The following is a 247550-nucleotide window of genomic DNA, read 5'->3' as shown; positions in this document are numbered from 1 at the left end:
GGGGAATACAAGCCCTGTCAGTGCATACGGTCCTCATAATTTAACCCTTTAAGCTGGATAATCATGTAATTCAGCTGATGACACACGATTATATTGTAAAATGTGATTTCCGTGGGGCTGTATGCAGGCAACTGTTTTTTTAAGGAAAAGTCCAACTGTATATATGGAAAATAGTCAGTGTGGGGTTGTGGATCGAAAGTGAATGTGATGGACTGATATTGTTCGCTATCGGGGATAGATTTCAGGAACTGGCTCCAGCTCATTCAGCACTCACACTGGAAGGGGCTGAGTCTCCATCGCCTCCAATTGAATGTCATTCTGCTAAATAATCATAACAATGGCTGGGCAGTTACCCAGAAGACCAGTGTGTGGGGTTCAGAATCGAGCAGCTGATGATGTGAGCGGAAGAGGAGTATGCTTATCCAGTTCGAGGAAGCACTTGTGGGCAAGGTGTGAATCTCTCGGCAACTCTCCCACTTCTGAATGAAGGAGTCCTGGCTGCCCCAAGCAGCTGAGTGTGAAGCTACCGGCCTGGAATCCGCAGTGTACCAACCCACGACTGGGCCACCCTTAAAGTGAAAGAAACTGTTCTTCGTTTCTCTAATTGTGCTCGTTTCATAATCATTTCCACATGCAAGAAAGGTGAGCAATGTTAGCACAGGGTAAGGGAGCAAATTCTATTTCAGGCCCCAAGTGTCTGCAATAGGCCCACTCAAATTAGGTACAGCATAGATTAGATACAGAGTAAAGCTCCCTCTACACTGTCCCATCAAACACTCCCAGGGCAGGTACAGGGGATTAGATAGAGTAAAGCTCCCTCCAGGTTGTCGGAACAATATCCTGCAGAGCTGTCAGTGATTGGAACTGTATCACAGGATTAGAACAACAAAGGAGGCCATTTGTTAAATTGTGTCTGCTGGCTTTTTGCTCGAGCAATCCAAAACTAATCCCACTGCCCTGCTCTCTCCCCATAGCCCTGTATCAATCCCAAACTAATCGCACCGCCCTCTCTCTCCCCCTAGCCCTGTATCAATCTCAAACTAATCCCACCGCCCTGCTCTCTCCCTATAGCCCCATATCAATCTAAAATTAATCCCACTGCCCTGCTCTCTCCCCATAGCCCTGTATCAATCCCAAACTAATCCCACTGCCCTGCTCTCTCCCCATAGCCCTGTATCCATCCAAAACTAGTCCCACTCTCTCCCTATAATTAAAGCATCCATCATTTGCTTTTTTTTTTTGCAAAGGTTTGGCCAAAATGTATCTTTGTCTTGTGAGGCTTGAGCAGTGTAGCAGCGGTTTATGTTCTGTTTCCATGTGTGCCTCATGTTCGGACTGAAATAGGGGAAAAAAGTGTTTTATATCTCATTTTGCAGAGCAATAGCATCCACCCAAAAGCCAGCTGCCTCTGAGGGAAGAGCGGCTGCAATGTCTGAGTGCAGGATGGCACCGGCCAGTGAAGTACTGCATTGCAGGGTTCATTGTGGCCAGGGCAACAATTGTGGTATGACAATTCGTCAAGTCTACGGATGGGGAGAAAGTCAGCCGTGGTTCCTCGCCAATGACACCCACGTGCATGCGTGTGGGGTAAAGGCAGGATCAGACTTCACTATGATTCATACCCTGTATCCCTTCACGGTTAAATAACCTATTGACACTCACTATCGAGACACCTGCATGAAGAAGGGCCACTTGGAGAAGATGGTGGAGGGCAGCCAGCTTCAATGGAGTCAGGTCCAGCAAGAGTGAAGCTCTGCCCCAGAATAGGGGGAAATCAGAAAATAAAATATTGAAAATAGTGACTTTTATACAAAGAAGAGTCTGAATCTATTGATTTTTCCCAATTGGTTGCTGTTAATTACCTTAGGCCCTGCCCCCATCTGGTTTTGGATCCAGAAAGGCAGCATGAACATCCCTTCACCTTGATGAAATTGAAAGGCAACCATGAGGTAGACATCCATCTTCGTCAAAACAGGCGATACTGAATCAGCCACCAGTTATACACTCCGTCCAATTTTCTTCTCCGTTTGTTAGAGGATGGATGTAAATGTGTGTGGGTTCTTACTTATAATTTGCTCAAATTAACATGATTCACAACATTAAATGCCATGTCACAGATTTATTAAGCATACAATTAAACATGCACTTAACAGCAAATAGTACGAGAGAAATCCCCTGGACCTGATGGCCTACATCCTCGGGTTTTGAAAGAGGTGGCTATAGAGATAATGGATGCATTGGTTGTCATCTTCCAAAATTCCATAGATTCTGGAACAGTTCCCGTGGATTGGAAGGTAGCAAATGTGATCCCACTATTTAAAAAAGGAGGGAGCAAAAACGGAAAACTACAGATCAATTCGCCTGAAATCAGTAGTAGGGAAAATGCTGGAATTTATTATTAAGGACGTGGTAACAGGGCACTTAAAAAAGAATAATAGGATTGGGCAGAGTCAACACGGATTTATGAAAGGGAAATCATGTTTGACAAATCTGTTTTAGAGCTTTTTGAGTCGAGGCTACTTGTGTCAAAGGCAGAGTCTCGATTAAGGAGATCTTCGAAGTGCTCCTTCCAGCAGGTCCTGATTGCCTCGGTGTCCTTGATGAGTGTCTCCCTGTTCTTGGCCAGCAGTGGGGTGGGGCTTTAGGTGCTTGGGCCCTCGGTGGACTTGACTGCTAAAGTAAATGTTGGTCCCTTAGAGGATGGGACCGGGGAATTAGTAATGGGGAACATGGAGATGGCAGAAACTCTGAACAAATATTTTGTATCAGTCTTTACGGTAGAGGACACTAACAATATTCCGACAGTGGATAGTCTAGGGGCTATGGGGGGGGGGGTGCGTGGAGGAACTTAACGCAATCACAATCACTAAGGAGGTGGTACTCAGTAAGATAATGGGACTAAAGGCAGATAAACCCCCTGGACCTGATGGCTTGCATGCTAGGGTCTTAAGAAAAGTAGCAGCAGGGATTGTGGATGCATTGGTTGTAATTTACCAAAATTCCCTGGATCCTGGGGAGGTCCCAGCAGATTAGAAAACTGCAAATGTAACGTCCCTATTTAAAAAAGGAGGCAGACAAAAAACAAAACTATAGACCAGTTAGCCTAACATCTGTGGTTGGGAAGATGTTAGAGTCCATTATTAAAGAAGCAGTAGCAAGGCATTTGGAAAAGTAAAATTCAGTCAGGCAGTCAGCATGGATGTACGATGGGGAAGTCATGTTTGATAAATTTGCTGGAGTTCTTTGAGGATGTAACGAACAGGGTGGATAAAGGGGAACCAGTGGATGTGGTGTATTTGGACTTCTAGAAGGCATTTGACAAGGTGCCACATAAAAGGTTACTGCACAAGATAAAAGTTCACGAGGTTGGGGGTAATATATTAGCATGGATAGAGGATTAGCTAACTAACAGAGAATAGAGCATCAGGATAAATGGTTTATTTTCTGATTGGCAACTAGTAACTAGTGAGGTGCCGCAGGGATCAGTGCTGGGACCCCAACTATTTACAATCTATATTAACGATTTGGAAGAAGGGACTGAGTGTAACGTAGCCAAGTTTGCTGACGATACAAAGATGGGAGGAAAAGCAATGTGTGAGAAGGACATAAGGTGGATGAATTAACTGTGCAGATAGCTGTTAATGGATATGATGTAATTGGGATTACGGAGACAAGACTCCAGGGTGACCAAGGCTGGGAACTCAACATCCAAGGGTATTCAATATTCAGGAAAGGTAGACTGAAAGGAAAAGGAGGTGGGGTAGCGTTGCTGGTTAAAGAGGAGATTAACGTGGATGAGGTGGAATCTGTATGGATAGAGATGCGGAACACCAAAGGGCAGAAAACGCTAGTGGGAGTTGTACAGACCACCATACAATCAGAGTAAGGTTGGGGATGACATCAAACAGGAAATTAGGGATGCGTGCAATAAAGGTACAGCAGTTATCATGGGTGCCTGTAATCTACATATAGATTGGGCTAAACAAACTGGTAGCAATACGGTGGAGGAGGATTTCCTGGAGTGTATAAGTCTAGACCAATATGTCAAGGAGCCAACTAGAGAGATGGCCATCCTAGACTGGGTGTTGTGTAATGAGAGAGGATTAATTAGCAATCTTGTTGTGCGAGGCACCTTGGGGAAGAGTGACCATAATACGGTTAATTCAGAGACTAGAGTCCTGAACCTAAAAAAAGGTAACTTCGATGGTATGAGATGTAATTTGGCTAGGATAGACTGGCAAATGATATCTAAAGGATTAATGGATAGGCAATGGCAGACATTTAAAGATCACATGGATGAACTGCAACAATTGTACATCCCTGTCCGGCGTAAAAATAAAACGGACAAGGTGGCTCAACCATGGCTAACAAGGGAAATTAGGAATAGTGTTAAATCCAAGGAAGAGGCATATAAATTGGCCAAAAAAAGCAGCAAACCTGAGGACTGGGAGAAATTTAGAATTCAGCAGAGGAGGACAAAGGGTTTAATTAGGAGGGAGAAAATAGAATATGAGAGTAAGCCTGCAGGGAACATAAAAACTGACTGCAAAAGCTTCTACAGATACGTGAAGAAAAAAAGATTAGTGAAGACAAATGTCTTGTAGTCAGAATCAGGTGAATTTATAATGGGGAACAAAGAAATGACAGACCAATTGAAATAATACTTTGGTTCTGTCTTCACGAAAGAAGACACAAATAACCTTCTGGAGGTACTAGGGGACTGAGGGTCTAGCGAGAAGGAGGAACTAAAGGAAATCCTTATTAGTCAGCAAATTGTGTTAGGAAAATTGATGGGATTGAAGGCCAATAAATCCCCAGGGCCTGATGATCTGCATCCCAGAGTACTTAAGGAAGTGGTCCTAGACATAGTGGATTGGTGGTCATTTTCCAACATTCTATAGACTCTGGATCAGTTCCTATGAACTGGAGGGTAGCTAATGTAACATCACTTTTTTAAAAATGGAGGGAGAGAGAAAATGGAATTATAGACCGGTCAGCCTGACATCGGTGATGGGGAAAATGTTGGAATCAATTATTAAAGATGTAATAGCAGCGCATTTGGAAAGCAGCGACAGGATCGGTCCAAGTCAGCATGGATTTATGAAAGGATTTATGCTTGACAAATCTTCTAGAATTTTTGGGGGATGTAACTGGTAGAGTGGACACGGGGGAGCCAGTGGATGTGGTGTATTTAGACTTTCAAAAGGCTTTTGACAAGGTCCCACACAAGAGTATGCAAAATTAAAGCACATGGTATTAGGGGTAATGTACTGATGTGGATAAAGAACTGGTTGGCAGACAGGAAGCAAAGAGTAGGAATGAACGGGTCCTTTTCAGAATGGCAGACAGTGACTAGTGGTGTACAGCAAGGTTCAGTGCTGGGACCCCAGCTATTTACAATATACATTAATGATTTAGACAAAGGAATTGAATGTAATATCTTTAAGTTTGCAGATGACACTAAGCTGGGTGGCAGTGTGAGCTGTGAGGAGGATGCTAAGAGGCTGCAGGGTGACTTGGACAGGTTAGGTGAGTGGGCAAATACATGGCAGATGTGGTATAATGTAGATAATAGTGAGGTTATCCACTTTGGTGGTAAAAACGGGAAGGAAAATTATTATCTGAATGATGACAGATTAGTAAAGCGGAGGTGCAACAAGACCTGGGTGTCATGGTACATCAGTCATTGAAAGTTGGCATACAGGTACAACAGGCGGTGAAGAAGGCAAATGGCGTGTTGGCCTTCATAGTGAGAGGATTTGAGTATAGGAGCAGGGAGGTCTTACTACAGTTTTACAGGGCCTTGATGAGGCCACATCTTGAATATTGTGTACAGTTTTGGTCTCCTAATCTGAGGAAGGACAATCTTGCTATTGAGGTTGTTATGTATGCAACACCTTGTAACCTGCATTCTACCGCCACCAGAGGCGCATCTGTTGACGTCCCAAGGGATCCCAGCATCCCTTGTGAGCACTGCATATAAGCAGGCCTCCCTTGCTGTGCCAGTACCCTGGAGTCAGAATAAAGAGACTAAGGTCACACTTACTCAAATCAACAGTACTCAGTCACATTGCTTTATTTGAGACATAACAACTGGCGACGAGTAATAGATAACAAACCATCACGCGAAAATGCAGAGAACTGTTGGTATCCTGGAGAAATTCTCAGAAGGGGACAATTGGGAAGCCTTCGTGGAGCGACTCGACCAATACTTCGTGGCCAATGAGCTGGAAGGGAATGAGAACACTACCAAACGAAGGGCGATCCTCCTCACCACCTGCGGGGCAACAACCAATGGTCTCATGAAGAATCTTCTTGCTCCAGTGAAACCAACAATCACATCGTATGAACAACTGTGCACGCTGGTCAGGAGCACCTAAATCTGAAGGAGAGCGTTCTGATGGCAAGGTATCAATTTTACACATGTCAACGGTCTGAAGGCCAGGAAGTGGCGAGCTACATCGCCGAACTAAGGCACCTTGCAGGACGTTGCGTATTCGGTGGATTCTTGGAGCAAATGCTAAGAGACTTTTTTGTGCTTGGCATTGGCCATGAGGTTATTCTTCGTAAACTATTGACTGTTGAAACACTGAACCTGAGCAAAGCCATAGCGATAGCCCAGGCATTTATTTCCACCAGCAATAACACCAAACAAATTTTGCAGCATAACGATGCATCGGCAAGTACTGTACACAAAGTAACATCATTTTCAGGCAGGAGTGCATATGGCAGAACGTACATGCCTGCAGCTGCACAACCTCAGATGACCCAGAGTCTGCCATCAAGTGTGAATGCGAGGCAATCATCGAACCCATCAATGCCGCTTCAAACACTATGCGTACAAAGGCTGTGGAACAATGGGACATCTTCAGTGAATGTGCAGATGAGCTGCAAACCCTGTAAACCACCACGTTGCAGAGGAAGACCGATCCATGGCGGATCAAACTGAACTAGAGACTCGAACCGAGGAGGCAGAAGTGTATGGGGTACACACCTTCACCATGAAATGTCTACCGATCATGTTAAAAGTTGAACTGAACGGAATTCCAGTATCCATGGAATTGGACACGGTACGAGTCAGTCTAACATGAGCAAAAAGGCCTTCGAGAGGCTGTGGTGCAACAAGGCACAAAGGCCCAAGCTGAGCCCTATTCATACCAAGCTGAGAACTTACACTAAAGAGCTGATCCCTGTAATTGGCAGTGCAGCAGTAAAAGTCTCCTATGATGGAGCGGTGCACGAACTACCAGGAGATGACCCCACACTGTTCGGCAGAAGCTGGCTGGGAAAAATCTGCTGGAACTGGGACGATATCCGAGCGCTTTCGTTCATCGACGATGCCTCATGTGTCCAGGTTTTGAGCAAGTTCCCGTCGTTGTTTGAGCTAGGCATCGGAAATTTCTCTGGGGCGAAGGTGCAGGTCCATTTGGTTCCCGGTACATGACCCATCCACCACAAGGCACGTGCGGTGACATACATGATGCGAGAGAAAGTGGAGATCGAGTTGGACAGGCCGCAACGAGAGGGCATCATCGTGCCGGTTGAGTTCAATGAGTGGGCCAGTCCGATTGTTCCAGTTCTCAAGGGCGATGGCACGGTCAGAATTTGTGGGTACTATAAAGTAACGATTAACCGTTTTTCACTGCAGGACCCGCTACCCAAGGCAGACGACCTATTTGCAACGCTGGCAGGAGGGAAGATGTTCACCAAGTTGGACCTGACCTCGGCCTACATGATACAGGAGCTGGTGGAATCTTTGAAAGGCCTCACCTGCATCAACACGTTCAAAGGTATGTTCATTTACAATAGTTGCCCGTTTTGGGATTCGCTCGGCCACGACTATTTTTGACAGGAACGTGGAGAGTCTGCTAAAGTTGGTTCCACACACCGTGATTTTCCAGGATGACATATTGATCACAGGTCGGGACACCATCGAACACTTGCAGAACCTGGAAGAGGTTCTAAGTCGGCTAGATTGTGTGGGACTCAGGTTGAAACACTCAAAGTGTGTTCTCCTGGCACCAGAGGTCGAATTCTTAGGGAGAAGAATCGCGGCAGACGATATCAGACCCTCCGACGCCAAGACAGAGGCCATCAAGAACGTGCCGAGACCACAGAACATGACGGAGCTGCGGTCGTTCCTAGGGCTCCTCAATTATTTTGGTAATTTCCTACCCAAGTTAAGCACCTTGCTAGAACCTCTACATGTGTTGCTATGCAAGGGAGATGACTGGGTATGTGGGAAATCACAAGAGACTGCTTTTGAGAAAGCCAGAAATCTATTCTGTTCCAACAAACTGCTTGTTCTGTATGACCCATGTAAACGTTTAGTGCTAGTTTGCGATGCGTCTTTGTACGGGGTCGGGTGTGTGTTACAACAAACAAACAAATCGGGAACATTGCAACCGGTCGCTTATGCGTCCAAGAGTTTGTCCAAGGCTAAAAGTGCCTACAGCATGATTGAAAAAGAAGCTCTGGCATGCGTTTACGGGGTGAAAAAAAATGCATCAATATCTGTTTGGGCTTAAGTTCGAGTTAGAAACTGACCATAAGCCACTCATATCACTATTCTCGGAGAGCAAAGGTATCAATACCAATGCCTCTGCTCGCATCCAAAGATGGGCGCTCATGCTGTCTGCATATAACTATATAATTCGCCACAGGCCAGGCACAGAGAACTGCGCTGATGCTCTCAGTCGGTTACCATTGCCCACCACCGGGGTGGAAATGGCACAGCCTGCAGACTTGCTATTGGTGATGAATGCATTTGAAATCGAAAAGTCACCCTTTATGGCCCGCCAGATCAGGACCTGGACCAGCCAGGATTTGGTACTGTCCCTTGTGAAAAACTGTGTCCTCCATGGGAGCTGGTCCAATGTTCCAGCGGAGATGCATGAAGAGATCAAGCCGTTCTAGTGGTGCAAAGATGAAATGTCCATACAGGCGGACTGTCTTTTGTGGGGTAATTGCATGGTTTTGCCTAAGAAAGGCAGGAAAACGTTCATATGTGACCTACACAGTACCCACCCAGGCATAGTAATGATGAAAGCTATAGCCAGATCCCATGTGTGGTGGCCCGGCATCGACTCAGATTTGGAGTCTTGCGTGCGCCAATGCAACACTTGCTCTCAACTGAGCCATGTACTCAGAGAGGCAACGCTAAATTTGTGGTCATGGCCCTCCAAACCGTGGTCTAGGATCCACATTGACTTCGCTGGCCCGTTTCTAGGCAAAATGTTTTTGGTTGCTGTGGATGCTTATTCAAAAGGGATTGAGTGTGTAATAATGTCTGTAAGCACGTCCACTGCCACCATTGAAAGCCTATGAGCCATGTTTGCCATTCGCGGCCTGCCTGATGTCCATGTCAGCGACAATGGGCCGTGCTTCATCAGCGCTGAATTCAAGGAATTCATGACCCGCAATGGGATCAAGCACGTCACATCTGACCCGTTCAAGCCCGCATCTAATGGCCAGGCAGAACGGGCAGTCCAAACCATCAAGCAAAGCTTGAAATGCGTGTCGGAAGGCTCCCTGCAGACCCGTCTGTCCCGAGCCCTGCTCAGCTACCGCACAAGACCCCACTCGCTCACCGGGGTTCCCCCTGCCGAACTGCTCATGAAAAGGGCGCTCAAAACAAGGTTCTCTCTAGTCCACCCTGATCTCCATGATCATGTCGAGGGCAGACGGCATCAACAAAGCATGTACCATGATCGTGCAAATTTGTCACGCGATATTGAAGTCAATGACCCTGTATTTGTACTCAACCATGGACATGGTCCCAAATGGCTTGCTGGCACTGTCGTAGCCAAAGAAGGGAGTAGGGTGTTTGAGGTCAAACTTGCAAATGGACTAACTTGCAGAAAGCATTTGGACCAAACCAAACTGCGATTCACAGAAAGCCACGAGCAACCTGAAGAGGACACCACCAACTTTGACCCTCCGATACACACACAAGTGGCAGCCAACATCACAGTTGACCACGAAGCTGTACCCATCATCCCCAGCAGCACAGGAAGGCCAGCTGTGCAGCAGCCCAGCGAAAGCCCAACCAACTCACCTGCACCTGTGTTTGTACTGAGACGATCGACTAGGGAGCGGAAAGCCCCAGATCGTCTCACCCTATAAACAAGTGTACTATTGACTTTGGGGCGGGGGGGGGCGGAGTGATGTTATGTATGCAACACCTTGTAACCAGAATTCTACTGCCACCAGAGGACGCATCTGTTGGAGTCCCAAGGAATCCCAGCATCCCTTGGGAGCATTGCATATAAGCAGGCCTCCCATGCTGTGCCAGCACTCTGGAGTCAGAATAAAGAGACTAAGGTCACAGTTACTCAAATCTACAGTACTCAGTCACATTGCTTTATTTGAGACATAACAGAGGGAGTGCAGCGAAGGTTCACTAGACTGATTCCTGGGATGGCAGGACTGACATATGAAGAAAGACTGGATCAACTAGGCTTATATTCAATGGAATTTAGAAGAATGAGAGGGGATCTCATAGAGACATATAAAATTCTGATGTGATTGGACAGGTTAGATGCAGGAAGAATGTTTCCGATGTTGGGGAAGTCCAGAAGCAGGGGTCACAGTCTAAAAAAAAAGGGTTAAACCATTGAGGACCGAGATGAGGAGAAACTTCTTCACTCAGAGAGTTGTGAGCATGTGGAATTCTCTACCACAGAAAGTTGTTGAGGCCAGTTTGTTAGATATATTCAAAAGAGAGTTAGATGTGGCCCTTACGGCTAAAGGGATCAAGGGGTATGGAGAGAAAGCAGGAATGGGATACTGAAGTGCATGATCAGCCATGATCATATTGAATGATGGTGCAGGCTCGAAGGGCCGAATGGCCTACTCTTGCACCTATTTGCTATGTTTCTAAAAAAATCTGCAAAAGGACATAGACAGGCTAAGTGAGTTTGCAAAAATTTGGCAGATGGAATATAATGTTGGAAAGTGTGAGGTCATGCATTTTGGCAGAAAAAAAATCAAAGAGCAAGTTATTATTTAAATGGAGAAAGGTTGTAAAGTGCTGCAGTACAGTGGGACCTGGGGGTACTTGTGCATGAAACACAAAAGGATAGTATGCAGGTACAGCAAGTGATCAGGAAGGCCAATGGAATCTTGGTCTTTATTGCAAAGGGGTAAGAGTATAAAAGCAGGGAAGTTTTGCTGCAGCTATACAGGGTATTGGTGAGGCCACACCTGGAATACTGCGTGCAGTTTTGGTTTCCATATTTACGAAAGGATATACTTGCTTTGGAGGCAGTTCAGAGAAGGTTCACTAGGTTGATTCCACGGATGAGGGGGTTGACTTATGAGGAAAGGTTGAGTAGTTGGGCCTCTACTCATTGGAATTCAGAAGACTGAGAGGTGATCTTATCGAAATGTATAAGGTTATATGAGGGGACTCGACAAGCTGGATGCAGAGAGGATGTTTCCACTGATAGGGGAGACTAGAACTAGAGGGCATGATCTTAGAATAAGGGGCTGCCCATTTAAAACAGAGATGAGGAGAAATTCCTTCTCTCAAAGGGTTGTAAATCTGTGGAATTCGCTGCCTCAGAGAGCTGTGGAAGCTGGGCCATTGAATAAATTTAAGACAGAAATAGACAGTTTTTTAAATGATAAGGGGTTATGGGGAGCGGGCAGGGAAGTGGACCTGAGTCCATGATTGGATCAGCCATGATCTTATTGAATGGCGGAGCAGGCTCGAGGGGCCCTATGGCCTACTCCTGCTCCTATTTCTTATGTTCTTATGTTCTTAATCCTCACACATCATGGCTGTCGGCCAGCTGCTGTATCTCCTGTGCTTTCTCCATCCACCACCTGTTCTTTAGGTTCCGGGTTTTTTGCTGGACTTCGGCCTTAAGCCGTCTGTAAAACTGCTTTGCTGTTTCCGAGTTGGGTTGTTTTAGGTTCAGAACTGCCCTGCGCTTGCGATTTATTAGCTCCTGGATTTCCTGATCATTCTCATTGAACCAGTCCTGGTGTTTCCTGGTTGAGTTACCGAGCGTCTCTTCACAGGCACTGGTTATGGAGGCCTGGAGGGCAGACTAAGCGCTGTGGGCATTCTGCGTCTCGGGGTCATCGAGGGTTTGAGGTTAGCAGTGAGGCGCTGGCTGTATAGGGCTCTCTTAGCTGGGTCTTTGAGTGCCCCGGCGTTGATTTTTCTGCGGCATGGCTTCTGTTGTCATCGTCGCTTTGGGGCCATATTAACGTTGATGATGGAACGAATTAGGTGGTGGTCCGTACAGCAGTCGTCGGCTCCTGTCATAGCACGGGTGATGCGCACGTCCTGAAGAGATCGCAAAGTTTCTGTTTAAAGAATGGACTCAGTCGAATATTTTGTGGATTTTATGGGATCACCCTGTGCAGATATGTGAAAAAGCTGGTTTTGTTAAAACTCCAGAGACCGCATGGCAGTTAGCTGTGACAAAATAACTGTCAGTCATCCAGAACGGGTTTGCCCACCAACCTCAGCTAAAGAAAGGGGGCCATGAATATTGGCCCAAGAGCTGCTGGCCAGGTAGGGAGGCCACTGACAAAGCCACTGTAATATGCAAAAGCACTTCTCACCTCCATCTCAGAAGGTAAACAGAACAATGAACCCACCAGCCTGGCCAGCCAAAGAGGAGCCGGATTTTTCCCAACACAAAGACTCAGAGAGATGCCCAGATTAAGGGCCCTCAGCCCAATACACATGGGTTGGATGGCCCATCACTGACTAAGTACCTGTGCTTAGAATCAAAGGGATTTTAAAGATTGGCGGGAAAGATAGGGGTAGCAAGACTCCCATAAAGACAGGGTCTTTCCACTTTATTTTTTGCTTGGAGCTTGGAGTGAAGCTTGGAGCTGGCAGCTTGCAGCTTGTATCTAGAGAGAGCTCTCGCTCCCTCTCGCTCTCGCTACACCAAGATCGATGTACCAGAGGAAGAGACTGCTGTACCACAGAAGAAACCACCAAGACTGAAAACCAACAGGCGGTGACTTCCCACAGCTGAGCTGAGCAAGGAAACCGGCTGCGTGTGGTGGTGAGCATGGTCGCGAGTGTCCCAAGCCAGTAACCAGATATCCCAGGCCAGCTGGGTAAGGGCTCAGGGTTTTCTCAGAAGTGAAGCTTTTTAGGGCTATTCTGGGGCGGGTAATTCATTGGTAGGGGTAGAGTTAGAATCCGCCAGGGAATTACTGCATGTTACTAGGTCTCATGTCTGTACTGTATATGTGTTGTTTGTAACCTGGATTTTATTCTCCACAGAGACAGCGATTTCGTTTAGTAGTGCATGTTTTAGCCAGTGTATGTTAGACCAAATAAATATAAGTACGATTTTTCACCGAAGCATCCCTGACTCATTTCATTTACACTCTGAATAATAATTCCCGGGTCTAGAACTTTTGTAAGGCGGGGGTGATTCGAACCGTCTGTCTAGTAATTGGGCTAGGATCAAAACCGCTTACAGTCCTTGCGATCCCTGGCTCGAACTATGACGTAGTCGAGCAGGTGCCAGTGTTTGGAGCGAGGGTATTGCCACGATGCCTTGTATTTATCCCTCTGGCAGAACAGGGTGTTGGTGATAACAAGGTCATGTTCTCGGCACCCACCACCATCTCAGCAATAGCCCAGCCCAGCGTGAGGTAGAAAAGGCCATCCATCAGCTCAAGAACAACAAGGCCTCGGGAGCGGATGGAATCCCCGCTGAAGCACGAAAATATGGCGGAGAGACACTATTGCCATGAATGCATGGCCTCATCGCTCTCATCTGGAAGGAGGAGAGCATGCTGGGAGATCTCAGAGATGCAATAATCATGACCATCTTTAAAAAAGGGAACAAGTCCGACTGCGGCAACTACAGAGGAATCTCCCTGTTATCAGCCACTGGGAAAGTCATCGCTAGAATCCTCCTCAACCACCTTCTCCCTGTGGCTGAGGAGCTCCTCTCTGAGTCGCAGTGCAGATTCCATCCACAAAGGGGTACAATGGACATGATCTTTACGGCCCTCAAATCTGGCGCCAAGCTTATGGTCTACAGGGCTGTAGTGATACTCGCCCTCCTGTATGGCTCAGAGACGTGGACCATATACAGTAGACACCTCAAGTCGCTGGAGAAATACCGCCAACAATGTCTCCGTAAAATCCTGCAAATCCCCTGGGAGGACAGACGCACCAACATTAGTTAGTGTTCCTGATCAGGCCAACATCCCCAGCATCGAAGCACTGACCACACTTGACCAGCTCCGTTGGGTGGGTCACATTGTCCGCATGCTGGACACAAGACTCCCAAAGCAAGCGCTCTACTCGGAACTCCTACACGGCAAGCGAGACCCAGGTGGGCAGAGAAAACGTTTCAAGGACACCCTCAATGCCTCCCTGATAAAGTGCGACATCCCTACCGACACCTGGGAGACCCTGGCCAAAGACTGCCCTAAGTGGAGGAAGTGCATCCGGGAGGGCGCTGAGCACCTCGAGTCTCATCACTGAGAGCATGCAGAAATCAAGCGCAGGCAGCGGAAAGAGCGTGCGGCAAACCAGACTCCCCACCCACCCTTTCCTCCAACGACTGTCTGCCCCACCTGTGACAGAGACTGTAATTCCCGCATTGGACTGTTCAGTCACCTGAGAACTCACTTTTGGAGTGGAAGCAAGTCTTCCTCGATTTCGAGGGACTGCCTATGATGATGATGAGAGCTTTTTGAGGTTGTAACTATCAGAATAGATAAGGGGGAACCAATGGATGTGGTGTATTTGGATTTTCAGAAGGCATTTGATAAGCTGCCACACAAGAGGTCATTAAACAAGTTTATGGGATTGGGGGTAATATACTGGCATGGATTGAGGATTGGGCAACAGACAGTAAACAAAGTGTAGGAATAAACGGGTCATTTTCAGGTTGGCAGGCTGTAACTAGTGGGGTACCACAAGGATCGGTGCTTGGGCCCCAGCTATTCACAATCTATATCAATGATTTGGATGAGGGGACCGAGTGTAATATATCCAAGTTTGTTGGTTATACAAAGCTAGGTGGGAATGTAAGTTGTGAAGAGGATGCAAAAAGTCTTCAAGGGAATATAGACAGGCCGAGTGAGTGGGCAAGAACATGGTAAATGGTATATAATGTGGAGAAATGTGAAGTTATCCACTTCGGGAGGAAAAATAAAAAAGCAGAGTATTTTTTAAATGGTGAGGGATTGGGAAATGTTGGTGTTCAGAGGGACCTGGGTGTCCTTGTACACGAATCACTGAAAATTAACATGCAGGTACAGCAAGCAATTAAGAAAACAAATGGTATGTTGGCCTTTATTACAAGAGGATTTGAGTATAAGAGTAAAGATGCCTTACTGCAATTATATAGGGCCCTGGTGAGACCACACCTGGAGTACTGTGCACAGTTTTGGTCTCCTTACCTAAGGAAGGATATATTTGCCATAGAGGGTGTGCAACGAAGGTTCACCAGACTGATTCCTGGGATGGGGGGATTGTCCTATGAGGAGGGATTGAGTAGACTAGGCCTATATTCTCTAGAGTTTAGAAGAATGAGAGGTGATCTCATTGAAACATGCAATATTCTTTCAGGGCTTGACAGGGTAGATGCAGGGAGGATGTTTCCTCTGGCTGGGGTGTCTAGAACCAGGGGTCACAGTCTCAGAATAAGGGGTCAGCCATTTAGAATTGAGATAACAACAAGAACATAAGAACATAAGAAATAGGAGCATCAGTAGGCCATATGGCCCCTCGAGCCTGCTCCGCCATTTAATATGATCATGGCTGATCCGATCATGGACTCAGGTCCACTTCCCCACCCACTCCCCATAACTCCTTATTCCCTTATCGGTTAAGAAACTGTCTATCTCTGTCTTAAATTTATTCAATGACCCAGGATCCACAGCTCTCTGAGGCAGCAAATTCCACCGATTTACAACCCTCTGAGAGAAGAAATTTCTCCTCATCTTATTTTTAAATGAGCGGCCCCTTATTCTAAGATTATGCCCCTTAGTTCTAGTCTCCCCCATCAGTGGAAACATCCTCTCTGCATCCACCTTGTCAAGCCCCCTCATAATCTTATACTGCAACAACAACTTGTATTTATATAGTGCCTTTAATGTAGTAAAATGACCCAAGGCCCTCCACAGAAGTGTTATAAGACAAAAAAAAATAATTTGACACCAAGCCAGATAAGAAACTTTGGCAGAAGAGAGGAGCGTGTTAAAGGAGGAAAGAGAGGTGGAGAGGTTTAGGGAGGGAGTTCCAGAGCTTAGGACTCAGGCAGCTGAAGGCACAGCCGCCAATGGTTGAGCGATTATAATCAGGGATGCTCAAGAGGGCAGAATTTGAGGAGCGCAGACATCTTGGGGCGTTGTGAAGCTGAAGGAGATTACAGAGGTAGGGAGGGGTGAGGCCATGGAGGGATTTGTAAACAAGGATGAGAATTTTGAAATCGAGGTGTTGCTTAACCAGGAGTCAATGTCAGTCAGCGAGCACAGGGGTGATGGGGAGCGGGACTTGGTGCGAGTTAGGATACGGACAGCCAAGTTTTGGATTACCTCCAGTTTACGTAGGGTAGAATGTGGGAGGCCAGCCAGCAGTGCATTGGAGTAGTCAAGTCTAGAGATAACATAGGCATGGGTGAGGGCTTCAGCAGCGGATGAGCTGAGGCAGGGGCAGAGGCGGGCAATATTACGGAGATAGAAATAGGCGGTTTTAGTTATGCCGCGGATATGTGGCCGGAAGCTAACTTAAGGGTCAAATATGACACCTAGGTTGCGAACCGTCTGGTTCAGCTTCAGACAGATGCTAGGGAGAGGGATGGAGTCGGTGGCTAGGGAACGTAGTTTGTGGCGGAGACCAAAGACAATGGCTTTGGTCTTCCCAATATTTAATTGGAGAAAATTTCTGTTCATGCAATACTGGATGTCGGACAAGCAGTCTGACAATTTAGAGACTGTGGAGGGGTCGAGAGAAGTGGTGATGAGGTAGAGCGGAGTGATGTCAGCGTACATGTGGAAACTGACGCTGTGTTTTCAGATGATGTCGTCGAGGGGCAACATGTAGATGAGAAATAGGGGGACACCAGAGGTAACGATGCGGGGGCGGGAAGAGAAGCTGTTGCAGGTGATTCTCTGGCTACGATTAGATAGATAAGAATGGAACCAGGCGAGTGCAGTCCCACCCAGCTGGACGATGGTGGAGAGGCGTTACATAGAAACATAGAAAATAGGTGCAGGAGTAGGCCATTCAGCCCTTCGAGCCTGCACCGCCATTCAATGAGTTCATGGCTGAACATGCAACTTCAGTACCCCATTCCTGCTTTCTTGTCATATCCCTTGATCCCCCTAGTAGTAAGGACTACATCTAACTCGTTGGAGAAGGATGGAGTGGTCAACCGTGTCAAAGGTTGCAGACAGGTCCAGGAGGACGAGGAAGGATAGTTCGCCTTTGTCACAGTCACAAAGGATGTCATTTGTGACTTTGATGAGAGCCGTTTTGGTACTGTGGCAGGCGCGGAAACCGGATTGGAGGGATTCAAACATGGAACTGCGGGAAAGATGGGCACGGATTTGGGAGACGACAACACGTTCAAGGACTTGAGAGGAAAGGGAGGTTGGCGATGGGGCAGTAGTTTGCAAGGACGGAGGGGTCAAGGGTTGTTTTATGAGAGAGGCGGTGACGGCAGATTTGAGGGAGAGGGGGACAGTACCTGAGGAGAGAGAACCGTTAACAATGTCGGCTGACATGGGAGCCAGAAAAGGAAGTTGGGTGGTCAGCAGTTTGGTGGGAACAGCGTCAAGGGAGCAGGAAGTGGGTCTCATGGACAGGCTGAGCATGGAGAGGTCAAGAGGGGAGATCGGAGAGAAACTGGAGAAAGATGTGATGTCAGGGCTAGGGCAGGGGGGATCCTCAGAGGAAGTTTGGCCTGGTGGGCATGGAGAAGGAGGGGAAGTGGCAGAGGCAGCTGATCGGATGGTCTCAATCTTTGAGACAAAGAAGTCTATGAGTTCCTTGCACTTGTTGTTGGAAGTGAGTGTGGTGGAGACAGGGGAGAGGGGTTTAAGAAGATGGTTAGCAGTAGGGAATAATAGCTGGGAGTTCTCTTTGCATTCCAGAATGATCCTGGAATAGTGTGTAGTTTTGGCAGGCAAAAGTAGGAACCGATTATGCTTTATAGGAGAAATTTCATCACTCAGAGGGTGGTGATTCTTTGGAATTCTCTACCCCAGAAGGCTGTGGAAACTCAGTCTTTGAGTATATTCAAGACAGATCGATAGATTTTAAGATATTAAAGGATATGGGGATAGTGCAGGGAAATGGAGTTGAGGTCGATGATCAGCCATGATCTTATTAAATGGCAGAGCAGGCTCGAGGGGCCTTATGGCCTACTCCTGCTCCTATTTCTTATGTTCTTATGGCATAGCAACATAGAAAATAGGTGCAGGAGTCAGCCATTCGGCTCTTCGAGCCTGCACCACCATTCAATAAGATCAAGGCTGATCATTCCCTCAGTATCCCTTTCCTGCTTTCTCTCCATACCCCTTGATCCCCTTAGCCGTAAGGGCCATATCTAACTCCCTCTTGAATATATCCAATGACCTGGCATCAACAACTCTTTGCGGCAGGGAATTCCACAGGTTAACAACTTTCTGAGTGAAGAAGTTTCTCCTCATCTCAGTCCTAAATGGCCTACCCTTTATCCTAAGACTGTGTCCCCTGGTTCTGGACTTCCCCAACATCGGGAACATTCTACCTGCATCTAACCTGTCCCGTCCCATCAGAATCTTATATGTTTCTATGAGATTCCCTCTCATCCTTCTGAACTCCAGTGTATAAAGGCCCAGTTGATCCAGTCTCTTTTCATATGTCAGTCCAGCCATGCCGGGAATCAGTCTGGTGAACCTTCGCTGCAATCCCTCAATAGCAAGAACGTCCTTCCTCAGATTAGGAGACCAAAACTGAACACAATATTCCAGGTGAGGCCTCACCAAGGCCCTGTACAACTGCAGTAAGACCTCGCTGCTCCTATACTCAAATCCCCTAGATGACAAAACATTGTGAGATTTAGCCAGAGAATTCAAACACATTAGCGTTCTGAGCTCAGTGTACAGGTTGAGCAAACCTTAGCCAAATTCTAAAGTATCTGTTCCAACACCCACTTTTGATATCTTTCTCTCACGCCTGCTACATGACAATCCACATGTTCCATATTATGTATCATTCAACACTGATCTGATCGTGTTGTGTCCTTGCAGCCAGCGATCCGTTTTGAACTCACTTTCTGTGATTGCACTCCCTCACTCTCCAGCTCCAGGCTAATGTCCTTCTCACCAAGGTGCTTATTTTCAAGGCCTCCCTCCTAATCAGCAAAGGGAGTATTTCTGCCTGCTCTGTGTCTGCTGAACCTTTGCTTCTCATTGAGCAAGAGGTTACAGCCTGAGAATCGCTGTATAGTTAGAGACATTTTAAGATATTACAATTTAAGAATTATACTTCTCTACTTTATCTTATCGATAATCTCACTCCTTTTACTATTCTACCAAGTGAAACTACTAAATTTGTACCATTCCATACCCGTCTCCTGCTTCTGAAGAGAAGGATATGGTCAATATGTTCCTCACTGCACAACTTGTTCTCAGCCAATGAAAGTTCTCTGCAGTCTGCACTGCAATGCCTTTTATTTAGGTTTGTTGTATGAACTGACCATTGCTTTAAAGATCAGACTTTAAATTCAACAGTTCAGTGGTCACTGCAACTAAGTTGACTTATACTTCCCCACTGAACAGGCAAAAGCTAGAGGTTGCCATGACTACAATATAGGAATAGGAGGCCATTCAGTTCCTCCAGCATTCAATTATCACAGAATGATAGAACAGTTACAGCACAGAAGGCCATTGAGCCCGTCGAGCCCGTGCCGACTCTCAGCTAGTCCCACTCCCCCGCCCTTTCCCCGCAGCCCTGCAATTCTTTTTCCTTCAGATATTTATCCAACTCCCTTTTGAAAGATAAAATTGAGTCTGCCTCCACCACCCTCTCAGGCCGTGCATTCCAGATCCTAACCACTCGCTGCGTAAAAAAACTTTTTCTTATGTCTCCTTTGGTTCTTTTGCCACTCGCCTTAAATTAGATCATGGCTGATCTGTATCTTAACTGCATCTGTCCTACTTGATTCCGTATCCCTTAATACCTTACCGAACAAAAAGCGATCATTCTCAGTTATGGTGTTTTCAGTTGACCCCGCAGCCTCGACAGCTTTTTGGGGCAGAAAGTTCTAGATTTCCACGACCCTTTGAGTGAAGAAATGCTCCTGACATCACCCTTATCTTTATATTTATACAAAATATAAAGAGAAATCAATAGCACTGTAATATTAGTAGACTTTGACAGTCTGACCCTTTCCTTACACATTGACTACAATTAAAAAAACTATCCACAAGCTATCACTCAACATAGTGAGAGAATAAGTATTAAAGGGGTTAGCAGCTTTGAAAGTGGATAAATCCCCAAGCCTGGATGAAATGTATCCCAGGCTGTTAAGAGAAGCAAAAGAGGAAATAGCAGAGGTTCTGACTAAAATTTTCCAATCCTCTCTAGTTACAGGTGTGGTGCCGGAAGACTGGAAATGTGGTACCGTTGATTAAAAAGGGAGAAAGGGATAGAGTAATTACAGGCCAGTCAGCCTAACCTCAGTGGTGGGAGAATTATTGGAAAATATCCTGAGGGACAGGATAAATCTTCATTTAGAAAGACATGGATTAATCAAGGACAGTGTATTTGTTAAGGGAAGGTCATGTGTGACCAACTTGATTGAATTTTTTGAGGAGGTAACAAGGAGGGTTGATGAGAGTAGTGTGTTTGATGTAGTATATATGGATTTTAACAAGGCTTTTGATAAGGTCCCACATGGTAGACTGGTCACGAAAGTAAAAACCCATGGGATCCAAGGCAAAATGGCAAGTTGGATCCAAAATTGGCTCAGAGGCAGGAAGCAGAGGGTAATGGTTGATGGGTGTTTTTGTGACTGGAAGGCTGTTTCCAGTGGGGTTCCACAGGGCTCAGTACTGGATCCCTTGCTTTTTGTGGCATATATCAATGATTGAGACTTGAATGTAGGGGGTATGAGTAAGAAGTTTGCAGATGATACAAAAATAGGCTGTATGGTTAATAATGACGAATAAAGCTGTAGAATACATGAAAATATCAATGAACTGATCCCGTGGGCAGAACAGTGGCAAATGGAATTCAATCTGGAGAAGTGAGGTAATGCATTTGTGGAGGGCTAACAAGGCAAGGGAATACACATTAAATGGTAGGACACTGAGAAGTGTAGAGGAACAAAGGGACCTTGGAGTGCATGTCCACAGATCCCTGAAGGTAGCAGGCCAGGTAGATAAGGTGGTTAAGAAGGCATATGGAATGCTTGCCTTTATTAGCCAAGGCACAGAATACAAGAGCAGGGAGGTTATGCTTGAACTGTATAAAACATTGGTTAGGCCACAACTGGAGTACTGTGTGCAGTTCTGGTCACCGCATTACAGGAAGGATGTGATTGTACTGGAGAGGGTACAGAGGAGATTTACGAGGATGTTGCCTGAATTGGAGAGTTTTGGCTATAAGGAAAGATTGGATAGGCTGGGTTTGTTTTCTTTGGAACAGAAGAGGCTGAGGGGAGACCTAATTGAGGTGTATAAAATTATAAGGGGCCTAGATATCATGGATAGGAAGGACCTATTTCCCTCAACAGAGGAGTCAACAACCTGGGGGCATAGATTTAAAATAATTGGTAGAAGGTTTAGAGGGGATTTGAGGGAAATTTCTTCACCCAGAGGGTGGTGGGGTCTGGAACTCACTGCCTGAAAGGGTGGTAGAGGCAGAAACCCTCACCACATTTAAAAAGTACTTTGATGTGCACCTGAAGTGCCGTAACCTGCAGGGCTACGGACCGAGAGCTGGAAAGTGGGATTAGGCTGGGTAGCTCTTTGTCAGCCGGCGTGGACACGATGGGCCGAAATGGCCTCCTTCCGTGCTGTAAGCTTCTATGATTCTATGGATAACAGTAAAGGAGTGCTGGAGACCCTTGTAAATCCAGGGATTGATTTCTTGGTGTATGGTGGTGTTCAGGGGATCATTTGTTTGTAACTGTCACTTTCTGTACAATGTGTTATGTTCTTCTCTGTCTGCATCATGATGAATAAGATGAGACAAATAAACAAAGGGATTCAGAGGGGAAAGGGAGAAAATTGCAGATCAGAGGAGGGAGGGAGAGCATCAGGCATAAGACGAGAGAGAGGGAAAGCATCGCAGGTCAGAGGAGGGAGAAGTGGGACGGGGGGGCAAGAGCATCAGGAATAAGAGAGAAGGAGAGAGGGAGAGCATCGGGGATCAGAGGAGAGAGAGAGAGCATGTAGACACCAGAGGTAACGATGCGGGGGCGGGAAGAGAAGCCGTTGCAGGTGATTCTCTGGCTACGATTAGATCGATAAGAATGGAACCAGGCGAGTGCAGTCCCACCCAGCTGGACGATGGTGGAGAGGCGTTGGAGGAGGATGGTGAACTATGTCAAAGGCATTTCAGCGCATCGTGTCCACACCAGCCAACAAAGGGATATTCAGTCTAATCCCACATTCCAGCTCATGATCTGTGGCCCTGCAGGTTACGGCACTTCAGGTGCACATCCAAGTAATTTTTAAATGTGGTGAGGGTTTTGTTATGTATATAAACTTGTATTTACTCTGTACAGCCACCAGAAGGCTCATTCCCTGGAGTCCCAAGGGATCCCATAATGCCTTGGGAGCACAGGTGTTTAAGGAGGCTTCACAGGTTGGAGAGGCACTCTGGAGACCTGCAATAAAAGACTAAGGTCACTCTTTACTTTGAGCTCACAGTGTTCAGTCTGACTCTTTCTCCATGCACATCACTGGCGACGAGATACAGATAGCGAACCCAAAAACGCAGAGAACAGTGGGCACCTTGGAGAAATTCTCGGAGGGAGATGATTGGAAAACTTTTGTGGAGTGACTCAACCAATACTTCGTGGCCAACGAGCTAGATGGGGAAGAGAATGCTGCCAAACGAAGGGCGATCCTCCTCACTGTCTGTGGGGCACCAATGTATGGCCTCATGAAAAATCTGCTCACTCCAGCGAAATCCACGGAGAGATCGTACAATGATTTGTGCACACTGGTCCGAGAGCATTTGAACCCGAAGGAAAGTGTTCTGATGGCGAGGTACCGGTTCTACACCTACAAAAGGTCTGAAGGCCAGGAAGTGGTGAGTTACGTTGCCGAGCTAAGACGCCTTGCAGGACATTGCGAATTTGAAGGACATTTGGAGCACATGCTCAGAGACATTTTCGTACTTGGCATTGGCCACAAAACCATACTTCGCAAACTTTTTACTGTAGAGATCCCAACCTTGAGTAAGGCCATAGCGATAGCCCAGGCGTTCATTGCCACCAGTGACAATACTAAGCAAATCTCTCCGCACGCAAGTGCTGCTACAAGTACTGTGAACAAAATGATGTTGTTTTCGAATCATAACATACAGGGCAGGTCACACGTGCCTGCAACTACACATCCGCAGATGTCTCAGAGTCCACCATCAAGGGTGATGAATGCAAGGCCATTAACACCTTGTTGGCGCTGCGGGGGTGATCATAGTTTCCATTCATGCCAATTCAAAGGATACATTTGCAAGGGCTGTGGAACAATGGAACACCTCCAACGAGTGTGCAGACAAGCTGCAAAGCCTGTTAAACCTGCAAACCACCATGTTGCAGAGGAGGACAGATCCACGGAGGATCACGACGAACCAGAGCCTCAGATCAAGGAGGCAGAGGTACATGGGGTGCACACATTCACCACGAATTGTTCCCGATAATGCTGAATGTTGAACTAAATGGACTCCCGGTGTCAATGGAGCTGGACACAGGCGCGAGCCAGTCCATCATGGGCAAAATGACTTTCGAAAGGTTGTGGTGCAACAAGGCCTCAAGGCCAGTCTTAACTCCAGTTCATACGAAACTAAGAACTTACACAAAAGAACTGATTGCTGTAATCGGCAGTACTACCGTAAAGGTCTCCTACGATAGAGCGGTGCACAAGCTACCACTCTGGGTGGTAGCGGGCGATGGTCCCATTCTGCTCGGCAGGAGCTGGCTGGGAAAGATACGCTGGAATTGGGACGACGTCCGAGCGCTATCGCCCGCTGACGACACTTCATGTGCCCAGGTCTTAAACAAATTTCCTTCGCTGTTCGAACCAGGCATCGGGAAATTTCAAGGAGCAAAAGTACAGATCCACCTAATTCCGGGGGCGCGACTCATCCATCACAAGGTGAGAGCAGTACTGTACATGATGAGAGAAAGGGTAGAGATCGAGCTAGACCGGCTGCAAAGAGAGGGCATCATTTCCCCGATCGAGTTCAATGAGTGGGCCAGTCCTATCAATTCCAGTCCTCGAGGGAAACGGCACCGTCAGAATCTGTGGCGATTACAAAGTAACTATCAATCGTTTCTCCCTGCAGGACCAATACCCACTACCAAAGGTCGATGACCTCTTTGCAACGCTGGCAGGAGGAAAGACGTTCACAAAGCTGGATCTGACTTCAGCCTACATGACGCAGGAACTGAAGGAATCATCGAAGGCCCTCACCTGCATCAACAAGCACAAAGGTCTTTTTGTTTATAACAGATGCCCGTTTGGAATCCGATCGGCGGGGGTGATATTCCAGAGAAACATGGAAAGCTTACTGAAGTCGATCCCGCACTCCGTGGTCTTCCAGGACAACATCTTGGTCACAGGTCGGAACACAGTCAAGCATCTGCAGAACCTGGAGGAGGTTCTTAGTCGACTCAACCAGGTTAAAACACTCGAAGCGTGTTTTCCTGGCGCCTGAAGTGGAATTCCTGGGGAGGAGGATCATGGCGGCCGGCATCAGGCCCACCAACATGAAGACGGAGGCATTCGAGAACGCACCGAGGCTACAGAACGTGATGGAGCTGTGGTCGTTTCTGGGGCTCCTGAACTACTTTGGTAACTTCTTACCGGGTCTCAGCACACTGTTAGATCCACTGCATGTCTTACTACGAACAGGGGACGAATGGGTTTGGGGCAAAAGCCAAGAAAATGCCTTTGTAAAAGCAAGAAAATTGTTATGCTCAAACAAATTGCTTGTGTTGCATGATCCATGTCAGCGTTTGGTACTAGCATGTGATGCGTTGTCGTACGGTGTTGGGTGTGTATTGCAACAAGCTAATGAATCTGGGAAATTGCAACCGGTTGCTTATGCATCCAGAAGTCTGTCTAAGGCTGAGAAGGCCTACAACATGATTGAAAAAGAAGCGTTAGCGTGTGTTTATGGGGTAAAGAAATGCATCAATATGTGTTTGGGCTCAAATTTGAATTGGAAACTGACCATAAGTCACTGATATCCATTTTTTCCGCAAGGGGATGAATACGAATGTATCGACCCGCATCCAGAGATGGGCGCTCACATTATTGTATGATCCATGTAAGCGTTTGGTACTAGCATGTGATGCGTCATCATATGGCGTTGGGTGTGTATTGCAACAAGCTAATGATTTCGGGAAATTGCAACCGGTTGTTTATGCATCCAGGAATCTGTCTAAGGCTGAGAGAGCCGACAGCATGATTGAGAAAGAAGCATTAGCGTGTGTCTATGGTGTAAAGAAAATGCATCAATACCTGTTTGGGCTTAAATTCAAATTGGAAACTGACCATAAGCCACTTGTATCCCTGTTTTCCGAGAGTAAAGGGATAAATACCAACGCATCGGCCCGCATCCAGAGATGGGCGCTCATGTTTTTTTTTTTTTTTTTGGAAATTCGTAGCCAATCGTTCCAATTCTTTGTCAAATCACAAACGCCAGAGGTCACCTTGCACACGCCAAGGATCACTCTGCGCCAATGCTCTTAGCCAAAAGGCCTAGAGCCACTGCACCGTTCCTGGAAGTACTGCAATACCAGGTTCGTGCCATGGAGGTGAATGGGTCAGGTCCCCCACACACCTCCGTGGAGGTGGATGGGTCAAGCCACCCCACCCACCTCCTGTTTCCAAAAAAGCAAGCATATACCTTCCTGATCCAGGGAGAACGACCCGGAGGTCATGGTGGCTACTCCCCTGTCAGGTCAGTTACGCATGATCTTAGCCAAAAGGCGAGATGGGCGCTCATGTTGTCCACATACAACTACGCCATCCGCCACAGGCCAGGCACAGAAAACTGCACCGATGCTCTCAGTAGGCTGCCATTGCCCACCATGGAGGTGGAAATGGCGCAGCCTGCAGATTTAGCCATGGTTATGGAAGCATTTGAGAGTGAGCAATCACCCGTCACTGCCTGGCAGATCAAAACCTGGACAAGCCAGGACCCCTTATTATCTCTAGTCAAAAACTGTGTGCTTCAAGGGAGCTGGTCCAGTGTCCCAATGGAAATGCAGGAAGAGATAAAGCCGTTCCAGCGGCGCAAAGGTGAAATGTCTATACAAGCAGACTGCCTTCTGTGGGGAAATTGACTAGTGGTCCCCAAGAAGGGCAGAGACAACTTAATCAATGACCTCCACAGTACCCACCCAGGCATCGTAATGATGAAAGCGATAGCCAGATCCCATGTCTGGTGGCCCAGTTTCAATGCGGACTTCGAGTCCTGCGTTCACAGATATAATACATGTTCGCAGTTAAGCAATGCACCCAGGGGAGGCGCCGCTAAGTTTATGGTCTTGGCCCTCCAAACCGTGGTCTAGGGTACACGTGGTCGACTATGCAGGCCCGTTCTTGGGTAAAATGTTCCTTGTGGTTGTAGACGTGTACTCCAAGTGGATTGAATGTAAGATAATGTCGGCTAGAACGTCCGCTGCCACTACTGAAAGCCTGTGGGCCATGTTTGCCACTCATGGCTTATCCGATGTCCTGGTGAGCGACAACGGGCCATATTTTACCAGTGCTGAGTTCAAAGAATTCATGACCCGTAACGGGATCAAACATGTCACATCTGCCCCGTTTAAACCAGCGTCCAATGGTCAGGCAGAGAGAGCAGTGCAAACCATCAAGCAAGGCTTGAAGAGGGTAACTGAAGGCTCACTGCAGACTCGCCTATCCCGAGTCCTGCTTAGCTACCGCACGAGACCCCACTCACTCACTGGGATCCCACCTGCTGAACTGCTCATGAAAAGAGTACTTAAGACAAGGCTCTCATTAGTTCACCCTGATCTACATGAACAGTTAGAGAGCAGGCGGCTTAAACAAAGTGCATAACATGATAGCGCAAATGTGTCACGCGAGATTGAAATCCATGATCCTGTATTTGTATTAAATTATGGACAAGGTCCCAAGTGGCTTCCCGGCACTGTAGTGGCCAAAGAGGGGAGCAAGGTGTTTTGGGTCAAACTTTCAAATGGACTCATTCACCGGAAACGCTTGGACCAAATCAAACTCAGATTCACGGACTATCCTGAGCAACCCACCTTGGACCCTACCTTTTTTGATCCCCCAACATACACACCAGTGGCAACCGACACTACGGTTGACCACGAAGCAGAACCCATCATCCACAGCAGCCCAGCAGGGCCCAACACACAGGCAGCCCAGCAAGGCCAGCTGCACAGCAGCCCAGCGAGGGCCCAACAAATGATTCAACAACACCAGCTTTCACACCGAGACGATCAACCAGGGCAAGAAGGGCCCCAGATCGACTCACATTGTAAATAGTTACACCGTTGACTTTGGGGGCGGGGGTGGTTGGGGGGGGGAGTGTTGTTATATATGTAAACTTGTATTTACTCTGTACAGCCACCAGAGGGCTCATTCCCTGGAGTCCCAAGGGATCCCATAAAATCCTTGGGAGCACAGCTATTTAAGGAGGCTTCACAGGTTGGAGAGGCACTCTGGAGACCTGCAATAAAAGACTAAGGTCACACTTTACTTTGAGCTCACAGTGTTCAGTCTGACTCTTTCTCCATATACAACAGGTTTCTGCCTCTACCACCCTTTCAGGCAGTCGAGAAGGGATAGTTTGCCACAGTCACATAGGATTTGCCTTGGTATCATTCTGGTGGAACTGCACGGTACCCGCTCCAAAGTATCCTTCCTGAGATGTGGTGCCCAGAACTGAATGCAGTGTCCCCATGTGGTCTAGCCAGAGAATGGACACTCAGACGAGATGCTCAGGGGCAGGCTCCAACGGAACATTACTCTGCTGCCTCTGGGAAAGGAGCAAAGCGGGGAAAATGAAAGTGGAACAGAACACCATCAGTATTTCTCTAGTTTGCCTCCCTGAATCTGCGATTGGAATCCTGAAAACCGGACACGAGTCTGAATGGGTGAAGCCAAGATGTATCTGTGTGTGTCCGCTGTTTTAACACTTGTCAATGTGAAGAGGACAATTAAGGAGATGCTATTGGGGACATTACCACAGCCATAAAAGACTCTTACCCTGTTTTAATATCAATATAGTAAACTTCATATTTGCATTGTACTGAGAACCAAGCCAGGCTAGAGCAAGCCAATTCAAATGTTAAATGAGTGTTAATGCAGTGTGGCAATGCCTGAGTGTCCCACTATAGCACCTCGAGGTGCCAATGTGACGTCTCTCCTAGTTGGCGCTGAGCGATGGAAAAGTCACTTTCTGATAACGAGATTTATGTTCAAAGTTCCTCATTGTTTTAGCCGCCTCTCTGTAATGAAGGAAACAATGGATTATTTGCATATTATAAATGAGAATAAAGTAATAATGTTGAATTCCAGACCAAAGCTAAAGATTCTGGTTTACAGACAGAGAATTGTTGATCATGAATGCTTTGCAGCAGGGAATGGCCGGGACAGAGGCCTGGGCAAAAGGGCTGTGTCCCCATGGGCACTCAATAGCAGGAATTGTGTGCAACTCCTCACTAACTCGTTTAAGGGACTCTTAGATGTGGTGATGGGTTTCCAAACATTTGTCGACACACGGTTGATCAAAGAAAGAGCTCTACAACAACAACTTGTATTTATATAGCGTCTTTAATGTAGTGAAACGTCCCAAGGCGCTTCATAGAGTGATTATGAGACAAAACATTTGACACCGAGCCGCACAAGGAGAAATTAGGGCAGGTGATCACAGAGGTAGGTTTTAAGGCGCGTCCTGAAGGTGAAAAGAGAGGTAGAGAGCCGGCGAGGTTTAGGGAGGGAGTTCCAGAGCTTGGCGCCACGCCAACAGAAGGCACGGCCACCGATGGTTGAGTGATTATAATCAGGGATGCTCAAGAGGGCAGAATTAGAGGAGCGCAGAGATGGTGGGTGAGCGGGACTCGGTGCGAGTTAGGAAGCTGAGTTTTCGATCACCTGAAGTTTACATAGGGTAGAATGTGGGAGGCCAGACATAAAGACCCCTTTGAAACAGAGCTCAGGCCATTAGATAAGGTCTCCCATTAACACCAAGTTTGAATCCTTAGTTTACGAGTTCAATTCTGGTGCAGTCTAGTGCTGGAAACATGAGCTGTCGGACTATCATTTTTAAAACTACCCGTCATTGTTCTCCATGAGGCCAGGTTGCAAAACGTGACAATCTGCTCCAGTAACAGCACAAGTGCAGAAGCTGTTCCCTATCACTGTTCACAGTCACAGTGTCACAGAACACAGCAGTTTGCACAGAAAGGCTATTCCCGTAGGGGGGGGGGGCAAACATCAGCTGTGCACACTGGGATGACACACTTAGCACAAATTGGCAGTAGCAAGGGGTGAGGGGAGTGGGTCACCGCCGGAGTGGAATTTTGATAATGGCGGCCATTACACGGAAAGTCGGCGGCCATTGCACTCCGCAGCGAGGCCGCCAATTTCCGGTGTTAAGAAGCCTTAAGGAAAGGGGAAAGTTCAGCCCCTAAGGGTCAACCACCTAGTGTGAGACTGGAGTCACCTGTAAACCAAGGGTCATTAGTGAACTAGTTGGATTTTTAATAAGTGAAATAATTGCATTACTATAGCGCCTTCCATGTCCTCGGGACATTTCCAATTGCTTCACAGCCAAAGACGTGTTTTTGAAGTGGAGTTATGTAGGAAACGCAGCAGCCAATTTGTGTACAATAAAGCCCCACAAACAGCAATCAGATACATGAAAAGATAATCTGTCTTTTAAGTGATGTTGATTGAGGGATAAATGTTGGCCAGGATACCTGGCATAACTCCCCTGCTCTTCGAAATAGTGGGATCTTTTACATCCATCCAAGAGGGCAGACGGGGCCTCGGTTTAATATCTCATCTGAAAGACGGCACCTCCGACAGTGCAGCTCTCCCTCAGTACTGGAATTTCAGCCTAGATTTTGTGCCCAAGTCTCTGGAATGGGCCTTGAACCCACGACCTTCTGACTCAGAGGCAAGTGTGTTGCCCACTGGGCCACAGCTGACAACCCAGTAGCTTCTCATGGTCATTTGCTGGTGCCAGCCACAAACTTATTAAATTCAATTTCCCAGGGTGGGATTTGAACTCATGACCTCTGGGTTGCAATCGTACTATAAGAACTTGGTTTACCACACCCACTGTTGGACAATAAATATGCTTCTATATAGGTTTTAGCATTAAACAATGACAATATGGCTAACACAGACATCATGGGAAAGTGAAGTTAGCTTGAGATAAGACATACAGACAGTCACGTAATGTCTGACATCAAACTGGCTCGAAAATGGGAAAATATACCTATGAGCCAGATCAGAAAGTTAAGGCTGAGCAGTAAAAGGCTAATAGAAATGAGTAGACAGTGAAAGGAACACAATCAGTGTACAACCTTGAGAAAGCTCAGCACAGAATGAAGCCTTTGCAGCAACAGAGGGTCTACTCTCACCCCAGCCAGCTGACCAAGGTAACAGTGAGAGTGATTGTATAAAGGAGAGGGAGCAGATTAGTTTGCTGGCACTGGGACAGAGCAGGATTTGGACTGGGAACTGGATTCGACCCAGGCGAGGGCGTCCCGAGTTGTAACTATGCAATGGCGAGGAAGCTGATAATGTGTGAAATAATTCCAAGGTAATCTATGAATGTGATGCTTGGTTGAGTTCGGGTAGACCTGGCACTTAATAAATTTAGACAGCGAGCAGAGCAGCTTCACTCAGCAGGCACGCCATGTGTTGTGCTCAACACCCACAAGCTGATAAACAGAATGCGGACATCATCTTATGGTGGCATATGGGTTTGCCCAACATGACTTCCAACCTTGGCCATTGCCAACTCTGAGAACCACTAAGCAGACACAAGGGCCTTCCCTGACCAATACATCATGGCTCTTGTGCGCCTCCTCATGGCTGCTTTAGGAGCAGCAGTTCTCTTAATATTGAATGGTGCTGGGCACTGCTGGGCAAAAGGGAGGGAGACACATCTTAACGGAGAAACATGCTTTCTTACTTTGTTAAAAGTTTTTTTTTCTTCCAACTTCTCTCCTTCCCTCACGAAACCTCCAACCCATGCTGAGGGCATTCTGTTACCTTGCAAAGTGGCCGCCTTCTGCGTGTGAGCTTAGACAGAGAGTATCTGCTGGCTGTTTGTCCGTGGGGGGGGTGGCCATGACAGCCAAGCCCGATAGCCCCTGAGACCCCCACACTGTTACTGCCACACACAGCGACTGGGTCAGGGGTGGGGGCCCGGGGCTGATTTCCCCATTCTCCCTACACCAGCACACAGCCCAGGGGCCTCTCTCTCTGCATTGACCAACTGAGCAGAACCGAACGGTGTCCGTCTCCTGTTTGTGACCCTTCAGCTCTTTTTCCACAGTACCTGGCCAGTGGTCCCGCCACAAACTGTCGGATCAACAGGCTGCGCTGCACCTCTTGGGCATTCAGATGCAGCCGACCAAAGGTTCGTATTATCTGCAAGAAACAGCATACAGTATTGAAAACAGGCACAGTCAGTTCCAACTCGACGTAGGAGGCCAGGACTGACCGAGGATAGGCGGAGCAGGTACAATCTAAACAGATTAAAGTTCCAGATTATACCCAACAGCACGTCAGAGAACAGGCTGGGAAGTTACCTTCCTTTGTCCTCATTAAATCGTGGAATGTTAGGGCCAGACAAATGGCACTTTATAGTGCAGCACGATGTTAGATACAGAGTAAAGCTCCCTCTACACTGTCCCATCAAACACTCCCGGGGCGGGTACAGCACGGGTTAGATACAGAGTAAAGCTCCCTCGACAGTGTCCCATCAAACACTCCAGGACAGGTTAGATACAGAGTAAAGCTCCCTCTACACTGTCCCATCAAACACTCCCAGGGCAAGTACAGGGGGTTAGATACAGATTAAAGCTCCCTCTACACTGCCCCATCAAACACTCCCAGGGCAGGTACAGCACGGGGTTAGATACAGAGTAAAGCTCCCTCTACACTGCCCCATCAAACACTCTCAGGGCAGGTACAGCACGGGTTAGATACAGAGTAAAGCTCCCTCTACACTGTCCCAATCTCATAAGAGCCCCATCTACTGCACCAGTGAGACATTTTTCCATTTCCCACACCTGGAGCCTGTTTTGGTCTACCTATCTGAGGAAGGACATACATACTTGGTTTAAAGGTGGTGCAACAAAGGGTTGTCTTATGAGGAGAGAGTGAGTAGATTGGGCCTATACCCTCAAGTTTCGAAGAATGAGAGGTGATCCTACTGAAACATAATATTCTAAAGAGGATAGACAGGGTAGATGCTGAGAGGATGTTTCCCCGGGCTGGAGAGTCTAGAATCAGGGGGCACAGTTTCAGGATAAGGGGTTGGCCATTTAGAACTGAGATGAGGAGAAACTTCTTCACTCAGAGGGTGCTGAATCTTTAGAATTCTCTGCCCCAGAGGGCTGTGGAGGCTGAGTCATTGAGTAAATTCAAGGCTGAGATCAATAGATGTTTGGACTCTGGGGGAATCGAGGGATATGCGGATAGAGCAGAAAAGTGGAGTTGAGGTCGATGATCAGCCGTAGTCTTATTGAATGGCTGTATGTCCTGTTCCTGCTCCTATTTCTTATGTTCTTATATTCAGCTGCCCTACGGCCTGTGAGTGAGACTAAGTGCAGAATTCGGGCCGGTTTACTGCAGTGCCCTGTGCTCAGTTGGAAGAGTCGGAGTTTTCTCATTACCCAGAGCTGGATTTGAATCAAGGTCACAGAGGAGAAAGGCCAGTGTCTAACTCTTTACACCAGCAGTCCCTCAACAAGCCTAGACCATGTACACAATCATCTCGCGGAGGAATTGTTAATTTGACGTGACTTTCAAGCCCATGGATTGTATGGACACGAACTCTAGCCGTCTAACCTCTGGGACATGACAGTTTGCAGCATACAACACCTCTCAGCTCTGAACTTTTATCGATAAGGTTAGTATAATCCACCACCTCAAACTTGCACTTCAACCACCACCGGCGCACCGTGGCTGCAAGGTGCACTGCAGCAACTCGCCAAGGCTTCTTCAACAGCTCCTCCCAACCCGCAATCTCTACCACCTAAAAGGACAAGGGCAGCAGGCACATGGGAGCACCACCACCTCCACGTTCCCCTCCAAGTCACACACCATCCCTTGGAAATATATTGTCCGTTCCTTCATCGTCGCTGGAGACATAGTCTTAGAATAAGGGCCCGCCCATTTAAAACGGAGATGAGGAGAAATTTCTTCTCTCAGAGGGTTGTGAATCTGTGGAATTCTCTGCTCCAGAGAGCTGTGGAGACTGGTCTTTGAATATATTTAAGGTGGAGATAGACAGATTTTTGAGCGATAAGGGAATAAAGGGTTATGGGGAGCGGGCGGGGAAGTGGAGCTGAGCCCATGATCAGATCAGCCATAATCTTATTAAACAGGCTCAAGGGGCCAAATGGCCGACTCCTGCTCCTATTTCTTATCTTCTTAAAATCCTGGAACTCTCTCCCTGACAGCACTGTGGGAGTAACTTCACCACACGGACTGCAGCGGTTCAAGAAGGCGGCTCACCACCACTTTCTCAAGGGGCAATTAGGGATGGGCAATAAATGCCGGCCTTACCAGCGACATCTCAAGAATGAATTAAAATAGGAATCAAGAATGTTTCTTTCTAAATTTCTTCCAACTTGGGCTGGGTCCACCTGGGGTACAGTCCCACAGGTCTTGGTGCCCTTCTGCCAACTCATCCAACTGCCCATTCTTCATGTGCAAGCTTGGATATCAAGCGTGGCACATTAATTGCACCATGGAGGTGCCACTGCACCCAACCCAGCATCATCCTAGCTTCACAAGGTGCCCACCAACATCACACTTTCCAGCAGGGGTCTGTGGCCACGGATTAGATCATGACTGGGCCTTTGGGCAACTCTTCCGTCCCCGCCCCAGGGGGCAATTGTAACAGCCCCTACTGCCACCCCGTGCTGAGATGAATGAATTCAGCACAGGCCAGGAATTGAAACTTTGGGGTCTTCTGCTCTTTGTAGCTGAATGCTGCATTGGGAGATGCCTTTACCAGCTCGGCAATTGGAGGGAGCTGGATCAAGGTCCTCATTATCATCAGCTCAGTTACTGGTGCAGCCAGAATGGTGAAGCCTATAAGCAAAAAACAAACACTGCACTGTGGGAAATCTGAAACAGAAACAGAAAATGCCGGCAACACTCGGTAAGTCAGGTCTCATCTGTGAAGAAAGCGGACATGTTAATATTTCAGGTGTTGGCCTGGCCCCTTCATCGAATTACATGGAACTTACAGCTCAGAAACTGGCCATTCGGCCCCACTGGTGTTTATCCACCACAGGAGCCTCCTCCGACCCTGCCCCCGTACCCCGTACCCCAGTATTCCCACCCTGTACCCCAGTATTCCCAACCTGCCCTATACCCTGTATTCCCATCCTGCCTCTGTACCCCTGTATTCCCACCCTGCCCCCGTACCCCTGTATTCCCACCCTGCTCCTGTACCCCTCTATTCCCACCCTGCCCTTTACCCCTCTATTCCCATTCTGCCCCCATACACCCGTACCCCTACCCTGCCCTGTACCCCTCTATCCCCACCCTGCTCCTGTACCCCTCTATTCCCACCCTACTCCTGTACCCCTCTGTTCCCAGGCTGCCCCCCGTACCCCTCTATTCCGACCCTGCCCCCTGTACCCCTCTATTCCCACCATGCCCCCTGTATCCTTCTATTCCCATCCTGCCCCCTGTACCCCTCTATTCCCACCCTTCCCCCTGTCCCCCTCTATCCCCACCCTGCCCTCCGTACCCCTCTATTCCCACCCTGTCCCCCGCACCCCTCTATTCCCACCCTGCCCCCGTACCCCTCTATTCCCACCCTGCCCCCCGTACCCCTCTATTCTGACCCTGCCCCGGTACCCCTCTTTTCCCACCATGACCCCGTACCCCTCTATTCCCATCCTGCACCTGTACCCCTCTATTCCCACCCTGCCCCCGTACCCCTCTATTCCCACCCTGCCCCATGTCCATCTATTCTCCTCTCCCTCCCCTGTCTGTTTCAACCACTCCATGTGGCAGCAAATTTCACATTCTCACCACTCTGTGTAAAGAAATTCCTCCTCAATACTTTATTTGATCTGCTAATGACTAATTTGTATTATTCTCCCTTGTTGTAGTCTCACCCACAGGTAGAAACAGTTTCTCCACATCCATCCTATCAAACCTCTTTATAATTGTAAAGATCTTTATCAGAGGAAAGAACCTCAGCTTGCTCAACCTTTGATAAGTTGCATCCTCCCAATTCTGGTAACATCCTTTTAAATCTTTTCTGCACTTTCCCAGTGCTTCAATATCCTTTTTGTAGTATGGAGTTCAAAACTGTGCACAGTACTTCACATCTGGATTTATATAAATTTAACATTACCTCCCTGCTTTTCTAATCTATTTCTCCAGATTTAAGCTGTAGTATTTTGTTTGCACTCTTTATGGCCTTAACAACCTGAGTTACTGCTTTTAGTTATTGTATTCCCAGATCGCTTTAGTCCTCTAGCCCATTTAGTTCATAACCATGAAAGGAATAAGTGGCCTTATTCCTCCTACTTATTTGTATTGAACTGTATTTGCCATTTATCTGCCCACTCTGCAACCTGCTTATCTTACAGGACAGAAGGAGGCCATTCAGCCCATCGTGCCTGTGCTGGCTCTGTGTAAGAATAATCCAGTTATTCCCATGCCCCGCTCCTTCTCCATATCCCTGCAATTTTCTCCCCTTCAATGATATATCCCGTTCTCTTTGTAAAGTTATTAGTGACTCTGCGACCAGCGCCCTTTCAGGCAGTGCGTTTCAGGTCATAGTGCTCTGCGTTAAAAAACATGTCTCCTCAGCTCCACTCTGGTTCTCTTGTCAATTACCTTACAGTAAAATGTTCTTCCAGTATCTTGGTGCATTACTAGCTATAACCCCCAATCTGCAAATCCCAACACCACACCACCAATTGCTGAGTCCAATCATTTCTGTACATGGTGAGTAGCAGTGCCCCAGCTTGGATCCCCATGGGGCACTTTCCGACAGTCAGAGAGACTTCCCTTAACCCCCTACCCTCTGTTTCCTGATTTGTAGCCAGCTTGCGATCCATTCTGCTACCTGACCCTGACCTGTGCCACGAGTCTCTCACGGGGCATCGAATTGAAGGCCTTCTGAAAGTCCATGTACAATGTTTAAGCAAAATACTGCGGATGTTGGAATCGGGAATAAAAACAGAAAATGCTGGAAATCTCAGCGGGGTCAGGCAGCATCTGTGGTGAGGAGGCAGAGTTAACGTTTCGGGTCGATGATCCTTCGTCAGAACTGGAGCGTGTTCGGAAAGAACAGATTGTTAACCTGCACTGAAAGGGGGAGGGGAAGAAAGAACAAAAGGGAAGGTCCATGTACAACATCCACTTCATTACTCCTGTCTATTCTCTCTTAATTCTTCAAAGAATTCAATAAAGTTGGTTAAACAGGACTTTCCTATTCGGAATCCATGCTGACTATTTAAAATATATTCTGTCTCGAGATGTTTTTTCTGATCTTTCAGCAAAGATTCCAGTATTTTCCCTGCTACTGATGTTAAGCTCACAGGCCTGTAGTTCCCTGGATTAGTCTGTCTCCCCTATGGAAGATAGGAATATTTGTTGTTGTCAGCCTGCCCTCTGGCACTACTCATGCTGCCACTGGCTTGTTATATATGGATACTGCTGCCTCTGCTGTGTCTTCCCGAGTTTGGGTATCCCAGAGTGCAATCCACCAAGACCTGGGCTTTTGCCCTTCAGTATCGCCATCTTTCTTTTCACCATCGCGCTGTCCCCCTTGACTGTCTTCCTCTGTTGTCATTTCCTCTTTGTCAGTCTCCTCAGTCAAAACTGCGGCCGGGTATCTGCAGTATCCCTGCAATTTCAGTATCGTCCCGAAGAGTTTATCTTGCTCATCCCTGAGAGGCCCTGTTCCCAACATTCCTGTAAGCTGCCCAGCGTTCCAGGGACCCCACACAGCCCGCGTCGTGCCAGCTTCTCACCGCAAAAACCACGCATGTGCTTTATTTTGATTGGCTCGCTTTGCCTCTTAAAGGGGCCATGCGGCGCCAAAAAAATTACAGGGAACATTGCCTGTCCCTATCTTAATCCCACATTTCTTACCTGGATGCCTATAGAATACTTCACTATTTATATTCATTGATATTTTCATTTCATACTTTCTCTTTGCATTGTAATTATCTTTTTAACCTCTCCTAAACTCATCAAATTCCCTTTTATTCCTTTCCTTTATTGCTTATATATTTTGTGTATGTATTTGTCCTTAGATTCAATTTTTCCTCACTTTATTTATCCATTGCCTTGGCTAGTTTATTCTTAGTGGAATATATTCTTGCTGAATTCTATTGGGCTTCCCTTTAAATATTGCCCATTTTTAACGTTTTGTTAGTATTTTCCTCCAGTTTACCGTCTTTAGCTCCATCCTCATTCCCTCAAAGTTGGCTTTTTTTCCCCAATTTATTACTTTGGTCTTTGAGAGATGTGGGGGCCGATATTCAGGTGGGCCTCCGCCCGCCCAAGTGCTGCCCAAAGTGCCGCCGATGACTGGCGAGGTACCGGACGGTACTTTGGACGGGATATTCATCGCCGAGGTCCCTCGAAGATCGGCGGGCGGCAAATGGACGACGTATGTCGCCAATCTGGGCGGCAGCGGGCGGGAGATCACATTCTCGGCAGCAGAGGCGCTTACCGCCCAAGTGCCACCGAGGATGGAGCCGGGTCCATGGAGGGTCAAAGACCTGAAAAAAAATCACAAAAAAAAAACTATCCAAAGACCTTCAGGGAACCCCATGCAGGTAAGTCGCTGTTGAACTTTTAAAAAAAATGTTCACTTATCTTTTTTCCAGGTCCTTCAGACTCACCGTCGGGGACAGACCGGCCTCCAGCCAGCGTTCCCCTCCCGTTCTGCCGCCGAGTCCCGCCGACTCCCGCCTGCAGGAATCTGGGAGCTCGGCGGATGGGTGCTCAGTTGCACCACTCGGCCATCCGCTGATGCCAGCGGGCGCTTCCTGGCAGCTTTTCCCCCCCGCCCACTCCAGGTCACCTCCAAAGTGGCACTGGGCAAATCTGCAGGAGGAATGTCGGTGGCAGCGGGCGGTGGGCTGATGAAAATTGGCCCCATAGATTGTACAATCATTATCTTAAACCTTATATTATGATCACTATTCCCTAGATGTTCCCTATGTATACTTCTCTTATCTGTTCAGGTTCATTGGCCATTACGAGGTCTAGTGATTCCTCCCTTGTTGGGCTTCTTAAATATTGGGTCAGAAAGGAGTCTTGTACACATTGTAAAAACTCCATCTCCTTCCACCCTATCACTCCTTCTCCCTGCCACTTTATTTTGGGTTAGTTGAATTTCCCCTATGAATATGATTCTGTGTTTTTACACGTTTCATATATGTCCCGACATATTTTTCCTCCACTTCTTTTCCACTATGTGGTGGTCTGATATACCCTTCACTGTGACTGATCCCTTCCTATCCTTTATCGTAATCCAGATGGTTCCATTTCTATCTCTTTGTTAGTTATGTCCTTTCTTGCTCCTGCCATTGTTATTTCCGATTATAGCTACCCACCCTGCACTTTCCTACCCTATTGATTCTAAACACAATATAACCTGCAGTATTTCACTGCCTGTCTGCAGCCATGTCTCCATTGTCACGATTATATTTCCGTACTCCTAATTACTACCGCTCCCGTTTTACTATTGATGCTCTACAGAAAATTTAATCTGCTCTTATTTTTCATAACTTCTGCCTTATTTCTATCAGGGATTTTATTATCACTTCCTATAACCTTTTCTGTCCCCGGAGTGTTGATATAATCTTTTTGTGCTTTGTTTTTACCCCTTTTTCGAATCTCTAGGTTACTATTATATCCACCTAGATCCTACCCTCCTTACTAGTTTAAAGACGTTTCTACAGACCTATTTATCCTTTCCACTAGGGCACTGGTCCTACTCCAGGTCAGGAGGAGTCTGTCCTAATGGTACAGCTTCTTCCTGTCCCAGTACCAGTGTTCCGTGACATGGAACCGCTCCTTCCCACACCAACCTTTAACCTTCTACATTCACCTTCCTGATCTGCCTATCCCTAGGCCAATTAGCCCGAGATTACAACCCGTGATGTCCTGTTTTTTTAAGTTAGTTCCTATCTTCTGATATTCCCTTCACAGGACCTCCTCCCTGTTCTTTCCTGAGTCATTGGTCTTGACATAGACCACGGCAACTGGTTCTTCACCCTCCCTTTCTAAATATCTTTTCAGACACTTTGAAATATCTCTTACCCTGGCACTAGGTAGGCAACACATCACCTGGACTCTGACTGCAGAGGATACTCTCTATCCTCCTAATTATTGAATTCCCTATAATGATAACCTTTCCATACTGATGTTCTCTCCCTTCATCGTCGCTGGGTCAGAATCCTGGAACTCCCTCCCTAACAGCACTGTGGGAGCACCTTCACCACACGGACTGCAGCGGTTCAAGAAGATGGCTCGCCACCACCTTCTCAAAGGCGATTAGGGATGGGCAATAAATGCCGGCCTTGCCAGCAACGCCCACATCCAAGGAACGAATAAAAAGAACCACCTCCCACCTTAGACTGCCTCCTGCTCCATGGTTAGAATTCTGCCCATCCTCCCTGAAGACTTCATAATGGAGAACAGGGAAATGGCAGAGATTATGAACAAATATTTTGTATCAGACTTCACGGTAGCAGGCACTAAGAACATCCCAATAATGGATGTTCAAGAGGCAACAGGGAGAGAGGAACTTAAAAGCAATTACTGTCACTAAAGATAAAGTACTCGGTAAAATAATGGAACTAAAGGAGGACAAGTCCTCGGGACCTGATGACCTGCATCCCAGGGTCTTAAGAGAAGTGGCTGCAGAGATAGTGGATGCATTGGTTGTAATCTACCAAAATTTCCTGGATTCTGGAGAGGTCCCAGCGGATTGGAAAACCACAAATGTAACGCCATATTTTAAAAAGGAGGCAGACAGAAAGCAGGAAATTATAGACCAGTTAGCCTAACATCGGTCGTTGGGAAAATGCTGGAGTATATTATTAAGGAAGCAGTAGCAGGACATTTGGAAAAGCATGATTCAATCAAGCAGAGTCAGCAGGGTTTTATGAACGGGAAATCATGTTTGACAAATTTGCTGGAGTTCTTTGAGGATGTAACAAACAGGGTGTATAAAGGGGAACCAGTGGATGTGGTGTATTTGGATTTCCAGAAGGCATTTGATTAGGTGCCATATAAAAAGTTACTGCACAAAGCTCATGGGATTGGAGATAATATATTAGCATGGATAGAGAAAACAGAGAGTCGGGATAAATGAGTCATTTTCCGGTTGGCAAACGATAACTAGTGGGGTGCCGCATGGATCGGTGCTGGGGCCTCAACTATTAACAATCTATATTAATGACTTGATTGAAGGGACCGAGTGTAATGTAGCCAAGTTTGCTGATGATACAAAGATGGGTGGGAAAGCAAGTTGTGAAGAGGACACAAAGAATCTGGAAAGGGATTTAGACAGGCTAAGTGAGTGGGCAAACCTTTGGCAGATGGAGTATAATGTGGGAAAGTGTGAGGTTATCCACTTTGGCAGGAAAAATAAAAAAGCAAATTATTATTTAAATGGACGGAGATTACAAAATGCTGCAGTACAGAGGGACCTGGGGGTCCTTGTGCATGAAACAGGTACAGCAAGTGATCAGGAAGGCAAATGGAATGTTGGTCTTTATTGCAAGGGGGATGGGTATAAAAGCAGAGAAGTCCTGCTACAACTGTACAGGGTATTGGTGAGGCCACACCTGGGATACTGCGTACAGTTTTGATCTCCTTATTTAAGGAGGGATATACTTGCATTGGAAGCAGCTCAGAGAAGGCTCACTCGGTTGATTCCTGAGATGAAGTGGTTGACTTATAAAGAAAAGTTGAGTAGATTGGGCCTATACTCATTGGAATTTAGAAGAATGAGAGGTGATCTTATTGAAACATGTAAGATACTGAGGGGGCCCGACAAGGTAGATGCAGAGAGGATGTTTCCACTCATGGGAGAATCTGGAACTAAAGGGCATAGTTTAAGAATAAGGGGTCATCCATTTAAAACTGAGATGAGGAGGAATTTCTTCTCTCAGATGGTCATATATCTGTGGAATTCTCTGTCCCAGAAAGCTGAGGAGGCTGGGTCATTGAATATATTTGTGGAGATAGACAGATTTTTGAAAGATACGGGAGTGAAGGTTTATGGGGAATGGGCGGGGAAGTGGAGCTGAGCCCAAGATCAGATCAGCCATGATCTTCTTGAATGGCGGAGCAGGCTCGAGGGGCCGAATGGCTGACTCCTGTTCCTATTTCCTATGTCCCTATATTCCTCCTTATCCTCACAGGTATCAGGCACATTGTACCTGTTGGACTGGACCAGCCTCTGCGATTGCTCCCTCACTGCCTCCACATGGCTTGCCTTGCCCTGCTGACTCAAACACACTCTCCTCTTCCTGCACCAGTATTTGTCTGTGTGAAGTGACTGTGTTCTGGAGTGTCCCACTCTTCCTCCCCCTCCCTCATGTGTCCGAGTGTCTCTAACTCTCACTCATCGACTCTGAACCGGAGTGACACAAGGCAGAGGTCCACATTCCGCAGTCCCGACGTTGCCTGTGCTGCCATTTCCTACTCCCTACACTGGTTGTCGGGCACGATGGGCCTTGACTTGTGTTTATGAGCAGGGTTGTTGAGGCCCAGGATGAAGTACTAACCTGGAACCGCACGTGCTGGCTGGCGTCGAGCTCGGCCATCTCGAGCAGCAGCTGGAAAACTCTGCGGCTGGGCAGCCCGAGGACCTTCTGTAAACACAAGGGCAAAGGTCACCATTGCAAGCCCTTTCAGCCAAATGTCTGGTTTTGTCACGCCAGGCAATGTGGCCGGACCAGACAGTCCGACCGCGGAATGTTCCAAACAGCAAACTGGGCACAAAAATCTGATTTTTGATTCTCGCATTCAATCTCCAACTCACTGCTGTATTTTGGGTTGTGGAGCCTAATGTTTGGGTTTTCAGTCCAATCATTGGTGAAATCAATGGCAGAGCCAAGCTCTCCTTCCTCCCCTACCCCGCCCCCGCCCCACCCTCTCACATACCCACCGATACAAGTTCAGCATCATTTCTCTGCTTTCCAATTCTATCCCTCGAAAATCAAAGTCCAGTGCTTTGTTTGCTATCTTCATAGCCTTACTTTTAGTGATTTGTTTCCCTGTATCCACAGATCTCTGATCCTCGACCCGATTTAAACTCTTATTTTCCAAGGAATATGGCCTCTTTATTCTTCCTACCAAACTGTACCACCACGCACTTAATCAGAAGCCACAGGGTTGCTGGTGCATGTAATGGTAATCTGTCACACAGTGTAGTATTGGCACTGATCAGAATTAGAGGAAGCATCTAACCAGTGCTGTACCTGTTGGGAGTGTTTGATGGGACAGTGTAGAGGATGTTTGACTCTGTATCTAACCCGTGCTGTACCTGCCCTGGGAGTGTTTGATGGGGACAATGTAAAGGGAGCTTTACTCTGTACCTAACCCGTGCTGGACCTGCCCTGGGAGTATTTGAAGGGACAGTGTAGAGGGAGCTTTACTCTGTATCTAACCCCGTGCTGTACCTGCCCTGGGAGTGTTTGATGGGACAGTGTAGAGGGAGTTTTACTCTGTATCTAACCCGTGCTGTACCTAGCCTGGGAGTGTTTGATGGGGACAATGTAAAGTGAGCTTTACTCTGTATCTAACCCGTGCTGGACCTGCCCTGGGAGTGTTTGATGGGACAGTGTAGAGGGAGCTTTAGTCTGTATCTAACCCCGTGCTGTATCTGCCCTGGGAGTGTTTGATGGGACAGTGTAGAGGGAGCTTTACTCTGTATCTAACCCGTGCTGTACCTGCCCTGGGAGTGTTTGATGGGACAGTATAGAGGGAGCTTTACTCTGTATCTAACCCCCTGTACCTGCCTTGGGAGTGTTTGATGGGACAGTGTAGAGGGAGCTTTACTCTGTATCTAACCCGTGCTGTACCTGCCCTGGGAGTGTTTGATGGGACAGGGAGATTTACTATCTTCTTCCCTCAGCCTCTGCATCGAACAACTTCTCCTCGGTGATTTCAACCTCCATCTCAATTCATCATGCTCTCACTCCTCTGAGTTCACTATCCTCTTGACCCCCTTAATCTCTCCCTCCATGTGAACACCCCAACCCACATTCACGGCCAAGCCCTCGACCTTGCCATCTCTCGTGGCCTCGCTACTCCCATCGTGTCAATCGCAGATGAGGCCATCTCTGACCACTTCCTCATATCACTCTCCACCCACATTCCCCTACCACTGCCCCCTCACCTCCTTCTGTATCCGCCCCTGGAATAAAACTCTCCTGACTCTCTAACAACTGCACTATGAACTCCCAACTGTCCGCCTTTCGGCCCTCCATTCACCATGACATTTCTGCAGCTACCGATCTGCTCAACCACACCCTCACCACCACCTAGTCCCTGTTAAAACAATTACACTCACTCACCCTGGCCATTCCCCTTGGTACAACCATGATCTTTGCTCCTATTGTATCTATAAGCACTCTAATAATGACTCCACGAGGTAAGGTATTGTACTTGAACTGTTGTGACCTTAGTCCATTTATTGCAGCTCCTGAGTAAGGGTAAGTATGGTGAGCTCCCTTTTATACCTGGTTACCTGCAGTGTACAGGTGACCCTTAGGTCTCCACCAGTTGCACCCTCTTGTGGTACAGGCATAATGTAAACTGTGTGAAGATACATTCATTGGTCTTAAGTAACTGTACATTGAGTGTACAGGGTATATAAATACACAACACCACTCCCCCCTCAGTCTTGTGCCACTGGCCTTTGCACTGTATGCTGTGGCCCTAGACTTGAGTGCCCAAAGCCCTTGCATCTTGTCTGTGCTTTGGCTTGGCTCTCTCCCTGTAGAGCCCCAAGTTCTTATTGCCACAACATTGGGAAATGGTCAGCAGTGGACGGTTGAAGGTTGCTGTGGGGGTTGAGTGGGTTCTGGATGTGATCCATGTGTGTCCATGGCTACACACATCCATTTCCCACCCCCCATACATAGACCATGTGTGTGGCTCAACACCTGCACATGCATACATGTACAGAGAAAAAAAATAGGATTGGTTACATCACTGTTTGGGTTTAGCAGTAGTGGAACAAGTACATTTTACAGGTAAGGTACATACGTGGTATCACAGTCTTGCCCCTGGGGTGTAGGTACAGGTGGGTGAGGACACTTGTTCCAGAGTAACGGGACTGTGTCCAGGTTGTCTGATGGCAGCGCTGCGTCCCCTGCCAGCTGGGTGGGCTCGGGTCGCTCACCTGGCTGAGTCTCAGGGCTTTTGCCATTGCCTAGTGTAGGGCAGAGCCACAGGAGTGTGTGGCCTCCCTGTTCTCCTTTGAGTGCTTCAGTGTCTCCCTGTTGCCCTTCAGCGGTAGTGGGAGCCTGGTCATCCCAGGTCCCGCTGGGAGAGCTGGAGGGTGCTAACCTCTTACTGGTGGCCAGAGAGGTAGGGCCGATCTGGGGCAGGGTGCCCATAGTGGTGCCTTTGCCGTCCGCTGATCACTGACCCTGCAGTGGGTATGCTCCCACTGTGTGTGGCCACGCTCCCTGGGGCATCATATTGGTCCCGGAGGCCATGATCGGGTAGCCCGCTGGACCTGGGTGCTTCCAACGGGAGGTTGCCCTTGGTGTTGTTGGCGTACATGTAGAACCCGACATAGAAACATAGAAACATAGAAAATAGGTGAAGGAGTAGGCCATTTGGCCCTTCGAGCCTGCACTGCCATTCAATAAGATCATGGCTGATCATTCCCTCAGTACCCCTTTCTTGCTTTCTCTCCATTCCCCTTGATCCTTTAGCCATAAGGGCCATATCTAACTCCCTCTTGAATATATCCAATGAACTGGCATCAACAACTCTCTGCGGCAGGGAATTCCACAGGTTAACAACTCTCTGAGTGAAGACGTTTCTCCTCATCTCAGTCCTAAATGGCTTACCCCTTATCCTAAGTCTATGTCCCCTCGTTCTGGACTTCCCCAACATCGGGAACATTCTTCTCGCATCTAACCTGTCCAGTCCCGTCAGAATCTTATACATTTCTATGAGATCCCCTCTCATCCTTCTAAACTCCCGTGAATAAAGGCCCAGTTGATCCAGTCTCTCCTCATATGACAGTCCAGCCATCCCTGGAATTAGTCTGGTGAACCTTCGCTGCACTCTCTCAATAGCAAGAACGCCCTTCCTCAGATTAGGAGATCAAAACTGAACACAATATTCCAGGTGAGGCCTCACTAAGGCCCTGTACAACTGCAGTAAGACCTCCCTGCTCCTATACTCAAATCCCCTAGCTATGAAGGCCAACATACCATTTGCCGCCTTCACCGCCTGCTGTACCTGCATGCCAAACTTCAATTACTGATGAACCATGACACCCAGGTCTCGTTGCACCTCCCCTTTTCCTAATCTGCCACCATTCAGATAATATTCTGCCTTCATGTTTTTGCCCCCAAAATGGATAACCTCACATTTATCCACATTATACTGCATCTGCCATACATTTGCCCACTCACCTAACCTGTCCAAGTCACCCTGCAGCCTCTTAGCATCCCCCTCACAGCTCACACCGGCACCCAGTTTAGTGTCATCTGCAAACTTGGAGATATTACACGCAATTCCTTCATTCAAATCGTTAATGTATATTGTAAAGAGCTGGGGTCCCAGCACTGAGCCCTGCGGCACTCCACTAGTCACTGCCTGCCATTCTGAAAAGGACCCGTTTATCCCGACTCTCTGTTTTCTGTCTGCCAACCAGTTCTCTATCCATGTCAGTATGTTACCCCCAATACCATGCGCTTTGATTTTGCACACCAATCTCTTGTGCGCGACCTTGTCAAAAGCCTTTTGAAAGTCCAAATACACCACATCCACTGGTTCTCCCTTGTCCACTCTGCTAGTTACATCCTCAAAAAATTCCAGAAGATTTGTCAAGCATGATTTCCCTTCATAAACCCATGCTCACTTGGACCGATCATGTCACTGCTTTCCAAATGCGCTGCTATTTCATCCTTAATGATTGATTCCAACATTTTCCCCACTACTGATGTCAGGCTTCCCGGTCTATAATTACCCATTTTCTCTCTCCCTCCTTTTTTAAAAAGTGGTGTTACATTAGCTACCCTCCAGTCCATAGGAACTGATCCAGAGTCAATAGACTGTTCGAAAATGATTACCGATGCATCCACTTTTTTTCGGGCCACTTCCTTAAGTACTCTGGGATGCAGACTATCAGGCCCCAGGGATTTATCGGCCTTCAATCCCATCAATTTCCCTAATACAATTTCCCGCCTAATAAGGATATCCTTCAGTTCCTCCTTCTCATTAGACCCACTGTCCCCTAGTACATTCGGAAGGTTATTTGTGTCTTCCTTCGTGAAGACAGAACCAAAGTATTTGTTCAATTGGTCTGCCATTTCTTTGTTCCCCATTATAAATTCACCTGAATCTGACTGCAAGGGACCTACATTTGTCTTCACTAATCTTTTTCTCTTCACATATTTATAGAAGCTTTTGCAGTCAGTTTTTATGTTCCCTGCAAGCTTCCTCTCGTACTCTATTTTCCCCCTCTTAATTAAACCCTTAGTCCTCCTCTGTTGAACTCTAAATTTCTCCTCGTTCTTAGGTTTGTTGCTTTTTCTAGCCAATTTATATACCTCTTCTTTGCTTTTAACACTATCCTTAATTTCCCTTGTTAGCCACGGTTGAGCCACCTTCCCCGTTTTAATTTTACTCCAGACAGGGATGTACAATTGCTGAAGTCCATCCATGTGATCTTTAAATGTTTGCCATTGCCTATCCACCGTCAACCCTTTAAGTATCCTTTGTCAGTCTATTCTCGCCAATTCACACCTCATACCGTCGAAGTTACCTTTCCTTAAGTTCAGGACCCTAGTTTCCGAATTAACTGTGTCACTCTCCATCTTAATAAAGAATTCTACCATATTATGGTCATTCTTCCCCAAGGGGCCTCGCACAATAAATTTGCTAATTAGTCCCTTCTTGTTACACATCACCCAGTCTAGAATGGCCAGCTCTCTAGTTGGTTCCTCAACATATTGGTCTAGAAAACTATCCCTAATACACTCCAGGAAATCCTCCTCCACCGCATTGCTACCAGTTTGGTTAGCCCAATCAATATGTAGATTAAAGTCGCCCATGATAACTGCTGTACCTTTATTGCACACATCCCTTATTTCTTGTTTGATGCTGTCCTTAACCTCACTACTACTGTTTGGTGGTCTGTACACAACTCCCACTAGCGTTTTCTGCCCTTTGGTATTCCGCAGCTCCACCCATACCGATTCCACATCATTCAGGCTAATGTCCCTCCTTACTGTTGCATTAATTTCCTCTTTAACCAGCAACGCCACCCCGCCTCCTTTTCCTCTCTGCTTATCCTTCCTAAATATTGAATACCCCTGGATGTTGAGTTCCCAGCCTTGGTTACCCTGGAGCCATGTCTCCATGATACCAATAACATCATATCTGTTAACTGCTATCTGCGCAGTTAATTCGTCCACCTTATTCCGAATACTCCTCGCATTAAGGCACAGAGCCTTCAGGCTTGTGTTTAACACACTTTGCCCGTTTAGAATTTTGCTGTAATGTGCCCTCCACTTTTACTATTCTCCTTTGTATCTTTTGCTTCTGCCTCCATTTTATTTCCCTTTTATTTCCCTGCATAGGTTCCCATCACCCTGCCATATTAGTTTAACTCCTCCCCAACAACATTAGCAAGCACTCCCCCTAGGACATTGGTTCCGGTCCTTCCCAGGTGCAGACCGTCTGGTTTGTACTGGTCCCACCTCCCCCAGAACCGGTTCCAATGTCCCAGGAATTTGAATCTCTCCCTTTTGCATCACTCCTCAAGCCATGTATTCCTCTGGGCTATCCTGCGAATCCTACTCTGACTAGCACGTGGCACTGGTAGCAATCCTGAGATTACTACTTTTGAGATCCTACTTTTTAATTTAGCTCCTAGCTCCCTCAATTCGTCTCGTAGGACCTCATCCCATTTTTTACCTATATCGTTGGTACCTATATGCACCACGACAACTGGCTATTCACCCTCCATTTTCAGAATGTCCTGCACCCGCTCCGAAACATCCTTGACCCTTGCACCAGGGAGGCAACATACCATCCTGGAGTCTCGGTTGCGGCCGCAGAAACGCCTATCTATTCCCCTTACAATCGAATCCCCTATCACTATAACTCTTCCACTCTTTTTCCTGCCCTCTTGTGCAGCAGAGCCACCCACGGTGCCATGAACTTCGCTGCTGCTGTCCTCCCCTGATGAGTCATCCCCCTCAACAGTACCCAAAGCAGTGTATCTATTTTGCAGGGGGATGACCGCAGGGGACCCCTGCACTACTTTCCTTGCACTGCTCTTCCTGTTGGTCACCCATTTACTATCTGGCTGTGTACCCTTTACCTGCGGTGAGACCAACTCGCTAAACGTGCTATTCACGTCAGGAGCTGGAGGCGGATGCACTTCCCGCACACGTAGTCACCAGGGACATCGGAAGCGTCCCTGACTTCCCACATAGTACAGGAGGAGCATAACACGTGTCCGAACTGTCCTGCCATGACTTAACCCTTAGATTAACTTAATTTGGCAACAACAATGCTAAATGTTACTTACTGATATAGAAAAGAAAAAGAAAAACTACTCACCAATCACCAGCCAATCACTTACCTCCTTAGCTGCGATGTCACCTTTCGATTTCTTTCTACTTCTTTTTTGCCTTCTCTCCCTGCTGCAGCTGCACAAGCTGGGCCTTTATAGGCCTCACCAACACCCCGAACTCCCGCCTCTCCTCTGCCACCACCTCCCGCTGCTGCTGGGCCTTTATAGGCCTCACCAACACCCCGAACTCCCGCCTCTCCTCTGCCACCACCTCCCGCTGCTGCTGGGCCTTTATAGGCCTCACCAACACCCCGAACTCCCGCCTCTCCTCTGCCACCACCTCCCGCTGCTGCTGGGCCTTTATAGGCCTCACCAACACCCCGAACTCCCGCCTCTCCAACTGCCGCCACCTCCCGCTGCCGCTGGGCACATCATTTCTTCATTTACAGTCATGATACATTGGCTCCGACCGCAATCACCCGACTTGACATTATTGGTTGTCTTTACATATTCACATTTGTCAATGACATTTTTTCCATGTGTATTACTGGCATCGCTGTACAAAGAATGGAATTGTCCCTTTAATTGCTCTGGGTTGTCTGTGTCGTCGCTGTGCAGTCGAGGTGGACGGTTGGATTTTCAGGTGCTGTGGTGGATCCAAATTTGGGGCCGCATAGGACGTCGATCGCCGGGGCCTGGAGGCTTTCACAACTCCAACAGATTTGGATTTGTTTCATCCACCTTTTTCCCAGCAGCGTTGGACCATCACCAGCAACAATCCACAAAGGTAGCTTGTGCATCGCGCAGCCGTTAGACACCTGGACATCCACGCTGCCAACAACTGGGATGGTGTCGTTTGTGTAAGTGAGCAGCTTCACCTGGATCGGGAGCATCTTAGGACGTTTGGTGGGATTGTCCCAGAGTTTCTCAAAGGCCATCTGATACATCAGCGATTGGCTCGCCCCCTGTGTCGACTTCCATCGAGACTGGAACACCGTTGATTTCAACTTCTATTTTCAACGGAGAACTCTCAGTGGAGCAGGTAAACACTCCGTACACCTCTTCATGGGGCTGAGCTGCCTCCTGGACTCTCTCTTCCTCTTCATCAGAGCTGGAGCCCGGGTGATCGGCCAACTCTTCAGCGACTCGGTGAGTAAATTTCTCTTGCACATTCGCTGGAGATGGCCTTTCGCGTTACAGCCTTTGCAAGTGTGGTCTTTGTAGCAGCACTGCCATTAATTGCCTTCTGCAGGGTGACTGTGGTGTCCTCAGAGAGCAGCTTGTGGAGGAGGCCCTCGTGGCCGATTCCAATAAAAAAGATGTCCCTCAGTGCTTTGGTGAAGTGGTCGCCAAAATCACACGTTGCAGCCAATCGTCTCAGGTCTTGTGATTTCTTGGCCTTCAGGCCACTGGTGTGTGTAGAACCGGTGTCTGGCTGTGAGGATGCTCTCTTTAGGCTTGAGCTATCCTGTATCATCGTTATGAGCTCCACATACATTTTGGTTGTCATCTTCTCTGGGGCTAGCACGTCCCTGACAAGGCCATGAACGGTGGGCCCACAACTGCTGAGCAGGATGGCTCGGCGTTTATCAGCCAGCGAGGTCATTGTGTCTCCAGCCAGGTCGTTCACGATGAAATAGTGTTCGAGCCTTTCCACAAAGGCATCGCAATCTTCTCCATTGGCGAATTGTTGAAAGTTGCAAAGGTTAGCCATTTTTTGCGTGGAAATTCGTAATCTCGTCGCCAGTTATAGTGCCTGTAAGCACTCTAGTAATTACTCCACGAGGCAAGGTATTGTAATTGAACTGTTGTGACCTTAGTCCATTTATTGCAGCTCCTGAATGAGGGTACAGTAAGGTGAGCTCCCTTTTATACCTGGTTACCTGCAGTGTGCAGGTGACCCCTAGGTCTCCACCAGTTGCACCCTCTGGTGGTACAGGTATAGTGTATACAGGGTGAGGATACATTCAGTGGTCTTATGTAACTGTACATTGAGTGTACAGGGTATATACTTATATTATACATACAAAACAGATCTCTTGTCCAAGGAACGCAGACTTGAACGGATATGGCGGACAACTGGTTGAGCCATTCTCCGCCAGATCTGGCTGGACCACATACAGCATTATCGAGTCCTGCTCTCGTCTGCCAAAATCGCTCACTATTCCAGAATCATTCTGGAATGTAAAGATAAACCCTGGCTTCTAATCTTCACTACTAACCATCTTTTTAAATCCCTCTCCCCAGTCTCCACCCTCACCTCCGACAATATGTGTGAGGAGATCATGAACTTCTTTGTCTCTAAGATTGAGACCATCCGTTCAGCTGCCTCTGTCTCTTCCCTCCCTTCCCCAAGCCCACTGGTCCAAACTTCCTCTAAGGATCCCCCCGGCCCCAGCCCTGACCTCACATCTTTCTCCAGTTTCTCTCCGATCTCCTCTCTTGACCTTTCCGAGCTCATCCTGTCCTTGAGACCCACTTCCTGCTCCCTTGACCCTATTCCCACCAAACTGCTGACCACCCAACTTCCTTTCCTGGCTCCCATGTTAGCCGACATTGTTAACGGTTCTCTCTCCTCAGGTACTGTCCCCCTCTCCCTCAAATCTGCCGTCATCACCCTCTCCTCAAAAACCCACCCTCGACCCCTCCGTCCTTGCAAACTACCGCCCCATCTCCAACCTCCCTTTCCTCTCCAAAGTCCTTGAACGTGTTGTCGCTCCCAGATCCGTGCCCATCTTTCCCGCAATTCCATGTTTGAATCCCTCCAATCCGTTTCCGCCCCTGCCACAGTACCGAAACGGCTCTCATCAAAGTCACAAATGACATCCTGTGTGACAATGCAGTGGTAAAGTATCTCTCCTCGTCCTTCTGGACTGGTCTGCAGCCTTTGACACAGTTGACCACTCCATCCTCCTCCAACGCCTCTCCACCATCGTCCAGCTGGGAGGGACTGCACTCGCCTGGTTCCATTCTTATCGATCTAATCGTAGCCAGAGAATCACCTGCAACGGCTTCTCTTCCCGCCCCCGCATCGTTACCTCTGGTGTCCCCCAAGGATCTATCCTTGGCCCCTCCTATTTCTCATCTACATGTTGCCCCTCGGCGACATCATCCGGAAACACAGTGTCAGTTTCCACATGTACGCTGACGACACCCAGCTCCACCTCACGACTGTTATGCTCATAGAAACATAGAAACATAGAAAATAGGTGCAGGAGCAGGCCATTCAGCCCTTCTAGCCTGCACCACCATTCAATGAGTTCATGGCTGAACATGAAACTTCAGTACCCCCTTCCTGCTTTCTCGCCATACCCCTTGATCCCTCGAATAGTAAGGACTTCATCTAACTCCCTTTTGAATATATTTAGTGAATTGGCCTCAACTACTTTCTGTGGTAGAGAATTCCACAGATTCACCACTCTCTGGCTGAAGAAGTTTCTCCTCATCTCGGTCCTAAATGGCTTACCCCTTATCCTCAGACTGTGACCCCTGGTTCTGGACTTCCCCAACATTGGGAACATTCTTCCTGCATCTAACCTGTCTAAACCTGTCAGAATTTTAAACGTTTCTATGAAGTCCCCTCTCATTCTTCTGAACTCCAGTGAATATAAGCCCAGTTGATCCAGTCTTTCTTGATAGGTCAGTCCCACCATCCCGGGAATCAGTCTGGTGAATCTTCGCTGCACTCCCTCAATAGCAAGAATATCCTTCCTCAAGTTAGGAGACCAAAACTGTACACAATACTCCAGGTGTGGCCTCACCAAGGCCCTGTACAACTGTAGCAACACCTCCCTGCCCCTGTACTCAAATTCCAACATGCCATTTGCTTTCTTAACCGCCTTCTGTACCTGCATGCCAACCTTCAATGACTGATGTACCATGACACCCAGGTCTCGTTGCACCTTCCCTTTTCCTAATCTGTCACCATTCAGATAATAGTCTGTCTCTCTGTTTTTACCACCAAAGTGGATAACCTCACATTTATCCACATTATACTTCATCTGCCATGCATTTGCCCACTCACCTAACCTATCCAAGTCACTCTGCAGCCTCATAGCATCCTCCTCGCAGCTCACACTGCCACCCAACTTAGTGTCATCCGCAAATTTGGAGATACTACATTTAATCCCCTCGTCTAAATCATTAATGTACAATGTAAACAGCTGGGGCCCCAGCACAGAATCTTGCGGTACCCCACTAGTCACTGCCTGCCATTCTGAAAAGTACCCATTTACTCCTACTCTTTGCTTCCTGTCTGACAACCAGTTCTCAATCCACGTCAGCACACTACCCCCAATCCCATGTGCTTTAACTTTGCACATTAATCTCTTGTGTGGGACCTTGTCGAAAGCCTTCTGAAAGTCCAAATATACCACATCAACTGGTTCTCCTTTGTCCACTTTACTGGAAACATCCTCAAAAAATTCCAGAAGATTTGTCAAGCATGATTTCCCTTTCACAAATCCATGCTGACTTGGACCTATCATGTCACCATTTTCCAAATGCGCTGCTATGACATCCTTAATAATTGATTCCATCATTTTACCCACTACTGAGGTCAGGCTGACCGGTCTATAATTCCCTGTTTTCTCTCTCCCTCCTTTTTTAAAAAGTGAGGTTACATTGGCTACCCTCCACTCGATAGGAACTGATCCAGAGTCAATGGAATGTTGGAAAATGATTGTCAATCCATCCGCTATTTCCAAGGCCACCTCCTTAAGTACTCTGGGATGCAGTCCATCAGGCCCTGGGGATTTATTGGCCTTCAATCCCATCAATTTCCCAAACACAATTTCCCGACTAATAAAGATTTCCCTCAGTTCCTCCTCCTTACGAGACCCTCTGACCCCTTTTATATCCGTAAGGTTGTTTGTGTGCTCCTTAGTGAATACCGAACCAAAGTACTTGTTCAATTGGTCTGCCATTTCTTTGTTCCCCGTTATGACGTCCCCTGATTCTGACTGCAGGGGACCTACGTTTGTCTTTACTAACATTTTTCTCTTTACATACATATAGAAACTTTTGCAATCCGCCTTAATGTTCCCTGCAAGCTTCTTCTCGTACTCCATTTTCCCTGCCCTAATCAAACCCTTTGTCCTCCTCTGCTGAGTTCTAAATTTCTCCCAGTCCCCGGGTTCGCTGCTATTTTTGGCCAATTTGTATGCCACTTCCTTGGCTTTAATACTATCCCTGATTTCCCTAGATAGCCACGGTTGAGCCACCTTCCCTTTTTTATTTTTACACCAGACAGGAATGTACAATTGTTGTAATTCATCCATGCGGTCTCTAAATGTCTGCCATTGCCCATCCACAGTCAACCCCTTAAGTATCATTCGCCAATCTATCCTAGCCAATTCACGCCTCATACCTTCAAAGTTACCCTTCTTTAAGTTCTGGACCATGGTCTCTGAATTAACTGTTTCATTCTCCATCCTAATGCAGAATTCCACCATATTATGGTCACTCTTCCCCAAAGGGCCTCGCACAATGAGATTGCTAATTAATCCTCTCTCATTACACAACACCCAGTCTAAGATGGCCTCCCCCCTAGTTGGTTCCTCGACATATTGGTCTAGAAAACCATCCCTTATGCACTCCAGGAAATCCTCCTCCACCGTATTGCTTCCAGTTTGGCTAGCCCAATCTATGTGCATATTAAAGTCACCCATTATAACTGCTGCACCTTTATTGCATGCACCCCTAATTTCCTGTTTGATGCCCTCCCCAACATCACTACTACTGTTTGGAGGTCTGTACACAACTCCCACTAATGTTTTTTGCCCTTTGGTGTTCTGCAGCTCTACCCATATAGATTCCACATCATCCAAGCTAATGTCGTTCCTAACTATTGCATTAATCTCCTCTTTAACCAGCAATGCTACCCCACCTCCTTTTCCTTTTATTCTATCCTTCCTGAATGTTGAATACCCCTGGATGTTGAGTTCCCAGCCCTGATCATCCTGGAGCCCCGTCTCCGTAATCCCAATCACATCATATTTGTTAACATCTATTTGCACAGTTAATTCATCCACCTTATTGCGGATACTCCTTGCATTAAGACACAAAGCCTTCATGCTTGTTTTTTTAACACCCTTTGTCCTTTTAGAATTTTGCTGTACAGTGGCCCTTTTTGTTCTTTGCCTTGGGTTTCTCTGCCCTCCACTTTTCCTCATCTCCTTTCTGTCTTTTGCTTTTGCCTCCTTTTTGTCTCCCTCTGTCTCCCTGCATTGGTTCCCATCCCCCTGCCATATTAGTTTAACTCCTCCCCAACAGCACTAGCAAACACTCCCCCTAGGACATTGGTTCCAGTCCTGGCCAGGTGCAGACCGTCCGGTTTGTACTGGTCCCACCTCCCCCAGAACCAGTTCCAATGCCCCAGGAATTTGAATCCCTCCCTGCTGCACCACTGCTCAAGCCACGTATTCATCTGCGCTATCCTGCGATTCCTACTCTGACTAGCACGTGGCACTGGTAGCAATCCTGAGATTACTACTTTTGAGGTCCTACTTTTTAATTTAGCTCCTAGCTCCTTAAATTCGTTTCGTAGGACCTCATCCCTTTTTTTACCTATGTCGTTGGTACCAATGTGCACCACGACAACTGGCTGTTCTCCCTCCCATTTCAGAATGTCTTGCACCCGCTCCGAGACATCCTTGACCCTTGTACCAGGGAGGCAACATACCATCCTGGAGTCTCAGTTGTGGCCGCAGAAACGCCTATCTATTCCCCTCACCATTGAATCCCCTATCACTATTGCGCTCCCACTCTTTTTCCTGCCCTCCTGTGCAACAGAGCCAGCCACGGTGCCATGAACTTGGCTGCTGCTGCCCTCCCCTGATGAGTCATCCCCCCCAACAGTACTCAAAGCGGTGTATCTGTTTTGCAGGGGGATGACCACAGGGGACCCCTGCACTACCTTCCTTGCACTACTCTTCCTGCTGGTCTTCCATTCCCTATCTGGCTGTGGACCCTTCTCTTGCGGTAAGACCAACTCACTACACGTGATACTCACGTCATTCTCAGCATCGTGGATGCTCCAGAGTGAATCCACCCTCAGTTCCAATTCCGCAACGCGGACCGTCAGGAGCTCGAGGCGGATACACTTCCCGCACACGTAGTCGCCAGGGACACCGGAAGTGTCCCTGAGTTCCCACATGGTACAGGAGGAGCATAACACCCGACCGAGCTCTCCTGCCATGACTTAACCCTTAGATACACTTAAATTGGCAACAACAATGTTAAAAGTTACTGACTAATATAAAAAGAAAAAGAAAAACTACTCACCAATCACCAGCCAATCACTTACCCCCTAGGCTGTGACATCACCTTTCTGTTTCTTTCTACTTCTTTTTTGCCTTCTCTCCCCGCTGCAGCTGCACAAGTACGCCTCACCAACGAACTCCCGACGCCTCGCGCGGCCTTTTATAGGCCTCCGACCCCGGACTCACGCCTCACCAACGAACTCCCGACGCCTCTCGCGGCCTTTTATAGGCATGGATGTGGGCTTCAGCAGCGGATCAGCTGAGGCAAGTGCGGAGATGAGCGATGTTACGGAGGTGGAAATGGGCGGTCTTAGTTATGCTGCGGATAGGTGATCGAAAACTAATTTCAGGGTCAAATATGACACCGAGGTTGCGAACAGTCTGGTTCAGCCTCAGACAGGAGTTGGGGAGAGGGATGGAGTCAGTGGCTGGGGAATGGAGTTTGTGGCGAGGACCGAAAACAATGGCTTCGGTGTTCCCAATATTCAATTGAAGAAAATTTCTGCTGATCCAGAACTGGATGTCGGACAAGCAGTCTGACCATTTGGAGACCGTGGAAGGGTCGAGAGAAGTGGTGGTTGTTATGTATGCAACCCCAGGCAACCTGTATAATATCGCTACCAGCGGGCTTACCTGTTGGAGTCCCAAGGGATCCCAGCATCCCTTGGAGTACTGTATATAAGCAGGTCTCCCTCGCTGTACCAACACTCTGGAGTCTGAATAAAGGAGCTAAGGTTACACTTACTCATTGTCTACAGTACTCATTTGCATTTCTTTGTTATGAGTCCGGGGTCGGAGGCCTATAAAAGGCCGCGAGAGGCGTCGGGAGTTCGTTGGTGAGGCGTGAGTCCGGGGTCGGAGGCCTATAAAAGGCCGCTAGAGGCGTCGGGAGTTCGTTGGTGAGGTGTGAGTCCGGGGTCGGAGGCCTATAAAAGGCCGCGAGAGGCGTCGGGAGTTCGTTGGTGAGGCGTGAGTCCTGGGTCGGAGGCCTATAAAGGCCGCGAGAGGCGTCGGGAGTTCGTTGGTGAGGCTAGGGGGATCAAGGGGTATGGCGATAAAGCAGGAATGGGGTACTGAAGTTGAATGTTCAGCCATGAACTCATTGAATGGCGGTGCAGGCTAGAAGGGCCGAATGGCCTACTCCTGCACCTATTTTCTATGTTTCTATTTTCTATGTTATCTCTAGACTTAACTTTTCCAACGCACTCCTGGCCTCCCATATTCTACCCTACGTAAACTGGAGGTGATCCAAAACTCGGCTGCCTGTGTCCTAACTCGCACCAAGTCCCACTCACCCATGATCCCCTGTGCTTGCTAACCTACATTGGCTTCCAGTTAAGCAACACCTCGATTTCAAAATTCTCATCCTTATTTTTAAATCCCTCCATGGCCCCTCCCTATCTCTGTAATCTCCTCCAGCCCCACAACTCCCGAGATGTCTGCACTCATTCTAATTCTGCCCTCCTGTGCATCCCTGATTATAATTGCTCAACCATCGGTGGCCATGCCTTCTGTTGCCTGAGCCCCAAGCTCTGGAACTCCCTCCCTAAATCTCTCCGCCTCTCTACCTCTCTTTCCTCCTTCAAGACGCTCCTTAAAACCTACCTCTTTGACCAAGCTTTTGGTCACCTGCGCTAATTTCTCCTTATGCGGCTCGGTGTAAATTTTTTACATCTCAAAATACCCTTGAGACCACGCCTTGGGCCGTTTCATTACGTTAAAGGCGCTATATATATAAATATGCATCACTACAAGTTGTTGTTGTTGTTGTATCTAACCCATGCTGTACCTGGCCTGGGAGTGTTTGGTGGGACAGTGTAGAGGGAGCTTAGCTCTGTATCTAACCTGTGCTGTACCTGCCCTGGGAGTGTGTGATAGGACAGTGTAGAGGGAGTTTTACTCTGTATCTAACCCATGCTATACCTGCCCTGGGAGTGTTTAATGGGACAGTGTAGAGGGAGCTTTACTCTGTATCTAACCCATGCTGTACCTGCCCTGGGAGTGTTAGATAGGGCAGTGTAGAGGGAGCTTTACTCTGTATCTAACCCGTGCTATACCTTCCCTGGGAGTGTTTGATGGCTCAGTGTAGAGGGAGCTTTACTCTGTATCTAACCCCGTGCTGTATCTGCCCTGGGAGTGTTTGATGGGACAGTGTAGAGGGAGCTTTACTCTGTATCTAACACATGCTGTGTCTGAGCTGTGAGTGCTTCCTGCTGATACTGGGTGTGAGAGTCCCAGCAGTAACATCTCACCTTCACTGGCATAAAATTCTAACAAAAACAATCAGTCTGAAAAGGTACTGAAGAGATGTTGTCTCACCAGTGAGATGACTGCCCTGCTTCTGAGCTCTTCATCGTTGCCTGCCAGTTGTCTATTAAACAGAAATGGAACATATCATTGTGCTGGAAAGGAATGGACGGTTGCTGGCTGTTTTTGGTAAGGTGTTACGGGATGTGAGATCCAGTAATTCTCATCATCCAAAACCGCACTGCAAAAAAACCTTGTTTTTGTTATCATTCTAGGGACGTGAGTGACACTTGCGGGCCAGCATTTACGACCTAAATTGGAGAGTTGTTATATTGAGGGATAGGCTGTGATGGGAGAGTTCAGGTACTGGGGGGATGGGCTGTGATGGGAGAGTTAGGGTACTGGGGGGATGGGCTGTGATGGGAGAGTTAGGGTACGGGGGGATGGGCTGTGATGGGAGAGTTAGGGTACTGGGGGATGGGCTGTGATGGGAGAGTTAGGGTACTGGGGGGATGGGCGTGATTGGAGAGTTAGGGTACTGGGGGGATGGGCTGTGATTGGAGAGTTAGGGTACTGGGGGGATGGGCTGTGATTGGAGAGTTAGGGTACTGGGGGGATGGGCTGTGATGGGAGAGTTAGGGTACTGGGGGGATGGGCTGTGATTGGAGAGTTAGGGTACTGGGGGGATGGGCTGTGATTGGAGAGTTAGGGTACTGGGGGGATGGGCTGTGATTGGAGAGTTAGGGTACTTGAGGGATGTTACCTCTAGACTCGACTATTCCAACGCACTCCTGGCTGGCATCCTACATTCTATCCTACGAAAACTAGAGGTGATCCAAAACCCGGCTGCCCGTGTCCTAACTCGCACCAAGTCCCACTCACCCATCACCCCCTGTGCTCGCTGACCTACATTGGCTCCCAGTTAAGCAACACCTCGATTTTAAAATTCCCATCCTTATTTTAAAATCCCCCCATGGCCTCGTCCCTCTCTATCTCGGTAATCTCCTCCAGCCTCACAATTCCCCGAGATGTCTGCACGCCTCTAATTCTGCCCTCTTGAGCATCCCTGATTATAATCGCTCAACCATCGGTGGCCATGCCTTCTGTTGCCTGGGCCCCAAGCTCTGGAACTCCCTGCCTCAGCCTCTCCACCTCTCTACCTCTCTTTCCTTTTTCAAGACCCTCCTTAAAACCTACTTCTTTGACCAAGCTTTTGGTCACCTGTGCTCATTTCTACTTATGCAGCTCTGTATCAAATTTTTAGCTCATAATACTCCTGTGAAGTGCTTTGGGATGTTTCGCTACATTAAAGGCACTATGTAAATACAAGTTGTTGTTGTAGTACTGGGGGGATGGATTATGATTGAAGAATTAGGGTATAGAGGGATGAGCTGTGATGGGAGAGTTGGGGTACTGAGGGGGTTGGGATTGGTCAAAAGATCTTTCGTCATCCTCTTATTATCTGGACAATGTGGACCATTTCCCAAACCTCGGGAGCCTCCTATCAACAAGAGCAGACATGGACGACGAGATCCAACACTGCCTCCAGTGCGTCAGTGCAGCCTTCGAACGTCTGAGGAAAAGAGTGTTTGAAGACCAGGCCCTCAAAACTGCCACCAAACTCATGGTCTACAGGGCTGTAGTAATACCCGCCCTCCTGTATGGCTCAGAGACATGGACCATGTACAGTAGACACCTCAAGTCGCTGGAGAAATACCACCAACGATGTCTCCGCAAGATCCTACAAATCTCCTGGGAGGACAGGCGCACCAACATCAGCGTCCTCGTCCAGGCCAACATCCCCAACATTGAAGCACTGACCACACTCGATCTGCTCCGCTGGGCAGGCCACATAATTCGCATGCCAGACACGAGACTCCCAAAGCAGGCGCTCTACGCGGATCTCCTTCACGGCAAATGAGCCAAAGGTGGGCAGCGGAAACGTTACAAGGACACCCTCAAAGCCTCCCTGATAGAGTGCAACATCCCCACCGACACCTGGGAGTCCCTGGCCAAAGTCGGCCCTAAGTGGAGGAAGTGCATCCGGGAGGGCGCTGAGCACCTCGAGTCTCATCGCCAAGAGCATGCAGAAACCAAGCGCAGGCAGCGCAAAGAGCGTGCGGCAAACCTGTCCCACCCACCCCTTCCCTCAACCACTGTCTGTCCCACCTGTGACAGGGACTGTGGTTCTCGTATTGGACTGTTCAGCCACCTAAGAACTCACTTCAGGAGTGGAAGCAAGTCTTCCTCGATTCCGAGGGACTGCCTATGATGATGATGATGATTATCTGCTTAATGCTGCCTATATGGCTAAGCTATTGCAGCAGAGGGTGATATATGAGGAGATGTGATGGCAGACCAGGACATTGCGCTCCATGTCCCACAGAGACGAGAATCTCTGTTTTTTCACTCCTCACACTGAAAGATCTGTAGGAACGGTCGGAAAGGGTTCTTTGATGATCCGGCCGACTCACTTGTTCATAAACGCAGAGAACCATAGAATAGTTACAGCACAGGAGGCCATTGGGCCCATCGAGCCCCTACCAGCTCTCTGCAAGAGCACTTCAGCTAGTTCCACTCCCCGCCGTTTCCCCGTAGCCAGGCAAATTCTTTTCCTTCAGGTACTTATCTAATTCCTTTATGAAAATCACAATTGAGTCTGTCTCCACCTTTCCAGCAGTGAATTCCAGATCCTAACTGTTATGGATGAATAAAGAGTCTGACTGGACACTGTGAGCTCAAAGTAAAATATGACCTTAGTCTTTTATTGCAGGTCTCCAGAGTGCCTCTCCAGCCTGTGAGGCCTCCTTAAGTCCCTGTGCTCCCAAGGGTTTGTGGGATCCCTTGGGACTCCAGGAGATGAGCCCGCTGGTGGCTACAAAAGGTATATACAGGTTTACATATATAACAACACTCCCCCCCACACCCCCCCCCCCCCCAAGGTCAACAGTGTAACTATTTACAAGGTGAGTCGATCTGGGGCCTTTCTTTCCCTGGTTGATTGTCTCGGTGCAAATGCTGGTTTTGGTGAATCCTTTGTTGGGCCCTCGCTGGGCTGCTATGCAGCTGGTCTTGCTGGGCTACCTGGTGTGGTGTGTCCTGCTGGGCTGCTGTGGATGATGGGCTCTGCTTCGTGGCCAACCGTGGTGTCGGTTGCCACTGGTGTGTATGTTGGGGAGGTCAAAGAAGGTAGGGTCCAAGGTGTGTTGCTCAGGATAGTCCGTGAATCTGAGTTTGATTTGCTCCAAGTGTTTCCGGTGAATGAGTCCATTTGAAAGTTTGACCCGAAACACCCTGCTCCCCTCTTTGGCCACGACAGTGCCGGGAAGCCACTTGGGACCTTGTCCATAGTTCAACACAAATACAGGATCATTGATTTCAATTTTACGTGACACATTTGCGCTATCATGATATGTACTTTGTTGAAGCCACCTGCTCTCTACTTGTTCATGTAGATCACGGTGAACGAACGAGAGCCCTGTCTTAAGTTCCCTTTTCATGAGCAGTTCAGCAGGTGGGACCCCAGTGAGTGAGTGGGGTCTCGTGCTGTAGCTAAGCAGGACTCGGGATAGGCGAGTCTGCAGTGAGCCTTCAGTTACCCTCTTCAAGCCCTGCTTGATAGTTTGCACTGCTCTCTCTGCCTGACCATTGGATTCTGGTTTGAACTAGGCAGATCTAACATGCTTGATCCCATTACGGGTCATGAACTCTTTGAACTCGGCACTGGTGAAACATGGCCCGTTGTCGCTCACAAGGACATCAGGCAGTACGTGCATGGCAAACATGGCCCGCAGGCTTTCAGTGGTGGCAGCGGACGTGCTTGCCGACATGATCTCACATTCAATCCATTTGGAGTATGCATCTAAAACCACAAGGAACATTTTACCCCAAAACGGGCCTGCATAGTCGACATGGACCCTGGACCACGGTTTGGAGGGCCAAGACCATAAACTTAGTGGCGCCTCCCTGGGTGCATTGCTTAACTGCGAGCATGTGTTACATTTGTGCACGCAGGACTCTAAGTCCGCATCGATACCGGGCCACCACACGTGGCTATCACTTTCATCATTACGATGCCTGGGTGGGTACTGTGGAGGTCACTGATGAAAGTGTCCCTGCTCTTCTTGGCGACCACTACCCGATTACACCATAGAAGGCAGCTTGTCTGTATAGACAGTTCACCTTTGCGCCGCTGGTACGACTTGACCTCTTCCTGCATTTCCACTGGGACACTGGACCAGCTCCCGTGAAGGACACAATTTTTTACTAGGGACAGTAAAGGGTCCTGGCTCGTCCAGGTTCTAATCTGTCGGGCTGTGATGGGTGATTGCTCACTCTCGAATGCTTCCATAACCATGACTAAATCTGCGGGCCATGCCATTTCCACCACCATGGTGGGCAATGGCAGCCTACTGAGAGCATCAGCACAGTTTTCTGTGCCTGGTCTATGGTGGATGGTGTAGTTGTATGCGGACAATGTGAGCGCCCATCTCTGGATGCGGGTCGATGCATTCGTATTCATCCCCTTGCGGAAAAAATGGATATCAGTGACTTATGGTCAGTTTCCAATTCAAATTTGAGCCCAAACACATATTGATGCATTTTCTTTACCCCATAAACACACGCTAACGCTTCTTTTTCAATCATGCTGTAGGCCCTCTCAGCCTTAGACAGACTCCTGGATGCATAAGCAACCGGTTGTAATTTCCCCAAATCATTACCTTGTTGCAATACACACCCGACGCCGTATGACAACGCATCACATGCTAGTACCAAACGCTTACATGGATCATACAACACAAGCAATTTGTTTGAGCATTAGAATTTTCTTGCTTTTACAAAGGCATTTTCTTGGCTTTTACCCTATACCCATTCGTCTCCTTTATGCAGTAAGGCGTGCAGTGGTTCTAACAGTGTACTGAGACCCGGTAAGAAGTTACCAAAGTAGTTCAGGAGTCCTAGAAACGACCGCAGCTCCGTCACGTTCTGTGGTCTCGGTGCGTTCTCGATTGCCTCCGTCTTCGAATCGGTGGGCCTGATGCCGTCTGCCACGATTCTCCTCCCCAGGAACTCCACTTCAGGCGCCAGGAAAACGCACTTCGAGCGTTTTATTTTGAGCCCCACGCGGTTGAGTCGACTAAGAACCTCCTCCAGGTTCTGCAGATGCTCGACTGTGTCCCGACCTGTGACCAAGATGTCGTCCTGGAAGACCACCATGCGCGGGTCTGACTTCAGTAATCTTTCCATGTTTCTCTGGAATATCGCCGCGGCTGATCGAATCGCAAACGGGCATCAGTTGGAAATGAGACCTTTGTGCGTGTTGATGCAGGTGAGGCCCTTCGATGATTCCTCCAGCTCCTGCGTCATGCAGGCCGAGGTAAAATCCAGCTTCGTGAACGTAGTTCCTCCCGCCAGAGTTGCAAAAAGGTCGTCAGCCTTTGATAGTGGGTATTGATCCTTCAGGGAGAAACGATTGATCGTTACTTTGTAATCACCACGGATTCTGACGGTGCCGTCTCCCTTGAGGACTGGAACAATCGGACTGGCCCACTCGTTTAATTCGATCGGCGAAATGATGCCCTCTCGTTGCAGCCGGTCCGGCTCGATCTCCACCCTCTCTCTCATCATGTACGGTACTGCTCTCGCCTTGTGATGGATGGGTCTCGCCCCCGGAATTAGGTGGAGATGCACTTTTGCTCCTTGAAACTTTCCGATGCCCGGTTCGAACAGCAAAGGGAACTTGTTTAAGACCTGGGCACACGAAGTGTCGTCAGCGGATGAGAGCGCTCGGACGTTGTCACAGGTCCAGCGTATCTTTCCCAGCCAGCTCCTGCCGAGCAGCGTGGGACCATCGCCCGGTACCACCCAGAGTGGTAGCTTGTGCACCGCTCCATCGTAGGAGACCTTTACAGTAGCACTGCCGGTAACGGGAATCAGTTCCTTTGTGTAAGTTCTCAGTTTCGTGCGAAATGGAGTAAAGTCTGGCCTTGAGGCCTTGCTGCACCACAATTTATCGAAAGTCCATTTGCTCATAATGGACTGGCTCACACCTGTGTCCAGCTCCATTGATACCGGGAGTCCATTTAATTTAACCTTCAGCATTATCGGGGGACACTTTGTGGTAAATGTGTGCACCCCATATACCTCTGCCTCCTCGGTCTGAGGCTCTGGTTAGAAACATAGAAAAATAGGTGCAGGAGTAGGCCATTCGACCCTTCGAGCCTGCACCACCATTCAATAAGATCATGGCTGATCATTCTTTCAGTACCCCTTTCCTGCTTTCTCTCCATACTCCTTGATCCCCTTAACTGTAAGAGCCATATCTAACTCCCTCTTTTATATATCCAGTGAATTGGCATCAACAACTCTCTATGGCAGGAAATTCCACAGGTTAACAACTCTCTGAGTGAAGAAGTTTCTCCTCATCTCAGTCCTAAATGGCCTACCCCTTATCCTAAGACTAGGTCCCCTGGTTCTGGACTTCCCCAACATCGGGAACATTCTTCCCGCATCTAATCTGTCCAGTCCCGTCATAATCTTATATGTTTCTGTGAGATCCCCTCTCATCCTTCTAAACTCCAGTGAATAAAGGCCAAGTTGATCCAGTCTCTCCTCATATGACAGCCCAGCCATCCCTGGAATCAGTCTGGTGAACCTTCGCTGCACTCCCTCAATAGCAAGAACGTCTTTCCTCAGACTAGGAGGAAGTTCATCGTGATCCCCCGTGGATTTGTCCTCCTCTGCAACATGGTAGTTTGCAGGGTTAACAGGGTTTGCAGCTCGCCTGCACATACGTTGGAGGTGTCCCATTATTCCACAGCCATTGCAAATGTACCCTTTGAAGCGGCATGAATGGAAACGATGATCACCCCCGCAGCGTCAGCAAGGTGTTAATGGTCTTGCGTTCATCACACTTGATGGTGGACTCTGAGACATCTGCGGACGTGCAGCTGCAGGCATGTGGGACCTGCTCTGTACATTGTGATTTGAAAACAACATCACTTTGTTCACAGTACTTGTAGCAGCACTTGTGTGCTGAGATATTTGCTTAGTATTGTCACTGGTGGCAATGAACGCCTGGGCTATCGCTATGGCTTTACTCAAGGTTGGGGTCTCTGCAGTCAAAAGTTTGCGAAGTATCACTTCTTGGCCAATGCCAAGTACGAAGAAGTCTCTGAGCATGTGCTCCAAATGTCCTTCAAATTCGCAATGTCCTGCAAGGCGTCTTAGTTCGGCGACATAACTCGCCACTTCCTGGCCTTCAGATCTTTTGTAGGTGTAGAACCGGTACCTTGCCATTAGAACGCTTTCCTTTGAGTTCAGATGCTCCCAGACCAGTGTGCACAAATCATCGTATGATTTCTCTGTGGGTTTTGCTGGAGCAAGCAGATTTTTCATAAGGCCATACGTTGGTGCCCCACAGGCGGTGAGGAGAATCGCCCTTCGTTTGGCAGCGTTCGCTTCTCCTTCCAGCTCGTTGGCCACGACGTATTAGTCCAGTCGTTACACGAAGGTTTCCCAATCATCTCCCTCCGAGAATTTCTTCAGGATGCCCACTGTTCTCTGCATCGTTGGGTTCGTTACCTGTATTGTATCTCGTCGCCAGTTGTTATGTATGAATAAAGAGTCTGACTGGATACTGTGTGGCCTTAGTCTTTTATTGCAGGTCTCCAGAGTGCCTCTCCAGCCTGTGAGGCCTCCTTAAGTACCTGTGCTCCCAAGGGATTGTGGGATCCCTTGGGACTCCAGGGGATGAGCCCTCTGGTGGCTACTCAAGGTATATAAAGGTTTACATATATAATACTAACCACTTGCTGTGTGATAAATGTTTCACCTCATGTCGCCTTTGGTTCTTTTGCCAATCACCTTAAATCTGTGTCCTCTGGTTCTCGATCTTTGCGCCAATAGGAACAGTTTCTCTCTATCTACTCTCTCCAGACCCCTCATGATTTTGAACACCTCGATCAAATCTCCTCTCAATCCTCTCTGCTCCAAGGAGAACAACCTCAGCTTCCCCAGTCTATCCACATAACTGAAGTCCCTCATCCCTGGAACCATTCTCATAAATCTTTTCTGCACCCTCTCTAAGGCCTTCACATCCTTCCTAAAGTTCGGTGCCCAGAATTGGACACAATACTCCAGTTCAGGCAGAACCAGTGTTTTACACAGGTTCATCATAATTTCCTTGTTTTTGTGCTCTATGCCTCTATTTATGAAGCCCAGGATCCCGTAAGCTTTTTTTAACTGCTTTTGCAACCTGCCCTGCCACCTTCAATGATTTGTGCACATATACCTCCAGGTCTCTCTGTTCACGCACCCCTTTAGAATTGTACCCTTTAGTTTATATTGCCTCTCCTCGTTCTTCCTACCAAAATGTATCACTTTGTACTTTTCTGCGTTAAATTTAATCTGCCACGTGTCTGCCCATTCCACCAGCCTGTCTATGTCTTGTTGGAGTCTATCCCTCTCCTCCTCACTGTCACTATTGTGACAGCAAGCTATTCTGAGGGTTACGTTGCAGGGATGACTTGACAGTCAGAGACCCAGAAAATATCCTACTAAGGTGCATCTTGGCATTAACTTGTATTTATATATTAACTTGCGTTTATATCTTTAACGTAGTAAAATGTCCCAAGGTGCTTCACAGGAGCATTATCAAACACAAATTGACAAGAGCTACATAAGGAGATATTGACAGGTGACCAAAAGCTTGGTCAAAAAGGTAAGTTTTGAGGAGCGGCTTAAAGGAGGAGAGCCAGTTCGAGAAATGTAGATGTTTCAGGAGGGAATTCCAGAACTTAGTGTCTAGGCAGCGGGGGATGCACAAGGGGCCAAAATTGGAGGAGGTTACAGAGAAAGGGAGGGGTGTAGGGGCTGGATGAGGTTACAGAGATAGGGAGGGGTGTAGGGGCTGGAGGTTACAGAGATAGGGAGGGTGTAGGGGCTGGAGGAGGTTACAGAGATAGGGATGGGTGTAGGGCTGTATGAGGTTACAGAGATAGGGAGAGGTGTAGGAGCTGGAGGAGGTTACAGAGATAGGGAGGGGTGTAGGGGCTGTAGGTTACAGAGATAGGGAGGGTGTAGGGGCTGGATGAGGTTACAGAAATAGGGAGGGGTGTAGGGCTGGAGGAGGTTACAGAGATAGGGCGGAGTGTAGGGGCTGGAGGAGGTTACAGAGATAGGGAGGAGTGTAGGGCTGGAGGTTACAGAGATAGAGAGGGGTGTAGGGCCTGGAGGAGGTCACAGAGATAGGGAGGGTATATATATTTTTCTGGTTTTTTAAAAAGTTTTTATAATTATGGTTTAAAATAAACTTACCGTGGTGGGGAGGGCTTTTAACAATCAAATGTGTTTTTAAAATGTTATTTTACAATGTTTTTGTGTGTTTTAAAACTCTTACAGCTGTAACAGTTGGCTATGCATCTGCTTTTGTCAGGTGCAAGAGTTTTCAGGATATTTCCTGGGCAGAATATGGGTAAATCCTGCAATCCTGCCCTTGCAAGTGTCCTCGCTCCAGAGATGCGGATCTCTGTCGAGCTCCAGCTCCAGCATGCGCATTGTGTGCTGAAAACCAGCTTTTCCGATGTCTTCCCGGGTCCGTACATACTCTGTACACACTCCGTACACACCCCATGCACACCCCGTGCACACCCCGTACACACCCCGTGCACACCCCGTGCAAACTCCGTACACACTCCGTACATACTCCGTACACACCCCGTACGTACTCCGTACACACGCACCCCGTACACACGCCATACATACTCCATACACACCCCGTACATACCCCGTACACACTCCGTACGGACCTGGGGAGGCTGGGTTCCCAGCCCCATTGTGGCCCACGCCACAACTCGGGAAAATAGGAAACCAAGTTATCAAGAAAAAAAGAAAGGAAAGACTTGAATTTATATAGCGCCTTTCATGACCTCAGGTTGTCCCAAAGCACTTTACAGTCAATGAAGTTCTTTTGAGTGTAATCACTGTTGTAAGTTAGGAAACACGACAGCCAATTTGCGCACAGCAAACTCCCACAACAGCAGTGGAATTCTAACCGGTGTCCTGACCAATATTTATCCCTCAACCAAAATCATCAAAACAGATGATCTGGTCATTATCACATTGCTCTTTGTGGAACCTTGCTGTGTGCAAACTGGCTGCTGCATTTCCATACATTGCAACAGTGACCACACGTCAGAAGGATTTAATTGGCTGTGACGCGCTTTGGAAGGACCTGAGATCGTGAAAGGCGCTATAGAAATGCAAGTCTTTCTTTCACCTGTTATTACACAGCTGGAATGATTGGTTCCAGTTCCCAGTACGGGAGTGATGGGGGCATTGGGGGGCCTGTCCAATGACTGGATTCAGGTACAGTCTGGGCACATCCCAACTGTGTCTGACAGGAGGAACCCGCATCTGTAGCGCACTGTGTCACATTCCTCACATTTTCCCAAAGTGCTTCACAACCAGCTCATTACTTCTGAGGTGTTAATACTTTGGTTATGCAGGCAATAATGCCAGCCAACTACGCACAGCAAGATCCCACTCACAATAAATCAGGAGCGGGAGGTCCAGGCCCAGATAAACGGGCACAACAGTTCGGGAGCAGCCACAGGAGCGGGAGCGTGAGCGGGAGGAGCCGCTGGTGCAGGGACAAAAAGTTAAAAAAAAATCAAAATAAGTGTGATGTCACAGCCAAACGTTAAGTGATTGGTTGGTGGATTGGTGAGTATTTTTCTTTTTCTTTTCAGTAGGAAACCTTTGGCATTGTTGTAAGTAGGATCTGCCTGTAAATATATGTGATCTTTATTATCTAAGGAGAGCCAGTTAATTAAATCGGCTGTTTGCTGAGTAGCGGCTGGGTGTGTTGTGCTAAGGTTTAGAGTTTAGTTCTACTCGATAGTTGCGAGTGTAACTGGAGGGATGACAGGGCAGCTCAGTCCTGTGGATTGCACATCTTGTGGCATGTGGGAAGTCCCTGGTGCTTCACACAGCCTGGACAACCACATGTGCAGGTGTGTCTCCGGCTACACCAACTCGAGCTCCGTGTTTTGGAGCTTGAGCGGCAACTGGGGCCACTGCGGTGCATCTGCGAGACTGAGAGCTACGTGGATGACACGTTTCTAGAGGTGGTCACCCCACAGCTTAAGGGTGTGCAGGCAGAGAGGGAATGGGTGACCAGCAAACAGAAGAGGAGGACTAGGCAGGTAGTGCAGGAGTCCCCTGAGTCCATCTCGCTCTCCAACCGGTATTCTCTTCTGAGTACTGGTGATGGTGGCCCTGGGGAGTGCAGTCAGAGCCAAGTCCATGACACCACGGGTGGCTCAGCTGCACGGGGGGGGGAGGAAGAAGAATGGAAGAGCTATAGTGGTAGGGGATTCGATAGTCAGGGGAACAGACAGGCGTTTCTGCGGCTGCAAACGTGACTCCAGGATGGTATGTTGCCTCCCTGGTGCCAGGGTCAAGGATGTCACTGAGCAGTTGCAGGGCATTCTGGGGGGAGAGGGTGAACAGCCAGAGGTCGTGGTCCACATCGGTACCAATGACATCGGTAGGAAGAGGGATGAGGTCCTGCAGGCAGAGTTTAGGGAGCAAGGAGAGAGATTAAAAAGCAGGATCTCAAAGGTACTAATCTCTGGATTACTCCCGGTGCCACGTGCTAGTGAGTACAGAAATAGGAGGATAGAGCAGATGAATACGTGGCTGGAGGTCTTTAGTTTCCTGAGGCATTGGGACCGCTTCTGGGGGAGGTGGGACCTGTACAAGCCGGACGGGTTGCACCTCAACAGAGCCGGGACCAATATCCTCATGGGGAGGGGGGGGGGGAGCGGTTGCTAGTGCTGTTGGGGAGGGTTTAAACTAGCTTGGCAGGGGGATGGGAACCTGAAAATAGATTCAGTAGGGAGGGGAGTAAAGCTGGAATTAGAAAGCAAAAATAAAGTAAGTTTGAAGGAGAGAGGAAACAAGCAGGAAAAAAGGGTAAAAAAAACAAACTTAAAGGCACTTTGTCTAAATGCACGTAGCATTTGTTACAAAATAGATGAGTTGACGGCACAAATTGAGACAAATGGTTATGATCTGACAGCCATTACAGAGATGTGGTTGCAAGGTGACCAGAACTGGGAATTAAATATTCAGCAGTACTTGACAATCCGGAAGGACAGACAGAAAGAAAAAGGAGGTGGGGTAGCTCTATTGATAAAGGATGGAATCACTGCAATAGTAATAAACGATATTGGCTCAGATGATAAGGGTATTGAAACAGTTTGGGTAGAGTAATAAGGGGAAAAAGTCACTGGTGGGCATAGTCTATAGGCCCCCTAACAGTAGCAACTCTGATGGTCGGAGCATAAACCAGGAATTAGTGGGGGCTTGTAAAAAGGGAACAGCAATAATTATGGATGATTTTAACCTCCATATTGATTGGACAAATCAAATTGGTCAGGGTAGCCTTAAGGAGGAGTTCATAGAGTGTAGAAGGGACGGGTTCCTTGAGCAGTATGTAACAGAACCAACCAGGGGGCAGACTATCTTAGATCTGGTCCTGTGTAATGAGACAGGATTAATAAACAATCTCCTAGTAAAGGATCCCCTCGGAATGAGTGATCATAGCATGATTGAATTTCAAATTCAGATGAAGGGTGAGAAAATTGGATCTCTAACCAGCGTACTAAGCTTAAATAAAGGAGACTATGAAGGTATGAGGGCAGAGTTGAGTAAAGTGGACTGGGAAAATAGATTAAAGTGTAGGACGGTTGATGAACAGTGGTGTACATTTAAGGAGATATTTCACAACTCTCAAGAAAAATATATTCCAGTGAGGCGGAAAGGGTGTAAGAGAAAAGATAGCCATCCGTGGCAAACTAAAGAAATAAAGGACGGTATCCAATTAAAAACAAGGGCATACAAAGTGGCCAAAACTAGTGGGAGGACAGAAGACTGGGAAACTTTTAAAAGCCAGCAAAGAACGACTAAAAAAATGATTAAGAAAGGGAAGATAGACTATGAAAGTAAACTAGCACAAAATATAAAAACAGATAGCAAGTGTTTCTATAGGTATATAAAAAGGAAAAGAGTGGCTAAAGTAAATGTTGGTCTCTTAGAGGACGAAACCGGGGAATTAGTAATGGGGATCATGGAGATGGCAGAAACTCTGAACAAATATTTTGTATCAGTCTTTCCGGGAGAGGACACTAACAATATTCCAACAGTGGATAGTCAAGAGGCTATAGAGGGGGGAGGAGCTTAACACAATCACAATCACTAAGGAGGTGGTACTCAGTAAGATAATGGGACTAAAGACAGATAAAGCCCCTGGACCTGATGGCTTGCATCCTAGGGTCTGAAGAGAAGTAGCGGCAGGGATAGTGGATGCATTGGTTGTAATTTACCAAAATTCCCTGGATTCTGGGAGGTCCCAGCAGATTGGAAAACTGCAAATATAACGCCCCTATTTAAAAAAGGAGGCAGATAAAAAGCAGGAAACTATAGACCAGTTAGCCTAACATCTGTGGTTGGGAAAATGTTGGAGTCCATTATTAAAGAAGCAGTAGCAGGACATTTGGAAAAGCAAATTCGGTCGGGCAGAGTCAGCATGGATTTATGAAGGGGAAGTCATGTTTGACAAATTTGCTGGAATTCTTTGAGGATGTAATGAACAGGGTAGACAAAGGGGAACCAGTGGATGTGGTGTATTTGAACTTCCAGAAGGCATTTGACAAGGAGCCACATAAAAAGTTACTACACAAGATAAAAGTTCACGGGGTTGGGGGTAATATATTAGCATGGATAGAGGATTGGGTAACTAACAGAAAACAGAGAGTCGGGATAAATGGTTCATTCTCTGGTTGGCAATCAGTAACTAGTGGGGTGCCGCAGGGATCAGTGCTGGGACACCAACTATTTACAATCTATATTAATGACTTGGAAGAAGGGACCGAGTGTAACGTAGCCAAGTTTGCTGACGATACAAAGATGGGAGGAAAAGCAATGTGTGAGGAGGACACACACAATCTACAAAAGAACATAGACAGGCTAAGTGAATTGGCAAAAATTTGGCAGATGGAGTATAATGTTGGAAAGTGTGAGGTCATGCACTTTGGCAGAAAAAATCAAAGAGCAAGTTATTATTTAAATGGAGAAAGATAGCAAAGTGCCGCAGTACAGCAGGACCTGGGGGTACTTGTGCATGAAACACAAAAGGATAGTATACAGGTACAGCAAGTGATCAAGAAGGCCAATAGAATCTTGGCCCTTATTGCAAAGGGGATGGGGTATAAAAGCAAGGAAGTCTTGCTACAGCTATATAAGATATTGGAGAGGCCACACCTGGAATACTGCGTGCAGTTTTGGTTTCCATATTTACGAAAGGATATACTTGCTTTGGAGGCAGTTCAGAGAAGGTTCACTAGGTTGATTCTGGGGATGAGCGGCTTGACTTATGAGGAAAGGTTGAGAAGGTTGGGCCTCTACTTATTGGAATTCAGAAGAATGAGGTGATCTTATCGAAACGTATAAGATTATGAGGGGGCTTGACAAGGTGGATGCAAAGAGGATTTTTCTACTGATGGGGGAGACTAGAACTAGGGGGCATAATCTTAGAATAAGGGGCCATCCATTTAAAACTGAGATGAGGAGAAATTTCTTCTCTCTGAGGGTTATAAATCTGTGGAATTCACTGCCTCAGAGAGCTGTGGAAGCTGGGACATTGAATAAATTTAAGACAGAAATAAACAGTTTCTTAAACAATAAGGGGATAAGGGATTATGGGGAGCGGGCAGGGAAGCGGAGCTGAGTCCATGATCAGATCAGCCATGATGTTATTGAATGGCGGAGCAGGCTCGAGGGGCCGTAAGGCCTACTCCTGTTCCTATTCCCAAGTTCTTATGTTCTTAAATGCTCAGTGGATCTGTTTCCTTTGGTGGTGTTGGCTGAGGGACAATTGTCCGACAAGATATGTGAAGAACTCTCCTGCTGCTCTTCGAATAGTGCCGTGGGATCCTTTATATCCACCGGAACAGGCAGACTCTGGGATGGGCATGGCACATTCAGCCAATCATTATCGCAGCGGGTTCTGGTGAAAGGTGATGCACTTGCCGACGTCGGACGGGATCAGGTTTGCGCTTGGTGGTGATGCCACAGTTAAATTGCTAGCTGACCTTTAGCATCCAGGCTCGCACTTGAAAAATAGCCACTTACACAAGGCAGGAATCAGCAGCTGAGGAGGGGAGGGGACAGGAGGCAGGGATATCTGGTGCCCTGGGTGGTAGGGAGGTAAAATTGAGGGTCATTTTCACCCTCTGGCAGAGCACGCAGACTGTAGATGGGATGGGAGTCAGGCGGGTTCCACAACAGGCGGGCGATCTGCTCCGTCACGTTACAGCCGGGGGAGTAACCGAGATTGGTTTGACTGTGCTGAGCCTGTTAGGGACTCACTTTTCAACATCCTCCCACATGGCCGTCTTCATATTCAGCAAATTCACAACCAGGGCAGCCCGACGACACACAGCCTGAAATACAGCAAGGAAAGGGTTAACTTGTACATCATCATCAGAGAAAGCAGTCCCGCCATCGGCCTTGAGATAACTGGTGTTGTCCAATCGAACTCTCTGCCTGGTCACAGGTGTGACTACAGTGACACCGTTTTAGCCACAGGCACTAATTACAGGCGAAAATTCCTTACACACACTCTCACAGTACAGGTAAACATTTACATCTGCAGCCTCCAACGTGAGTCCCGCACGGGGTGTTGCTCCCTGATGCCAGGGTTTAGGATGTCACCGAATGGCTGCAGAACATCCTGTGGTTGGGGAGGGGAGTAGTGGGTGTGGCGAAGGATAAACAGCCAGAAGCCATGGTCCATTTGGGAACCAATGGTATAAGGAAAAAGGTTGAGGTCCTGCAGTCAGAATTTCAGCAGCTCGGGAGGAAGTTAAAGAACTGGACATCAAAGGTTGTACAGTACCCTGTAATCTCCGGATTACTCCCAGTGCCACTCGCCAGTGAGTGTCAGAATAGGAGGATAGAGCAGATGAATGCGTGGCTGGCGAGATGGTGCGGGAGGGAGGGCTTTAGATTCCTGAGGCAATGGGGCCGGTTTTGGGGAAGGAGGGGCCTGTTCAAGATGGAGATGTTGCATTTCAACAGGGCTGGGACTAATGTCCTCACCGGGAGGTTAACGAGTGCTCTGGGGGGAGGGTTTAAATTAATTTGGCAGGGGGAATGCGCACCAGGATGAAACATTAGAGAGGGGAAACAAGGTGCACAGAGCGGGGGAGAGGCAAATAGCACTAGGGTAAAGAATAGTTGAAAAATAGGAGTGATCAGACAAGGGGCAAGTGCAAGGCAGCCTAAGATGGGTTTGGAGTCCAAGGGGCTGGAACTCAGGGTCCGGATAAGGCCCGTTACCATTGGTTTGGGAATCCAATGGCTGCCGTGAGCTAAATTAATCGGGGAGTTTTCTGGCGGTCCCCACTTTTGCTCCGGCTGTGAGTGCGTCATCAGTAAGCGCACCGCCGGGACCCCACACCTCCGTCCATATTCAGGCTGAAAAATCTTATCCCCGCCGAGCGGTGACCCCGACAGCTTTCTCTGTCGGTGCACCTTGTATTCTGTCTGCGAGCCCTGGCGGTGTGGCAGGCATTGAAGCCGAGAGCCCACTGCCTCCACCGGCATTTTATTTTTTTTGACAGCTGACTTCCATGTTGGTCGGACTATTGTGCCCCCGGGTTCGGCTGGGCCACCAACAGGCAGCCTGGCACACACCACCCCCTTCTCGGGTACCAGGCAGCTGGCCCGGCCGAAATCCTCCCTGGTGGCCCAGTGTCCGATCCTAAATAATCGCTGATTCGCTCCCCTTTAACAGAGGGAAGATACGCGGTAACACAGACGTGCAATGTCGTCACTGCCGCTCCGCCAGAATCTATGCCGCCTCCACCCCCGCCCCTCACCAGCACTTACCGCCGCACTCCCGCCCCGTTATCACCAACTTCCTAGCCGCTTTAAAAAAAACGACAAAGAGCTGAATATCGATCAAGAGTCGACCTCTTCCGAGATGGTGGTAAAAACACTTAAAAAACGGTAAGTGCGGCAGCTTTGTGGCGGGCCTGAATTTCGGCCCCCCAGTGTGTAAATGCCCGGAGCCGGGTAAATAAGGTCGGTGAGCTGCAGGCACGTAGCCACAGGGGATTATGATATAACGGCAATATCAGAGACCTGGCACAAAGAAGGGGAGCATTGGAGGATTAATATTCCTGGCTACAAGGTTTCCGGAAAGATTGGGGAAGATAAAAGGAGGGGTGGCATGGCAATATTGAAGAGACTAGTATAGCACTGGAGAGGGACGGTGTAGTTGCGGGGCCAAGGACACAGTCTAATTATTTAGAATTGAGGAACAATAGAGGAGCTATTACACTGCTGGGTGTATACTATAGGCCCCCAAATACTACAGGCCCCCAAATACTATAGGCCCCCAAATACTACAGGCCCCCAAATACTACAGGCCCCCAAATATTACAGACCCCCAAATATTACAGACCCCCAAATACTACAGGCCCCCAAATCCTACAGGCCCCCAAATATTACAGACCCCCAAATATTACAGACCCCCAAATACTACAGGCCCCCAAATCCTACAGGCCCCCAAATCCTACAGGCCCCCAAATACTATAGGCACTATAGGCCCCTAAATACTATAGGCCCCCAAATACTATAGGCCCCCAAATAGTGCGATGGAGATAGAGGACCAAATTTACAGACAAATTACAGAAAGATTCAAGAACTTTAGAGTATTGATAATGGGGGACTTCAATTATCCTAATATAGACTGGGATAGTAACAGTGGAAAGGGCAAAGAGGGGGAGGAATTCCTGAAATGTGGTACAAGAGAACTAGATGGATCAGTGTGTTTCCAGCCCAATGAGGAAGGGAGCAATGCTGGAGAATGTAGTGAGACAAGTGGAGTATGTTTTAGTGGGGGAGCATTTGGGGAACAGTGATCATAATATCAGGTCTGGTATAGTTATGGAACAGGCCACACAATAGACTTGCCAGCAAAGTTGAAGCCGCTGGAATAAAAGGGACAGTGGCAGCGTGGATACGGAATTGGCTCAGTGACAGGAAACAGAGAGTAGTGGTGAACAGTTGTTTTTCGGACTGGAGGAAGGTATACAGTGGTGTTCCCCAGGGGTCAGTACTGGGACCACTGCTTTTCTTGATTTATATTAATGACTTGGATGTGAGTGTACAGGGCACAATTTCAAAATTTGTGATGACACAAAACTTGGAAGTATGGTGAACAGTGAGGAGGATAGTGATAGACTTCGAGACATAGACATGCTGATTGAATGGGCAGACATGTGGCAGGTGAAATTTAACTCAGAAAAGTGCAAAGTGATACATTTTGGTGGAAAGAATGAGGATAGGCAATATAAACTAACGGGTACAATCCTAAAGGGGGTGCATGAACAGAGAGACCTGGAGGTATATGTGCATAAATTGTTGAAGGTGGCAGGGCAGGTTGAGAAAGCGATTAAAAAGGCTTACAGGATCCTGAGCTTCATAAATAGAGGTATAGAGTACAAAAGCAAGGAAATTATGATGAACCTGTATAAAACACTGGTTCGGCCTGAACTGGAGTATTGTGTCCAATTCTGGGCACTGCACTTTAGGAAGGATGTGAAGGCCTTGGAGAGGGTGCAGAAAAGATTTACGAGAATGGTTCAAGGGATGAGGGACTTCAGTTATGTGGATAGACTGGAGAAGCTGGAGTTGTTCTTCTTAGAGCAGAGAAGGTTGAGAGGAGATTTGATCGAGGTGTTCAAAATCATGAGGGGTCTGGACAGAGAGAAACTGTTCCCATTGGCAAAAGAGTCGAGAACCAGAGGACACAGATTTACGGTGATTGGCAAAAGAACCAAAGGCGACATGAGGAAAAATGTTTTTTACGCAGCGAGTGGTTAGGATCTGGAATGCACGGCCTGAAAGGAGGGTGGTGGAGGCAGATTCAATCGTGGCTTTCAAAAGGAAATTGAATAAATACCTTAAGGAAACAAATGTGCAGGGCTACGGGGAAAGGGCGGGGCAGTGGGACTGGCTGAAGTGATCTTGCAGAGAGCCAGCACATGCTCGATGGGCCGAATGGCCTCCTTCTGTGCTGTACCCATTCCATGATTGTAGGACCAGGAACAATGAAGCATTAAAATACTTACCCAGAGGAAGGCTAATTGAAGTGAGTTGAATGGGATGTGGCCTAGGTGGACTGGGAAGCACAGTAGTAATTGTACAATGGGAAGCCTTCAAAGAGGAGACGGTTCGGGTATACAGTGGACATAGTTCCACGAGGGGGGAGAAAGAACACCCAAAGCTAGAGCTCCCTGCACCACAAAAGGTATAGAGGTTAAAATAATACAGAAAAAGGAGGCTTATGACAAATGTAATCTACATAATACGTAGAGAACCAGGCTGAATCCGGAAAGTACAGAGAACTGAAAAAGGGAGTAAGAGGGGCAACCAGAGAGTTCGAGGATAGATTCACAGCTAGCATAAAGGGAACCCAAAAGTTTTTTATAAACACATAAGTAGTAAAAGGGTCGTCAAAGGACAGGTGGGGCAGATTAGGGATTCAAAAGAAGAACTTCTTGTGGAGGCAGAGAGAATGGCTGAGATAGTAAATGAGTAATTTGCATGTGTCTTCACCAGAGAAGAGGATGCTGCCAATGTCACAGTAAATGAGGAGGCGGTAGCGATATTGGATAGGATAACAATAGATCAAGAGATAGATCAATAGGTTGGCAGTACTCAAAGTCACGCTGTGTGGATGGGGTGCATCCTCGGTTGCTGTGGGAAGCGAGAGTTGAAATTGCAGAGGCTCTGGTCACAATCTTCCAATCCTGCTTGGCTGGAGGGTTGCAAATATTACACCCCTGTTCAAAAAAGGAGCGAGGGATAAACCCGGCAATTACAGGCCAGCCAGTCAGCCTAAAGTCGGCGGTGGGGAAACATTTAGAGACATTAATCCAGGACAAAATTAATTAGCACTTGGAAAAATATGAGTTAATAAATGAAAGTCAGCATAGATTTGTTAAAGGCAAGTGATGTTTGACTAGTGAATCCTCAACCAGCGTGATACCATGGCCAAACCTATCCCCTTCCTCCCCTTTCAATGTTCCGAAAGGACCGCTCCCTCCACAACACCCTCCTCAATCACCCCCAGCACCCCCTCCCCTTCCCACGGCACCTTCCCGTGCAAACGCAGGAGATGCAACACTTGCCCTTTTACCTCCTCCCTTCCCACTGTCCAGGGTCCCAAACACTCCTTCCAGGTGAAACAGCGATTTACTTGTACTTCTGTCAATTTAGTATACTGTATTCACTGCTCCCGATGTTGTCTCCTCTACATTGGGGAGACCAAGCGTAGATTGGGTGACTGCTTTGCGGAACACCTCCATTCAGTCCGTAAGGGTGACCCTGAGCTTCCGATCGCCTGTCACTGTAATTCTCCACTCCATTCCCACTCTGACCTCTCTGCCCTCGGCCTCTGTCAGCTCAAAGGAAGTTCGAAGAACAGCACCTCATCTTTGATTAGGCTCTTTACAGCCTTCCGGACACAATGTTACATGGGATTGCTTGGGACACACAGCACAGAATCAGGCCATTCGGCCCAACCAGTCCATGCCGGCGTTTATGTTCCACCGGAGCCTCCTCCTCCTCCTCTAACTCTATCAGCATAATTCAACATTGAGTTCAACAATTTCAAATCATGAGCACTGCTCCCATTTTTTCAGACAGCAGTTGTTGGTAATAATTCTGCTGTTGCCAACATCATCATCATAGGCAGTCCCTCGAACGAGGAAGACTTACTTCCACATGAGATCACAGATGTTTCAATGAAGGACCTGATGTTCTAGTCCTGAACTCCAGTCGAGGGGGTGGAAGATGTCTGTGCGTGGATTTTTTTAACGTGGGGTGACCGTTGCACACCAGCCACCACACGGGCTCGACAGAGCTAGGTCTTGGTCCAGTGGCAAGGGTTAGCCAGGGCGACTGGAGACCTGCTCTACTGCATGGCCTCATCATAGGCAGTCCCTCTAAAAATGAGTCCTTAGGTGGCTGAACAGTCCAATACAAGAACCACAGAATCTATCACAAGTGGGGCAGACAGTGGTTGAGGGAAGGGGTGGGTGGGACAGGTTTGCCGCACACTCTTTCCGCTGCCTGCACTTGGTTTCTGCACGCTCTCGGTGATGAGACTCGAGGTGCAGTGATATCGCAGTGTGGGCTGGCCCGTACTGCCCCTGGGCCCTCGGCTCTTCTGGGCTGTTACCAACAGTTAGGTGTGAGATGACGCGAGAGTGGGATTTTAATTGCTGGACTAGCGCCAAGGTGTCTGGGAATCGGGGATGGAGTGTGAAAGGAGAATTTCGAGAGAATCAAGCTTCAGCCTGTTCAGCCGTTCGTTGGGGTAAATTACCACAGATGCCAGGCCACCCTCCCGCACGCCACCCAGTCGCCTTTCTTCCCTTGAGTGCCAGCGGGACATTCCACCATAGGGGGCATCGTGGCAGGTCCAGATCCCGCCCTGTCCGACACCCTCTGTGTTCTCACTGGGATTCTGATAAAGATAAGAAGCCTGGCTGAGCTCTCCCTCTTCCGCAGCCCAGGTGAAGTGCAGCCTCCAGTTTTGAATCTGGGGGCTCCTGGTCTGTATCACTCGAGACTGTGTGGTGCGTTCAAACACCGAGTCGGCGGGGAACCTACAATGCCAAGCTGTGCAAGTTCCTTACCACAACTGGGTCGTTCCACAGTTTCTCCTTCAGTGCCTCAAACACAGTCTGGTACAGGCCGGCCATTTTGATGTGCGATTCTCCGATGACGACCAATAGATCCAACGCCTTCAACCGGTGCTGGAGCCATTAAACATGGAAATGGAGTCGTTAGCAAGCAGCAGACTTGATCATGGAATACTTCAGGCAGAACCATTTTGCAGCACACCAGGTGGGCTTTCAGCACATAAGAAATAGGAGCAGGAGTCGGCCATTCGGCCCCTCGAGCCTGCTCCCCCATTCAATAAGATCATGGCTGATCTGTACCTCAATACTATTTACTTGCTAAATGGTCTGGTTCTCAGTTTATGATTTTGTCCCCTTGTTCTGAATTTGCCCACCAGAGGAAATAGTTTCTGTCTACCCTTTAGAATCCTTTTAACATTTTAAGCACCTCAATTAGATCACCCCTTAATCTTGTACACTCAAGGGAATACAAGCCTGGTCTATGCAACCTGTTTAAGCCCATCATTCCAAGGCACCCACTCCGAGGCCAATATATCCTTGCTGAGGAGCGGGGCCCAGGACTGAATGCAGATGGGGTCTAACCAGAGCTTTATATAACTGTATATCACATCCACCCCTGATTAGTCCAGTCCCCTCGAGATAAACATTCCATTGGCCACTGTAATATGTTTTGTTCCTGTCCATTTGTTTTTAGTGATTTCTATGCTTGGACCTCTAAATCGCTCGGCTCCCCCACAGTTCCTCGCTTCTCGACATTTAGAAATTACTTTGGTCCATCTTTCGTAGGTCCAAAGTGGATGACCTCACACTTCCCCATGTTAAACTCCATCTGCCACAGGTTTGCCCACTCACTGAATCTATCAATGTCCCTTTGTGACTTCCTGCTCCCATCTGCACTACCCACTGGGCGTAACGCTGACTTTGTGCGAGTGTGAAATGAGTGAAAGTGAATGGACTGTCCATTTTACACTTCCTGATTTCACTCACTTCAACCAGCTTCCAGCTCGCTTTCGCCCAATTTACACTATTGCAGAAAGTCAAGTTACCCCGCACTGTGCCTCGTGACTCGGGACATGAGCCTTTGACATTCGGGTTGGGGGCCGTGGGCGGATCTGTGTCAAGGGGGCTTGTCTGGGAACTTTCACGCTCTTCAGCCTTGGAAAGCCTCAGCAGAATGCACGGCAGTCGAGCAAAGAGCGAGTGTGGGTCCCACACCTTTACAGGACCAAGGCAATCAATCCTGGAGAGCCAGCAAATGGCCCGGCCTTGGGATTTGGGACCGGGTATCTGGCCTGAGGCCATAACAGTGGGGGGTTCTGCACACAAGTCACGCCCGAGAGAGGAACCCATGGAATATCGGTGTTGACAGCACAGTAGGAGGCCATTTGGTCCATCACACCCGTGCTAGCTCTCTGAAAGACTCTCCACTTGGTCCCATTCCCCTGCCCTTTCCCCGAGAGCCATTACAATTTTTCTTTTTCAAGTATTTACCCACTTCCCTGTTACAGATTCTGCTTTTAGCTGTGCATTCCAGGCCCCTTTCTACTCACTCTCGGGATGTGGACGTTGCGGATAAGGCCGGCATTTATTATCTACCCCTAGTTACCCTGAGAAGGTGGGGGAGGTCCTTCTTCCTGAATGACTGGTAGGGTGACTCAGAGGGCAGTTAGGGTCAACCCCGTGAGGAGAACACCTCTGCCTTTGTTCTTCCAGAGCTCATGAATGAATGCCCTCTGGTCACCGACTCACCGCCTACTCTGAGTCGTTAATCCTAATTAGGTCCGTGTTAGTGACCATTGATTCCGCGGTGAGCCACTGGTCCCCACCCGGAGGCCGGGATTCTCAGTTCTCCTGCATTCGGCAGGTTGGTTTTCTTTGAGATCAAAATCTTCTGCTTGAGAAATGGGACCTCACTCACTGTTAAAGGTGGGACTCTCCGGCCATCCATATATAAACACGTGCGTTACTTATCCGATATCATTCCAGCTCCCACCAAAAGAAGGGGAAGATTCTGGATGGTCGCACTGCGTTAGCGATATTGGAAGGGGGGGAAAATGCTGGAGAAAATATGGGAGAAAATCTTCCTGCTGCATTTACCACGGCCCCGGAATGTGCCAGGCCACTATCCCAGCCTGCCATGGAACTCCGCCTCTCACACCGTCGGCATTCCCAGAGCCAGCGGCAGGAACCTGACAGACCGGGTCTTCGGAAGGACGGGGGGGCGGACACGACGGGGGGGCGTATCCGCTGCACCCACGACTTTGGGAATGCCCAAGAGATATGGTCAGTAGCGTGTGCAGGCTATTGTCCCCAGTGCCACCGTATCAGGGAGCCGCTTGAAAATGATTGATAAAGAAATCATCTTCAAAGGACTAGGCCCCAAACCCATTGGACAGAGGAAGATAAAAGAAAAAAAAGAAAGACTTGCATTTATATAGGACCTGTCACGACCACTGGACATCTCAAAGAGCTTTACAGCCAATGAAGTACTTTTGGAGTGTAGTCACTGCTGTAATGTGGGAAACGCGGCAACCAATCTGCGCACAGCAAGCTCCCACAAACAGCAATGTGATAATGACCAAATAATCTGTTTTTGTTACATTGATTGAGGGATAAAAATTGGCCAGGACACTGGGGATAACTCCCCTGCTCTTCTTCGAAATAATGCCATGGGATTTTTTACGTCCACCTGAGAGAGCAGACAGGGCCTCGGTTTAACGTCTCATTCAAAAGATGAAAGGTAATGTGAAATAAACACAGAAAATGCTGGAAATACTCAGTGGGTCGGGCAACATCTGTGGGGAGAGAAACAAAGTTAACGTTTCAGGTCGATGACCCTTCGTCAGAACATGAATATGTTGCAGATTTAACGGGTTTTAAGCAAGTGCAAAGCCATGGGAGGGGAGCAGGAAATGAACAACAGAGACGGCCAGTGATTGGATGGAAAGCAGGAGTTAATCACGGGCAAAAGGGGATGATAGTGGGACAAAAGATGGGTCTAGAGGAGGCATAAATGGTCATTGTGACTATTTGTGTTTTTTCTGTCCTTCTGCGCCTGTGTCCTCTGGACTCCGCCCCCACCCCCCCCCCCACGCCTCCCGCTGAAACCAGAAGTGGGGCCCCGCAATTGGCCACATTGTGCCTCCGACCGAGCTGCTCCTCCGAGCTCCGGCTGGGGGAGTGGGCGGCGGGGGGGAGAGAGAGGGGGTGGGCGGGGGGGGAGGAGAGGGGGCGGGCTGGGGGAAGAGAGAGGGGGCGGGCGGGGGGGAGAGAGGTGGCGGGCGGGGGGGAGAGAGAGGACAGGCTGGGGGGAGAGAGAGGGTGTGGGCGGTGGGGGGAGAGAGAGGGGGCGGGCGGGGGAGAGAGAGGGGGCGGGCGGGAGGGAGAGAGAGGACAGGCTGGGGGGAGAGAGAGGGGACAGGCGGGAGGAGAGAGAGGGGGCAGGTGGGGGGGAGAGAGAGGGGACGCGTGCGGGGGGGAGAGAGAGGACAGGCTGGGGGGAGAGAGAGGGGACAGGCGGGAGGAGAGAGAGGGGGCAGGCGGGGGGGAGAGAGAGGGGACGCGGGCGGGGGGGAGAAGAGGGGGTGGGCTGGGGGGAGAGAGAGGGGGCGGGCGGGGGGGAGAGAGAGGACAGGCTGAGGGGAGAGAGAGGGGGCGGGCGGGGGGGGGAGAGAGAAGACAGGCTGGGGGGGAGAGAGAGGACAGGCGGGAGGAGAGAGAGGATGGGCGGGGGGAGAGAGAGGGGACAAGCTGGGGGGGAGAGGGGGCAGGCTGGGGGGAGAGAGAGGAGGCGGGCTGGGGGGAGAGAGAGGGGCCGCAGGCAGAGGGGAGTGGGATGGGGCGGGCGGGGGAGAGAGGGGACGGGCGGGGGCAGAGAGAGTGGGGCGGGAGGGGGGGAGAGAGAGGGGAGAGAGAGGGGGGAGGGGGGAGAGGGGGCGGGCGGGGGGGAGAGAAAGGGGGCAGGTGGGGGAGACAGACGGTGGGGGGAGATTGAGACACGGGGGCGGGGGCAGAGTAAGAGACACGGTGGGGGTGGGGAACTGAAGGGAGAGAGGGAACTCAGGAAAGATGGATCACGTTCTTCCAACCCCCTTTAAAATCATACCCGATTTCTCGGAAAGCTCGGATCGTGTGTTACAAGGGACATCATTGGAGTGGATGAAATCCAGAAGTCACGACACCAAGACTATTCATTTCATACCCAATAAACCTGTTAACAATCCGTGACCCACACACAATGCCCCATCTAAGTTGGGGCGGGGGGTGGGGGAGGTAAGGTCATGAACTTGCGCTGGGGTAAGGAACTTCGGCTGGAACTTGGAGGCTTTTGCTGGGTTGATGGAGATCTATCCTCTCTGGCTTCTGAAGTCAGAATGGATCGAATTACACTTTGTAACATCAGTCAGAACTTGGGCTGGGCGGTCCCGGTTACATAATCCAGAGAAACCTCTGGGTGTGGCTTATCCTCCAAGTGGGCCAATCAGCAATCAGGTCATGTGATAATGGAGAGACAATCAGAGACTATGCGGCCATTTTCACAGTGCAAATAACTGTCTGTAAATGGTTATTTAAGAATAGCAGAGCAGACACCTGGAGTCTACCTGCCTGGCTCTGCCACACTCCAGGGCCAGAGGAGCCTTCTCCTTCAGGCCTCCACCTGCCCCCCTCCTCTGCGATTCTGCTAGTGTCATTTCCAGCTCCCCCAGACCCAGCTTTTGTTTCTTCACTTACATAAGAACATAAGAATTAGGAACAGGAGTAGGCCATCTAGCCCCTCGAGCCTGCTCCGCCATTCAAAAAGATCATGGCTGATCTGGCCGTGGACTCAGCTCCACTTACTCGCCCACTCCCCGTAACCCTTAATTCCCTTATTGGTTAAAAATTTATCTATCTGTGATTTGAATACATTCAATGAGCTAGCCTCAACTGCTTCCCTGGGCAGAGAATTCCACAGATTCACAACCCTCTGGGAGAAGAAATTCCTTCTCAACTCGGTTTTAAATTGGCTCCCCCATATTTTGAGGCTGTGCCCCCTAGTTCTAGTCGCCCCGACTAATGGAAACAACCTCTCTGCCTCTATCTTGTCTATCCCTTTTCTTATTTTAAATGTTTCTATAAGATCACCCCTCATCCTTCTGAACTCCAACGAGTAAAGACCCAGTCTACTCAATCTATCATCATAAGGTAACCCCCTCATCTCCGGAATCAGCCTAGTGAATCGTCTCTGTACCCCCTCCAAAGCTAGTATATCCTTCCTTAAGTAAGGTGACCAAAACTGCACGCAGTACTCCAGGTGCGGCCTTACCAATACCATGTATAGTTGCAGCAGGACCTCCCTGCTTTTGTACTCCATCCCTCTTGCAATGAAGGCCAACATTCCATTCACCTTCCTGATTACCTGATGCACCTGCAAACTAACTTTTTGGGATTCATGCACAAGGACCTCCAGGTCCCTCTGCACCGCAGCATGTTGTAATTTCTCCCCATTCAAATAATATTCCCTTTTACTGTTTTTTTTCGAAGGTGGATGACCTCACATTTTCAGACATTGTATTCCATCTGCCAAACCTTAGCCCATTCGCTTAACCTATTTAAATCTCTTTGCAGCCTCTCTGTGTCCTCTACACAACCCGCTTTCCCACTAATCTTTGTGTCATCTGCAAATTTTGTTACACTACACTCTGTCCCCTCCTCCAGGTCATCTATGTATATTGTAAACAGTTGTGGTCCCAGCACCGATCCCTGTGGCACACTACAAATCACCGATTTCCAACCTGAAAAGAACCCATTTATCCCGACTCTCTGCTTTCTGGTAGCCAGCCAATTCTCTATCCATGCTAATACATTTCCGCTGACTCCGCGTACCTTTATCTTCTGCAGTAACCTTTTGTGTGGCACCTTATCGAATGCCTTTTGGAAATCTAAATACACCACATCCATCGGTACACCTCTATCCACCATGCTCGTTATATCCTCAAAGAATTCCAGTAAATTAGTTAAACATGATTTCCCCTTCATGAATCCATGTTGCGTCTGCTTGATTGCACTATTCCTATCTCGATGTCCCGCTATTTCTTCCTTAATGATAGTTTCAAGCATTTTCCCCACGATGTTAAACTAACCGACCTATAGTTACCTGCCTTTTGTCTGCCCCCTTTGTCCCATTACCATCTCCCTTCGCTTCGCACCATCGTCCCTTTTGTCTTTTAATCTCTCCTGCCTTCCGCCCGATCACAGACCTTCCCTTTCTGGTCTTTACACCCCTCCCTCCCTCTCTCCCCCGCTTTCCCAGCCCCTGCACTTGTTTAAAACCTGCCACATCGCTAACTTTTCCCAGTTCTGGCGCAGGCTCACAGACCTGAAAGGTTAACTCTGTTTCTCTCTCCACTGACGCTGCCTGACCCGCTGAGTATTTCCAGCACTTTCTGTGTTTATTTCATATTACCGGCAGTCGGCAGTATTTTCCTTTTGATTTGGAAGGTAATCCGAATGCGTTATAAATTCAGCCATTTGTAGCATTTCTTGAATAGCCTTGGCTCAAACTGACATGAACCTTATTGCAGCCCGTTGTGCTGGATACTCCCGCGGAACGAGAAGGCCGGTGCAATCGTCCCACAAACCTTGTACACGGGAGAGGTCTGGAGCTGGTCCAGGAGCACTTGGATTGGGAATGGTTTGTGTATCCCGAGGAACCTGAGCACCGTCTCCAGAGCCTGTGGGAGGGAAGGCGCGGTTAAATCCGGTAATGTTCTTTCACTCTCTCATTGATCACAGTAAAATGAGCAAAGACAGCGTTGCCCCGAGTTGCCACTGTCCACCTGACTCCCCTTCCCCAGCAACCTATCGCACAGCACCATGACTCTCTGGGAGGGGGAGGGGGAGAATGGTATCCGAGAGGCTACCGGACTGAACCCAAAGACAAGCGAGTTCAAATCCCACCATGGCGAGTTGAGAAATTCAAATGAATCTGGTCATTTGTGGTCCAGCGACAGACTAGAGTTCCTGACTGGAATATCGGGTCCTCCATTGAAACATCAACGAACTCATCCCTTTTGGTGCAGAAGCAAGTCATCCTCGTTCGAGGGACCACCTATGTCATCATCATCATAGGCAGTCCCTCGGAATCGAGGAGGACTTGCTTCCACTCTAAAAGTGAGTCATTTGGTGGCTGACACGAGAGCCACAGACCTTGTCACAGGTGGGACAGATAGTCATCGGGGGAAGGGTGGGTGGGACTGGTTTGCCGCACGCTCCTTCCACTGCCTGCGCTTGACCTCTTCACGCTCGCAGCGTTGAGATTCGAAGAGTTCAGCGCCCTCCCGGATGCACTTTCTCCACCTCGGGCGGTCTTCGGCCAGGGTCTCCCAGGTGTTCAGTGATGATGTCTCCCTTCACCAGGGAGGCTTTGAGGGTGTCCTTGTAACGTTTCCGCTGCCCACCTTTGGCTCGTTTGCCTATGATGATGATGATGAATAACCGAGAAACTGCTGCATTGTCGTAATAAACTAACTGGTCCACCAGAGGCCTGTCACTTTCCCTCACATTATTGAGATTCAACGAGGGCTTGTGGTGCAGTGCGGTAGATGCTGGCCTGATAGAATCTTACAGCACAGAAGGAGGCCATTCGGCCCATCGAACCTGTGCCGGTTATTTGCGAGAGCGATCCAATCAGTTCCACTCCCGCACCCTCTCCCCACAGCCCGGCACATTTTTCCTTTTCAACTATTTATCTAATTCCCTTTTTGAAAGTTATTATTGAATCTGCTCCCACCGCCCTTTCAGGCAGCGCGTTCCAGATCACAGCAACTCACTGAGTAAAGAAAATTATTCTCATGTCCCCTTCTGCCAATCACCTTAAATCTGTGTCCTCTGGTTACCGATCCACCAGACATTGCAAACAGTTTCTCCCGATTTACTCTATCAGAACCCCTCCCCAAAATTCTGAACATCTCTATTAAATCACCAACTAACCTTCGCTGCTCCAAGGAGAATAGTCCCACATTCTCCAGTCTCTCCACGTAACTGAACTCCCTCATCCCTGGGACGATTCCAGTAAATCTCTTCCGCACCTCTCCAAGGCCTCGGGTTCCTATCAACCCGAGATCAGTCGGATGGATGTCTCCTCCGTCGGTTGGTTGCAAGGATCAAAGGTGAATTGAGATTGACCAGCCAACACCCAGGTCCCAGTGGGCAAGGACACACAGCATAACTGTGACCCTAATTTAGTGAAAGTTAGCAATCTCACTCAGAGAGTCACAGGATGTCTGGTATGGATGATGGAAAGGTATCACGCTTGTACAATATGGAACACTCTGCTGAGATTGGGACTGACTCACGTTGGTGGGACAGTGTAGAGGGAGCTTTACTCTGTATCTAACCTGTGCTGTACCTGCCCTGGGAGTGTTTGATGGGACAGTGTAGAGAGAGCTTTACTCTGTATCTAACCTGTGCTGTACCTGCCCTGGGAGTGTTTGATGGGACAGTGTAGTGGGAGCTTTACTCTGTATCTAACCCCCTGTATCTGCCCTAGGAGAGTTTGATGGGACAGTGTAGAGGGAGCTTTACTCTGTATCTAACCCCCCTGTACCTACCCTGGGAGTGTTTGATGGGACAGTGTAGAGGGAGTTTTACTCTGTATCTAACCCATGCTGTATCTGCTCTGGGAGTGTTTGATGGGACAGTATAGAGGGAGCTTTACTCTGTATCTAACCCCGTGCTGTACCTGCCCTGGGAGTGTTTGATGGGACAGTGTAGAGGGAGCTTTACTCTGTATCTAACCCCGTGCTATACCTGCCCTGGGAGTGTTTGATGGGACAGTGTAGAGGGAGTTTTATTCTGTATCTAATCCCCTGTACCTGCCCTGGGAGTGTTTGATGGGACAGTGTAGAGGGAGCTTTACTCTGTATCTAACCTGTGCTGTACCTGCCCTGGGAGTGTTTGATGGGACAGTGTAGAGGGAGCAGTAGAGTGTGGTAAAGAGCTGTTAGCAGACAGGCCATCAGTTATAGACCGCGCTCCACTGACGTTGATGGATAGGAAAATTGGGCGGGTGGGCTGGGTGTATAATGTGCAGCTGATCTGCTAACCGACAGTTCACCGTCGGTGGGGAAAGATCAAATCTGTCCCATTAAATAAAAGCTTTGACTGAAGTGAATGGCCCTTTGGCAGATGGCGATCAAGGCCCCCTCTAGAAATGGCAGGAGCCCACTGTCTAGGTGCCCGTGCTCCACTGCACCGACGGTGACTGTGACACTGGCCTAGTGCCACCTCGCTCTCTGATTCCCGTCTCCTGTCGCTGCCCAGAGGGCCATCCAACCCGGGGGAAACATGAACAGAACTGTGAATCGATTCGATCACCTGCAAATCAACACCTTTGGGGTTGCTATTTCACAATTTAGTCACGAAGTCGCGAAGTAAAACCTGGGAGCTGCTGTTTGGAGAATTAACTTCATCTATACTTTCTCAGTGAGGCTTCCGGCCTGGATGAACAGCCAGAGAAAATGGGCTGCCCTCTTTTGTATTTGAGGCCTAGTTTGACCATCTCCATGATTTAGGAGGTCAGTACCTGTTTCTTCTGGTAGGAGTCACCTTCATGAAGATAGCTCATTACATAATCAATGGCCTCTTCTTGGTCATCACTGTTGAGGTAACAGAGGCAGGCCGCAGCCTGCACGGGGACAATGTCTTTGCAGTGTAGACCTTTCATACATGAAGTTAAAACGGGGACCAGCTTTTCCTTCGCTTTGATCTCCGGTCTCTGGAAGCACAGTGAGACACAGTTGGAGCGGTGTATCATTCACGAACAAGCAGGCACATTGTACCCTAAAGCATCCAATGCATTATTCACAGAGTCATCGGAGAATCTTACAGCACACAAGGAGCCATTCGGCCCATCATGCTGTGTGAGCTCTGTGAAAGAGCGATCCGATTGGTCCCCCACCCTTTCCCACAGCCCTGCAAATATTTCCTTTGCAAGTATTTATCTAATTCCCGTTTTACTATTGAATCTGCTTCCTCCACCCTTTCAGGCGGCGTGTTCCCCATCACAACAACTCGCTGCGTATAACATTCTCCTCATCTCCCCCTCTAGTTCTTTTGCGAATCACCTTCAATCTGGTTATTGACCTCCTGCCACTGTAAACAGTTTCGTCTTATTTACTCAATCAAAACCCTTCTAATTTTGAACACCTCGATTAAATCTCCCCTTAACCCTCTGGAGAACAATCCCAGCTCCTCCGGTCTCTCCATGTAACTGAAGTCCCTCATCCCTGGAACCATTCTGGTAAACCTCCTCTGCACCCTGTCCAGGACCTGTTCCATCGAGAAGGAGCTGTGTGTAACGTACCCTGCTTCTGTGAGGCTATTTCACTTAATTGCTGTAAATAGCACCATTCCGAGGTCAGGGTTAGAAGCCAATTACCGTTGAGCACATCCTGAGTTCAATGAAAGGGCCTTTGTACCTGTATGGATTGGTGGCGACTTGCAAATCCCTGGTTGCTTACACAGGTCAGGAAAAACCAGCAGGAAATGACTGGCTATCTTACACATTGATTCCACAACCAATTGTGGCAATTTTGAACATACTCGGGATAAAGGAGATATTGGAAAAATGAGGGGGAAAGTGTCAAAACTATTGGGGCAATTAAAATAAACCTGCACGGTATCCGTGATGATTAAAAAGCCATAACATCTGGGGCAACTGAAGAGCAAGTTGGACAATGGGGTTATGGAAAAGAAATGGAGTAAGATTATGAAATAAAGTTCCTACTATAAGCCCACTGACTCCTACAGCTACCTGGACTACACTCCCTCCCACCCCGCATCCTGTAAGGACTCCATTCCATTCTCCCAGTTTCTCCGTCTCCGTCGCATCTGCTCTGACGACACCACCTTCCACACTCGTGCCTCTGACATGTCTTCCTTTTTCCTCAACTGAGGATTCCCCTCCACCGTGGTTAACATGGCCCTCGACTGTGTCCGTTCTATTTCCCGCACCTCTACTCTCACCCCTTCCCCTCCCTCTCAGAACCACGACACGGTTCCCCTTGTCCTCACCTTTTACCCCACCAGCCTCCACGTTCAACCTCCGCCATTTCCGCCAACTCCAGCATGAACCCACCACCAATCACATCGTCCCCTCCCCTCCCCTCCCAGCATTCCGAAGGGACCGCTCCATCCACAACACCCTGGTCCATTCCGCAGTCACCCCCAGCAACCCCTCCCCTTCCCACGGCACCTTCCCGTGCAAGCGCAGGAGATGCAACACCTGCCCTTTTACCCCCTCCCTTCCCACTATCCAGGGCCCAAAACACTCTGTTATGTATGTTAACTGGGTTTTACCTGCCACCGGAGGGCGCAACTGTCGGAGTCCTAATGTTCACTGGCAGACACGTGCAAGCCGTGTATATAATGTTGGCAGCCATGTTGAATCCTCACTTTGAGAATAAATAAATTGGAGTAAGGATGCCTGAACTAGCTCACCATATTTAGCTTCGTGGAGTTATTCGATATTTAATAATTGGCGATGAGTTAAAAATACAAACTTTCACGCAACCACGTCTGTTGGAATTTTGGAGAGATTTGTGGAAGGGGAAGACTGGGAGGATTTCACTGATTGCCTCGACCAGTACTTCGTAGCCAACGGATTGGAAGGAACCGATAAAGCAATTAAGCGCAGGGCGGTTCTCCTCACCGTTTGTGGGTTAAAAATTTATGGCCTTATCAAGAATCTACTCTCACCGACTTAACCAATGGATAAGACTTATGATGAATTGTCTACGCTGGTTCAGAACCACTTTAAACCGAAAGAAAGCATCATCATGGCGAGGTATCGTTCTTATACGCACAATCGCTCCAAGGGCCAGGACGTGGCGGAATTTGTCGCTGACCTGAGACATTTCGCTGGGCCGTGCAACTTCAGAGCTGCGTTGGAGGAAATGCTGTGGGACTTTTTCGTGCTTGGCATTGGCCACGAGGTCATCCTTCGGAAGCTGCTGGCTGCTGAATCTCTAGACCTGAGCAGGGCCACCACGATCGCCCAGGCGTTCATGTCCACGGACAAAAACTCGAAACAGATATCTTCCCAGCATCAAAACTCACCGGCAAGCATTGTCCAAAAAATAATACCACGGCAGGCAGAGCTGCAAATGACAGGGCCTACACATCCGCATTCGTACGACCTGTAACTGCTCACAGTCCGCCATCGGTGGTGAATCAAATCTCGCCTTGTTGGCGTTGCGGGGGTTATTATCGAGCCCATCAATGACAATTCAAGCAATACGTGTGCAAAGGCTGTGCAACAATAAGGAACCTTCAACGAATGTGTTCGCAACTGAGCAAGCGTGCTGCGACACACCACGTGGCTGAGGATGATCGATCCAGCGTGGATCAAGCGGTACAGGCAACTCAACCCGAGATACAGGATGAAGAAGTGTATGGGGTACATTGTTTTACCAAAATCCTCCGATAATGCTGGAAGTTAAATTAAATGGGGTTCCAGTATCCATGGAATTGGACACAGGTGCGAGTCAGTCAATAATGAGCCAAAGGGCTTTTGAAAAGCTGTGGGACACTAAGGCAAAAAGACCCAGTCTGAGCCCAATCAATGCAAAGTACCTACACCAAATACCAGTCATTGGCAGTGCGGCAGTAAAGGTATTGTACAATGGAGCTGTGCATGATTTATCGTTGTGGATCGTTCCAGGCAATGGCCCAACGCTGTTCGGCAGGAGTTGGCTTGAGAAAATTAAATGTAACTGGAATTATATTAAAGCCTTATCATCAGCGGATGACGCTTCGTGTGCTCAAGTGCTGAGCAAGTTTCCCTTGTTGTTCGAACCAGGCATTGGCAACTTCACAAGAGCCAAGGTACAGATCCACCTAGGCCCGGATGCACGACCCATCCATCACAAGTCTCGGACGGCTCCGTACATGATGAGGGAGAAGTTTGAGATCGAACTGGACAGACTTCAATGGGAAGAAATCATATCGCCCGTCGAGTTCAGCGAATGGGCCAGTCCAATTGTCCCGGTGTTGAAAAGTGATGGCACGGACAGGATCTGCGGCGACTACAAGGTAACGATCAACCGAGTCTCGATACAGGATCAGTACCCGTTACCCAAGGCTGACGACCTGTTTGCAACACTAGCGGGGAGGAAGTTGTTCACCAAATTGGACCTGACCTCCACTTACACGACACAGGAGCTGGTCGAATCATCGAACAAACTGACATGCATCAACACGCACAAAGTACTGTTTATATACCACAGGTGCCCTTTCGGAATTCGCTCGGTAGCAGCAATATTTCAGAGAAACATGGAGAGTTTGCTGAAGTCCGTCCCGAGAACTGTCGTGTTCCAAGATGACATCCTGATCACCGGTTGCAACACCACCAAACACCTGCACAACCTGGGAGAGGTTCTACATCGTCTGGACAGAGTGAGACTCAGGCTAAAATGCTCCAAGTGCGTTTTCATGGCACCAGAAGTCAAATTCCTGGGAAGAAAGATAGTAGCAGATGGCATCAGGCCTACGGTCTCGAAGACAGAGGCCATCAAGAATGTACCCAGGCCCCAGAGTATACGGAGCTGAGTTCGTTCCTGGGTCTTCCCAATTATTTCGGTAACTTTCTATTTAGTTTGACCACATTGCTAGAGCCCTTGCACATGTTGCTGAGAAAGGGTAACGACTGGGTTTGGGGCAAATCTCAAGACAGAGCCTTTGAGAAGGTCAGGAACCTGCTATATTCCAATAAATTACTTTTACACTATAATCCATGTAAGCGATTAGTGCTGGCCTGCGATGCCTCATCATATGAGGTCGGTTGTGTGCTCCAGCAAGCCAATGTACAGGCAAACTCCAACCAGTTGCATACACGTCCAGAAGTCTGTCTAAGGCTGAAAGAGCCTATAGTATGGTAGAGAAAGAGGCTTTAGCATGTGTATATGGGGTTAGGAAAATGCATCAATACCTGTTTGGGCTTCGGTTTGAACTTAAAACAGACCACAAGCCGCTCATTTCATTGTTTTCTGAGAGCAAAGGTCTCAGTCCGGTATCCAAAGATGGGCACTGACATTATCCGCTTATGATTATGTCATCCGCCACAGACCAGACACTGAAAACTGTGCTGATGCGTTTAACCGGCTACCATTGCCCACAACCGGGGTGGAAGTGCCGCAGCCCGCAGGCTTGCTGCTGGTCATTGATGCCTTCGAGAGCGAGGGACCACCCGTCATGGCTCGCCAAATTAGGACCAGGATCCTGTACTGTCAAGCGTAAAAAGCTGTGTCCTAAATGGAAATTGGTCTGCCATTCCCAGGTAAATGCAGGATAAGCCTTATATCCACCGCAAAAATGAATTGTCTATTCAGTCTGATTGTCTGTTATGGGGTAATCGTGTTGTTATGCCAAGAAAAGGCAGGGAAACTTTAGTGCGAGATTTACACAGTACCCACCCAGGCATTGTCATGATGAAGGTCATTACCAGGCCTCACGTTTGGTGGCCCGGCATTGGTTCGGATTTGGAGTCATGTGTGCATCAGTGCAACACTTGCATGCAACTGAGTAACAAACCTGTGGAGGCTCCACTGAGTCTGTGGTCATGGCCATCCAAACCATGGTCAAGGATCCACATAGACTTTGCAGGCCCCTTTCTCGGCAAAATGTGTTTAGTGGTAGTGGACGCTTACTCCAAATGGATTGAATGCATAATCATGTCATCCAGCACGTCCACAGCCACTATTGAAAGTCTCCGGGCCATGTTCACCACCCATGGCCTGCCCAACGTCCTTGTCAGCATCAACGGACTGTGTTTCACCAGTTCAGAGTTCCACGAGTTTATGACCAGTAATGGCATCAAGCATGTCAGGTCTGCCCCTTTCAAACCCGCGTCTAACGGTCAAGCGGAGCGGGCTGTCCAGCCATTAAGCAGAACCTAAAACGCGTGACTCACGGCTCCCTACAGACTTGCTTGTCCCGCATTCTGCTCAGTTACCCTCGGCAGGAGGGATCCTGGTGAGCGAGTGGGGTCTCATCCGGTAATGAAGAGAGGCCTCAAAACCAGGCTGTCCCTTGTACACCCAGATCTCAATGATCATGTCCAAATCAGAAGGCAACAGCAGCAATGGTACCACGATCGCGCGGCCGTATCATGTAACATTGCTGTTCATGACCCTGTGTTTGTCCTGAATTATGGTCATGGTCCAAAGTGGGTTGCTGACACGGTTTTGGCCAAGGAGGGGAACAGGGTGTTTGTAGTCAAACTGTTAAATGGCCAAACGTGCAAGAGGCACATTGACCAAACCAAACTGCGATTCACAGACAACCCAGAACAAATTGAAGATGACATCTTCTTCGACCAACCAACACACATCCAACCATCAGTTGATCCTTGTGTCATTCACGAAGACAAATGACAGTCCTGTCAGACCGACTGCTCCGCAATGCAGCAATGGTCCTACTAACTCACCCAAGCTTGGGTTCGAACTGAGAAGATCAACCAGGGAGCGGAAGGCCCCGGACCATCTCAACTTGTAAATACAACCTGTACCAAGGACTTTGGGGGGAATGACGTTATGTATGTTAACTGGGTTTTACCTGCCACCGGAGGGCGCGACTGTCGGAGTCCTAATGGTCACTGGCAGACACGTGCAAGCCATGTATATAATGTTGGCAGCCATGTTGAATCCTCACTTTGAGAGTAATAAACTGGAGTAAGGTCATGTCTGAACTAACTCACCGTACTTAGCCTCATGGAGTTATTCGATACTTAATACACTCCTTCCAGGTGAAACAGCAATTTATTTGTACTTCTTTCAATTTAGTATACTGTATTCGCTGCTCACGATGGGGTCTCCTCTACATTGGGGAGACCAAGTGTAGATTGGGTGATCGCTTTGCAGAACACCTCCGTTCAGTCCGTAAGTGTGACCCTGAGCTTCCAGTCGCCTGTCACTTTAATTCCCCGCCCTACTCCCACTCTGACCTCTCTGCCCTCGGCCTCCTGCACTGTTCTAATGAAGCTCAACGCAAGCTCGAGGAACAACACCTCATCTTTCGTTGAGGCACTTTACAGCCTTCTGGACTCAACATCGAGCTCAACAATTTCAGACATTAACCTCTGCTCCCATTTTTTGGTACAGTAGGTGCTGGTAATGGTTCATAAAGAAATAGGAGCTGGAGTAGGCCACCTGGCCACTCGCGCTTGCTCCGCCATTCAATAAGATCATGGCTGATCTGATCTTGGCCTCAACACTTCCCCGCCCGCTCCCCATAACCCTTCACTCCCTGCTCATTCTGCTGTTAGCGTTTACAGCTCTTCGCAACATCTTTTGTTTCTTTACTGATCCAATCAGCAAAACCTTTGCCTTGTACCATCATCCCTTTCGTCTCTCTAATCTCGCTTGCCTTCCACCTATCACAGACCTTCCCTTTTGTTCTCTCTCCCCTCCCCTCGTTCCCTGACCCTACACTCGCTTAAAAACCTTTTACATCTCAAACTTTTTCCAGTTCTAATGGAAGGTTATCGAGCTGAAACATTAACTCTGTTTCCCTCTTCACAGATGCTGCCTGACCCGTTGAGTATTTCCAGCATTCTCTGCTTTGTATATTAAATAAAGGAGCAGGGCGGGAGCTGAAGGTAGCAGAACCAGGGCTATTAAAGAACTCAGAATAATGGGGCAATTTGAAATAACAGCAGTGCAGGGACAATTTAGGGTTTATTAAATAATGTGCAGGCCGGGTGAGCTAACTGGAGTGAGATGAAAGAACAAACTGGACCATAAAGAATGAAGCAGGATTGGAGGAACACAGCAGCTCGGGAAGGGAGGAGAGACTGCAGGCAGACGCAATCTCAATGGCATAAGGGGATTCGGGGCAGGGATCTCCAACACCGACTCTCTGTCACCAGATGGGGGCAGGGTAGATCGGGTCTCAGTTCTCGGGGCAGGGACTGGCGCGCAGGTGAGTGACTGAGACCAGAGGGTGATGTCCAAAAGCGGGGAACAGTAATCGTGGATGTCTGGCACCGTTGTCCACAGAGACTCAGGACCTGACCTCTCAGTGAAGTCAGGCTGGAGGGCATCGATCACTGGACCAGGATTCAGTCCCCATTTCAGAACCAATCTTTGTCCTTGTTTGCACTTTTATGCAATCTTTTGATTTTATATTAGTACTTGAAGTTAAGCAACAAAGCAATTTGGGAAGCAGAGCGATGGATCTGGAAGGAGTTAATAATAATAACTTATATTTATATAGCGCCTTTAACGTAGTCAAACATCCCAAGGTGCTTCACAGCAGTGTTACAAACAAACAGATAAATCTGACACCGAGCCACAGAAGAAATTAAGGCAGATGACCAAAAGCTTGTTTAAAGCGGTCGGTTTTAAGGAGCATCTTAAAGGAGGAGAGAGAGGCGGAGAGGTTTAGGGAGGGAGTTCCAGGGCTTAGGGCCCAGGCAGCTGAAGGCACAGCCACCGATGGTGGAGCGATTATAATGAGTTATAATAGCAGTTAGAATACAGAGTTCCTCTGTAGTACAGGCTGAGGAGCTGAGAGACACAAAACTGAGGGCTAGAGCACCACTGCTGGTGGGAGGGTGCAATTACAGTGTGACGAGTTTACATAGAGAGTTTCCATTATAAATGTGGACTTAGGAATATATACTGGGAAAAGGTTGACTGAAAAGTGTGACAAAAACATGACAATGGGAACTAATTTTTTGTAGACAGCAAGTGCATAAAAATGTAAGATTTATAATATGTTATAGATATTTTAAAAACGATCACCTAGAAATTCGACCATGCCGAAAAATGGGTCTGCATGTTCCGGTTGGTGTTGGTCCATGCATCACGTAGGAACGTTTTGGGGAAGTTGCTGTGTGGGAGTGCTAATGTGCCACCAGTAAGGCAGAACTTGCATTTATTTAGCGCCTTTCATGTCCCAAAGCACTTCACAGCCAATAGAATAGTTTTGAAATGTAGTCACTATAGAAACACAGCAGCCAATCTGCACACAGCAAGATCCCACAAACATCAATGCAATAATGACCAGATCATCTGTTTTTTTAGAGATGTTGGATTCAGGGATAATTATTGGCCAGGATGAGGGATAACTCCCCTGCTCTTCTTTGAAATAGTGCCATGGGATCTTTTTATGTCCACCTGAGAGGGCAGAAGGGGCCTCGGTTTAATGTCTCATCTGAAATACGGCACCTCCGACAGTGCAGCACTCCCTCAGCACTGCACTGGGAGTGTCAGCCTAGATTATATGCTCAAGTTTCTGGAGTGGGACTCAGAACCCACGACCTTCTGACTCCAAGGCGAGAGTGCTGCCCACTGAGCCACAGCTGACACCAGTATGTACTATACCTGGTGGCTGGGCTTAATTGTCCAATCTCGCAGTGATCTCCTCACAGTTACAATTATGTCTTCCAGAAGCTGTTTTGGAGCCATATTCATAATGTGGATTAACGCCAGCACCACCTCCTCCTCCCAGTAACCTGCAAGGAAATGATAATGTTCAGCACAAGGGACGCCTGTTTTATTTATGTATGAGTCCCCTCCCCTCCCCTCCCTTCCTCACTCCCCTCCCTTCTCTCCTCCCCTGCACTGAAGGAGCTGACTGTTGGACTACAGTTTGCATGACATCAGCCACCACTCAGTACCTCAAGTCAGGTTACCAGTGTGAGTCATGGCATCACCCCGAGCCAGACCTGTCTTCGCCCACACACAATAGCGGGAATCGTAGATGACCTTTTCTCCCTCAAACCCCGAGATGCTGAGGGTGATGGTCCTGCAGCAACTGTTGAGGATAGACAGCAGTATGAGCAGTGGGTGGCCTGGCCTGAACTACTCACTCCTACATTGGGCCAGGCCAACACGCAACACAAGTTCAGCCTTCAGCAGAGTGCCAAACACTAAAATCTTTCTTACCGTTTGCCACAAGCAACATTTACACTGAAACCTGAAACCATACTTGAGCAGATCGCTCATCGCAAGACCAGGGCATGGGAAAGGTCATTTAACCGTCAATCCCTCTCCCCACACAGCCCATGTACACTCCACCCCATCATAGAAACATAGAAACATAGAAAATAGGTGTAGGAGTAGGACATTTGGCTCTTCGAGCCTACACCATCATTCAAGATGATCATGGCTGATCATGCAACTTCAGTACCCCATTCCTGCTTTCTCTCCATACCCACTGATCTCTTTAGCCGTAAGGGCCACATCTAACTCCCTTTTGACTATATCCAACGAACTGGCCTCAACAACTTTCTGTGGTAGAGAATTCCACAGGTTCACAACTCTCTGGGTGAAGAAGTTTCTCCTCATCTCGGTCCTAAATGGCTTACCCTGTATCCTTAGACTGTGACCCCTGCTTCTGGACTTCCCCAACATCGGGAACATTCTTCTTGCATCTAACCTGTCCAATCCCATCAGAATTTTATATGCTTCTATGAGATCCCCTCTCATTCTTCTAAAGTCCAGTGAATATAAGCCTAGTTGGTCCAGTCTTTCTTCATATGTCAGTCCTGCCATCCCGGGAATCAGTCTGGTGAACCTTTGCTGCACTCCCTCAATAGCAAGAATGTCCTTCCTCAGATTAGGAGACCAAAACTGTACACAATACTCAAGGTGTGGTCTCACCAAGGCCCTGTACAACTGCAGCAGGACCTCCTTGCTCCTATACTCAAATCCTCTCGCTATGAAGGCCAACATGCCATTTGCTTTCTTCACCGCCTGCTGTACCTACATGCCAACCTTCCTAATCTGTCACCATTCAGATAATAATCTGCCTTCCTGTTTTTGCCACCAAAGTGGATAACCTCACATTTTTCCACATTATACTGCATCTGCCATGCATTTGCCCAATCACCTAACCTGTCCAAGTCACCCTGCAGCCTCTTAGCATCCTCCTCACAGCTCACACTGCCACCCAGCTTAGTGTCATCTGCAAACATGGAGATATTACATTCAATTCCTTCCTCTAAATCATCAATATATATTGTAAATAGCTGGGGTTCCAGCACTGAACCTTGCAGTACCCCACTAGTCACTGCCTGGCATTCTGAAAAGGACCCGTTTATCCCGACTCTTTGCTTCATGTGTGCCAATCCATGTCAATACATTACCCCCAATACTATGTGCTTTAATTTTGCACACTAATCTCTTGTGTGGGACCTTGTCAAAAGCCTTTTGAAAGTCCAAATGCACCACATCCACTGGTTCTCCCTTGTCCACTCTACCAGTTACATCCTCAAAAAATTCTAGATTTATCAAGCAGGATTTCCCTTTCATAAATCCATGGACTCTAACCACCTATTGAATCTCCTTTCACAGCCCCTGTGGCGCCCACCCCTGCTTTATTTCCCCCCGTTGTCCCCATATGAACCATCATGGTGTGGGGAGTATTTGATTATCTCGGTCTGTATTGATCTCTATAATCACCAATTCCATTCCCAACCTCTCGACTCGACTATGCTAATGCTCTGCTTGCTGGCCTCCCACCTAGCAATCTCTGTAAACTTGAGTCCACTAAAACTCTGCTGTCTGTATCCTAAGTCCCGCTCACCCATCACCCCTGTGCTTGCTGACCTACATTGGATCCTGGTTTGGCAACGCCTCAATTTAAAAATTCTCATCCTTGTTTTCAAATCCCTCCATGGCCTCGCCCCTCCCTATCTCTGTAATCTCCTCCAGCCCCACAACCTTCTGAGATCTCTGCGCTCTGCTAATTCTGGCCTCCGATTATAATTGCCCAATCGTCGGTGGCCTTGCCTTCAGTTGCCTAGACTCTAAGCTCTGGAACTCCCTGCCTAAACCTCTCCGCCTCTCAAGCTCTCTCTCCTCCTTTAAGACTCTCCTTAAAACCTACCTCTTTGACCAAGCTTAGGTCACCTGCCCTAATATTTACTTATGTTGCCTGGTGTGCATTTATTTCTGATTATGCCTCTGCTGTGCACTTTGGGACATGTATCGACTTTGAAGATGCTGTGAATGCAGATTGTTGCTGCAGTAAATAAGGAGCCACAAGGGGGAGCAGCAAACCAAGCTTGATGTCACCATTGTTTGAGATTGACACTTGTCCAGCTCTCTCTCCACGTGAACTCCCCCACTGCTGCTGGGATACGGTTTCCACGGACACCCAACACCCTCTGCTACTCTGCCCATGTGCACCCTGACAGTAAACCTTCAACCGCGAGGTGCATCTCAGCCCGAGCCCATGGCACACATTTGCAGCAGCTGCGGTCACTGGGGTACTGAGGCCAACTATAGTCCGACCCATTCCTCCGCACATTGCGCAGGCTCTTTAAAGGTTGTCCTTCTCGGTCCTGACATTAATCAATCTTACGTCACACAGTGAGGTCCCGGCACATCACCACGCAACCTGGTCTCTCGCCCTCCGACTTTACACCCCATCTCGCAGCTTCACACCCCTCACCCCCTCAACTCCCCACACCCCGCCTGCCCACCCCCTTCATCCCCTCACCCCTCCACCTCCCCACCCCTCCACCCACTCACCCCCTCAGCTCAGATTATATTGAGCAGCACCGTTGGCTGTAATGCCGGTGTTGAGTTTCTGACACTCACCCAGTGTGACCAGAGCTTTGGCAGCTTCATATTTCACCACACAGTCCTCGTCCGTCTGTAACTGAAGTGAACAAACCTGCTGCAGATCAATCATATCTCACTGTGCACCACAACCAACCTGCCGGGCCCGGGGTCTGTCCCCACGGTTACTGCAGGGCGCGGGGTTCATCACCATGGTTACTGCCGGGCCCGGGGTCTGTCCCCGCGGTTACTGCCGGACCCGGCGTCTGTCTCCGCGGTTACTGCAGGGCGCGGGGTTTGTCCCCGCTGTTACTACAGGGCGCGGGGTTCATCACCGTGGTTACTGCCGGGCGCGGGGTTCATCACCGTGGTTACTGCTGGGCCCGGGGTTCATCACTACGGTTGCTGCTGGGCCCAGGGTCTGTCACCATGGTTACTGCCGGGCCTGGGGTTCCTCATCACGGTTACTGCCAGATCCAGGGTTCATCGCCACGGTTACTGCCGGGCCCGGGGTCTGTTACCGTTATTCTATATATAAACACCCCCACCCCCCCAACCCCTCGATTGGATTCCAGCCTGTAACTCACTCCTGGGTATCCATTATTCTATATATAAACTCCCCGAACTCCTCGATTAGACCCCAGCCTGTAACTCACTCACGCGTATGACAATCTCTGATGTCACCCTAAGACAGCCCATTAGCTGTGAGTGCACCCCCCATTCCCCCAACATGTAAAGGTATCTGAGCCCCCGAACAGATTGCTCCATCACTTTCTGCTTGTTGAACAACGTATTTGCAAAGGAAAGCAATTGGAAAGTGATAATATTCCAAGAAATGAAGAAGTAAAGTGCAGTTTGCTGCTACTGTGAATACATACTGTGGTGTAGAGAGCAGAAATAATCTCCGTATTGGTGCATTGAAGGCACTGCAGAGCCTGCTGGGAAAACCACAAGCATTGGTACAAGCAACAAAAATAACAACGCGGTGTAGAACGCACAACAAAGGTTAGAGGGGGTAGGGCAAAGGTTAGAAGGGCAGGGCAAAGGTTAGAGAGGGCAGGGCAAAGGTTAGAGGGGGCAGGCCAAAGGTTAGAGAGGGCAGAACAAAGGTTAGAGAGGGCAGGGCAAAGGTTAGAGAGGGCAGGGCAAAGGTTAGAGAGGGCAGAGCAAAGGTTAGAGAGGGCAGGGCAAAGGTTAGAGAGGGCAGGGCAAAGGTTAGCGGGCAGGCCAAAGGTTAGAGAAGGCAGGGCAAAAGTTAGAGAGGGCAGGGCAAAGGTTAGAGGGGGCAGGGCAAAGATTAGAGAGGGCAGGGCAAAGGTTAGAGGGGGCAGAGCAAAGATTAGAGAGGGCAGGGAAAAGGTTAGAGAGGGCAGGGCAAAGGTTAGAGGGGGCAGGGCAAAGGTTAGAGGGGGTAGTGTAATAGAGCTCCCCCCTCCCCCCCAGTGGACCACTTCTCCACCTAGTGGATTACTGATGTACTACAACTACTGATCTAAATAATAAAGGATCATATGACAGTCACAAGATGACAGGTTTCTGTATTGGAGCCATCCTGTGTGTGTGCTGTGATAGTGATGTAGTAAGAATATATCACATTGGCGATGAGGATAGGATAATCGGATTCCCTAGCTGAAGTTTGTGTTGGTCGATGATTCCAGCCAAACAACAGAGAGACTTTGAGAGGTTCTTTGTTTTGCAGAATAGCTAAAAATCCAAGGTAATCCAAGCACACTTGGCTGAACTATCAGGGTCCAGATGGCTGCACCTATGGGAATAATTGGGCGCATGGGTGAGTTCCATTGTGACCAAATAACTTTCAGAGCATATGTGGAGTGGCTAGAAATGTTTTTTTACCGCGAATAGTCGAAGTCCCTGATGATGAAAACCGTAACCGGGTGGTGTTAGAAAGAAAACTGGCTAGTTTCCTGACTGAAGCAGGCCCCGAAGTGCATGAAACCCTGAAACATCAGCTTGTTCCTGTCAAGCAAAAGGACACGCCACTGACGGAGATTCTAAGCAATTTGAACAGCACTACAGTCCTGAGGAAATTGCTGAAAGTTATCATTTCAGAATACGAGATCAGTTAATTGACGAGGGTATCAGTGAGTATATTGTAGCATTAAAAAAGCTTTCCATTCACTGTCATTTCAGAAACTTTCAGGACCAAGGATTGCGTGACCACTTTGTGTGTGGGATGAAAAATGAAGCAATCAGAAGAAAGTTGTTGACAACCCGTAACTTGACTTTTGATTTAGCTTGTCAGACAGCTATGTCAATGGATATGGCCGACCAATACTCCCGAGAATTTCACACCATTTCCAGTCATCAGACAACCGAGGTGAATCGCCTGGAGGTTAGAAGCAAAAGGCAGGTGGGCCCCAAGGCCTCAGCAACTGGCCAAGGTAACAGTACATTGATGTCATGCTATCAGTGCCTGGGACAACACATTGCTCAAAATTGTCCATACGTGAAGGCAGAGTGTTTATTCTGCAAGCAAACTGGGCATCTTGTGTAGGCATGCCTGAAGAGTAAACCGACTTTCAATGCGAGAAGTAGAAATTGTCAGAGACTACATAGCATTGAAGAGAAGCAACAGGAAAAGGAGGTTCTGGCGATACACATCAGGAGCATGAGGGTATCTAACACCGATTCACAAAACATCGTCATCCAAGTAGACGCTGGTGCATCCGTCTAAAGGCAGATAAATCCCCTGGATGATGGCTTGCAACCTAGGGTCTTAAGAGAAGTAGCGGCAGGGATTGTGGATGCATTGGTTGTAATTTACCAAAATTCCCTGGATTCTGGGGAGGTCCCAGCAGATTGGAAAACTGCAAATGTAACACCCCTATTTAAAAAAGGAGGCAGACAAAATGCAGGAAACTAGACCAGTTAGCCTAACATCTGTGGTTGGGAAAATGTTGGAGTCCATTATTAAAGAAGCACTAGCAGGACATTTGGAAAAACATAATTCGGTCAGGCAGAGTCAGAATGGATTTATGAAGGGGAAGTCATGTTTGACAAATTTGCTGGAATTCTTCGAGGATGTAATGAAGAGAGTGGATAAAGGGGAACCAGTGGATGTGGTGTATTTGGACTTCCAGAAGGCATTTGACAAGGTGCCACATAAAAGGTTACTGCACAAGATAAAAGTTCACGGGGTTGGGGGTAATATATTAGCATGGATAGAGGATTGGGTAACTAACAAAAAACAGAGAGTCGGGATAAATGGTTCATTCTCTGGTTGGCAATCAGTAACTAGTGGGGTGCCGCAGGGATCAGTGCTGGGACCCCAACTATTTACAATCTATATTAACGACTTGGAAGAAGGGACTGAGTGTAACGTAGCCAAGTTTGCTGATGATACAAAGATGGGAGGAAAAGGAATGTGTGAGGAGGACACAAAAATCTGCAAAAGGACATAGACAGATTAAGTGAGTGGGCAAAAATTTGGCAGATGGAGTATAATGTTGGAAAGTGTGAGGTCATGCACTTTAGCAGAAAAAAATCAAACAGCAAGTTATTATTTAAATGGAGAAAGATTGCAAAGTGCTGCAGTACAGCGGGACCTGGGGGTACTTGTGCATAAAACGCAAAAGGATAGTATGCAGGTACAGCAAGTGATCAGGAAGGCCAATGGAATCTTGGCCTTTATTGCAAATGGGATGGAGTATAAAAGCAGTGAAGTCTTACTACAGCTATATAAGGTATTGTTAAGGCCACACCTGGAATACTGTGTGCAGTTTTGGTTTCCATATTTACGAAAGGATATACTTGCTTTGGAGGCAGTTCAGAGAAGGTTCACTAGGTTGATTCTGGGAATGAGGGGGTTGACTTATGAGGAAATGTTGAGTAGGTTGGAAATTCGCTGGCTCAGAGAGCTGTGGAAGTCGGGACATTGAATAAACTAAAGACAGAAATAGACAGCTTCTTAAACGATAAGGGGTTATGGGGAACGGGCGGGGAAGTGGAGCTGAGTCCATAATCGGATCAGCCATGATCCTATTGAATGGCGGAGCAGGCTCGAGGGGCCGTATGGCCTATTCCTGTTCCTATTTCTTGTGTTCTTATGTGAGTGTAGTACCGGAATTGCTCTATCTTGACAAGTTGTGTGATTTTTCATTGGAGAAATCGAAGTTAGAGCTGCAAGGCTACTCAGGAGAGAATATTCCTGTTGTAGGTCTTTTCACTGTACCGGTGAAATACAAGGATCAGTTTCAGAGCTTGCCTCTCAACATAGTGGCAGGAGACAAGCCTGCCTTAATAGGTAGAAATTGGTTGGGATCACTAAAGCTGGATTGGAATGAGATTTTTCGTGTGGAAACTAAATCTGTATCTGCATCGAAAGATAATGGCATCAAGCAGTATCCGCAGGTGTTCTGTGAAACGGGCAGTCCGATCCAAGACTTCAAGTCGAATGAGTACAAAAGGACGCTAGACCCATTTACTGCAAGCCACGTCCTGTACCATATGCACTCAAAAGACTAAAGACTGAGAACATTATTTCTAAGATAGATCGATGTAATTGGGCTGTACCCATTGTTGTTTTTGTTATGAATGTAAACATTATCAATGTGTAAGACTTGCCACCAGGGGGCGCACCTGTGGGAGACCCAAGGGTCACCTGCACACCCTGGGCAAGCAGGTTTAAAAGGCAGTCTACCAGGCTGCCTCCTCACTCTGGAGTTACAATAAAGAGACCAAGGTCACAACAGTTTGAGCTTAAGATGTACAGTTTTGTAGAGTTATTCTAAATGTAACAATTGGCGACGAGTAACAGATCACGAACTTTCACACAGTTATGGCTGCCGTTGGTATTTTTGAGAGATTTGTTGAGGGTGATGATTGGGAAGCCTTCGTTGAGCGTCTTGACCAGTACTTCGTGGTCAACGAGCTGAAAAAGACAGAAACCGCGATCAAGCGCAGGGCGATTCTCCTCACTGTTTGCAGGTCCACGATCTATGGCCTCATCAAAAATCTGCTAGCACCGACAAAACCAACGGATAAGACATATGAAGAGTTGTGAACGCTGGTTCGGGAACACCTTAAGCCGAAGGAGAGCATCTTAATAGCCAGGTATCGCTTTTATATACACCATCGCTCCGAGGGCCAGGACGTGGCGAGCTATGTCGCCGACCTAAGACGCCTTGCAGGACCGTGCGTATTTGCTGGATTTTTGGGGGAAGTGTTGTGGGACTTTTTTGTGCTTGGAATCAGCACGAGGTCATTCTTACCAAATTGCTGTCTGCCGAATCTCTAGATCTGAGCAAGGCCATCACGATAGCCCAGGCTTTTATGTCCACGAACGATAACACTAAACAGATATCATTGCAGCATCGGAACTCACTGGCAGTATTGTGCATAAAATAGCGCCTTCAGCAGGCAGAACTGTACATGGCAGGCTCTACACGCCCACAGAGGCCAGACTCAGAGCCCGCCATGGGGCGTGCATGCGAATCCATCAGCGCCGTGTTGGCGCTGCGGGGGTAATCATCGAGCCCATCAATGTCGATACAAATTTCCGTCGTTATTTGAGCCAGGCATCGGCAACTTCACAGGCGCCAAAATGCAGATCCATCTAGCCCCTGATGCATGACCCGTTCATCACAAGGCCCGAGCAGTCCCATACATGATACGAGAGAAAGTCGAGGTCGAGCTGGACAGACTTCAACGAGAGGGGATCATATCACCAGTCGAGTTCAACGAGTGGCCAGTCCAATTGTTCCGGTGTTGAAGAGCGATGGGACAGTCAGAATCTGCGGGGACTACAAGGTAACAATCAACCGAGTCTCATTACAGGACCAGTACCCACTACCCAAAGCAGATGACCTGTTTGCAACGCTAGCAGAGGGGAAGTCATTCACCAAGCTGGATCTAACCTCTGCTTACATGACACAGGAGCTGGCTGAACCTTCGAAAAAATTGACGTGCATCAACATGCAGAGAGGACTGTTCATGTACCACAGATGCCCCTTTGGGATTCGTTCAGCGACGGCCATCTTCCAGAGGAACATGGAGAGACTACTGAAATCGGTTCCGCGCACAGTGGTGTTCCAAGATGACATCTTGATCACTGGCCGCAACAACACCAAACACTTGCACAACCTGGAAGAGGTTCTCAAGCGACTGGACAGAGTGGGACTCAGGTTGAAATGCTCCAAGTGTGTTTTCCTGGCGCCAGAGATCGAATTCCTGGGGAGAAAGATTGTGGCAGACGGCATCAGACCCACGGACTCTAAGACAGAGGCCATCAAGAATGCACCGAGACCACAGAATGTGACGGAGCTGCGTTCGTTCCTGGGATTCCTCAACTATTTTGGTAACTTTCTACCAGGGTTTAGCACTTTTTGCTGGAATCATTGCATTTATTGCTACGCAAGGGTGATGACTGGGTTTGGGGTAAAGCTGAAGAGACAGCCTTTAACAAGGCCAGAAACCTGCTATGTTCCAACAAGTTACTTGTATTGTATGACCCGTGTAAACGTTTAGTACTAGCTTGTGATGCATCTTTTTGCGGGGCCGGTTGCATATGCGTCCAGAAGCTTATCGAAGGCTGAAAGAGCCTACAGTATGGTTGAAAAAGAAGGATTAGTATGTGTATACGGGGTTAAGAAAATGCACCAATACCTGGACTAGCCAGGACCCAGTGCTATCACTAGTAAAAAGTTGTGTCCTCAAGCGGAGCTGGTCGGCGGTCCCAGGGGAAATGCAAGACGAAATTAAACCATTCCACCAACGCAAGGACGAAATGTCCATCTATTCGGACTGCCTTCTATGAGGGAATCGTGTAATTTTGCCAAAAAAAGGGAAACATTTAAATGCGACCTTCACAGTACCCACCCAGGCATAGTCATGATAAAGGCTATCGCCAGGCCGCACGTTTGGTGGCCCGGGATTGACTCGGAATTGGAGTCATGCATACATCAATGCAACACTTGCTCACAGTTGAGCAATGCACTAAGGGAGGCCCCACTGAGTCTGTGGTCATAGCCCTCCAAACTGTGGTCCATGGTCCATGTAGATTTCGCTGGCCCCTTTCTAGGAAAGATGTTCCTAGTAGCAGTGGATGCTTACTCTAAATGGATTGAATGTACAATAATGTCGTCATGTACGTCCACTCCCACCATTGAAAGCCTCCGGGCCATGTTCGCCACCCATGGTTTGCCCGACGTCCTTGTTAGTGACAATAGACCATGTTTCACCAGCTCGGAATTCAATGAGTTCATGACCCGCAATGGCATCAAACATGCCAGGTCTGCGCCGTTTAAGCCCGCATCCAATAGTCAAGCGGAATGGGCAGTCCAAACCATCAAGCAGAGCTTGAAACGCGTCACGGACAGTTCCCTGCAGACCCAGCTATCTCGGATTCTGCTCAGCTACCATACGCGACCCCACTCACTTACTGGGGTTCCCCCTGCAGAATTTCTACCGAAGAGAACACTCAAAACCAGGCTCTCCTTAGTCCACCCGGATCTCAATGACCATGTAGAAACCCGGCGTCACCGGCATAACGTGCACCACGATCGCGCGGCTGTATCCCGTGACATTGAAGTTAATGACTCTGTGTTTGTTCTTAATTACGGTCATGGTCCCAAATGGGTTGCTGGCACTGTGTTAGCCAAGGAGGGGAATAGAGTGTTTGCTGTCAAACTTTTGAACAGACAAACATGCAGAAAGCACTTGGATCAGACCAAACTGCGGTTCACTGAAAACCAAGAACAGTTTGAAGGGGACATTACCATCATTGATCCACCCACACACACCCAACCAGCAATCGACCTCGCGGTCAACCATGAGGATGAACCCACCATGCCCGACAGTCCGATCAGACCAGCCACGCTGCAGTGCAGCAATGATCCGACTGACTCACCCATGCCAGGACTTCAACTCAGGTGATCAACCCGAGAATGCAGAGTCCCGGATCGCCTCAACTTGTAAATAACTTGTACATAAGACTTTGGGGGGGGGGGGGCGCAGGGGTGATGATGTTATGTATGTAAACATTACCAATGTGTAAGACTTGCCACCAGGGGGCGCATCTGTGGAAGACCCAAGGGTCACCTGCACACCCCGGGCTAGCAGGGATAAAAGGCATGCTGCCTCCTCACTCTGGAGTTACAATAAAGAGACCAAGGTCACAACATTTGAGCTTAAGATATACAGCCTTGTGGAGTTATTCTAAACATAACGGTTGTACCTAAGTCCGATGGTAAGGTAAGATTGTGTGGTGATTATAAAGTAACCGTAAACCAGGTTCTAGAGGGTAATGTCCCCAATACATTGCCAAATGTAGAAGACTTGTTCACAATGCTGACAGGTGGTCAGATCTTCTCAAAGTTGGATCTTACGAATGCCTACTTACAACTTGACTATAAATACTCATCTAGGCCTATATCAATTTAATAGGCTATCATTTGGAGTGTCTTCCGCCCCCACCATATTCCAAGGGGTGATGAACCAGATTTTGCAAGGTATTGAAGGCATAGTATGTTATTTGGATAACATACTAATTTCAGTACTAAATAGGCAAATTCATAATAACATATTGAATTAAGTCCTCAAACGTCTAGAGAAGCACAGAGTACGAGTGACTGCTCGCAAGTGTGAGTTATTTCAAAACTCAGTGGGGTACTTAGGGCACAGAGTAGACAAAGATGGTTTACATCTGTGATATCTTCACAGAGCACAGCACACACAGCTTCCTAACATGGCAGGCAGCTCTCTCGAAGTCTCCGGAATTGCCTGGTTCTGTTTATTATTAACCTTGCACTTGCAGTACACAATACGTCCACATCCACAGTGTGGAGCTACAAACATTACAAGCTTACAGACATTACACTTCTCCCTCCTTAATGAAGAAGCCATCATGACAAACATCATACATAACTTTCATGTTTATACATAACACAGGATATAGACTTATTTACAAATTTAACTTTACCACTTGTTTTCTGTTTCGAAGAGGATACCTTCACTCTCGAATAGAACCTTCCAAACATGGTGTCGATTTCACACTCATTCGAGGCTCATCCTGAGGAACGTTTTCCTCCACGGAATTTCCTTGATTTTCATTTGAACTCACTCTAACTTCAGGCTCTTTATTTTCCTGACTTGGACTCAGACTTTCATTCTGATTCTCTTGGATTTGTTTCCAGTACATTGGATTTAGGATTTGCTACTGGTGTATCAAAACTATCTGATGAGTCAGAAATAATTGAATCATTCCCACCTTCAACTCCTTCCATGTCTGTAGGTAAAATATGATCAATATGAACAAACCTAACCTGTCCATTATCAAACATCTTTACCAAATATGTGCGAGGACCACATATCTTCACCACTCTTCCTGGTAACCACTTTAACCATTTATGGTGATGGTTCTTCACTCTCACCTTCTGGTTTAATTTCACACTTCTCTCTTTTACTCTACCTCTATCATGATTCTCTTTCTGTCTTAATTGTGTCTCTTCTACGGACTGTGCCAAATTTGGTTTTAACAACGAGAATCTGATTCGAGGCTGTCATTTGAGAAACAACTCTGCTGGTGTTCTACCAGTAGTTGTATGAGGAGTATTTCGCTATGTAATCAAAAAATTAGCCAATTTGTGATCCAATGACAACTGTCGTTTCCTTGGATTTGGATCTAACATTTGTTTTATGAGGGCACGTTTTACAATTTGTACAGTGCGCTTTGCTGCACCATTCGAAGAAGGATGGTATGGTGGAACCTTGATATGTTTCACACCATTTTTGCTCGTGAATTGTGCAAATTCTTCTGAATGAAATTGTGGTCCATTATCTGAAACAATTTCTTCAGGGAGGCCAAATGAAGAAAATAATTTTTGTAAAATGTCCAATTGGTTACTTGTTGTTATTTTCCACATTGGAAACACCTCAACCCACTTCGAATGGCTATCAATCACAATGAACAATTGTTGTCCTTCTAACTTAGCAAAATCAATATGTAGCCTTTGCCACACCCTGGGAGGCCATTTCCATGGCTGTAATGGTACTGGTGGTGGTTGCTTGCTTACCGATTGACAGGTCGTACACTGACTGACAATGTACTCTATGTCTTTATCAAGACCTGGCCACCATAAATAACTGCGTGCAAAACTCTTGGTCAAGCACATTCCCAGGTGCTGGTCTTGGAGGTCTCCTAATAATTTGGACCTGAATTTATTTGGTATAACCACTCTTGCACCCCACATGATACAATCTTTATCGACTGATAATTCATTCCTATGAATGAAGAATGGATGTGTATCTTTGTCTGTTACTTGGTTTGACCATCCATTTGCAATATATTCCTACACCTTTAACATCACTGGGTCACGTTTGGTTGCTCTACCAATCTCTTCAGCTGTGACTGGCAGTTCATCAATGTATGAAAAATAAAACACTTCTTCCCTATCGGGTGTAACTTGTGATGGGGAAGGCAATCTAGACATTGCATCAGCATTACTGTGATCAGCTGATCGTCTGTATTCAATATCATATGTATATGTTGACAAAATCAAAGCTCATCTCTGCATTCGGGCTGCAGCTAATGTTGAAACTGGGGACTTTGGATGGAGGATTGCTGTTAGGGGCTTATGGTCCATAACGATGGTAAACTTATGACCATACAAGTATTTGTGAAACTTCTTGACCCAAAAATTAATGCCAAAGCTTCCCTTTCAATTTGCGCATAATTACTCTCACTGGCACTGAGAGTGCGTGAAGCAAAAGCAATTGGTCTCTCCTCCCCACTACGTAATACATGAGAGATTACTGCCCCAACTCCATACAGAGAGGCAACACATGCTAGCTTAATCTCCTTAGATATGTCATAGTGAACTAACATGGCGCTCTCTACCAATTTGCTTTTACACTCTTTGAATGCTGTATCGCATTCTTTTGACCACTTCCAATGGACCTGTTTTTTCAAAAGTTCATTCAGTGGATGTAATACTATAGCCAAATTTGGTAGGAACTTCCCATAATAGTTCAAAAGTCCCAAGAATGAACGAAGTTCAGTGACATTCCTGGGAGTGGGTGCATTTCTAATTGCATGCAATTTTTCCATGGTTGGATGTAAACCATCTTTGTCTACTCTGTACCCTAAGTATTCCATTGAGTTTTTAAATAACTCACACTTACGAGCAGTCACTCATACTCTGTGCTTCTCTAGCCGTTTGAGGACTTCATTCAATATGTTATTATGAATTTGCCTATTTGGTGCTGAAATTAGTATGTCATCCAAATAACATACTACCCCTTCAATACCTTGCAAAATCTGGTTCATCACCCCTTGGAATATGGCAGGGGTGGAAGACACTCCAAACGGTAGCCTATTAAATTGATATAGGCCTAGATGAGTATTTATAGTCAAACATGACTTGGACTCCTCATCTAGTTCAAGTTGTAAGTAGGCATTCGTAAGATCCAGTTTTGAGAAGATCTGACCACCTGTCAGTTTTGTGAACAAATCTTCTATATTCGGCAATGTATTGGGGACATTATCCTCTAGAACCTGGTTTACGGTTACTTTATAATCACCACACAATCTTACTTTACCATCGGACTTAGGTACAACAACAATGAGTGTAGCCCAATTACATTGATCTATCTTATAAATAATGTTCTCAGTCTCTAGTCTTTTGAGTTCTTGCTCAACTTTCTCCTTGAGTGCATATAGTACGGAACAAGGCTTGTAGTAAACCGATCATTCTGCACCCTGACACTCGCCTTGAAGCCTTGGATCGGACTGCCCGTTTCGCAGAACACCTTCAGATACTTTTTGATAATCTCATCCGTTGATGAAAATCTCACTTCCACACAGAAAATCTTACTCCAATCCAGCTTCAGTGAGCTCAACCAATTTCTTCCTAGTAAGGAAGGCTTGTCTCCTTTCACTACTATTAGAGGCAAGTTCTGAAATTAATCTTTATATTTCACTGGTACGGTGATGCGGCCTACTACAGGAATTTTCTCTCCTGAGTAGCCTCGCAGCTGTATCTTGGATTTCTCCAGTTTCCGAATCGCTGTCCGTTAACCTTGTGCTCCTGATGACGTGTAACTCTAACATCTCCTCTTCCATGCTATGTAGTCTCTTGGGATTTCTACTCATAGCTTTGAACGCTGGACTCATAGCTTTAAAAACTGGTTTACCCTTCAGTCGACATGCCTTCACAAGATGCCCAGTCTTTCTGCTGGAGAAACACTCTGCCTTCGCGTACGGACAACTTTAAGCAATGTGTTGTCCCAAGCACCTATAGCACGACTTTGACGCTCTGTAGAATTTCTAGTTTCTGAGACTTTCGGCCATGCCCATCTTTTACTTTGAACCTGCAGGTGATTTACCTCGGTTGACTGACCACCGTAATCATTATTTAATTCTCGGGAATATTGTTCGGCCATGCCCATCGACCTCGTTGTCTGACAAGCAATCTCAAAAGTCAAGTCATCCGTCGTCAATAACTTCCTTCTGATCGCATCATTTTTTACCCCACAAACAAAATGATCCCGTAATGTTCGGTTTTGAAAGTTTCCAAAATTACAGTGCATCAATAGCTTTTTTAATGCTATGACGTAATCACTGATACTTTCATCAGCCTTTTGATTCCGAATCCCAAAACGATAGCTTTCAGCAATTTCTAACGGTTTGGGGTTATAGTGCTGCTCCAACTTCATTAAAATCTCTTTAAGTGTTGTGTCCTTTGGCTCATCAGGCACAAGCAGATTTACAAGAGTGTCATATAATGCTGGACCTGCCACCGATAAGAAGATTGCTTTCTTACGTTCCAACACAGCCCGGTTCTGGACTGCATTGTCTCGAAGTTCGATTACATTATTTGCAGTGAAATACATTTCTAGCCGATCCACATATGCTTTAAAACGTTCCCGGTCGTGTCTATATTCCCCCAAATATCCGATTATACCTGCCATTTTAATTTCTCGCTATTCACACCATGTGCTATATTTTACCTCGGATTTTGTAGCTTTTTTCCAAAGACAGAAACTTCGGCTGGCTGAATCCTTCACCAACAAAATTTAAGCTTAAATCATCCGAAAAATCCCATCTCAATCGCCAAATGTGATTTCTATATGTGCTGTGCTCTGTGAAGATATCACAACATCCAACCAAGGGAAAGCTGGATGCAATCAGACATGCACCCACTCCCAAGAATATCACTAAACTTCAATCATTTTTGGGTCTTTTGAACTATTATGGGAAGTTCCTACCAAATTTGGCAATAGTGCAACATCCACTCAGTGAGCTGTTGAAAAAACAGGTCCATTGGAAGTGGTCAGAAGAATGTGATACAGCATTCAAGGAATGTAAAAGCCAGTTGGTAGAGAGCACCATGTCAGTTCACTATGACGTATCTAAGGGGATCAAGCTAGCATGTGATGCCTCTCCGTATGGAGTTGGGGCAGTGATCTCTCATGTATTTCGTAGTGGGGAGGAGAGACCAATTGCTTTTGCCTCACACACTCTCAGTGCCAGTGAGAGTAATTATGCGCAAATCGAAAGGGAAGCTTTCGCATTGATTTTTGGTGTCAAGCAGTTCCACAAATACTTGTATGGTCGTAAGTTTACCATCGTTACAGACCATAAGCTCCTGACAGCAATCCTCCATCCAAAGTCCCCAGTTCCAACAGTAGCTACAGCCCGAATGCAGAGATGGGCTTCGATTTGACCGCATATGCATATATATTGAGTACAGATGATCAGCTGACCACAGTAATGCTGATGCTATGTCCAGGTTACCATCCACATAGAAACATAGAAACATAGAAAATAGGAGCAGTAGTAGGCCACTCGGCCCCTCGAGTCCGCACCGCCATTCAATATGATCATGGCTGATCCTCTATCTCAACACCATATTCCCACTTTTTGCCCATACCCCTTGATGCCTTTTGTTTCTAGAAATCTATCTCCTTCTTAAATATATTCAATGACTTGGCCTCCACAGCCTTCTGTGGTAGAGAATTCCACAGGTTCACCACCCTCTGAGTGAAAAAATTTCTCCTCATCTCGGTCCTAAATTTCCTACCCCGTATCCTGAGACTGTGATCCCTTGTTCTAGATTTCCCAGCCAGGGGAAACATCCTCCCCGCATTCATTCTATCCAACCCAGTCAGAATTTTATACGTTTCAATGAGATCCCCTCTCATTCTTCTAAACTCTAGTGAATACAGGCCTAGTCGACCCAATCTCTCCTCATACGACAGTCCTGCCATCCCAGGAATCAGTCTGGTGAACCTTCGCTGCACTCCCTCTATGGCAATTATATCCTTTCTTAGGTAAGGAGACCAAAACTGCACACAATACTCCAGGTGCGGTCTCACTAAGGCCCTGTATAACTGTAGCAAGACATCCTTGCTCCTGTACTCAAATCCTCTTGCAATGACGGCCAACATACCATTTGCCTTCCTAACTGCTTGCTGCACCTGCATGTTTGCTTTCAAAGACTGGTGTACAAGGACACCCAGGTCCCTCTGTACATCGACATTTCCTAAACCATTACCATTTAAATAATACTTTGCCCTTATGTTTTTCCTACCAAAGTGGATAACTTCACATTTATCCATGTTATACTGCATCTGCCATGTGTTTGCCCACTCACTCAACCTATCTAAATCGCCTTGCAGCGTCTTTGCATCCTCCTCATAACTCACAATCCCACCTAGTTTTGTGTCGTCAGCAAACTTGGAAATATTACATTTGGTTCCCTCATCCAAATCATTTATATATATTGTGAATAGCTGGGGCCCAAGCACTTATCCCTGTGGTACCCCACTAGTCACTGCCCGCCACCCTGAAAAAGACCCGTTTATTCCTACTCCCTGTTTCCTGTCAGTTAACCAATTTTCAATCCATACCAAAACATTACCCCCTATCCTATGTGCTTTAATTTTGCACACTAACCTCTTATGTGGGACTTTATCAAAGACCTTCTCAAAATCCAAATACACAACATCCACTGGTTCTCCCTTATCTATTCTATCAGTTACATCCTCAAAAAACTCCAGTAGGTTTGTCAAACATATTTTACTTTCATAAATCCATGTTGACTTTGTTTAATCCCGTTGATATCTAAGTTTGCCGTTATCACATCCTTTATAATAGACTCCAGCATTTTCCTTGCTACTGATGTTAGGCTAACCGGTCTGTAGTTCCCTGTTTTCTCTCTCCCTCCTTTTTTAAATAGCGGGGTTACATTTGCCACCCTCTAATCTGCAGGAACTGTTCCATAATCTGTAGAATTTTGGAAGATGACAACCAATGCATCTACTATTTCCATGGCTACCTCTTTTAGTACTCTGGGATGCAGATCATCAGGCCTTGGGGATTTATCTGCCTTCAGTCCCATTAGTTTCTCCAGCACTATTTTCTTACTAATAATCATTTCCTTTAATTCCTCTTGCTCACTAGACCCTTGGCTCCCTCACATTTCTGGGACGTTATTTGTGTCCTCATCAGTGAAGACAGAGCTGAAGTATTTATTTAATTGTTCTGCCATTTCCTTGTTCCCATTACAAATTCTCCCGTTTCTGTTTGTAAAGGACCTACATTTGTCTTCACTAATCTTTTTCTTTTTACGTACTTGTAGAAACTTTTGCAGTCGGTTTTTATGACGGTGGATAGGCAAGTTTACTCTCATACTCTATTTTTCCCCTCTTAATCAATCTCTTGGTCCTTTTTGCTTAATTCTAAACTGCTCCCAATCCTCAGGCTTGCTACTTTTTCTGGCAACTTTGTATAACTCCTCTTTGGATCTAATGCTATCCTTAATTTCTTTTGTTAGCCATCGGGCCACTTTTCCTTTTGACTTTTTACGTCAGAAAGGAATGTATAACTGTTGCAATTCATGTATTCGTTCCTTAAATATTAGCCATTGCCTATCCACCGTCATGCCTTTTAATGAATCTTCCCAATCTATCATAGCCAATTCATTCCTCATACCTTCGTAGTTTCTTTTGTTTAGATTTAGGACCCTAGTTTCGTATTGGACTACTTCACTTTCCATCATAATAAGAAATTCCATCATGTTATGGTCACTCTTCCCTAAAGGACCTCACACAACAAGACTGTTAATTAACCCCTTCTCATTACACAATACCCAATCTAGGATAGCCTATTCCCTAGTAGGCTCCTCAACATACTGCTCTAAAAATCCATCTCGTACACACTCCAGGAATTCATCTGCCACAGTATTGTTACTAATTTGGTTTTGCCAGTCTATATATAGATTAAAGTCACCTACGATTACCCTTGCTACCTGCATCTCTAATTTCCTATTTGATGCCGTCCCCTACACTACAACTACTGTTTGGAGGCCTATAGATAACTCCCAACAATGTTTTCTGCCCCTTGGTGCTCCTTAGCTCCACCCAGACTGATTCTACATTTTGATTTTCTGAGCCAATATCCTTTCTCACTATTGCTCTGATTTCATCCTTTACTAACAACACCACACCACCCCCTATTCCTTTTGCCTGTCCTTCCTAAGTATCGAATATCCTTGGATATTGAGTTCCCAACCCTGGTCACCCTGCAACCATGTCTCCGTAATTGCAACTATATCATATCCGTTTACATCTATTTGCACTGTTAATTCGTCTACCTTATTACAAATGCTTCGTGCATTCAGGTACAATGCTTTTAGAGTTGTCTTTTTAACATTATTAGGCATCTTAACATTATTTTGTACTATAGCCCTATTTGTCTTATCGCTATTTTTTTTTACCTGGACCCTATTTGTTAGTGCACTCTTGTGTTTGTATGCTCTGTCCCTTCCTGACACAATCTGGTTATCCTTACCACAATCACTTTCCTGCATTGCTTCCTTTTCTTTTCTCTTTAGCATTCTAGATTGATCTCCACTGCGACCGTCCTCCTCCCCCCACACCCCCACCGCCTTAATTAGTTTAAAGCCCTGTCTACCTCCCTAGTCAGTCGGTTGACTAGAACTCTGGTCCCAGCATAGTTCAGGTGTAGTCCATCCCACGGAACAGCTCTCTCTTTCCCGAGTATTGGTGCCAGTGCCCCACGAATTGAAACCCACTTTTCCCACACCAACCTCTGGGCCACGCATTCATCTCCCTGATTCTACTGACCCGATGCCAATTTACTTGTGGCTCAGCTAATAATGCAGAGATTATTACTTTTGTGGTTCTGCTTTTCAATTTAGTCCCTAAATGTTCAAACTCTCTCAGCAGAACCTGTTTCTTAGGTACACGTAGGTACCTATGTCATTGGTACCTACGCGTACCACGACAACTGGATCCTCCCCCTCCCACTCTAAGTTTTTCTCCAGCCCGGAGGAGATATCCTTTACCCTGGCACCGGGTAGGCAACACAGCCTTCAGGACGCACGCACTTGGCTGCAAAGAACCCTATCTATCTCCCGAACTATACTGTCCCCTACTACAACCAGCTGCCTCTTTACTCCCCCCACTTGAACAGCTTTCTGCACCACGGTGCCTTGGTCAGTCATAAGTTACACCCGATAGTGAAGACGTATTCTATTTTTCATACATTGATAAACTGCCAGTCACAACCGAAGAGATTGGTAGAGCAACCAAGCGTGACCCAGTTATGTCAAAGGTGTATGATTACATCGCAAATGGCTGGCCAAACCAAGTCTCAGAGAAAGATACATATCCATTCTTCATTTGTCGGACTGAATTATCAGTGGATAAAGATTATATCATGTGGGATGCAAGAGTGGTTATCCAAATAAATTCAGGTCCAAATTACTAGGAGATCTTCATAACCAACACCTGGGAATGTGCTTGACCAAGAGTTTTGCACGCAGTTACTTATGGTGGCCAGGTGTAGATAAAAAGATAGAGTACATCGTTAGTCAGTGTACAGCATGTCAATCGGTAAGCAAGAAACTACCATCAGTGCTATTACAGTCATGGAAATGGCCTCCCAGAGTGTGGCAAAGGGTACATGTCGATTTTGCTGAGCTAGAAGGACAACAATTGTTCATTGTGATTGATAGTCATTCGAAGTGGGTCGAAGTGTTTCCAATGCAGAAAATAACAACCAGTAAAACACTAGACCATTTGCGAAGGTTGTTTTCTTCATATGGCCTCTCAGAAGACATTGTGTCTGATAATGGGCCACAATTTTGTTCAGAAGAATTTGCACAGCTCATGAGCAGAAACAGTGTGAAACATACCAAGATTCCACCATACCACCCTGCTTCAAATGGTGCAGCAGAGCACACAGTACAAATTGTAAAACGTGCCCTCATCAAACAGATGTTGGATCCAAATCCAAACAAATGACAGCTGTCGTTGGACCAAAAATTGGCTAATTTTCTGATTACGTATTGTAATACTGCTCATGCAACTACTGGTAGAACATCAGCAGAGTTGTTTCTCAAACGACAGCCACGAACCAGATTCTCGTTGTTAAAGCCAAACTTGGCACAGTCCGTAGAAGAGAAACAATTAAGACATAAAGAGAATCATGGTAGAGGCAGAGTAAAAGAGAAAAGTGTGAAATTAAATCAGAAGGTGAGAGTGAAGAACCATCACCATAAATGGTTAAACTCGTTACCAGGAAGAGTGGTGAAGATATGTGGCCCTTGCACGTATTTGGCCCAGATGCTTGATCATGGACAGGTTAGGTTTGTTCACATTGATCATATGTTACTTACAGATGTGGAAGGAGTTGAAAGTTAGAATGATTTGATTATTTCTGATGAGTCAGATAGTCTTGTTACAAGTAGAGTACCAGTAGCTAATCCTACATCAGATGTACGAGAAACAAGTCCAAGAGAAAGTCACAATTTAAGTCTGAGTCCGAGTCGGGCAGACAAACAGTCTGAAGTTTTAGAGAGTCCAAATGTAGATCAAGGGCATCCCTTGGAGAAAAACTTTCCTCAGGCTCAGCCTAGAATGAGTCGAAGTTTGACACCATGTTTGGAAAGTTCGGTTCAAGAGCAAAGGTATCCTCTTTGAAACAGAAAACCAGTGATTAAGTTTGATTTGTAAATATGGCAAAATAACTCCATGTATTTTGTTGTGTATAACCATGCAAGTTATGTATAATGATTATTTTGTTACGATTACTTCTTCATCAATGAGGGAGAAGTGTAATATAACTCCCCCTAGTGGACCACTGCTCTACCTAGTGGACTACTGATGTACTGCAACCACTGATGTAAATAATAAAGGAACATGTGACAAATGTCACATGATGACAGGTTTTCTGTATTCGAGCCATCCTGTGTGTGTGCTGTGATAGTGATGTAGTAAGAATATATCACAGGCAGGGCAAAGGTTAGAGAGGGCACTATTGTGTTCCTAACACAGATGAGACGGCACACAGAGAGGTTAAAGTAACAGTGACCTCAGTCTTTATTAAGATACTTCAGAGTGAGGAACAGGCCTTAAGGGCCGGCTTATATACAATGCTCCCAAGGGATGCTGGGATCCCTTGAGACTTCAGGGGATGCGCACCCTGGTGGCGGAACATGGGAGTGCATGATACACAACATCACTTCCCCCCAAAGTCAAAGTGAAAACTATTTATAAGGTGAGGCAGTCGGGAGCCTTTCTTTCCCTGGTGGACCACCTTGGTACAAATGTCTGCTCTGGTGTATTGGCTGTGCCCTCGCTGGGCTGGCGTGTTGTTGGTCCTGCAGGGCTGCTGGGTGAGCCTGGCCTTGCTGGGCTGTTGGGTGTGATGGGTTCGATTTCCTGGTCCGGCGTGGTGTCGTTGATCCTTTGGGTGTGTGTTGTGGGCTCGAAAAAGGTGGTGTCTGCTGTGGGTTGTTGAGGGCAGTCTGTGAACCGCAGCCTCGTTTGGTCCAGGTGCTTTCTGCAAATTTGTCCATTGTCTAGTTTGACTACAAACACCCTATTCCCTTCTTTAGCTATCACCGTGTCCGCGATCCACTTGGGACCATGTCCATAATTTAGCACATACACAGGGTCATTCAGATCAATTTCCTGTGACACAGTGGCGTGACCATCGTTTACATTTTGTTGCAGCGCCTGCTCTCTACCTGATCATGCAGGTTTGGGTGAACCAGTGAGACTCTGGTTTTAAGTGTCCTTTTCATGAGTAGCTCAGCCGGGGGCACCCCTGTGAGCGAGTGGGGTCTCATGCGGTAGCTGAGCAGTACTCGGGACAGGCGGGTTTGGAGTGAGCCTTCCGTGACTCGTTTAAGGCTCTGTTTGATGGTTTGTACTGCCCGCTCTGCCTGCCCATTGGAGGCTGGTTTAAACGGGGCCGAGGTGACATGTTTGATCCCATTGCGGGTCATGAATTCTTTAAATTCGGCACTGGTGAAACATGGCCCGTTGTCACTGACCAGTATGACAGGCAGGCCGTGGGTGGCAAACATGGCCCTCAGGCTTTCAATGGTGGCGGTGGCGGTGCTTCCCGACATTATTTCACATTCAATCCATTTTGAAAAAGCATCCACCATTTTACCGAGAAACGGGCCCGCATAGTCGACATGGATCCTCGACAATGGTCTGGAGGGCCAGGACCACAAACTTAGTGGTGCCTCTCTGGGCGCGTTGCTCAATTGAGCACACACGCTGCATTGCCATAGACAGGACTCTAAGTCAGAGTCAATACCGGGCCACCACACGTGGAATCTATCTATCGCTTTCATCATTACTATACCCGGGTGTGTGCTGTGGAGATCCGAGATGAACATCTCCCTGCCCTTTTTCAGTAGCACTACGCGGTTACCCCACAACAGGCAGTCTGCCTGAATGGACAGCTCGTCCTTTCGCCGCTAGAATGGCTTGATTAGCTCTTGCATTTCAACGGGGATGCTGGCCCAGCTCCCATGCAGTACACAGTTTTTTATTAGGGACAGCAGAGGATCTTGGCTGGTCCAAGTCCTAATCTGGCGGGCCGTGACAGGTGATTTATCATTTTCAAATGCTTCCGTGACCATCAACAAGTCTGCGGGCTGTGCCACCATCAGCAAGTTTGCAGGCTGCGCCATTTCCACCCCCGTGGTGGGCAATGGTAGCCAACTGAGAGCATCCGCACAGTTCTCGGTGCCTGGCCTGTGGCGGATGGTACAGTTATATGCTGATAGCGCGAGTGCCCACCTTTGTATGTGGGCTGAGGCATTAGTATTTATCCCCTTGTTTTCAGTGAACAGGGATATGAGGGGCTTGTGATCGGTTTCCAGCTCAAATTTGAGGCAAAACAGGTACTGATGCATTTTCTTTACCCCGAACACACACGCTAATGCCTCTTTCTCAATCATGCTGTAGGCCTTCTCGGCCTTAGACAAGCTCCTGGAAGCATAGGCGACAGGTTGCAACTTCCCGCAACGTTAGCTTGTTGTAATACACACCCGAATCCGTACGACGACGCATCACATGCTAGCACAAGTCTTTTACACGGGTTATACAATGCAAGCAGCTTATTGGAGCATAAAATGTTTCTGGCTTTCTCAAAAGCAATTACTTGATCTTTCCCCCATACCCAGTTCTCACCTTTACGCAATAACACATGTAGGGGCTCTAAAAGGCTGCTTTTGGTAAGAAGTTACCAAAATAGTTGAGGAGTCCCAGGAACGATCGCAGTTCCGTGATGTTCTGTGGCCTGGGCGCGTTCCTGAGAGCCTCTGTCTTGGTGTCTGTGGGCCGAATGCCGTCCGCCGCTATCTTTCTCCCCAAAAACTCCACTTCTGTTGCCATGAAGACGCATTTCGACTCTTCAGCCGCAGCTCTACGCGATCCAGTCGCTGGAGGACCTCCTCCAGATTTTGTAGATGCTCGACGGTGTTCCGACCCGTGACCAATATGTCGTCCTGAAAAACCAGCATACGTGGTACCGACTTGAGTAGGCTCACCATGTTTCTCTGGAAGATCGCTGCAGCCGCCCAAATTCAAAATGGGCATCTGTTGTAGATGAACAGTCCCTTGTTCGTGTTGATGCAGGTGAGGCCCTTCGAAGACTCCTCCAGCTCCTGCGTCATGTAGGCCGAAGTCAGGTCGAGCTTGGTGATTGTCTTGCCTCTTGCCAGCGTCGCAAATAGGTCGTCTGCCTTAGGTAGCGGGTATTGTCCTGTAGCAAGAAACGATTAATAGTTACTTTATAATCATCGCAAATCCTGACCATGCCATCACTTTTGAGTACTGGAACAATCGGGCTGGCCCACTCGCTGAATTCCACTGGGGAGATGATGCCCTCACGTTGCAGCCTGTCCAGCTCGATTTCCACTCTCTCCCTCATCATGTGAGGTACCGCTCGCGCCTTGTGGTGAATGGGTCGTGCCTCTGGGACCAAGTGGATCTGCACCTTCGCCCCAGAAAAGTTTCCAATGCCTGGCTCAAAAAAGGAAGGAAATTTGTTAAGAACCTGGGTACATGAGGCCTCATCGACATGTGATAGTGCTCAGATGTCATCCCAGTTCCAGCGGATTTTGCCCAGCCAGCTTCTTCCAAGCAGTGTGGGGCCATCACCCGGGACAATCCAGAGTGGCAGTTCGTGCACCGTGCCCTCATAGGTGACCTTGACCACGGCGCTGTCCAGGATAGTGATGAGCTCTTTGGTGTACGTTCTCAGTTTCGTGTGGATGGGGCTCAGAGCTGGTCTGAGTGCCTTGTTGCACCATAGTCTCTCAAACATCTTTTTACTCATAATGGATTGGCTAGCGCCAGTGTCCAGTTCCATGGCTACGGGTAAGCCATTCAATTTTACATTTAGCATTATAGGTGGACATTTCATCGAAAATGTGTGTACTCCATGTACTTCAGCATCTGCCTCCTCTCTCTGAGACTTGAAATTGCTTTGATCCACCATGGACCAATGTTCCTCTGCCACGTGGTGGTTAGCAGGTTTTGCAGAGCTTGCAGCTCATCTGCAAGCTCGTTGGAGGTGCCCCATTGTTCCACAGCTCTTGCAAACATACCTATTGAAACGGCATGAATAAGCTGAATGGAAGCCTCCACAACGCCAACAAGGTGTGAATTGCCTTGCATTCATCCTTTGTTGCGGACTCTGAGTCATCTGGGTCACCTGAGGCCTGCTGGCAGTTGCAGACTCATAGTTTCTGTCCTGTACATTTCTGCTCGCAAACACAGTTCCAGTTAATTTATGAACATTGCTAGCACTTGTGTGCTGAGAGATTTGTTTGGTGTTATCACTGGTGGACATAAACGCCTATGCTATCACAATGGCCTTACTGAGGGCTGGTGTCTCTACAGTCAAAAGCTTTCGTAGGATGGTCTCGTGGCCAATGCCCAGTACAAAAAAGTCTCTGAGCATCTGCTCCAGGTAGCCATCAAACTCACATTGTCCTGCAAGTCGCCTTAGTTCGGCGACATAGCTCGCCACTTCCTGACCTTCAGATCACTGGCACGTGTAGAACCGATACCTCGCCAGCAGCACGCTCTCCCTCGGGCTAAGATACTCCCGAACCAGTGTACACAGCTCCTCATAAGACTTATCTGTGGGTTTCACCGGAGCCAGAAGATTCTTCATGAGGTTTAGGTCGGTGCCCCACAGACCGTGAGGAGGACCGCTCTCCTTTTTGCAGCGCTTACTTCTCCGTCCAGCTCGTTGGCTACAAAGTACTAGTCTAGCCGTTCGACATAGGCTTCCCAATCTTCACCCTCCACGAACTTCTCCAGGATGCCCACAGTTTGCTGCATCTTTGCGTTGGATTTGTATTCTCGTCGCCAGTTGTTGTGTTCCTAACACAGATGAGACTGCACACAGGGAGGTTAAAGTAACAGTGACCTCAGTCTTTATTAAGACACCCCAGAGTGAGGAACAGGCTTATATACAGTGCTCCCAAGGGATGCTGGGATCCCTTGGAACCTCAGGGGATGCTCTCCCTGGTGGCGAAACATGGGAGTGCATGCTTTACAGATACACAACAGGCAGGGCAAAGGTCAGAGAGAGCAGAACAAAGGTTCAAGAGGACAGGGCAAAGGTTAGAGGGGGATGGCAAAGGTTACAGCGGGCAGGACAAAGGTGAGAGAGGGCAGGACAAAGGTTAGAGAGGGCAGGACAAAGGTTAGAGAAGGTAGGGCAAAGATTAGAGAGGGCAGGGTACAGGTTAGAGAGGGCAGGGCAAAGGTTAGAGGGGGATGGGCAAAGGTTAGAGAGGGCAGGACAAAGGTAAGAGAGGGCAGGACAAAGGTGAGAGAGGGCAGGACAAAGGTTAGAGAGGGCAGGACAAAGGTTAGAGAAGGTAGGGCAAAGATTAGAGAGGGCAGGGTACAGGTTAGAGAGGGCAGGGCAAAGGTTAGAGGGGGATGGGCAAAGGTTAGAGAGGGCAGGGCAAAGGTGAGAGAGGGCAGGACAAAGGTTAGAGAGGGCAGGGCAAAGGTTAGAGGGGGATGGGCAAAGCTTAGAGAGAGCAGGGCAAAGGTTAGAGAGGGCAGGACAAAGGTTAGAGAAGGTAGGGCAAAGGTTAGAGAGGGCAGGGTACAGGTTAGAGAGGGCAGGGTACAGGTTAGAGAGGGCAGGGCAAAGGTTAGAGAGGGCAGGGCAAAGGTTAGAGAGGGCAGGGCAAAGGTTAGAGAGGGCAGGGCAAAGGTTAGAGAGGGCAGGGCAAAGGTTAGAGAAGTTAGGGCAAAGGTTAGAGAGGGCAGGGCAAAGGTTAGAGAGGGCAGGGCAAAGGTTAGAGAGGGCAGGGCAAAGGTTAGAGAAGGTAGGGCAAAGGTTAGAGAGGGCAGGACAAAGGTTAGAGAAGGTAGGGCAAAGATTAGAGAGGGCAGGGCAAAGGTTAGAGAGGGCAGGGCAAAGGTTAGAGAGGGCAGGGCAAAGGTTAGAGAGGGCAGGACAAAGGCTAGAGGGGGCAGGGTACAGGATAGAGAGGGCAGGGCACAGGTTAGAGAGGGCAGGGCAAAGCTAGAGGGGGCAGGGTACAGGTTAGAGAGGGCAGGGCAAAGGTTGAGAGGGCAGAGCAAAGGTTAGAGAGGGCAGAGCAAAGGTTAGAGAGGGCAGGGCAAAGGTTAGAGAGGGCAGGGCAAAGATTAGAGAGGGCAGGGTGCAGGCTCAAGGTGGCAGGGTGTGTGCAGTGTGAGCTCCCGCTTCATGGTCCATTCAATGTGTGCCAGCTGAGACACTACATCTACTGCCATAATACCCCATTCCCACAACCGCCATTAACTGTCGCATATTTAGGGCCAAATGTATTTTACAAACGTCGCACTTATATCCAGAAGATTGAGAAGACGTTCACCCATCAGCCAGGTCTGTATATGAGCCCGAGCCTGAGGGTGAAAGGTTAACGACTAACCCATGACATCACTCGTCTCTGATGAATCTTTTCAGATCTTGCATTTATTCCATTTCTACATAATGGTAAATTATTGACTTGCCTTGGCAGCATCTCTTCTCTCAAGCACAACGGCAGAATTTAAACTCTTTATAAGATGCTATAATGACAAAAAAAACAAGAAATGTAAATCACAGTAGATTTGGAGAAATGTCTTTGTACTTGGCAATGATTTAAGGCTGTGAACATGGAGCAGGAAACCAACAATTACTCCATCAGTTTAATACTCCCACAGCCCGTGTACACTCTACCCACCCATTCAATCCCCTCCCACATCCCGTGTACACTCAACTCTATCATAGATTCCTCCCACCCATTCAATCCTCTCTCACAGCCCATGTATACTCAATGACCCTAATAGTCATGGGGGATTTTAACCTACATATCGATTGGTCAAATCAAATCGCAAGGGGTAGCCTGGAGGAGGAATTCATAGAATGCATACGGGATTGTTTCTTAGAACAGTATGTAACAGAACCTACAAGGGAGCAAGCCATCTTAGATCTGGCCCTGTGTAATGAGACAGGAAAAATAAACGATCTCCTAGTAAAAGATCCTCTCGGAATGAGTGATCACAATATGGTTGAATTTGTAATACAGATTGAGGATGAGGAAGTTGTGTCAGAAATGAGCGTACTATGCTTAAACAAAGGGGACTACAGTGGGATGAGGGCAGAGTTGGCTAAAGTAGACTGGAAACAAGGACTAAACGGTGGCACAATTGAGGAACAGTGGAGGACTTTTAAGGAGCTGTTTCATAGTGCGCAACAAAAATATATTCCAGTGAAAAAGAAGGGCGGCAAGAGAAGGGATAACCAGCCGTGGATAACCAAGGAAATAAAGGAAAGTATCAAATCAAAGACCAATGCGTATAAGGTGGCCAAGGTTAGTGGGAAACTAGAGGATTGGGAAAATTTTAAGCAACAACAAAGAATGACTAAAAAAGCAATAAAGAAAGGGAAGATAGATTACGAAGGTAAACTTGCGCAAAACATAAAAACAGATAGTAAAAACTTTTACAGATATATAAAACGGAAAAGAGTGACTAAAGTAAATGTTGGTCCCTTAGAAGATGAAAAGGGGGATTTAATAATGGGAAATGTGGAAATGGCTGAGACCTTAAACAATTATTTTGCTTCGGTCTTCACAGTGGAAGACACAAAAACCATGCCAAAATTTGTAGGCCACAGGAATGTGGGAAGGGAGGACCTTGAGACAATCACTATCACTAGGGGGGTAGTGCTGGACAGGCTAATGGGACTGAAGGTAGACAAGTCCCCTGGTCCTGATGAAATGCATCCCAGGGTATTAAAAGAGATGGCGGAAGTTATAGCAGATGCATTCTTTATAATCTACCAAAATTCTCTGGACTCTGGGGAGGTACCAGCGGATTGGAAAGCAGCTAATGTAACGCCTCTGTTTAAAAAAGGGGGCAGACAAAAGGCAGGTAACTATAGGCCGGTTAGTTTAACATCTGTAGTGGGGAAAATGCTTGAAACTATCATTAAGGAAGAAATAGCGGGACATCTAGATAGGAATAGTGCAATCAAGCAGACGCAGCATGGATTCATGAAGGGGAAATCATGTTTAACTAACTTACTGGAATTCTTTGAGGATATAACGAGCATGGTGGATAGAGGTGTACCGATGGATGTGGTGTATTTAGATTTCCAAAAGGCATTCGATAAGGTGCCACACAAAAGGTTACTGCAGAAGATAAAGGTACGTGGCGTCGGAGGAAATGTATTAGCATGGATGGAGAATTGGCTGGCGAACAGAAAGCAGAGAGTCGGGATAAATGGTTCCTTTTCCGGTTGGAAATCGGTGGTTAATGGTGTGCCACAGGGATCGGTGCTGTGACCACAACTGTTTACAATATACATAGATGACCTAGAAGAGGGGACAGAGTGTAGTGCAACAAAATTTGCAGATGACACTAAGATTAGTGGGAAAGCGGGTTGTGTAGAGGACTCAGAGAGGCTGCAAGGAGATTTGGATAGGTTACGCGAATGGGCTAAGGTTTGGCAGATGGAATACAATGTCGGAGTGTGTAAGGTCATCCACCTTGGGAAAAAAAACAGTAAAAGGGAATATTATTTGAATGTTGAGAAATTACAACATGCTGTGGTGCAGAGGGACCTGGGGGTCCTTGTGCATGAATCCCAAAAAGTTAGTTTGCAGGTGCAGCAGGTAATCAGGAAGGCGAATGGAATGTTGGCCTTCATTGCGAGAGGGATGGAGTACAAAAGCAGGGAGGTCTTGCTGCAACTGTATAAGGTATTGGTAAGGCCGCACCTGGAGTACTGCGTGCAGTTTTGGTCACCTTACTTAAGGAAGGATATACTAGCTTTGGAAGGGGTACAGAGACGATTCACTAGGCTGATTCCGGAGATGAGGGGGTTACCTTATGATGATAGATTGAGTAGACTGGGTCTTTACTCGTTGGAGTTCAGAAGGATGAGGGATGATCTTATAGAAACATTTAAAATCATGAAAGGGATCGACAAGATCGAGGCAGAGAGGTTGTTTCCACTGGTCGGGGAGGCTAGAACTAGGGGGCACAGCCTCAAAATACGGAGGAGCCAATTTAAAACCAAGTTGAGAAAGAATTTCTTCTCCCAGAGGGTTGTGAATCTGTGGAATTCTCTGCCCAAGGAAGCAGTTGAGGCTAGCTCATTGAATGTTTTCAAGTCAAAGATAGATAGATTTTTAACCAATAAAGGAATTAAGTGTTATGGGGAGCGGGCGGGTAAGTGGAGCTGAGTCCACGGCCAGATCAGCCATGATCTTATTGAATGGCGGAGCAGGCTCGAGGGGCTAGATGGCCTACTCCTGTTCCTAATTCTTATGTTCTTATGTTCTTATTAACTGGGATATTATCAGTGTAAAAGGTACAGAAGGCACAGAATTCCTAAATTGCATTCAGGAGAACTTTTTTAGCCAGTGCATAACAAGCTCAACAAGAGGGGGTGCCGTTCTGGATTTAGTGTTAGGGAATGAAGCTGGACAGGTGGAAGGGGTATCAGCGGGAGAGCATTTTTGTGTAGTGATCATAATTCAGTTAGTTTTAGCATAATTAGGGATAAGGACAAAAATAAAACAGGAATGAGAGTTCTAAATTGCGGGGAAGGCCAATTTTACTGGGCTGGGAAGTGATTTCGCAAATGACTAGAAAGAGTTACTTGAAGGTAAATCCGTGCCAGAGCAGTGGGAGGCATTCAAGACCGAGGTACAAGGGGTTCTGGGTAAACATGTTTCCACAAAGAAAAAGGGTCGAACTGCCGAATTTCGAGCCCCCTGGATGACAAGGTGCTTACAGGGAAAGATTAAGAAAAAAATGGAAGCTTATATCAGACATCGAGAGCTCAATACTACACAAAGCCGAGAAGAGTATAGAAAGTGTGCAGGTGAAATCAAAAAGGAAATTAGGAAAGCAATGAGAGGGCATGAAAAAATGCTGGCAAGTAGAATTTAAAAAAAAACCCAAAGATGTTTTATAAATACATAATGAGCAAGAGGATAACTAAGGAAAGAGTAGGGACCATAATGGTGATCTATGTGTGGAGGCAGAGAATGTGGGTAAGGCACTAAGTGAATACTTTGTGGCTGTTGTCACAACGAGGAGAACGATGCCGACATTGAAGTTAAGGAGGAAGACTGAAATATTGGATGGAATAAACATAGTAAGAGAGGACGTATTAAGGGGTTTAGCATCCTTGAAAGTAGATAAAGCGCCAGGACCGGATGAAATATATCTGAGACTAAAAAGAAGCAAGGGAAGAAATTGCAGAGGCTCTGACCATCATTTTCCAATCCTCCCTGGTCACAGGAGTGGTGCCAGAGGATTGGAGAACTGCTAATGCGTACCATTGTTTCAAAAGGGAGGAAGGGATAAACTGAATAAATACATAACAACATAAGAAATATGAACAGGAGTAGGCCACCTGGCCCCTCGAGCCTGCTCCGCCATTTAATAAGATCATGGCTGATCCGATCATGGACTCAGCTCCACTTTCCTGCCCGCTCCCCATAACCCTTTATTCGCTTATCATTTAAAAATCTGTCTATCTCCGCCTTAAATATATTCAATGACCCAGCCTCCACAGCTCTCTGGGGCAGAGAATTCCACAGATTTACAACCCTCTGAGTGAAGAAATTCCTCCTCATCTCAGTTTTAAATGGGCGGTGCATTATTCTAAGACTATGTCCCCTAGTTTTAGTTTCCCCTATGGATGGAAATATCCTCTCTGCATCCACCTAGTCAAGCCCCCTCATTATCTTATATGTTTCAATAATATCACCTCTCATTCTTCTGAACTCCAATGAGTATAGACCCTGATACATTCATAATAAAGGATGAAACTGAGTACTGTGTACAATGAACAAGTGTGACCTTAGCTCCTTTAATAAGACTCCAGAGTGCAGGTATCTCGTGGGTGACCTGCTTATATACCGTGCTCCCAAGGGATGCTGGGATCCCTTGGGACTTCAACAGGTGGGCCCTCTGATGGTCAGGTGTGATACAGGTTACAAGGGGCTAACTACATAACAGGCCCAACTTACTCAACCTAAATACGGAGACTAAAACTGTACGCAGTACTCCAGGTGTGGCCTCACCAATACCCTGTACAGTTGTAGCAGGACTTCTCTGCTTTTATACTCTATCCCCCTTGCAATAAAGACCAACATTCCATTTGCCTTCCTGATTACTTGCTTTAGCTGCAGACTAACTTTTTGGGCCCAAGTTTCCACATGATTTGCGCCTGATTTTTAGGAGCAACTGGTGGAGAACGGACTATCTTAGAAATCGCAATTCTCCACATTTTTTTTTCTGCAGTTCTAGTGAGGTAGAACAGTTCTATTTTAGAACAGAATTTTTTCTTCAGTGTCCGGCCACTGACGCCTGATTTGAAAGTTTCCACAGTGAAAACGTACTCCAAACTAAAGTAGAATGGAGCAAGTGAAGATTTTTGTAGAACTGAAAAAACCTGTTCTACACATTAAAAAATCAGGCGCAGGTTACAAATTAGGCGTCCAGAACGTGGTGGGGGGGGAGGGGGGGGGGAGAGGGGAACTCATTAAATTCTACAATAAATCCTTATTTATACTTCTACAAATATTATACAAATAAATCCAACCTGAATAAACATTTATAAGCAAAGAAAAGATAAACCATCTTCCTACCTGTGTGAAAGTGCTTCAGCCATCGTTCGAAGGAAACCGCCGCTTGTTGCCGCGCAGGGGAGGGAGGGGAAGGAGACAGCGGCTTGTTGCCGTGGAGGGAGGGGAGGGGAAGGAGACAGCGGCTTGTTGCCGTGGAGGGGAGGGAGGGGAAGGAGACAGTGAGAAGGGAAGCCTCAGTGCTGATGGCAATGTGGTTTTATTAAAAAAATTTCAAAAATTAAACAGCTACAAAGAACTACAAAAATGGCCGAGTGCCAATGTTTTTTTCACACTGAGCATGCGTGAACGCTCCAACGCGCATGTGCAGCGTTGCCGGCAGGAAAAAACTAATTTAAATAGTACCCGTCCCCTCCTACTTACAAAATCGGCGCGAGTGTAGGCTCCGCCCCCCTGGGAGCCGCGCCAAACAGACAAGGAGCTGCAAAGCGCTCGAGAATAGCGCGTTTTTTTTCTGGCGCCGTTTTTTATCCTGTGGAAACTTGGGCCCATTGTGTTTCATGCACAAGGACCCCCAGGTCTCTCTGTACTGCAGCACTTTGCAATTTTTCTCAATTTAAATTATAATTTGCCTTCCTATTTTTTCTGCTAAAGTGGATAACCTCACATTTTTCCACATTACACTCCATCTGCCAAATATTTGCATGTCTACATCCCTTTGCAGCTTTTTTGTGTCCTCCTCACAATTTGCTTTCCCACCCATCTTTGTATCATCAGCAAACTTGGCTACATTACACTCGGTCCCTTCATCTAAGTCATTAATATAGACTGTAAATAGTTGAGGCCCCAGCACCGATTCCTGTGGCATCCCATTAGTCACTGTTTGCCAAACAGAAAATGACCAATTTATCCCGACCATTTGTTTTCTGTTAGTTAGCCAATTCTTTATCCATGCTAATATATTACCCCCAACCCCGTGAACTTTTATCTTGTGCAATAACCTTTTATGTGGCACCTTATCGAACGCCTTCTGGAAATCCAAATACACCACATCCACCGGTTCCCCCTTTATCCACCCTGCTTGTTACATCCTCAAAGAACTCCAGCAAATTTGTCAAATCTGATTTATCTTTTATAAAACCATGCTGACTCTGCTTGATTGAATTATGCTTTTGCAAATGTCCCGCTATTGCTTCCTTAATAATGGACTCCAGCATTTTCCCAACGACAGATGTTAGGCCTGTTAGTTTAACTTCGGTGGTGGGCATATTATTGGAAACAATTTTGAGGGACAGTATAAGCCTTCATTTAGAAAGACACAGATTAATCAAGGACAATCAGCATGGATTTGTTAAGGAAAGGTCATGTCTGACAAACTTGACTGAATTTTTTGACGAGGTACCAAAGAGGTTCGATGAGGATAGTGTGTTTAATGTAGTGTATATGGATTTTAGCAAGGCTTTTGACAAAGTCCCACATGGTAGACTGGTCACGAAAGTAAAAGCCCATGGGATCCAAGGCAAAGTGGCAAGTTGGATCCAAAATTGGCTCAGAGGCAGGAAGCAAAAGGTAATGGTTGATGGGTGGTTTTGTGACTGGAAGGCTGTTTCCAGTAGGGTTCCGCAGGGTTCAGTGCTGGGTCTCTTGCTTTTTGTGGTACCTATTTAGACTTAAATGTAGGGGGCATGTTAAAGAAGTTTGCAGATGATACAAAAATTGTCCATGTGGTTGACAGTGAGTAGGAAAGCTTTAGACTGCAGGAGGATATCGATGGACTGGTCAGTTGGGCAGAAAAGTGGCAAATGGAATTCAATCCGGGAAAGTGTGAGGTAATGTATTTGGGGAGGTGCAACAAGGCAAGGGAATACACAATAAATGGTAGGATACTGAGCGGTGTGGAGGAACAGAGAGACCTTGGAGTGCATATCCACAAATCCTTAAAGGTAGCAGGACAGGTCGATAAATAGTTAAAAGGCATACAAAATGCTTTCCTTTATTAGCTGAGGCATAGAATACAAGAGCAGGGAAGTTATGCTTGAACTGTATACATCACTAATTAGGCCACAGCTAGAGTACTGCGTGCAGTTCTGGTCACGACATTTCAGGAAAGATGTGATTGCACTCGAGAGGAAATTTACAAGGATATTGCCAGGACTGGAAAATTTTAGCTATGAGGAAAGATTGGATAGACTGGGGTTGTTTTCTTTGGAACAGAGGAGGCTGAGGGAAAATGTAATTGAGCTGTATAAAATTATGAGGGGCCTAGATAGAGTGGATAGAAAGGACCTATTTCCCTCAGCAGAGGGGTCAATAACCAGGTGACATAGATTTAAAGTAGTTGGTGGAAGGATTAGAAGGGAGTTGAGGAAATAAAATTTCACCCAGAGGGTGGTGGGGTCTGGAACTCACTGCCTGAAAGGGTGGTAGAGGCAGAAACCCTCACCACATTTAAACAGTACTTGGATGTGCACTTGAAGTGCCGTAACCTACAGGGCTACGGACCGAGAGCTGGGAAATGTGATTAGGCTGGATAGCTCTTTTTCGACCGGCATGGACACAATGGGCCCTACGGCCTCCCTCTGTGTTGTAATTGTCCTATGATTCTATGACACCCTATCACAGACTCTACCTGCCCATTCAATCCCCTCCCACAGCCCATGTACACTTTACTGTATAACAAAAGGAAAGGACTCTCATTTCTAAGAGCCTTTCACGACCTCAGGACGCTTTACAGCCAATGAAATAACTTCTGAAGTGTGGTCACGGTGTAATGTAGGAAACGCGGCAGCCAATTTGCACACAGCAAGGTCCCACAAACAGCAATGGGATAAATCAAAAAGCTCGACAACATCCAGGACAAAGCAGTCCGCTTGATTGGCGCCCCATCCACCACCTTCAACATTCACCCCCTCCACCACCGGCGCACCGTGGCTGCAGTGTGTACCATCTACAAGATGCACTGCAGCAACTCACCAAGGCTTCTTCGTCAGCACCTCCCAAACCCGCGACCTCTACCGCCTGGAAGGACAAGGGCAGTAGGCGCACGGGAACACCATCACCTCCACGTTCCCCTCCAAGTCACACACCATCCTGACGTGGAAATATATCGCCGTTCCTTCATCGTTGCTGGGTCACAATCCTGGAACTCCCTCCCTAACAGCACTGTGGGAGCACCTTCACCACACGGACTGCAGCGGTTCAAGAAGGCGGCTCACCACCTTCTCAAGGACAATTAGGGATGGGCAATAAATGCCGGTCTTGCCAGTGATGCCCACAGCCACAATGAACGAATTTTTAAAAATGATCTGTTTTTTAATGATGTTGTTTGAGGGCAAGGTACAAGGCAGGACAATGGAGGGAACATCCCTGCTCTGTTTTGAATCATGCCATATGATCTCCTAAGTTACTCGGTTTAACGTCTTATGCAAAAGATGGCACCTCCAACAATACTGCAGTGAAGCTGACTAAAAAACAAGAGTGCTGAGCCAAAGCTGATACCATATATGGAGAGACATGTGCTGTTCACAGATTGGGCAAGCAATCCGTTCACAAAACTCTGTCCCTTTTGGCCAATAGGAACTGTGTTCAGGCTGCATTTAGGGTTAGGGTTAGGGTCTCTGTGTCTCTCCCTCCCTTTCTCTGTGTGTCTCTCCCTTTCTGTAATATATATAGCTCCACCCAGTGGACTTCGGTGGCATTGCAACCATTGCTGTTTACAACAATAAAAAAGGAGCAAGTCACATATGACTGGTTCCTGAAGTTATCAGCCATCTTACAGGCTGTGTGTTTGTGAGGTCGTATCAAGAACATAACATTGGCGACGAAGGATAGGATAATCTGATAACCTAGCTGAAATTTTGGTTGGTGGAGGATTCAGACATAGAGACTTTGAGAGCTTCTCTGCTTGATTAGCAGCTACAAATCCAACATAAATTACAAGCACACTTGGCTAAACTCCCAGAGTTCAGATAGCTGCATCCATGGGAATAATAGGGCACCTGGGGGAGTTTCAACGTGACCGTGAAAGTTTTGGAGCATATGTGGAGTGGCTAGAAATGTCTTTCACCGCAAATAATATCATCAAAGTCCCCGATAATGAAAACCATAACCGGGTGGTGTTGGAAAGACAGCAGGCTATTTTCTTAACTGAAGCAGGGCCCGAGGTGTATGGAACACTGAAAAATTTGCTTGTGCCTGTCAAGCCAAAGGACACATCACTTGAGCAGATTCTAACTAAGTTAGAACAGCACTACAGTCCTGAGCCCCTGGAAATTGCTGAAAGTTATTGTTTCAGAATACAAGATCAATTACCTAACGTGAGTACATTGTAGCATTAAAAAAGCTATCTATTCACTGTAATTTCAGAACATTTCAGGACCAAGCATCACGTGACCGCTTTGTTTGTGGGATGAAAAATGATGCGATCAGAAGAAAGTTATTGACAACTCCTAACTTGACTTTTGATTTAGCTTGTCAGACATCTATGTCAATTGACATGGCCAACCCATATTCCCGAGAATTTTGTACATTTTCCAATCGTCAGACAACCGAGGTGAATTGCTTGCAGTTAAAAGTAAAAGGCAGTTGGGCCCCAAGGTCTCAGCAACTGTCAATGATAACAGAGCATTGAAGTCACGCACTCGGTGTCTGGGACAACACATTGCTCAAAGTTGTCCATGTGTGAAGGCAGAGTGTTTCTTCTGCAGGAAAACTGGGCATCTTGCGAAGGCATGCCAAATGAAGAGTAAACCAACTTTGAAAGCTATGAGTAGAAATCGCCAGAGACTACATAGCATGGAAGAAAAACAACAGGATGAGGAGGTTTTAGAGCTAAACGTCATCAGGAGCACGAGGGTAACTAACAGCGATTCGAAAAGTATCATCATCCACCTAGATGTTGCAGGATTCAAAATACCCATGGAAATCGACACTGGTGTATCCGTGGGTAGTACCGGAATCACTATACATCGACAAATTGCGTGATTTCCCATTGGAGAAATCCAAGTTGGAGCTGCAAGGCTACTCAGGAGAGAACATTCCTGTGGTAGGTCATATCACTGTACCGGTGAAATACAAGGATCAATTTCAGAGCTTGCGTCTCTTATTAGTGGCAGGAGACAAGCCTGCCTTACTAGGAAGAAATTGGTTGGGATCACTGAAGCGGGATTGGAGTGAGACTTTCCGTGTTGAAACAAGATTTGTATCAAAGGATGCTGTCATCAAGAAGTATCCGAAGGTGTTGTGTGAAACAGGCAGTCTGATCCAAGGCTTCAAGGCGAGTGTCAGGGTACAGAAGGATGCTAGACCGGTTTACTGCAAGCCACGTCCCGTACCATATGCACTCAAGGAGAAAGTTGAGCAATAACTCAAAAGCCTAGAGACTGAGAACATTATCTCGAAGATAGATCGATGTAATTGGGCTACACCCATTGTTGTTGTACCTAAGTCCGACAGTAAGGTAAGGTTGTGCGGTGATTATAAAGTAACCGTAAACCAGGTTCGAGAGGGTAATGTCCCCAATACATTGTCAAGTGTAGAAGATTTGTTCACAACACTGACAGGTGGTCAGATCTTCGCAAAGTTGGATATTACGAATGCCTACTTACAACTTGAACTAGATGAGGACTCCAAGTCATGGAGTGTCTTCTGCCCCTGCCATATTCCAAGGGGTGATTTTGCAAGGTATTGAAGGGGTAGTATGTTATTTGGATGACATACTAAATTCAGCACCAAATAGGCACATTCATAATAACATATTGAATGAAGTCCTCAAATGGCTAGAGAAGCACAGAGTACGAGTGTCTGCTCTCAAGTGTGAGTTATTTCAAAATTCAGTGGAGTACTTAGGGTACAGAGTAGACAAAGATGGTTTATATCCAACCAAGGGAAAGCTGGATGCAATTAGAAATGCACCCACTCCCAGGAATGTCACTGAACTTCGTTCATTCTTGGGACTTTTGAACTATTATGGGAAGTTCCTACCAAATTTGGCTACAGTATTACATCCACTGAATGAACTTTTGAAAAAACAGGTCCATTGGAAGTGGTCAAAAGAATGTGATACAGCATTCAAAGAGTGTAAAAGCAAATTGGTAGAGAGCACCATGTTAGTTCACTATGACATATCTAAGGAGATTAAGCTAGCATGTGATGTTTCTCCGTATGGAGTTGGCACAGTAATCTCTCATGTATTATGTAGTGGGGAGGAGAGACCAATTGCTTTTGCTTCACGCACTCTCAATTATGTGCAAATCGAAAGGGAAGCTTTGGCATTAATTTTTGGGGTCAAGAAGTTCCACAAATACTTGTATGGTTGTAAGTTTACCATTGTTATGGACCATAAGCCCCTGACAGCAATCCTCCATCCAAAGTCCGCAGTTCCAACATTAGCTGCAGCCCGAATGCAGAGATGGGCTTTGATTTTGTCAGCATATACATATGATATTGAATACAGACTATCAGCTAATCACATTAATGCTGATACTCTGTCTAGTTTGCCATCTCCATCACAAGTTACACCCGATAGTGAAGAAGTGTATTATTTTTCATACATTAATGAACTTCCAGTCATAGTTAAAGAGATTGGTAGAGCAACGAAACGTGACCCAGTTATGTCAAAGGTGTATAATTACATCGCAAATGGCTGGCCAAACCAGGTATCAGAGAAAGCTATTCATCCATTCTTCATTCATAAGAATGAAGTATCAGTCAATAAAGATTGTATCATATGGGGTACAAGAGTGGTTATACCTAATAAATTCAGGTCCAAATTATTAGGAGATCTTCATGACCAGCACCTGGGAATGTGCTTGACCAAGAGTTTTGCATGCAGTTACTTATGGTGGTCAAGTCTAGATAAAGATATAGAGTACATCGTCAGTCAGTGTACGACATGTCAATCAGTAAGCAAGAAACCACCATCAGTACCATTATAGCCATGGAAATGGCCTCCCAGGGTGTGGCAAAGGCTACATATTGATTTTGCTGAGTTAGAAGGACAACAATTGTTCATTGTGATTGATAGCCATTCGAAGTGGGTCGAGGTGTTTCGAATGTGGAAATTAACAAGAAGTAAAACATTGGACATTTTGCAAAGATTATTTTCTTCATTTGGCCTCCCAGAAGGAATTGTTTCTGATAATGGACCACAATTTTGTTCAGAAGAATTTGCACAATACACGAGCAAAAATGGAGTGAAACATAGCAAGGTTCCACCATACCACCCTGCTTCAAATGGTGCAGCAGAGCGCACTGTACAAATTGTAAAACGTGCCCTCATAAAACAGATGTTGGACCCAAATCCAAAGAAATGGCATTTGTCATTGGACCACAAATTGGCTAATTTTCTAATTACGTATCGTAATATTCCTCACACAACTACTGGTAGAACACCAGCAGAGTTGTTTCTCAAACGACAGCCACGAACCAGATTCTCGTTAAAACCAAACTTGGCACAGTCCGTAGAAGAGAAACAATTAAGACAGAAAGAGAATCATGCTAGAGGTAGAGTAAAAGAGTGAAGTGTGAAATTAAATCAGAAGGTGAGAGTGAAGAACCATCACCATAAATGGTTAAAGTGGTTACCAGGAAGAGTGGTGAAGATATGTGGTCCTCGTACATATTGGTCAAGATGTTTGATCATGGAACGGTTAGGTTTGTTCACATTGATCATATTTTACCTAAAGATGTGGAAGGAGTTTAAGGTTGGAATGATTCGATTATTTCTGACATCAGATAATTTTGATATAATCAGTAGCAAATCCTACATCAAATGTATTGGAAACAAGTCCAAGAGAAAGTCAGAATTTAAGTCTGAGTCCGAGTCGGGCAGACAAACAGTCTGAAGTTGTAGAGAGTCCAAATGTAAATCAAGGGCATCCCTGGAGGAAAATTTTCCTGAGGATCAGCCTAGAATGAGTCTAAGTTCAACATCATGTTTGGAAGGTTCTGTTCGAGAGCGCAGGTATCCTCTTTGAAACTGAAAACCAGTGGTGAAGCTTGAATTGTAAATATGGCAAAATAAAGCCATGAGCTAGAACCCCCACTTTTGTGCTTATCGCCCAAAAATGGGTGTTATTTCCGGCATGGGTGGTAAAAAAAAGTTTTTCAGATCGCCGGCTTCTCACCTATTCTCAAAACATCAAGTTTACATTTATGAAATTGGGCATTACCACGAGTGACATCAAATGGGCAGTAGCGTAACATTTTTCTGACCATCTGCTGTAAAGTGTACCCGTCCTTAGCAACGGCATGGCAACGCTTGATTCCCGCGATTCAGGAAGTCAAGGGTCACCATGACATGCGCAGAAGAGGAGACAGAGAGAGAGAGGGAGCTCAGAGGCATTGAAAGCGTGTGTGGCTGTGATGTGTGCTTGTTTGGCTGTTGTGGGAGGCACGAGGGAGATTCACCAGCAGCAAAAAACCCACGAAACACCAAGAACATAGTTGGCACCAAGTTTTTGTCCAACAAATAACATATAAAATGGAAGGGATGGAGAAGGTCCTCGAGCTGATAGCCAGGAACACTGGTGGCAGTGGGCTCCCAGTGGTCCCAGAGCGCGACATTGCACCCCAAGGTGTCACACTCCCATTGCCAACCACACATGACAGCCAGCAGCAACATCTTGCTTATGGCTCAGAGCACGCTCCCACCTCAGGACCATCCTCTCCCGTATATGCCCAAGCACAGCGCTTCGGCCATCACCCCCCCCCCCCCCCAATGAAGCATCGCCTGAAGAGCTCCTCGGCCAGGCGGCTTAGAGTCAGGAGGGAAAGGGGTAGAGGTGGGGAGGAGAAGGTGGGGGGGATGGTTGGTTTACACAGAAATATTGATGATTTCAGACTAATGTTCGATTTAAAATTTTTTATTTAACAATACCTTGCAGCACATTGGCTCAGATAGCTGCACCATTACACACTGGTGATTCCTTAACATCAAAGGGTATAATCACACTTCACTTCAATCAACATAACCTTTAACTGTCACAAAGGTGCTGCCCACCATTGATGTATGACCTACACACCATGCAGTGTGTCAGCCCTGGAAATAACACCAATGTTCTTTCAGGCAAAGCGATCATTGATGAGCTCCTGACGTAAGGCTCTTGCAGCTATCATGCCACCACGGGTCCTTTCATGCGGTCTACAGGGGGGGGGGCGGTGGCATGGCTTCAGCATCAGCCTGATTGTCTGGGCCGATGTCAGCGTGCACCTCCTCGTCCTCCTCTTCCTCTCTCTGGTGAGGTGGACTGTCAGACTCATCAGGCAATTCTTGTCCACTCCTGATAGCCAAGTTGTGCAGCATGGAGCACACCACCACGAATTGAGCTATCTGCTCAGGGTAGTATTGGAGCTCGCCTCCTGAGTGGTCCAGGCATCTATTTCAGTACTCCAATGGTTTTCTCCATGATATTGCGAGTTGCTCTGTGGCTCTCGTTTTATCGCCTCTCGGCTTTGGTGTGGGTGTCACGCAGGGGGGTCATCAGCCAGGTGGTGAGGCCATATCCTTTGTCCCCAAGCATCCAGCATTGACCTTGTGGTTGATTGTTGAACAAGTCAGATATAGTGCACTCAAGCAGGCTGTGAGCATCATGGATGCTGCCCGGAAATTGAGCATTCACTGCCAGTATAATTTGCTGGTGGTCGACAACCATCTGGACATTCAGGGAGTGGAATCCTTTGCGGTTCCTGAAAACCTCAGCATCCTGAAAAGATGCCCACATCGCAATGTGTGTACAGTCTATTGCTCCCTGCACCTTGGGGAAGTTTGCAATTCTGGAGAAACCTAGAGCCCTCTCATTCTGTGCCTCCCTGGTCATAGGGAAGCTGATCAAGTTCCTCCTGTGTGCGTACAGGGCTTCAGTGATCTGTCTAATGCAGCGATGTGTGGCATGCTGAGAAAGTCCGCAAATGTCACCAGCTGTGGCTGAAAAGAACCCGAGGCATAGAACGATAGTGCCGCGGTGACTTTGACCTCGACGGACAGTGCAGTACTGATGGTGCTGGCAGGCTGCAGATCTGCCCTTATCAGCTGGCATATCTCAGTGATAACCTTTTTGTGGAAGCGCAGTCTCCGAAGGCAGGTGGTGTCGGGCAAGTCGAGGTAAGAATGCTTCTCGTACTTGTGGGAGGTGTAATGTCTGGTCCTCCTCATCAGCCTGTCATGTCTTACATTGGGCACATAATGCAGTGCAGCGTTCCTTCGGCAACGTCGATTCTGCTGCATGTATTTGGTCACCAAGAGAGGGTGAGAAAGAACAGGTCCCATTGCAGCAGCTCTCGGTTTGCCACCGATTGCACACAAACAAGGAATGTCCCGACGAGCACACCTCTTCTATTCCATTCAGTCACTGTATGGTCAAAATGTTTTCAGAGATGTTCACATCAACTCCAATGATCTGTAGAGTACATCCAAACTCTGCCGAGGTTGAAGCACAGCAGCCTTTTAAAGGAGGTGACATGTGATCTACAACAAGGCCATAACGTTGTGATTTGTCCCGGCTCGTTCTACTTTTTGTGGGTGGTTTTTTGAGCGAACGATATTGTGGCGATATGTGTACGAGGTGGTGAAATTGACGCTGGACGATCTCCATGGCCAATGCTCTATACGACAAAAAACAGTCGCCGGGCACTAATATTGAATCACGGCGTTATTTTCGTGCGGAAAGTAACGCTGGGTGATATTATGGGCGTTGAATTTGCCCATCCTGCTGATACCGCACAAAAAAAGTGGGCGGGCGGGAATATTTTTTCTCGGAGTTAAGCCCATTGGGAAAATAACACTCGCCGATAAGTCTACTAAAAAAGCCCGTTAGTTTCCATTTTGTGCCGAAATGGGCAATATAGGGGCGTTATACGTCATTTCAGTAGTAAAATGGGCATTAATTGGGCATTAAGCAGGCAAAAAAAGTGGAGGTTCTAGCCCTAAATCTTTTGTTATGTAACACCATGCAAGTTATGTATGATGATTGTTTGTTATAATTACTTCTTCATTAAGGAGGGAGATGTGTAATATATATAGCTCCATCCAGTGGACTACTGTGGCACTGCAGCCAGTGCTGTTTACAACACTGAAAAGAGAGCAGGTCACCTGGCTGGTTCTTAAGTTATCAGCCATCTTAAAGCCAGTGTGTTTGTGAGGTCGTACCAAAAACATAATGCTTTCTCTTTCTCTTTCTCTGTGTCTCTCTCCCTTTCTATGTGTGTGTCTCTCCCTTTCTCTCTGTGTCTCTCTTCCTTTCACTTTCTCTGTGTCTCTCTCACTTTCTCTGTGTCTCTCTCCCTTTCTCTTTCTCTGTGTCTCTCTCCTTTTCTCACTGTGTCTCTCTCCCTTTCTCTTTCTCTTTCTCTGTGTCTCTCTCTCTCCCTTTCTCTTTCTCTGTGTCTCTCTCTCCCTTTCTCTTTCTCTTTCTCTGTGTCTCTCTCTCTTTCTCTTTCCCTGTGTGTCTCTCTCTCTTTCCCTTTCTCTGTGTCTCTCTCTCCCTTTCTCTGTGTCTCTCTCCCTTTCTCTTTCCCTGTGTGCCTCTCTCTCTTTCTCTTTCGCTGTGTCTCTCTCTCCCTTTCTCTTTCTCTTTCTCTGTGTGTCTCTCTCTCTTTCTCTTTGTGTCTCTCCCTTTCTCTTTCTCTGTGTATCTCTCTCTTTCTCTTTCTCTCTGTGTCTCTCCCTTTCTCTTTCTCTTTCTCTGTGTGTCTCTCTCTTTCTCTTTCTCTCTGTGTCTCTCTCTTTCTTTTTCTCTCTCTCTCCCTTTCTCTTTCTCTGTGTGTCTCTCTCTCTTTCTCTTTCTCTCTGTGTCTCTCTCTTTCTCTTTCTCTGTGTCTCTCTCCCTTTCTCACTGTGTCTCTCTCCTTTTCTCTCTGTGTCTCTCTCCCTTTCTCTTTCTCTTTCTCTGTGTCTCTCTCTCTCCCTTTCTCTTTCTCTTTCTCTGTGTCTCTCTCTCTTTCTCTTTCCCTGTGGTCTCTCTCTCTCTTTCTCTTTCTCTGTGTCTCTCTCTCCCTTTCTCTGTGTCTCTTTCCCTTTCTCTCTGTGTCTCTCTCCCTTTCTCTGTGTCTCTCTCCTTTTCTCTTTCCCTGTGTGTCTCTCTCTCTTTCTCTTTCATAGAAACATAGAAACATAGAAAATAGGTGCAGGAGCAGGCCATTCAGCCCTTCTAGCCTGCACCGCCATTCAATGAGTTCATGGCTGAACATGCAACTTCAGTACCCCCTTCCTGCTTTCTCGCCATAACCCTTGATCCCCCGAGTAGTAAGGACTTCATCTAACTCCCTTTTGAATATATTTAGTGAATTGGCCTCAACTACTTTCTGTGGTAGAGAATTCCACAGGTTCACCACTCTCTGGGTGAAGAAGTTTCTCCTCATCTCGGTCCTAAATGGCTTACCCCTTATCCTCAGACTGTGACCCCTGGTTCTGGACTTCCCCAACATTGGGAACATTCTTCCTGCATCTAACTTGTCTAAACCCGTCAGAATTTTAAACGTTTCTATGAGGTCCCCTCTCATTCTTCTGAACTCCAGTGAATACAAGCCCAGTTGATCCAGTCTTTCTTGATAGGTCAGTCCCGCCATCCCGGGAATCAGTCTGGTGAATCTTCGCTGCACTCCCTCAATAGCAAGAATGTCCTTCCTCAAGTTAGGAGACCAAAACTGTACACAATACTCCAGGTGTGGCCTCACCAAGGCCCTGTACAACTGTAGCAACACCTCCCTGCCCCTGTATTCAAATCCCCTCGCTATGAAGGCCAACATGCCATTTGCTTTCTTAACCGCCTGCTGTACCTGCATGCTAACCTTCAATGACTGATGTACCATGACACCCAGGTCTCGTTGCACCTTCCCTTTTCCTAATCTGTCACCATTCAGATAATAGTCTGTCTCTCTGTTTTTACCACCAAAGTGGATAACCTCACATTTATCCACATTATACTTCATCTGCCATGCATTTGCCCACTCACCTAACCTATCCAAGTCACTCTGCAGCCTAATAGCATCCTCCTCGCAGCTCACACTGCCACCCAACTTAGTGTCATCCGCAAATTTGGAGATACTGCATTTAATCCCCTCGTCTAAATCATTAATGTACAATGTAAACAGCTGGGGCCCCAGCACAGAACCTTGCGGCACCCCACTAGTCACTGCCTGCCATTCTGAAAAGTACCCATTTACTCCTACTCTTTGCTTCCTGTCTGACAACCAGTTCTCAATCCACGTCAGCACACTACCCCCAATCCCATGTGCTTTAACTTTGCACATTAATCTCTTGTGTGGGACCTTGTCGAAAGCCTTCTGAAAGTCCAAATATACCACATCAACTGGTTCTCCTTTGTCCACTTTACTGGAAACATCCTCAAAAAATTCCAGAAGATTTGTCAAGCATGATTTCCCTTTCACAAATCCATGCTGACTTGGACCTATCATGTCACCATTTTCCAGATGCACTGCTATGACATCCTTAATAATTGATTCCATCATTTTACCCACTACTGAGGTCAGGCTGACCGGTCTATAATTCCCTGTTTTCTCTCTCCCTCCTTTTTTAAAAAGTGGGGTTGCATTGGCTACCCTCCACTCCATAGGAACTGATCCAGAGTCAATGGAATGTTGGAAAATGACTGTCAATGCATCCGCTATTTCCAAGGCCACCTCCTTAAGTACTCTGGGATGCAGTCCATCAGGCCCTGGGGATTTATCGGCCTTCAATCCCATCAATTTCCCCAACACAATTTCCCGACTAATAAAGATTTCCCTCAGTTCCCCCTCCTTACTAGACCCTCTGACCCCTTTTATATCCGGAAGGTTGTTTGTATCCTCCTTAGTGAATACCGAACCAAAGTACTTGTTCAATTGGTCTGCCATTTCTTTGTTCCCCGTTATGACTTCCCCTGATTCTGACTGCAGGGGACCTACGTTTGTCTTTACTAACCTTTTTCTCTTTACATACCTATAGAAACTTTTGCAATCCACCTTAATGTTCCCTGCAAGCTTCTTCTCGTACTCCATTTTCCCTGCCCTAATCAAACCCTTTGTCCTCCTCGCTGTGTCTCTCTCTCCCTTTCTCTTTCTCTTTCTCTGTGTGTCTCTCTCTCTTTCTCTTTGTGTCTCTCCCTTTCTCTTTCTCTTTCTCTGTGTATCTCTCTCTTTCTCTTTCTCTCTGTGTCTCTCCCTTTCTCTTTCTGTGTGTCTCTCTCTCTTTCTCTTTCTCTCTGTGTCTCTCTCTTTCTCTTTCTCTGTCTCTCTCCCTTTCTCTTTCTCTTGTGTGTCTCTCTCTTTCTCTTTCTCTGTCTCTCTCCCTGATCCAATCAAACAGAGTCAGCATGGTTTTATGAAAGGGAAATCATGTTTGACAAATTTGCTGGAGTTCTTTGAGAATGTAACGAGCAGGGTGGATAAAGGGGAACCAGTGGTGTATTTGGATTTCCAGAAGGCATTTGATAAGGTGTCACATAAGAGGTTACTGCACAAGATAAAAGCTCACGGGATTGGGAGTAATATATTAACATGGATAATGGATTGGCTAACCAATGGAAAACAGAGAGTCGGGATAAATGGGTCATTTTCCGGTTGGCAAACAGTGACTAGTGAGGTGGCGCAGGGATCAGTGCTGGGACCCCAACTATTTACAATCTATATTAATGACTTGGATGAAGGGACCGAGTGTAATGTAGCCAAGTTTGCTGATGATACAAAGATGGCTGGGAAAGCAAATTGTGAGGAGGACACAAAAAATCTGCAAAGGGATATAGACAGGCTAAGTGAGTGGGCAAACATTTGGCAGATGGAGCATAATGTGGGAAAATGTGAGGTTATCCACTTTGGGAGAAATAATAGAAAAGCAAATTATAATTTAAATGGAGAAAAATTGCAAAGTGCTGCAGTACAGAGGGACCTGGGGGTACTTGTGCATGAAACACAAAAAGTTAGTATGCAGGTACAGCAAGTAATCAGGAAGGCAAATGGAATGTTGGCCTTTATTGCAAGGGGGATAGAGTATAAAAGCAGAGAAGTCTTGCTACAACTGTACAGGGTATTGGTGAGGCCACACCTAGAGTACTGCGTTCAGTTTTGGTCTCCGTATTTAAGGAAGGTATACTTGCATTGGAGGCTGTTCAGAGAAGGTTCACTCGGTTGATTCCGGAGATGAGGGGGTTGACTTATGAAGATAGGTTGAGTAGTTTGGGCCTATACACATTGGAGTTCAGAAGAATGAAAGGTGATCTTATTGAAACATATGGGGCTCAACATGGTGGATGCAGAGAGGATATTTCCACTCATAGGAGAAACTAAAACTAGGAGACATCGTCTTAGAATAAGGGGCCGCCCATTTACAACTGAGATGAGGAGAAATTTCTTCTCTCAGAGGTTTGTAAATCTGTGGAATTCTCTGCCCCAGAGAGCTGTGGAGGCTGGGTCATTGAATATATTTAAGGTGGAGCTAAGCCCATGAGCAGATCAGCCATGATCTTATTGAATGGCGGAGCAGGCTCGAGGGGCTAGTGGCCTATTCCTGCTCCTATTTCTTATGTTGTAACAATGGTTTGTGTGCAGACGAGACACCGTCCCACAAGAGGTATCCAAAGCTAGAGCTCCCTGGATTACTAACAAAATAGAGATTAAAATGAAGCAGAAAAAGGAGGCTTATGACAAATGTCAGGTTGATAATACAGTCAAGAATCAAGCAGAATACAGAGAGCAGAGGGGGAGAACTGGAAAAAGGAATAATAGGGTCTAAGTATGAGAATAGATTTGCGGCTATCATAAAAGGGAACTCGAAAGTCTTTGACTCTTTATATGTTTATTAAAGCAGTATGGGGCTGATTGGAGACCAAAATGGAGATCATCCTGTGGAGGCAGAGGGCATGGCTGAGTCACGAAATGAGTACTTTGCATGTGTCTTCACCAGAGAAGAGGATGCTGCCAATGTCGCAGTAAAGGAGGAGGCGGTAGTGATATTGGATAGGATTAAAATAGATAAAGGGGAGGTACTTAAAAGATTGGCAGCGCACAATGTAGAAAAGTCTCTCGGTCTGGATAGAATGCATCCCAGGTCACTGAGAGAAGTAAGGGTGGAAATTGCAAAGGCTCTGGCCATAATCTTCCAAACCTCCTTGCATATGGGAGTGGTGCCAGAGGACTGGAGGATTCAAATGTGACAGCCCTGTTCAAAAAGGGGAGAGGGATAAATCTGGCAACTACAGGCCAGTCAGCCCAGCGTCGGTGGTGGGGAAACCATCAGAGACAATAAGAAGAACCTCAACTCCACTTTCCCACCCTAACTCACATCTCTTGATTCCCTTAGTGCCCAAAAATCTATCGCTCCCAGTCTTGAATATACTCAACTACTGAGCCTCCACAGCCCTCTGGGGTAAAGAATTCCAAAGATTCACCACCCTCTGAATGAAGAAATATCTCCTCATTTCAGTCCTAAATGGTGATCCTTTATCCTGAGTCTGTGCCTCCTAGTTCTAGACACTCCAGCTGAGGCAATCCGAGACAAATTTAATTGTCATTTGGAAAAATATGGGTGAATAAGTGACAGCCAGCATGGAGTTGTTAAAGGCAAATCGGGTTTGACTAACTTGATTGAGTTCTTTAAGTAATGGACAGGGTTGATAAGGGTAATGCAATTGATGTTGTGCACATGGAGTTTCAAAATGCATTTGATAAAGTAGCACATAATCGACTTATTAGCAAAATTACAGCCCATGGATTAAATAAAGGACAGTGGTTGCATGCATATGAAGTTGGTTAAGGGACAGAAAGCTGAGAGTAGTGGTGAGTGGTTGTTTTTCAGACGAAGGGTCGTTATTAGGATCACTGCTCTTGTTGATATATATTACTAACGTGGACTTGAGTACACAGAGTATAATTTCAAAGTTTGCAGATGACACAAAACTCAGAAATGCAGTAAACAGTAAGAAGGATAGTGACATAGACTGGTGAAATAGGCAGACACATGGCAGAGAAATATAAAGTGAAACATTTTGGTAGATGTTGGATGTGTGTTGGGTGAATTAGTAGGACCATTGTTGCATTGCAGAGCAGTCGGTCTACTAACTCACCCAAGCTTGGGTTCAAACTGAGAAGATCAACCAGGGAGCGGAAGGCACCGGACCGTCTCAACTTGTAAATACAACTTGTACCAAGGACTTTGGGGGGAAATGATGTTATGTATTAACTGGGTTTTACCCACCACCAGAGGGCGCGACTGTCGGAGTCCTAATGGTCACTGGCAGACAAGTGCAAGCCGTGTATATAATGTTGGCAGCCATGTTGAATCCTCACTTTGAGAATAAATAAACTGGAGTAAGGTCATACCTGAACTAGCTCACCGTACTTAGCCTCGTGGAGCTATTCGATACTTATTAGTAGGAAGAATGAGGAGGAGCAGTATAAACCAAATGGTAGATTTTAAGGGGGAAGAGAGAAAACTTGGCAGTGTTGGCCCACCATGGTCGAATATCTTGCTCATTGCCTGGGCTCACATATGGAGAATGGCCACTTGGATGAACGCAGCCAATACTGAGCACCTTCAGGAGGGGAAGGAGAAAATGGTAAACTACAGAATACTTTTGCTATTTTTATTCCCATTTGAACATAAAAGAGGTGCATGTTAAATGGTGTCAGCCGTGGCTCTGTGCGTAGCACTCTCACCACTTGTCGTGGGTTTGAGTCCCACCCCAGGGACTTGAGCATAAATTCTAGGCTGACACTCCAGTGCAGTGCTGAGGGAGCACTGCACTGTCGGAGGGGACATTAATGAGACGTTAAACCGAGGCCCTGTTTGCCCTCTCAGGTGGATGTAAAAGATCCCATGGCACTATTTCGAAGAGTAGGGGAGTTATCCCCAGTGTCCTGGACCAATACTTATCCCTCAAATTAACATCACTAAAACAGATTATTTGGTCATTATCACATTGCTGTTGGTGGGAGCTTGCTGTGCGCAAATTGGCTGCTGCGTTTCCCAGATTACAACAGTGACCACACTCCAAAAGTACTTCATTGGCTGTAAAGCACTTTGGGACGTCCTGAGGCGAGCGGCGCTATATAAATATGAGTTGCTAATTAAATGTGTGAGATCACTGTACTCACCATCAACCTCTGCCACTTAGAGGATTGGTGCTGTGGGTAGACAGGTTTTGGTCCTTTATTTACTCTTATAACGCTTAGAAGGACGGCATAAGCTGTCACACGGAACCGACGCATGTAGTAGTCGTGCCTGAAGGATGAACAGAGGCACCATCAGGGCTCACACACAAATGATTGTGATCAGGCCAATCACAAACCCATTGCCACCCCAACCACACAGATATACGAGAGCTGAGCAGGCCCGATGGTGTAGGGTGGGATCTGACCCTCTCTATGTATAGGGTCATTTCCAAACCCCCCCCCACATTCGCTCACAACCCCGGCCCACTGAAATAATCCCAGCAGGATTCCCGCCATCGATAGGGTTGCCAACTCTGGTGGGACATATTCCTGGAGGTGTCATCACATGACCTCATGCCTCCAGTCATCCCGCCATTGGTTGCCCGGCACATCCATCCTCACGTAGCGCCGCCCCCACAATCCCGCCATTGGTCCCCCGACATGTCCATCCTCGTGGAGCCCCCCATACTCCTGCTATTGTTCCCCCGATGCATCCATCCACGTGGAGCCCTGCCCCCCCAAGCTCCCGCCATTGGTCCCCCGACACGTCCATCCTCGTGGAGCCCCCCATACTCCCGCCATTGGTCCCCCGATGCGTCCATCCTTGTGGAGCCCCCCCCCCCACGCTCCTGCCATTGGTCCCCCGACACGTCCAGCCTCATGGAACTCCGCCCCCACATTCCCACCATTGGTCGCCCGATGCGTCCATCCACGTGGAGCCCCGCCCCCACACTCCCGCCATTGGTCGCCCGACACGTCCATCCTCGCGGAGCCCCGCCTTCAAGCACTAATTCAAAAGCGAACAGACGCTTCATGAACTGGTTAGATGATCCTTGACTTGCAGTCAAATAGCCTTTAACCCCTGTCTGATTATTTTATAATTAATAAACAAAGTGTTCAAAGAAAATAAAAAGAAGACAATTCCTTTGAATGCCGCTGTGGTTTTTCTTCTGGAGTTGCTCACAGAAGTGTCCTGGACATTAGTCTTTACCCCTGGCCGATTGTGACGGGTTGGGGACCCAAATCGGGGAGACCCCTGAGGCCGAGTCACCAAATGGCCACCACAGGACACCGGCTCCAGAGCATCTCACCGTGCTGCGCCGTGCAATTCATTCACAGACTGGGGCTGACCCGTCACATTTTAACTCTAGTGTTGCCAGGGCACCGATGGCAGACATTTTACCGTACTACACGTCTGTATCTAACTTTTAATGCACCCGCTTATATTGGGAACTATATATTCTGTGTTCCGTGCCACTGCTGGTGGGAAATTCCACAAAGGTCAAGGGTCAGGGCTCGAGGGGCCGGCAGAACAGCTCCCGGACTGATTTCCCACTTCAGTTGGCTGGAGTTAGGCTCGGGAACCAGTGTAGCTCCACCAGAACAGCCTGGGAGTGTTTGATGGGACAGTGTAGAGGGAGCTTTACTCTGTATCTAACCCGTGCTGTACCTGCCCTGGGAGTGTTTGATGCTGACCCTGGGTGCAGTAAGATGGAAAGTCCCCTGTTCCCGAGCACCAGTTCAGTGTTTCGTGTATTAATGTTAATGTTAGACAAACAGTTGAATTTGCTCTTACTTGAGTTTTTTCTTCCTCTGGTCCTCGACCAGTCGTGCTTTGCTATTCCTGGTCGCACACCTCACACGGCACTGGCTGACCATGTGAGGCACTTGCTCGATGGACTCTGGGTCCTCCTTCCCCCCATACCACCTGGCTGGCAGTGGTGGGAGCACCTGTTTCAGATTGTTGGAGATAGCGTGAGATAAATGTGGGCCATTGAAAGGTAACCACTCAACCCCCAGCCCTTAAACACAGGTCAGAAATAATGGAATAAAATGCCCGTGTAACTGCACGCTCCTGGCTCCATCACCTCTCTCATTTAAGAGGGAATTGGATAAGCATTTTAACATGGAAATTATTAACGGCTAGGGGCAACAGAGCAGTGAAACTGGATTTGAGTGGCATGTGGAGCTAGCAATCCACGAGGCTGAATGGCCTCTTTCGGTGCTGAACTTTCATTGAGGAACGCCGGCACTCTCCTCCTGGGATTGGCCCAGTCTCCTCACACCTGGCTGTGTATTTTGGATATTCGGGGTCTTGGGTGAGAATCGCACCAATTCCCAGCGTGGTCCCAACACCAGCCTGGGGTCAATGGGCCTCAGGGCTCATTTGTACGAGCTGCAGACGTCAGTGGGGTCAGTCCTGGGGGAACGGTCTCCGTTGAAGATCAGGAGCAAATTGGAGTAGCAGGCTCCGCCCTATTTACTAACCGATGGAGCTAAGGGTCCTACAGACTGTGCAAACACAGGGTTCCTAGTGCCAGGCAGGCCAACAAATCACCTGTTTCCAATTCAGGTGCCGGGGCAGTTCCGGGAGTTCACAACCTGAAATTGGTCTCCTCCACTAACATTTTTAACCCAAAAGAGGCAAAATTGAGATTGAGTCTCTTCCCCTTCAACTTCATCCAAAACTCTGCTGCCCGTGCCTTAACTCGCACCAAGTCCCACTCACCCATCACCCAGTGCTCGCTGGCCGACATTGGCTCCCAGTTCAGCAACGTCTCAAATTTAAATTGATCATTGTTGTTTTCAAGTCCCTGCAAGGCCTTGCCTCTCCCTATTTCTGTAATATCCTGCAGCCCTACTGATATGTCCTTACTACACAGTATAAATGCACACGAGGCCCATACTTGAGAGAAGGTCAGTCTGTGACCTGTCCTTTATTTCTCAGCACTCAAGTGATGAAGATGGGTGGAGCTTCCCCTTTGATACCTGAAGGTCCAGGTTAGGAGTGTCTCCCACCTAGTGGTCTTTGTTCTCACAGTGTACAACTTAGGTCAGATTATACATGGGTCACAATGCTGGTTGAATACATGACACCTACAACACTTCAAGGTCCCTGCACTCCTCTAATTCTGCCCTCTTGAGCACCCCCTGATTATTATTGCTCCACCATTGGTGGCCATGCCTTCAGCTGCCTGGGCCCCAAGCTCTGGAACTCCTTCCCTAAACCTCTCCACCTCTCTACCTCTCTCTCCTCCTTTAAGATGCTCCTTAAAACCTACCCTTTTGACCAAGCTTTTGGTCACCTGCCCTATTATCTCCTTATGTGGCTCAGTGTCACATTTTGTCTAATTACGCTCCTGAGAAGCGCCTTTAGACGATTTGCTAGGTTAAAGGTGCTATATAAATACCGTTCAAGTTTTTTTTGTTGCTGAACAGTACAGTTTTGTTGGAAGCCAAAAGCCAGCCGAGGGTGGCGGAACTTCAGTAAACGCTGACAGTGAGTAGTTTTTCTTTTTTCTCTTCTATAACTGTGAGTAACCTGTTAACATTGTTGTTGCCAATTTAAGTGTATCTAAGGGTTAAGTCATGGCAGGAGAGCTCGGTCACGTGATATGCTCCTCCTGTACCATGTGGGAACTCAGGGACACTTCCGGTGTCCCTGACGACTACGTGTGCGGGAAGTGTATCCGGCTCCAGCTCCTGACGGTCCGCGTTGCGGAATTGGAGCTGAGGGTGGATTCACTCTGGAGCATCCACGATGCTGAGAATGACGTGAGTAGCACGTGTAACGAGTTGGTCTTACCACAGGTGAAGGGTCCACAGCCAGCTAAGGAATGGAAGACCAGCAGGAAGAGCAGTGCAAGGAAGGTAGTGCAGGGGTCCCCTGCGGTCATCCCCCTGCAAAACAGATACACCGTTTTGAGTACTGTTGAGGGGGATGACTCATCAGGGGAGGGCAGCAGCAGCCAAGTTCATGGCATCGTGGCTGGCTCTGCTGCACAGGAGGGCAGGAAAAAGAGTGGGAGAGCGATAGTGATAGGGGATTCAATTGTAAGGGGAATAGATAGGCGTTTCTGCGGCCGCAACCGAGACTCCAGGATGGTATGTTGCCTCCCTGGTGCAAGGGTTAAGGATGTCTCGGAGCGGGTGCAGGACATTCTAAAATGGGAGGGAGAACAGCCAGTTGTCGTGGTGCATATTGGTACTAACGACATAGGTAAAAAAAGGGATGAGGTCCTACAAGATGAATTTAAGGAGCTAGGAGCTAAATTAAAAAGTAGAACCTCAAAAGTAGTAATCTCGGGATTGCTACCAGTGTTACGTGCTAGTCAGAGTAGGAATCGCAGGATAGCGCAGATGAATACGTGGCTTGAGCAGTGGTGCAGCAGGGAGGGATTCAAATTCCTGGGGCATTGGAACAGGTTCTGGGGGAGGTGGGACCAGTACAAACCGGACGGTCTGCACCTGGGCAGGACCGGAACCAATGTCCTCGGGGGAGTGTTTGCAAGTGCTGTTGGGGAGGAGTTAAACTAATATGGCAGGGGGATGGGAACCAATGCAGGGAGACAGAGGGAAACAAAAAGGAGACAAAAGCAAAAGACAGAAAGGAGATGAGTATAAGTGGAGGGCAGAGAAACCAAAGGCAAAAACCAAAAAGGGCCACTGAATATAAAGGGGCTGTAGGGGGGGGTCAAAACTAAAAATCATGGTTTAAAAACTAGGATTAAAACATTCTACCTAAACGCATGCAGCATTCGAAATAAAGTAAGTGAGTTGACGGCACAAATCATTACAAATGGGTATGATTTGGTGGCCATTACAGAAACATGGCCAAGACTGGGAATTAAACATACAGGGGTTTCTGACGATTCGGAAAGATAGACAAGAAGGGAAAGGAGGTGGGGTAGCTCTGTTAATAAAGGATGATATCAGGGCAGTTGTGAGAGACGATATTGGCTCTAATGAACAAAATGTTGAATCACTGTGGGTGGAGATTAGAGATAGTAAGGGGAAAAAGTCACTGGTGGGCGTAGTTTATAGGCCCCCAAATAATAACTTCACGGTGGGGCGGGCAATAATCAAGGGAATAATGGAGGCATGTGAAAAAGGAACGGCAGTAGTCATGGGGGATTTTAACCTACATATCGATTGGTCAAATCAAATCGCACGGGGTAGCCTGGAGGAGGAATTCATAGAATGCATACGGGATTGTTTCTTAGAACAGTATGTTACAGAACCTACAAGGGAGCAAGCGATCTTAGATCTGGTCCTGTGTAATGAGACAGGAAAAATAAACGATCTCCTAGTAAAAGATCCTCTCGGAATGAGTGATCACAGTATGGTTGAATTTGTAATACAGATTGAGGGTGAGGAAGTTGTGTCAGGAACGAGCGTACTATGCTTAAACAAAGGGGACTACAGTGGGATGAGGGCAGAGTTGGCTAAAGTAGACTGGAAACACAGACTAAACGGTGGCACAATTGAGGAACAGTGGAGGACTTTTAAGGAGCTCTTTCATAGTGCACAACAAAAATATATTCCAGTGAAAAAGAAGGGTGGTAAGAGAAGGGATAACCAGCTTTTACAGATATATAAAACGGAAAAGAGTGACTAAAGTAAATGTTGTTCCCTTAGAAGATGAGAAGGGGGATTTAATAATGGGAAATGTGGAAATGGCTGAGGCTTTAAACAATTATTTTGCTTCGGTCTTCACAAAAACCATGCCAAAAATTGCTGGTCATAGGAATGTGGGAAGGGAGGACCTTGAGACAACCACTATCACTAGGGGAGTAGTGCTGGACAGACTAATGGGACTCAAGGTAGACAAGTCTCCTGGTCCTGATGAAATGCATCCCAGGGTATTAAAAGAGATGGCGGAAGTTATAATCTACGTTATAATATACCAAAATTCTCTGGACTCTGGGGAGGTACCAGCAGATTGGAAAGCAGCTAATGTAACGCCTCTGTTTAAAAAAGGGGGCAGACAAAAGGCAGGTAACTATAGGCCGGTTAGTTTAACATCTGTAGTGGGGAAAATGCTTGAAACTATCATTAAGGAAGAAATAGCGGGACATCTAGATAGGAATAGTGCAATCAAGCAGACGCAGCATGGATTCATGAAGGGGAAATCATGTTTAACTAATTTACTGGAATTCTTTGAGGATATAACGGGCATGGTGGATAGAGGTGTACCGATGGATGTGGTGTATTTAGATTTCCAAAAGCTTTCGATAAGGTGCCACACAAAAGGTTACTGCAGAAGATAGAGGTACGCAGAGTCAGAGGAAATGTATTAGCATGGATAGAGAATTGGCTGGCGAACAGAAAGCAGAGAGTCGGGATAAATGGGTCCTTTTTGGGTTGGAAATCGGTGGTTAGTGGTGTGCCACAGGGATCGGTACTGGGACCACAACTGTTTACAATATACATAGATGACCTGGAAGAGGGGACAGAGTGTAGTGTAACAAAATTTGCAGATGACACAAAGATTAGTAGGAAAGTGGGTTGTGTAGAGGACACAGAGAGGCTGCAAAGAGATTTAGATAGGTTCAGCGAATGGACTAAGGTTTGGCAGATGGAATACAATGTCGGAGTGTGTGAGGTCATCCACCTTGGGGAAAAAAAACAGTAAAAGGGAATATTATTTGAATGGGGAGAAATTACAACATGCTGCAGTGCAGAGGGACCTGGGGGTCCTTGTGCATGAATCCCAAAAAGTTAGTTTGCAGGTGCAGCAGGTAATCAGGAAGGCGAATGGAATGTTGGCCTTCATTGCGAGAGGGATGGAGTACAAAAGCAGGGAGGTCCTGCTGCAACTGTATAGGGTATTGGTGAGGCCGCACCTGGAGTACTGCGTGCAGTTTTGGTCACCTTACTTAAGGAAGGATATACTGGCTTTGGAGGGGGTACAAAGACGATTCACTAGGCTGATTCCGGAGATGAGGGGGTTACCTTATGATGATAGATTGAGTAGACTGGGTCTTTACTCGTTGGAGTTCAGAAGGATGAGGGGTGATCTTATAGAAACATTTAAAATAATGAAAGGGATAGACAAGATAGAGGAGGAGAGGTTGTTTCCACTGGTTGGGGAGACTAGAACTAGGGGGCACAGCCTTAAAATACGGGGGAGCCAATTTAAAACCGAGTTGAGAAGGAATTTCTTCTCCCAGAGGGTTGTGAATCTGTGGAATTCTCTGCCCAAGAAAGCAGTTGAGGCTAGCTCATTGAATGTATTCAAGTCACAGATAGATAGATTTTTAACCAATAAGGGAATTAAGGGTTATGGGGAGCGGGCGGGTAAGTGGAGCTGAGTCCACGGCCAGATCAGCCATGATCTTGTTGAATGGCGGAGCAGGCTCGAGGGGCTAGATGGCCTACTCCTGTTCCTAATTCTTATGTTCTTATGTTCTTATGTTCTTATGCCCAGTCCCTGTAGTCAACAAGCCCCTTTGATCTTTCACTGGCAATTAATTGCTTCATTTCCAGGCCGCACAGGTTAAAGCTACTTTACCTCTTTGAAAAATCGAAGTTCCTCTTTCTTCTCAAACAAGGAGATATTTGAATACTCAAGTTGAGAAATTGAGGCCGACTCGGACAACAATTCTTTCTCACTCATCCTTGAAGGCTTCAAGAAAATAACAACACAACAGCTCAAAAATAGAACAATTATTGTCCTCAATAGAATAAACTGTCCTGGTACAACACGGGGTTAGATTCAGAGTAAAGCTCCCTCTACACTGTCCCATCAAACACTCCCAGGGCAGGTACTGCACGGGCTGGATACAGAGTAAAGCTCCCTCTACACTGTCCCACCAAAGACTCCCAGGGCAGGTACAGCACAGGGTTAGATATAGAGTAAAGCTCCCTCTACACTGTCCCATCAAACACTCCCAGGGCAGGTACAGCACAGGTTAGATACAGAGTAAAGCTCCCTCTACACTGTCCTATCAAACACTCCCAGGGCAGGTACAGCACGGGTTAGATACAGAGTAAAGCCACCTCTACACTGTCCCATCAAACACTCCCGGGGCAGGTACAACACGGGTTAGATACAGAGTAAAGCTCTCTCTACAAAGTCCCATCAAACACTCCCAGGGCAGGTACAACACGGGTTAGATACAGAGTAAAGCTCCCTCTACACTGTCCCATCAAACACTCCCAGGGCAGGTACTGCACGGGGTCAGATACAGAGTAAAGCTCCCTCTACACTGTCCCATCAAACACTCCCAGGGCAGGTACAAGAGCTAGTTACAGAATAAAGCTCCCTCTACACTGTCCCATCAAACACTCCCAAGGCAGGTACAGCATGGGTTAGCTGCAGAGTAAATCTCGCTGTAGTATGCAAAGTTCATACACTAACCGTTTTAATCTTCAGTAAGGTTACTTCGAGGAAATGGGATGTAAGCTGAGGACATTAAACTGGTCCGAGTTGTTCACGGGTAATCCTACAGAGAAACAGCGAGAAATATTCAAAGAAGTATTTGGTACAATACTAGACAGATACATTCCAGTTGTACAGCAACCATGGGCAATATATGAGGTGAGACAACAACAACAACTTGCATTTATATAGCATCTTTAACTTAGTGAAACATCCCAAGGCGCTTCACAGGAGTATTATGAGATTTATAAGTTTGACACCGAGCCACATAAGGAGAAATTAGCGCAGGTGACCAAAAGCTTGGTCAAGGAGGTGTGTTTTAAGGAACCTCTTGAAGGAGGAAAGAGAGGCGGAGAGGTTTAGGGAGGGAGTTCCAGAGCCTTGGGCCTAGGCAACAGAAGGCACGGCCACTAATGGTGGACCAATTATAATCAGGGATGTTCAAGAGGACAGAATTAGAGGAGCGCAGACATCTCGAGTGGCGGGGGGGGGGCAGGGGGTGGTGCTGAAGATTACAGAGATAGGGAGGAGCGAGGTAATGGAGGAATTTGAGAATAAGGATGAGAATTTTGAAATCGACGCGTTGCTTAACCAGAGGCCAATGTAGGTCAGCGAGCACAGGGGGTGATGGGTGAGTGGGATTTGGTGCGAGTTAGGACACGGGCAGCCGAGTTTTGGATCACGTCTAGTTTACGTAGGGTAGAATGTGGGAGGCCAGCCAGGAGTGCATTGGAATAGTCAAGTCTAGAGGTAACAAAGGCATGGATGAGGGCTTCAGCAGCGGATGAGCTGAGGCAGGGGGTGGAGATGGGCGATGTTCTGGAAGTGATATGTGGTCAAAGCTCATTTCAGGGTCAAATATGACACCAAGGGTGCAAACAGTCTGGTTCAGCCTCAGACAGAAGTTGGGGAGAGGGATGGAGTCAGTGGCCAGGAAACGTAGTTTGTGACGGGGATCAAAGACAATGGCTTCGGTCTTCCCAATATTCAATTGAAGAACATTTCTGCTCATCCAGAACTGGATGTCGGACAAACAGTCTGACCATTTAGAGACAGTGGAAGGGTCGAGAGAAGTGGTGGTGAGGTAGAGCTGGGTGTCGTCAGCGTACATGTGGAAACTGACGCTGTGTTTTGGGATGATGTCGCCAAGGAGCAACATGTAGATGGGAAATAGGAGGGGGCCAAGGATAGATCCTTGGGGGACACCAGAGGTAATGATGCGGGGGCGGGAAGAGAAGCCGTTGCAGGTGATTCTCTGGCTACGATTAGATAGATAAGAATGGAACCAGGCGAGTGCAGTCCCACCCAGCTGGATGATGGTGGAGAGGCGTTGGAGGAGGATGGAGTGGTCAACTGTGTCAAAGGCTACAGACCGGTCGAGGAGGACGAGGAGGGATAGTTTACCTTTGTCACAGTCACAAAGGATGTCATTTGTAACTTTGATGAGAGCCGTTTCGGTACTGTGGCAAGGGCGGAAACCGGATTGGAGGGATTCAAACATGGAACTCCAGGAATGATGGGCGTGGATTTGGGAGGCAACAACACGTTCAATGACTTTGGAAAGGAAAGGGAGGTTGGAGATGGGGCGGTAGTTTGTAAGGACGGTGTAAAATCCTTACTCTACAGTATGAAACCTCATGAGGCACGTTCTGGGGACAAGGTCACTCTGTGACCTTAACTCTTTATTCACAGGACTCCAAAGACGATGACCCTGCGTGGGACCTCCCTTTTTATACCTGTGAGATCAGGTAAGGAGTGTCTCCCACAAGTTCACCCCTTGTGGTCAAGGTGTGCATCTAGGTTGAGTGTATACAGTAATACAGTGGTGTTACATTGTGGTTACATACATGACAGCTGGAGGGGTCGAGGGTTGTTTTTTTGAGGAGAGGGGTAATGACGGCAGATTTGAGGGAGCGGGGGACAGAACCTGAGGAGAGAGAACCGTTAACAATGTCGGCTAACATGGGAGCCAGAAAAGGAAGTTGGGTGGTCAGCAGTTTGGTGGGAATAGGGTGAAGGGAGCAGGAAGTGGGTCTCATGGACAGGATGAGCTCGGAAAGGTCATGAGGGGAAATTGCAGAGAAACTGGAGAAAGATGTGAGGTCAGAGCTAGGGCAGCGGAACCCTCAGAGGAAGTTTGGACCAGTGGGCTTGGGGAAGGGAGGGAAGAGACCGGATGGTCTGAAGAACCGAAGATGTAGTATAAAGCTAAACAACAACAACAACTTGTATTTATATAGCGCCTTTAACATAGTGAAACGTCCCAAGGCACTTCACAGGAGTATTATGAGTCAACAAAAAATTTGACACCGAGCCGCATAAGGAGAAATTAGGGCAGGTGACCAAAAGCTTGGTCAAAGAGGTCGGTTTTAAGGAACATCTTGAAGAAGGAAAGAGAGGTAGAAAGGCAGAGAGGTTTAGGGAGGGAGTTCCAGAGCTTGGGACCCAAGCAACAGAAGGCACGGCCACCGATGGTTGAGTGATTATAATCAGGGATGATCAAGAGGCCAGAATTAGAGGAGCGCAGGCATCTCGGGGGGTTGTGGGGCTGGAGGAGATTACAGAGATAGGGAGGGGCGAGGCCATGGAGGGATTTGAAAATAAGGATGAAAATTTTGAAATTGAGGAGTTGCTTAACCGGAAGCCAGTGTAGGTCAGCGAGCACAGGGGTGATGGGTGAGCGGGACTCGGTGCAAGTTAGGACATAGGGCAGCGAGCACAGGGGATGATGGGTGAGCGGGAGTCTGTGCAAGTTAGGACATAGAGCAGCGAGCACAGGGGATGATGGGTGAGCGGGACACGGTGCAAGTTAGGACATAGGGCAGCGAGCACAGGGGATGATGGGTGAGCGGGACTCGGTGCAAGTTAGGACATGGGGCAGCGAGCACAGGGGATGATGGGTGAGCGGGACTCGGTGCAAGTTAGGACATAGGGCAGCGAGCACAGGGGATGATGGGTGAGCGGGAGTCTGTGCAAGTTAGGACATAGGGCAGCGAGCACAGGGGATGATGGGTGAGCGGGACTCGGTGCAAGTTAGGACATAGGGCAGCGAGCACAGGGGATGATGGGTGAGCGGGACTCGGTGCAAGTTAGGACATAGGGCAGCGAGCACAGGGGATGATGGGTGAGCGGGACTCGGTGCAAGTTAGGACATAGGGCAGCGAGCACAGGGGATGATGGGTGAGCGGGACTCGGTGCAAGTTAGGACATGGGGCAGCGAGCACAGGGGATGATGGGTGAGCGGGACTCGGTGCAAGTTAGGACATGGGGCAGCGAGCACAGGGGGTGATGGGTGAGCGGGAGTCTGTGCAAGTTAGGACATGGGGCAGCGAGCACAGGGGGTGATAGGTGAGCGGGACTCGGTGCAAGTTAGGACATGGGCAGTCGAATTTTGGATCACCTCTAGTTTACGAAGGGTAGAATGTGTGAGGCCAGCCAGGAGTGCATTGGAATAGTCAAGTCTAGAGGTAACATAGGCATGGATGAGGGCTGCAGCAGCAGATGAGCTGAGGCAAGGGCAGAGACGGGCGATGTTACAGAGGTGGAAATAGGCGGTTTTAGTTATGCTGCGGATATGTGGTCGAAAGCTCATTTCAGGGTCAAATATGACACTAAAGGAAGTGGCTCACATGTGTGCTGAGCGAGATTGTGATCCACAGCTCGGGGAGAATAGAGAAAGCAAGAATGGCACAAAAAGAAAATAGTTAGAGCTGTAAAATAGAAATAAAATTTTCCAAGTAATAAAAAGGCTAATAATAAAAGTTTTTATAAATATATCAGGAGTAAGAGAGTGTCTAAGGGAGATGTGGACCCATTAAAGAGACACATGTGGTACAGGAATAGACAATGGAAGATTTAGCAAACAAATACTTTGTGTGTGTTTTCACAGTTGGGGACGAGGATAAAATATGAGCCATAGAAAGGAAACAATTTGTATACAATACAGGTGGAGCGCCCGAAATCCAGACACCTCGGGACCGAGGCCATTCCCGATTTCAGGTATTTCCGGATTTTGGAATATCCTTCTGATGTCCCTAATCTGGAAACCCCTGGGCCGAGGCAAGGGGGGTGGAGGGGGTCGGGAGGCCGAGTGGGGAGGGGGTCGGGAGGCCAAGTCGGGGGGGGTGGTGGGGGCAGGGGAGGGAGGTCGGGAGGCCGAATGGGGAGGGGGTCGGGAGGCCAAGTCGGGGGGGTGGTGGGGGCAGGGGAGGGAGGTCGGGAGGCCGAGCGGGGAGGGGGTCAGGAGGCCAAGTCGGGGGGGGTGGTGGGGGCAGGGGAGGGAGGTCGGGAGGCCGAGTGGGGAGGGGGTCGGGAGGCCGAGCGGGGAGGGGGTCGGGAGGCTGAGTGGGGAGGGGGTCGGGAGGCCCAGCGGGGAGGGGGTCGGGAGGCCGAGCGGGGAGGGGGTCGGGAGGCCGAGCGGGGAGGGGGTCGGGAGGCCGAGCGGGGAGGGGGTCGGGAGGCCGAGCGGGGAGGGGGTCGGGAGGCCCAGCGGGGAGGGGGTCGGGAGGCCGAGCGGGGAGGGGGTCGGGAGGCCGAGCGGGGAGGGGGTCGGGAGGCCGAGCGGGGAGGGGGTCGGGAGGCTGAGTGGGGAGGGGTTGGGAGGCCCAGCGGGGAGGGGGTCGGGAGGCCGAGCGGGGAGGGGGTCGGGAGGCCGAGCGGGGAGGGGGTCGGGAGGCCGAGCGGGGAGGGGGTCGGGTGGCTGAGCGGGGAGGGGTTGGGAGGCCCAGCGGGGAGGGGGTCGGGAGGCCGAGCGGGGAGGGGGTCGGGAGGCCGAGCGGGGAGGGGGTCGGGAGGCCGAGCGGGGAGGGGGTCGGGAGGCTGAGCGGGGAGGGGTCGGGAGGCCCAGCGGGGAGGGGGTCGGGAGGCTGAGTGGGGAGGGGTCGGGAGGCCCAGCGGGGAGGGGGTCGGGAGGCCGAGTGGGGAGGGGGTCGGGAGGCCCAGCGGGGAGGGGGTCGGGAGGCCGAGTGGGGAGGGGTCGGGAGGCCCAGCGGGGAGGGGGTCGGGAGGCCGAGTGGGGAGGGGGTCGGGAGGCTGAGTGGGGAGGGGGTCGGGAGGCCGAGTGGGGCGGGGGTCGGGAGGCCGAGTGGGGAGGGGGTCGGGAGGCCGAGTGGGGCGGGGGTCGGGAGGCCGAGTGGGGAGGGGGTCGGGAGGCCGAGTGGGGCGGGGGTCGGGAGGCCGAGTGGGGAGGGGGTCGGGAGGCCGAGTGGGGAGGGGGTCGGGAGGCCGAGTGGGGAGGGGGTCGGGAGGCCGAGTGGGGCGGGGGTCGGGAGGCTGAGTGGGGAGGGGGTCGGGAGGCTGAGTGGGGCGGGGGTCGGGAGGCTGAGTGGGGAGGGGGTCGGGAGGCCGAGTGGGGCGGGGGTCGGGAGGCTGAGTGGGGCGGGGGTCGGGAGGCTGAGTGGGGCGGGGGTCGGGAGGCCGAGTGGGGAGGGGGTCGGGAGGCCGAGTGGGGCGGGGGTCGGGAGGCTGAGTGGGGAGGGGTTGGGAGGCCGAGTGGGGAGGGGGTCGGGAGGCCGAGTGGGGCGGGGGTCGGGAGGCTGAGTGGGGCGGGGGTCGGGAGGCTGAGTGGGGAGGGGGTCGGGAGGCTGAGTGGGGCGGGGGTCGGGAGGCTGAGTGGGGCGGGGGTCGGGAGGCTGAGTGGGGCGGGGGTCGGGAGGCCGAGCGGGGAGGGGGTCGGGAGGCCGAGTGGGGCGGGGGTCGGGAGGCTGAGTGGGGAGGGGGTCGGGAGGCTGAGTGGGGCGGGGGTCGGGAGGCTGAGTGGGGAGGGGTTGGGAGGCTGAGTGGGGCGGGGGTCGGGAGGCTGAGTGGGGAGGGGGTCGGGAGGCTGAGTGGGGAGGGGGTCGGGAGGCCGAGTGGGGCGGGGGTCGGGAGGCCGAGTGGGGCGGGGGTCGGGAGGCCGAGTGGGGCGGGGGTCGGGAGGCCGAGTGGGGAGGGGGTCGGGAGGCCGAGTGGGGAGGGGGTCGGGAGGCCGAGTGGGGAGGGGGTCGGGAGGCTGAGTGGGGAGGGGTTGGGAGGCCGAGTGGGGAGGGGTTGGGAGGCTGAGTGGGGAGGGGGTCGGGAGGCTGAGTGGGGAGGGGTTGGGAGGCCGAGGCAAGGGTGGTGGGGGGGGGGCGGGTGGGAGGTCGGGAGGAGGGATGTGGTGGGTCTGGATTTTGGATATTTTTCTGTATTCTGGACAATCCCACTACGGATCAGCCCATTATCTGGATTCCGGAACATTCCGAATTCCAGAACTCCGGATTTCAGACGCTAAACCTGTACTAGTTTTTAAAAAATGGTGATGGAGAAAATAATGGCACTGCGTGCTTTGCACCCCAGGGTATTAAAAGAGGGAGTTGAGGAAATTGCAGAAGTGTTGGTTATAATTTTTCGAAACTTTCTTGATTGAGTAATTGTGCCGTTAGTTTGGAAATTTGCTAATGTCACACCATTATTTAAGATGAATGCGTGAGAGAAACCAGGTGACTACATGCCTGACAGTTTAATGTCAGCTAAATGGGAGAGATTCAGACAGATCTAGCAGCTCAAAACTGGGCATCCATGAGGCACTGTGGGCCATCAGCTGCAGCAGAATTATATTCCACCACAATCTGTAACCTCATGGCCCGACATATCCCTCACTCTACCATTACCATCAAACCAGGGGATCAAACCTGGTTCAATGAGGAGTGCAGAAGAGCGTGCCAGGAGCAGCTCCAGGCATACCTGAAAATGAGGTACCAACCCGGGGAAGCTGCAACACAGGACTACAGCGGGAGCAGCATGTTACAGACAGAGCTCAGCGATCCCACAACCAACTCTACAGTCCTGCCACATCCAGTCATCAATGGTGCTGGACAATTAAACAACTAACAGGAGGAGGAGGCCCCATGAATATCTCCGTCCTCAATGATGGCAGAGCCCAGCATGTGAGTGCAAAAGACAAGGCTGAAGCATTTGCAACCATCTTCAGCCAGAAGTGCTGAGTGGATGATCTATCTCGGCCTCCTCCCAAGGCCTCCACTATCACAGAAGCCAGTCTTCAGCCAATTCGATTCACTCGCCATGATATCAAGAATAGGCGGAGCGCACTGGATACAGCAAAGGCTGTGAGCCCTTGTTATGTCTTTAATACTCTTATGAATGACGCCACGAGATCTGGTATTGTACTTGAGCTGTTGTGACCTTAGTCCCATTTATTGTAACTCCAGAGTGAGGCACAAGCATGGTAGGCAGCCTTTTATACTGGGCCCTGCACACCTATGCAGGTGACCCTCAGGTCTCCCACCGCATGTGACTATACAGTTAGTATACATAGTCTACATACATGACATCATTTCCCCCAAGTCTTTAATGCAAATTGACTCGTACATTGATGGTGACCTGGGCTTTGCTCTTCCTGGTTGACCATTGGAGGGTTGCTTCTAGCTTGGGTGGGTTGGTAGTGAGATTTGTTGCCAGTGGAGGTCCCAGTGGTTTCTGGTTGTGAGTCCATGACTACTCCATTCTCCCCCCCCACACTGAGATCAGGCTAATGGCCCGTTACATGCAAGTTGTATTCAAGTTCATCACATGGGTTTTACATTTACATCTTGGTACATTTGTTGGGTGGATTACAGTTGTGTTTCTTTTTATGTGGTACATTTACATGATCAGTACAGGTATATCAGTATAGGTACACAAGGACAGTCTAGTTCCAGCACGGCCGGATGAGATCCGGGTCGTCTGGTGGTGGCGCAGTGCCCCATGCTAGTGGGTTTGTGGGCGAGGTGAGCTCATTTTGCTCGAGTTGCCGGAGCTCAGGGCTCTTGCCGTTACTCCTAGTGTCGGGCAGGCCCAAACAGTGTCGCTGCTGCTCCCTGGGAAGCGGTCTGAGCGAGTGAGCGTTTTGTCTAAGCAACGGTGGGGCTGCCTCGTCCTGTCTAGCAGTTCGCAGGGGACTGCTGACTCGCCTTCCTTGAGGACACCGTTGTGAGCACTCTCTGGATTGGGATCCTGGCTGGTCCAGGTCCTGTTCAGAGGAGCCTTTGTGGGTAACCCTTCGCTCTTGGGCATTGCCGTGGTGGTGAGTGGGTTTGTGGGCTGCGCCTTTTCCACCCGGGTGGTGGGCGACGGTAGCCGACTGCGAGCATAGGCGCAGTTTACTGTTCCTCGCCTGTGGCGGTTCATGCCATCAGGTGCCTGCAATGTGAAACCGATCTGAGGCAGGGTATTGCTACCGGTGCCTCTGCTCTCCGGGGATCGTTTACTCTGTGGCTTGTCTACTTCTGTGGGGATACTTTATGATACATCGTTCTGGTCCCGGGGACGCAGGCTACAGCATTGGGTAGTCCGCTGGACCTGTATACGACCGTTAGGTGTTCGCCCGCTACATTGGCTGATTTCAATTTGCACCCGACATCGCTCAGCAACATTTTGCTCGTTACAGCTGGACTTTTACATTGGTTACCAATTTCAAGCAGTTCATTCAAAAATGGCGGGTTGCTGGCCTCCTTTAAAATGGCCTTACTACTTTTACCCCAATCGTCTTCCTTGCGTGGAACCATGTGTTGTTGCTCCATTAGCGCTGCACCTCGTGGTTTGGACGCCATCTTTTCCCTGTCCATGATGTCGACTGCTGCGATCTTCTTTCCCAGGGATTCTGCCACTGAAGCTGGGAAGGCTCGGAGCCAATCTTTCTTCCCAGGAGTCCTGCCACTGAAACCGGGAAGTTGCGTTCGGGTCGTCTCGGCCGGATCATCGCCACGCAGTCGTAATGAGCGGTCTGTGCCTCGGGGGCTGTGCGGATCTGCTCTCCGGTGCCTGGTCCAACCGAAGGTGGGGGCTTGCTCTGCCTCTGAGCACGGGGGATGACTGCAGTGCCCTCTGGTGGCACACCTTATGTGACTATACAGTTAGTATACATGATCTACATACATGACAGCCCCGACATCATCCCGGCTGCTGTGCTGAAGACTTGTGCTCCAGAACTAACCGCGCCTCTAGCCAAGCTGTTCCAGTGGGGAAGCAAGGTTAATCCAATTCAGCCAATCACTGCCCCTCAGTCTACTCTCAATCATCAGCAAAGTGATGGAAGGTGTCGTTGACAGTGCTATCAACTGTCTCACCAATAACTCGCTCACCGATGCCCAGTTTGTGTTCTGCCAGGACCACTCGGCTCCCGACCACATTATAGCCTTGGTCCAAACATGGACAAAAGAGCTGAATTCCAGAGCTGAGGTGAGAGTGACTGCCCTTGGTATCAAGGCAGCATTTGACCAAGTGTGGCATCACGGAGCCCGAGTATGATACTCAGTTTGGAGGGACGGCAAGTAGGGCAGACAACGGCAGGACGTTGCAAAGTGACACACAGATTCAGTGAGTGGACAAAACTGTGGCAGATGGAGTTCAATGTGACCAAGTGTGAGGTCATCCACTTTGGACCCGAGAAAGACAGCTCGGAGTATTTTCTAAATAATAAGAAACAGAGATTTGGGAGTCTAAATGCACAAGTCATTTAAAGCTAGTAAACAGGTACGGGTAGCAATCAAAACAGCCAGTGGAATGTTGGCCTTTATCTCGAGGTGCTGGATTACAAAATGGAGGAAGTGATGCTTCAGTCATGTAAAGTCTTGCTCAGACCCCACCTGGACACTGCGTTCAGTCCTGGGCCCATCCCTCGGGGAGAATATATCGCCCTCGGTCAGACCCACCCAGACACTGCATCCAGTCCTGGCCCTCGCCCCTCGGGACACTGTGTCCAGTCCTGGGCCTCGCCCCTTGGGGACACTGCGTCCAGTCCTGGGCCCCGCCCCTCGGGACACTGCGTCCAGTCCTGGGCCCCGCCCCTCGGGACACTGTGTCCAGTCCTGGGCCCCGTCCCTCAGGACACTGTGTCCAGTCCTGGGCCTCGCCCCTCGGGACACTGCGTCCAGTCCTGGGCCCATCCCCTCGGGACACTGCGTCCAGTCCTGGGCCCCGCCCCTCGGGACACTGCATCCAGTCCTGGGCCCATCCCCTCGGGACACTGTGTCCAGTCCTGGGCCTCGCCCCTCGGGACACTGTGTCCAGTCCTGGGCCTCGCCCCTCGGGACACTGTGTCCAGTCCTGGGCCCCGCCCCTCGGGAGACTGTGTCCAGTCCTGGGCCCCACCCCTCGGGACACTGTGTCCAGTCCTGGGCCTCGCCCCTCGGGACACTGTGTCCAGTCCTGGGCCCCGCCCCTCGGTACACTGCGTCCAGTCCTGGGCCCCGCCCCTCGGGACACTGTGTCCAGTCCTGGGCCCCGCCCCTCAGGGAGTATATATCGGCCTCGGAGTGGGAGCAATGCAGATTCTCCGGAGTGATACCGGGGCCAAAGGGTTAAATTATGAGGATAGATTGCATAAACTTGGTTTGTATTCTCGAGTTCAGAAGATTGCGGGGGTGATCTATTCACGATGTTGAACATGTTATAAGGTTACGATAAGGTAGATACAGAGAAACTATTACCTCTGGTGAGGGAAAGTCTAAAACAAGGGACACAACGTGGAGGTTGGAGCAAGGCCATTCAGGACAGAGATCAGGACGCACACGGTGCAAGTAGGCGAGCACACTGCAGGTGCCCAAACTATAATCTTCCAAAGTTCTCTCCATTCAGGAACCTTGGGATTGGAAAATTGTTTTTGTCACTCCGGTACCGAAGGAAGGTGAGAGAGATCGTCTTCCTCGTCTCTTCTTCGGCAGTCCCTCAGAGTCGAGGATGACTTATGAAAGAGATAAGCTTGTAATGCTGCCTCAGTCTACTCCCCTGTGGGCACGTATATGGGAGCAGGCTGGGGAAACATTTCCTGCTTACCTTGGGTTGAAAAGTATGTAATGTGTGCCTCTCTAAATAAAGGCAACTAAAGACCAGGCTCCTCCAGTATATTCTGCACCAGCTGGCTGTCTGACTGGTACACTCCCACTGTTAACCACAATTCCAAGTTTCATGCCATCTGCAAATGTTGAAATGATGCCCTGTCTACCCACGTCCATGTGATTAATACAGTCCGTTCTTTGTCTCTTTGCTGCAGGGCTTTAAAGGAAGTAGGTGATGAAATGCTTTATCCAAAATCTTCCAAAATTCTCTCGATTCAGCAATGCTCCCTTTTAGATTGGAAACATGCGAATGTAACTCCATCATAGGGGCGATGGTGGTGGCCACCCATCGCTCGGCGGCACCGGGCAGGAGGTCCATTTTTGGCACCCACTGCCGCCGGGTCACGTCGGGAACTGATTTCGCCGCCGTTGTGTGGGCGGGAGTGGCAGCGGGAGCGGGGGGAGTGGGAGAGGGGAGCGGGGGGGGAGTGAGGGGAGTGGGGGAGAGCAGGGGGGAGTGGGAGAGGGGAGCGGGGGGAGTGGGGGGAGTGGGGGAGAGCAGGGGGGAGCAGGGGGGAGTGGGAGAGGGGAGTGGGGGAGAGCGGGGGGGAGCAGGGGGGAGCGGGGGGGAGGCGGAGAAGGGAGTGGGGGGAGTGGGGGAGAGCGGCAGTGGGAGCGGGGGGGGAGCACGAGGGGGAGTGGGGAGCGGGGGGGAGCTGGGGGACCGGGGGGAGCAGGGGGAAGGAGTGGGGTGAGGGAATGAGTGGGGGAGCAGGGGAAGCGGGTGGTGGGAGCGGGGGGACTGGGGGGAGCGGGGGGAGGGGGTGAGTGGGGGGAGCGTGGAGGGAGCAGGGGGAGGGGAGCGGGGGAAGCGCACGGGAAGGAGCGGGGGAGGGACTCGGCGGCAAACGTCATGAGAGGGCGTCAGGTGGAGGCCTCGCCACTCGGGTATTTTCGGAGGGCCTACACTCCGCATGCGCGGGATTTCGGCGTTTTTTTATCGTTTTGTTGATGGGACCTAATTGAGGAAGTACTCATGGCCATAAAAGGAGAGCACTCAATTACACCTGAGAGGAGAGAGAGAGGGGGAGAGAGAGAGAGAGGAGAGAGAGAGAGGGGAAGAGAGAGAGAGAGAGGAGAGAGTTGGAGGTTAGAGAGCAGAGCTGTCATTGGAGAAGGGGCCAGTCAGGGTTGCAGAGGGGGCAGTGTGAGAAATTTATATCCAGACTCTGGAGCAGCCATTGCTCTATCATCGAGGATGAGTGGGCAGAAAGCATCAATGAGGATTGGCAGAGCCAGGCCCAGAGCTCCGCGGTTCAATGAGCGGGAGTTGGAGGAGCTAGTGACGGAGGTGGAGCGTGGGTACAGTGAACTCACCCGGGATGATCGTGGCAAGCCTCCACCAGCCCAATACCAACGTCTTTGGATGGACATGGGTCAGGTGGTCAGTACATCGGGCAACGTGTGATGCGGACCAATGCCACAAACACTGGAACGATTTGATGGCGGCAGCTAAAGTGAGCACAACTTTATTTGCCCCCTCCTGTCCAAGGCCAGAAAGGTTGTGTGCGCGATGTTTGTGTGTGGGGGTGTGTGTGGGAGTGTGTGTGGGAGTGTGTGTGCGGGTGTATGTGGGAGTGTGTGTGGGAGTGTGTGTGCGGGTGTATGTGGGAGTGTGTGTGGGAGTGTGTGTGTGGGGGTGTGTAGGTAGGGGTGTGTGTATGGGGGTGTGTGTGGGGGTGTGTGTGTGGGAGTGTGTATGTGGGGGTGTGTGTGTGGGAGGTGTAGGTGGGGGTGTGTGTGGGGGTGTGTGTGGGGGTGTGTGTGGAAGTGTGTGTATGGGGGTGTGTGTGTGGGAGTGTGTGTGTGGGAGTGTGTGTGTGGGGGTGTGTAGGTGGGGGTGTGTGTGGGGGTGTGTGTGGGGGTGTGTGTGGGAGTGTGTGTGGGAGTGTGTGTGGGAGTGTGTGTGTGGGGGTGTGTGTGGGAGTGTGCGTGCGAGTTAGTGTATGGGGGTGTGTGTGGGGGGGTGTGTGTGGGAGTGTGTGTGTGGGGGTGTGTGTGTGGGAGTGTGTGTGTGGGGTTGTGTGTGGGGGGGGTGTGTGTGTGGGGTTGTGTGTGTGTGGGGGTGTGTGTGGGGGTATGTGTGGGGGTGTGTGTGGGGGTATGTGTGGGTGTGTGTGTGGGGGTGTGTGGGGGTGTGTGTGTGTGGGGGTGTGTGTGGGGATGTGTGTGGGGGTATGTGGGGGTGTGTGTGTGTGGGTGTGTGTGTGGGTGTGTGTGTGGGGGTGTGTGTGGGGGTGTGTGTGGGGGGGGTGTGTGTGTGGGGTTGTGTGTGTGTGGGGGTGTGTGTGGGGGTATGTGTGGGGGTGTGTGTGGGGGTATGTGTGGGTGTGTGTGTGGGGGTATGTGGGGGTGTGTGTGTGTGGGTGTGTGTGTGGGTGTGTGTGTGGGTGTGTGTGTGGGGGTGTGTGTGGGGGACATGTGTAAAGGGGGTAAAAGTGGCACAGTTTCTTTGTGCAGAGATACAAGCTGCCAAACAGGCAAAGCCTGAGTGCGACCAGAGGGGGCCCACAAGATGTGGTGGGATTGACCAGGCTGGAGGAGCTTGCGTTGGCATTGGTGGGACATCGCCGCATTCCTAGCACAAACGGTTCTGCCGATCCGGTGTTACCGCAGGGTAAGGCTACACTCATCTCTGGTGTTGGCGACGCTCATGGCATGAAAGTACTTGCACTCGCGGTTCAACGCAGACCTTGTTGCCCATTATTGGTGTGGACATGTAGAGATGGGACTCCTTGCTGGCATAATGTGAGATGGAACGGCTCCCATCTCAGCTTGACCCCCACTCCTACACACCCCCACACACACCCCACACACATCCCCACACACACCCCCACACACTGAAATGTTGTCCTCTACTTGCAGATATTGAGTCGGACACCACGGATTTGGAGAGACCATCGACCTCGGGCCTTCACTGAAGCCGTCACATCCCAGCATCTCCCACCCCGACGTTCTCCACACTCGAGGACACCCCACATCCCCCATGTCCACCGCTCCCACCTCCGCCACCCAGGGCCAGGAAGACGAGGAGAGAGGAGGAGGGAGAAGGGCCCATATTTGTGCCTCTTCACTTGGAGGATCCGGAAGCGCCTGACATCAGCCCCCTGCCAAGTCAGCCGAGTGTCCGCAGAACCTCGGCGTCGGGCTCAGATTTCCTGGGGTTTCCCACAGACTCCACTCAAGCTCAAGCAAGCGCAGAGTCCGTGGCGCAAAGGGAAGCAAGGCCCCAGCACCCAGCAGCAGCGAGCTACCACCTGTGGATGCAGCACAGCTCGCTCTAGTGAACCAGATGGTGCAGCTATCAACCAGCGGTGGGAGGCAGGTCGCGAGATGCTGCAGACCATGGCTGGGATAGCTGGCAGCATCGCCACATTCACTCAGCAACACGATCAAAGGATGGAGCGCCTCCTCACAGTGTTGGAGCGCACAGCAGAAAGCGTCGAGGCCATGACGCGGGAGATGGTTCTGCACGCATGCTGCAAGCCCCAGACACCACACCCTCAAGGCCGACAGATGTGGAGGAGCAGGAGATCCTGGCGCCTTCGGTCCCGTGCCCTACGTTCTCACCGAGACGCACACCCTGCCCTCCCGCTGCCCTCCTGCACAACCTCCTGAACCAGAGGCAGTGAGGGGCAGGGGAGGGCCACTCCATTGTGTAGGCGTGGGGAGGAAGAGGAACCCGGACATCGCTGCAAGGGGGGGATGGGGGGAGGGAGAGAGGTGGTGGTGCTGGGTAAAGGGGTGGGTGTTGCCTCCTCGTGTATGTGTGATAATATTCTGTAACGTTTGTCATTGTGCACTTGTAAATACACTCACATTGTTGACCCTCTGTTTGTGCGTGTCATTTTAACATCATGTGTGGTGCATTGCACGAAACACACATCTGTCCCTCAGGTCATCTGCTTCATCAGGAATATCTTCCCATCCACATCTAACTGCAGTGTATAATGGGTCCTTGCATCAGGCCATCGCAAGATCACAATGAATGCAGGAATGCTACCATTCAATGACTCTCATTTGCCAAGTGGCAGGACAGACCCTAAGGCTTGCACTTCAACCCTCTTTCTGTGAGGCCAAACATGGAGGAGTGTCCCCCGAGATGACATGGTTATCAGTTACATTGCAGCACATTGTGCGAGACAATTAATGAATCGACCTGGATGTACAACATGTGAGATGCTGAACACTTGTCAGTCACAAAATAATTTCCCCTTCGCCATTGGCCTTCTGAATGAAGGACTTTCAGCGTGTTGCAACAAAAAAGCCTCCATTAGCTTAGACACATTTCAGTCGGTTTTATCACATCCAATTTAAACATCACCATCAATAAAGTGATGCAACATTGACCAAACTTCTTTCCAGCAGGCCCACTGATGCGCTGCAGAATCTGACTGGCTGCCGTGATGTGATGGCCACCAGCACTCCCTCCCAGCCGATGTTCCAGAGCTGCCCCAATGCACTCTCTCTCTCTCCCTCCCTCTCTCCCTCTCCCTCCCTCCCTCACAGCCAATGTGCAAGTGCTGCCCCAATGCACTCTCTCTCTCTCCCTCCCTCCCTCCCTCTCCCTACCCCCTTCCTCCCTCCTTCCTTCCCTCCCTCTCCCTCCCTCCCTCACAGCCAATGTACGAGTGCTGCCCCAATGCACTCCACCTCTCTTTCTCTCTCTATCTCCCTCCCTCTCTCCATCCCTCCCTCCCGCCCGATGTTCCAGAGCTGCCCGATCACACTGCTACCTCCCTCCCTCCTTCCCTGCTTCCCCCCCGCACCCCCGATGTGCCAGAGCTGCCGACTGCCGCCTAGCCCAGACCGGCATTTCCCGAGGCGGTCCTTGTGGCGGACGGCAGTTTGACGGGAGGCTGGGAAAAATCACCAAAATGGCCATTCACAGACATCCGGCCTGGGCAGGCGGGACACTGTGATGGGGGCGGAACCTTCCACACCAGGTTCCCGCCGGGCGGGACCTCGACGGGGGATGGGCGGGACAGCGACGAAAGTCGGGCCCAAGGTGTCAGCTGTGGCTCAGTGGATAGCACTCTCGCCTCTGAGTCAGAAGGTTGTGGGTTCAAGTCCCACTCCAGGGACTTGAGCACATAAATCTAAGCTGACACTCCAGTGCAGTACTGAGGGAGTGCCGCACTGTCGGAGGTGCCGTCTTTCGGATGAGCCGTTAAACCAAGGCCCCGTCTGCTCTCAGGTGGATGTAAAAGATCCCACGGCACTATTTTGAAGAAGAGCAGGGGAGTTATGCCTGGTATCCTCGGGCCAATATTTATCCCTCAATCAACATAACAAAAACCGATTACCTGGTTATTATCACATTGCTGTTTGTGGGAGCTTGCTGTGTGCAGATTGGCTGGCACGCTTCCCACATTACAACAGTGACTACACTCCAAAAGTACTTCATTGGCTGTAAGGCGCTTTGAGACGTCCGGTGGTTGTGAAAGGCGCTATAGAAATGCAAGTCTTCCTTTCTTATATTAAGAAAATGAGAGAGTGAAACCAGGAATTAAAGATCTTTTAGTCTAACAGCTGTTGTGGGAATCTATAATTAAAGACAGAGTGACTGAGCACTTTGAGAAATTTGATCTGATTAGAGAGAGCCAACATGGATTTGTGAAGGTTAGGTCATGTCTAACAAACCTAATTAAATTTGTTAAGGAAGTAACTAAAGTAGTGGACAGGGGAATAAGAATAAGAACATAAGAATTAGGAGCAGGCCCCTCAAGCCCACTGCGCCATTCAATGAGATCATGGCTGATCATTGACCTCAACTCCACCTTCCTGCATTATCCCCATATCCCTTGACTCCTTTAACATCCAAAAATCTATCAATCTCTCTCTTGAATATACTCAAAGACTGAGCCACCACAGCCCTCAGGGGCAGAGAATTCCAAAGATTCACCACCCTCTGAGTGAAAAGGTTTCTCCTCATCTCAGTCCTAAACGGCCGACCCCTTATCCTGAGACTGTGACCCCTGACTCTAGACTCCCCAGCCCGGGGACGCATCCTCCCTGCATCTACCCTGTCGAGCCCTGTAAGAATCTTGTATGTTTCAATGAGATCACCTCTCATTTTTCTAAACGCTAGAGAATATAAGAACGTAAGAAACAGGAGCAGGAGTAGGCCATACAGCCCCTCGAATCTGCTCTGCCATTTAATACTATCGTGGCTGATCCGATCATGGATTCAGTTCCACTTCCCTGCCTGCTCCCCATAACCCCTTATTCCCTTATCGTTTAAAAAACTTTCTATTTCTGTCTTAAATTTATTCAATGTCCTAGCTTCCACAGCTCTCTCAGGCAGTGAATTCCACAGATTTACAACCCTCTGAGAGAAGAAATTTCTCCTCATCTCAGTTTTAAATGGGTGGTCACTTATTCTAAGATTATGCCCCCTAGTTCTAGTCTCCCCCATCAGTGGAAACAGCCTCTCTGCATCCACCTTGTCAAGCCCCCTCATAATCTTATACATTTTGATAAGATCACTATATAGGCCTAGTCTACTCAACCTCTCATCTCAGGACAATCCCCCCATCCCAGGAACCAGTCTGGTGAACCTTCATTGCACTTCCTCTATGGCAAGTATATCCTTCCTTAGGTAAGGAGACCAACACTGTACGCAGTACTCCAGGTGTGGTCTCACCAGGGTCCTATATAATTGTAGTAAGACGTCTTTACTCTTATACTCAAATCCTCTTGTAATAAATGTCTATGGATGTAGTTCATATGGACTACCAGAAGGCATTCAATAAGGTTCCACATAAGAGACTGCAGCTAAAATTGAAACTCATGGAATTGAAGGCAAATTATTGACCTGGTTAGGAGATTGGTTAGGTGGTAGAAGACAGAGAGTAGGGATAATGAGTATGTACTTGAATTGGAAGGAAGTGACTAGTGGTGTCCCACAAGGATCTGTGCTGGGGCCTCAACTATTCACTATACAAGTTGACCCTCTGTAATCCGGCACCCTCGGGACCTGGACCAGAGAATTTGCCGGACCACGGGAGGTCACGCCGACCCTCGACTTACGGGGTCCTGATGACCGCGCTCGTGCCCCTGACCGCCTCCGCCACGCTGCGGCTCCAGAACTCCCGCCACGCTCCTTCGCCGTGCTGCTTTGTTGAACGTTGCCCAACAAGGTGGTGTCCCAACTCCGACGCTGGATTTGTGCATGCGCTGTACAGAAGGCTACTGCGCAGCACTTGGTCCAGAATCACGCGTGAGACCAGCAGATGAAAGCATAATGTATTCACCCGACAGACCTCTGTCCTCCATACCTGTACACATTTCACAGTAAAAGGCAATCCAAGTGTTTTCATACTGAAATCCCCTTCCTTGTTCCTGTGTTGTTACTCTCACCCCTCTGTATTGCGTTCTCATGAGGAGTAACTAAATAAATAACCCAAATTTACCAGTACTTTACTGGGTACTGTTGACAACGACCCAGCCACGTTCTACACAAGGCCCCCCCACCAGCACTCCCCCCCCCCCCACCCCCACCTCTCCACCCCGGCCGGACCAAAGAGTGCCGGATTTGGGAGGTTTAACCTGTATTCATTAATGACTTAGCTAACTCAATAGAGAGTCATGTATCCAAGTTTGCTGATAACACAAAAGTTGGTGGCAGAGTAGTACAGACAGGAGCATAAAATTACAGTGGCATCGATAGATTCAGTGAGTGGGCAAAACTGCGGCAGATGGGTTTCAACACAGGTAACTGTGAGGTCATCCATCCTGGACCAAAAAAAAGAGAGATCTGAATACTATTCAAATGGTGGATAGCAATAAACAGAGGCCCAAAGAGATTTAGGGTCCATGGACATAGATCAATAAAATGTAGTAGTCTGATACCAAATTAATTAAAAAGGCTATTGGGATGCTGGGCTTTATATCTCAAGGACTAGAATACAAGGGGGTAGAGGTTATGCTGCAGCTGTACAAAGCCCTGGTTAGCCCATATCTGGAGCACTGTGAGCAGTTCTGGGCACCAAACCATAGGGAGGATATTGGCCTTGGAGGGAGCACAGCGTAGGTTCAGCAGAATGTTTAGATTATGAGGAGAGATTACATAACCTAGGTTTTTATTCCCTGGAATATAGACGGTTAATGGGTGATTTCATTAAATTTTCAGGATTTTGAAAGGAATTGGGAAGGTAGTTAGAGAGAAACGTTTTCTGCTGATGGGGGAGTCTAGAAAAAGTGGACATAACCGTAAAATCCGAGCCAGGCCATCCAGGAACGAAGTTAGGAAACACTTCTTCATGCAAAAGGGTGCTAGAAGTGTGGAGCTCTCTCCCACAAAAAGCACAAGATGCTTTTAAATCTGAGATTGATAGATTTTTGCTAGACAAGCGAATAAAGGGGGGAACAGGCTCGAGGGCCAGGAAGACCTGCTCCTGTATGTTCTTACCCAACCCCTTCTCACCATATCCCTCACCTACTTACACCATGTATAATGGGAATGTTAAGCTGCCACTCTTGCCCTTGTTTAGGCCAGGTCTCTGTTATTGCCACTATATCACAGTCCCATGTAGCAACCTACACCTGTCATTCACCAACCTTATTCAGTCTTCGAGCCTGTCCCATTCAATAAGATCAGAGCTGATCTGTATCCTATCCCGATCCTCTTATTCACCACACTCTATCCATTTGCACATTTGCATGCCAATCCATCATAGTCTGCTTTAGCAATCCCCCCCGTCTGCTCCCTCCTTTTCCTGAACTACTCTTTATTCAAATGCTGTTTGTCTCAGCCAGTCCTCTGTACACCTTGCCGCTTCTCTCTGATGGCTCATCCTGGTTCCCCTCCCTCTGCTAAACTAATTTAAACCTTCCCCCACATCACGAGGTAACCTCCCTGTGAGGACGTTGGTTCCAGCTCGGTTCAGTTACAACCTGCCCACTCAGTGCTAGAAAGCCCACCACCGCCTTCTCAGGGCCACTAGGGACGGGCACTAAATGCCCACCTTGCCAGTGATGCCCACATCCCGAGAATGAATTTTTAAAATGTGTATACCCTGCAGTGTTCAAAGCTGTGAAAAGGAGAAGGACCCTGGGAGCTGGTCACTGTAGGGCCATGACCAGTGTACGCACCGATTGTGAAAGTGAATTGGGTATTGCCACGGCAATTAAATGCAAAAGAACTAATTCCATTCTGTCCCTGTACAAGGCCGTGGCCAGGCCTCAGCTAGAATATTTGGGCTAATCACACCCTGGCAGCAGAGCTCATAGAGCTGATTCAGGGTCCAACCAATTTTCATTGTATCGATTTCAATAAAATGAAAGTTGAAAATCTACCCCACTGACCAGTGCCAGGGGTGATCACTGCCAGGAGTAAGTGCCAGGGCGATCAGTGCCTGGGGCGATCAGTGCCGGGGTGATCAGTGCCAGAGCGATCAGTGCCGGAGCGACCAGTGCCAGGGGTGATTAGTGCCGGAGCGACCAGTGCCAGGGTGATCAGTGCCGGGGGCGATCAGTGCCGGGGGAGATCAGTGCCGGGGAGATCAGTGCCGGGGTGATCAGTGCCGGGGGCGATCAGTGCCAGGGGTGATCAGTGCGGGGGTGATCAGTGCCGGGGGCGATCAGTGCCGGGAGTGATCAGTGCCGGGGATGATCAGTGTCTGGGGCGATCAGTGCCGGGGGCGATCTGTGCCGGGGCGATCAGTGCCGGGGGTGATTAGTGCCGGAGCGACCAGTGCCAGGGTGATCAGTGCCGGGGGCGATCAGTGCCGGGGGAGATCAGTGCCGGGGTGATCAGTGCCGGGGGCGATCAGTGCCAGGGGCGATCAGTGCGGGGGTGATCAGTGCCGGGGGCGATCAGTGCCGGGGGAGATCAGTGCCGGGGTGATCAGTGCCGGGGGCGATCAGTGCCAGGGTGATCAGTACCGGGGGCGATCAGTGCCGGGGGCGATCAGTGCTGGGGGAGATCAGTGCCGGGGTGATCAGTGCCGGGGGCGATCAGTGCCAGGGTGATCAGTGCCGGGGGCGATCAGTGCCGGGGTAGATCAGTGCCGGGGTGATCAGTGCCGGGGGCGATCAGTGCCAGGGGCGATCAGTGCGGGGATGATCAGTGTCTGGGGCGAACAGTGCCGGGGGCGATCTGTGCCGGGGCGATCAGTGCCGGGGGTGATTAGTGCCGGGAGTGATCAGTGCCGGGGATGATCAGTGCCGGTGTGATCAGTGCCGGGGTGATCAGTGCCGGGGGCGATCAGTGCCAGGGGCGATCAGTGCCGGGGGTGATCAATGCCGGGGACGATCAGTGCCGGGAGTGATCAGTGCCGGGAATGATCAGTGTCTGGGGCAATCAGTGCCGGGGATGATCAGTGCCGGGGGTGATCAGTGCCGGGGATGATCAGTGTCTGGGGCGATCAGTGCCGGGGGCGATCAGTGCCGGGGGGTGATCAGTGCTGGGGCGATCAGTGCTGGGGGGTGATCGGTGCCGAGGCAATCAGTGCCAGGGGGCGATCAGTGCCGGGGTGATCAGTGCCAGGGTGATCAGTGCCGGGGGCGATCAGTGCCGAGGGGTGATCAGTGCTGGGGCGATCAGTGCTGGGGGGTGATCGGTGCCGAGGCAATCAGTGCCAGGGGGCGATCAGTGCCGGGGTGATCAGTGCCAGGGTGATCAGTGCCGGGGGCGATCAGTGCCGGGGCGATCAGTGCCGGGGGTGATTAGTGTCTGCGGCGATCAGTGCCGGGGGTGATTAGTGTCTGGTGCGATCAGTGCCGGGGGTGATTAGTATCTGGGGCAATCAGTGCCTGGGGCAATCAGTGCCTGGGGCGATCAGTGCCGGGGCGATCAGTGCCATGGCGATCAGTGTCTGGGGCGATCAGTGCCGGGGCAATCAGTGCCGGGGCGATCAGTGCTGGGGGGCGATTAGTGCCAGGGGGCGATCAGTGCCGGGGTGATCAGTGCCGGGGCGATCAGTGCCGGGGCGATCAGTGCCGGGCGATCAGTGCCGGGGCGATCAGTGCCTGGGGCAATCAGTGCCGGGGCAATCAGTGCCGGGGGTGATCAGTGCCGGGGCGATCAGTGCCGGGGGTGATTAGTGCCGGGGGGTGATCAGTGCCTGGGGGTGATCAGTGCCGGGGCGGTCAGTGCCGGGGGTAATCAGTGCCGGGGGTAATCAGTGCCGGGGGCGATCAGTGCCGGGGGTGATCAGTGCCGGGGTGATCAGTGCCGGGGGCGATCAGTGCCAGGGGCGATCAGTGCGGGGATGATCAGTGTCTGGGGCGAACAGTGCCGGGGGCGATCTGTGCCGGGGCGATCAGTGCCGGGGGTGATTAGTGCCGGGAGTGATCAGTGCCGGGGATGATCAGTGCCGGTGTGATCAGTGCCGGGGTGATCAGTACCTGGGGCAATCAGTGCCGGGGCAATCAGTGCCGGGGGTGATCAGTGCCGGGGCGATCAGTGCGGGGCTGATCAGTGCCGGGGGCGATCAGTGCTGGGGGAGATCAGTGCCGGGGTGATCAGTGCCGGGGGCGATCAGTGCCAGGGTGATCAGTGCCGGGGGCGATCAGTGCCGGGGTAGATCAGTGCCGGGGTGATCAGTGCCGGGGGCGATCAGTGCCAGGGGCGATCAGTGCGGGGATGATCAGTGTCTGGGGCGAACAGTGCCGGGGGCGATCTGTGCCGGGGCGATCAGTGCCGGGGGTGATTAGTGCCGGGAGTGATCAGTGCCGGGGATGATCAGTGCCGGTGTGATCAGTGCCGGGGTGATCAGTGCCGGGGGCGATCAGTGCCAGGGGCGATCAGTGCCGGGGGTGATCAATGCCGGGGACGATCAGTGCCGGGAGTGATCAGTGCCGGGAATGATCAGTGTCTGGGGCAATCAGTGCCGGGGATGATCAGTGCCGGGGGTGATCAGTGCCGGGGATGATCAGTGCCTGGGGCGATCAGTGCCGGGGGCGATCAGTGCCGGGGGGTGATCAGTGCTGGGGCGATCAGTGCTGGGGGGTGATCGGTGCCGAGGCAATCAGTGCCAGGGGGCGATCAGTGCCGGGGTGATCAGTGCCAGGGTGATCAGTGCCGGGGGCGATCAGTGCCGAGGGGTGATCAGTGCTGGGGCGATCAGTGCTGGGGGGTGATCGGTGCCGAGGCAATCAGTGCCAGGGGGCGATCAGTGCCGGGGTGATCAGTGCCAGGGTGATCAGTGCCGGGGGCGATCAGTGCCGGGGCGATCAGTGCCGGGGGTGATTAGTGTCTGCGGCGATCAGTGCCGGGGGTGATTAGTGTCTGGTGCGATCAGTGCCGGGGGTGATTAGTATCTGGGGCAATCAGTGCCTGGGGCAATCAGTGCCTGGGGCGATCAGTGCCGGGGCGATCAGTGCCATGGCGATCAGTGTCTGGGGCGATCAGTGCCGGGGCAATCAGTGCCGGGGCGATCAGTGCTGGGGGGCGATTAGTGCCAGGGGGCGATCAGTGCCGGGGTGATCAGTGCCGGTGCGATCAGTGCCAGGGCGATCAGTGCCAGGCGATCAGTGCCGGGGCGATCAGTGCCTGGGGCAATCAGTGCCGGGGCAATCAGTGCCGGGGGTGATCAGTGCCGGGGCGATCAGTGCCGGGGGTGATTAGTGCCGGGGGGTGATCAGTGCCTGGGGGTGATCAGTGCCGGGGCGGTCAGTGCCGGGGGTAATCAGTGCCGGGGGTAATCAGTGCCGGGGGCGATCAGTGCCGGGGGTGATCAGTGCCGGGGTAACCAGTGCCGGGGACGATCAGTGTCTGGGGCGATCAGTGCCGGGGTGACCAGTGCCGTGGACGATCAGTGCCGGGGGTGATCAGTGCCAGGGGTGATCAGTGCCGGGGGTGATCAGTACCGGGGTGATCAGTGCCGGGGGTGATCAGTGCCGGGGCGATCAGTGCCGGGGGTGATTAGTGCCGGGGGGTGATCAGTGCCTGGGGGTGATCAGTGCCGGGGCGATCAGTGCCGGGGGTAATCAGTGCCGGGGGTAATCGGTGCCGGGGGCGATCAGTGCCGGGGGTGATCAGTGCCGGGGTAACCAGTGCCGGGGACGATCAGTGTCTGGGGCGATCAGTGCCGGGGTGACCAGTGCCGTGGACGATCAGTGCCGGGGGTGATCAGTGCCAGGGGTGATCAGTGCCGGGGGTGATCAGTACCGGGGTGATCAGTGCCGGGGGTGATCAGTGCCGGGGGTGATCTGTGCCGGGTTGATCAGTGCCGGGGTGATCACTGCCGGAGTGATCAGTGCCGGGGGTGATCAGTGCCGGGGGTAAGTGCAAGTTATGGTGCTGTGGTGTTGGTGGCCATCGTATCGTAACGTCACACTCTGCCCTGACACAAGGCTACACATGCCTTGGCATTATCATTGTATTCGACAAAATCAGAAGCATTACATTGTTTGCAGCTAATCACCACAGTCACACATCACTGAGTGATCACTAACAGCGGTGATCAGTACCGGGATCAATACAACCCGGGATCAATACTGTTGTGTATCTGTAAAGCATGCACTCCCATGTTCCGCCACCAGGGAGCTCATCCCCTGAAGTACCAAGTGATTCCAGCATCCCTTGGGAGCACTGTATATAAGCCGGCCCCTAAGGCCTGTTCCTCACTCTGGAGTGTCTTATTAAAGACTGAGGTCACTGTTACTTTAACCTTCCTGTGTGCAGTCTCATCTGTGTTTGGAACACAATAAGTGGCGACGAGAATATAAATCCAACGCAAAGATGCAGCAAACTGTGGGCATCCTGGAGAAGTTCTCGGAGGGTGAGGACTGGGAAGCCTATGTCGAACGGCTAGACCAGTACTTTGTAGCCAACGAGATGGACGGAGAAGGAAGCGCTGCAAAAAGGAGAGCGGTCCTCCTCACAGTCTGCTGGGCACCGACCTGCAGCCTCATGAAGAATCTTCTGGCTCCAGTGAAACCCACAGATAAGTCATATGAGGAGCTGTGTACACTGGTTCAGGAGCATCTTCACCCGAGGGAGAGTGCGCTTATGGCGAGGTAACAGTTCTACATGTGCCAGTGATCTGAAGGTCAGGAAGTGGCGAGCTACGTCGCCGAGCTGAGGCAACTTGCAGGACAATGTGAGTTTGATGGCGACCTGGAGCAAATGTTCAGGGCCTTTTTTGTACTGGGCATTGGCCACAAGACCATCCTACGAAAACTTTTGACTGTAGAGACACCAGCCCTCAGTAAGGTCATTGCGATAGCACGGGCATTTATGTCCACCAGTGATAACACCAAACAAATCTCTCAGCACACAAGTGCTAGCAATGTTCATAAATTAACTGGAAGTGTTTGCAAACAGAAATGTACGGGGCAGAAACCACGAGTCTGCAACTGCCAGCAGGCCTCAGGTGACCCAGATGACTTATAGTCCCCAACAAAGGATGAATGCAAGGCAATTCACACATTGATGGCGTTGTGGAGGCTTCCATTCAGCCTATTCATGCCACTTCAAAGGGTATGTTTGTAAGAGCTGTGGAACAATGGGGCACCTCCAACGAGCTTGCAAACGAGCTGCAAGCTCCTCAAAACCTGTTAACCACCATGTGGCAGAGGAAGATCGGTCCATGGTGGATCAAAGCAACTTCGAGCTCAGAGAGAGGAGGCAGATGCTGAAGTACACAGGTTGCACACATTTTCGACGAAATGTCCACCTATAATGCTAAATGTAAAATTGAATGGCTTACCCATAGCCATGGAACTGGACACTGGCGCTAGCCAATCAATCATGAGTAAAAAGATATTTGAGAGACTGTGGTGCAACAAGGCACTCAGACCAGCCCTGAGCCCCATCCACACGAAACAAGAACGTACACCAAAGAGCTTATCACTGTCCTGGGCAGCGCCATGGTCAAGGTCACCTACGAGGGCACGGTGCATGAACTGCCACTCTGGATTGTCCCGGGCGATGGCCCCGCACTGCTTGGAAGGAGCTGGCTGGACAAAATCCGATGGAACTGGGATGACATCCGAGCGCTATCACATGTTGATGAGGCCTCATGTACCCAGGTTCTTAATAAATTTCCTTCCCTTTTTGAGCCAGGCATTGGAAACTTTTCTGGGGCAAAGGTGCGGATCCACTTGGTCCCAGAGACATGACCCATTCACCACAAGGCACGAGAGGTACCTCAATGATGAGGGAGAGAGTGGAAATCGAGCTGGACAGGCTGCAACGCGAGGGCACCATCTCCCCAGTGGAATTCAGCGAGTGGGCCAGCCCGATTGTTCCAGTACTCAAAAGTGATGGCACAGTCAGGATTTGCGGCGATTATAAAGTAACAATTAATCGTTTCTCGCTACAGGACCAATATCCGCTACCTAAGGCAGACGACCTATTTGCGACGCTGGCAGGAGTCAAGACATTAACCAAGCTCGACCTGACTTTGGCCTACATGACGCAGGAGCTAGAGGAGTCTTCGAAGGGCCTCACCTGCATCAACACGCACAAGGGACTGTTCATCTACAACAGATGCCCGTTTGGAATTTGGTCAGCTGCAGCGATCTTCCAGAGAAACATGGAGAGCCTACTCAAGTCGGTACCACACACGGTGGACTTTCAGCACGACATATTGGTCACGGGTTGGGACACCGCAGAGCACCTACAAAACTTGGAGGAGGTCCTCCAGCGACTGGATCGTGTAGGGCGGCGGCTGAAGAGGTCGAAATGCGTCTTCATGGCAACAGAAGTGGAGTTTTTGGGGAGAAAGATCGCGGCTGACAGCATTCGGCCCACAGACGCCAAGACAGAGGCTCTAGGAACGTGCCCAGGCCACAGAACGTCATAGAGCTGCGGTCGTTCCTAGGACTCCTCAACTATTTTGGTAACTTCCTACTGGGGTTAAGCACCCTCTTCGAGCCCCTACATGTGTTATTGCGTAAAGGTGAGAACTGGGTATGGGGAAAAAAAACAAGTAATTGCTTTTGAGTAAGTCAGAAACATTTTATGCTCCAACAAGCTGCTTGTATTGTATAACCCGTGTAAAAGACTTGTGCTTGCATGTGCTGCGTCGTCGTACAGAGTCGGGTGTGTATTACAACAAGCTAACATTGCGGGGAAGTTGCAATCTGTCGCCTATGCTTCCAGAAGCTTGTCTAAGGCCGAGACGCCCTACAGCATGATTGAGAAAGAGGCATTAGCGTGTGTGTTCGGGATAAAGAAAATGCATCAGTGCCTGTTTGGCCTCAGATTTGAGCTGGAAACCGATCACAAGCCCCTCATATCCCTGTTTGCTGAAAACAAGGAGATAAATACTAATGCCTCAGCCTGCATACAAAGGTGGGCACTCGCGCTATCAGCGTATAACGATAACACCCGCCACAGGCCAGGCACCGAGAACTGTGCGGATGCTCTCAGTCAGCTACCATTGGCCACCACGGGGGTGGAAATGGCGCAGCCTGCAAACTTGTTGATGGTGGCGCAGCCCGCAGACTTGTTGATGATCATGGAAGCATTTGAAAATGATAAATCACCTGTCACGGGCCGCCAGATTCGGACTTGGACCAGCCAAGATCCTCTGCTGTCCCTAGTAAAAAACTGTACTGCATGGGAGCTGGGCCAGCATCCCCATTGAAATGCAGGAGCCAATCAAACCGTTCCAGCGGCGAAAGGACGAGCTGTCCATTCAGGCAGACTGCCTGTTGTGGGGTAAACGCGTAGTGCTACCATAAAAGGGCAGGGAGACGTTCATCTCTGATCTCCACAGCTCACACCCGGGTATAGTAATGATGAAAGTGATAGCCAGATCCCACGTGTGGTGGCCCGGTATCGACTCTGACTTAGAGTCCTGTGTACGGCAATGCAGTGTATGTGCTTAGTTGAGCAACGCGCCCAGAGAGGCAGTACTAAGTTTGTGGTCCTGGCCCTCCAGATCATGATCAAGGATCCATGTCGACTATGTGGGCCCGTTTCTTGGTAAAATATTTCTGGTGGTGGTGGATGCTTTTTCAAAATGGATTGAATGTGAAATAATGTCGGGAAGCACTGTCACCGCCACCATTGAAAGCCTGAGGGCCATGTTTGCCACCCACGGCCTGCCTGACATACTGGTCAGTGACAACGGGCCATGTTTCACCAGTGCCGAATTTAAAGAATTCATCACCCGCAATGGGATCAAACATGCCACCTCGGCCCTGTTTAAACCAGCCTCCAATGGGCAGGCAGAGCGGGCAGTACAAACCATCAAACAGAGCCTTAAACGAGTCACAAAAGGCTGACTCCAAACCCGCCTGTCCCGAGTACTGCTCAGCTACCGCACGAGACCCCACTCGCTCACAGGGGTGCCCCCGGCTGAGCTACTCATGAAAAGGACACTTAAAACCAGACCTTCGCTGGTTCACCCCAACCTGCATGATCAGGTAGAGAGCAGACGGCAGCAACAAAATGTAAACAATGGTCGCGCCACTGTGTCACGGGAAATTGATCTGAATGACCATGTGTATGTGCTAAACTATGGACATGGTCCCAAGTGGATCGCGGACACGGTGAGAGTTAAAGAGGGGAGTAGGTTGTTTGTAGTCAAACTAGACATTTGACAAATTTGCAGAAAGCACCTGGACCAAACGAGGCTGCGGTTCACAGATTGCCCTGAACAACCCACAGCAGACACCACCTTTTTCGAGCCCACAACACACACCCAAAGGATCAACGACACCACCCCGGACCAGGAAATCGAATCCATCACGCTCAACAGCCCAGCAAGGCCAGGCTCACCCAGCAGCCCTGCAGGGCCAACAACACGCCAGCCCAGCGAGGGCACAGCCAATACACCAGAACAGACATTTGTACCGAGGCGGTCCACCAGGGAAAGAAAGGCTCCCGACCGCCTCACCTTGTAAATAGTTTTCACTTTGACTTTGGTGGGGGAGTGATGTTGTGTATCTGTAAAGCATGCACTCCCATGTTCCGCCACCAGGGAGCTCATCCCCTGAAGTCCTAAGGGATCCCAGCATCCCTTGGGAGCACTGTATATAAGCCGGCCCCTAAGGCCTGTTCCTCACTCTGGAGTGTCTTATTAAAGACTGAGGTCAATTGTACTTTAACCTCTCTGTGTGCAGTCTCATCTGTGTTAGGAACACAATAAATACAATCCCCAGGATCAATACTGTGAAGGAATTCCAGCCTCAAAGAGTCAACCCTGGATAATTACTTTATAACTTCTTAAAATAAGAGAATTGTTGGGACAGTGGCTATGTGAGCTGCATTGACTAATTGGGAGCAGCGTTTGGAGTTACCGGCGCGGATGCGATGGTACTACTGACGGCCAGCCAGACATTGTCAGTGACCCCTCCGCACCCTGCTTGGCAATGCCTCAGAAATTGGTTTCACGGAAATCACAACCGAAACGGGTAAAGACCAACAAGTTACTGCATCATGGCGGAGGTGCGGTGAATGAGGGTACGGGGCCCGGGAGAGGCGAGGGCCCAGGGGCAGCACGGACCAGCCCACACTGCGATATGTATGCGCACTAGGTCTGTGCAGCAGAGCAGGTCTCCAGTCGTCCTGGTTAATCCTTGCCACTAGACCAAGGCCTAGCTCTGTCAAGCCCGTGTGGTGGCTGGTGAGCAACGGTCACCACACGTTAAAAAAGTCCATGCACAGGCATCTTCCACCCCCTCAATTGGAGTTCGGGACTGGAACATCTGGTCCTTCATTGAAACTTCTGTGAACTCATGTGGAAGCAAGTCATCCTCGCCTGTGATGGTGCTGACTACAACGGAGGAAGAAAACACTACAGATGGAGAAAGAATCAACCGAGCTTCTGGCAAGGCCCGTTAGAGGAAAAAGAAAACCAAAGACATTGGTGACAAGACTAACCTTCGACAGAAAAAAGGTCGAGCTGCTATTGTTTCACTTCAGCTTTGCTGCGTCTTCTACTTGTAAGATTAATTACCACCCTGTGGACTGAGATTAAATATGGTGCCTATAACCAAACTCCAGAGACTGAAGACTTTTTCAAGCCTCTCCTTCCCACCACAGCAGTGCAATCTCTACTGCAAATTCTGTCTGTTTTTGGAAAGCGTTGTTCTACGACAACTCATAACGACATGTTAACCCATGCTAAGGTTCCACTTCCTTTCGGCATCAATTCAATAACTCAACCTCAATCACATGTGTTATCACAAGGCTCCAATTATCAGCCCACACAAGTCGAGTTGGACACCACAATATTAGCTAATACTCTTGAAATTAAATCAGTTCAAAAGGAAAATGAACTATTTAGAAGACACAACGCAACCATGAGGAACCTTTGAAGAGAAAGCCCAACGTTGCAGCTGTCAGCTGGGGCAACTGGTGAAGACAAAACGTGAGCAATGCTTTGAGCAATGTGGGACACTGCTACTTCATTGATTGGGGTAAGCAGAAAAGATACCCTCACACCGACAGGGTTGGTAAACATCCTCCGTCTACATCCCCAACCACGGCTCTCCCCACCACGACAGCATCTTCACAGACACAGACATATTCCGATAAGGGAATGATGTGGAATCGTTGCGATTCACCCCAAGAGTCTGGGGCGTTTGGATCCACTTCCCCCGTTATATTCTAATTCAGCTCCATCATCCCGTCTCTCGCACAACGACAAGCCCATGATTTTACTCCCTGTTGATGGAGGATTTCCTTACAATTCAACAATATTTTGTTCTTCAAAATGTTATTCTAACTCCTTTAAGAATGTCTGGGTCTGATACGTCCTTACTACACAGTATAAATGCACACGAGGCCCATGCTTGAGAGAAGGTCAGTCTGTGACCTGTCCTTTCTTCCTTAGCACTCAAGTGATGGAAGTGGGTGGAGCTTCCCCTTTTATACCTGAAGATCCAGGTTAAGAGTGTCTCCCACAAGTTCACCACCTAGTGTTCATTGTTCTCACAGTGTACAACTTAGGTCAGATTATACATGGGTTACAATGCTGGTTGAATACATGTCTGGGTCAATGATGCAAAGGATGAGATCACTCAAATGCTCGTTGATGACTGCAAGATTAAAAAATCCCAATTCATCAAACACCAAGTGTCGCCTTGATGGATCAAGCGTGGAATTCCAATGGTACCAGACAATGCTGGTTAAAAGTCTTCTGGACGGAGACAATGCTTTGAAATGCCACAAGTGTCTTATTACTTAAACACCTCACACTATGTGATTTCCTGCAGACAGGAGGAGATCATACACTTTTCGAGATTTAAAACGCCTCACGTGTGGCTGGGTGGTAACGAGTGTGACGGACCCATTCACTGTAACCTCAGTCACGTACGATGGCACAAGGGAAAACACACAGCAAGCAACCTTCTTTGTATGTCAGTGTTATCGTCAAGCGGCACATATACCTGTTATAAAGATAATTACGTTCCCAACGACATTTCTACCCAGGACACTTCAGAATTCTCTGGCATCAGAGTTTATTCACTTTACTCCTGGTGTAAGGACATCGGCTGGGATACAGACACGTGTAAACGATGAAAAATACTGGTTTATGCCAACAGAACCTTACCCATTCAGAATCGAGCAGAACCTATCAAACCTTACCTCTCTAATGGTTCACCAATTGGATGTTTATAGAGCGGTTGCTCCTTTAAATCAGTCTTTTGCGGATCAATACAATCCGGGATCAATACAATTGGGATCAATGAACTGTAAGTACAACCCTGCTAGTGTCATCTCTCACCAACATCAACATCATCATAGGCAGTCCCTCGTGTCGAGGATGACTTGCTTCCACGCCAAAAAGGGTTGCGTTCACAGGTGTTTCAATGAAGGACCTAATATTCCAGGTCCCGAACTACATAATGTAACGTGTGGTGACCGTTGCACACCAGCCACCACACGGGCTTGACAGAGCTAGGTCTTGGTCCAGTGGCAAGGGTTAACCAGGACTGGAGACTGTTATGTCTGTAATGTACCTAGTAATGACTCCACGAGGCAATGTGTTGTACTCAAACTGTAGTGACCTTGGTCCTTTATTTGTAACTCCAGAGTGAGGCAGCCGTATGGTGGCTCCCCTTTTATACAGCCCCTGCCCCCAGGGAAGGAAACCCCGGTCTCCACCAGTTGCACCCTCTAGTGGTGCCAGCATAGTATATACACAGTGTAAACCTTACTGATAGTACATCAGGTAAACAAGTCTCCATCTTATGCAACTATACAGTGACTACACAGAGAGTATATCTATAGTCTGCATATGTAACAGAGACCTGCTCTGCTGCACGGACCTAGTGCGCACACATATCGCAGTGTGGGCTGGCCTGTGCTGCCTCTGGGCCCTCGGCTTAGTTGGGCCCCGAACCCACGCCTCTCCTGGGCCCCGAACACGTCGCTCTGCAATCTCTCGTCGCTCCCGCTGTACCTGCCCACGCTCCAATCGTCGACCTGGGTTATGGTGACGTCCAATCCAGCCGCCCTCTTCACAGCCGCCGCTCTCCCAGACCGGCTTGCGCTGTACTTTGACGTGGGTGCTCCACGATGTTCCTTTGAAGGCCCCTTGCTGCTGATGGTCCTTGCCAGCAGTACCTTCACTCACTCACAGATAACTTCAAGCTAAACAATTCAACGGAGGTCCCAGCTGGCTGAGCTGAGCATGGACCCTTCATCCATACGCACCATGTAGTGTGGGGCCCAGATATTTGTGGATATTGAGGATGGGCTCAGCCTGTGACAGCTACTGCTCCATTGTGAGATCATCAACCCTCCAGCTCATGCCTGATGCAGCTCACACATTTATGATGTAGTCGCCCGATGATTCAGCCCCATCTATCATCTCCTCTCTCACCTTGAAGTCTTTGCTGGGACATACTGCCCAGGATAATGTCACCTTTAGCTTCCTGTTCTTGTGTTTCTATCCTGTTTTCCTTTTATCTCAGTTTGTGTTTTGTAAATGACCTGAATGGTGTCCTTATCTAATTATCTTTAGTGATTCGCTGCTTACGTACCTTTCTTTACATCAATCATTCAACAAGGAGTCTCCTTGTTCTTCACGCCCTGGAAAAGGGAAGACAAGGGTAAGATTTAGTCATAGAACTTTACAAATGTTGAAATGCACATAAGTAAAGTGATTATAATTGAGAATGTGCTGAAGGTGAGGGAAGGTGGCTTTGTCTTGGGGGCGCAAGTGATTAAAGCTGACAACCTGCTCCAACACATGGCCAATCTCGCCATCTCCAATGCTGAGGGAGACAGAGATGCCTCTTATCCCCAAGGCCTCCTCCTCTGCCGGGAAAAGCTCCACAATCTATGGTGGTCTGCCTGCGGTCTTCGCCCTCTCCCTAACGTTCTGGCTCTCTTCTCCAGCAAGGGTGGCACGACAGACCGAGGAGGGGCTCCGAGGGCCTGTGTTCATCCAATGGATGCAGTGTCATCATCATCATAGGCAGTCCCTCGGAATCCAGGAAGACTTGCTTGCACTCTAAACGTGAGTTCTCAGGTGAACCATCCAATACGGGAATTGCAGTCTCTGTCACAGGTGAGACAGACAGTGTTTGAACGAAAGGGTGGGTGGGGAGTCTGGTTTGTCTCACGCTCCTTCCGCTGCCTGCGCTTGTTTTCTGCACGCTCTCGGCGACGAGACTCGAGGTGCTCAGCGTCCTCCCGGATACTCTTCCTCCATTTAGGGCGGTCTTTGGCCAGGGATTCCCAGGTGTCAGTGAGGATGTTGCACTTTATCAAGGATGCTTTGAGGGTGTCCTTGAAACGTTTCCTCTGTATTCAGTGTATTCAGGGAGGGTGACAATCAGGCGGATGCATCACGAGTGGAGCTGGCAGCATGTGAGGATCGTGTCGGCAGTGCAATTAGAAGACAAGTGCTGAGGATTGGGGTGAGAGGCAGCGGTGGATGGAGGGAGAGGTGAGGATGTGAAGAGTGAGGATGAGAGAATGTGCATAAAACTGCACAACTGGTGCTGTTGAAAGTGAAGTGGAAGTGAGGAGTGCTGGGAATGGAGTAGGTTTGGTCAGGCAGAGTGAGGAGGGTGCACTGCACAATGTAGGTGCCTATTTACATTTGCTGACCATCCCTGACCCGGGCAGGTCATTGAAGTGTTTGTGGCACTGACTCCACAAGGTCACGATTATGCTCCTGCTGCTCACCTCTTCCGCCACCTCCGGCCTACTCCGTGGGGGTAGCAGGGTTTTCCTGCCACCGAGGGTCCACCCTGCCGGTTCTTCGTGCACCCAGTCCAACATTCAGGAAAGCCTCAGTGAACCATGGTGCAGCTTTCCCTCTCCTTCCGTCTCTACTGTCGCTATGTAGTGCATAAACATCTTGCCTCTAAGCGCCATCACCCATTTCATTTTTCAACTGGGCAGTCAAGTAATCGACAGAACATTGCGTGAGAAAATCCCGTCTAGCGATGTTGCGCGTTTGATGTCCGCTATCGACAGACCTCCCGCGCCCCCCCTCTCCCACCCCCACCGACCACTCCATTCCCATCTCCCAGTTAGTATCAGGGTCGCAGTGTCTGCAGTGTCTGCATCAAACACTCCCAGGGCAGGTACAGCATGGGTTAGATACAGAGTAAAGCTCCCCCTACACTGTCCCATCAAACACTCCCGGGGCAGGTACAGCACGGGTTAGATACAGAGTAAAGCTCCCCCTACACTGTCCCATCAAACACTCCCAGGGCAGGTACAGCACGGGTTAGATACAGAGTAAAGCTCCCCCTACACTGTCCCATCAAACACTCCCGGGGCAGGTACAGCACGGGGTTAGATACAGAGTAAAGGTCCCTTTACACTGTCCCATCAAACACTCCCAGGGCAGGTACAGCACGGGTTAGATACAGAGTAAAGCTCCCCCTACATTGTCCCATCAAACACTCCCAGGGCAGGTACAGCACGGGGTAAATACAGAGTAAAGCTCCCTCTACACTGTCCTATCAAACACTCCCAGGGCAGGTACAGCATGGGTTAGATACAGAGTAAAGCTCCCCCTACACTGTCCCATCAAACACTCCCAGGGCAGGTACAGCATGGGTTAGATACAGAGTAAAGCTCCCTCTACACTGTCCCATCAAACACTCCCAGGGCAGGTACAGCACGGGTTAGATACAGAGTAAAGCTCCCCCTACACTGTCCCATCAAACACTCCCGGGGCAGGTACAGCACGGGGTTAGATACAGAGTAAAGGTCCCTTTACACTGTCCCATCAAACACTCCCAGGGCAGGTACAGCACGGGTTAGATACAGAGTAAAGCTCCCCCTACATTGTCCCATCAAACACTCCCAGGGCAGGTACAGCACGGGGTAAATACAGAGTAAAGCTCCCTCTACATAGTCCCATCAAACACTCCCAGGGCAGGTACAGCACGGGGTAAATACAGAGTAAAGCCACCTCTACACTGTCCCATCAAACACTCCCAGAGCAGGTACAGCACGGGGTTAGATACAGAGTAAAGCTCCCTCTACACTATCCCATCAAACACTCCCAGGGCAAGTACAGCACGGGGTAAATACAGAGTAAAGCTCCCTCTACACTGTCCTATTTTGAAGATCCTTTTTTCCATAACCCGTCGGGCTAATTCATTATAGTCCGGTTTCAGGTGGTGAGACGGCCTGGACATTAATCTTAGCGCTGGGCGATGTTTAGCACCTCCAACCGGGGGAGCGTTCCACGCTATTCTTAGAGCGCTGCGGGATTAATGAGGGTCTGTCGCAAGGACACCGGTATCCCAGCGCCTCACGGGGAGGTCAGCTGGACCACCCGAAACACGAGAAAACGTTGAAGAGAGCGTTGGAAACATCAATAGCGGTATGTCAGAGCTCACAGAATCACAGCGACGTTTAAAGGATGTTACACTGACCACCACCTGCCCCTGCTGTATATCGCCCCGGGAGCTCCCACGGAACGCCCTCGCAGTAACGGTGCCAGGCGCTACGGCGGGTGAAAGGAGTGCAGTTCAGGATCGCGCTGCTAACGTGATGTTGCACACTTGTGATGTCACCAAGTGGGTGGGGCTAGAGTGCGCGGCGCTAACTGATAGCGCCGCCATTAAACAAACAATGAAGTTCACGGCAGGCACTAACAGTGCGCCGCTCGGGCAGTAATCGCATGGCGCCCCTCTCAGGCAGTAACGGGTGGTGCTGAGCAAACACATTGTTAGCCCTTCCTCCTCTCCGATTCTGTAGATACTCCCCTCGATATTTGGCAGATATAGCTACATTCTGGATCTTCGGAAACAAGAAGTCTGCTTACAGGAGCGGAGTAGAATTCTGCCTTTTTTCCAACCTCAGATGACTCACCAGTGTGGTATTTCCGTTTCCCATTGGCCTCTCCAATGAGTTTGCCAATGAAATGCAGCTTTTTGTCAAAATAGCAGCAGTATTGAGCTGTGGGCCCCGCCCATTGGATCGGGATTGTGTCTGTCCAAACCTGTTCCCCACAGGATTGTTAGAGTCAGCAGAGACAGGAAAATTTCACCATCAGTTTGGGCTGGATTTGAAGCCCCCTGATTGAATGCACTGCCCCACCCAATCCCACCACATCCAGCTGTTGATTGAATTTGAGTCAAACACACAGGAATTCCTGGGAATGTCTGAATTCTAAAATATTAAATGGAGTTCACATAATTGCTATGCTCAGATCATGGCTCCCATGGTAAGTGTGGCCCTTGGAGTACTGTCAATGCCGTGAGTCTCTGTCACCAAGGTCTCTCTGTAATCCGCTCTGCAGCTAATTACACGTTTACCAGCTTCAGGATTAGTGTTCCCAGCAGGAGCCAGCATCCGTCATGTGAAAGGTTAGCAGCATAGAACAGTGTTAGCTTGGAGTGCAGCTCTGCTGCTAGCCCAGTGAGCACAGGGAGAGGTGTAACTGTGCCGTACAAAGCTTCATCACCATCATAGCCAGTCCTTCGGAAGTCGAGGAGTCGGGAGGTGGAGCGCCAGTCCAGAGGCCTACAAGAAGCCCAACAGCAGCATCGGAGAGGCGAGCGGGGAGTCGGAGGTGGAGCGCCAGTCCAGAGGCCTATAAGAAGCCCAACAACATCGTCGGAGAGGCGAGCGGGGAGTCGGGAGGCAGTCGGAGCAGCTGCAGCAGGGAGAGAAGGCCAAGGGGGTAAGTGATTGGCTGGTGATTGGTAAGTAGTTTTTCTTTCTCTTTATCAGTAAGTAACCTTTTAGCCTTGTTGTTGCCAAATTAAGTTGACCTAGGGGTTAAGTCGACCGAGGGGTTAAGTCATGGCAAGAGAGCTCAGATATGTGTTATGCTCCTCCTGTACCATCAGGGATGCTTTCGGTGTCCCTGACGACTATGTGTGCGGGAAGTGTATCCAGCTGCAGCTCCTGACAGACCGCATTGCGGCACTGGAGCTGCGGGTGCATTCACTTTGGAGCATGCACAATGCTGAGAATTACGTGACTAGCACGTTTAGCGAGTTGGTCTTACCGCAGGAAAAGGGTACACAGCCAGATAGGGAATGGATGACCAACGGGAAGAGCAGTGCAAGGAAGGTAGTGCAGGGGTGCCCTGCGGTCATCCCCCTGCAAAACAGATACACCGCTTTGGGTACCGTTGAAGGGGATGACTCATCAGGGGAGGGCAGCAGCAGCCAAGTTCATGGCACTGTGGGTGGCTCTGCTGCACAGGAGGCAGGAAAAAGAGTGGGAGAGCGATAGTGATAGGGGATTCGATTGTAAGGGGAATAGATAGGCGTTTCTACGGCCGCAACCGAGACTCCAGGATGGTATGATGCTTCCCTGGTGCAAGGGTCAAGGATGTCTTGGAGCTGGTGCAGTGCATTCTGAAAAGGGAGGGTGAACAGCCAGTTGTCGTGGTGCATATAGGAACCAACGATATAGGTAAAAAAAAGGGATGAGGTCCTACAAGACGAATTTAGGGAGCTAGGAGCTAAATCAAAAAGTAGGACCTCAAAAGTAGTAATCTCAGGATTGCTACCAGTGCCACATGCTAGTCAGAGTAGGAATCGCAGGATAGCTCAGATGAATACGTGGCTTGAGGAGTGGTGCAGAAAGGAGGGATTCAAATTTCTGGGACATTGGAACCGGTTCTGGGGGAGGTGGAGCCAATACAAACCGGACAGTCTGCACCTGGGCAGGACCGGAACCAATGTCGTAGGGGGAGTGTTTGCTAGTGCTGTTGGGGAGAAGTTCAACTAATATGGCAGGGGGATGGGAACCTAGGCAGGGAGACAGAGGGAAGTAGAATGGGGGCAGAAGCAAAAGATAGAAAGAATAAAAGTAAAAGTGGAGGGCAGAGAAACCCAAGGCAAAAAGCAAAAAGGGCCACATTACAGCAAAATTCTAAAGGGGCAAAATGTGTTAAAAAGACAAGGCTGAAGGCTCTGTGCCCCAATGCGAGGAGTATTCAGAATAAGGTGGATGAACTAACTGCGCAGATGGCAGTTAACGGGTATGATGTAATTGGCATCACGGAGACATGGCTCCAGGGTGACCAAGGCTGGGAACTCAACATCCAGGGGTATTCAACATTTAAGAAGGATAGACAGAAAGGAAAAGGAGGCGGGATGGCATTGCTGGTTAAAGAGGAAATTATTGCAATAATAATAAAGGACATTAACTTGGATGATGTGGAATCGGTATGGGTGGAGCTACGGAATACCAAGGAGCAGAAAACGCTAGTGGGAGTTGTGTACAGACCACCAAACAATAGTAGTAAGGTTGGGGACAGCATCAAACAAGAAATTAGGGATGCATGCAATAAAGGTACAGCAGTTATCATGGGTGACTTTAATCTACATATTTATTGGGTTAAAAAACTGGTAGCAATGCGGTGGAGGAGGATTTCCTGGAGTGTATTAGGGATGGTTTTCTAGACCAATATGTCGAGGAACCAACCAGGGAGCTGGCCATCCTAGACTGGGTGATGTGTAATGAGAAAGGACTAATTAGCAATCTTGTTGTGCGAGACCCCTTGGGGAAGAGTGACCATAACATGGTAGAATTCTTTATTAGGATGGAGAGTGACACAGTTAATTCAAAAATTAGGGTCCTGAACTTAAGGAAAGGTAACTTCGATGGTTTGAGGCATGAATTGGCTAGAATAGACTGGCAAATGATACTCAAAGTGTTGACAGTGGATAGGCAATGGCAAACATTTAAAAATCACATGGATGAACTACAGCACTTGTACATCCCTGTCTGGAGTTAAAAAAAAACTGGGAAGGTGGCTCAACCGTGGCTAACAAGGGAAATTAAGGATACTGTTAAATCCAAGGAAGAAGCATATAAATTGGCCAGAAAAAGCAGCAAACCTGAGGACTGGGAGAAATTTAGAATTCAGCAGAGGAGGACAAAGGGTTTAATTAAGAGGGGGAAAATAGAGTACGAGAAGAAGCTTGCCAGGAACATAAAAACTGACTGCAAAAGCTTCTATAGATATGTGAAGAGAAAAAGATTAGTGAAGACAAACGTAGGTCTCTTGCAGTCGGATTCAGGTGAATTTATAATGGGGAACAAAGAAATGGCAGACCAATTGAACAAGTACTTTGGTTCTGTCTTCACAAAGGAAGACACAAATAACCCTCCGGAAGTACTAGGGGACCGAGGGTCTAGTGAGAAGGAGGAACTGAAGGATATCCTTATTAGGTGGGAAATTGTGTTAGGGAAATTGATGGAATTGAAGGCCGATAAATCCCCGGGGCCTGATAGTCTGCATCCCAGAGTATGTAAGGAAGTGGCTCTGGAAATAATGGATGCATTGGTGATCATTTTCCAAGTCTATCGACTCGATCAGTTCCTATGGACTGGAGGGTAGCTAATGTAACACCACTGTTTAAAAAGGGAGGGAGAGTGAAAGCGGGTAATTATAGACCAGTTAGCCTGACATCAGTAGTGGGGAAAATGTTGGAATCAATTAATAAGCATGAAATAGCAGCGCATTTGGAAAGCAGTGACAGGATCGGTCCAAGTCAGCATGGATTTATGAAGGGGAAATCATGCTTGACAAATCTTCTGGAATTTTTTGAGGATGTAACTAGTAGAGTGGACCAGGGAGAACCAGTGGATGTGGTGTATTTGGACTTTCAAAAGGCTTTTGATAAGGTCCCACACAAGAGATTGGTGTGCAAAATCAAAGCACTTGGTATTGGGGGTAATATACTGACATGGATAGAGAACTGGTTGGCAGACAGGAAGCAGAGAGTCGGGATAAATGGGTCCTTTTCAGAATGGCAGGCAGTGACTAGTGGAGTGCCGCAGGGCTCAGTGCTGGGATCCCAGCTATTTACAATATACATCAATGATTTGGATGAAGGAATTGAGTGTAATATCTCCAAGTTTGCAGATGACACTAAACTGGGTGGTGGTGTGAGCTGTGAGGGGGACGCTAGGAGGCTGCACGGTGACTTGGACAGGTTAGGTGAGTGGGCAAATGCATGGCAGATGCAGTATAATGTGGATAAATGTGAGGTTATCCATTTTGGGGGCAAAAACGCGAAGACAGAATATTATCTGAATGGTGGCAGATTAGGAAAAGGGGAGGTGCAACGAGACCTGGGTGTCATAGTTCATCAGTCATTGAAAGTTGGCATACAGGTACAGCAGGCGGTAAAGAAGGCAAATGGTATGTTGGCCTTCATCGCTAGGGGATTTGAGTATAGGAGCAGGGAGGTCTTACTGCAGTTGTACAGGGCCTTGGTGAGGCCTCACCTGGAATATTGTGTACAGTTTTGTCTCCCAATGTGAGGAAGGACGATCTTGCTATTCGTACGAATTAGGAGCAGGAGTAGGTCATACGGCCCCTCAAGCCTGCTCCGCTATTCAATAAGATCATGGCTGATCTTCTACCTCAACTCCACTTTCCCGCTTGATCTCAATATCCCTTAATTCCTCTGGAGTCCAAATGTCTATCGATCTCAGCCTTGAATATACTCAATGACTGAGCATCCATAGCCCTCTGGGGCAGAGAATTCCCAATATTCACAACCCTCTGAGTGAAGAAATTCCTCCTCATCTCAGTCTTAAATCGCCAACCCCTTATCCTGAGACTATGCCCCCTAGTTCTAGTCTCTCCAGCTTATGGGAAACAACCTCTCAGCATCTATCCTGTCAATTCCCCTCAGACATTTTTTGTTCAAACTCTTGCAAAGGATATTTGTCAAACCTGTTTTGTAGAATCCTGGGAGTTGTATTCCTTTACGATTACTTTAAAAAATAATGATCACATATACCCCATGACTGTACTCTGGCTTAGCCCAATCATGTTCGCATCGCAATAAAACATCAGGTGCTATGTCGGCCAAGCATGCACGGACTGAGAGCCATAGGATTTCCAACATGTCCTCAGGCCTGGCCCAAGATTGCTATGTCAGTTTGCTCTCTCTTAAGCTACCTTTTTATTGTGATTTTTCTCACAATGCAAACTCCTATGCTTACTGTACCCACTGGGATATCTATTCCAACGTACTCCCTACACAGTTAAAAGTTCTAGGCTTGATGCCATCATCCAGAAGAGATAATGCTGGAAATTGGCAATAAAAACTGAAAATGCTGGAAATACAAAACAGGTGGGTCAAGATGTCAAACAGAAAAACAGATCAGCTTTTATAGATGCCACATTCACGTTTCAGTTCTGCTGAAGAGCCCCATTCAAAATACCAATCTATCACTTCTCTTTGGGCCTCTGACCAACCTGCTGTGTAATTCCCTTGTTTTCCATTTTAATTTCCCATCACTGCCAAAATTTCACCCCATCCAAGATAGGGTACGGTAACATTGTGGTTATGCTACAGGACTAAAGGCCTGGACTAATGATCTGGAGATGTGAGTTCAAGTCCCACCACTGCAGCTGGGGAATTTAAATTCAATTAATTTAAATAAATCTGGAATAAAAATCTAGGGGGCGAAATTGCAACTTTTTCTAGCCCTGTTAGCGCCTCTGGCATGCCCTGCGATTAGCGTCCCAGGCTGGCGCGCAACCAGCGATGACATCACCACAGTGCGCGCCGACCCACCACCCCGCAGGGGAAATTGCCCGGCGGCCTGCAAGGGCGTGCAGCGAAGGGTCACCAGACTGATTCCCGGGATGGCTGGACTGTCATATGAGGAGAGACTGGATCAACTGGGCCTTTATACATTGGAGTTTAGAACGATGAGAGGGGATCTCATAGAAACATATAAAATTCTGATGGGACTGGACAGGTTAGATGCGGGTAGATTGTTCCCGATGTCGGGGAAGTCCAGAACTGGGGGACACAGTCTTAGGATAAGGGGCAGGCCATTTAGGACTGAGATGAGAAGAAACTTCTTCACTCAGAGTTGTTAACCTGTGGAATTCCCTGCCGCAGAGAGTTGTTGATGCCAGTTCATTGGATATATTCAAGAGGGAGTTAGATATGGCCCTTACGGCTAAGGAGATCAAGGGGTATGGAGAGAAAGCAGGAAAGGGGTACTGAGGGAATGATCAGCCATGATCTTATCAAATGGTGGTGCAGGCTCGAAGGGCCAAATGGCTTACTCCTGCAGCTATTTTCTATGTTTCTATGTTTCTATGAATCAAGGAAGACTTGCTTCCACTCTAAAAGTGAGTTCTCAGGTGACTGAACAGTCCAATATGGAAATTACAGTCTCTGTCACAGGTGGGACAGACAGTGGTTTGAGGAAAGGGTGGGTGGGGAGTCTGGTTTGCCGCACGCTTCTTCCGCTGCCTGCGCTTGGTTTCTGTATGCTCTTGGTGACGAGACTCGAGGTGCTCAGCGCCCTCCTAGATGCTCTTCCTCCATTTAGGGCGGTCTTTGGCCAGGGACTCCCAGGTGTCGGTGGGGATGTTGCATTTTATCAGCGAGTCTTTGAGGGTGTCCTTGAAACATTTCCTCTGCCCACCTGGGGCTCACTTGCCGTGTAGGAGTTCCGAGTAGAGTGCTTGCTTTGGGAGTCTCGTATTGGGCCTGTGGATAATCTTGCCCACCCAGCGGAGCTGGTTAAGTGTGGTCAGTGCTGGGGATGTTGGCCTTATCGATAACACTGACTTTGATGCATGAATTTTATACACCACAATAAGGTCTCCCCTCAGCCTCCTCTGTTCAAAAGAAAACAACCCCAGCCTATCCAATCTTACCTCATAGCTAAAATTCTCCAGTCCAGGCAACATCCTCATAAATCTCCTCTGTACTCCCTCTGGTGCAATCACATCTTTCCTCTATACAGACCAGCATATGTGTGTCACACAGGCTAACATGACTGGGCCATAAAGATCAGTGTTTCAGGGCCTTGAGAAGGAAAATGCTTTGCAGAGCACCAGAACCCTGTTAAGATGTGTGCCAGATGGCGGTGATGGTGGCAGCATTTGCAGAAGAGCACTATCAGAGAGGCCTTCTCTATCAGGCACAGCACCCTGAAATGATCGTCAGCGGCAGGAACTTCTGCACAGACAACAGCGAGCTCCTGACACACACCTCCATGGATGGACTGAGGGATGCTGTTCTGGGGCCATCCAAGTGTAATTGTGTAGCTGTGGCAGGTACTCCCTCTGGTGCTGCCTTCCTAGGTTACCTGCCCTAGCTCTTCATGTTTCTCTTCCAACAACTAAATCAAAGATAGAGGAATCCCCATGGGGAAAATAAACTGCAGAATTCCGCTTCATTTCAGGGAGATTTCCCAAACTCAAAACAGTCTCAAAAGAACAGGAGGAGGCCATTCAGTCCCTCAGTCTGTTCCACCATTCTATTAAATCATGGCTGATCTGTACCTCAACTCCATTTACCTACCTTAGCTCCATATCGCTTGATACCCTGACCCAACAAAAATCTGTCCATCTCAGTCTTGAAAGCTCCAATTGTCCCCCAGCATCCACAGCTTGTTGGAGAGAGAATTCCAAAATTTCTCTTTGTGGGAAGAAGTGCTTCCTGAATTCCCTCCTCAATGGCCTGGCTCTAATTTTAATATTGTGGCCCCTGGTTCTGGGTCCCCCCACCAGGGGAAATAGTCTTTTTATCAACCCTACCCAATCCCGTCATCACGTTATACACCTCCATTAGATCAACTCCCAAACTTCTAAACTCAAAGGAATACAGGCCAAGTTTGTGCAACCTATGTCCATAATTTAAACCTTTAAGCTCTGGTATCATTCTGGATGTCCCAAAGTGCTTTACAACCAATGAAGTAGTCACTGTTGTAATGCAGGATGCGAGTTGTTCACAGCATTTTGTTCACAGCAAGACCCCACAAACAGCAATGTGGTTACAATCCCAACATCAGCTCTCCTCAGTTGCTGTTCTAAGTTACCCCTGTTTGAAGTTGGCATCAATTCGTTCAGCAGAGGGTGGAAATGTCAGAAGTTAATATCCTGGCCTTACCTATGCTTTGCATGATTGCACATGTAAGGTGGGGTGAGGGGGGAGGGGGGGCGGGTATATCTTACCCATTACCAGTTACAGGTTTTTAAAGCTTCAAGTGAGCAACTCTTTGTCATTGAGAAGCTGTTAAGTTGAGTGGAGTGGAGTGGAGGTGAGGTGAGGTGAGGTGAGGTGAGATGAGAGGAGTGGAGGTGAGGTGAGGTGAGGTGAGTGGAGGTGGGTGGAGTGGAGGTGAGGTGAGGTGAGGTGAGGTGAGGTGAGGGGAGGTGAGGTGAGGGGAGTGGAGGTGAGTGGAGTGGAGGTGAGATGAGTGGAGTGGAGTGGAGGTAAGGTGAAGTGAGGTGAGATGAGAGGAGTGGAGGTGAGGTGAGGTGAGGGGAGGTGAGGGGAGTGGAGTGGAGTGGAGGTGCAGTGAGCTGAGGTGAGGTGAGGTGAGGTGAGGGGAGGTGAGGTGAGGTGAGGGGAGGGGAGTGGAGTGGAGTGGAGTGGAGATGCGGTGAGGGGAGGTGAGGTGAGGTGAGGGGAGGTGAGGTCAGGTGAGGGGAGGGGAGGGGAGGGGAGGGGAGTGGAGTGGAGGGGAGTGGAGTGGAGGGGAGGGGAGTGGAGTGGGTATATTTTGCAGTGGTTTAAATGGTCAAGTATCCCAGTGGGCTTTGCGTAAACATTTTAGCCAGAGAAGGAATGGGGAGGGGATTGAATGCTGCTGTAGCCAACAAAGGAAGCTTGGAGACTGAGAATGCTGAAATTCTCTTTGCTAAAACTCCCAGGTCAGGAGCTATTTCTTCCCTAAATAAAAAAGCTGGTTGCTCGGAGACCCAAATACCCAGCATGGGAAACTTCTCGTGCTTGTAGAAGTTGGTAGCCATAAAATAATGAGTACACTGATAATAGAGGCATACATATTCCTGAGAGCTCCATACTGTGTCTGCAGCTAAGGTAAGAGTTGGGACCACAACCTCAGTAGTCAGCTAAAGAGTTAGAATGATGGGATCATTTACGACTAGAAGATAAGAACAGAGATGTGTATGTGCAGTCTAAGGTAGCCAAATAGTATAAAGATAGAGCCTGTTCCCTCTCAAAAGTTAGATCACTCTCGGGACAGCTCAGAAATCCACAGCCTAGAGAGTCGGAACTGATCACTCCAGAGTTGAGGCACCAGGTTCTATTACTTGCAGGTCCTTTTCTTGCTTGTGATTCAATATAATACTGTAGACTAGTTGTACAAAAACAATACTGTTATTAGTCAATATATATTCAAAGCCTGTGGTTTGAAATCACTCGAGCCAGAATCCCATGGAAGTTACTGTTGCAGTACTAACAGCCCTTTGTTAGTCCTAAAAAAATAACAACTCTCCACGGTCTCCAAATGGTCAGACTGCTTGTCCGACATTCAGTTCAGGATGAGCAGAAATTTTCTCCAATTAAATACTGGGAAGACTGAAGCCATTGCCTTCGGTCACCATCATAAACTCTGTTCCCTAGCCACTGACTCCATCCCTCTCACTAGCATCTGTCTGAGGCTCAGTCAGACTGTTCAGGAACTTGGTGTCCTATTGGACCCTGAAATGAGCTTTCGACCACATATCTCCACCATAACTAAGAGCGCCTATTTCAACCTCTGTAACATCACCCGTCTCTACCACTACCTCAGCTCATCCGCTGCTGAAATCCGCTTACATGCCCTTGTTACCTCTAGACTCGACTATTCCAATGCACTTGTGTCTGGCCTCCCATGGTCTACTCTATATAAACTTGTGGTCATCCAAAACTTGACTGCCCATGTTCTAACTCGCACCAACTCTCGTTCACCCATCTTCTACTTCTTATGCAGTCCCCCAGAGTCGAGGATGACTTGCTTCCACACTAATATGAGTTCTAAGGTGACTGATGAAACTAATGCGGAATCTACAGTTTCTGTTACAGGTGGGGCAGGTGGTGGTTGAAGAGAGGGGTGGGTGGGGTGCTTGAGTTGTCATACACTCTTTCCACTGTTTGTGCTTGGCTTCTGCGTGCTAAGGTGGGTTAATTTGTGAGGTGAGGTGAGTTGAGGCGAGGTGAGTTGAGGTGAGGTGAGATGAGGTGAGATGAGTTGAGTTGAGTTGAGTTGAGATGAGTTGAGGTGAGGTGAGTTGAGGTGAGGTGAGTTGAAGTGAGTTGAGGTGAGTTGAGTTGAGGTGAGTTGAGGTGAGTTGAGTCCAACAGCTCAGAGTGGGAAACCTGAGAGTTTGGCAAGTGGGAGAGTTCGGTGAAGTGGGGGCGGGAGGTGTTGCATTTCCCAACTTTTTCCGCAGAGCGGTGGCATACCTGAGCGGGAGCAGACCGAGCCCGAGAACGGGGATAAAAGTCACAACAGACCACAGCATACAGCCAGGGTGATCTCCTGGACTGGTTTCCATCGCCTGGGTGGGTCGCAGAGGAATTTTCCCAGATTTTTCCCCAATTGGCCTGGGTTTTTATCTGTTTTTTTGCCTCTCCCAGGAGATCGCATGGCTCCGGGTGAGGAGAACTCTGCTGTGTGACATCACAGGTAAGGCAGGTAAGTGATTGTGGGCTAAGTTTTTCTTTTAAATTAACATATAGCATATAACTAAATACTAAAAACTAACCTTTATCTGTTTAACTAATTTAATAAACTATATAGGGTAAATACTTTGATTAACACTAAACTGATTAATTAAATTCAATAATGGGAAAACAGGAGATGTGTTGCTGCTGCAATATGTGGGAGCTTCTGGCCATTTTGGTCCAGGGCGACTACATCTGCGGTAAGTGTCTGCGGCTCGATGAACTTTGGTTCCGAGTTGAGGAGCTGGAGTCCGAGCTACAGACATTGCAAGACACCAGGGAAGGAGAAAGTTACCTGGACCTTTTGCTCCAGGAGGCAGCCACACCCTCTAGATTAAATACTTTAGAATTGACACGTGGTCAGGGACAGGAGGGTGTGACTGCGAGTGAAGCAGGTAAGGGGATCCAGGAGGTAGTATTGCAGGAGCCTCAGTCCCTGCACTTGTCCAATAGATTTGAGATTCTTGCAACCCTTGTGGACAAGTGTGCAGACTGCGGGGTGGACGAGCAGACTGACCAAGGCACCGTGGTGCAGAAAGCCATTCAAGTGGGGGGAGTAAAGAGGCAGCTGGTTGTTGTAGGGGACAGTATAGTTAGGGGGATAGATAGGGTTCTCTGCAGTCGAGAGCGTATGTCCCGAAGGCTGTATTGCCTACCCGGTGCCAGGGTTAAGGACATCTCCTCCGGGTTGGAGAAGAACTTGGAGTGGGAGGGGAAGGATCCAGTTGTGGTACACGTAAGTACCAATGACATAGGTAGGACTAAGAAAGAGGTTCTGCTGAGAGAGTTTGAGCAGCTAGGGTCTAAATTGAAAAGCAGAACCACAAAGGTAATAATCTCTGCATTATTACCTGAGCCACAAGTAAATTGGCATAGGGTCAATAGAATCAGGAAGATGAATGCGTGGCCCAGAGGTTGGTGTGGGAGAAGTGGGTTTCGATTCGTGGGGCACTGGCACCAATACTCAGGAGAGAGAGAGCTGTTCTGTGGGGGCGGACTACACCTGAACTATGCTGGGACCAGAGTCCTAGCGAACCGACTAACTAGGGAGGTAGACATGGCTTTAAACTAAATAAAGGGGGTGGGGGTGTGGGGGGAGGAGGACGGTCGCAGTGGAGATCAATCTGGAATGCTAAAGAGAAAAGAAAAGGAAGCAATGCAGGAAAGTGATTGTGGTAAGGATAACCAGATTGTGTCAGGAAGGGACAGAGCATACAAACACAAGAGTGCACTAACAAATAGGGTCCAGGTAAGAAAAAATAGCGATAAGACAAATAGGGCTATAGTACAAAATAATGTTAAGATGTCTAATAATGTTAAAAAGATAAATCTGAAAGCATTGTATCTGAATGCACGAAGCATTTGTAATAAGATAGACGAATTAACAGCGCAAATACATGTAAACGGATACGATATAGTTGCAATTACGGAGACATGGTTGCAGGGTGACCAGGGTTGGGAACTCAATAGCCAAGGATATTCGATATTTTGGAAGGACAGGCAAAAAGGAAGAGAGGGTGGTGTGGTGTTGTTAGTAAAGGATGAAATCAGAGCAATAGTGAGAAAGGATATTGGCTCAGAAAATCAAAATGTAGAATCAGTCTGGGTGGAGCTAAGGAGCACCAAGGGTCAGAAAACATTGTTGGGAGTTGTCTATAGGCCTCCAAACAGTAGTAGTGTAGGGGACGGCATCAAACAGGAAATTAGAGATGCATGTAGCAAGGGTACTACAGTAATCGTAGGTGACTTTAATCTACATATAGACTGGCCAAACCAAATTAGTAACAATACTGTGGCAGATGAATTCCTGGAGTGTGTACGAGACAGTTTTTTAGACCAGTATGTTGAGGAGCCTACTAGGGAAAGGCTCTCCTAGATTGGGTATTGTGCAATGAGAAAGAGTTAATTAACAGTCTTGTTGTGCAGGGTCCTTTAGGAAAGAGTGACCATAACATGATGGAATTCTTTATTAAGATGGAAAGTGAAGTAGTCCAATCCGAAACTAGGATGGCCAGCCCTCTAGTTGGTTCCTCGACATAGTGCTCCAGAAAACCATCTCTAATACGCTCCAGGAAATCCTCCTCCATCGTATTGTTACCAGTTTGGTTAGCCCAATCTATATGTAGATTAAAGTCGCCCATGATAACTGATGTAACCTTTATTGCACGCATCCCTAATTTCTTGTTTGATGCTGTCCCCAACCTCACTACTACTGTTTGGTGGTCTGTACACAACTCCCACTAGCGTTTTCTGCCCTTTGGTATTCCGCAGCTCCACCCATACAGATTCCACATCATCCAAGCTAATGTCCTTCCTTACTATTGCGTTAATTTCCTCTTTAACCAGCAACTCTACCCCACCTCCTTTTCCCTTCTGTCTATCCTTCCTGAATGTTGAATACCCCTGGATGTTGAGTTCCCAGCCTTGGTCACCCTGGAGCCATGTCTCCGTGATGCCAATTACATCATATTCATTAATTGCTGTCTGTGCAGTTAATTTGTCCACCTTATTACGAATGCTCCTCGCATTGAGGCACAGAGCCTTCAGGCTTGTCTTTTTAACACACTTTGCCCTTTTAGAATTTTGCTGCAATGCCACAGGGATCAGTGCTTTGGCCCCAGCTATTCACAATATATATAAATGATTTGGATGAGGGAACCAAATGTAATATTTATAGTTTGATGATGACACAAAACTAAGTGGGATTATGAGTTGTGAAGAGGATGCAAAGACGCTGCAAGGCGATTTAGATAGGTTGAGTGAGTGGGCAAACACATGGTAGATGCAGTATAACGTGAATAAATGTGAAGTTATCCACTTTGGTAGGAAAAACATAAAGGCAAAGTATTATTTAAATGGTGATAGCTTGGGAAATGTCGATGTACCAAGGGACCTTGGTGTCCTTTAAAGCAAACATGCAGGTGCAGCAAGCAGTTAGGAAGGCAAATAGTATGTTGGCCTTCATTGCAAGAGAATTTGAGTACAGGAGCAAGGATGTCTTACTACAGTTATACAGGGCCTTGGTGAGACTGCACCTGGAGTATTGTGTGCAGTTTTGATCTCCTTACCGAAGAAAGGGTATACTTGCCATGGAGGGAGTGCAGCGAAGGTTCACCAGACTGATTCCTGGGATGGCAGGTCTGTCGTATGAAGAGAGATTGGGTCGACTAGGCCTGTATTCACTAGAGTTTAGAAGAATGAGAGGGGATCTCATTGAAACATATAAAATTCTGATGGGGTTGGACAGACTAGATGCGGGGAAGATGTTTCCCCTGGTTGGGAAGTCTAGAACAAGGGGTCACAGTCTCAGGATACGGCGTAGGAAATTTAGGACTGAGATAAGGTGAAATGTTTTCACTCAGAGGGTGGTGAATCTGTGGAATTCTCTACCACAGAAGGCTGTGGAGGCCAAGTCACTGAATATATTTAAGAGGGAGATAGATAGATTTCTAGAAACAAAAGGCATCAAGGGGTATGGGGAAAAAGCGGGAATATGGTGTTGAGATAGAGGATCAGCCATGATCATATTGAATGGCGGTGCGGACTCGAGGGGCCGAGTGGCCTACTCCTGCTCCTATTTTCTATGTTTCTATGTTTCTATGTTGAGTTGAGTTGAGGTGCATTGAGGTGAAGTGAGGTAAAATGAGTTATGTTGCTAAGAGATGCCATTCCCGAAGCACAAATAGAGAGAGCACATTCCCATGCAGAGAGCTGAATTCCCGAACTGTCACCAATTACAATGTAATTACTTTACAATGAACTCAGCTGGATGTGGTATGATGAAGCTGTGCTTATTGTACCATGACTGCTATCTGGCCCCATTATCACACAGTACATTTTACATTACACATCGGGACTGTAATGTGGGAATTTGTGGACAGCGAGATGGATGGCCCGGGATTGCCACATCTGCAGGAAATGTCTCTGCCTTGAGCCAATCCAGTCATCGAGCTGGAGTGAGAGTTAGAGACACTCCGACACATAAGGGAGGGTGTAATGTATTTGCTTCATGGGTTCTTTGCTAAGAATTCATTGCGACACATTTCTGTTAAGAACTAGATGGTTTATTAGCAAAGGTTTAACAATCACACTACACATTACCAGTTCATCCACCAGGCTCACAACCACCTGCCTCATCGTGGATCCCCCGAACCCAACTGGTTGGGGTTTTATTGAATCTTGTGAACATCACGTGACTGGCTAAGCCACTCCCAACTCAACAGCTCTACAACTATTTTAGTTGCACCTGTAAATCAAATGCCCCCTTATTAAAGGGGCACTAAAACTGACAATTTAAACAAATTAACTTTTAACTATAATGGTTCAAATTAAAATTTGGTTGCTGGGGGTGATGATGCACTCCAGTCTGTCTGGTGCCCACCTCTCGCGAAAGGCCGCGAGCGTACCGGTGGACACCGCGTGCTCCATCTCCAGGGACACCCTGGCGCGGATGTACGCGCAGAAGAGAGGCAGGCAGTCGGGTTGATGACCCCCTTGGTCGTGCCCAGGAGCAGTCCTACGAGGAGGCCTTCTGACCTTCCCGCTCCTCTCCGCACAGGGTGCCCAAAGATCAGGAGTGTGGGACTGAAGTGCAGCCAGAATTTTGGGAGCAGCCCCTTCAAATAATGGAACAGGGGCTGCAACCTCACACACTGAACATACACATGGAATACGGACTCTTCCAGACCGCAGAAATTACAGGCGGCCTGGGAGCCCATGAACCGACTTAAAAACCGATTGCACGGGACTGCTCCATGCAACACCCTCCAGGCCAAGCCCCCAATAAATAGAGGAAGGACTCCCGCGTAGAGAAAACTCCATTGGGGACCCCTGCCTCCTCCGGACGGCCAGATGGTGCGCCTTGGCATGTCCGGACGGCAGACGAGGATGGGAAAGTGGGAGTGTGCAAGAGCAGCCTGTACAGGAATCCCCTCCACGCAGAACTGAAAGGCACGGAGGGGATTTCCCGGAGGAGGTGAAAGTTGTGGGGGGCCAGCTCCTCAACCGCTCTACAAACCTGTGTGCATACTCAGAGGCGCACACATTACAGAGGGGGAGGAATATCTGGATAGTATGCTCCAGAGTACTGTCGCACCTCCGAGGAAAGGACGTGCAGGATGGGGAGAGTGTGACTGTCAGTCAGCAGGATAGGGGGAACCAATAGGAGATAGTGAAGGAGGTTCCACAGACACTGGTCCTATCCAACAGGTACAATATACCTGCTACTTATGGAGATAAGGATGCAGGCTGCGGGGAAGATGAACAATGAACAATAGCAGAAAGGTAAAGTGCATCTGGCCCAACCAGTTCGCCCCTCACAACTGCAACACCCCATGCATAGCAACATTTTACACTCCACCCCAACCGGAGCCATGTGATCTCCTGGGAGAGGCAAAAAAACAGTTTAAAAACCCAGGCCAATCGCGGAAAAAAATCTGGGAAAATTCCTCTCTAACCAATCCAGGCGATCAAAACTAGTCCAGGAGATCACCCTGGCCGTATTCGATTTGCTGCAGTACTTACCATCGTATCCGCACTGGCCAACAAGAGGTTATCCAGTCTAATCCCCCTGCAGGTTACGGCACTTCAAGTACCCATCCAAATACCTTTTAAATGTGGTGAGGGTTTCTGCATCCACCACCCTTCCAGGCAGTGAGTTCCAGACCCCCACAACCCTCTGCGTGAAGAAGGCCCCCCTCAAATCCCCTCTGAACTTTCCACCAACCACCTTAAACCTATGCCCCCTCGTAATTGAGCCCTCCATCAAGGGAAATAGGCCCTTGCTATCCACTATATCCAGGCCCCTCAAAATTTTGTACACCTCAATGAGGTCTCCTCTCAATTTCCTCTGTTCCAATGAGAACAAACCCAGCCTATCCAATCTTAGTTTCATAACTAAGATTCTCCATTCCAGGCAGCATCCTAGTAAATCTCCTCTGCACCCTCTCTAGTGCAATCATGCCCTATCTATAATACAGTGACCAGAACGGCACGCAGTACTCCAGCTGTGGCCTAACCAGAGTATTATACAATTTAAGCATAACCTCCCTGCTCTTGTATTCTATGCCTCGGCCAATAAAGGCAAGCATTCCGTATGCCTTCTTAACCACCTTATCCACCTGGCCTGCTACTTTCAGGGATCTGTGGACATGCACTCCAAGATCCCTTTGTTCATCTACACTTTTAAGTGGCCTACCGCTTAATGTGTATACCCGTTCCTTATTAGCCCTCCCAAAGTGCATTACCTCACACTTCTCGAATAAAATTCCATTTGCCACTGCTCTGCCCACCTGACCAGTAGATTGATATCCTCCTGCAGTCCATGACTTTCCTCTTCATTATCAACCACACAGCCAATTTTAGTGTCATCTGCAAACTTCTTAATCATACTGCCTATATTCAAATCTAGATCATTGATGTATACCACAAAAAGCAAGGGGCCCAGTACTGAGCCCTGTGGAGCCCCACTGGAAACATCCTTCCAGTCACAAAAACATCCATCAACCATTACCCTTTGCTTTCTACCTCCAAGCCAATTTTGGATCCAACTTGCCACTTTGCCCTGGATCCCATGGGCTTTAACCTTCGTGACCAGTCTGCCATGTGAGACCTTATCAAAAGCTTTCCTAAAGTTCATATACTACATCGTACGCATTACCCTCATCAACCCTCCTGGTTACCACTTCAAAAAATTCAATCAGGTTAGGATTTTGTCCAATAATTTTCCCACCATTGACGTTAGGCTGATAGGCCTGTGATTACTCAGCCTATCCCTTTCTCCCTGCTTAAACAAGGGTACCACATTAGCAGTCCTCCAGTCCTCCGGCACAATGCCCAAATCCAAAGAAGACTGGAAAATGATGGTCAAGGCCTCTGCTATTTCCTCTTTTACTTCGCTCCACAGCCTGGGATACATTTCATCTGGGCCTGGGGACTTATCTACTTTCAAAGCTGCTAAACCCCTTAATACTTCCTCTCTCACTATGTTTATTTCATCCAGAATATCACACTCCTCCTCGATAGCCTGCATTGCCCCTTGCATTTGTGATAACAGACGCAAACTATTCATTAAGAACCATACCAACATCTTCCGTCTCCACACAGAGATTACCCTCATGTTCTCATGTTCTGTAATAGGCCCTAACTCCTACCCTTTCTTTAGTTATCCTCTTACTCTTAATATATTTATAGAACATTTTTGGGTTTTTCTTAATTTTACTAGCCAAGATTTTTTCATGCTCTTTCTTAGCATTCCTAATATCCTTTTTAATTTTAATTCTGAACTTTCTATATTCCTCCAAAGATTCTACAGTATTTAGCCGTTGGTATATGACATACATTTCCCTTTTTTTCTTTATCCTCCCCTGTAAGTCCCTGGACATCCAGGGGGCTCTAGAATTGTTATTCCCACCCTTTTTCTTTAAGGACACATGTTTGGCCTGAGCCCTCCGGATCGCCTTCTTGAATGCCTCCCACTGTTCCGACACTGATTTACCCACAAGTAGCTGTTTCCAGTCCACTGTGGCCAAATCACTCCTCAACTTAGCAAAGTTAGCTTCTCCCCAATTTGGGACTTTTATTCCTGGTCTATCCGTGTCCTTATCCATAACTAACTTGAATCTGACTGAATTATGGTCACTGGCACCCAAGTGCTCTCCCACTAATACCCCTTCCCCCTGCCCAGCTTCATTCCCAAAAACTAAATCCAGAACCGCCCCTCCCGTGTTGGGCTTGTTACATACTGACTAAAAAAGTTCTCTTGAATGCATTTTAGGAATTCCCCACTCTCTATACCCTTCACACTATATTTGTCCCAATCAATATTAGGATAGTTGAAATCCCCTACTATTATTGCCTTATGGTTTTTAGACTTCACAGCAATTTGCCTACATATTTGCTCCTCTTATCTCCCTCCCACTGTTTGGGGATCTATAATACACGCACAGCAGTGTGATTTTCCCTTTTTTATTTTTTAGTTCGACCCGTATGGCCTCATTTGATGATCCCTCTAACTCCTCGCCGCTGTAATTGTTTCTTTAATCAATACCGCCCCCCCCCCCTCCTTTATACCCCTCTCTCTGTCTTGTCTAAAAATCCTGTAACCAGAAATATTGATCTGCCAAACCTGACCCTCTTTCAGCCATGTCTCTGTAATGGCTATAATGTCATATTCCCAAGTGTCTACCTGTGCTCTCAGCTCATCCGCCTTATTCGCTATACTCCTTGCATTAAAGTATTTACCATTTAGCACAGGAAGACCTCCTTGAATACTAAGCCTTGTTTCCTCTGTCTTACAGATTCACGTTCTACTTTCTTGCTATCCAATTTCAGCTTTACTTCCTTCCCTATTGAACTTGTTCTCAGATTCCCAACACGCTGCCAAGCTAGTTTAAACTCTCCCCAGCAGCACTAGCAAAACTCCCCGCGAAGCCTGAAGATAAAAGAAATAGGAGATGTGAGTAAAGGTCAGACCGAGGCAAGGAGCAAAGATAACGTAAACTTTCAGGGAACAAATACAGTTATAGAACAGAAGTATAAAATGACTCAAAAATAAAGTGAGGAGAAAATAATAAATATGAATTAAACTGCCTGTACAGCAATGTTCACAGCGTCCAAAATAAAACGGGGGAACTGGAGATGTGCAGCGAGGGACCGGACACAGTGGGAATCATTGAAATATTGCTATATAAAGAACGGGACTGGCAAATAAATATTGCATGTTATAACATATCTCGAATGAATAGGGGAGGAAGACAGGGGTGGGGTAGCTCGACAAACTAGAGATAACTAAATAGCAGTAGAAAAGAGGGACAAAACTAATAGAACGTTAGAAGCAGAACCCATAGATTGAGTTAAACGGTAAGAAGGGGTCGATCATTCAAATAGGGGTATTGGACAGACCACCTAATGGAGGAAAGGAGGTGGAGGAACATGCAAGTAAATCTATGAAATGTGTAAAAGACATGGGGCTAGACTTTCCATCAGTTTCGCCTCGCTACCGCCCACTTACCTCCCATTTAACTGCTGAGATGAAGTATAATGCCCATTTATCGCCCATTTATTGCCAGTGCCCACCTTGGGTCAATTGTGCCCACCTATTCTCCACCCCTGCCACTAAGGCAGCATTGACCTCCTTGCTAACGTGCTTGGCACGCCAACGTCCTCCCATTTCCCCTTCCACCACTCCTACCTCCTCCTCGCTCATCCTTCTTTCAGGGAAAGATTCAATTGCATCCATAATTTGATTTGATCAGATTAGATAGATAGATTAATTCAATTATTAACAATTAGCTGCAAATTGATGGAAGATATCTCACTACAACACTCAAATAACCAAATAACCAAATAATCCTGAGCTAACACCACCACAATCTCTCACCAGCTTTCTCCGCTATCTCTCTCTCTCTCCTCTTTCACTTTCACTCTCTTCTGCGCATGTGCAGATGACCCCTAACCTCCTGAAACGCGGGAAAAGACCGTTGCTATGGACGCCGGCCTTGCACAACTGAAAAAAACGCTAATGTCCACTTCACATCGCTAACGCCCAAATTATAAAGTGGAAACTAGCGGGTTTGAAAATGGGCGATATTCCGGCAATCACAGAAACCAATATAAACGCTAACGCTGGAAATATCGCCCATTTTTGGGCGCTCTGGAGACTAATGCAAATTCTAGTCCATAGTATAATAATTATGGGAGATTTCAACTACACACAAATAAACTGGCAAGAAGGCATCGAGAAAGGGGGAAAAGGGAATGATGTTTTTGCATTGTGTTCAGGACTCCTTTCTTACCCAGTATGTAAGAAGCTCAACAAGAGAGGGAGCACTAGAGCAGATAAGAGAAGTAAGCGTAGGGGAACACCTAGGCAATGGCAATCACAATGTAACAAGATTTAAAATAATGATTGAGAAAGACAGAAGTAAGGCAAAGATCAAAGTCATAGATTTAAGGGGATGATGAAGGAACTAGGGAAAATAAACTTGGAAATAAGAACAAGCAGTCTGACAATTTATAGATAGAGGATGATATTAGAACTATGAGAATATACTTATCAGGAAGGGCTGTACAGGCTGAGGCACTTTTCTCTAGAAACGAGAAGGCTGAGGGGTGACCAGTATGATTCTGAAAGAGTTTGTGTTTGGTAAGGTAGACGTAGAGAAGATCTTTCCACTGTGGGAAGACCAAAACTTGGGGCCATAAATATAAGTTGGTCACTAAAAATTCCAATAAGGAATTCAGTTGAAGCTCCTTTACCCAGAGAGTGGTGAGAATGTGGAACTCGCTGCCACGGAGAGTTGAAGCGAATAATATCGATGCATTTAAGGGGAAGCTGGCGGGCTTACATGAAGAAGAAAGGAATAGAAGGATGTGCCCATACGGTGAGATAAAGATGGGTGAGAGGAGGCTCGTGTGGAGCATAAGGGAATAAGGAGTTATGGGGAGTGGGCAGGGAAGTGGAGCTGAGTCCATGATCAGATCAGCCATGATCGTATTAAATGGCGAAGCAGGCTCGAGGGGCCGTATAGCCTACTCCTGCTCCTATTTTTTATGCTCTTACGTTCCTAAACACTGGCATAAAGCAGTTGGGCCAACTGGCCTGATTCTGTGCTGTAGACTTTATCTGACTATGTAACAGGACATTGTGCAATCACTGGGCTTCCTAGTCTCTCCTTGGTTAACTCATTGCGGTTACTGGAACCTAGGCAACAAAAAGGATGGAATGAAAGATAGACATCCAGAGGTCCCACGCCTTCCACAGCCGTGTACAATCATAGAATCATACAACCTTACAGGACAGAAGGAGGCCACGCCGTCCATCGTGACTGTACCCGTTCTTTGAAAGAACTATCCAATTGGTCCCTCACACCTACTCCGTCCCCATCGCCCTTCAATGTTCTCACCTTCAAGTACTTATCCAATTCATTTTTAAACGTTATTATTAAATCTGCTCCCACCGCCCTTTCAGACAGTGCGTTCCCCATCACAACAACTCGCTGCGTAAAAATATTCTATTCATCTCACCTCTGGCTCTTTTGCTAATTACCCTTCTTGTCAGTGTGAACAATTTCTCAAAAGCCCTCATGATTTTGAACACCTCTATTAAATCATTTTCTGCTCTAAGGAGAACAATAACAGCCTCTCTAGTCTCCCCATGTAACCGAAGTCCCTCGTCCTTGGTAAATTTCCTCTGCACCCTCTCCAAGGCCTTGACACCCTTCCTAAAGTACGGTGCCCAGAAATGGACACAATACTCCAGCTGGGCCCTAACCAGTGATTTATAAAAGTTTAGCAATCTGCCCTATCATGGATTCAACACCACAAGTTCAGTAACCCACAACAGACTAATGGCAGTCAACCCAATCATGGACTCAACCTAATCCCTTTAATCTCCTCCCACAGCCCATGTGCACCGTACCCTATCATAGACTCTATCCACCCGTTTAATCTCTTCCTACAGCCCATGTACAGTCGATCTTATCAGGGAATCTACTCCACCCATTTAATGCCCTGCCACAGCCCCAGTACACATTATTACAGACACTACACCACAAATTTAATCTCCTACTACAGCTCATGTACACTCTCCCCCATCATGTCTCTACCCGCCCATTTAATGTCCTCCCACACCAATGTACACTCTAATCTATCAAAAAAGACTGCAGAATATCTGTCTATCTTTATTGCTCGACTATTCAACTGTGGTCACCTGTTCTCCACCGATGAAGTGCTGTTAGCACCATGCACCTATCTAATGCTGTTGGGTACTTCATCAAATCTCACTCATTCTTGATAGTACTATCAATAAATATAAGCAACGAGGCCTGAAACAAAGTAAGGATAGAATTGATGAGGAAAAAAAAAGAATAAGGCACAGATTGGAAAGAGGCAACTCATCAGTTTTCAAAGGATGAGTGACTGGGTTTTTAAGATCCTTTACCAGTCCATATCCTGCCTTCAGTGAGAGGCAAGTGGCTGCCATTTTGTAACCAACCACTGACAGAAGCGCACGCATAACACAGAGCGACTCAACCCGTGCTGTACCTGCCCTGGGAGTGTTTGATGGGATAGTGTAGAGGGAGCTTTACTCTGTATCTAACCCCCTGTACCTGCCCTGGGAGTGTTTGATGGGATAGTGTAGAGGGAGCTTTACTCTGTATCTAACCCCGTGCTGTACCTGCCCTGGGAGTGTTTGATGGGACAGTGTAGAGGGAGCTTTATTCTATATCTAATCCCGTGCTGTACCTGCCCTGGGAGTGTTTGATGGGACAGTGCAGAGGGAGCTTTACTCTGTATCTAACCCCGTGCTGTACCTGCCCTGGGAGTGTTTGATGGGACAGTGCAGAGGGAGCTTTACTCTGTATCTAATCCCCTGTACCTGCCCTGGGAGTGTTTGATGGGACAGTGTAGAGGGAGCTTTACTCAGTATCTAACCCATGCTGTACCTGCCCTGGGAGTGTTTGATGGGACAGTGTAGAGGGAGCTTTACTCAGTATCTAACCCCGTGCTGTACCTGCCCTGGGAGTGTTTGATGGGACAGTGTAGAGGGAGCTTTACTCAGTATCTAACCCGTGCTGTACCTGCCCTGGGAGTGTTTAATGGGACAGTGTGGAGGGAACTTTACTTTATTTAACCCACTGGGTGCCTGAAATGGAAACTATTACATTCTCAAACACAATCATCACTCACCTGGGTGAAGTTATAATGCAAAAAAAAATTGAAGAAAATAAATATTTTTAACTATCAGAAATGCAATGTGGCTGTGACACTCCTGAATGTCCCACGTAGCCCACAACACGCTGTCGACTCAGAAATGGAGTGACACCCACCAAGTGTAAAGCTCCTTTGTAGATTGGTGTCCAGGCCATTCTTCAGCAGGATGCAAGGTTTGAGCACATGCTGGTGGCTGAAAATCAACAGAAAATATTGAGTGCAGCAGGGCTCACGGTATCTGCAAAGAGAAAAGCGAGAGTTTGTTGTTTCAGGTCTGGACCCGTCCCATTATCACAGTGTGGGGGACCTTCCCCCTGTTTGCCGCACTCAGTCACTGGCACTCATTCAGCTACTACACTCCTGTTCTCTGAAACGTTGTCTAATTGTCTCCACCTTGCCATCTCCCTCCGTGCAGTCAAAACTTCTCATAGCCTGCCTTTCCGAATGGGCCTTTAGTTGTTCATCCTAACCGTTCCTTTTTCTGTACCCTTCTTCCATGTTTGTGGTGAAGTCGCTTTGTGATGTCTCCCTGTACACGAGCAGTGCGTGTTTCTGTCAAACAGAATATCAGCGTTTAGGAGAATCGAGTGAGGGAAGGTCAGAGGAGAACTGACCCGAGTTGTAGCAATAAAACAGAGCGAGAAAAGAAAGCTGTGATGGTGAGGAAGAAGTAGAGGGTAGAGAAAGAAAGAACTTGCATTTCTATAGTGCCTTTCACTTCCTCAAGATGTCCCAAATGCATTACCGCCAAGGAAGCATTTCTGAAATGCCATCACTGTAGTAATGTAGGAAACACGGCAGCCAATTTGCCCACAGCAAGGTCCCACAGACAGAAAAGAGATAAATGCTTGGTTAATCTGTTTTAGTGATATTGATTGAAGAATAAATATTGTCCATGACTCCGGGGATAACTCCCTGCTCTTCTTCGATTAATGACGTGGGATCTTTTACATCCATCTGAGGAGCAGATGGGGCCTCGGTTTAACGTCTAATTCAAGAAGCCTGGACAATGTGCTCAAGTTTCTGAAGTGGGACTTGAATCCACAGTCTTCTGAGTCACAGACAAGAGAATGATATAATTTCAATCAGATAAGATGCCTTTTCTTGTATCCAAGATTGTCAGTGGCCTGTTCGAAGAGCCAGCCCAAATACTAGAGCGCTTTACAAGTTTCGTGTGTGATTGTTTTTTTGGCGAGAGTTAAGGGCCCAGAAATTCGACATGGGTAAAAAGCTGCCAGTGCCATCACGAGCCGGTGTTACCAGCCGCCGGAATGGCAGGACCGGTAAATTGGCACTGGGGACTAATTCACCGTAGCTCAGCGTGCAAGGCTGTCCTGGTCCGTTAGTACCAGCAGGAAGCCCCAATGTAGTATGGCCATAGCATGGCAGCAGAAACAGCCTGCTCTTAGAGCAAGGCTGCCATTTCAGAAAGCAGTTCGGTTAAAGGAGAACTGCCTTCTGAAATTAAAAATCATATAAAAATAGGCAGTTTTAACCTTCACAGCTCAACTGCTTTCTGAAAAATAAATTAACATTAAAAAGAATTCCCAACTGGGAATCTTCAGCTTTTAAAACAGAATTGCCTTCTACATCTAGATAAATGCTTTCAGCACTAACACGAATGGCTCAGTAAGTCAGGGAAGAGGCACCCAGGGTCTCGCAAGCAGCACTCCAGCTTTGTGCAGGGGGACAACACTACAAGAGAGGCCCTCTACCCCCGGGGACCAGGAGGCCCTCCAGAAAGAAGGATGTGGTACCACATCACCGAGGCTGTGCCTGCCAGCAGTGTCACCCCCACCACCTGCTCCAGTGCCCAAAGAAGCTTCATGGCCTCAGACCACTGAGCAAGGTCAGTGAATGCATCTTCAAAAGCCATCTCCTACCAACCGCACTACTAGCCCCACACACTGCTCAATGCGCCCCCCCCCCCCCCCATCATTCACCTACAACAATCTGCACCAATCACGAGGCACACCTCCCTCTCCTAGCCTCACCCCTCCCCCTCGGAGGAGACAGTGCTGGCCATTCATGGCAGAAGCATTGCTGAACCCTTGGCCAGCGGTGGGACCGAAAGGATTCAAGGCGCGGGTATCCTCACACGTTATCCCCCTTCTCACATACACCTCTTGCTTTCCCGCCCTCCCCTCCCCACAACTCCACCCTTGTGCCTTCCTCATTTCATACACAAAGAAATAGAAGCAGCATCATCACTTGATTTCACACTCGATGTCACACTCAATGTCACACTCGATGTCACAATCCCAGCCACCAGCTCCTCAAGGTCGACCAACAAGGCCATCTGCAGTGTCCCCCACTGAGAGTCAGCAGCCTCCCAGCAGCCCTGCTGCAGCCCCTGGGGTAGCACTGCACAACACTAGTCGGATTGGCAAAGGCGCACAAAAGACAGTTACTAAAGGAATGCACAAGGGCGATGAGTTGATTTCTTGATGTCACATTAGATGGATAGATGTTTATAAGTGGATTGTAAAGTTTGCTTTGTGGTAGCTTTTACTTCAGCATCGTGGCCGAGAGGACGCTGCAATGGTCAGTAACAGAGGGAAGGGAAGGTGTGGGACTGATGCTGAAAGGGGAATTGGGGTTGTGGTCACTGGGACTGCAGGTGGATGATTCCATCCTGGAAATCTCGACCAGAAATGGACTGTCTTGGTTGCATCAATAACAACAACTTATATTTATATAGCGCCTTTAACATAGTAAAATGTCCCACGGTGCATCTCAGGAGTGCTATAAGCCAAAAAATTGACACATAAGGAGATATTAGGGCAATCAAAGAGGTAGGTTTTAAGGAGCATCTTAAAGGAGGAAAGAGAGGTAGAGACATAAAGAAGTGGGGAGGTTTAGGAGGGAGTTCCAGAGTTTGGAGCCTTGGCAGCTGAAGGCACGGCCACCAATGGTGGAGCGATTATAATCAGATATGCTCAAGAGGCCAGAATTAGAGGAGCGCAGATATCTCAGGGGGTCGTGGGACTGGAGGAGATTACAGAGATAGGGAGGGGTGAGGCCATGGAGGGATTTGAAAATAAGGATGAGAATTTTGAAATTAAGGCGTTGCTTAATCGGAAGCCAATGTAGGTCAGCGAGCACAGGGGTTATGGCTGAGCGGAACTTGGTGCGAGTTATGACACGGGCAGCCGAGTTTTGGATGATCTCAAGTTTAAATGTAGAACGTGGGAGGCCAGCCAGGAATGCATTGGAATAGTCAAGTCCAGAGGTAACAAAGACATGAATGAGGGTTTCAGCAGCGGATGAGCTGAGGCAAGGGCAGAGACGGACGATGTTACGGAGGTGGAAATAGGCTGCGGATATGTGGTCGGAAGCTCATTTCAGGGTCAAATAGCCTCAGACAAATGCTAGTGAGAGGGATGGAGTCAGTGGCTAGGGAACACAGTTTGTAATGGAGACGCAAACCCCAATTTCTCCCCCTTAGAGTCCACGCCTTTGATATTTCTGTGTCCTGTTCCTATGTTCCATCAAATTGCCTGAAGGAAATCAAGGTGCAAGGATTTAACTGTCATCCTCCAAGACGGGTCACGTTTATGAGCAACGATGGACTGTTGGTGAATGCAGAATAGAATTATTTGCAAAAGAGTTGGATGGTGAATGGAACAAGTCAGTGATATGAAAACAAACAGAATGGTAGAGATGCCAGAGTCCTGGGGAACCGTGGGTTTGATGAAAATAAACATCAGGGGATGAACCATCAACTGGAGCACAGCCAGAGGAGATTAGATAATCCCGATAAAAGGCCACATATGATTACTTTTTTCGAAGCGCCTTGTGCTTCCTTCAACCCTGTCAAGGGCTTTAGAGATGTCACAAGGTGTCCATCAAGAGAGACGCACAGGCAAGGAGAACACCAGGGGAGTGGACCTGGTGTCCATGTAACCCATACAGGGTCATGGATTAGGCCAGAGGTTCCAAGGCTTCAAACAAATTGAGAGCGAACAGCAGTTTTCAGAACTTTAGGAAGCACTGATGCAAGGACTATGGTGTGTCAGGCTGCATGTGGAAGGGTAAGTGGGATCAGATCAACTTGAGGACATTTCCAGGGAGAAGAAACAATGAACTTTGAGCTAGAGAGAATGACATGTAGGGTGAGTTAAGTAGGTTGAAGGGGTAGATCAAGACCAGGGCCTCCACATCCAGACAGTGGAATATCAACAGGATAAACCTGATGTTGATCATAGTTAGGGCCAATGGTTTACAGAGACTCTCGGGATCTACGTGGCTTCTTGGGGCCATGACAGTCCAGGCTCTGCTCTGAAAATGGATGTTATAAAAACGACACAGTTTAATTTCCAGCTCTCGCTGCTCATCGCCCTCCCTGTTGGATTTGTTGACAGTTATGGTGTCCAACTCTTTACCGGAGAAACATGACCACGGTCAGTGACTGGGAGCGGCATTACATTTTTTAAGCTATTCCTAGCCATCACTTGCCTTGTGGAGATTGGCATTGTGAAATCTCTAAAACACTGCCAAAGGCAGTGTGCAGGAACAGTGTGCAGCCCACACTGCGATATGTGTGCACTAGGTCCGTGCAGCAGAGCTGGGCTCCAGTCGTCTTGGATAATCCTTGCCACTGGACCAAGACCTCGCTCTGTCAAGCCCGTGTGGTGGCTGATGTGCAACGGCCACCACACGTTAAAAAAATCCACGCACAGGCATCTTCCAGCCTTCAACATGTAGTTCGGGATCTGGAATATTAGGTCCTTCATTGAAACACCTGAGAACTCATCCTTTTGGCGTGGAAGCAGGTCATCCTCGCATCGAGGGACTGCCTATGATGATGATGATGCAGGAATCAAGGGGACTAGGAATAATATATACACATACACTAGGGTAGAAATTCCAGGGATTGGGGAGAGTCACAATTTGGGGTGAAAACCAAAATTGCCCCTTTTTATAGTCTCATTAGCACCTGCGGAGGGCGCTAACGGGTGGAGGAGACTTTTCGTCTGGCAGAGGAAATTGCCCGGAGTTTGCGGAGGCGGCAATGGCAATGCTGCGCCCCCCAATTAGCGCCCTGGGCCGCCACGCAACCGGCGATGAAATCATCGCTGTGCGCGGCAACCCCTCACCGACCGGCGGGGAAAATTGCCCCACGGGCCACGAGGCTGCTGCAAACGGAGCTGGTCGACATTCGCTCTCGGGGTGCTCCTTAAAGTGGAGGGCGCCAGCGTCCCAGGCCACCATCTTTCCTTTGCTTGCCGATTCTCGATTGGCTCAATGATGGTGACCCTAGCGTGGTCTGGGCCGCCGTCATAGAGCCCGGCACTCCGTGGTTGCACATTGCCCTGGTGGTACTAGCGAAGGGGAGGGCATTGAAGCGCGTCAGCGGTACGCGGATGTGCCCCAGTAACGATCGGTTATCGCACCCGAAGGACATGGAGCGCGCGAGATTGCACGAGATTGCGCTCCACTCCCTCTGAGGGGCGGTAAGGGCAATTCCGCGGCAGGGACGGGTCTTCTGTGTCGGGCGCAGGAAGACCTGGCCCCGGAAGGTCACCGCCCCAATCGGGCCACAGGACAATTTCGCCCCCCCAAGTCTGTTGGGATTCTGCCTTCATATGTTGCCTGAGAAATTGTGTCGGAGGGGATGGAGAGCGGACATTTCTTAGACCCGTCCCCCCCCCCCCAACATCACTCTGAAAGGGGGAAGGCTAGGTGATGTGGAAGAAAGAGCAGGGAGATTGGGAGATTTAGGTTGACAAGATATTAAGAGCACAAGTGGATAAGGTCATTAAAATGCTAATACGATCCTGGGTTTGATGGCAGGACGTATAGAATAGAAGTCAAAATGTGATGGTGAACCTATACAAACCGCAGTAAGATCACCGTTGGAGGGCAGCGAGTGTTTTGGGCCCCACAATATCGGACGGACGTTGAGGCAGTACAGAGGGTGCAGCACAGGAGGCTGCCTGGGGTGAGGTTATGGAAATACAAAGACAGACAATGTTTTAATTGAAACGGGGGAATGCCGGGTTAATTTGATAGAGGCGCTTAAAATTGACAGTATGGGACAGAGTAGATAGAAACAGATAGTTTCCAGTGATGGAGGGGACATGGTTATAAGATTAAATGTAAGAGATTTAGGACAGAGCAGGAGAAACTTTTTAACAGAAAATTATGAGGCTGTGGAATTCACGACTAGAGTGAGTAATTGAGGCAGAGACCATGTCAATATTTAAAGAATTGGTTAGATCGGTGATTGAAGGTAAACCTGTATATACCTTGTGTAGCCACCAGAGGGCTCATCCCCTGGAGTCCCAAAGGATCCCACAATCCTTTGGGAGCACCTGTACTTAAGGAGGCCTCACAGGTTGGAGAGGCACTCTGGAGACCTGCAATAAAAGACTACGGTCACACTTTACTTTGAGCTCACATTATCCAGTCAGACTCTTTATTCATACATAACAACTGGCGATGAGATACAGATGACGAACCCAACGATGCAGAGAACAGTGGGCATCCTGGAAAAATTCTTGGAGGAAGATGATTGGGAAACTTTCGTGGAGCGACTCGACCAATACTTCGTGGCCAACAAGCTGGAAGGAGAAGCAAACGCTGCCAAACCAAGGGCGATTCTCCTCACCGTCATGAACGTATGGCCTCATGAAAAATCTGCTTGCTCCAGCGAAACCCACAGAGAAATCGTACGATGATTTGTGCAAACTGATCCAGGAGCATCTGAACCCAAAGGAAAACGTTCTGATGGCGAGGTACCGGTTCTACACCTACAAAAGGTCTGAAGGCCAGGAAGTGGCGAGTTATGTCGTCGAGCTGAGGTGCCTTGCAGGACATTGCGAATTTTAAGGACATTTGGAGCACATGTTCAGAGACTTCTTCGTACTTGGCATTGGCCATGAAGAGATACTTTGCAAACTTTTGACTGTAGAGACCCCAACCTTGAGTAAAGCCAGAGCGATAGCCCAGGCGTTCATTGCCACCAGTGACAATACTAAGCAAATCTCTCAGCACACGAGTGCTACTACAAGTATTGTGAACAAAGTGATGTTGTTTTCAAATCGCAGCATACAGGGCAGGCCCCACATGCCTGCAGCTGCACACCCGCAGATGTCTCAGAGTCCACCATCAAGGGTGATGAATGCAAGGCCATTAACACCTTGTTGGCGCTGTGGGGGTGATCATCGTTTCCATTCATGCCGCTTCAAAGGATACGTTTGCAAGGGCTGTGGAACAATGGGACACCTCTAACGTATGTGCAGGTGAGCTGCAAACCCTGCTAATGCTGCAAACCACCATGTTGCAGAGAAGGACAGATCCACGGCGGATCACGACAAACCAGAGCCTCAGACCGAGGAGGCAGAGGTATATGGGGTGCACAGATGTCCCCCGATAATGCTGAAGGTTGAATTAAATGGACTCCGGGTGTCAATGGAGTTGGATACAGGTGCGAACCAGTCCAATATGAGCAAAAAGACTTTCGATAAACTGTGGTGCAACAAGGCCTCAAAGCCAGTCCTGACTCCCATTCGCACGAAACTGAGAACGTACACAAAGGAACTGATTCCCATAATCGGCAGTGCTACTGTAAAGGTCTCATACGATGGAGCGGTGCACAAGCTAGCACTCTGGGTCGTACCGGGCGATGGCCCCACGCTGTTTGGCAGGAGCTGGCTGGGAAAGATACGCTCGAACTGGAACGACGTCCAAGCGCTCTCGTCCGCTGACGACACTTCGTGTGCCCAGGTCTTAAACAAGTTCCCCTCGCTGTTCGAACCAGGCATCGGGAAGTTCCAAGGAGCGAAAGTGCAGATCCACCTAATTCTGGGGGCGCGACCTATCCATCACAAGACGAAAACAGTACCGTAGATGATGAGAGAGGGTGAAGATCGAGCTGGACCGGCTACAATGAGAGGGCATCATTTCACCGATCGAATTCAACGAGTGGGCCAGTCCAATTGTACCAGTCCTCAAGGGAGATGACACCGTCAGAATCTGTGGTGATTACAAAGTAACTATCAATCGTTTCTCCCTGTAGGATCAATACCCACTACCAAAAGCTGTTGACCTTTTTGCGACGCTGGCAGGAGGAAAGAAGCTGGACTTGACCTCGGCTTACATGATGCTGGAGCTGGAGGAATCATCGAAGGGCCTCACCTGCATCAACACGCACAAAGATGTCTTCATTTACAACAGATGCCCGTTTGGGATTTGATCAGCCGCGGCGATATTCCAGAGAAGCATGGAAAGCTTACTGAAATCGGTCCCGCGCACTGTGGTCTTCCAGGACGACATTTTGGTTACAGGTCGGGACACAGTCGAGCATCTGCAGAACCTGGAGAAGGTTCTTAGTCGACTCAACCGCATGGGGCTCAGGTTAAAATGCTCGAAGTGTGTTTTCCTGGCGCCTGAAGTGGAGTTCCTGGGGAGAAGAATCGCGGCGGACGGCATCAGGCCCACCGATTCGAAGACTGAGGCCATCGAGAACGTACCAAGGCCACAGAATGTGACGGAGCTGCGGTCGTTTCTGGGACTCCTGAACTACTTTGGTAACTTCTTACTGGGTCTCAGCACATTGTTAGAACCACTGCACGCCTTACTGCATAAAGGAGACGAATGGGTATGGGGCAAAAGCCAAGAAAATGCCTTTGTAAAAGCTGGAAAATTGTTATGCTCAAACAAATTGCTTGTGTTGCATGATCCATGTAAGCGTTTGGTACTAGCATGTGATGTGTCGTCATACGGTGTCGGGTGTGTATTGCAACAAGCTAAAGAATCTAGGAAATTGCAACCGGTTGCTGATGCATGCAGGAGTCTGTCTACAGCTGAGAGAGCCTACAGCATGAATGAAGAAGAAGTGTTAGCGTGGGGTAAAGAAAATGCATTAATATCTGTTTGGGCTCAAATTTGAATTGGAAACTAACCATAAGCCACTGATATCATTTTTTTCCGAAAGGGGATAAATACGAATGCATCGACCCGTATCCAAAGGTGGGCGCTCACATTGTCCGCATACAACTATGCCATCGGTCACAGGCCAGGCACAGAAAACTGTGCCGATGCTCTCAGTAGGCTGCCATTGTCCACCACAGGGGTGAAAATGGCACAGCCCACAGATTTAGTCATGGTAATGGAAGCATTTGAGAGTGAGCAATCACCCGTCACAGCCCGACGGATTAGAACCTGGACGAGCCAGGACCCTTTACTGTCCCTAGTAAAAACACTGTGTGCTTCACGGGAGCTGGTCCAATGTCCCAGTGAAAATACAGGAAGAGATAAAACCATACCAGCGGCGCAAAAATGAAATGTCTATACAGGCAGACTGCCTTCTGTGGGGTAATTGGGTACTGGACCCCAATAAGGGCAGGGACACTTTCATCATGATCTCCACAGTACTCACCCAGGCATCATAATGACGAAAGTGATAGCCAGATCCCACGTATGGTGGCCCGGTATCGATGCAGACTTAGAGTCCTGCGTGCACAAATTTAACACATGCTCGCAATTAAGCAATGCACCCAGGAAGGCACCACTAAGTTTATGGTCTTGGCCCTCCAAATAGTGGTCCAGGGTCCATGTCGTCTATGCAGGCCTGTTTTTGGGTAAAATGTTCCTAGTGGCTGTAGATGCGTACTCCAAATGGATTGAATGTGAGATAATGTCGGCAAGCACGTCCGCTGCCACCACTGAAAGCCTGCGGGCCATGTTTGCCATGCACGGTCTGCCTGTTGTCCTTGTAAGCGACAACGGGCCATGTTTCACCAATGCCGAGTTCAAAGAGTTCATGACCCGTAATGGGATCAAACATGTTACATCTGCCCTGTTCAAACCAGCATCCAATGGTCAGGCAGAGAGAGCAGTGCAAACCATCAAGCAGAGCTTAAAGAGGGCAACTGAAGATGTAATGTATGTAGCACTCAAATCACTGACTCCACACGGTCTCATGTTGTAGTAACTGCTGTGACCTTAGTCCTTTATTGTGCAACTCCAGAGTGACTCTCAGGTGTGGTGGGCAGCCTTTTATACTCTGTCTTGCAGGTACTTTCAGGTCTCCCACCACAGCGCCCTCTGTGGTGTACCATTGTACTTATACATTTAATGTGTCTGGACAATACATAACATCTCACTCCCCCCCCAGTTCCAAAAGCCATTGCCGGTAACCGCAGCCTTGTTCGTCCTGATTGGTTTGTGAGTGTGAATCCATGACCATCCACTTCCCCCCCCCCCCCCCGCCCGCCCCACCATGCAGAGATTATGCTTGCGATCCGGTGCAAGCATGTGGTATTTGCAGTCCTTACATGAGTATAACCTCCAACAGAAAGCAGGTATACATAGACAGTACACTTGTATGGTACGTATGATATGTGGTACAGATGTTATGTCAAAAGGTTGCAGGTGCACTGAACAGTTATTTAATCCCAGCTCCACTGGGTGAGGTACGGTGGCAGTATACTACCCCCTTTTACCCGAGGTGATGGCTGTGCTGAGACAGGGTATCGCAACTAGTGCGTTGCCTCTGTTCTCAGTAGTCGCCTTGGCGGCTCATCTGCAGCCGCTGAACCATTGCATGAATCACATAAATTCGGAAATCGCATTGGCCCCTTAGACATGTTAGTCATGGACCCATTAACCCTTTTACTTGTACCTCGTGGTATTAACTCTTCGTAAATCATTCATATCCATCATTTTAAACACAGTAACCATTCAGCATCAAAATATCAACTCTTATCCTAAATCACTACATCACACAAATCACATTACACATTTAGACTCGCTCTTGCCTTACAAAAGTCTTTTTGTGGGGACCGCCAATGGTGTAAGGCCCTTTTAAGGCTCCCGGATGCATTTCCATTTTAGTACGCCATCTTGTGGTTCCCACGAGGCTTCCCATGGGCGCCGCCATTTTAGTGTTTTGTACTGCTTGCCTTTGTTCTTTGCAGCCACAAGGCTCGCCACCATCTTGAGCTCGCTGGCCTGATGTTTTGTTGCAGTTAAGAAGAGATAGCGGGGATAAAGAAGAGAGAAAAAAAAAAGAAAAATGGCCAAGAACGAGTCATGGACCTGACTGATACTGCAGCCGCCGGAACGGCTCCTCCTGCCGCCGCTCAAACCAAGGCTCCCAGCAAGAAGAGGAATGTGATGAATGGTTCCCTGAAGCAGATCAAGGGCACGGGCGCCTCGGACTCCTTCAAAATCGCTACGACGGATCCCCAGGGGAAAGAAGGTGAAGAAGCCAGCAGCCAAGAAATCTCCAGCGATGAAAGCAGCAGCCAAAAACGATTCGATCAGTCATAGTCCCTGTGGCCTCCGTAACTGCCGTAACTGCTGCTGTATCCGCCGCTCTGGCTCTTATGCCCACCCGAGTAGCTGTCGCGTTCTCCCGAGTTATGACAGCCGCCTCCGTAGCCTCCTCTGCCGCTGTTGTCCCAGTAACTGCCACTTCTCCTGCGGCCGCCATAGCCGCCACCATCACCGCCCGACTTTTTCTCTGCACGGCTCCCCCCGATTTGTCGGCCGTCGATGGGTTTGCCGTTCAACGCCTGCTCTTCCAGGTTCTGCTCGTCTGTGTGTGGCTTCTTTCTCCTCCAGCTCGGTCGGTGCTGCTCTTTGGGAACCGGGGGACAGCGGTCTGTGGAGGAATGAAGTCTTCCCAGCTCCCACGGCCCTTCCCCATCCATCTCCTGCCAAGTAGCGTCGGCCCATCGCCTGCAATGACCCACAAAGGTAAACCATGCGTCTCGCCCCCGTGAGATACCTGCACATCCGCTCTGCCAAGAACAGGTATCAGTTCCTTGGCATGACCGGGACCAGCTTGGGTCGTACAGCTGGGTTGACCCACAGTTTATCAAAAGTTCTCTGACTCATCAACGACGGACCCGATCCAGTGTCCACTTCCATACTCACTGGGACTCCATTAATCTTGACCTCCATAATCACTGGAGCCAAATCGTCGGTACACATATATGGTCCAAGCACCTCATCTTCTTCTGCCTGCTACTCGCTGGATAGTAGATCATCTACCATCTCCTCAGCCAGACGGCGAGTCAGGTTTCTTTTGCAGATATGCTGAAGGTGGCCTTTCGTGTGGCAGGCATTGCATGTATACTCCGCAAACCTGCACCGGTGAGCCCCATGGCTTCCTCCGCAGTGCCAGCATGGTGCTACTCGATTAGCCCCCCTCAGCGGACTCTGAGTTCCAGAATCTCGAGGTCCGTGCTCTCTGCCCTGGGCAGAGCCACGTTCTGCAGTTTTGTCCATGGTGGGCGCTATCCTGTGGACAGTGCCTGCCAGGTTCGAGACTGAGTGGATCATCTGCTTGGTGCTGCAAATCGAGGTCATAAATGCCCGGCTGATAGCGATGGCTTGCTGCAGGCTGACTGTAGGTTCCGTGGATAGCAGCCTGTGAAGGAGACCCTCATGGCCAATCCTCATAACAAAAACGTCCCGCAACGCCTCGTCAAGGTATGTGCCAAAATCACACGGCGCCGTGAGTCTCCTGAGTTCCGCAGCATATTTGATGACATCCTGGCCCTCAGGTCTGCAGTGATGGTAGAATTTGTGTCTGGCCGTGAGGATGCTCTCCTTCGGTTTCAGTTGGTCACAAATGAGTGCGATCAGTTCCTCATATGACTTGTCCCTGGCGCTCTTGGGTGCCAGCAAATCCCTGACGAGACAGTAAACCTCATCGCCACAACTGGAAAGCAATATCACCTTATGCTTCTCTCTCACTGCGTCCGTGTTCCCCGTCAGGTCGTTTGCTGTGAAGTAGTACTCGAGCCTTTCCGTGAGGGCCTCCCAATCATTACCCACTGTAAAATCCTTTAACGAGCCCAGAGTAGCCATGGTTGCGTGAAGTTCGTCTGTGTCCTCGTCGCCAATATAATGCATGTAGCACTCAAATCACTGATTCCACACGGTCTCATGTTGTAGTAACTGTTGTGACCTTTATTGTCAACTCCAGAGTACCTCTCAGGTGTGGTGGGCAGCCTTTTATACTCTGTCTTGCAGGTACTTTCAGGTCTCCCACCACAGCGCCCTCTGTGGCGCACCATTGTACTTATACATTTAATGTACCTGGACAATACATAACAGAAGGCTCACTGCAGACTCGCCTATCCCGAGTCTTAGCTACCGCACGAGACCCCACTCACCCACTGGGATTCCACCTGCTGAACTGCTCATGAAAAGAGCACTTAAGACAAGGCTCTTGTTAATCCACCCCAATCTACATGAACAGGTAGAGAGCAAGTGGCTTCAACAAAGTACATATCATGATAGCGAAATGTGTCACGCAAAATTGAAATCAATGATTCTGTATTTGTGTTGAACTATGGGCTTCCCGGCACTATTGTGGCCAAAGAGGGGAGCAGGGTGTTTCGGGTCAAACTTTCAAATGGACTCATTCACCAGAAACACTTGGACCAAATCAAACTCAGATTCACGGACTATCCTGAGCAACCCACATTGGACCCTACCTTTTTTGATCCCCCAACATACACACCAGTGGCAACCGACACTGCGGTTGGCCATGAAGCAAAACCCATCATCCACAGCAGCCCTGCAGGGCCCAACACACCAGGCAGTCCAGAAAGGCCAGCTGCACAGCGAGGGCCCAACAAACGATTCACCAAAACCAGTATTTGCACCGAGGCGATCACCCAGGGAAAGAAAGCCCACAGATCGCCTTACCTTGTAAATAGTTACACTATTGACTTTTGGGGGGGGGGCTGTTGTCATATATGTAAACCTGTATATACCTTGTGCAACCACCAGAGGGTTCATCCCCTGGAGTCCCAAGAGATCCCACAATCCCTTGGGAGCATCTGTACTTAAGGAGGCCTCACAGGCTGGAGAGGCACTCTGGAGACCTGCAATAAAAGACTACGGTCATAATTTACTTTGAGCTCACAGTGTCCAGTCAGACTCCTTATTCATATATAACAGAAGGAAAAGGGGGTTAAGGGATAGGGGAACAGGGTGGGTTCATGGGATTAGGACACTGCTGTTTTGGACGATGAACACCAACATGGTCTGGTTGGGCCGAATAGCCTGATTCAGTGTTGCAATACTTAACATGTGGAAGCTGACCCCCTGCTTCCCAGGGGTAGTGTGTACATGATGAAGAGGAGGGGGCTTGGGGTGGAGCCCTGGGGCACACCAGATGGGGAGATGGTTGGGAATGGCGGAGAAGCTTGCACTGGACACTGGACACCGTGAGGAAATTGCTATGTATGGTACTTGCATATTGTCAGCTGAACACTAGATGGCCCTCTGATGGGAGTAAGCACATTTCAGCAATTACACTGCCAGGTCACTCATGTGACACTTTTCTTATTCTTTGACGGTATTGGCTGGAGGATGTGGAAATAAAGCAGCAGTTAGTTATTACCCTTCCAACTCAAGTGTTTATTTCATAATATAACAGAAATCAGTCAGCTGTGGCTCAGTGGGTATCCCTCCTGCACCAGCTCGAGCAGTACCTTGCAGTGGTCCAAGGCTGCCGCTTGCCGCTCCTTTTATGGGCCTGACCTGCCGCAGGCCAGGCCCTCCACGCTCACACATACGCTCCTCCAGTTAACAGCGAATCACTGGGCCAAGACCTAGCTCTGTCAAGCCCGTGTGGTGGCTGGTGTGCAACGGCCTCCGTTAAAAAAATCCACGCACAGGCATCTTCCACCCCTCAACATGTAGTTCTGGACCTGGAATATTAGGTCCTTCATTGAAACACCTGTGAACTCATCCTTTTTTGGCGTGGAAGCAAGTCATCCTCGATATGAGGGACTGCCTATGATGATGATGATGATGGGTAGCACTCTCACCTCTGAATCAGAGGCTGTGGGTTCAAGTCCCACTCCAGGGGCTTGACCACAAACAAATCTGGGCTGACACTCCAGTGCAGTGCTGAAGGAGTGCTGCACTGTCGGAGGTGCGGCTGGATGTAAAAGATTCCATGGGACTATTTCAAACAAGAACAGGGACCCTCTCTCTGGCCAATAATTATCCCTCATGCAGCATCTAAAAAACAGATTATCTGGTCATTATCACATTGCTGTTTGTGAAGCCTTGCTGTGTGCAAATTGTCATTTTGGCTGGGGGTAGGGGTCAGGAACTTGGGCTGGGGGGGATGAACTTGGGCTGGGGGGGAATGAACTTGGGCTGGGGGGGATGAACTTGGGCTGGGGGGGGGATGAACTTGGTCTGGGGGGGGATGAACTTGGGCTGGGGTGGAGGGGGGAGGTCAGAAAATTGGGTGGGTAGGAGGGAACTCTCTCCTGTCTGGGGTCGGCAGTCAGAATGGCTCGAATTACACTTTGCAAACTTGGGCTGGGTGGTTCGAATTACACATTCCAGATAAACTGCTGGGAATGTCTTATCCTACAAGGGGATATTCACAAACAAGGGCCCTCGAAGGTCGGCAGGTGGCCAAAGAGGGACTTACGCCACCAATCTGGATGTCAGCGGGCGGGAGCTCCGAATCTCGGCGGCAAAGGCGCTTGCCGCCCAAGTGGCGCCAAGGATGGAGTCGGGCCCAGGGAGGGTCGAACAGCTGAAAATAAAAATCATCAGGAAAAAAAACCCATCGGAGGACCTTCAGGGGATCCCATTGAGGTAAGTCACTGTGGGGAAAAAAATGTTCACTTACTTTTTTTTCAGGATCTTCAGACTTACCGTCGGGGACAGACCGGCCTCCAGCCAGCGGTCCGCCCCCGTTCTGCCGCCGACTCCCGCCGAGTCCCGCCCACAGGAATCTGGGAGCTCAGCGGGCGGGAGCTCAGTTGCGTCACTCGGCTGTCCGCTGACGTCAGCGGGCACTTCCCAGCGGCTCTTCCCTCCCGCCCGCTCCAGGCCACGTCGAGGGTGGCACAGGGCGGATCTCCAGGAGCAATGTCGGCTGCAGCGGGCGGTGCGTGCATCAATTTCGGGCCCTTGGTCTTAACTGCGTCGTGTACAACCCTGCATTTATATTCCTGTTTATTGCAAACCAATTTAGTCTCAGTACACATTAGAGACGATTACAGGCTCTGCTGAAGAGGCACAGACTAATCTCATGTGCAGCTTGCTGGCCAGCTCCCTGTGTGCATTCAGTCTTTATAAACAGCTTTCATTCACAGTGCTGTTGTTGTAATTACAGTTACACTCTTCATCCCCAGACTCATCAGATCTCTCTATTTGTTCTCGGATTTCTCTTTCATCTTTGTGCAATTCTGGTCTCCCGACTGCAGAATAAAATGGTTATTGAAGCACTGGAGAAAGCGCAGGAATGATTTACAAGGATGTTACCAGAATTGGGAGGATGTAATGGTCAGGAAAGGTTGAGCAGCCAGGGGCTCTGTTCCCTGGAAAAGGGAAGACTGAGGAGAACTGATGGAGGGCTTTAAAATGATGAAGTGGATCGATACGGAGAACTGTTTCCAAACACGAAAACAAAGCTAGAAAGAGGGATGAGGTCCTGCAGAGAGGATAAACAAAGTCGCGGCCCAGACCTCAGTGAGTCCGAGTGGCCCCGACCCGACCCCCGATCCCCGACTCAAACCGAGCGACCCCGACCCAACCCGAGTGGCCCCGACCCCCGACCCAACCCGAGCAGCCCCGACCCGACCCCCGAACCCCGACCCAACCCGAGCGGCCACGATCCGACCCCCGACCCAACCCGAGCGGCCCCGACCCGAGCATCGGCCCCCAACCTGACCCGAGCGGCCCCGACCCGAGCATCGGCCCCCAACCTGACCCGAGCGGCCCCGACCTCGGTGAGTTTGGGAGGCCAGGAGTCCGAGGAGCAGGAGGGCCGGAGGTAGGCAAGGAGCTCACTTCAGATGAGGATCTCACAGCCCTCGTCCGGGCAGGTAAATGGTTGGCTGTTTGATTGATAAGTATCTCTCTCCCTTTTTTCTTTTTAATTAGATTTTAATTGGCTAAGTGTCATGTATGTAACCATCATGCAACAGTAATCTTCATGTAACTGTAACCTTCATGCAACTCCTATACACTGTACTTATACCCTAGAAATGCACAACCTGACCACAGGGGGTGAACTTGTGGGAGACACTCCTCACCTGGGTTTCCAGGTATAAAAGGGGAGGTCCCACCCAGGGCCAGCACTCCTTGGTCCTGGGAATAAAGGTTAAGGTCACAGAGTGACTGTGTCTGCAGTACATGCCTCGTGTGAATTTGTAGTACGGTGCAGGAACACCACATTTGGCGACGAGAAACGGGAATCACCGAACCACGAGGATGGCCACTGGTGGCACAGAGGAACGTTACTGTGTGGGTGAGGACTGGGACGATTTTGTGGAAAGACTCCAGCAGAGCTTTGTCACGAAGGACTGGCTGGGAGCGACAGCGGCTGACAAGCGGAGGGTGCATCTACTGACCAGCTGCGGACCACAGACGTATGCGCTGATGAAAGACCTGCTCGCACCCAAAAAGCCAGCGGACAAGTCCTTTGAAGAGCTCAGCCAGCTGATCAGTGAGCATCTCAAGCCGACGAGTAGCGTACACATGGCCCGGCACCGGTTCTACACACACCGGCATCAGGAGGGACCAAACATCTCGGACTTCGTTGCGGACCTGCGGCGCTTGGCCAGTCTCTGTAAGTTCGCAGACGCCTGCAGGGGGGAGATGTTAAGGGACTTTTTCATTGAGAGCATTAATCATGCCGGGATTTTCAGGAAGCTCATAGAGGCCAAGGACTTGACTTTAGAAGGGGCGGCATTGATAGCTCAGACCTTCATGGCAGGGGAAGAGGAGACCAAGCTAATTTACGCGCGCAGCCCTGGTCCCAACGTGGCGATGGACCAGGGAGTTAATATGGTGAATGCGGCTCAGGACCCCGCAGGCAGGCAAGGGCATTTCGAAACCGCCCAGGCAGCAACAGACGCTAGGGTGGGCCCGCAAAAGGGACAATGGAAAGGGGATTGGCAATTCACGCCATCTCGAGGAACAATGTGTCCCGCGATGGGACCATTAACACCCACCATCAGAGTGCTTAGAAACAGCCAAATGGGCAATCAGAGAGAAATGCCTGGTAACAGTCCCTTTGTTAACAACAATCTCAGCTCAGGCTGGAGATGCGGGAGTAGACATACTGCGAAAAGCTGCAGGTTTCAGCAATATACCTGTAGGATTTGTAACATCAGAGAACACTTGGCCAGGATGTGCAAAAAGGCTGTGGTGAGGCTAATCTGTGAGACAGAGGAACTAGACGAGGGGTCTGCAATGCAGGATGATGCCTGGGGAAAAGCCATGGATGCTGAAGTTCAGCTCATACACTAAAACGCCACCCATGATGATGAAAGTTTTATTGAATGGCATCCCGGCGGTGCGCATGGAGCTGGATACAGGAGCAAGCCAGTCACTTATGAGCGCCCAACAATTTGAGAGACTATGGCCACACAGAGCTAGCAGGCCCAAACTGGAACGCATTGACACACAGCTACGTACGTACACCAAAGAGATCATCCCAGTGCTAGGCAGTGCAAACTTGGTGGTAACACATAATGGATCACAGAACCGGCTGCCACTCTGGATCGTCCCGGGAAATGGCCCTGAGCTCTTGGGAGGAGTTGGCTAGCTGAGATGAATTGGAAATGGGGGGGGATGTGCACGCCATTTCATCTGTGGAGCGAAGTTCATGCTCACAGGTCCTACAAAAATTCAGGTCACTTTTTCAACCCGGGATCGGAACATTCAAGGGCACTAAAGTAGTGATACGCATCACTCCGGACGCCAGACCAGTGCACCACAAAGCCAGAGCGGTACCGTATGTGATGCGTGAGAAAATTGAAAGTGAATTGGACAGGCTGCTCAGAGATGGCATAATTTTGGTCGTTGAATTCAGCGACTGGGCAAGTCCCATCGTTCCTGTCCTTAAAGCAGATGGCTCGGTCAGGATTTGTGGCGACTACAAAGCCACCATCAACCGAGTGTCGCTGCAAGACTATTACCCGCTCCCGAGAGCGGAGGACCTTTTTGCCATGCTGGCAGGTGGCAAGCTGTTCACGAAGTTGGACCTCACCTCGGCCTACATGACTCAGGAACTGGCTGAAGAATCCAAGCTTCTGACCACCATCACGACGCACAAGGGATTATTTATCTACAACAGGTGTCCGTTTGGCATTCGTTCAGCAGCTGCTATCTTTCAGCAGAACATGGAAAGCTTGCTCAAATCCATTCCTGGAACAATCGTATTCCATTTTGGTATCCTAATAACGGGTCGAGACACCGAGGAACATCTCCACAACCTGGACCGGGTAGGCTTGCGGCTGAAAAATGCCAAGTGTGTGTTTTTGGCCCCAGAGGTCGAGGTTTTGGGCAGGAGGGTTGCCGCAGATGGGATCCGGCCCACTGAATCAAAAACGGAGGCAATCCGCCGGGTGCCCAGGCCCGGCAACACGTCGGAGTTGCGATCATTCCTGGGACTTTTGAACTATTTCGGGAACTTTCTGCCGAACTTAAGCACATTGTTGGAGCCGTTACACATGCTCCTGCGTAAAGGTTGTGAATGGCTTTGGGGGGACTGTGAAGAACGGGCTTTCAATAAGACGATGAACCTGCTGTGTTCTAACAAACTGTTGACTTTGTATGACCCCTGTAAAAAACTAGTTTTAACATGCGATGCATCGTCCTACGGGGTTGGGTGTGTGTTGCAGCAGGGTAATGACAACGGCCGACTCCAACTGGTGGCTTATGCCTCCAGGTCACTCTCCCAGGAAGAGCGTGGATAGGGCATGGTCGAAAAGGAAGCACTCGCTTGTGTTTACGGGGTGAAAAAGATGCACCAGTACCTTTTCGGTAGACGGTTCGAGCTGGAGACGGACCACAAGCCGTTAACATCCCTGTTGTCCGACAGCAAGGCTGTCAATGTCAATGCATCAGCTCGCATACAGCAATGGGCTTTCACGCTGGCTGCGTATGACTGCACCATACGGCACCGGCCAGGCACCGAAAATTGCGCTGACGTGCTCAGCAAGCTCCCACTGGCCACCACCGAGGGGGCAGCGGAGCAGAGCGTTGAGATGGTCATAGCCGTTGAGGCTTTTGACACCGCAGGCTCCCCCATCACAACCCGCCAGATCAAACTCTGGACCAACAGAGACCCCCTCCTATCCATGATAAAGAAATGTGTCCTGACTGGGGATTGGGTGCCCGCACACAGGGCGTGCCCTGAGGAGGTCAGACCGTTTCAGAGATGGATGGATGAGCTCCCCATCCAAGCCGACTGCCTGCTATGGGGCAGCTGAGTGGTCATGCCCCAGAAAGGCAGGGAAGCGTTCATCAGGGAACTCCACAGCGAGCACCCTGGCATCATGTTAATGAAGGCCATTGCCCGGTCACATGTATGGTGGCCGGGGATTGACTCAGACCTGGAACACTGGGTTCGCAGGTGCACAATGTGTGCCCAGCTGGGCAATGCCCCCAGGGAGGCCCCACTCAGCCCGTGGCCCTGGCCCACCAGGCGATGGTCACGTATTTACGTAGAATGGGGAAAATGTTCCTGATTGTTGTCGATGCATACTCGAAATGGATCGAGTGCATCATATTAAACTCGTGCACGACATCCATCACCGTGGAGAGGCTGTGTACGGTTTTCGCGACCCACGGCTTGCCGGACATCCTGGTCAGTGACAATGGCCCGTGTTTCACCAGCCATGAATTCCAGGAGTTTATGTCGGGCAATGGTATCAAACACGTCCGGACTTCCAATGGCCAGGCGGAACGTGCGGTCCAAGTCATAAAACAGGGCATGCTACGCATCCAAGGACCCTCCCTTCAGTACCGCCTATCGCGCCTCCTGCTGGTCTGCAGGTCCCGCCCGCACTTGCTCACGGGAGTCCCGCCAGCGGAACTCCTCATGAAATGCACGCTTAAAATGCGGCTGTCCCTCATTCACCCGGCCCTGGCAGACATTGTTGAGGGCAAGCGCCAGTCCCAAACCGAGTTTCATGATCGAAACTCGAGGGGGAGGTGTATAGAAATGGATGACCCGGTATTTGTTCTTAACCATGCTTTGGGACCCAAGTGGCTTGAGGGCACAGTAATTGGCAAAGAAGGGAATAGGGTCATAGTGCTCAGACTAAACAATGGGCAGATATGTCACAAACACTCGAACCAAGTAAAGAAAAGGTTCAGCATAGAGATGGAGGAACCTGAAGAAGAGCATGAGATGTCACCCACACCACTGCCAGTGGATGAGCAATGAGGACAATCCACAGCATGCACAGTCCCTGCGGCCAGCCCGGACAGGCCGGAATCACCTTAGGTGACAGAGATGCGCGCTGAGGCTCAGCCACCAGAGCCACAACTGCGGCGCTCCACGAGAGAGCGTCGACCACCTGATAGACTTAACCTTTGACACAAAAAGACGTAAGGGGGGAGGTGATGTCATGTATGTAACCATCATGCAACGGTAATCTTCATGTAACTGTAACCTTCATGCAACTGCTGTACACTGTACTTCTACCCGAGAAATGCACACCCTGACCACAGGGGGTGAACTTGTGGGAGACACTCCTCACCTGGGTTTCCAGGTATAAAAGGGGAGGTCCCACTCAGGGTCAGCACTCCTTGGTCCTGGGAATAAAGGTTAAGGTCACGTAGTTGACTGTGTCTGCAATACATGCCTCGTGTGAGTTTGTAGTAAGGTGCAGGGACACCACACTAAATTTAATTAGAGGGATGGCAGTGCAGCTCAGTCCCATGGAGTGCACATCCTGTGGCATGTGGGATGTCCTGAACGCTTCGTGCAGCCTAGACAACCATGTGTGCAGGAGGTGTCTCCAGATTCAACTACTCGAGCTCCGCGTTTCAGAGCATCCGCAAGGCTGAGAGCTATGTGGAAAGCACATTTCAGGAGGTGGTCACCCCACAGCTTAAAAGTGTGCAGGTAGAGGGGAACTGGGTGAACACCAGACGGAGGAAGAACGCTAGGCAGGTAGTGCAGGAGTGTCCCCTGAGTTCATCTCGCTTTCAAACCAGTATTCTCTTCTGAGCACCAGTGATGGTGATGACGACTCTGGGGAGTGCAGCCAAAGTCAAGTCCAAGGCACCACGGGTGGCTCAGCTGCACAGTGGGGAGGGACAAAGAATAAAAGAGCTGTAGTGGTAGGGGATTCTATAGTTAGGGGAACAGACAGGCGTTTTTGCGGCCGTAGATGTGACTCCAGGATGGTATGGTGCCTCGCTGGTGCCAGGGTCAAGGATGTCACAGAGCGGACGCAGGGCATTCTGGGGGGAGAGGGTAAACAGCCAGAGGTCATGGTCCATATCGGGACCAATGACATCGGTAAAATGAGGGAAGAAGTCCTACAGGCAGAATTTAGGAGAAAAATTAACGAGTAGGACCTCAAAGGTAGTAATTTCCGGGTTACTACCGGTGTCACGTGCTAATGAGTATAAGAATAGAAGGATAGAGAGGATGAACGCATGGCTGGAGAGTTGGTGTAGGAGTGAGGGCGTTAAATTCCTGAGGCTTTGGGACCGCTTCTGGGGGAGGTGGGACCTGTACAAACCGGACGGGTTGCACCTCAACAGCACCGGGACCAATATCCTGGCGGGGAGTTTTGCTAGTGCTGTTGGGGGGAGTTTAAACTAGCTTGGCAGGGGAATGGGAACCTGGGAACAAATTCAATAGGGAAGGAAGTAAAGCTGAAATTGGATAGCAAAAATGTAGAAAGTGAATCTGTAAGACAGAGGAAACAAGGGTTAGTAAGTTGTAATCAAAGAGGTCTTCCTGTGCTGAATGGTATATACTTTAATGCAAGGAATATAGCAAATAAGGCGGATGAGCTAAGAGCACAGGTAGACACTTGGGAGTATGACATTATAGCCATTACAGAGACATGGCTGTAAGAGGGGCAGGTTTAGCAGCTAAATATTCCTGGTTACAGGATTTTTAGACAAGATAGAGAGGGCGGTAAAAAGGGAGGCTCGCGGTACTGATTAAAGAAACTATTACAGCGGTGAGGAGGGATGATATGTTAGAGGGATCATCAAATGAGGCCATATGGGTCGAATTGAAAAATAAAAAAGGGGCGATCACACTGCTGGGCGTGTATTATAGATCCCCAAACAGTGGGAGGGAGATAGAGGAGCAAATATGTAGGCAAATTGCTGTGAAGTCCAAAGACCATAAGGCAGTAATAGTAGGAGGTTTTAACTATCCTAATATTGATTGGGACAAATATAGTGTGAAGGGTATAGAGGGTGGGGAATTCTTAAATGCATTCAAGAGAACGTTTTTAGTCAGTATGTAGCACGGAGAGGGCGGTTTTGGATTTAGTTTTGGGGAATGAAGCTGGGCAGGTGGAAGGGGTATTAGTGGGAGAGCACTTGGGTGCCAGTGACCATAATTCAGTCAGCTCAAGGTAGGGAAAAGCTAACTTTGCTAAGTTGACAAGTGATTTGGCCACAGTGGACTGGAAACAGCTACTTGTAGGTAAATCAATGTCGGAACAGTGGGAGGCATTCAAGGAGGAGATCCGGAGGGCTCAGTCCTTAAAAGAAAAGGGTGGGAATAAGAATTCTAGAGCCCCCTGGATATCTAGGGACTTATAAGGGAGGATAAAGAAAGAAAGGGAAGCTTATGTCATATACTGACGGCTAAATACTGTATAATCTCTGGAGGAATATAGAAAGTTCAGAGGTAAAATTAAAAAGGATATTAAGAATGCTGAGAAAGCATGAAAAATTCTTGGCAAGTAAAATTAAGGAAAACCCAAAGATGTTCTATAAATATATTAAGAGTAAGAGGATAACTAAAGAAAGAGTTGGACCTATTAGAGACCATGAGGGTAATCTTTGTGTAGAGGCGGAAGATGTTGGTATGGTACTTAATGAATACTTTGCGTCTATTTTCACAAAGGAAAGGGGCAATGCAGATACTGCTATTGAGAAGGAGTGTGATATTCTGGATGAAGTAAACATAGTGAGAGAGGAAGTATTAAAGGGTTTAGCAGCTTTGAAAGTAGAGAAGTCCCCAGGCCCGGATGAAATGCATCCCAGGCTGTTGCGTGAAGTAAAAGAGGAAGTAGCAGAGGCCTTGACCATCATTTTCCAGTCCTCTTTGAATATAGGCATGGTGCCGGAGGACTGCAGGATTGTTAATGTGGTACCCTTGTTTAAGAAGGGAGAAAGGGATAAGCCGAGTAATTACAGGTTTATCAGCTCGGTGGTGGGAAAAGTATTTGAAAAAGTCCTGAAAGACAGGATAAGTCTACATTTACAAAGGCAAAGATTAATTAAGGACAGTCAGCACAGATTTGTTAAGGGACGATCGTGTTTGACTAACCTGATTGAATTTTTTGAGGAGGTAACCAGGAGGGTCAATGAGGGCGGTGCGTACGATGTAGTATATATGGACTTTAGCAAGGCTTTTGATAAGGTCCCACATGGTAGACTGGTCATGAAGGTTAAAGCCCATGGGATCCAGGGCAAAGTGGCAAGTTGGATCCAAAATTGGCTTGGAGGTAGGAAGCAAAGGATAATGATTGATGGATGTTTTTGTGACTGGAAGGATGTTTCCAATGGGGTTCTGCAGGGCTCAGTACTGGGTCCCTTGCTTTTTGTGGTATACATCAATGATCTAAATTTGAATATAGGGAGTATGATTAAGTTTGCAGATGACACTAAAATTGGCTGTGTGGTTGATAATGAAGAGGAAAGTAATGGGCTGCAAGAGGATATCAATCTACTGGTCAGGTGGGCAGAGCAGTGGCAAATGGAATTTAATTCGGAGAAGTGTGAGGTAATGCACTTTGGGAGGGCTAATAAGGAAAAGGTATACACATTAAACAGTAGGCCACTTAAAAGTGTAGATGAACAAAGGGACTTTGGAGTGCTTGTCCACAGATCCCTGAAAGTAGCAGGCCAGGTGGATAACATGGTTTAAAAGGCATTCGGAATGCTTGCCTTTATTGGCCGAGGCATAGAATACAAGATCAGGGAGGTTGTGCTTCAATTGTTTCATACTCTGGTTAGGCCACAGCTGGAATACTGCATGCAGTTCTGGTCGCCATATTATAGGAAGGACTTGATTGCACTAGAGAGGGTGCAGAGGAGATTTATGAGGATGCTGCCTGGAATGGAGAATCTTAGCTATGAGGACAGATTGGATAGGTTGGGTTTGTTCTCATTGGAACAGAGGAAGCTGAGAGGGGACCTCATTGAGGTGTATAACATTTCGAGAGGCCTCGATATAGTGGATAGCAAGGGCCTATTTCCATTGGTGGAGGGGTCAATTACGAGAAGGTGGTTGGTGGAAGGTTTAGAGGTGATTTGAGGGGAAGCTTCTTCATGCAGAGGGTTGTGGGGGTCTGGAACTCATTGTCTGGAAGAGTGGTGGATGCAGAAACCCTCACCTCATTTAAAAGGTGCTTGGATGGGCACTTAAAGTGCCGTAACCTGCAGGGTTACGGACCTAGAGCTGGTAAGTGGGATTAGACTGGATAGCCTCTTGTTGGCTTGTGCAGATACGATGGTAAGTATTGCAGGGATTCGAATATGGTCAGAGTGATCTCCTGGACTAGTTTTGATCGCCTGGGTGGGTCGGAGAGGAATTTTCCCAGATTTTTTTCCCCAATTGGCCTGGGGTTTTTTTTCTCTTTTTTTTGCCTCTCCCAGGAGATCACATGGCTCTGGTTAGGGTGGAGTGTAGAATGTTTCGGTGCAGGGGGTGTCGCAGTTGTGTGGGGCGGAGCGGTTGGACCAGAAGCTCTATACATTTCCGCCATTGTTCATTGTTCATAGGTTTATATGTAACCTTCAGGGCTGCTGACCGAGGGCCGTGCGGCTCTTTGTCGGCCGGTGCGGACACGATGGGCCGAGATGGCCTCCTTCTGTGCTGTAAATTTCTATGTTTCTATTACAGCGGTGACTACACTTCAAAAGTACTTCATTTTCTGTGAAGCACTTTGAGGGGTCCTGTGAAAAGCACGATAGAAATGCAAGTCTTTTCGTTAACCTAAGAGATGCAATTCCTCCAAGGTTGCACAACCTTGTCAACAAGGTATCTGGGTGGGACCATTGGAACAGGAGGAGGCCATTTAACCCCTCGAGCCTGTTCCATCATTCAGTGAGATCATGGCTGATCATACAGTGTTTGTCCATCACACTTCATCCTCAAAACTATCAAAATGTGTCTCTGGATTCCAACTTCCCACTGTCGTATTTAAGTGAATCAATACTTTCACTCTTTACAATATATTTTTTAAACCAATTATTGTTACTTGAGATGTGCTCAGAAATCCAACATTCCACGTTCCACTCAGATTCTCTTTTCTCAGCTGTTTTCATTTATCTTTATAATTTAACCAATCCTCCTGATCTGCCGGAGTTCTTGCACATCTCGAGAGCCTGCAGCTTATCCCCAGCACCTCACACACTCCGACTTAACCATGCTTGCCTCTGTCGCAATGAATGTTTTGATTTGTCTGCAAATTACAGTCTCAGCAACATTCCCTTAAACACTTCCCACTTTGTTGCTGTAGGTCTCTCGTGCTCTGAGAAAATAACAGTGACTGCGCTTCAAGAAGTAATTCACTGCTTGTAAGTGCTTTCAGACATTCTAAAGACATCATAAAATGCTTTATAAATCCACGTCCTTTCCTTCCAGTTTACCTTTTTAAAACTTATTTTGCAATCTCTTACCGTCTGCTCATTTAATATCCAATATTTCTGTGCTTTTGTCCTTTTCACAGACCCTCTAATCATTCAGTTCAAATCATATTCTGGTCACTGGACCCTTCTACTCCGAAGGCGGGCTAGCCAAATTGGTTCTTACAGAACATCGCAGTCCAATTAATATAGATAGAGCTACAATAAGCACTAGCACACCCTTACAGTGGACAAACCAGTCAAAATAACTGCACTCCCAAGAGATGCAATTCCTCCAAGGTTGCACAACCATGTCAACAAGGGATCTGGGTGGGACCATTGGAACAGGAGGAGGCCATTTAACCCCTCGAGCCTGTTCCATCATTCAGTGAGATCATGGCTGATCATACAGTGTTTGTCCATCACACTTCATCCTCAAAACTATCAAAATGTAATGTAATATCTCCAAGTTTGCAGATGACACTAAGCTGGGTGACAGTGTGAGCTGTGAGGAGGATGCTAAGAGGCTGCAGGGTGACTTGGATAGGTTAGGTGAGTGGGCAAATGCATGGCAGATACAGTATAATGTAGATAAATGTGAGGTTATCCACTTTGGTGGCAAAAACAGGGAGGCAGAATATTATCTGAATGGTGACAGATTAGGAAAAGGGGAGGTGCAACGAGACCTGGGTGTCATGGTACATAAGTCATTGAAAGTAGGCATGCAGGTACAGCAGGCAGTGAAGAAGGCACATGGCATGTTGGCCTTCATAGCAAGAGGATTTGAGTATAGGAGCAGGGAGGTCTTGCTGCAGTTGTACAGGGTCTTGGTGAGACCACACCTTGAGTATTGTGTACAGCTTTGGTCTCCTAATCTGAGGAAGGACATTCTTGCTATTGAGGGAGTGCAGCGAAGGTTCACCAGACTGATACCTGTGATGGCAGGACTGACATATGAAGAAAGACTGGATCAACTAGGCTTATATTCACTGGAATTTAGAAGAATGAGAGGGGATCTCATTGAAACATATAAAATTCTGACGGGATTGGACAGGTTAGATGAAGGAAGAATGTTCCCGATGTTGGGGAAGTCCAGAACCAGGGGTCACAGTCTAAGGGTTAGGGGTAAGTCATTTAGGACCGAGATGAGGAGAAATTTCTTCACTCAGGGAATTGTGAACCTGTGGAATTCTCTGCCGCAGAGAGTTGTTGATGCCAGTTCGTTAGATATATTCAAAAGAGAGTTAGATGTGGCCCTTATGGCTAAAGGGACCAAGGGGTATGGAGAGAAAGCAGGAAAGGGATACTGAGGTGAATGATCAGCCATGATCATATTGAATGGTGGTGCAGGCTCGAAGAACCGAATGGCCTACTCCTGCACCTATTTTCTGTTAAAAACAAATCTAGCAATTTGCTTGTGCCTATTCTGAGCTTCATAACTTAGCCCCTCCCAAGGCCAGGAACCAGAAGGTTGCAAGAAGCTACAATTATCCTGTAATTGACCGTCGGAGTTTAAACAGTTACTTACCCTATTTAAATTTGCCCACATGAAATATTTCAACTGTAACTTTGGTCAGACCCGCTTGGGAGTAACTGCGTTCAGTTCTGGGAACCGCCCCTCAGGAGGGATATATTGGTCTTGGAGGGACTGCAGCACTGATTGACCAGAATTATACCTGGGCTTAAACAGGTTGCATAAACTAGGCTTGTGTTCCCTTGAGTATAGAAGATCCATGGGTGATCTAACCGAGGTGTTCAAAATGGTCAACGGATTCAATAGGGTAGATACAGAGAAATTATTTCCTCTGGGGAATTGGGGAATCCAATTAGATTGCTGAGAATTTAAAATCTCTTTAAATGTGGATGATATTCTAATGCCCAACTGAATCCCTTGATGTTCTATTGTCATGTTCAGATTGTCATGACAAGCTTTAGGATAAGGAGTTGCACTTAATGTGGGCAACACATACATTCTTAGTTGAATAGCTGATGGCTCTGGGTAGCATTGGGTGCAATCTCCCTGACCTTCAGCTCCTGCACAAATCTAACTTTTCTGCTGCCTTTCAGATAATTTGTGAGGACTTGGCTCTCAAAATCCCCTGCTAGTGGGACCAGTGCTTCTCCCATGTGATGTGTCTGTTTTTCAGAAGGTCCTGCTATAGATATCTAGGCTCACACTGGCTCACCGTTTCTCTGGAGAATCAAGTGCACTCTCATTAAAAAGAAAGAAATTGCATTTACATAGACCTCTCAAATCCTCAGGACATCCTAGTGTTTCAATGCATTCATTTTGTAGTGCGCTCATTGTTGTTATGATGTCAAACGAGGGAGCCAAATTGTGCACAGCAAGCTCCCAGAAACATCAATGAGATAAATGGCCAGTGACTCTTTTTTGGTGGTGTTGAATGAGAAATTAATGTTGGCCATGACACTGGGAGAACTCCCTGCTCTTCTTCAAATTATGCCATGGATTCTTTCATGTTCACCTGAGAGGGCAGACAAGGCCTCGGCTTAACACATCATCCGAATAACAGCACCTACAATAGTGCAGCACTTGGGGGTTAGCTGGAATTATATAGCATTGATGCATTTAAGGGAAAGCTAGATAAGTAGATGAGAGAAGGACACAGCCCAGTTACATCGAATGGCCTGATTCTGTGCTGTAAATTCGATGTAAGTCCTTGAATGGGGCTTGAACCCTCCAGTTTCTGACTCAAAGGTGGGAGTGGTCCCACTGAACCAAAGTTGGCACCAGAGCTACATTGGATGCAGTGCCCCAAAGAATTCAGATGGAATATGAGTAGTTTGTGACATTACAATATGTTTTGTTGTAAAGTACTTGAGACGTCCAGTGGTCGTGAAAGGCACTT

The 247550-nt window shown here is 48.5% G+C and overlaps 1 protein-coding gene across 1 annotated transcript; it reads right to left on the bottom strand.

Moving 5' to 3' along the window:
• Nucleotides 1–37069: 37069 nt before the first annotated feature.
• LOC139226189 (protein HEATR9-like) lies at nt 37070–157978 on the bottom strand. Its single transcript, XM_070856821.1, has 14 exons — nt 157874–157978; nt 152156–152310; nt 150523–150649; nt 127361–127417; nt 102919–102975; nt 102080–102140; nt 98855–98985; nt 90055–90246; nt 87110–87202; nt 80484–80603; nt 74137–74210; nt 58774–58825; nt 42204–42290; nt 37070–37294 (listed from the first exon to the last, which is right to left on the bottom strand). Exons 1-14 carry the CDS (start codon nt 157976–157978, stop codon nt 37070–37072), a joined length of 1536 nt encoding a protein of 511 aa, XP_070712922.1.
• Nucleotides 157979–247550: the final 89572 nt, after the last annotated feature.

The sequence above is a fragment of the Pristiophorus japonicus genome, chromosome 16 (assembly GCF_044704955.1).
Source record: "Pristiophorus japonicus isolate sPriJap1 chromosome 16, sPriJap1.hap1, whole genome shotgun sequence".
NCBI lineage: Eukaryota > Metazoa > Chordata > Chondrichthyes > Pristiophoridae > Pristiophorus > Pristiophorus japonicus.
Note: the sequence above shows the minus strand (reverse complement) of the source record. Positions and strands in the feature narration are given on the sequence as shown.

Coding starts and splice junctions, on each gene's coding strand:
- LOC139226189 (XM_070856821.1), bottom strand. CDS start 157,978: ATGAGTGAGAAAGAATTGTTGTCCGAGTCGGCCTCAATTTCTCAACTT. Junction 87,203..90,054: donor ACTCCTACCAGAAGAAACAG/GTACTGACCTCC, acceptor TCCCTCCCACAG/GCTCTGGAGACGGTGCTCAG. Junction 74,211..80,483: donor TGTGGAACGACCCAGTTGTG/GTAAGGAACTTG, acceptor GCTGTATTTCAG/GCTGTGTGTCGTCGGGCTGC.